This window comes from Sturnira hondurensis, unplaced genomic scaffold (assembly GCF_014824575.4).
Source record: "Sturnira hondurensis isolate 20B ecotype Veracruz unplaced genomic scaffold, ASM1482457v3 Scaffold0001872, whole genome shotgun sequence".
In the NCBI taxonomy this organism is placed as follows: Eukaryota; Metazoa; Chordata; class Mammalia; order Chiroptera; family Phyllostomidae; genus Sturnira; species Sturnira hondurensis.
In genome coordinates this window covers 32778268-33066625 of record NW_028074503.1, presented here as the reverse complement: position 1 = coordinate 33066625, position 288358 = coordinate 32778268, and the positions used below count along the sequence as shown (strand labels likewise).

At 45.8% G+C, this 288358-nt stretch overlaps 1 protein-coding gene across 1 annotated transcript; it reads right to left on the bottom strand.

Annotated features, from left to right (window-relative positions):
- Positions 1 to 76032: 76032 nt before the first annotated feature.
- Positions 76033 to 248708, bottom strand: PHLPP1 (PH domain and leucine rich repeat protein phosphatase 1). The gene is made up of 17 exons (XM_037035406.1): positions 247015 to 248708; positions 164358 to 164554; positions 158014 to 158139; positions 141483 to 141649; positions 119616 to 119762; positions 118756 to 118986; positions 113342 to 113544; positions 111344 to 111404; positions 108997 to 109092; positions 104817 to 104972; positions 97972 to 98172; positions 94934 to 95096; positions 91391 to 91521; positions 86192 to 86296; positions 83249 to 83443; positions 80583 to 80811; positions 76033 to 78136 (listed from the first exon to the last, which is right to left on the bottom strand). Exons 1-17 carry the CDS (start codon positions 248471 to 248473, stop codon positions 77003 to 77005), a joined length of 5001 nt encoding a protein of 1666 aa, XP_036891301.1. The 5' UTR covers positions 248474 to 248708; the 3' UTR covers positions 76033 to 77002.
- Between the last annotated feature and the right edge of the window lie 39650 nt (positions 248709 to 288358).

Below are 288358 nucleotides of genomic sequence, written 5' to 3'. Positions count from 1 at the left end.
CGACCCCCAAAAGTAAACAAATAAAGCCTTGGGGCCACAAAAAATTCACTTAAATGTTTACTTTTGGTATAAAAAAGTATGAGGCTAATCCATTTTAAATGTATTCTTTTTGTTGCAAAATTTATGTTAAACTCCCTTTTTTTCCCTTCTTTGGGTTTGCATTAAAAACAACCCCTGCCGCCCATTGCCTTCCTTCTCCCACCTGCCATTTGTCTGTCTGTCTGTGTGTCCTGGGTTGCATGCACCTATGCCCTCTTTAATCTGTGATGCTGAAACATCTGAGCCCATGAAATGAAAGGATGCCCCAAAGCAATGAGGCCCTTTCCTCCCTCTCTTCTCACCCCAGGGAAGAACCCTCAGACTCAGCTTTAATTATAGATTCCCTCCAGCATCTCCAACAGCTCCTCCGTGGGTCCAGAATAAGAGTCACTGAGAGCAACTTTCAGAAACCGATAAGCCAGAGACAAGCCAGCCCACCACCACTTTGTGGGTGCTGTTTGAAGACAGAGCTTCGCAGGTCAGGGACAAAGACTCAGGCCAACAACAGCCAGTGCATCGGCGCTTTTGAAGCCAGGTCCCCAAGCCCCAGCTCCCACAGGACAAAGCAAAGGGGACCTGCTGGCATTTGCACACACAATGCATTGTGACACAGGAGAGGAGCTCCGAGTTCAAGAGTTTAAAACACTCGGGTATTTTATCATGAGCAGGAAGCAAGTCTGCCCTTTGCTGTGGAAGAAGACACTGTGTCTGTCTTCCAAGGCTGTAAGCAAATCTGGGCTTTGCTCTGGAGGAAGACCCTGTCTCTCCCTCCCAAAGCTGTTGGCTGGGCATCATCCTTAGAAAGAGAGTCGGGAACCAAGAGCAGTCAGTGCCCAGAACAAGGACATAACCGGAACTGGAACACCGGAACCTCTTAATCCCTGAACCCCTGCAGAAACCAAGGGTCCTTTATGCTGGAAGATCCGGTGCTGACGCCCATGACCAGTAATGGCCAAGCGCAAGGCCCTGCAGTGAAAACTCACCCACCAGCACTTCCAGGCACCTGTTCCCCCAGCCCCTTCAAAGCCCTTGGCCTGGTCCAGAGAGAAGGTGGATCTGAGGCACCGCTGGGTCTCTCATCTTCTCAGTTGGCGCCTCCTCCATCAATAAGCCTTCCTCACTCCCTACCCTGGTGTTCTGAGTGTTGTTGGCCTTTCAATGCACTGGGCACACAGACTTTGGTTGGGAACCACCATTCATTGAGTCCTTTTCTGTCCGTAGTCATCTTCGGCACCAATTGTGAGTGACCTACTGTTTACATTACTAGAAGTCTTTCAGAATGGATAGGTTCCCACAGGGAAACTTTCCACGAGCCTGGAAACTTTGTGTTTGAGACTGGCTCGGAAGCAATGTAGCTACAAGTTTTTCTCTGCATTCTTTGTCCATTTTTCCAGCGTTTGGAGCCCACTGCCGCTCCGAGCCCTGCCGGTGGGTTGGAAGCAGACCCTCGGAAGACTGTAACACTCAGCGGCAAGTAGGCGGGGGCTTTGATTCCCCCCCACCCCCACCCAGGGGAACATCATCTCCCATGCCCTTGTGGAAATCCTCAGCTGGGGGACAGAAGAAAGGAAAGGAGGAATAAAATATTTATAGGAAAATTATTTCTCACAAGCAAGCATTTGTTCTAAAAGCTTTTAGAAACATAATTATTTTCCTCCTCCTTGGGCTTTTCTGTTTTTAATATGAAACACTTTCAAGTCCCCTGCTTCGATTTCCAGGAAGCAATAATCCATTTTGCCTGGGGGGAGTTTAGGAAAGAAACTAGGTTTCAGAAGTAAAAATGTTTCCACTGAAATTGCCACATGGAACTCGGCTGCTTCTTTAATGCCTTACATAACACAAGTCCCCCCCACCCCATTCCCCAGGGCAGGGTGGGCCGGCAGCAGGAGTCTCCGCGCTGTCTGAGAAGCTGATGGACTCACTTCCCCTTACCTCCCCAGGGACCATCTTACCCAAAGGGGAAAAATACAAGTAAAGAGTAAATAAAAAAAGGAACCCCAAAGGGAAAACCTCTGGACAAGCGCCATCTGACAGAAATAAAATGTGAGCCCCAAATGTGATTTTTTTGTTTTCTAGGAGTCGCATTCAAAATTAAAAATAATACATGGAATTCATCTTAATCATATACATTCGTTCAATGCAGCGTATTATGTCAACGTAGAATCAGTATAAAAATTATTGAGGTAGTTCCCACTCTTTCTTTTTTTAAATAGGCTGCCTTTGAAATCAGTGTGGAACCGACAATCGGAGCGCATCTCGGGTCCAAGGAGCCACATTTCAAGTGCCCAATGGCTACAAGTGCAGGGCAGCTATGAGGCTGGCCCGTGCAGCTCACAGCGGACAGTGTGGCCTTCCTCTGCCTGCCCTATCCCCTGCCTCACCCCCACACCCGCTGCTTCGGCTGCCAAGGCTAGAAAGCGTCTTTCTCTCCAGCTGCCTTAGCTTCCCTTCATCTCCAGAGGTGCCCGCAAGAGCCCTTACTTTCAAGACACTGGCTGTCAGTTGAAATGGGGAACCAGATCGCGTTGCGTTCCATAAAAGTATCACAAACCTTGTTGCTGGGTGTTGCATGCTTGATATCAAAAGATGTGGGTTCGAATCCCAGCTTGCTAAAAGCATGAACTTGGGGAAAGCATTACACGTCTTTTAAATATTTTTATTCATTGATTGATTTTTAGAAAGTGAGAGGAAGGGAGAGAGAGAGAGACATTGATTTGTTTTTCCACTTATTGATGCAGTCATTGGTTGGTTCTTATATGTGCCCTGGCCTGGGATTGAACCCACAACCTGGGCGTATCAGGACAACACTCTAACCAACTCAGCTACCCAGTCAGGGCTAGCAGTCTGCCTCTTTGAATCTTAGGTTTCTCACCAGCTCAGTGGGAACACTTGTCCCACCACCTGCTTTTAGCCTCCTGGGACAGGGGTGTGAGGACACCAGGATGGTGAGTGCGAGCACTTCTACTAATGGTGTCGTATAAAATGGAAAATCCCATTATTGATGATTCCCAACCACCAAATCTGTGCAACTCTGGAACATAAAACACTGCACTATCTAAAACACAGAGTAAGGATTTAGATGAAAAAAAAAACTGAACTAAAGAAGCAAATTCCTATAATTACCCACAATGCCAGCAACCACTTTAATCACTGACTTCCCAAATATGTGTGTGTGTACATATATATGTGTGTGTGTATATATATATATATATATATATATATATATATATATATATATATATGAGAGAGAAAGAGAGAGAGAAATGACCTCCCAGGATGATATCAGCTGTGGTCCTTGGACCCAGGTTCGCACGGTGAGAATCTGTCCTGATGATACCTGGCTATAAACTCAGTAACAATCCTGCCAACGGCTCTGCAGAGAACGTCGCACATGAACCTTATTTTCAAAGACCAACAATTTGAGATGTCTACAGAGAGTTCCTGCAATATCTCTACCCCATCGCCACCTGGATGTTTCCTTGCTCTGATAGCTTTTCGATTAGTAACGTTAGCTGACAACGTTCCCCGGGACAGCACTTAAAGCGTACCTTCTCACTGTTTTCTTTAAAATGAGATCTGTATGCAGACGACTAGGGAAATATGTTGTCTTCGTTTCTAAATTGCCCTCTCCCAAGTGTTACTTAAAAACAAAATTCCAATTTGGGGCTTTTCCCATTTGCCTTCACTAATTACATCCTGGATGTTCTGCCCAGTGGCGCCAGCACTGATTTAAGTTCGCACAGAGCTTAGTCACTGTTTCGTCACACTCAGCTCCCGCTCTTAGGGAAGCGGGGCACGCTCCACACAGACAGAAACCAAGAGGGGTCTGGGGCTTCAGGAGGCCACAGTTGTCACTCTGATCTGATCACGTGACCACACTCGTCCACGGCCAGGTGCCTAGAGCATGTTCTCACACTGCAATCTCACACCCGCCATCGTCGTGGGGTGCGGCAATAATGAAGACCTGACAAATGGGAACAGGAAAAGTCCAGGGATTCCAAGCTTGCTTTTTGTGTATTTTATTTTTTTAATCTTTTAACTTTTTTATCACTGATTGCCTTAGAAAGAGAGAGCGGAAGGGAGGGAGAGGGGAAGAGAGAGAGAGAGAGAGAGAAACATTGATTGGTTGCCTTCTGGTACACACTCCGACCAGGAATTGAATTCACAACCCTGGCATGTGCCCTGACCAGGAATCAAACCTGCTGCCATTTGGTTTATGGGATGATGCTCCAACCAACTGAGCCACACCTGCCAGGGAAGAGTTTGCTTTTTATAGCAAGGGAGTCAGCCATCGGCACGTGTGTTTGGCAGAGATTCGAAGGCAGGCAGAGAAGACAGGAGGCTTTGTAGAGGGAAGAAGGAAGGTTTCAGGTGTGCCCCGACTGCTGGCTATTGGGCTGGGGAAGCCATAGGAGGGCCAAGTAAAAGAGAGGCATCCCACGTGCTTGGTGGGGGAACAAGTTTGGCTTTCTCTGGTCGGTCTTAAGTTGGGAGTGCGAACAAAAATGAGGGAAGCTGTCAGGTATCAATCAAATCTTGGCCTTCAGGGACTGATGGTCTCAGAGCTTATTGTTTGGCTTCCCAGATTGTTGCTAGAGATAGAGGCCTCACTTCCTACACTCTGAGTTGTGGAGAGCAGGCTGATTTCCTGGGCCGGTGACTATAGATAAGGAGCTGGCTGCTGCCGGCTGTGCCTCAGAGCTCAGTTTCTACACTCGGTCTGGCCCTTGTCCCATTGCACATGCAGCCCCTCGGGTGCTAAACAAAGCCAACAAGGGGGCGGTGGCCCAGGTGGGATTAACAGGAGCAATCGGAAGATTATCAGCCAAAGTCACCAGGGTTATGCGACACCCGGGCAGCTGCCCTGCCATTTGTTGCTGACACCCCCTGAGTCCTTCTCACACCTTCACAGCCACGTGGCTTGCTGACATTTGTCAGTGGTCACTGCCACATTATCTGAGACTGCTTCCAGCACACTGGCAACCCTGTGGGCACCACCAAGGACGTGGCTGTGAGGGGCTGGAACTCAGGACTTCTGGGGTCCCCAAAGTTCTCTGACATAAAGGACTGGGGAGTGCCTCCTAGAGTTCCAGTAATTCTAAAATACTTTGCCATAGTTTCTTTGGAAGAGCCGCATCTGCTTCCAAACAGCCCGAGCCAACTTCCGTACAGCACAGTGGGTAGGCTTTAGGTTGGACTTGGGATCCAGCCCTGGTGGGTCGAATAATATGATTTTTAAAAACATATGATAAAACCATCTACCAAATACCTGGCTGACACTGTGTTAGGTGCCTTAAATGACTTGTCTTATTTAACCTGCCCCAGAGGCCCTATAAGGTGACACAGTTACTGTGGGGTTTTATAGGCCTCACTGGGCTAAAGTGGAAAGGTCAGCTCCTAGAGGACTTGGTCCATGTCCCCTCCCTATTGTCACTCCAGCGTTTACTTCCATCGCCACGTCCCCTGTCTCATTCCCACTGTGTCCCCCATGTCTCCCTCCTAAGAACCTTGCGATGACATGGCAACCCCCAGACAACCCAGGACAGTCCCCCCATCTCAGCAGCCTTAACCTAATCCGTCCGCGAAGCCTACCTCCCCCTGGAGGTGACACAGTCTCTAACACGTGGCCTTCGCATCCGCGGCCACAGGCCAGCAGTTTCCCTTGGCTTCATCTCCTCTTGCTTCCTGTCTCTCTCCCAGGCACCCCCTCTCTGGACCCCTTCAAATTCTTTCCCAGCTCCATCCTCAAAGCCTGCAGGGGTAATGCCTTCCCTGCAGCACTTCCTTTCTCCGTTTCCTCCTTAAAATAAGTCAGGGGCTAGGAAAAATCTGGTTTGACCAATAATTATTTCCAAGAAATGCAAGTACACCAGCACCTGGATGGTGCAGGTGCTGAGGACCAGAGGACCCAGCCTGGGCACCTGCACACCTCCAGGCTGAGTCCAGGTGGGTGAAGGGCTCCCCCGGAGAGGAGGAAGGTAGGTACTCTTGGCACCGCCACCAAGGCCTCACCATCTGTCCTGCCTCCACCCTCCCTCTCGACTGTAGGAAAACTCAGCGAGCCCTTGCTCAGCTCTACAGGGCGAGTTCCCAAAGAGCAGAGAATACTACTGTTGGGTTTGCCACTCCTCCGACCTTCCAGGGCCCTGGCCCCTCTTTGCCCCAACCTCCGGTATCTGACGTCTGCTCCATGCCTCCTCAACTTGGTCCTCCTCGACTTGGTCTCTTGTCTTCTGGGTCTTTACAAGTTGGTTTGTTATTCTGGAGCACACCTTTCTTTTACCATGCAATTCCCTGGAAACACTGCCAGAACTTTCCCACTGCCCCGGTTCTCAGTGTCTGTTGCCAATAAAATCGCATCCATGGGGACACTGGCCTTTCACAGTGTCTTCTTCAACAAGTCAAATCCCCAGAGTCAGAAAGACACGACCCACGGGCCCAAGAGGAGATGCTCCATTGCTTTCTTTTGTATTTCCTTATTGCGTGCAGTGGGCGAGCGCTTGGGAGAACATGAGGAGAGGTATTCATCCTAACGAGGAAATTAATGAAGACCACGGTGAGCCCAGATTCTTTCTTTTATCTCCTCTATATATCATGGTTCGCTTAACTGTTGGAATAATTGCAGATCAATTTCATTTAATTAATGACTTAAGACAATTGCCCAGGATTACCTTTGATCTCCCTGGGGACAACTTGTATACAAGGAAGCTGAGTGGGATAGGCCACTCTCGGGGGACATTTCTGGGCCTTCCCTCTGTGGGGTGTCTTTCTCTTTTTAATTTTTTTTAGTTGGGCAAGTGACTAAGCAGTATACATATTTTAAATTTTATTTTTTAACTACAGTTTCACACTTAATATTATTTCGTGTTAGTTTCAGGTGTACAGCCTAGCGGTTAGACAACTACGTACTTTACAAAGGGATCCCCTGGTACTTTAAGGACCCACCCGGCCCCATACACTGGGGGGGACCTTTTTCAACAGTCCCGAGTTCCGAATCCCCCGTCTTTAGCAGCTCTCTGAGCAAGGCTTCTGCCTCCAACCACTGGGAATTCTGGGCCCGGGAATTCTGCCTCTGGTGAAATCTCACCTGAGGCTCAGGTGGAGGGAGAGAGACAGGTATTGTCCGCCTCAGCTCTAAGTGAGGATAAGTGTCTACGAAGAATGTTCGGGACACACTCGTCATCATAGGCCTGTATCTCTCCCCCGGGGTCTCCCCCTGGGTCTCCCCAGGGACGCTGCCTGACTGTGGACACTGCAGTGGCAGGTCTTGGGCCTCCAGGGCCCAGCCGACCTGCCGGCCTTCTCCCGGGATTGATTTGTGCGCCCAGGCCACTAGGAGCATCACAGCAAGGCTGGCGCAGCCCAGGACAGGGAATAAATTCAGCCATGTTGCTTGGTCTCCAAAAATTGATCCAGACTTCCTCTTCCTTGTGACATTCACAGGCCACTAAAAATAGGAAAATATTTAGACATAGTTGATTACACAGCATTGAACATCTCCAAAAAGGATCAGTGCTTTTATATTACAAGACCATTGTTACATTAGATTATTTTACTAGCAAAAAATCAAATAGGTATTTGGTATAGAAAATTCCTTTCAAAACTCAAGATTCAAATAAAGGACGTCCTCCGGGGTTCCAAAATGGCCAAGAAATACATTCTCCAGAAAATCCCCTGATATCCTTGAAATAGTCCTTTAACCTTTCATGGTGTCCGTTTCTTAAAGTTCCATGAATTTAAATGAAGGCCTGGGCCGGGTGATCTCTTAGGCAGCTCTGTCCAATGGGGCCAGTCTGTGATGACAGAAATGTTCTCTATCTGCCCTGTTTGAAAAGTGACTTGTGTGACCAAGGAACTACATTTAAATTTTATTTAACGTGATTTCATGTCAGTGTAAATTGCCTTGTGGCCAGTGGTTATGTATTGGACAGAACGGCTCCAAGAGATCCTTCTTATTGTCAGGGAAATTAAAAGCAAGGTGGAGGCTGATGTTCTTGGACTGAGCGGGCCTCGGGACCACAGCCGGTCATTAGCCAGCTACCGGAGCTGTGTGTCCTCAGAAGGTGCCCTCGGTCACTTCCTGTGGGGTGGGCACGGGAAGGCTGCGGGGCCCAGTAAGCTGCATACCTGCTTTTCGATGAGCAAGACCCCCTAGAATTCAGAGGAGAAAGGAGAGAGGAGTGGGGTGAGCACTTCTCTCTCCCAATTCCATAGCCTCTTCACATTCCTGGACATTGGGGTTTTGGGAGAGAAAGTGGGAACCTCGTCCAGTTAGGTAAGCGAGCTGGCTCCCTGCTGCCGATCGATCAAAAAGCTTTTAAGCAAGGAGCCTATGAAATATGTATTAAATACAAAAAAGGGAAAAAGAATGACATTTCAACTTAGAAGCACCCCCGAGGGCCAGGTTCCAAGTTCTCACAACATAAAACCTGCGTTCGAGCTCATTCCAGATCGGACTCAGGTGCCGTTCCTGAGGGATCAGCGAGCTCCCTCAAGGGGGTGGGTCTGAAACTCGGTCCTTTTCCACCCTCCCAAAGACCTAATCTTCTCTCCGCAAGAAGCAGAAGCAACAAAAACACTCCTTTGTGTCATTGTGTTTCACACAACTGCTCGCCTTCAAGTTGCCACATTAAAAACTCCTTCGAGGGCCCCGAGGAGGGAGACGGCCACGTTTACTATACCCTTCTGGGTTTGGGTTTCGTGAAGACCAACAAGGAATATGGAAACGCGTAATTCCACACTGCCCAGAGCACTGCGACACAGTTCGAGCCTCAATCAGAATGTTTGTCTACTTATCTCTTAATCTGGTTATTTTTTCTAAATTCGCTCTCCGTAAGTGAGAGCTCAAAATCTGAAGTTCAGTCATTTCTGAAATATGACCAAAAATGGCAAGTCAGAGAGAGACTGACTATTCAACTGGAGAAAAGAAACACACAAACCCCGAAATGAATGAATTGGGGTGTCCGCTAACCTTCTCCTAACAGAAAACCATTTTGTATGGAGAAGGTATGTGTACAAAGGAGTGACTTTTTAGAAATTTACCGGTGATTTTATCGTGGTAAATTGAGCCCTGGTCCCAAGGAGAGTCTATGCTATTATTGCTAGAAATGCATGGAGCCTGTATTTATTTTCAGAGGGGTTTGGTATCATTTTTATTAGTTGCTCTTCACAAAAAAGAGCAAAACAGAAACCACTTGAACCTCTGAGAGGTAGATCAGATTTTATCTCTTTTATTTTTTCCTTTCCAAATGAGGAAACCACACAAAGTGATTTGCCCTGGGGTCAGCCAGCTCCGTGGTGGCTGGATGGAGGCTGGATCTTCTGGCCCCTGGATTCCCGCCCCGCTGGGTTGTCTCGGGAGCCAATCCATGCATCTCCTGGGAGGGGGTGCGTGGGGCAGGGGGACATGCTGCGGGGCACTGTGCAATCAGTAACTGTGCATTTGCCTACCTAAATACCCCCGGTCTCACTGCCCGCAGCCCCCCGGGGCTCAGCGCCACCCCGCGAGGGAGCCCTCCTGACACCTAGCTTTGGGTTCCTTTGTAACTAACACCATCTGGATGGAGTCCAAGATCCTCCTTATTCTGAATCCTCTGCTATGGCAAATAAGTCCTATTATTATTGTTACTATGATCTGACCACAACCCTCAGGCTGTTCCAAAGCCCCCGTGGGCTATTTTCCCCAAGGGGGAGTGTTATTCAGCCAGAGTGGGTTCTCCTAAAGTCTATCTGTACAGGTGCGGTGGAGGGCTGCAGGGGGCGCTTCCCAGCTTGGCGCACGGTTGCTGAGCGGGCTGAGCTCCTTCCTCCCTGTCCTCAGGAAGGGCTAGAGGAGAGGCCCCTCGTGCCCGCACTCCGGTCAAGGACGACAGCATGTGCGTTGTCCCTAGTCTCCCGTCTGGAGAAGGAGAGACTCTGGGGAAAGAGGCTTTGGTTTCCAGAAGGGGACAAAGCAAGATTAAGAAAAAGAAACGAATAAGAAAGCTTCACAGGTGAGTGAAACGGGAGCCTAGGCTACGCACCACATTTCCTGTTCCTGGCCACCGAGGTGTTTCCTGAAGAGTGTTCCGTGGAGCACCAGCTGCAGGAGGCGTGTTACAGAAATGGGGTCCCGCTGTCCGATCCGTTTGAGGACCACAGGGTACACCTCCCTCTTGTCAAGTCACGTGTGCAAAGCAAATGCACTGGCGAGTCCCACAAGGAAGAAGCCTTACTTTTTCAACCCTGCGCTCCTGACACTCAACCAGTGGGACAGCCTCTTTCGTTAGATGACACTGACTACCGTCCCACAGGATATGCCACGGAGAAGAGGCCGAGGTGTCTTCGGCCTACAGTTGTCTCTCACCTCCCCGAGCTCTCCTCCTCCTAGAAGCCGGGTTTCTGCTCTCGGGGCTGCCGCTCCCGGCACCTCCTGGGCTTTGCCAGTGCTGAGCACAGCTGTCACCTGCCTTTTTACGGTGTCATTTCATTTAGGAAATGCTTCCCAGCTGATATCAACAAGGAGTAACTCAGGGGAAGATTTCCACCGTTGCAGGGTCCCCAGGACCCCCAGTGACCAGGGAAGTGGAGAGACGCTGTTCTCGCCTGGTCTGCAGACGCCCCAAGCTGTCCTGCATCTCTGCTGCCGAGGCCCGGGTTTGTCCCAACTCAGAGAGGCTCCCAAGTCTTCTCTCCCCTCTCCCTCAGTAGGATCTTGTCCCCCACTCTCTTCTAAACAACCAGGTCTTGTCTAACGCAGTCGGGGACCTAAGGAATCCAAACGTGCATCTCAACCCAGGTTCCAGTCAAGCCAGAGGTCTTCTGGTTTCCTTCTCGTTCTCAGCTGTCGCTTCTGTTCAGCGGGACCTTGTCCCTCTCTCCCCTCCCCCGACCCCTCCCAATCACCAACCAAGGTCTTTGCAAGTAATCCACTCTGGCCCTCTCCAGTGATCTTCGCCTGCTCCATTCTGCCTCGGACACACACACACGAGGGGACCCCCCAAATCCCAGAATTTATTTATAATAACTGTGTATTTATTCTTCCATGTTTAAACTTCAGTCACCTTCAAAGCACCCTCCGTGCGATGCAGTACACCTGTCTAGACCTTCTTTTCATGCTCAGAACAGTTTTTGAGCTCACCGATTTTTACTGTCTTATGGTGCTTCTGCTGTTGTTGGTTACCTCTTCCACGTTGGCAAAATGTTTCCCTTTGAGAACTTTTCCCATCCGGGAAAACAAAACAAAGTCTCTCAGGGTGAAACCTAGCCAATAGGGAGGGTGGGGTGTGGGGTCATGCTGTTTGTGGTCAAAAACTGCTAAACACTCAGTGTGGTGCAGTCAGGTGCACTCGTAAATTACCCATCATGAAATGGGCATGAAACACAGCCTCTCATGACAACACCAGCTAGCACACTAGTACAGACGGGTTCCTAGAACGCTCACCCAGATGGGAAGTCTGCACTATGAGAGGCTTACCCTCCAGGAGATCTTGTTTCTTTTGTGTATCTCCCCCCTTGTACACATGTACATGCACCAACACATGTGTGCACATACCCGTATAACACATATACATGCCCCCATGCACACACACCTACATATGCATGCACACAGCGTCTCCCACCAAGTCCCACTCCAATCTGTGCCACCAACACCCCCCCACAGCCTTCATCCTGGTACAGACAACTCTGCCCAGCACGGCAGGAATGCGGGTAAAGCAGGTAGGAATTTCTCGATCTGTCCGTCAGCGCCTCTTCATTACGGACCAGCTCATGTAAAAGGTGGTGGCTGTGCTTCCCACGCGCCACACCCTGGGAGGATATTTTCACACAGCAGATGTTCACTGGCTTGCCCACAGCGCAGTGAGAGGAGGCCATGGCCACCCACGTGGGCCCAGGTGGGCAAGCACCACCGGTGCCCTGCGGTCTGGAGGGGTGACCAGGGGCACAGACACGGAGGCGGTGTGGTGCAGATAGGAGCCAGGCTGCTACCCAAGGAGACACTTCAGGGATGCTCCCCAGACGCTCCATGGACCTCAGGCCAGGGAAGAGGGGTTCACTGTCTTTCACCCATTCCAGGGTGAAGACGACATTTCTAGGAATCTTTCCACAGGTTCCCCGTGAACTCCGTCTTCACCAACACTCCCCATTGACCTTTTCTTCTCTTTTGTCTTGGAACTGTGCACAGCTGATAAACTGCGACCCTTAGAGTCTCTGTCACAAAGACAGTTTCAAATTATTGGTGAGCCGCTGGTAGTTGCCCAGGGGTGGGGAGAGGGGGCCAGATGAGGACGGATTGTGGGACTGGGCATTGGTGTGTATAGCAGAGCCACAGAAGTCAGCCCTGGGACCCACCATCCTCGCCCGCATCTGCTTAAATTCAGTGATGGGAAGACAAGAGCCCACGGCAAGGCTGTCAGTGATGCATGGGGACAGGGCGACTTTCCCTCCCCAGCCCCTTTGCCCTGGCTCCAGGCCCAGCCCAGAACTTGGATCAGATACAAATAAGCAGGCTGTAGCTTAGGTAGGAGATGAACTAGGGATGCTGCATGCTCACCTGCGTCCCCATGTGGGAAGCGGGAGCATGTGAGTGCAAAGTGCAGTTTCCACGGGCACACCCCCCATGAGGACTGGCTGGAAGCACCGTGCAGCCAGCGCAGCCTTTACTCCGGCTGGAGCGCCGGTAGCCCTGCGTGTGCCACAGGATCTGTCGAAGCCTATTGTGTCTGGGACCTGGAGCTTCGTTAGGCCTCCTTCCCTTCATGCCTGAGAGCAGAGGGGAGATGACCATGGGCTCAGGCCCCAGGGTCCCCCCAATACCCGCCTGAGCAGCAGGGAGCTGGGCTGTCATCCTTCACACCTGGGTCCAGCAGAGCAGAGATCCGTTCATTCCCGATGCCCAACCCCCACCCCCAAAGTCCAGGGGGTGGCCCCAGCAGTGCACTGGACACAGACCTGGAGAGGACTGGCCTTGGAAGGAGGGAGGGCTGTGCCAGCCGGACGTCTGGGTCTGCGCAGGGCTGGAGTTTGTGCAAACTGCACAAACCTCCCCTCACCCCAGGTCACCCCTCTCCTGCTGTCTTGCCCCATCTCACTCATCGGTGGGTTGTTGGCCTCTCCTAGTCGTTTCCTTTTTCTCCTGAGCCGTAGGGCCCACCAGTGTGATCACAGCTGTGGCTTATCCTGCCTGGTAATTTAAAAAGCCCCCTGCCGTGGACGGTCCGTGGGACACGCGGTTGCTCCACAGTGACACGGAAGCTCCAGGGGGGCCCACCCTGCCCAAGACTGCAAGGCTGGATTAGCTTTTCACCCGGTAAAACCACATGTTTCTACCTTTGCAGCTTCCGTGAAGCCTCCCACACGCTGCCAGGCACAGCACGACTCTAATGGGGACGCAGAAAATGAGCAGCCGCCACAGTGCAAAGGATGGGAGCAAGGGGTCCTGGCCAAGGTCACCTGGGGAAGGGCAACTGGCTCTTCGTGGCCCCTAAGGGCCTGATGGGTGAGCCTGAGTGGCGAGGCGTTGAGTGTGATTTGGGGGTACAGCCACCAGAGAGAATTTCCTTCTTGAGCCAGCAGAAGGCTTCACGACTCTGTTGACTTGGCCACAGCACCGAATACACTGTTTGCCACGTGGCTGAGCTCATCCCAAGTGGGACCTGCCACCTGGCCCCTGTGAGTGCCCAGCCCCCGTCGCCCTGGTCAACAGTGAACAATAGCCCAAGGCACATCTCTCTCTCTCTCTCTCTCTCTCTCTCTTTTAAATCCCCACCCAACTCTGTATTTATTGATTTTTGAGAGAGAGAGAAACATCAATCAGTTGCTTCTCATACATGCCCCGACCTGGGATCAAACCCACAACCTAGGTATGTGCCCTGACCTGGGGACATACCAGGATCGAGCCCACAACCTTCTGGTGCACAGGCCAGGGCCCCAGGCTCATCTGGAGGCAAGACAGGGAGCAGGAGGCTGGAGGCAGATGCCAGGCCGGAGCTTGAAAGAGAGAAAGAAAAATCACCCTGGGTTCTACCCACCCCCCAGAAAACCCCAAACCTAGTTAAGACCAACTTGGAAACTAAAAATAGGAGATGGGGAGGCGATGGGGGAGAAGACAGCCCCAAAGGAAATTTGTTTTTGACTGTAGGGGTTGGAAAAGGCTCGTTCATCTCTTCCCTCAGTTGGCAAAGTGGTTGATTGCACAACCCAGGAGACCGAGCCCAGCACCTCTTATCTGGGCTGTCCTGTCCGTTAAACTGACAAAGGGGAACTGTCCCCACAGCAGAGCCACAATTAGCTCTGACTTGCACTGGGGCGGGTGTGGGATCGGCCCCTGCCAGGTGCTGCCTCTGTGCTCACCAGGCTCTCCTTCCCTGTCCAGCTCACGGCTCCTGCTGCGGCCCGAGAGACCAGGGCACAGGCCGTGCAACCAGAGGCCACCTGCATGGCGTGAGGGTGGCATTCAGTCTTGGCTTCCCAGAGAAAATCAAAGCCAAGTTCATAGGTTAACCATGAACAGGACACCTGGTACCCTTGAAAGATTAGGGAAGCCCCAGCCTGGTGTAAGCACGGTCCAGGGGCAGAAGTCTCCGGGGAGATGCCTTTGGAAGACACTTTCTCCTATGGTCAGAGCATCCAGGCCCTCCCGGAAGCACAAGGACAGGTCTGGTGCACACACGGGACAGCGCAGGACGTGGGCTGCACACTCCGGGGACACAGGCCGGTCCCGAGCCCTTCTCACGAGCCCGGCTCCTTCTCAGGGCTGCTTTAGGCTGGGAGTCTCCCATTCCTCTGCCCGGTTTCCTGTGACCACTGGAAAGGCTACGGTGTCTGCCGCCCTGCTCCTAAAAATAAAAGTGATCCCAGGCCACCAGTTACGACGTCCAGCGCTCTGATAGTCTGGTCGTTTGCAACAGTGTTGCTGCTTTCCCCTCCTGCTCCTCCTTTTCCTTTTCTTCTTCAAGCATCAAAGGCTTTCTGAACATTTACTGCATTTACTGCCTAACTCTGGTGCTGGCCGCAAACAGCTTTCAGCTGTGACCTGTGCCCCTCGGGCACCAGGACCCAACCTGTTCACCAGGCTCCCCTGGTGCCACCAGAACTTGGCCTGCAGATATGGGTACCCCTTCGAATGAACTTGAGCCAGGAACGTTGAGCCCAGGTGCCTTTGCAGGCTCTGCCTCCAACAGGCTGTCTCTCTCCCTGCACTCAGTCTCCTTGGAGGTAAAGGAGGGCATTTCCTCATCGGCAAAGTGACTGGAACATCACCGAGGTCCTTCCCAACTACTACCGTCTGCACCTTCCCCATCAATCGGATCCTGGCCTGAGCCTGACAGCCCGCAGCCCTCTCACGGTGGCGCCGCGCCATTCCTGCCTCCAGCTTAGTTTCCTGGGAGAAAGCTGTGAAAGGAGGTTGTGAGAGGAGGCCGGGCAGCAATCCGCTCCCCAGAGCAGGGATTCAGATCCGGATGCGGGGCGGGGTCAACTCAAGGCCCAGACCTGCCACGCAGACCGCTGGATGAGTTATTTTCACTCGTGTGAGAAAGGCCCCTGCTATCGCTTTGCCGCGAAGCCTGCCCAATCTTAAACCACCGGTGTCACGAGCTGTCTTATGGAAAGTGGAAATGGGCAGGATGTGGTTTGGCCTGACAAAAAAAAAGGAGGCAGCTCACTCCTCTTCAGGGAGCCAGAGGGATGGCAAGGGTCGCCCGGGAGACTCCTGTGGAGCGGCTGGCCGTTCAGCCGCTAAACCAGTTGCTGCTCAAACCAAGGTGATAAAAAAACAAAAACAAAAACAAAACATCTAACAATATTTCTGGTTTCCAGGAGTAAAAGCTTTGCATCTGTAGAGCACCTCACGTACGTTGACAAGCATTCAAGTAGCCTGGGGGGTGCTCCGTGGGTTAGAGCGCTGTCCTCATGCGCTGGACGCTGTGGGTTCAATCCCCTGTCAGGGCCCATAACAAGAAGCAACCGGTGAATGCATCAGTCGTGGAACAACCAGGCGATGTCTCTCTCTGTCTCTGTCTCTCCTCTGTCTCTCCCTGCCTCTCTCTTTCAAATCAATTTTTAAAAAAGAAAGAAAGAAGAAAAGGAACGTTCCCACACATTCAATGCTTGCAATAACCTCCAGGGGAATGCAGAGCTGTGTGGATCTTTCTACTGTCTGGATAGGGACCGTGAACGGGGGGGATGGGCGTGAAGAGGGCAAGTTACAAAGAGACCCCGGGGCACCAGGGCTCCCAGTGCTGGATCCAGGTCTAGCGGGATCCGTGCAAACAGAGCCCCCTTGCGGGGAAAGAAGCAGGTCCCCCGGGCGGAGGCCTCAGAGTCCTTGCAACACGAAGGGCACTGCCTTCGCCTGGGGGCCACGCCCCCTTACTGGCCCTTGGAGACAGACACTCCGTAAGAGTCCGCCACCTCCACCACTGGTTATAAACAATGAAAACACCCGAGGCCACTGATTTCCCAATATTTGGGTGTGGAGTTCTCTGAGCCGCCGAACGGTCTTGTGGTTGAGGTTCCGCCGGGCCTCTGACACCCGGTAGACAGATGAAAGGCCGCTGTCTTCGCTTTCCCGGAAAGGAGGCGCCCCGATGTCAGAAGAACAGGAGTCGCCCCAGTACCCAGAACTCGACGCGGCCCACGCTTCTCAGAACGGCAGCTCGATCGCTTTCTGTCCCAGGACCACCCCCATAAGACAAGTCCCATCTGCGGGGACCCGTCTCCATGTGTCTGTCGACAGGATGTCTCTGCTGAGGGGAACTGTTTGGAGGAAAGTAATTATTCCAGCGCCTTTTGGCAGGTGTAGGCGGTTGTCCTTCTAAATGATTTTGGGGGCAGGGACGTGGCGTCTCTGGGTGTCAGCTTCCTCATCCCTAAAGTCGGGGTGATGACCACAGCCCCCCCACTGTGGGCGGTCATGAGGACGCAGGGGTGTCCACGTGGAAGTGCCCAGAGCAGGGCCGGGGGTGGAGCGAGCGCCCGGGACGCGGCAGGCACTGCGCCTCCCGGGTTCTCGACGCAGGCTGACGGGTTTTGAAATCGTAAAACCTCAGCCTGTGCTTTTTCTTCACAGACATTATCCAGAGCAGCAGCGCTTGTTTAATGTTGCCCTGGCTTCCTTCCCTCTCGTCCTCAGTCTCTGGGGAGGAAGGGGGGCGGCAGAGGGAAAAGGAAGGACACGCACGTGTGGCCAGCACCGCCTCCGCACACGCCCCGGAGGAATTCACAGCGCACAGCGCGCGCGCACAAGCTGGAATCACGGTTTATTTTTAGCATTAAAGTGGTTAATACGCGGTAAAGGGTTACACTCTGTCTCTATGGGGAAGGCAACGAGCACTCAATACACCCCAAGCTGGAACAATTGCTCCTCATTATTTAGAAAGAAATGAGTCTATTTTTGTTCTCTAACCACACACCAGTTTTACAGGTGGGTCAGAAATTAATGCCCTCCCAAATCCAAAGTCAAACAGATGGATTTCAGAATGGAATTTGAGGGATGCCTTTCTAAGCATAAAGGTGTTAGAGGAAAGGTACAGTTGTGACCACCTGTAAAACACAAGCCTGTGACAATTACAGAACAAATACAATCAGAGAGGAAATGTCACACCAGATGGAAATATTCGTAAATTATGTGAGAGCCCATTATTCCACTGGGGGACTTATCTTTGTACCTACCTCTGTATACTAAGGAATCAGCATCTGTGTGTCACAGGTGTCCTGTGCCCTCAATCTACTGGGTGGCGCTTCCTGTCTCATGGGAACTTTGGCCCCCTATGCAGTGAAATTTGCAATTCTAACATAAATTAATTATAAGCTGACTTCATTGTGTACATATATCCGTACGGTCACCTCTGATACCACCTGAGACGTGAGCATTGCCAAGAATAACATAAGCTGAGTGAGAGAACTGTTGGCTGTCATTAGAGTTTGGGTTGGGAGGGATTGCGCAGAACTTTGGATCTTCTGCTGCCTTCAAAAAAGAAATCCTCGATGATACTTTTTGTTGGAATTTTGACATAAAGTGGCCATTCCTAAAGCCTCTGAGCCCTGTCTGTCTTCAACCCATGCCCTCCTGTTTTTTCCCCGAAATTCCAGCCACATCCCCCACTCCCACAGAGTGTTTCTGGGGGCTGAAGCCAGAACAGCTGTCCCGCCACGAGTGACTGGCTCCAGGCTGAGTGGCAGGCACCACGCATCCTGCAATGTTACTCTTCAAATCTGTCCAGGTCTCCTCCATCCGCATATTCTCCATAACAATAGGCTTCAGTCCTTGAATGTTTTCTATCCTGGCTTCAAAGCTGGGCCTGTGGAATGTGCGAACAGGAACTGGAACAGGTAGGCCTGAAACCCGACACTCCTCATTTCACTGGGTGTCTTTGAATTTCCATGAAGTTTTTATTGGTTCTAGTAACCAATAGAGAAAGAAAGGGGAAAAAAAAAACAACCCCAGCAAGTCATTTGTTAAAGTCATAAAGCTGAACTAAATGGATAAGGTCCTCTAATTGACCTCGGGGAGGCTCGGGGACACTGTAGATCAGCTGCTAAATGACTTGCGATGTCTCGATTCAGAGAAGATGTCTGGCTCCCTAGCAAATTTGTCTGCCCATAAATTTCTCCATCAGGGTAAAGGCCTCTGCCGGCAGACCCAGATCTTCGATTCAGTGTGCCCTTCACTTGAGCTAACATCATGAGCAAAAGCACATTCGTTCTGGGTGACACAATATTTAAATTTAAAACTGTGTTCGCCGTTCACTTCCAAGACATCAATTTATTAGTCTAGGTGGCAGATGGAAGCCACCAAGGCTGCAGCTATGACACGCCTGGAGGTGTGTTAACTGGAACCGCAGGCTCCAAGCAGAAGCTCTGTCTGACGTCACACGCCTGCTGAGGATGCCTGGTTTCCTGTGCGTTGGTGGCCCTGGTGGGCACTGCTGTCAAACTTTTATTTTTGATGGTCGGATTCAGGCTCCACCAGATGTCACTGAAATGTCCAAAAGCAAATTCTGAATATAAGCCACTGGCCTTGAAGACAAGCCAAGAGCTTCTCGCTGTATCTCACTTGTCTGTTCCAAAGAGGACGGCCGGTTGAAGCAGCCGCGTGGAATTTGAGGCTGATTTACTAACTTTTCCACTTGTTGACTCTTGGAAGAAGAGATATGGGGACCACACACTCCCTTTTAAATGGTTACATTTCCTTTGTTCTTGTTGTTAGCTCTTAATATTCTTTTCCACCAAGAAAAGCAGGCTTAGAATAGAAATGTGAAAATCCTGTGTAGGAATGCTTTAAAAAAAAAAAAACTTTAATTTTGGTTTTCTGGAACTTTCTTTTCCCAGGCAAGCAGCCTATTTTCTTGTGAGTAGAAAGTCTCCTCCTACCACATATAACTGAAGAGCTCTCTCAACCAGGAAAGGTCAGGACAGAAAAGAAGAGGTATCGCCATGGATCTTGACGAAATGGAATTGCTTTGGGATAAACTGCTTCTTCCAGTGATTCCTTAACAATAGCAAAGCAAAGCCACTGACTTTGGATCAAGCACCCCGAGAGTTCATTGAACATTAAAGAAATGGGGCTACTTGTGTTCTGGTTTTGCTGCTAAACATGAAGTGGAATATTCAGTCTCACTTTGCCTCCACCCTCGTGTGGATCACTCCCAGGGCGGAGGTGGCCGCAGGGGACCCTGGTTGCTCACAGCGTGCCCACGAGTGGATGTTCTGATCTTCTCAACGTCTTGTGCATTTCCTTTCCGCTCCTTGTCCTCCCCTCCACGTTACAGCTCCCTAAACGACAGAAACGAAGGTAAGGCTGGCGCTCTTGCAGCCGCTTTGTAGGAGACCTAGAATTCCTTTGGTGGGGCCGGCAGTCCCTGTTACTACACAGGACGTGCTGGGCCGAATTGGGTCCCCTCTCGGGGGTTCTCCCCTGGCATAAATGGGACAAATCCTTCTTTAAATCCCCTCGAGGTGTAGAGGTTACTTGTGTATGATGTGCGAATCCCATTCTGCAAACTCAGATAGTCAATAAATGTATCTTTATTTTGTTTAACTCAAATTAAATAACACTCTAAACCTGTCTTCCACTAGGCTGGCAGAAACTGTTTTTGGAATTTTTATTGATTGGAGGGAGAGACAGACAGACAGACATTGACTTGTTGTTCCACTTGTGGCTGATTCTTGGATACGCTCTGACCAGAGATCAAACCTGCAACCTTGGCATGTTGGGACGATGCTCTAACCAACTGAGCTGGCCAGCCAGGGCCTTGGAAGAAAATTTGATTTCATCTTTGATTGGCCGGGGGTGGGTGGGGGGGGGAGCTCTCCCTTTCCTTAGGACAGAAGAATCCAGAGGTTCTAGCCCAGCAGTGGAGGACAAACCAAGACTCCGGTTTATCAGGACTAACTGATGTCATTTCTCAGCGTCCACATGACCTCCCAAAGGCAGGCAACCCTATCGCTTCTGAGTCAGGCTTGAGTAGGGATCTCTAACAAGTCTGGGAGCTCCAGGGCCCAGGAATGAGCCTCATCGGGCGCCCCACAAGCCACCTCCCCAAATGTTTTGCTGGGGAGCACAGACTGGGATCTGCTTGTCTGTCTTATACTTGTGTCTCTAGCTTGTCTCTTAGGCGAGATACTTTGCTTATGGGTTATGGATTGAATTCTGTTTCCCCAAAAGACATGCGTAAGTTCTAAACCGCAGTGTGTCAGATTGTGACCTCATTTGAGAAAAGGGTCATTGACATGTACTGGTTGGGAGAGAGTCTTCCTGGTGGAGGGTGGGTCCCTAATTCAATATGGCTGATGCTCTTGTAAACAGAGAGAACCAGACCCCAAGACACATTGAGGGGAGAAGGCCAGGGGAGGGTGAGGCGGAGACTAGACTGAGGCAGCTGTCAACTGGAGCTCCCCAAGGACCAACAGCCACCAAGAGGAGCCAGGAGAAGGCAAGGCGGGACTCTCCCCGGGTTCTCAGAGGGAGCGTGGCCTGCTGGCGCCTTGAGCTCAGAGCCCCTGACCCCAGAACAGTGAGAGAATGTATTTCTGTTGTTTTAAGCCACTACAGCAGCCCTGGCCAACTAATGCATGACCTGAGTCTCGGTTTCCTCGCCTATAAAAGTGGGATAATAACACTTAATAGAGTTGCTCTGAAGACTAAAATAAGGCACCGGATACAACACATCTGGGCCTTAGAAAACAAACAAGATGCAGCCACTGTTATCACCATCCTGCAATATCGAGCTGGCTGGCCGCCGACGTGACTCCTTGGCTGTCAGCACTGTCTACTCCCCAAACACACACGCACGCACGCACATACGCACACGTGTTCTGCGTGTAGCCCTGTTCTCTGATGTGCTGTGGTCCCTTTCAAAACTTCCAGGATGCCCTGGCCAGGTAGCTCTGTTGGTCAGAGCACTGGATGCACAACTAAATGGAATAACAAATCGGTGTTTCTCTCTCTCTTTCCCTCCTTCTTTCCCTTCTTTCTCCAACCGAAGTAAAAAAAAATAAAAATAAACAAGTGAACAAACAAAAAACTTCCAGGATGTTCAACTCAGCCAGGCCGACCTGTGTAGAAGGTCTGGCCAGGTGTGTACAGATCCGAGTCCAGCGGTGGCCCTGGAGAGAGGGCAGTTGGAGAACACCGGTGGCCCCGTGGGCTCCTGCCCGCCCCTGGAAACACGGCTCCCTGTGGCTTTAACATCTGCAGCCTTAACTTACAACCACAAGGAGCTGCCAGTTATAAAAAGCTGAACGGAAAGTGTGCTTGCTTTACATTTGCCAAGGTGTTTGCCCATGACTGATAAAAATGGCCACAGCGTCTGTTGCTTTGATGTGTCCTTCTTTAGAAAAAGCTGATTGCGGGTGATACCCCAAACTCAGATGGAGGCAGAGAGTACAGGTTTGGTTTGAAACCCTGGGGGGACCCCGGAGGGGTCCTGCAGCACCCAATCCCTCCTGATTTTCAAGGGAGCTCCTGTCATTCTTAGGACTACAGAAGGACACTCAAAAACAATGTTGCCAAGGCAATAGGTAACTTTCCACAGTGCGAGTGAGGAGCAGGCGGCAGTTACTCACAGACAGGCAAGGTGAGCCGGGCTGCAGGGCGGACTCGGGGTGCCTGCCTTGGGCGTCCCCTCGTATCTGGCTACCAGCTGCTCAGAGCTGAAACCAGAGCAGCCACAGACCAAAGACGCTGCCTGCAAATCGTGACCCAGACAGTGTCAGCGCTGCTCCCTGGCCCCCAGCGGCTGCACAGATCCGGACTCCAGACACAGCGCTCGACTCCAGGCCCAGCCTGCTCCCGACCTGAGTCTCCTCACCTTCGAGCCACAGGTGGCTGGGGCTTCAGAGCCGCTCACCACATGCCCCTCCGGCAAACACTGCACAGCCCGGGAGAGAAGCCGGCCCTGGGAACTCTAAACAGCAATTAGGCAAAATCCTAAATTACAGAGTTCTCACTCGGGGAGAAATGCAAATGATAATTTTGCCTCCTCCAAAGCCCATGGCCTGATTTTGCTCCACTCACTCCCCATCTGCAAGCTGCTGCTATACCAAAGCACGCACCTCCCGCGTCCCCAGTGGGACTTTCCTGGACCAGCCACACAAAGGGCTTGCTTCGGCCACCTGGGTCAGTGCGCTCCTCCCGCCGAGATGAGAGAGCGAGGTTGGGGGGGGTGAGGAGAGAGAAATTCCTTTGCATTGTTTTTACCAACCACAGGTATGTGCTAGGCACTGACTCTGCTCAGCACAGCACTGCTGGGGATAAAACTAAGTGTGAGAAATAACCCTTCTGGCTCAAGTAGTTTCCAATGCGGTCAGGGAAGAACAACAACAAAAAAATAGCCAATGCAACAATTTCTTTAAGCACTTCATTCTATGCCACAGGTAACTTCCGGCTGTAGAAGTTCAGGGCAGGGGGCGGCTGGGAGCTGGAGGAGAAAGTGCTTCATGCAGGTGACAGACCCTGAGGTGGACCCCCAGAGACAAGCAGAATGTGAGCAGGAGGGACCAGGACAAGAAACCGTCTAGAGCACAGAAGACAGCAAAGTCCCACGTGTGGCCACCCTCCTTCCTCTTCCTGAAGCAGCCCTCACCCCACCCCCCCAACCTCCACGGACCCAGGACCGCAGCTGGGTGAGTGAAGGAGAAAGACTCACTCGGAGAGACACTGAGCCCTTGGTGGGACATCTGCCCACCCATCTTCTGTGAACTTTGACTCACCAGCATCTCCTTGTGTCCTTAAGATCGGTTCAGGGGCTCTCCGCACGAGTGGTCGCACCAGAAGGAGTCAGAGAAGGGTCCATGGAAGGCTGTCCCTGCCCTGCCCCTCCAAGGTCCCCGGAGACTCCCCCTGCCTTTCCTGGTGTTTTGGGCCCCCACCTCTCCAGTCCCATACCAGCTGTTTCTGCGGCATCTGCTCCAGGACCAGTGAGCCCTGTAGTGAGCAGGACCTGGGGTTTCCTCCCCCACTCAGCAGGGTTTGGAGACACCCCCAGGGGGTGTCAGTAGGGGCCTGGCTCCTCCTCTAGATGACCCCCAGGGCCCAGGCCTCAGGGGCCTCCTCTTCCCCCCAGCCCTGGGGTTCCTAAAGTTCTGGACCCAGGACTCTCCGAGCTGCGGCCTCTGCTCTTGCCCCTGGGCTCTGCCTGGGAAGGGCACCGCTGAGCCAGGCCTGGTGAACAGCAGCCAGCTGGGTGGCTAAGGAGGGCGAGGCAAGCAGGCAGCCGTTTTCTGGAATGTGAGGCCTGCTGGGGGGCCATGGGTCAAGGTCAATGCCTGGAGGGCCTTGAGCACAGCATTGAGGATTCACTCTGTGGTTAAAAAAGAAAAAAAAGTGCCATTAATGACTTTTCAGTGGAGAGGCCACATGGTGAGGGCTATGTTTTGGAAAGATAACCCCCACTTTGATATTTTTAGCTATAAAAGATGGCCTGGGTTAATGAATCTCTATTTTATAGGTCTTGTCTCCCGTGTCCTCGTCCGTCAATACCATCTCTACTTCACGGTCCAGGCTCCGGGGCCCCCAGATTTATGGGGCTGTGGGAGACGGTCATGGCAACAATGGGAGTGGGGGGCCCTGCTGGGCAGGGGGCCCCTGAGCTCCCGCCGACCCAAGCGTTCTCTCACCCCAGGTCCCAGAGTTCACAAGTCGTTTGGCGTTTGAAAACCTCTGTTTCATCGCACAGCAGAAGTAGGTTGCTGTGTACTTGTTCCAGCAGAGGAGGACATGTATAAATCATCCGATTACGTTATTGCTGGGTAAATCAAGAGCATCTGTGTGGCTGGGGGAGTCTGATGTCTGATGCTGGCCATTCGCAGTGCTAATGTTAGTAGTATCTTCACTCCGGCAGCATCACGGAGCCCGGAGGCTTCCCCTAGCAGTGACCTCGCTCCAGTCCTGTGACTACCAAGGCCCTGCCATGGACATGCTGTGCAACCTTGGGTACATACTGAGCCCCTCTGTGCTCTGGCAGCCTCATTTGTAAAACTGAAATTGCAACAGGCTCTGCCTCGCGGGGGTGCGGTAAGGACTGGGGGAGTCAATACTTGAGAAGCGGTTGGAAGAGGAGCTGGCACATGGGGAGCAGGCGCGATAGACCGTTGCCTCCTCTTCTCCTTAACACCCGCCTGGCTGCTGAGGCTGGCCCAGAATTGGACTCCAGCCTGTGGCTTTCCCATGGTCTCAGCCCTGACCCTTGTCCCGTCCTTGTCCCAGGAAAGTGCCCCTGGCTGTGTTCCAACATCAGCGAAGTTCCCACTTATACTTTTCTCCAGTGGGATCCGAGAATGCCTGTTGGTTCCTTGGAGTGTATCAATCCCCAGTCTCATTGGTAATTAACGTATCTGAAGGCACCTGGGGTTGGATGCCTGGCAGTGAATGGTGCTAAGTAACTATTTGATGTGAATTAGACTAGGGGTATTTGTATTCCAAGTTTCTAGAATGTTCCAGGCACTCAGTAATGTTTGGTGAGTGAATAAGTGACATGAAGGGCAACGACAGAAGGTACCACCTGGGCTGATGTAAATTCATCACTCCATCGTGCACGGCACACACTGAGTCAGCCCAGTACCGTGAGTAGTTATAGAATGATCTCATCTAATTTACTGAGTGTGACCCTTAAATCATACTGCCAAGCTGCACACGGTCATGCAATCACATCAATTACCTCTGGTCAACTGACCAGATACTTTGCTACTTGATAAACTTTAAAATGCAGAGTTTACTGATCTAGTTTAACCACGACTTAAGAAAACTAAATTTACAGACTGACAAAAATTGCCAAATTAGAGATTATATGACTTACAAAAGCGATCTTCAACTTTACCTAAAAAAATCCACTGGAAGCATCTGTAAATTTCAAGCTCCCCAAGGGTGTTAAAAAATAGAATTCAATTTACTGAAATTATTCTTCTTTTTTAAAAGCCTTTTTATTGTATTTTTCCCTTACCATTTATCCCCCTTACACCCCCTCCCCCCCACAATCACCCCACTGCTGTCCACGTCCCTGAGTCCTTTCTCCCTTTTACTCAGTCCCTCCACCCACTAGCCTCCCCACCCCTTAGCTGTCATCCTTCGTCTATGAATGTATCTCTGTTTTGCTTGTTAGTAGTAAATCCAAACAACAAATGCTGGCGAGAATGTGGAGAAAGGGAACCCTTGTGTACTGTTGGTGGGAATGCAGACTGGTGCAGCCACTGTGGAAAGCAGTATAGAGACACCTCACAACATTAAAAATGAATCTGCCTTTTGATCCAGTGATCCCACCTCTGGGAATATATCTGAAGGAACCCAAAACACGAATTCCAAAGAACGTAAACATCCCTCTGTTCCTAGCATCGTTATTTACAATGGCCAAGATATGGAAGCAGCTCAAGTGTCCATCAGTAAATGAGTGGATAAAACAACTGTAGAACATTTACACAATGGAATTCCACTCGGCTGTAAAAAAAAAGAGAGAATCTTACCCTTTGGGACAGCATGGATGGACCTGGAGAACATTATGCTAAGTGAAATAAGCCAGTCGGAGAAAGTCAAATACGATTCTACTCATATATGGAATCTAATGAACAAACTGAAATAACATGCAAAATAAGGGGAAACTGGAATTCATTTTCTGAGGAATAAACAGATCCAGCTTTAGGATATTGCTGTTTAAGTTGAAAAACAGCCCAAGAGCAGATGTAGGTGCTGAGTATACAGAACGTGTAAAGGACTAAAATATAGAAACGTATGAGGATAAAAAAAATGGAACAGAGAACTGAGGTTGACCAGGAGAGGAAGGGAGGATGAGGAAGAAGAATGTCAGGAAGGCTGAAGCCCCAGAGAAATCAAAGCCCACGGGGCATCCCAGAGGCTGCAAAGGGGATCTCCGTCCCCACCTCTCACTCGGAAGAACCGAGAGAGGCAAGACCCGGCTGGGCGGGCTACACCATGTTGGAGGTCGCAGAGAAAGACCCAGTCTGCTAACTCCCCACCATCAGGAACAGGGCCACTGTCCACTCGAGCAGGACCTGGACCCCAAAAGGGGAAGCCAGATGCCCCAGGACTTTGACTCAAAACCCAGCTGCCACCACTCATGACACCAACTAACTGTCCCACCCTCAATGCTTTGGCCCTGCTGGGTCTTAGCCGGCAAAATTGGCTCCACCTTCGACTCCTTTGTCCAGTTGGCTCCACCTTTGTCTCTCCTCTACCCAGTGCTGCGGCCACACCAAGGTCTGGGATGTCACGTCTCCGAAGCCCCCAAACAACATGCACCTTCCTTTCTCTCCATCCCTTTGAGCTCCTAACCCCCTCTCCTTATTTCCTCCTTTGACAGAGCTAACAGAAGAGAAGAACAGAGGTGTGTGTGGCCAGGGTGCATCTTTGATTACAGGGGGCCCTTGATCCAGCCTCTCGTTGGCATCTCAGTAGGACCTACTGGAAGTTTCCACACCACGTCCTAATAAAATTAGGCGAGCAGTGTTTCCCAAGAGCATTTTACAGAATTCCACACACGGACGCAAAGAACGGAGGATTCCCCGTTCTTAATGACTCACTGGGCACAGTACTAGAGACCCTGAGAACATTTCCTTGAAAACAGTAAGTCTTATTAATGTTTAGAGAAGCCCTTCCTCCCACCAAACACATTCTGAAAAAACCCCGAACACGGGCTGATTCCCAGTTGACTGCAGCGCTGACTCCGGGACTACCGTTCAGTGTCAATTTGTGTAGATATTTCTAGGCCAGACAAAAGTCTCTGTATTTGGTTCTGGTCACCTCCACTTAAAAAAAGTCAGGGACTTGGTGTAAAAGATAAAATCTATACCCATCAGTTGGTAATGAGAAGACGATTCATATGATAGAAGGCAGGGTCACAAATCCAAATAAACTAAACAAGGGCCACTCGCTGTTCCTTTTTGACTTGAACCCTCCACCGTCGGCATTTATGTTTAAAGACTCCACGGCGCCAGTCTCACAGGGGGAAGCCTACTCAGCAAGAGTTCAGGCGCACCCATGGCCCAGTCTCAGTCACCCCAGTAATGCGCCCACAATCCAAAGCCACAGCATTGGAAGCATATTGTCCATAGCCTATGTCTGGAGTATATATTCCCTCCTAGGAGGGCCATTTGAGACTAAATAATGTGTAGAAGAGGTTCTACAGGGTAAAAAATTCCATTATGTGAAAGCTGTTAAATACGATTAGCTAGAACAAGAGAAAACTCTGGGAGGATGGAGCATTGGCTTGTTTTCAGTGTATACAAGATTATCGCGGGTACGTTAAGACTTTCCCTGTGTGCTCCCAGTCCAGGCAGTGAACCGAAGGGTGGAAGTCAGCTTCTACCTTCACCCGAGACCTTGCAAATTTCGTGTGGTCCGATGATGGAAAAGGTTGTCCTTGACTAGTGAGCTGCCGTGGGCAGTGTTCACATAGATGCTGAGTGCCCTCAGGCCGAGGAGAAAAGAGAAGGGGAGGCATCAATGGGCGATGGTCGCTCAGACTCCAAGATTCGTCTGGTCAGCTAAGCGCCGGACTACCCCACCTCGGGGAACGACAGCGGGGCTTCCCTCACCTGTCCTGTCCACTTTTCACAGAGTCCTCTCCCGTGCCGAATCCTCCAGGAAGTTTCATTCTCCGTCCGATCTGGAAGGGAGAACTCTGACGAGGGTGGCCTCCGAGGCCCCCGGCTGCCTGCTGTTGCCCCTGCCCACCCCGTGGCTTACGTCCAACCTGAACTTTAATGCTGCAAGGGGCCTCCGTATCTTTCCAGCAAATTTCTCCTTTTTCTAAACTGGTGTGGCTCAGCTTCTATGCCTGACAAATTCAAGAGCTTAAACTGTGACCCCAGACTAGCTCCTTTTACAACGTTATTTTCTAGATGGTCAGAGTCCATTTAAGTAGGAAGTTTTGTCATCATTTGATGACTATATCATTCTCCATCCGTGCACCTTGGGCACTGAGCTCCATAAACAATGGAGCAATAGGACAGAGAACCTGATATGCACCTCAGAGTAAATCACCCTCGAGTGTCTATGGTACCTGGAGGAGCCCAAAGAAAGCTGCTGTGAACAGATTGATTGACATTTTAATTCTTAGAAAACACACGTCCTGCAATGCACATGTTATTTGGAAAGCAGCCCTTCATTATGCAAATACCAATTTCTCTCTGAAATATCTCACTAATGGTGTAAGTTTTACACCTATCGTTTCTGGCCTGGAACCAAGAAAACTGCACTGCCGCTGAAAGTCCACTTGTTACCCAGCTGGTCTGACAGTTAATTAATGGGCTTTATTAGGCTGGGCCCAGTTTAGGACCCAGTTGGGTCCCAAAGGTCGGGAGCCTCGAACGAAGCGCAAATGTCACGCTGTGAAGTCCCCGCACCCTGGGCAGAGGGCGGCTTTCTGTTCTGAGAGTAATGGCCTCATGTCTCTCGTGAACAAGTCCTGTTAGAGATCAAAGCAATCTTTCAGAACCTGGTTTTGATGAGTTAAGGGAAAACGAACCAGAAACATGAGGATTAAATGTCCCTTAAAACTCCCCTTGGGATGTAAATACCGAGAAGAATGTGCTGGGCCAAACTGTGCATGGGATTTGAGCAGACCCCAACCACAGGGGAACATAGCACAAGGCTTCTGACAAATAGAGGTAAGTCTGGCTTTGCCTCCACCTAATTGGTCTGTGTTATGGTCCTTAAGGGGGGTCTCGTAAAGGAAAGGGCACCTGTGCTCTCCTGGGGGGGCTGCTCCCACCTACTGGGCTTCATCTCTTCAAATGCACCAATTGTAACCATCCCCAATGTAGGTTGTTACTTTTGCTTTAAATCACTCATTACACGAAGTGATTCTGCACAGGTATAGACGTCTCGTGGGGCCCCAGACTTACAAGAAAATATGCTTTCGCCTATGTGTTAATTTCTCACTAAAAACATAGCTCTCTCAGAGGGGTTTCTGTAACATATATAACGTCAAAGAGGAATGCTAAGTCAATCTGTCTCTGAAATGTGCAATGAATGAACGTAAGACCCTAGAACAGCAATTTTCAGCTGCGTGTGCCCCTCAATGCACTGGTGTACCGCAAGAATTTTTAAAACGTGCAACACCTGACTATTTAGTCAGGGCCACTGACCTCTTTTCCCTTAGACTGTCAAATAAAAAATGACAACAGCCAACACAACAACAGATGTCTGGTGTGAATGAGTCAAAATTACATCTATTTTTTGTCAGTTTGACAAAAAACATTTTTTTTGTGCCACAGAATTTTAGTCATCAGTGTATGTGTGCCATGAGATAAAAAAAAAGGTTGAAAATCACTGCCGTAGAGTGTCTGTACTGCTTGCCCCATGGTCAAGGTTACAAAGGTCTAGATCAACTCCACAAGGGCAGAATCCCTCAGGATTCACACTCCTCAAGACTAAAAGTTTGGTCAGGCAAGGATTTTGAAGTCCTGGTAAGAGAAAGGGGAAATGGGGGGTGGTTTGGGTAGTTATTCAACCAACCTTAATCTTTAAAAACATTTTTTATCCTCACTCGAGGACATGCTGGTTGGTTTTAGAAAGAGGGGAAGGGAGGGAGAAAGAAAGGGAGAGAAACATTGATGCAAGAGAGAAAACACCCATCAGGTGCCTCTCCTATGTGCTCCCAATAGGGACTGAACCCGTAACCTAGGTATGTGCTCTGACTGGGACTCAAACTTGCAACCTTTCAGTTTAAGGACCGACACTCCAACCAACTGAGTCACATAGGCCCGGGCTCAATCAATCTTACTGTTATGACCAGCTGAAGAAAAGCAGACTGACATCTTCACCAGTATTTCTTCGCTTGTTGCTAGTGTGTAACGACTTCCTCCCTTTTTAGTGTTTAAGTAGAAGTTACACCCCTCCATACACGTCCCCCAAAATGAAAACATATGTCTATAAAAATCTTCATGCTTATGTTCACAGCGGCACTGCTCCTAAGAGCCAAAAACAAAAACAGCCCAGGCACCATCAAATGATAATTGAATAAATAAATTGTGGCTAACCAGACAACAGAATATTATTCAGCAATCAAGGTGAATGAACTACATGAGCAATAGAAAAATAAGATGTGTCCCAGGTGCACTAGAAATGAAAAAATATCATAAGGGAGCTGTTGCACCATTTTATGTCAATAAATTTGGAAATGCAGATGAAATTGCTGCTTTTATAGAAATAATTCTCACTTCCTCAAACTGACAGAAGATGTGGAAAATCTGAATAAAATAATTTTAGCACTAAAAGAATTTGACAAGCCAATGTCAACCCCTCCCAAAAAAGACATTAGTCTTGGATGAATTTAGCAGTGAATTTTACCAAACCTCCCAGGAAAAGATCCTCTCTCTCTTTTATAAACCTACGGATGGTAGAAAGGACAGCAGACTTCTTAATTTGTAGAGTTACTGCCGGCTTCACGCAGAAGTGAAACAGGACTGTGCAAGAGAGAAAAACTATAGCATAATCTCATTTACAAATGTAGATGAGAAGTCCCGGATAAATATTAGCAAATTTAATCCAACCAGTCTATTTTTTAAAATGATCATTACTAACTAAGGTTTATCCCAGGATGGTGGGAACATTAGAAAAACAAATTCACTTATTTTATTCTATGAATTCAACCCTCACTCTTACCTAAAAGGAAAAGGTAGAGATAGAAGAGAATTTACTTAATCAAATGAGTTTTACCAAAAATGTGGAATAGTCACTTCCTGCTGGAACGTTCCCATTAAAAGCAAGACCAAGGCAAGGAGGCAGCTATAGTGGCCACAATTCAACATTATCTAGGAAATACTAGCAAATGCTTTAGAAAGGAAAAACAAGGAAGAAAAAAATGTGTGAGGTTTGGAAAGGAAATAAAAAAATATTTCTAGGCATGGAGAATGCAGAGACGTCAACAGACAAGCCATTGGAACTGCAAACAAGAATTTAGCAAGGTTGCTGATTCTATATCAACATACAAAATTCAATGTATCTGCTCATATGTCAGCAACAATTTAGGAAACAAAGTTGAAAAAATAGCAGATTCACAATAGCAGCAAAAATTATGAAGGACCTAAGAAATACAACTCACATAAAACATCTAAGAGCTTTCTGGAAAAAAATCTATAACTTAATAGACATAAAAGAAGATCTGAATAATGAGTAAGAAGACTGGAAAGAATGAAAGTGTCAATTCTGCCTAAATTATCTATAAATTTAACTCAATTCCAAACCAAATCCCTGCAGAAATTTTTTGGTTTTTGAACTGTTTTTAAAATTCACATGAACGTTTAAATTATTTAAAAAGTATGATTTTGGAAAAGAAAAGAACAGTGAGGTGGGCAGGTATCAACTTATTCCAGGTGCCCACAGAAGTTAAAATACAGCGTCTGGGCAGAGAAAGGGGCCTGGAAGAGCACAGAGCAGATCCGTTTACATGCAGAATGTAAAGCGTGAGGGGGACGCAAGGATGGAAACACTGCGTTTCCATATGAAAAAAAATGTCATTGGACTCTTATGCCCACTGGACAAAAACGGGCTCCGGAGGACCTCAGCATGAAGGGCTGCAGCGTGAGACTACCAGGATGGGTAGGAGGACACCTTCACGGGCTGGAGCGCACATGCCTTCCGGCTCTGCCGAGGCAGGCCCGCTCCCTGGCCACGGGGTGCTGGTTCGTTCCCACGCCATCCCCAAGGCGCGGCCCCCCACCGAGGCCCACCGACCCGGCACCATGGGGGGCCCCAGGCGGAAGTCAGGCGGCTGGCGGCTGCTGGACCTCCAGGGACCTTCGGGTTTTCTGCAGCGTGGAGGAGCAGCGGCCGCGTGGTTCAGGGACTGGTGGCCGATTCCAGAAAGAGAGATGTGGATCTGGGGGTGTTCCTTCCATTAAGTCGGAGGCCTCTTCTCCCATCAGTCCAAAATGTTGGGTGAGCTCCCTAGCGTTTCTCGATTCTCGTAATTTTTTTTCCTGCTTGGACTAGTCAGACTGGATTCTATTGCTTGTAACTGACAACAATAACTGACATACAATCCCTCTAAACCGAAAACATCTTTATTTAAAAAAATACCATAATCAAAGTTAGATATTAAAAGAAACAGGATGGGAGAAGACATTTGCAGGATCTATCACCAAGAAGTTAATAAATATATATTTGTTTTATCAGAGAATTTATACTTAATAGAGAAAGAACAGAAATCAATAAATAAACAAATAAGAGATTGGATGCACCCCAATGGAAAAGTAGGGGGGAAAATGAAAACAGGTAATTTTTAAAAGTAGAAATTTAAATGCATACATACACACACACACATTTTCTTATTTAAAATTTGCATAAATAGAATTATGGTATTCTTATCTATAAATTTGTTCACTATATAATCCAAATATAAACATATTCTTATTTTAAAAATTGCATAAAAAGAATTATGCCATTCTTATTCTATATTTTCACTTTACAGTTCAATTATATATATTCTTATTTTTAATGCATAAATAGTTATGGTATTATTCTATAAATTTCTCACTCAAGGTGAGCATTTATGAGAGCTCAACTTCCTCTCAAGGGCAAAACTTAATAGGCTGGGGACACCATAATGCTGTTCCCATCAAGTTTTAAGTAAGATAAAGCAATACTGTCATTTAGGAAGATACTGAAAACCCAAAGAGAAAAAGCAGTAGAGAGCTGGCACAGTGAGCTACGCGGCGCTGTCCTTCGAGGGTGGGGTTGGAAGGCCCGGGACGGCGACAAGTGAGGCAACTTAGTTACATTTTATTCCTGGGAACAAGGGGATAAAGGCTTGGTGGTTGTTAACATTTGGTGTGGATTCTTCTCCATTTCTGACATTTCCTTAAGTATAGCAATTTTTAAAATGTTCCCCTCATTTCTCTCCTTCTCTTCTATAAAATGTGAGAAAGACAAAACTCGCCATTTAATCTCTACACGATACAATATGGTAGGAACATTGTGAGAGAAACAACAGTGTATTCTCTGTAAAAACTACAGATGGACCAAACCCCCATAGTAGATTTCCTCCAAATAAGCTTTTTTTTAAAAAAGGGTAAATTTGTGAAGCTTTATTTTTAATTCACTTTTAAATTATACATGCATACTATTGACAACAAAAGACCCTGACGATTCATTTATAAGGATTTTAGGCCTTAAAAATGTCACCGATGGCTGTTTTTTTTTTTTTTCCCTTGGCATGGCCACATTCTCTGCAACGACTCCCTGTCTTCCAGAGGCTTCAGCTGTGACTCGAGCTGGCCGTTCAGGGGCCAGGCCACAGGACGCCACTGTCGCATTTGTGTGTAAGTGATGTTACTTAGACCGAGGTGGATGAAGAGAGAAAAACAGAAAAAACTGCCCTGCTGTAAATGGGCACACGATGACTGTTTAAGGTCCAAGACGCAAACCTTTATCTTTCAAGTTCTAATTTTTTAAATCCCTTTCCACTGGATTTTCAACATCACTTATTGAAATTATCTGAGCCTTTAATGACATTCCAGCATCAAACCAAGAGAAATGATTTTAGAACAGTTGGCAAAGGGGAGCAACCACAAACGCTTAGAACACAGGCCTCTGGCGGCTCATCGCTCAGCGGTTTTGATGCCGGCTACGTGGAATCCATGGCTAGATGCACAGACTCACGAGAGCCCGGGGATGCTCAATTGCTGAAACGGACAAGTGATATGTCCACACTATTTAAACCTATTTAAATGTGCTTTTTAATGGGGCCAGTGCAGGTTTGAAATCCAAGTGTTGGGTAAATCAAATTACGGTTTTCCTTTGATTTACCCCAAGACACTTGCATTTTTGACAGAATCACAACTGACAGTTAACACTGGCACTTTGAAATGCCTTTCTGACCCTGTCCCAGACTCAAACCAGTAATTAAAGGTTTATAAATTAACAACGGCAGGTCCCAGAGAAGCTGATTTGAAGGGAGGCATTCTTTAGGTCTCATGAATAAATAAAATTTAGAGAAAGATGTCCCCAAAGCAGAATATGTCCTATTAAAAAGCTACCATAGTTATGAGTATCTGGTCTTGCATGCAGGAAATAAATTATAGTGCCTCAAAGATCCTGGAGTTGAATTAGAGACCTGTGACACACCCATATTTTAAAAATGGCATCAGGAATGTGAAGTGCCCAAGTATTTTAAAGTGCCCAGTTCAAAAGAGGGTCCCCAAGAACTGGAGCAGCTGGGAAAGGCTTGGAGGAGGTGAGCCCGCGGGCTCGGCATCGCCCCCTTGAGCGTGCTGCCTGTCCTCTGCTCGGCCCAGCCAAGCTAGTCCCTCCCTTTGCTGTGTCAGTCAGTCCTTGTCTTCTGAAGAATTGCCGAGCTCTTGGGACAGGTGTTTAGTTACACCTCTCAAATATTGCTCATTATCTACACAACCGACACTGGGTGAAAAGAGGACAGCCAACACGGTCCCTGTCCCTGGAGCTTACAGTCTAATAAATGCACCGTGACCACTGGCTGGCTCATCTCTGTCTTCTAGGGGACTGTGCGGTGTTCACACAGAGCAGGACAGAGCGTGGAGCACAGAGCAGACCGGGACTAAATGTCAGTTAAATGAATGAGGCACCAGGATGAGGTGGAGGCAGGGAGACCAGAGGTTAGTTAGCAGAGCCGTCCAGCCAAGGGGTGCTGAGCACTCGGATCCGAGTGATGTGAGTGGGGGTGGTGGAGAGGGGACAGTTAACAGAGAATAGCCAGACACCCAATGCTCCTGCAAACAGGAAGGCCGGGGACGAAACCAAAACCTATTGCGAGGGTGGCTTGGGAAGGCGGGTTGTTTGCGTCCTTGTTTTCTTCACTAATCCTCCGTGCTGGCCTCCCATCCCTGCTACTGAATTAACCACAGGCCAGCCTGGTTGCTGTGAACCAGGCCACTCTGTCTTGCCCTGAATTTTGATCTCACAATAAAGGGCAGGCTCCTTGGAAGATCAACGAGTGTCCCCTGGCCTGTGCTCCTTGGCACACTCAGCAAGATGAGGAGGCCGCTCTTGGCATATGAGTCACGGTGGTTTGTCCCAGCTGTTCACTGCACCCGGGCCACAGGTCTTAGTTCAATTAGAGTCAAAGGCAACTCTTAGGAGTCAGCGTGACTCATAGGAGCAGGAGCTGAGCCAAGTGATGGGCTGAGTGGTTGTAAGGTAATAAATTTTTTAACTTCACTAAAATAGCCCAAGCCTGAATTCGGGATACTGGTTGCCTCGGCAACAGAGAGGTTAAAGCGGCAATGAATTACAGCTGGTCTCATCACGCTGCACCATCACCACTTTAGAGCATGGCACCAGCGCCCTGGACGCTGCTGCTAAACACAGTTCAGCATGGAGAAATTAGCAGCAAGTTCACGTCAAAGGAAAACAGAAGGCTGCGACCGAGGTCAAGGTCCAAGCAGGCTTGGGTCCTCAGCGCAGACAGGACCCAAATCATGTGACTTGTGTGGTGGCTCACCTTGCTGGCCCTGGGCCTACCAGTGCCTGTGGGGACCCTAGCTGTTGGCCTCCACACCTCTGGCTGCAGGGCCTTCCCATGCGGTGTGCCATGGAGGACAGTGCCCTGTTGGGATGGTGGGGGGCAGTGCACAGCTGGAGCGGCTGGCCCTACCCACGCCTGTGCACCACGGTGGGGGCCAGCTGTTGGGGTCTGGGCCAGTGCTGTGCACTCCCGCAGCTGCAGGGGCCTGGGCTGGTGGCTGGGGCAGATCCCAAGCTCAGGCAGGGCCCGGGAGGGAAGGGAATGCAGAGGGGTTCCAGTGTCTGGTGCCTGTGATGCGGGTGAATACCTGTGGAAGCAAGCGGAGACGTCTGCAGGGGGTCCGCCACAGCTGCGCACACATGACTTCTTCAGTGGCAAGAGCCGTGGGTCCCCTTGATCCTCGCCCTGTGCGTCAGCTTTGCCGGTTTCTGGGTGGGGTGATACTGAAGCAGAACATTCGTGCTGCTCCCTGAAAGGCTGGGGAGGCTGGGCCCTCACCGGCACCCCTTTTCCCAGTGAGGGGACCCCTCCTAGCGGGGGCTTTCCTCCAGGCACAGAGCACTACCGGCCCAGGGATGGGTGATACCCGGGCAGTGAAGCTCTCCCCCCCCCCGTTTGTGCAGCTATTCAGGAGTTTTGTTGCTGAAGCTTCTGAAGCAGACCCCTGAGCTCCCCCAAATGCGTCGTTGTCCATGGGTGACTTTGGTGCGGGGACAGAGGCTGGGGTTCCCTCCCTCGCCGTCTGGGTCTTGCTAGGGGTTCATCTTCGTATGAGGAAGAACAGGGGGTTGGGGAGATTTTTGAAACAGACTTTCAAATGCGTAGCATCCTTACCTTGCTGAGAGTTCAGACTTAGAGGAAGAGCTGTGAATGGTGTGAGCGAGCCGGAGTGCCGGTGGCCCTGTTTGGGATTTGATCGGAGTTGATTGTGATGGACTAGGTAGAGGGGCTGCTCTCTGCTTGGACAGCCAGCCCTGACTGGCCTCCCAGCACCTTCTCCTGAGTGCAGGCCAGCTGCCACACCGATGGGTATTCCGTTCCCAGGCTTCTCATCAGCCCTTTCCACCCTCGGGAGATGTACTGCCGATAAGCAAATGGGCTGGACACGCCAATCAATAACAGTCACATAAATATTCTCAGGTTGTATAAATGCGACTGCTTTTAAGTGACTGTATTTCCAGCTTCTGGTAGCAGCAAATGCTCTTTTGGGAAATGCCATCAACCCATATTATATTTGAAAAGAGCTTGGTGAACTCTGGCTCACTACAAGACGTCACAGAAGACAGACCTTAATTAAAACCTGTTTTCATCTGTCATCCCCATTTTCAAAGTATTCAACTGCCCTTCGCCTTGAACTTGAGATTTACCTCTCAGTGACGAATCAAGTTGCAGAACCAAAGACCAGGCAGGGAATAGCGAAACGCTGAACGGTCATGTTGAAAAGCCGAGGTACTTGGATCTGGCACTTGTGGGCAAAGGAGCTTCCTGTCCTGTGTTAATTCCCCTGGCGGCGTCAGAGAACATGCCAATGTGAAGAGTCTCGGGCCTGTGGCTAGGGAGGGGGAGAAAGAGAAGACAGCAGGGGAGGGGAGACATGGGTTTCTTTTCTCTTACTGTGTTTTCGTTTTCTTATGCCCCATGAGAACACAGGCGCCATGGGACAGAGTGAGTTGAGGAGGCCCGCACCAACCCTCCTCCGCCCTGAGAGGGGAGCTGAGTGGAGCGGAGTGAGCTAACCGAGTCACTGAGGCCGCCCCACTTTGCTTTACCTCGGGAAGGGCTTTGTCGTGTGGACATGGGATTTACTGAGACAGATGACATCCCCGCGTGTAAATCCCATCACCAATCAGGCAGTTTTCTGTAATTCCTTCAGGCTTCTAGGGGGCAGTGTAACACACTCAAGCAATAATTTACTGTCAAGTAGGACCCTTGGAGTGACTTTGCCCTGCAACGATCTTCGCTTTGGGCGACTCCTTCGTGACGCGGCAATCAGGAGGCTTCCCTGTCTTCTGTCTGCTCCCGTCCCCCTCTGTCTCCATGTCTAGAAGGGGACCATCCAGGCTCCAGGTTTGGAAGGCAGAGAGTCGGGACTTGTGTTCCTGGGAGGAGAAGGTGTTAACCTGTTCGCGGGAATGGTGAGGAGACACCATGCAAAGTTCGCCGTCTCTCTGGGCACCAGATCAGCAGAGTTTGTCCCCAGCAATCATCTGGGTTTGGTCGGTTTCAGGAAAGGCCGGACTAGAAACCGGGTCCTCAGGTTCGTTATAAAGTTGTGAACATCAACACTGTTTCTCTAAGGCATTTGATTTGCATTTAGGATGTGGCTGTACTTTGAATGTTTTAAATTGTATTTCTGATCTGCAAAAAGAATAACAATTGATTAGTCGCTTAACCTGCAACTGGGAAAAAGAAGAAATAGAACTGGGAGGAGGTCTGATAACAGTCTCGTACTTATAAAATTGTGCACTCAAATTAAGAAGACCGATTTAAGAAGGGGTAGCTTAAGTTTATCAAAAATGTAATTACTTTTGGCTTTTGCAATTTTGTTCCTTTTTCATGGACCGAGACGAGAACTCCACAGACAATGGCAGTGCGTGGAACCTACTATTCAGGAGAGGATTGGGTGGTTCAGGATGGAACAGAATCCCTTGCCTCAGTAAGCTGCAGGGCACTCGAGCTCCGGGCTGTGCTCTCGCCTGTTCCTAGTTCCCTCTGTGTCAGCGCTAGCCAGGGGTTCATTGCCACCTGATGACCACGCCCCGGAAAGCTCTGCGATCCTTTCACACTTCCATCTTCCTACTTCATTATTCACTCACAGGACTTAGACAACCGTGCCTTTCTCCTGTGCCTCTCCCTCCTTGCAGCTCCACTACTTTACTTTGCAACTTAATGTCTACTTTTCTAACACACACATACACTATCTTGGGAAGAAGTAAACGTAATTTACAATTATATTGTTAGTTACCTAAAAAAAACATATCTCATTATCATAATGTAGCTTAAAATAATTCTAGACTTGTCATTTATGCACTGGAAAAGTTTCCAGATGAGCCAGAGGTCCAGGCAGGACAGGGCCTGTCAGCCCCAGAACCCAGCTCCCCAGGTGCTGCCAGGGGCCACCGAGGGCTAACGGCAGTGCCAGCCCGCTTGGCCCAGGCTCAGACCTCTCGTCTGGCTTCCCTCCTGCCCTCTCAGCAATTCTTGGGAGACACAAGAAGATGCTACCACAAAAGTTTGTCCAAAATCCAGTGAAGCAATGGAAAAGCCAAACCTTGGTGGCTTTTCACAAATATCAGTGTCTCTAATATTGCCGTCCCCTGTCCCCCACTCACAGGCTGTAGCGACCACATAGATAATACTTTGAAGCCTATCTGACATGATAGAAATGCCGCCAGCATTTAAAAAGGACGGATATTTTGTCCTTTTTAAATGGACGATGCAGGAAGTTTCCGACAGCCCTTAGGCCTTTAGCGCAAAGGTGTTGGGTGGAGATCAAGCCCGAGGAGCTGGGGGCTTCCTGGGGGTGCAAAGCCCTCCTGTTAGCCCACACTTCCATGCTCGGGGATTTTCCAAACACACACAGAAGCGACTCAGCTTTCTATTTCCCTCAGGCTTGGCTTAGTGCAGAACCAGCACCAACATGACTCCAGCAGGGTGGACATGCCTGGTGACATCATTCACCCGTGTCAGCTGAGACTTGAGCTGGAGTCTGCTGGTGCCACTGCGAATAAACCAGGACTTTCCGACTCACAGGGAGCAGACCCGTGGAAGTCTGAATTGCCTTTAGGTCTTTGCAAACAGTGACTGCAAGCCTGGTGTTTTTCAAATACCTAATAATACAGTAGTGCTTTACATAATTGCCTTCCCTAACATTCGTGGAAAACTATAAATAGTCCTCTTAATATGCACAGAAGTGCTTCTCTCCCAGATGTTCCCATGGTGAAGGGACTGAGCTGTAATTTCCACCTATTTCAGAAGCGCCGAGGCATGGAAACCTGACAAGCACATTCTTTTCTTCTGCCTCCTACAGGTTCCCACGCCTTCCCCTGTCCCCATCCTCCAAGCCACTTCAAGACAACCCGGTCACCTCGCTGTCACCTGGACAATTCCTGGGCCTTCTTACTTCCTCGGACATAAGCCTCAGGCAAAGCCCTCTGGCAGCAGGGCCCTCTCCCGCACTCTGGAACAGGTGTGGGTCGTGGTCCTTCGCCTCCTCATTTCTGTTTTTAAACCCCACTGGGGTGGGCTGAGCAGAACCTCCCCAATGTTATTTTGTGGGGGCACATTCTCCCTGATTACTGAGTTTTCGTGTCTAGTTACAAAACCACTGACCGTGACCCTAATGAAGAGACTTTCCCACAATTTCAACGAGAACCCTGACTGGTGATGATTTTTGAACTTGTCTTAGGCTGGACAAAATTCGCAGTGCTATTTCAGTAGACTCCTTGTCTCCTAGAATCACAAGCACGTTTTAATCATCGTGGCCCTAACTTGCAGCCCTCGGTGCATTTTAGGTCACACCATCTAAGGCACCACGGACCCGACTGGCCCCCGCCCCACACATGGCCCTGTGATTGAAGAGGGTGCAGGGCTGCCCAGTGGGCCTGGGGCGAGGGGCTGGAACCTCCGGGCCTCACCCAGAAACACGGTAGGGGGTGCTGTTCCGATGGGAGGGCTGCTGCCTAATCCTGTGGGTGTCGTTAGGAAGTCTGTGGGGCAGATCGGTACCAGAAAGACGCCCAGGGAAGTTGGGAGCCTGGGGGTGTCCTTCCGTGAACCCAGCTCTTCCCACAATCTCTGGACGTCCCTGCGGCACTAGACGCTTCAGAGCACAGTAAACACAAATGTTTCCAGGCTCCCAGCTTCCTCGAGCAGCTGCCTGGCCCTGACCTGGGCTCTGCAATTCACAGAAGAAAAATGTGTGCTTCCTAGCGCTCCCCAGGACGTGAAACTTGCCAGGCCAAGGGCAACCCAACACACTGGTGTTCCACTGGGCACCATGCACTGGCTGTCTCCACTTAGTTCTCATAAGGGGAAGTGTAGCTTCTTCGGAGCTGGAGGTATTACCCCGGTTAGCTGCCCAGGCTGTATTGCAAACATCTCTCTCTCTGGTTCTCTAACCACTGACAGAGCTCTGGCAGCCCGGGCTCAGGCTCTGGCTCTGGGCTTCCTCCCTTGTCCTCTGTGAAGTGGGACATTAATCTGGAGACACAGCTTAATGTGGTCATTTGAGCTGAAAAAAGAAGGCAGGTTCTCTCTAATAGAAAGCCTAGGTCCCATGTGGCTGGTTGAGTGGACAAATTTGAGGACGGACTTTGTCGGTTCAGCTACACAAGTGTGACAGCTACGTCCCCCGAATGAGAGGTGCTAAAAGGTTTTTCTGATGTCTTGGATAAAACACATTTAAAGCCAGTGAAAAGGTAAAAGCATTTTATCTGGAATATTCTACTGGCGAAAGCATATTGAAATGAACGATATTTAGAACTTTCTATCTTTCTGGCAATCCTGGGTGAAATAAAATGCTAAGTGATACACACACACACACACACACACACACACAAATAAATTGGTTGTAGTTCACTAAATCTTAGTAGAGTTTGTTTGCTTCTATTTTCCCCAAATTGAGAAACTGACTCTGATGATTGAATAACAAATCTCTTTGTAAAGCAGATGGCTTCCTGTTATTTATTCATACTGTTTTGGCTTTTAATATAATTAAAGGAGGGCCTAATTGATTAGTCTGCTGGTAGATTAATACAAAGAATTTCTGAAGATGGATTAGTGTGTGATTCTGACATGTGCCTTGGAAGGAGTTCACAGAAGCAAGTGACACCCCTCTCGCCGATGCCTGTCATCCGTTTCTGGGGACAGGGACCCGTGTGCGGAGCTTGCCGGCGTGTCAGTGAAAACAAGGAAGAGGGCTGTAGCGGAGCCCTGTCGGACTCTGGCAAGACACTCCCCTACAGACGCCTCTATCTCTTTAAGAGAGGCATTTCCTGTAACATTTTACTTTTATGTGTAATAATTATTCACCAACACTTAAAATATACTTATGTTGTTTTGACCAGTTATGAACGAATAATAATTGTAGCCCTAACTCCATCCCTCCCCAAGATGAATGCTTAGGGTCTCTGGTCACTGAAAAATTTGAACAGTTTAAAATTTTGATTTCCAATCGTGAGCAATACATTTCTGTTGTCTCTAAGCCCATTTTTTTCCTTTAATCTCTATGCACAAATGCACGGCGCAGTGATGGTTACAACTTTGAAGCACACAGACGTAACTTTGGGACAAAATTCTGCAGGGAAGTAGAAAGGAAATCTGTCTTCAGGAGGAAAGAGGGATGATATGAACGTCCCAGGAGCTAAACAAGGGGGGTTTGCCGCCTTTTAAACAGCATAGTGGATGTTTTCAACTCCTACAGCCTTTAGACTTCATTATAACTATTTCAAAGAATTCTGTAACAGATTGTTTTTCAAATGCCACTATTTACAGCAGCCTGGAACACTCATCTTTTGTAATTATTGTGACTTACAATGAAAAACTTAAATGTCAACTAAAAAATGTGTCGGGGGGTACCGGTTTTGTTTTGTTTTCATCAATACACAAGCTTCAACAGAACATTTCGAAATCCATGGCTCCACGAGACTCCGGCTGCTTGGTATCAGACCGGAGAGTTTCCCTCTCTCCTTCCCTGTGCTCCTGTTAATGAGCCACAGGCCTCCCGGGGCCCCGCGGTTGATGAGACACCCGCTTTCCTGCTACCGAATGTGTGTGAGTTTGAGCAACACTGGGACGGCTTTCAAAGGGAAAATACCCTACCGGTCCCCATGGGTGGCTTCAGGGATTTCTATAGCAATGTCACTTACAAAATTCTATATTTAACCCATTATAGGCATAGCCCTTACACGTTGAATTAGAACAAGTCGACAAATTAAAAACAAGCCACGAAACCAACACAATTAGAAGTGTGGTTAGCACACTGTTGCTATCGTTCGCTCAAGCTAAACTGTGCTCTCCGAGGGAACAGAGCGCCGATTGTTCTGACGGAGGCTGGGGCCACGGTGTTGCTTTCATTTTGACATGCCCACATTCCTAAGGGCCGCAGAACGACGTGCCGACTGCCTCTGCTCTTCACTGTTTAACCGCTGTGACACCTCTGTGGACAGTCGGCACAGACGAGGTCACCGGGCGCTGTCACCACGGGCTTTGCCCCGTGCGAACCTTCCTTCACCAGATCCCACTGTTCTTATCTCAATGGCCTGGGACAATCGTATGGTCCATGGTGACACAAAGATTATAAATGTGAATGCAGGCACCGCCCTCAGGGAGTGGATTTCATTTTAAAGTGTTTCTCAAATGATGCTGAATTCACTGCCATTGTGATTTTTTAAGAAGTTAGCAATGCAATGAAAATATGAAATTTTAAACCTAGCTATTGTAGAAAGTCTATGGGCCCCGGTCACATCTTCTGGCCCCTGGAATTTCGGAGACCCCTGCTTGCGACACCTCCATCGCGGTGGTCACCGGCAGCCGGAATGGATGCCAATCTCACCGGTTTAGGCAGGTCGAAGAAGGCACGCCGGAAAGAGTGACTGTGGACAGTCCTTTCCATCTAACCCACCAGAAGAAACTCAGAGCCGAAGCATCTCTGGTTTGCTCACTGCGCCTGGCACCGTGCCCAGCGCTTGTGGTGAGCTCACGGTCATTCATTTGTTACAGTGACTTGAACAAAGGATCCACGTCATTAAGTGACCCAGGGTGGGCCTCTGATGATGGCCTTTATTTCCAAACACCCCGAGAGCAGGTCACCTGGGCTCCCGGTCCCCATCGATCCCAGCCGGGACTGCACAAGCAGACTTCGATGCTTCCTCAGTGCCGCCTCTCTAGCTAAATAAGAAAGCAAATAATAGAAATAGCATATATGAGTTAAACAGAGCCTATGCTACATATTATGCAGCCTATAAAATTATAACTGTATAAATATAAAATTAAAATACAGAGAAACACTGGGGAGGGGTGGGACCCTGGTAAACTCATTTTGAAGGCTCCAAAGACACACCTCGATTGTGCTATTGTTTGTTTGTTTTGTAGGTTGTGAGTCTCTGTCAAGTGGTTTTGGAGGGAGCCACTGGGGGGGACTGGAGCCCCCATTACCAACCTTGGTGGGATTCTAAATCCTTAGATGTTTTCCACACTATTCCCCATGCTGTCCTCAGCATAGCAGCGTCCATGACCAAGGTGTCCAGGGAGAAAGGACAACGTCTCAGGCCCTTCTCTGTCCTTCCCCCGAGACCGTGATTAATACGTATTTCCCCTGTCGCCAGAGGATTTTCTGTTAAAGATGTACGGCGCCATCTAATTATAGGTCGAGTGTAACCAACACCGTTCTAAGAAAGTCATGTCTGCCCCACAGTCTCTGAGCCCTTAGTGTATTGTGAACCATCAGGATCCCGACGCCCTCGGTGTTCTTCCGGCTGCATTGTCAAGGTCTAAGTCATGTGCATCAGCATTGAGCTTTCTTCTACGCCACGTGGTCGGAGGACTAAACACACAGACCCTGGAGCTACCCGACCTCGGTTTAAATCTCACCCTGGCGACCTGTTTACTCTCTGGTTTGAGAAGGCCACCTAGCCTTTCTGAGCGGTAGCCTTCTGTTTTCAAAATGGTTGTCGAAGGGGTTGAGGGTGCCAATTGCATACGATTTTTAGCACAATGCTTGGCATAAAAAAAAGCATTCAGTGAATAAGAGCTATATATTCTGCTGAAATATAAATTCACTCATGGCTTTGAATGAGACTTCCAAAGCCTTTATAAAATATAATCCCCTTTCTGTAACTTTTTCCCCCCGAGTCCTTCCAGAACGCAGCCCGGAACTGTAGGCGCACACCCCTGCACGGTCTCCTCCAACCAGAGCAGCAGGCTGACTGCCCTGTACTATCTCGCAAAGCAGCCCACGCAGCTATCAGCTCTGCTCTTCAGAAATAAGCGATGGACACAGCACTTACAATGAGACAGAAGCTTCTGTTGGACTGTTCAGCGACCCTTACTCATCCGGGCCTTAGGACTTTCTGATACCCCAAGTCTTGGATTCTTCCACGCTCGATTCGTCCTGTTCTCACTTTTAAATGACAGAATTCACTTTTAAGTTACAGACTTGCAAAAGATTTGGAATTGAAATCTCTAAGCCCCAAAGAGACAAACGGGGCCGTCCTGCAGAAATGGGCACTGAGCTCAGAGAACGTGGATGCCCGACCCAGCACTGCGCAGCCGGGCTGGGCGATCTGGGGTGACTTGCTGCCCTGCTCTGGGCCTCAGTTTCCTCTCATGTCAAGGGAGAAGATGGGTTACATGAACTCCAAGGTTTTAAGCTCCCATCACCCTGAAAGTAATAGGCAAAGTCTACTCACGATGACATGGAGAAAGTAATTAAAGTGTTTACAGAGCTCTGTCTCCATTGTTCCTCTAACAGTGCCCTGAGGTATTCTCACTAGTCCCATTTTACCTATGGGACTTTTGAAACATTGAGAAGTGAAGTGAAAACCAAGGCAATGCAGTTACCGAGCTAAGGGAAGACCCAGGACCTTTCCGTCTGGGATGGGGGATTTCTTTCTTTCCTATCCTCACTCAAGGACACTTTTCATTGTTTTTAGAGTGAGAGGAGGGACAGAGGAAGGAGGAGAGAAAAACACCAGTGTGAGACTGAAGCACTGATTGGTTGCCTCCCCCTGGTGCCCAGACTGGGGATCGTACAGGCCCATCCCAGGACTGACCCCACAACCTAGGCATGTGCCCCGACTGGGAATCTGACCTGCACACTTTTGGTCTCTGGGATGAAGCTTCAACCAACTGAGCTGCACTGGCCAGGATTGGGGTGTTGGATTTCAACATTTTCTCTAACCTTGTTGCCATGTGATTAGAGAAATTACTTTAAATCCAGAAAGAATGCCCTTTGTGGCTACTTGTCTATTCACATGGCTGTGGATTCTACAGGTTATATATTCATTCATTCATTAACTTCTTTAGCCAGGATTTTATTGGCCATGTCAACACAGCAGTATTTAACCTGCTATGTGGGACATAAGAGAACACATGAGGGTCATTTGTTCACTTAAATTCTTCACATACACTTCATGGACATGAACTTGCCGGGTCTCTCTATTCACTGCCCCCACCCAAAACTTAGGACAGCATCTGCAGTGAGGCAGATGAGCGAACACATGAATGAAACAGGCAGATTCGATCCTGGCCTCAGGTAAGTGTGACCAACCTCTTCCAAGAAGGTTTCCCTCTGACACACCACTCAGCATCATCCACCCCATGCCACGCCACGCCCCTACCACTTTGCAGTGGTTTTCCTTTCCTTTTAATTTTTTATCAAAGCCATATCTACACAGAGCTAACAATCAGATAGTGCCCAAAGGCTGGTAATACATCACAGCAGTCCTTAACCCTGTCCCTCCCCCCACCAAACACACACCCTAGTTCTGATTCCTGGGGCAACCACTTTGAACTTGGAGCTGGGCTTCAGCACCAGCCTTCACAGGACTGCATAATGTGCTCCTCTGGCTAGTTCCTGATTTATCTGTTTTCGATAGTATCTGTTATCTGTTATGATGGATCACCATTTTAAATTAAATCATGTACGTATGACTATGGGAATATGACTTGAGTTTCAAACGCTCTGTCAGTCCTGCCATTCATCTGTTTTTTGTCCTGCCCTAGTGACCTGCCATCTGTTATTCCAGGAGTCCCCATTTTTTTCCAGAGCTTTCTTTCCCTGGACCCCCGTTCCTCCTGCTCCCAGCCAGCCTGCGGCTCTTCGGTCTCTCTGAAACGTCTCTCCACCCGCTTTCCTGGGGAACGTCAGATCTTTCTGGGATTCCAGTTCTCCTCTCTCTTGGTTTATACCTTCATCATTCCAGAGCACTACCTCCACTCACTTGCTCGGCCAGGATGAGTGGAAGGTAGACATTCTGAGTCCTCGCATGTGTCTGAAATCCACGTTGCCTCACTTAGGAGTCAGTTCAGCAGAGAGCCAAGTTCTCCGTTGAATTCACTTTTCTCAGTATTCAGAAGGCACTGCTTCCCCACCTTCTGTACCCAATGTCCAGCAGCCTGATGCCAAGCTTGTTTCTTCCTGGGAAAGCTTTTAGGGATAAAGTCCACCGTGTCGGTCGTCCACAGCCATGTGCCTTGGTGTGAATCAGCTCCTGTTGCCGTGTGGCTATTCGGTCAGCTATGTCAATCCAGTGACTTGTATCTCAATCCTGGGAAAGGCTCAGTCATTTTTTTTCCTGTTCATTTTCTCTGTCCTCTTCCCCAAATTCCCGGTTACTCAGATGTTGGACCTTCAGGGATGATTCTCCATGTCTCTTTTTTTTCTTTCATATTTCCCACCTTTGTATCATTTGTAATTATTTATTCAACTTTACTCACTAAGCCCCATGTTAAATATTTTTCTTCAGTTTGACTGTTATATGTTTTAAATGTCTGACGCTTATTCTTAACCCCTAATTGTTACCTCTTTATAGCACTTCCAAGTTGTAAAGTTTTTTTCTTATTTCTAAGGGTATCATTTGGGCTTATTTAAAACATTTTCTCTCCTCCCTGAGTAGTTCCATTTCCCCCAGTCTCCTTTGTGCAGCCCTTTACTCAGCGCTTCTTCTCTCCGCGGGAGTCCCAGGGTCCTTGGTTGTCCAGTATCACAGGTCCTCAGGAAGCTGACTGGGAGCTCTGTGTGCCAGGGTGGGACTTGTTGATGGTTCCTCAGAAGGAATGGACCCTGCAACACCTTGATCTTGAACTTTCTAGCCTCCCCAAGAACTGTGAGACAATGAATTCCTATTGTTGACGCCACTCAGTTTGGGATACTTCGTCACAGCACCCTTAGGAAACGAATGCAGTGACTGTACATTTTGGTTGTAAATATGAATATTTATATTATGTCTAGGTTATATTACATATTCAGAATAGAATCCCAGTCCAAGAATTAGGCTTATGGCATAATGCAGGTCCTTTGGATGACCTCATAGCTGACTTTTCTGGCCCTTCCCTTAACTCCTGTTTATTTCCTCATTAATGAATTCTTTCATTCAGAGGTATCTGTTGAGCACCAACTGTGTGCCAGGAATCGCCTGGCCACGGGACTTAGCTGTGAGCGATAGAGACAGGCTCCCTCGTCCCCTGGGCCTTGGGAAGGATCACAGATGTTTGTGTCTGGAAGGCTTCAGTGGCCGGATTGTTTAACACACACAGCCCACCTCTGGGGGGACAGACTTATTATTCCCTGGGTGTGATTGACTAGAGCAGTTCATTAAAAGTATGATTTTGTGATGATTATTGGGGAAAATCCATCTCCCAGGTGCTGTGTTAGTTTGTTGTAAGATGGGCAGTGTCGTGGGGCAGAAAGACCGTGAGCTGGGTGGCATGAGAGACCCAGGGAGAAGGAAGAGGCTGCTCAGTACCCAGGTCTCAGCCTGCCACCTAGCTTTCTAGGCCGCAGGGTGCACACCTGTGACAAGGTGAGAGCAGTCCCACCCCCAGACAGCCAGGAGTCTCTCAGGGGAATACTTCTACACGGCTGTTTTTCTGGGCTGCTGTTCTTAAACCAGACACAGAAAAAAATTCCTGCTATTAGACATGAGATTCGATTTCCTTGATAAAGCTTCTTGGGGGGTCTGAAACCTGTGCTAGGGTTTTGAGAACACAGGCCTGAGAAACAGTCGGGCTGTTTCCCTGTTTCCATGGAAAACCGCTGCCCACTCCCCCTGTGTGTCACCGGGCCTCCATCACCAGTGTGTCCTCGGTGGTCCCATGGCCAACAAGGAGGTCCTCCCCAAATCACGCTCTCAGCAGCTCGGGGCTTTGTGGCCTAACACTTGGCGTCTCAGGACAATGTCTGACTTTCTTGCCTTGGGTGTTTGCACTTTGGAATGTGTAAATGGCCCGCTTGGTTCTAGGTCAAGTTTTGTGTTGAGGTGCAGCTGATTAGCACTGAGCTACAGACCGCATGAACAATGACACTCGTGTGGCCTGTGGCTCACATAATGTCCCAGTGATGGTCCTGGTCTCTCCCCTGCTCACTCAGCCTTGCTACAAGGCTGGGATGAGGACACAGTGAAGAGGGCCAGCAGCGACTGGAAGAGGGCTGCTCAAGGTGGCGGTCACATCGGTGACTATGTCATACTTTAGTAAAAAGCTTTCATGCTTTCTGGGATAGCCAGAGTGACCTGCTTTATCACTTCTTCAGTTTATTTGTATTTCTACTTAGTTCCAGCTCTTTGGGGACAGATGGCTAATACTTGACAGGTTGCACACATATGTGTGTAAATATCTTTCCCCCTCCAGCCGTGAGCTTAAATATTAAAGATGACAACGCTTATTATTGTTAGAAACTGTAAGTAAAAAAAAATCTCTCATTCTGTGTACTCAAGCAAAATGACTTAATCAGTTTCTCCTTGACTCACACAAAGGGAATTTGAAGTTCAAGTTCGTGCTTTAGGAGGCATTACATAGGGGCCCCTTTTCCTCCCACACCGCACATCAAGCTGACTTTTTATTCCCCTGTGAATGATATTGGGGTAATCGAGATAAGCTCTGAAACACGGCAAGAAGACAAACAGAAATTCCACATACAGAGAGTTAACAGAGACATTTTCGTGTGTTTAGTGTCAATGAATGCATTATACCGTTGTTTGTCACTGCTCGGTAAATTACTGGCATGCATCAGGACTGTATAGAGACGAAGGCCAGTGGGGACGTAAGGACTTTGGGCTTTTTCTTAAAACGAGGAAGGGCTGAAGATTCGTCCTCCTCCCGTGATCACACTTGGCTATGGCCGGAAAATGAAGAATGGAAAGCGAAGACCTGAGGAGAGCAAACCAGCAGGTGCTGTTGGCGCCCCCCCTGGGATGTGAGAGGAAGCACAATGACATCAGCAGGGAGAGAAGTGACAGCGTCCAGGAGCCCCACGCTGGCTAACCCGTGGGATTTGATGAGTGGACAGATGTGTGTGTGTGGGGGGGAATCCAAGGGTTCTACTAGATGTCTTATCCGGGTGGAAATCACGACCTATGGGAAGAGGTGGGAAGAGGAAGAGTTACTGATATTGACCTCCTTTGGCTTCTTAAGAAAGCTCAGCAGTTCACGTGACTATGTAGGAGTCTGTGCAAAGCCCTTTGGAAAGTGGCAGCTCCCTCCCAAAGTCCTATGTACTCGGAATCCTAAGCATGAAAGCCAAGGCACGGCTCCTTGCTCAGAGTCCTCTTTGCCTTCAAGGTGAAGATCATGCAGAGCTCGGGTCTGGTTTCGGTGGTCACCCCCAGCCTCAGTTTCTGCCCACTGCACGCTTTTCTGAGACCCTGGGCTTTTCCAGGGAGGTCTAGCGCGGCAGGTGGGAACTGTACCTCCAGCCGCCTCCACTGTGTGCCGAGTCCAAACTGAGTTTTACTAGAAAAGTTGCCCTTAGAGGTTTTTAAATGCACTGGGAACTCTCAGCACCAGGACAGCCACTGAAGGGGCACAGCCATCACGAAAAGTCTGGCGTAATTGTCGGCGTCACACAATGGGTACGTGGGAAGCATAAGGACATCACTGGTGACAGAGACAAGTTGTGTTCAACTCCATTGTGTGCAGCACCATTTTTATGGTAGTAACTATCCTGTGCTACCCCCAAAGTTAGATTTATAGGGGATCTATCTACCCAAGTGCACCATTTTAAAACTTGAGTTACAATGACATACAGCATTAGTTTCAGGTGTACAACACAGTGACTCCATATTGATGTATATTGCTGATCATCACTACAATCCATCTAGTTAACATCCACCACCTAGATGGTTACCAAAATTTTTTTTCTTGTGAGGAGAACTTTGAAACCTTAGCAACTTTCAAATATGCAATATAGGGTCCAGTGGAAGTAGGGCCTGCTTGAGTGGGGCGGGTAAGGTAATACTGTGGGCGTACTAATTTATAGTTTTAATCTGAACCTTTCACCTAAAATGTCCTAAGGTGTGCTTTTCTAAGGTGTGCGTGAGCGGGATATTGTTATGTTACAGGATTACGTGCCTACGATTTTGTAATACCAGGTTTTATAATAAAAAGAGGCGTTATTTGTGCCAGACCCTGGATTATACAGCCAGTTCTTGAGCAACGTTGTGCCCTTGGGCGCCATGGCGACGTGTCGTGGACGTGATGTCACTGGCACGTGGGTCTCGTTTGTATCAGTTAGCCTGTGGTGAAGCTGGTCTCGCTGCCCGTCGTTTCCCTGAAGTTCTGTGAACTCAGTGGCAATTGTGAGTGGGGACTGATGGTATTAACTGCATGCTGTACATAGTTCATATTCCATATTAGCCACCATGCTGTATGTTATACTCCGTGATGTACCTCTCACCATCAGAAGTCTGTACCTTTTGACCCTTCATATGCATATTCTTTTTAAAAAAGGTTATAATGCCCTGACTATAATATAAACAAGTCTAATAGAGCAAAATTCTAAGCACTTTTTTTATCCATCCCTGTCCCAGCAGGAAAACAAACCACCTCGGTGTTTCTAACGAAGGTGAGTTCGTGGAGGGAATTGGTCACAAAGGTCGGGGCACACGCAGGAAGGTAGGGTCGTCCAGGGCTACCTGCAGGAACCCCTAGGAACCAGAGGCAGAGGAATGCTGTCTCTCTGACCTCTCCCCGCCTCCCAGGGGCCTCCCATCGGTAGACCCTCAGGGAAGCCTGGCGGGAAGGAATCTGGAAGCTGTAACTTGGAGGTTTCCAGCCCCACAGGTGGGGAGCAGGGCTGGGAAGAGGTGCGCAAAGCTGATGGATGGGTTTCCATGTGCAAACGCACAGTGCATCTGAAGAAATATGGAAGACGCCAGATGCCTGAATCGGCCTTTTAAAAAATTGGGACTGAGTTCAACAAGACGAGGTTCCACTAAATGTCTGTAGACACTTCCTGTCTCTGATGTTTGGAAAGAAAAGCCAAACCGAAGTATCCCCATGTACGCACTGTCACAGCGAGTGCCAAGGCCGCAGAGCAGAGCGGCCCAGGTGGTGGTGACGCGGGCCTGCAGCGGGGGGTTCGGCCATGGCCACTGAGGTTTTCCAAATGGTTGAATTGACAATGCGTCGTAGAAAGTACAAACAAAATAAAACTCGTGAGTTGCATTGTTACAACATTCAGTGTATACTAAACCCATGCCAAAAAGCTTTGTGTTTATATGTAAAATGGAGTCAGGTTTGGGGGCTGAAATCATTCCAAACAGGTTTTCTTTTCTTTTTCCCACTGTCATGAATATCCAACAGGACGTTCAAAATCTGAGTTGGACCAAATATTGTAGAACAGCTAACGTCCCAGTCCCCTACCTTTAAGGGTTGCTCACATGCTGCCACCCGCCCTGTCCCACCCTCTGCACGTGACAACTAACACAGTGTCCCGGGCAGGCGAGGCGTATCCTCTCCGAAGCAGCAGCTCCAATCCTGGTGAGGCCACCGGTGTGAACGCCCGTTTCCGACGCGGAAATATTACCCTACTGGGTGGAGAGCAGGTGACAGAATGGTTTCCAGTAACGGCGGCCTCTCCCTATTTTAGAAAGTATTTCCATGTACATGTGAGAAGAGGCCTTGTGGTACATTGAACCAAAGCCATTACAGTGGTAACCTTTCCTCCTGAGAGTAGAGAAATATTTTTCTTTTGTTTTGTTTGTGTGTTTAAATTTTTCCACTCAAAGTTTTTTTTTTTACTTTTAGTTTTCATGACGGTTTGCATCCAATACCCTTTCGTCTTAGTTTCCGGCATGAAACTCCGCGGATGGACATTCATGCAGGGTACAAAGTGTTCCCTCCGATCCACTCAAGACGTTTCTAAAATGCATTCGAGGAGGGAAAAAACCGGGCGAACGTCAGGTCGGGTCAGGTTGGGTGAGCCCCTCCGGGGGGACCGCCCTCGGCTCAGGGTCAGGCCGGCCTCGAAGCGCTCGGCAGTGGCTGCCACTCGACACAGGTGCCCGACACAAGCATTCGCTCCCCTCTGGTTCTGGCAGAAACGCCACCTTCCTCCCCAGACACAGACCCCTCTGTGGGGCTCCCTGCCCCCCAGGGACGGCAGGCAGCACACGCCCTTCCCCGGGCAGGAGCCACTGGTCCAAAGTGCAGTGCGGCATCTTCTTTCGGAACAGGAGCCCCCTCTGAACTCAGCACGCGGTGATGCAGAGATAGTCCACACTCCCACCTGCACCACAAGCCTCAGGTACAGGTGTCTGCACTGGGAGACCCAGCCCCAGTCTGGGACGACTGTTTCCATCCCCCCCAGGCCAAGCCACAGTGCAACATCAGCGAGACTCAGCAAGATGCTCACTGCACCTTGAGCATCTGGAGGCTCGAGGCAGGCCTGGCATGGGGGGCCCTGCCCAGGAAACTGAGGAAGGACGGTAGGACGGGGTGCCCGGGTGCCGCTGTTGGCAGGCAGCCCATTAGGGTTTCACCAACGCACTGTCTCCTAGCCAAGCCATCACCCCAAGAATGACCACTGCCCTGCACGCACCCTGGGTGCTGATGGCAGGCAGAGTGTGGCCATACCTGACACGAACACATCTCCTGAGCCTGGATGCCAGGGCCAAGACCAGGGATAGCTTCCAGATGTGGGCCTCACATCTGGGCCAGCCGTCGGGAGGCTGCTTGTTTGAACAAAGGCTGTAAGTACTCAAAGAGCCCTAAGGTCCAGAGAAGGCTGCCAAGACCTGGTGAGCAGATGAGCGCAAAGCAGACCCTAACGTTGCTTTCAGGAGATGAAGGAAGCCGTGTCCCATGGTCCACGCACTCCGTGGGGATGGGTGCATGGCCCTTTCATACGAGGCCATGGCTGTGGTCCCAGGACTCAGGTGAGGGCCTCTGATTCTGGGCGGGCAGCGGTCCTGGCTGAGGGTGTGCTTCCATTTTCAGCAGCCCATGTGTTTTAAAATATAGTTACTTTTAGAGAGAGGGGAAGGGAGGGAGAGAGGGAGAGAAACATCAATGTGCGAGGGATACATCGATTGGTTGCCTCTTGTATGTGACCAACTGGGGACCGGGCCTGCAACCCAGGCATGTGCCCTGACTGGGAATCAAACCAGGGACCTTTCAGTTCACAGGCCGGTACTCAATCGCTGAGCCACACCAGCCAGGGCAGCAGCCCATACCTTGAACCCTCCCCTCTTTCCTCCTCATCTCATAACTTGTATTCTCCGGAAATATTTTTGAAGTACGAAATTTCACCACGTTATTATAGTTTGGTGGGCCCTGCCAGCCCCTGGGCCCCAGCAGACACGTACTTTCTTTTATACAAACCACGAGACTGGAGAACGCCCCCCCACCTGACCCGGAAGCTGAGCTGAATGGGCGTCAGCAGTCAGTCGCCTTTGGGAGAAGCCGGGGGCCTGGCTGCGGTTGGAACCACATCTCACGCTCCTAGGCATGAGGGGGCGCCTGCTTCTCTGGCTGAGTTCTTAAGGGCTCAACAGTGTCCCCCCCAAATTTGCATCTGAAGTCCTGACCCCCACGCAGTCCCTGAGAATGCGACTGCGTTTGGAAACGGCATATTTAAAGAGGTGGTTAGGTCAAAACGAGGTGACTGGGATGGGCCTGACGCAATGTGACTAGTGTCCTCAGGAGAGGAAATTCGGACACAGACACGCCCGAGGGAAGACCACGTGGGACACCGGGAGAAGACAGCCGTCTGCCAGCCCAGGGGAGAGGCCTGGGGAGGGACACGTGGTGTGGACTTCCAGCCTGGGGGAATGAGGGAGAGGACGCTGCTGCAGCTGAGGCCACCCTGTTTGCGGGGCTTCGCTGCCCAGCAAATGAAGACTCGGGGTGGGGGTACCTGGAGACTCGGGAGAGCTGAGGCCCGTCCCAGTGCACCCGTGGAAGAGCGCCTCCCTTCGGCAGGCGGTGGGACAGCAAGACACGGCCGATGTGCGCCGTGCAGCACGACTGAACCTCAGGGAGTGTGGTTCTGATTCGTGCTCCGCGTGGGCGAACCTTGCAGACAGCAAGCTAAATGAAATAAGCCAGACCCGAAAGGACGAATGCTGCGGAATTCCATTCACTGGGGGAAGGATGGGGGGGGGGGGGGGCGGTTCTGGATGGGATGAGGGAAGAGCTCTGGGGAGGCTCCACGGTGTGGAGAACGCCCCTAAGGCCACAGAACTGTGCGCTTGAAAGCAGGAAGACAGCGGTAAGGGCTACAGTGTGGCTGCTTTATCACAATGAAGAAATTAATTAATAAAAACAAAGTGACCCGCCCCAGGTCATGGGGCGAGGGCAGTCGAGGCGCTCAGGTGGGGACGCGGGGTCCCACACTTGCGCCTGGGGGCTGCCTCTCACCACAGAAACCGTCCATGGTGACGGTCTCCGCAGCAGGGGCACCGGGGACACGGCAACGTTCCTCACCTCCTTCCCTCTAACCACCCGATGTCACCTGGGCTCCTTCCACCTCTCTTTCCTTGTAACTTAACACTTTCTCCTCCTTGGGTTGGAGGCCCCTTTCTCTGAGTACTGGTTAGGCGCAGGTGCCTGGGTTCAAATCCCCACTCTTCCACTTACTAGGGGGGTGACCTTCCGTAGGTGTGTTAAACTCTCTGTCCCCCGCTCTCCCACCTGTGAGAAGGGGCACTGGCAGTGGCTGCCTGTGGGGGTGGCTGTGGAGGAAGGTGCGGTGACCGCGGAAAGTGCTGGGAGCAGAAGCCACACCCCGAGTGCCGGGGGTGTTTCCCCGTCATGGCTGCAGGGCCCGGAGCAGCCTGTGGGGGACGCTCCCGCTACAGTTCTGCCTTGGCGACCTCTCAGAACCCTTTCGGCATGACTCTTATGGCCCGGGACTCTCCTGGAATGTTGCGTCGAGGGCAAAGAGGCACAGGAAACACTACCCGTCCAAGCCTTCCTTGTGCAGTGAGGTCGATGGGTCCCTCGGTGTCTGTACAGGGACGCGGTTTGTAAATGACTGGAGGGTCATCAGAGCGCCCTGAATACACCGGAAGTGAGCCCCGAGGGGCCCCACTCCTCACCTAGGTGCATCTCCTCCCATTTAGCAGGGTGCCTCTCTGGGCAGTCAGCCACCCGCTGCCCAGGCACCCTTGGGAGGAGCTGGGGGCAGGGCCAGGCCGAGGCCCGACTGCACTGTATCTTGCAGACAGCCCGCCCCTCACTCTCTTCCCTCTGTTCTCTGTAGGCGCATCCGTGGGATACTTCCAGGCTCCTTGTCCCATGAAATGAGGCTTCAGAAGGAAAAGGCAGTCAGCCCCCCATAACCCAAGGAGCTGCAGTCCCCACCTGCAATGGGGGTGGAGGGCAGGTCTCAAGGTGGCCCCCAGAGCACTGGCTCCCCAGGGGCCTAGGGTCTGCTCTCCCTTGAACAGCATCCCTAGTCCCACACTTTTCCTTTTCTTTTCTTTCTTTTTCTATTTTTTAGAGAGAGGGAAGGAAACATCAGTGGGAGACAGAAACATTGATCTGTTGCCTCCTGTATGTGCTCTGACTGGGGATCGAACCCACGGCCCAGGTACATGCCCTGACCTGAACGGAACCTGCAACCTTTTTGTGCACAGGAGGGCACTCCCAGCAGCCGAGCCACCCAGCCAGGGCTATTCCTACACTTTTCAAACCTATGATTCAAAATCCAGAGGCATAAAGGATGAGACAAATAGATTTTTTTAGCTGTCTTCATGGAGAGGAAGAAACAATCCCCATATGCTAAATTTTTAAAAATAACAAATGGAAAAATGTTTTTGCAACTCATGACAAAAAGGCCTAACTTTTCCTAATTATAAATAGCTCCTAGAAAGAGAAAAGAGAGAGTGGGAGGGAGGGCAGTGCTGATGCCTCACAGATGGGGCCTCTCACCAAATCCCCTCGCCAGCAAGGAGTGTCCGAGCTAGTAGAGACTGCATCAAACAGCAGGCATCTAAAACGAGGTTGTAGATCACAGCAATGAACAAAAGGGGAGAAAGAATGAGGTCGTGAAAGCCATTCCCTGGGCTGGGCCCGGTTGCTGGGGCGGTTGCCACGGAGGCTAAATTGCAGGCTGCCCCACCCGATGTCTCCCCGCCACTCCGGAAGGAAGCTTCTCACTCCAGTCTATTTTAGGGGGGTCAACGGTGTGCTTCTAATTCCATGCCTCTCTAGGTCTTTTTATAGAACACAAACCCCGGCAAATATCTGCAACCTGTAAGTGCGTCCCCTTTCGTGGGTGAGGTCAGCCAGGGGGCTGAGCATCCCGGATGTCCCACGCCCGTGTCGTTTGCAGGGCCAGCCACACCTGCGTGGTGTCCCAAGCACATGTCTACCTGCTGGACTACCTGCCAGGCCACCTGCAAGGCCAGTGGGCACACCTGGGTGTGTTTCAAGTCTGTCACCTTCGTGACCAGGAAAAGCCCCAGGCTGCCTGCACGCCTGTCCAATGTTTTCCCGAGACCTGGGAGCTGGAGTCTGGGGCTCACTCAGAAAAGGCCAGTTCAGAGGTACCTTTCACCTTGGAGGAAGACAGCCAGTCCTGGCCCTGAATTTGTTGAGGTCCTTTAATTCTCGCCTGTAGAAAAGGTGCATTTGCCTACAGGCTTTGAGTTCAAGTGCTAGGCAGATGCGAACTGAGCCCCACCCACACTCTGTCTTCCCACCTCCCACTGACAGGCTGGAATGCCAACTGCCACCCTCATTTCGTGGCCTGAGAACACTCTCTTCACCTGCAGCCACTCTGCCACCTGCACAGTGGGCCAAAGTGCTGGGAACCTAAGCAGCTCCCCAGCAGCAGCTGGCAAGGGCTGGGGTGCGAATACCCCAGTTCCCCAGTCCCTGGGGCGAGACAACCGAGGGGTGCATTCAACCCTGCTTCCAGAGCTTTCCAGACAGAATTAAGCTTCAGGGCCCACAGCGGCAGCTGGCTCAACATCACATGCTCCCTTGGCTGTGTCACCCTCTCACACCCCTGCGTCCCTGCCAGCATCCCCCGAGGGTCACCTCCCAGCTGAACCACTCTACCTGGAACCTTCATCAGAGAGCCCGCACTGACTCCTCTGCCAGCGGATGTTGTTGCGGACATCTGGGAGCTTCCTGCACAGAATCGGAGAGTGGCGTCTCCCCTGGCCTGAGGGATGGAGTGGACCCTTTGGGGGCACCCTGGCAGCTGTCTCTGGTCCCGGGAGGGGGAGGGCGGCAGCAACGCCCAGCCAGAGGCAGCCAGGACACCCGTGCAGGGGGACAGAGATGAGGGTAATGGGGGACTGGGGTAGAATGGAAGGACCGATTCCATTTTCCTGCCACCACTGTCCGGTCGTCCTCCTCAAGGTCCCCCCAGAATGTGAGGTCAGAGGTGATGGGTACTGGAGAGAAGGCCAGAAGAGAGAAGACTATCCCATGCATTCCCTTTGAAGAGGTTCAACGTATTGTTTTTTCCTTCAAAATACATTTTTTTAATATTTCTCTCTGGACAGGTCTGCCGGAGGTAAACCCTGCATACTTGTTGCACTGAAGACGTCTGTATTTGGCCCTCACTCTTGGATGGCAGTTGAGCTGAAAGTCCACACTGGAACCGCCGTCCTGCCGGCGGGAACCTCGTCGGCGGGAACCTCGTCAGCGGGAACCTCATTGCCTGACGTCTCCTGTTGATGCCGAGGAGGCCTGTGCCCCTCAGGCTGTGCTTGTTTGGCAGGTAAACTTGTCCGTTTTTCAGTCTCCGGTCTCTTCACCCCCCCTTCCCTCTGTCTGGTGGTCTGTGGCTTTATTTCCATCCGTTCAGCTGTGCCCTTAGTTTATGAGAATCAGGACTGCCTCCACCTTGAATCTGAAGAATCATGTCTTCTATGAACCCCCCCAAAAAATAATTCTCAGCCACTATCTCTTTGAAGATCGCCACCCTCTTATTCTTTCCCTTGTCACTCGCAGGCCATTTTTGGTTTGTGTTGCAGGTTTTCTGTTACTCAGGCGTTTGGTGGTGGGAGAGCAAGGGGCCTAGTGGCTCCGGAGAGCGATCCTCCCCTGCCCCCTAGTGGCCCCACGACAAATTGTAGGAGCCACGTTTCTTCTCCATTTTCCACCCTGCTTCTATTCTTGCCGTTTTTACTATTCTTGTGGGGGAGATGGGCTGGGGTGGGGGGGGGGAGGTCTTAAACATGTCACAGCCTCAAAGTTCCCTGTGCTGAAAATGAAATGAATAAAGTGTACTTTCACCAGAAAACGTGAGCTGTTGGAGGCACTGTTCAGCACACGGAGAAACTGGAATGCAGGAGGTTGATGGCCTCTTGTTCTCCGTGGTGGCTGTCCACCCTCGGGTGGGCAGGCACTTCCTGGGACAGCTGCCCCCCACGCTGGGATCCCTCTCTGGACAGCTCCCTCTCTGATCTGCACGAAAAACGTCCACTGCCTCCCCAGCTGCCTTAGACCACCTGGAACGTCCCCCCTGGGCCCACTTCCACCCAATGCGGCTGTCCAGTGCCCGGTCTCCTCTGCAGACCTCGGGCAGCCCCCTCCGACCTGGGCTCTCGACAGCATACTGGTGGGGTGGCACCCCCAGAGAACTCGGTCCTGGACTTGAACACGGGCTCACAGCGAGGTCTGACTGGTGCCAACCAGAGACCGTGCCCACCATGCCTTGGTTTATGCCCCTAAGCCTGCACTGAGCTCCCGATCAAACAGTCTGCCACCTCCTGACTCCCCGATCGCCTTCACGTCTGCAGTGGCCCTGCTGGGCCACTGTCATTCGGTCCTCACGACAGCAGCTTCTTTTTTCATCAGAGTCACGGGAACTTTATTTTCATCCCTGTTCTTTGCCAGGAGACCGGATCATAATTGGACCATAAAGAAAAATTCCAACCTGGAGCTTTTGACCACAGAAAAACAGCGAAGAGCAAGGGGACAGTCCCTGGCGCCAACAATCGGGAGTCGTGACCTTCCCTGGCTGCCAGGCTCCTCGTTGGTGACATGGAACCCGCCTCACCGTGCTCAAGTGACACCCCAGGGAGGAGAAAGCCTCCCCTCCTCTCGCTGCGAGGGAACTGCGGAGGGAGACCATTCAATTTTAGAAACTTCCCGGAAACCACGCTGATGCTCAGGAAATCAGCTCTCAGGCACCAGCTGAGGGGAACTTCAGTTCACAGATTCTGGTGCAAGAAATAGTACATTTTTTTTTTACTTTTAAAATTCTCACTACTCCTTCTGATCATTTTTGGGGGGAACTTTTACACACTATCCATCATTCATTTTCCCTCATTTTTTTTTAAGGCTTGCACCACAAACTGACTACAGGGACTCCACATGTACACACAATCTACCGTTTCAGCCATTTTTATGTGCCCAGCTCCGCAGCATCAAGCACATTCACACTGTCGTGCGGCCATTCACACTGCCGTGCGGCCATCACCATCACCTCGAGGGCTGTTCCTCCTCCCCACCATCCTCCCCACCAGAAACACTGTCCCCACGGAACACACCACCCCATCCCTTTCGCAAGGCCCAGCACCCTCCACCCTCCTGAAGATTTAGGGTGTAAAACAAAGTGAATCTCCGCGAGCTAACTCGTTTTGGTACCTATTCTCAGGCACTAGAGTTTCTTTGTATTACAGGGACATCTGGCATTTTCTATGGGAACTCCTGGTGGAATAAACCCTTGGGGGGGGCACACTCCTCTCACAGGGGCACTGCTGCCCTTTTGGCTCCTTGGGCAGTGTCCAGGGCGAGCTGCCCAGGAGGGTGTGCCCCACGGCAGACCACGGCGATCCCAGATACGAGGCCAGGGCCCAGGCCTGCTGACGGCCTGCAGGCAGTCCCGGGACACTCACTGCCATAATGGCCACTGGGACTGGTCTGCTGAGAGATACCTCTGCCCACAGATCTCGAGTCCGGAAAATGCTGTCCGGAAAACACAGACGTTCCCCCCGTTGGTGATGCCCCACTGTGTGAGTGCTGGTTGGAGTTCTGACTGTGGGCATCCTTCTTCACCGCAGAGACCCCTGTGCGGCTGCTGAGGAACATCGCCCTCGCTCAGAGCCCCTGGAGCGGGGAGCTGTCTGTGCCCCCCAGGTGTGGTGGGACCACACGGGCAGTCACGGGCACTTCCCAAATGCAGGGGAGTGTGGCTGACCGTGGCTCCAGAAGAGTCAAGATACCAGTGAACCTGCTGGTGGCCTCTACTGAAATTGAACCCCAGGATGGACCCCCACCCCCGTCACCCAAGGAATTGCCCTGTTGTCCTGGTCAGGACACTAAGTAGGAATATTTGGCTCCATTCCCGAGGGAAAAACTGGTTTTTGCTCTTGCTACTGTTCCGTGAGGAGAGCTCTCCTGGGCGTGGGCCTTCTGCCACAGCGTGCTGCTGTGGCCCGTTCCAAGATCCCAGGCTTAAGGCTACTAAAAAAGCCCTGTAGGTTGCCTGCATTTTTGTTGTCCTTCGTGCATTTTTCAAATGTTGTCTCTCTTCTCCTTTACACCTTTTGGTGCTGACGTCTGGGGAAACACCTCCCGCGTGGTGTGGGGAGGAGAGCTTCTACTCTCACGGGCCTGGGAAGAGCCTGGGCATCTAGTTCAAGTGCAGGTGTTAGAGGGTGTGGGGCAGGGCCCGGCCTTCTGCATTTTAAAGATGTTCCCTGGCAGCACCCACTACAGACTCTACAGTGCCCTGTACAAAATAAACACGCAAGGCCCCTCCTTGAACGGTGATTAAGAATGTCAAGAGGAAAGAGCGGAGCGTTAAACTAGTGGGTGACCTTTCTAAGCGTAGAGTCCTTCTGAGCATGGGGACTGTGGGCTGCGCAGGTCACAGGTCCCCAAAGCTGGCATCGCTCCCGGGCGATGTGGGCGGCTATCGAGGGGGCGAGGCTACAACGCTTACAACGCTGGGCTGTTATTACAAGGCCATCCGGCTCCAGCCCATTCCTGAGTCTCAGCCCAGGGCAGGGCGGCTCTGACCGCATTCCATCAAGGGGAGTTAGTTCCCGGAGCAGAACACCCCAGGTCTCTCGTGGGGAGGTGGTCAGAGGTGCACAGCCTCAGGGAGCCAGCAAGGCGGAGGTGGCCCAGGTCCAGCCCTACTTACTCTGTCTTCAGAACCGAGTGATCTAGGGAGACGGTGAGTATGCAAATGCTTCATAAACTTTGGGGCACTGTACAAACACCGACACCTTTACCATAAGCCGCCCTGGACCTGCACCTCAAGGAGGGAAAACAGCGTGAATAAAAACCCTGGTGTTTCCCAATGTCAGTCTCTAAATTCAAGCCAGCTCACCTACTGACTAGACAGCTGAAGTGTAATTTAAGGGAACACGAAGTTGTGCTGGACAGGAGGAGTGCGGGGAGAAAGGAGGCGGCAGGCCAGGGCACCGGGAGGAGGGACTCCGGGGCCTGAAACCCCAACCCCTAGAAAGCTTGGAAGGTGACTTGGTGTCTTCCCACCTGCTGAGCTGGGAGGGCCATTAGTTTGCCAGGTGAGTGGGAGCCAGGCCTGCAGTTTCGAAGTGCTGGCGGGCTGCCCCACATTCCTACCTGCCAGCCACCCCACCCCCTGCCCTCATCCCCCATATACCACCCAAGGGTGCCTCTGTGGACCCTGCCCCGGGGCCCATCTGTCCTGCTGGTGATGGCAGTTGGGGCCACTCAGAGCTGGAGTTCTTTCCTGCCTGTGGGTCTGACAGACCTATGGGTCTGACAGGCACTCAGAGCCCAGCAGCCTGCCCACTGGTGCCTCGGCCTCCCCAGCCAGGCCAGCTGGCTCAGTGGCGCGGGCCTTGCCAGGACCTGCCTGTGTGCTCCAAAGGAGGTCCCAGAGGTGAGCACATCAGTCAGAACGTGTCCCTCTGTGGGTCACGAGCGCCCCAGTTTTCCACGTAGTGTCAAATCGGGTGCCCGAGCCCTCTCCACACCCAGAGTGGGAGGAACTCTCCCTCTTCTCTCGGCCTCCCACTGTGGGGATTCCCCCCCAACCCCCCTGCACAGTAGACTGGCCTAGAGCAGGGCCCACCCCTAGGCCTGTGCCACCAGGACTCGTCAGGGTGCTACTTGGCACTTGTACTCTCTCATGCCCCCACCGGGTTCTCCTGTGCAGCTGGGGCTGAGAACACTGAGGGCCACAATGCTGCAGCTGGGTATTGCAGAGCCCCCTGGGAATGCTGCCCTCCCCCAGGCCCTGCCCCGCCCACCACCCTGTGCTGCTTGGGACGCTTCCCAACGACCTTTCATTTCCTGGAGTGGCTATTCTGAGCCACTGTCAGTACCTTGCACTTCCTAAGCCGATGACCTCTGACCTTGACAGCACCCGATCAGCCTCTCTGAGCTAAAGTCTAGGCAGGCATCTGTCCCAGGGCTTTGGTTTCTGGACCATCACAAGAAGCGGGCAGGTCTGGAGACAAAGCCAACAGGTCCCCAGCCCTCCACCTCACCCTTTGTGTGGGGTCTCTGGCCTGAACACAGACACGCTCTGTTCCCTGTGCTCTGACCATGTGGTTGCAGGCATTCTGAAGCCTGTTGGCTTGAAGGACACAAGGAGCCTCCAGGATTGGGCCTTGGCCTTGGCCTTTGCCCGGGGGTGCCACTGCTCCCCCCATCTCAGCCGTGGGTGTGGGTGCACACTGCTGCCACTCCCAGGGGACAGGAGCTGTCTGCACAGCCACATGCTGACGGTGCAGCTTAACCCCGGGCTCCTGGGCTCTGCTGTCTCGGCCGGCCACACCTACTCACATCAGCCCAAGTTCTGAGTGACAGTCCGTCCCGTGGTGCAGGCTGCTGATGGATGAGCCCCTGACCAGCCACTGACCAATGGGGGGACATCACCGCCTGGACTGTGAAGGCGGGCACAGCCTCCAGCCCCCACCGAGGGCCCTCCAGCAGTGACCCTGGGGAAGGCCCCATTTCAGGTCGAGCTGTGTCCCCACCAAACTCACACACCCAAGTCCTAACCCTCAGCACTGCAGAATGTGATCTTACATGGCAACAGGGGTGTGGCAGGAATAATTAATTAAGGTGAGATGACGCTGAGTTAGAGTGGACCCTAAATCCATTACGACCGGTGTGCTTACCAGACGAGGGGCATCGGGACTCAGAGACACGGACACCCAGGGCCGCGGCCATGTGACAACAGACATGGAAATTGGAGCGATGTGGCTGCAAGCCAAGGAGCACCCAGACGCCACCGGAAGCAGGAGGAGGCAGGAAGGGTCCTCCCCTGCAGGTCTCAGAGCCCTGCCAGCCCCTCGTGTCAGACGTCTGGACTCCAGAGCTGGGGAAGAGTAAGTTCTGTTGTCTGAAGCCTCTCGTGGGGGCTGGGACTTTGTCATTGCAGCCCCAGGGAAGTGTGGGAGCGTGCGAGGGACAGTTTAGTGAGCCTTCGGTTGAGCAGTCTGGAGTTTTGCCTTCAAATTATAATTCTGTGATCCTTTTCCAATGTACTTCTTTTTTAAAAAAGAATTTTATTTATTTATCTTTAGAGGGGAAGGGAAGGAGAGAAGGAGACAACTATCAATGTATGGTTGCCTCTTGTGAGTCCCCTACTGGGAACTGGCCTGCAACCCAGGCATGTGCCCCGACTGGGAATCGAACTTCGACTGTGTGGTTCACAGGCCCACGCTCAATCCACTGAGCTACACCAGCCGGGGACTCCAATTTATTTCTTGAGCATTGTCCCCGAGATCTGTCCAGTGGGGAAGGCAGCCGGAGTCAGAGGGTCCCTCAACATTATCCCACCGCAGAGCCACAAGAACGGCGTGTTCTCAGGAGTCCAGACACCAGACAGCCCCGCCCTGCACACACAGGTGCTGTTGGAGAGAGAACCGTGGACTTCTGCTTGCGTTTCCACCCCAAGGAACACAAGTCTCAGAGTCCTGGATACTGAGCTCAGGTCCGGTGGGCACGTGTTACATGCTGGTCCATGGGCTTTGGATGCCAGGAGTGTGCCGTTTTCAGCAGTTGCATGTCTATGAGAAATGATCCATTTCTTACAGTGATCCAAAGTGATCCATTTTTACAGTGAGACCTTCAGTAATTGACAGTCCATGGATACTGCCTTTGGTTCCTGGCTCCAGCCTTCAATATTTAATTGTGATGTGTTGCCAGTGCAACAAGTTAAATCAATTGAGATGGAAAATGAAGACATTGAAAAAAGTGAAGAAACATATCCTTTGTGGTCAATATTAATCTTGCAAAGTTTTTTTCTCCCCCTGTAAGGAAGCCTGCCAAGAACAAAGAAGACAATGAGGACAGAAAATGACTCACCAAATCCGCAGCTTCCGAGAGGTCAGGAGAGACAGACTGGCCCCTGTGTTTGGCAAGGGGAAGAGTCAAGAGGTTGGCTGGCGGCCGCCTCCGGAAACACATCCTGTGTGACCACAGGGTGGTCCGGAGGCTTGGGCTGGAGGAGGAGGGATGCCCAGCCTCCTGACCAGCACCGTGGCTCCCCCCAGGGCGCCTTCCCTTTCCTGGATCAGCTTCCTACCCCGGACAGGACAGCCAAGGGTCCCTCCAAGTCAGTACCCTTTCCAAGACCTGGCTGTTCTTGACCCTCTACATTTCTGCTTGGGTCGTCCCAAAGTGACCTTTCTGTTACAGCCAGGAGGACTGGGTGGCACCTCCTCAGTAGGAAGACTAGATCTGCGGGGTTCCTCGCCTGGGTCCCCTGGCACTTGGTTCCCCAGACTAAGATGCTACCAAACGAAGTCTTTCTAGATTTTCAGTGGTGTCCTGGAATCCCCTGAGTGTTCTGTAATTCCCTCGTCCCAGCGTTCCTTGACCTTCATGAAAATCTCCGTGAAGCAGGAGGAAGGTAGTGACGCATCCATTTGACATCTGCTACTTGTCATACGCCTGCTACAGGCCTGGTCTCGTTGGTCGTATTTGGGACACTTCATGAAGGCAGGTAAGTTTTCGAGAAGGTGGACAAGTGCCTGCGCTCACTACGCTCACCATCTAATGAGGGGCAGAGAACAGAGAACTGAGGTCATTTCCGAAACTGACAAAGGGTAAGGAGAAACTGAGCTACAGCGATGTGGACTTCGGGGGGCCACCTTAGTTTGGATGGTGACATCTGAGCAGAAACAGGAGACAGAGGAGGCGGCGGACATGGCCTCATCTAAGGGAGAGTCTCTCTCAGAAAGGGTACCGACATGGAGGGACCCTTGACTGTCCTGTCGGGGGTAGGAAGCTGATCCCTCCCTTGCCCTCATCTAAGGGCAAGACAGGAGCTGCCATATGGCGTCTCTTGGGGGTGCTCGGGACTAGTTTGGCGGGAAGGAAGCCAGTGCCATGCGATGACTGACCCTCACAGCAGTGCTCTTGCCCCCTGGGGAATACTGTCCGTGTCTGGAGACGCTTTTGTTGCCACAAGTATGGGAGGGCGCTCCTGGCAGCCAGCAGGTGGGGCTGGAGATGACTCCAGAACCCCACGATGGGCAAAACAGCTGCCCATGAGGAAGAATTACGTGGACCCAAACCGTCACTGGAGCTGAAGTTGGGAAGCCTGGGACTGGAGGGTGTGTGTGAGGGCGGGAGTGGAAAGCACCACTTGGGGGAGGCTGTCGGGTTGTATCAGACTGGGCGGGCCCTTACGAGCAGTGTGGGTGCTCTCTGCAGTGACAGGAACCCACAGGAGACGTCTCCCCCGGAGCCTGGCCCAGCCCTCTACCTTTTGAAATGATGGCTCTGATGGGAAGTTGCTGGGGGCGGTGCCACAGTGGAAGCCCATCCAGAAGCCCAAATGGGAGGGAACAGTTGCTTGGACAAGCAGGGAAGGGGACAGAAGTGGACGGTCTGGACACGTGTTCAAGATGAAACGGGTAGGACAACTAGATGGATGGCTGTGCCGAAAACAGCCATCAAGGGTGACTCCTGGCATTTTGCTTAGAGCAACTGGAGGGTTCCTTGTGACATCCGTGTCATGTGAAGGACCAAGACAGTATTCATTTGGGGCAGGAAACCAGAAACTCTGTTCTGCATGGGATGAGTTTATGACACTGAACAGAAACCTGCATGCAGGTGTTGAGAGACAGTGGGCCGCCACCAAGCAGAGGGCGTTTCAAGTGGACGCGAGACACGGCAGGCCACCCACAGGGCACCGGGCCGCCTCAGACGGCTCACTCAACACCACATGCAACACCATTCTGCTCACATAGAAGCTGCCCATGCTCTCATCATCTATGGTTCTTAGAAGAATAATTTTTTTCAGAGAGGCCACAGAACAACGTGGTCTAAGATGTCACCAAATACAGAGGGATCCAGCAGGTCAGTATCAAAGCTCAGAGAACTCGAACTTCTTGCTGGCACCCCAAATCGGCATATGTGAAGAGACCATTCCCCTGGTGGGGATGCTGTTACCCTATGTCTCCGTGGGCCACCTCCCAAAGCCGCCCCTTGGGACCTCAGCAGAAAGCGCCTCTTTGCGACGCTGCCTTTGGTCCTGATCTGGGTGGCTGCTCTTTTCTGTGCATTTGAGACCCTTGAAGTTAAGCCCTTCCCACAAACTAGTGACTGTTGTCACCAAACCCTCTTGTGATGACTCTTATGCCTGGGTACCCGGAACCCCAGTCTGTGGACCAAGTAACTAAAGTCCTGGGTGATTCCATTGCCAAGGATACCCAGCTAATCCAAGGCAGAGGCAGGATTTGAACTCAGGGCTCTCTGCTCTCAACCCCCCCCCCCGCCCCTGTTATTTTTCAATGACTTTCCCCTCCACTAGCCTGTGTAGTCCTTGAGGGGCAGAGTAGGCTGAACAGGGTTCATGGGGAACACCAAGTGTCCTAGATTTGTTTGCAGAGTACCACACATCTGGGTCTAGTCTTAACATTGAAAACCTGACCATGAAATCAACCACAGATGCTAGGGTTCAGTCTTTAGGAATTCAAACCCCATGCCATTGAAATCTGCTACCAACCACTAGCCACTNCAACTAGATGGACTGGCTGTGCCGGAAACAGCCATCAAGGGTGACCCCTGGCATTTTGCTTAGAGCAACTGGAGGGTTCCTTGTGACATCCGTGTCATGTGAAGGACCAAGACAGTATTCATTTGGGGCAGGAAACCAGAAACTCTGTTCTGCATGGGATGAGTTTATGACACTGAACAGAAACCTGCATGCAGGTGTTGAGAGACAGTGGGCCGCCACCAAGCAGAGGGCGTTTCAAGTGGACGCGAGACACGGCAGGCCACCCACAGGGCACCGGGCCGCCTCAGACGGCTCACTCAACACCACATGCAACACCATTCTGCTCACATAGAAGCTGCCCATGCTCTCATCATCTATGGTTCTTAGAAGAATAATTTTTTTCAGAGAGGCCACAGAACAACGTGGTCTAAGATGTCACCAAATACAGAGGGATCCAGCAGGTCAGTATCAAAGCTCAGAGAACTTGGACTTCTTGCTGGCACCCCAAATCGGCATATGTGAAGAGACCGTTCCCCTGGTGGGGATGCTGTTACCCTATGTCTCCGTGGGCCACCTCCCAAAGCCGCCCCTTGGGACCTCAGCAGAAAGCGCCTCTTTGTGACACTGCCTTTGGTCCTGATCTGGGTGGCTGCTCTTTTCTGTGCATTTGAGACCCTTGAAGTTAAGCCCTTCCCACAAACTAGTGACTGTTGTCACCAAACCGTCTTGTGATGACTCTTATGCCTGGGTACCCGGAACCCCAGTCTGTGGACCAAGTAACTAAAGTCCTGGGTGATTCCATTGCCAAGGACACCCAGCTAATCCAAGGCAGAGGCAGGATTTGAACTCAGGGCTCTCTGCTCTCAAACCCCTGCCCCTGTTATTTTTCAATGACTTTCCCCTCCACTAGCCTGTGTAGTCCTTGAGGGGCAGAGTAGGCTGAACAGGGTTCATGGGGAACACCAAGTGTCCTAGATTTGTTTGCAGAGTACCACACATCTGGGTCTAGTCTTGACATTGAAAACCTGACCATGAAATCAACCACAGATGCTAGGGTTCAGTCTTTAGGAATTCAAACCCCATGCCATTGAAATCTGCTACCAACCACTAGCCACTGAAAGGAGTATTTCGCAGAGCAGAAAAATGAAATCCTGATTTCCTTTCTCCAAGCTGAGATATACAACCCCATTAAGAATCAGCCTAAAGCTATATCAGAATTTTCTCTTTACTGGTGAAATTCCTTTCTTTTTCCAGAATGAAAATAAATACTTAGGGTACTTTTCCCTTTTATGGTGGATGCTTTGACCCCTCCTCTCCCCACACAGTGGGCCCACCGAAAGCCCAGGGCCACTGCCGTGGGGGGGTTGTATCAGCTCCACCTGGGAGCCAAGGCCACGCCCGCCTCTGCTGCGGACAGCCAGGGCTGAGCTCCCCACCTCTCGCTCCAGCTGCCCATACATTTTAATCAACATATTGATTAAATTAACGTTTGCAACTGTTTAATCAATGAGAGCAAAGAAGTTCACTGCAGGGCTATCACAACGGCAGAAATGGCCCCCATCATTGACCTCTCTGACGGACAAGAGCGGCACCAGCTTTTATAAATGTTATGAAGAGTTTTTAGTAACCAGGAAAGATGCTCAACACATATGGGGGAAGAAGGATGTTGAATACAGCATAATCGCAATTGCGTATCAAAAACTGGTGCTTAGAAAAAGGACTGGATGGGAACACCGCAAGGCTGAAATGAGAAGGAGATCGTGGGTGGTCCTTTTGCTTCGTTGATGTTCTTCTCTTTTCCAACTTTTGTGAATGTATTATTTCATGACCAGAAAAAAATATTGGTTATATTTTAGATCACATATATGGCTTCCGAAGCAAGAGAAGGCGCTGGTCCACATGGTGAAGGTAAATCTCATCATGAAAGGGTTAAGAAGGTTCGTAAGAGACTGGAGCCACCAGCGGGGCTCAAACCCCTGCTTCCTGGCAGTGACCTTGGGCTGATGACCTGACCCCTGTGAACCTCAGCTGCTGCTGCTCCTGTGAGCTAGGACTGTCAGTCTTCGGCTCCTCCCTCTATCCTCAAGGTTAAGGGACGAACTAAGGTTAAGGGACACTCCCCACTAGGTGAGCAGGTGGGGCCAAGCCTGACACTCACTCAGAGCAGCGCTTGAACGTGAACTCTCACGACCTTCAGAATGCAGACAACGACTCGAAGGGAAGGTCTGGCTCTCTCCTTCCACACCCGCCTGTCCTCTGCTGTCCTGCACCCAGGAACCTGCGGAGGCAGGCGCTCTGGCCCCGCCCCCTCCGTCTGCCGGCTTCCTCACCTGGCTCTGGGTGGTGGCACACTCCAGCTCTGCCCACTCCCCTCCCTGGGCCCTGCCAGAGGTCTCCGAGGAAACTTACTCTACTGGGACACGTCTGTCTCATCTGCTGAGAGGAGTCCTACCTGCGGAGCAAACCTGCAGGGCGCCCCTTCCAGTTTGTCTCTGGCTCTCGAAGAATGCAAGAAAAGCGGCCAGTTCCAGTTCCTGGCCCCTGCGGGGACAACGCACAGATTCAGCAAAGGCAGAAGTCGGCGAGTCACCCAGACCGCAGCTTCCACTTGTGGCAGGATACTTACTGTAGCAGCTCAGAACGGGTCACCCAGGGGCACCTCTGTGGCCTGCAGATTATTTGTAGCTAAAGGCAACGGAGACCCTGTCGGCTCAAACACAACCCCCAGCCCCACACCAGCTGCCTGGAAGAACTAGAATTAGATGCCTTACCTATAATGAGAACGATCACGGCCCTGGCTGCTGTGCCTCATCCCTGGCCAGGGCACGCACCTAGGCTGTGAGTTCCGTGCCCAGTCGAGCATGCACTAGAGGCAACGATAGGTGTTTCTCTCTTCCTTCGGTGTTTCTCTCCCTCTCTCCCTCCTTCCCTTCCCCTCTCTCTAAAATCAGTGAGCCTATCTTTGGGCGAGGATGGAAAATAAAAACAAAATAAAACAATTATCAGACATTACCTTGTGTGACTTATCTCTATGGCAGAGCAAAATCCAAATCCTTACCTTGTCATTCTGTCCTTGGCATCCGGCCAGGACCCCAGCACTCACCGCTCCCTCTGGGGCTGTGCCCTGGCAGGTCCTCTGCTTGAGATTCTCTTCCTCCAGACCCCGCCTTCTTCCCAAACATCACCTTGACCCCATCACCCTCTTCCCATTTTCTTCACATCTGCAATAACCATGTTTATAAAAAAAAACAACTTGTGTATTCATTGCCCCTGTCTGCCCTGAGGGAGGTCCAGGAGGCCGATCGTCAGGGCTTGATGACAGATGACAGGTTCTGCCAATGCCAGGCCTGCAGGAGGCGTCCAGGAGGCAGTGGGGAGCGGCTGACATGGGGGCACAGTACGCACCCCACGGTGAGTCCTGAGTGGGCAGCAAGGGCTGCTGGCTCTCTGCTGCAGGAAGGACCTGCCTGCTCTGGGTGTTAATGAGGAGCAGCGCGTGGGCAGTGGCCCTTCTCCCTTCTTTATTCCCTGGGGGTGGGAAGTCCTCGTGGTCCCTCGGGACGTCACAGACAAGTCTGAAGGCCACGGGGGGACAGGAAGAACTTTCCACAGCACCAGTTCTCAAGGACCACACTGCAGGACTGGGACTTGAAGAGAACTCTGAACTTGGGGTTGGCCCACTGGCCATCTCAGCCTGGGTGCAAGTCCACGCCCTGAGCCTTCCCCCTGCCCACCCTCCCCAATCTTGGTTCCATGGGTCTTTGCAGTGGGTTGTCACCTTTGAAATGTGGCTTATTACTCATCTCATGCACTCTGCCTGGCCCGGCACTTCTGCTCAGAGTAGGCGCTCCACTTGCAGAGGTGTCCGGCAGCCTGTGAAGGGGGTCAGGGAGCCTCCGTCTTAGAGCTCTGGGCGGGGAGAACAACAAAACCCTCAGCAGTGACAGTGTGGACTCTGCCTAGAAGCAGGCACTCGGAGCCCTCTCGCGACCAGCAGCGTGCCGTGGCCACACCGGCGGGCTCCCTCTTCCTGCCTGGTGCCTGCTTTCCCCGACACGCACCAGCCCGTACCTCCGAATGTGTGCCCGGGATTGAGAAGAAAGAGGACAAAACTGCACACTTGGTAATCCAAGAAATACCCTAAGGCACAAACGTGACGGGTGGAGGAGTCCTGGAGGTGTTGACATGAAAGTGTAGGCAAATGACATGCAGGTGGCACTGTAACGCGTGCCTAATAAGGTTCCTACCGAGTTTGCTGTGAGAGACGATGGCTGCAGTGGGTAATAACCTGCCGCTCCTGTACTCGGCAGGCCTGGGTGTGACGCACATTTCAATGAGCTATTTTGAACCCACTGACAGGGCTCTATGAAAAAGAATATTCAAGTAGTTCCTAAAATGGATTGTAGGCCATACAACAAAATATTGTGTGTGTGTGGCTCGTTCCTGGCGTACGGGGCAATTTCCACTGATTGAAGAACCTCCAAATGCAAACTGTGGAGCAGTTTGCAGAGACCCAGAAAAGCAAATGACCTCTTCATGAGCACGAGAAAGGTCAACATCTGGAGGTGCAACATTTGGGAAATTTACCTTGGTTGCTATTTGAGTGCTCTTTCCATGGGTGAGATTAGTAATTAGGAGAAAGTGCAAGTCCATTGGAATAAGAACTAGGAATGTGTAGAAAGTACTTGAAATTTTGGTTTGAAACGTTTTACCTTCATGTCTTCAGAGGAGAGGCAGGGTAACGGAGGAGGCCCCAGTCGTAAGCAGATGGCAGCAATTCTCCAAGTGATCTGCCGCCTGCCCCCCCCCCCCCCATTTGAATAGGACAGAACATTGTGTTTCTGGTCCGGAATTAAAATGAAGGCACTCACGAACCATAGCCCAACAAAGGCAGCCCTTGTTTGGGGGCTTTTCAATTCAGGGCTAGGGACAGCGTGACTTCCTATTTCATAACACAGCCTGGAAGTCAGGGATCCTGTTGACCTCCTCCTGTCAAGTGTTCAACTTTGATCTTCTAGGAAGGAGGGGACAATAGGGAGCAGCCCCCTAACCCCGTCACCCTCAGGACCTGTCACTGAATGGTCGGGGTAGTGGGCTTGCCAAATTGTCTGGCCTTGGTGGCAAATTTGGTATTTTGATGGCGGTGGGGAATAAAAAGATTTCAGAGCCATCTTTCAGGCACACAGCATTGGGGGTCGGTTCACGGCAGGTGAATGACTACAGCGAAACAGAACAAAGTTTGCAGCGATTCATTTGCACAAAAGGTATGTTGGAGGATGAATGGAAAGAAAAAATGAAATTCAATAGCAAGAAATGAGGAGAGCCTACTTTCTCTCCCATTACTGCGTCTCTCTCTCTCCTGTAACAATTCAGTAGATGTTTCTGTAAGAGTTTTTCATTTAAAAAGGCACTTTTGCTGCATTCCCAATTATTTTCTTTCCAGCCAACCTTAATGGCTCATTATAACAGTGACAATACGTCTGCTTACATAAGGCTTTACTATCTACCAATTGCCGTGAATGAGTGGCCTGGTTCGATCACTGGGCAGGCAGCAAGGGCAGGCACCACAGCCCCCACACTTCACCTAAACTCCACCTTCTGACAGGTGAGCTCTCAATGCCTTCTAGGGGGCTTCACATGGGGTCACACAACCAAATGGGACTGTTCACTGGCCCGACTCTCAGATGCTGTCCTGCCAGATCGGAAGCACATTGTGGATTTTGTGTGTGTATCTTTCACCATGGGGAGTGGGGAACTGGGCAGATGCTGGGGTTACTCACCTCCTCTCTTCCAGGTCAGTGCTGTGACCCACTGCACCTCTTCGTAAGCCCACATGTCAACTTCCCAGGGAGCACAGTGCCCATGACCGGAACCAGCGGTCATCCATTATACCACCTGACAAAGCAGACCTCCACAGGTACAATACAATATCGCTTAATCAGAATTCTCTGCCTCTGCCCTGGCCAGTGTGGCTCAGTTGCTTGGAGAGTCATCCCATAGCCGAAAGGTTTCAGGTTCAATCCCTGATCGAGGCACACACCAGACCAGGAGCACATGTGAGGCAACCAACCAATCCATGATCCAGGAGCACACAAGGCAACCAATCAATGTTCCTCTTGATCGGGAGAAACATTTCTCCTGAGAGAAACATGGGAGTTTCTCTCCCTTTCCCTTTCTAAAAACAATGAACAATGAAAAAGTGTCCTTTGGGTGAGGATTAAAAATTCTCTATCTCCTTAATGGTGCTGAGATTGCTTTCTTGCATCATAAGTAACATAAACTTTGTTTTTTCTGGAAACCTGGAGGAAGGATGAAGAAGGAACCAACCAGCAGGGAGGCCATTTGCACCCAGGGTCTAGCCTCACCAGCAGGGGGTGCTGTGACAAAAGCAATCAAGAGAAACCAGGTCAGATAGGTTGGGAGTTGGGACTCCCAGTGCCCTCTACCAAGTCAATAATCCAAGGGCACACACGTGGATGGTCCGACACCCAACCACTTCTACAGTCCTTAAATGGGAGCTGAGTGTACTAGCAAGGATGTAAGCCTTCTCAGGGCTTCTAAAATCTGCTCCGCCATCTTCCGTCCCCTCCCCAGCTCTTTTCCAGTTACCTGCTCTCCCCAGCAGGGGGAGATGCCCTTCTGGCTCACATTCACTCTGCAGATACCTTGGATTCGGGGACCTTCAAATATTATGCATGTTACAGTTTACATTTATTACCAGATGCTACCGTGATGAGAAGCAAAAAGAAACTCTTCCTCAGAAAATAACTGGGAGGCTCCTCTGTCCATGTGCCTGTTCGCCTCAAACTCCGGAAGAGAAACGTCCTGTCCTTTATTCCCCAGCACCTTAGATGTGTAGGGTGTGCTCAGCATGACATCACGATACAGCGAACAGGAAAGCAGGCGGTCTGCACGTCAGCCACAGGTGTGGCACGTGAGGGGGCTCTCCCCAGGGCACCTGATGGGGCCACTGGCTGCCCCCCCCATACCCATCGTGGGCTCCTCAAATGACAGCCGCCTCCTCAGCTGACCACCTCCAGTGCTGGCCCCCTTGGAAGGGAGCTGCAGAGAAATCCACACGACGGGCAAGTCTGGGGATGCCCCACCCAGGGCAGCAGGGGAGTCCAGCCCACAGGGGGATTAAGAACTGCAGGAACCAGCCCAGCCTTTGCTGGTGTGAGCCCCAGTGCCTCCCACCTCTGCCTGCGGGGATCCGCCTACCGCAGGGCAGACTGCGGAGGGCAGGGGCTGGAGAGGCGCTGGGCACAGGCGTCCTGAGGCAGTTTTGCTTCCAGTCTGGAACGCAGAGCTGGGCCTGGGCTTGAACAGTCTAGGCCACTGGTCACTGATCCCTCACTGGGCTGAGAGGAGCTTCCTCTGTGGCCTTAGTGGTGTCCAAGGAGCATGGCGTGCGAGTGGCCCGACATGGGATGACGCATGGACACCACCAAGGCCAGTCCATTCATCTGGCCACTCGGCAAAGGGACAGACAGGCCACCACCACCAAGCCTACGAGTTGAGGAATGCTGATCATCCTGTCACTGAACCACCACCACTGGAGGGCAGGCCTGAAGGACGGGAGTAGCAGGTCTGCCTGGGAAGCTGGTCCACGTGAGACAGAGAAGACAGACTGTGTCTCCAACACATGGCTCACGGGGGCAGGGCGGGGCTGCCATCGGTCAGCCGGGGCGTGCTGACCGATGGTCAGCGGGGCGTGCTGGACTTCCCAGTGGGCTGCACCGTGCGGGAATCACTTGTCCTGGTGGTGGGGACTGAGCCGACTAGCTTCTGATTTTCACTGTTCAGACCAAGGTGATTAACCTGATCTTGTGCTTCAGGGGCCCCCCCAAGAGAGTTGGAGATGGGCGTGGCTCTGTGGGAGACGGTTTCCAGAGGTCCCTGTCTTCGCAACCTCTTCCTAGTCCCCTTTTAACACCTGGGCTACATAATAATGAGACATGGAAAGGCCACAGATCAACTACTTCTTCTGTTAATCTCAAGGTCAACATCACTACCTTATTCAATGTAGGTTAACCTGTCGGGTGTTTTTCCCTTCAAAAAAAAAAAAAAACAGAGTCAGAAAGTATCTGGTAACATCGATGTTCCCCACCTGGCCACTGCCAGCCCAACCCCAGCTGTGGCGACCATCTGCAAGGCACATCTGGCTGCTGAGACAAAAGCAGATGGGTGCAGTACTTGTAAATTTTGTATTTATTGTAACAAAATTACGACATGTTCATCTGTGCATTCTGCTGTAATAGAACTCTGGTATGTAAATGGCCTAACGGAACACTACACAACCATGCTGACCGTGGCAGTGGCAGTAAGGAACACTGTGAGAAAGTGTCTGCGAAAGTCAGGGGGCTGGGGGGCAGGGGGTAGGAGGGGAGGGGAAGGGGCACGGAGGCCCCTTGGGTGCAAGTTCATCTGCAGTGGCCCAAGAGGCACCACCTTTGAATGGAAATGCTCTTCGCCATTCAGCCTTGTATTTACTGATGAACTAGCGGGACTGGGTGAGGAGGGGGCTGGGCGGGGGGCTCCTGGGGGGTGGGGCAGTCAGTTGTTCAGACTGTGTCCTTATGCCCAAACTACAAGACATCGGAAGCAACACTATACAACACTGAGCTATTTACAATAGAAATTTCTCAATCAACTGTTCTCTCAGAGAAAATTAGTGGGTCCCAGTGACTGAAGTCACCTGACAGAGTAAAGCAACTCCTAGGAGTTAGTCTCCATATTCTACAAATGTCTATCATTTTCAAGACAAAAAAAAAGCCTTTCCCCCCAGAATTACAATATTATTAAATCATTTAGCAATGGCAACCTGCCCTGCCTTCCAAACAAAACAATAAAAAGCCATTTTAAAAAATATTACATTATCATTAACTGTTTCTCTGTAATATATTAAACCTTTTGTTCTTTGTCTTTACACATCTGAGACGTTAGGAAAAGAAGTTAACAAATTTAAATCATATCGGTAAAGCATCACTAGAAGGAAAGTGGTAATTATTTTAAAAATCACCAGTAGGGAGACCTACAGACCGGCCGCAAAGACAGGAGGGGAGAGTCGGGGAGAAGGGCGCGCAGCGGAGCCCTGCCTAAGGCCAGCCCGGAGCCTCGCGCCACTCAGCCTTTCAGGTCCGTTCCCTTCTGGGAGCCGTGGTCATAGCGGTGTGTCGCAGTAGTCCGGCAGCGGGTCCCCCGGGCACGGCCGCGGCGGCTGCTGCTGCTGCTGCTGGTGGTGTTTCATGATCTCCTTGACCTCCTCCTCCAGCTCAGGGGGGATGATAAACTGATCCTCGGGATCCGGCTGGGCGGGAGCGGCGAAGTAGCCTCCAGGCTTCCGGAGAGGTGCGTCCGTGGCCACCTCGATCACGTTGTGGCTCCTTTCCTGGGGCGCCACCGAGCCATTGGCCCTCCGGCGCCCGATGGTCCCCACGGCAGCGAAGTCCGCCTTCCTGGGCAGCCCGGGCTCGTCCTCGTTGGCGCTGATGACGATGCCCTCGTCGCTGGCCTCGGCCTGCACCTGCAGCACGGGCTGCGGCCTGTCCCTGTCCTTGGCGCGGCCGCAGTGGATGTCCACCTCCACCTCCACCCGGCTGCCATTGCTGAAGACGCCCTCGATGGGCTCTTCGTCGTCACTGTCCAGGCCGTTGTCGGAGAAGGCGCTGGAAAACGTGGCACTGGACAGCTGGCGCTGGAAGGAGCTGGGCAGGCAGGCCGGGTGCAGCAGGCAGCGCTGCTCATTGGGGAAGGCGGGGCCGCTCTCGCTCAGGGCCCCGGGTGGGGGCTCGTCGGAGGCCGTGGAGCCCACCTCGCTGCTCATCTCTGAGGTGGACAGCTCGCTGCTGATCTCCGAGGCCATGCCGCTGCTGGAGGACGGCCCGCCGAGCCCGTCCGCCGGCCGGTCCTTGATCACCATGCTGACCGAGGGCGGGAAGATGCCCGGGCTGGGCGGCGGCAGCGCCCCACCCGCGCCCAGCTCGCAGCAGCAGAAGCCATCCTCGGTGACGCTGAGCTGCACCACGACGGCGCTGAGGCTGTCGCGGCAGCCGTAGCTCTGCGCCAGGGTGCACAGCTTCTTAGCGGCGGCCAGGGCGTCGGGCACGTTGCGCACGGCTGCCACGGCCTCCTCCATGGACAGGCTGTCCCACAAGCCCTTGCTGCCGAGGATGAAGAACTCGTCCTGCGGCGTCAGGGGCACGGACTGCACGTAGGGGCGGGGCACCACGCTCGGATGGAGGAAAGTGTAGCCCAGGATGCGCGTGGACTCCGTCACTCCGTTCACCTTGCCGTCCTGGAAGAACAGAGTTTCCAAGCAGAGGTTAACATAGAGCACAGGCGGCAACTTCCCTCGGGCCTCCTGCTGGGACCCCAGGGAGAGAGCTGGGCCACAGAGGGAAGGACTGCGCAGTCTGTGATGAGTGGCGAGTGCCCATCTGTCAGGAGAAACCTAGGCAGGTCAGACGCAGGAGGGAGGACGGCTGTGTTCACGCTGGCTTCCAAAGCAAACCGCCATCTGGCCTGACAGAGCAACGCGCGTGACCGGCTTCTCCCACAACCCACAGGGCAGGAAGGGCCCGAAGCAAGCGCACCCTGGGCAGACAGGCGAGGCAGGTCTGGTTCAGGACAATGCCCCAAACCTTATACTTCTCTCCAACAGCCCATCCATCAGCCACAAGGCCCAGAGGCAACACTGTTTTAAACTTAGGAAGGAAAAAAAACTGGTGGGGAGACTCTCGGCAGGACTCCCTGGGTCAGAGTGTGCACGGAGGAGAGGCGGACGCTAAGGGGGAAGGGCCAGTTCCCACCACTCCCCAGAACTTGCTTTGCTGGTGGTAAGGAGAGAAGACAAAGTCCCTCGGCTTTAGTCCAGTTGGGTTCGTGCCATTTAAATCACGAGCCAAAGTTTCGGACCACTGGCTGGTAAAAGACCTTTACTCTAAAGCAGGATGGGGGAGGGGTGGCCCTGTGTACCAGCTTGGTTCTTTGTTCAAGTTTGAGGGTCTCAGTCCATCACGTGCCTCTCCATGCCCCTATGTTTAACAACGGTCTCAGGGAACCTCCTTCATGACAAATGCCACTTCCAGTGTGTGTCTAGAATGAGGCCACAGAGATGGTCTCACCATCTCCCATAGAAGCTGGTGTTTCTCCCGGACACTGGCTGCTTCCCTTCCAACTCCACCTCCCGCCCTTTTCACTGGGGATTTTGCAAGGCATCTGCTTGGTATTCTAGGGCCGCCTGGTGCAACTCCACGGACCAGCCTGCCTTGACACACGCACAAGCAGGCAGAGTTCTTAGAAGGAAAATTACTGAAACGAGTCTTCAACCACAGTTTTCAGCTCTCTTGATTCTACTCATGTAATTTGTTGCTCCCTGAAGTGTGGAATTTGCCAGAAATTACCCTGGCTGTTCTCGCCCCAGCAGAACCAATGGTCGTGTGTCTGTGTTGTGTGTGTCTGTGTGCACATGTGTGTGCTTTGGGGGCACGCCTCAAAGCAGAGAAGCAACAAAACCAAAGGGGGCTGCACATGCTGTGGTGCAGACAAAAGTGACGCAGAGGAAACAGAAGGGTTCTGCGCTTACGTACAGAAACCATTAACCTTAGCGTCATGTCAAGTTGAGTGTTTAATTCAACACATCCTGTCCCATCTCACACCGCTCTGCTCCCCAAGATGGTGTCTACTGTCTGAATCCACTCGGCTTCCAGAACAGGCAGGTGGGGGACTGAAACCCACCACAAACTCGCCCCCAGACTCACAGTGGACCCCACATCTCTGTCTTCCTCACGGTCCCTTTCAAAGCATACCTGGACTCAACAGACTTTTTCTCTACAAACTGCGAACTGTCCCACTGTCCTCCTGGGCGACATACACAAGGCCTGTGGGTTTTATCGACAGTGCAAGGCTGGACACCTCCTGTGAGTCTGTGGGGGTCACTTCTGTCCCCCATCATTGTTCAGCGCCCAGTAGGTGGCAGTATTGTACGGGGAACTGGTGTCTGGAGCAGGGCAGCTGGGCCCACAGGGGCTGCACTGGTAGGACCTGCATTAGCGTAGATGGCCTTACCTGGCCTTTGTCACCAGGGCACCGCTGCCACACTGGCTCAGAGCCTCACTGCTGTGGGGCGTCCTCTGCACTGCAGGACTCATGCCCACAGCACTCTCTGCCCCAGTTGTGACAACAAATGTCTCCAGGCGCTGTGAAATGTCCTCCTGGGACAAAATCACCCCTGGCTGAAAACCGTTTGCTGCCTTATTCAAGTGGACCAGGGGTATGACCCCAAAGAACAGCTAGTCATTTCCACTGATACAGAGGCCTTGTTAGACCAAGCAGATGTATTACTATGCCCACTTCACAGATGAGGAAACTGAGGCTTCAAGGTTTAAAGTTCATAGCCCACCAGGACAGGGATGCCAGCAGTGTGATGGTCTCAGGGGTGGAGCCCTCAACCAGCAGCCAAACCAGCACGTCTGTGAGGACCAGATGGGTCAGCGCCACGGGGCGCCGGGTACAACCCCTGACACAGACCACCCACAAATGATCAGTGTTCTGTGCATTGCACGTCCTCACACCTGTCATACAAAGAATTTGCTTTGTGACACTAGGGATTTGGAATTCCAATTTTAAGCCAGCTTTACAAAAATTCTTTGGAGGGAAATGGTCCCTGGCTGGCTTCTGCCACACAACCCTGGCCCTTCGTCCCCACCCTGTGAAAAGAATGGCACGCTCTCTCCCCTCACCTCGGTGATAATAGCTTTGTGCTGTTTAATTCTCTTCAGTTCTTCCTCGCAGCTCATGATGTACGATTTGGACAGAGGCAGCGGCTTCCCGTTGCGACAGAGAACCGTCTGGCACTTGCCCACATTAGCAGAGGTCAAGGTGAAGGACCCTCCTGGGTCCATAGGGTCATGCCTGATGTGACAAAGGACAGCAGCGCCTCCAAGTTTCTGCCCAGCAGTTCCCAGTTTCCTGGAATCCAAAGAGAGTGTGAAAGCCCCACACAGCCCATCACACATCTGTTTTACTGACTGAACAGAAAACTGTCCACTAGACAGGGCGGGGGGGCGGGGTCAGAGCCGGGGTTTAAGTGAGTCTCTTTACCACCACAGGCCCCGCTCATGCACCCCTCCCAGAGAGGAGTCTGCTCCCCACCAGGGCAAAGCCCGTGCAGCTGAAGTGCAATGAGAGAGCCCCTGTGCCGCGGTGCCCTCCAGAGGACAAATGGGCGTGGAGAGCTCCCCCACCCTCTGTGAGCCCGCTGCTCCCCAGAGAGGTGCACTGACGGGACCGCTTCCACAGGAGCAGGTGAGAGACACCACCCCTGCTGACACGCAGACCTCAGGGTCACCTGGCCACCCTCCCCTGTAACACGGAGGTCTGCTGGGGACAGCGCCGCTGTACTGGACCATCTGTGTTCTTGCTCTAGATGGTGAGCATCTGCTGGACCAGTAATGCCAGTTCTAGAACCTTCATAGAAAGGGCGTTCTAGTATTCAGGCTCTGGAGCACTTTCATCCGTGACCGTCGATCCACTGACGACTGACTGCCCAGAGCACCTGCAGGCCCGACCATCAAGGGGAGCCCCACAGATGGTGGAACCAGCCAGGCCCCGCTGATCCCGAGTGCGCAGGAGTACACGGTTAGGACAGACAGACGCCTGTTTACAAGGGCAGACCCTCAGGTTCTGCCAGCTCCCGTCCCGTGCAAGTTGGGTGACAACACCAGCAATGGAAGCCAGGGCTGCCTAGCATGTGCATTAGCCTGTTGCACCAAGACCGCCCAAGTCCCCTGAGAAAAGATACCACACGTCCACATCCCACAAGCAGGGGAAACCCGAGGCCTGTAAATGACCCCGAACATGGGCCTGTAAATGACCCCAACTCCTGGACACCCACGGCTGGGTTTGGCTCGAGGCGCTGCCCACACCCCACTGCCTTCTTTCCCACAAAGGCTCAGTGATTGCCCTGAACAAGGCCAAAAATGGGGCGCTGTCCTGTGGCCAGTACAGCGAATAATCAGAGTCCAAGGTTCTTATATTTTTAATTCTTAAGCCAGTGCTAGGGGGAGCCATAACAAGCAGACTTCTTGGAGGTGTATGAGGGGCGTGTGTGGGGCGGTGAACGTGTGCGTGGATGTTACCTGTTTTCTTTCTGCAGGACCAGGTGTAGACGAAAACAGCAAAGTAGGTAGGTGCCCCTGGGAGTCGACATTCTCTGGGGGTCTTACTGCCTAATGTCCAGTTCTGGCTGCACCCTCTACCAGCTCTCAGCACAACGTGCTTCATCTCCCTGAGCACATCTCTCTCATCTGGCTGAGTTTCCCGTCAGTAAAACACCATCAGTAACAGAGCCTTACCCACTGGGATGGGTTTAAGGCATTAAGGAATTTGGAATAACGCCCAGGACATCTAAAAGCCTCATCAAACATTAGCAGTGAGCAGCAGGCCCACTGAGAAGCCGAGAGACAGCGTTGAGTCTCGCAGCGAAGGCCCACCCTGGGCCTGCCTCTGCTGAGCTCTTCTCGAGGACCTAGCTCTTCATGACCTGGGGGGACTTGAAGGGCTTCTCCAAACCAGCAGTCCTTGGCTGAGACCCCTCTCCCCCCTCACAGAGATACTTCCTCTGGCAGAGACCCCGGAAGAGAAAGAGGAGAGAGGTTCCCGGTTCCCGTGACCTTCAGAGCACTCTCCTCTCCTGGCCCCACACAGGCCCAGCTGTCTGCAGGGCCGCGTTACTGGCAGGCCACGTCTCTACAGCCTGCAGAGCCAGGGAAGGGGCAAAGGGGGACAATCCTTGGAAGGAGGGAACGCTGGGCACACTCAGCACTAAGAAGCACACACATTTCAAAACTCCTGGGGTGGCCCTAAGTGCTGGGCAGTGGCCTGGGACCCTGCTGGCAACACTGACCTGAACATTTCACAAAGGGGGAAACGACACCTGAAAAATGACAGATGCTCCGGCTTGAAATCGGACCGTCGCAGGCTGATGGAGGACTGCTCCGTCTCCAACCAGTGACAGTGATTTGTAAGGGTGAACCATCCGAGACAGGACAGTCCGTTCCAAAGGAAGTCCGCACACCCAGAGGCCCGAGGAGCCGCTGGTGCTCGGGGAAGGGGACGTGTGTGGTGCCCAGCTGTGAAACCCGGGACTCCCAGCAGGCCCCTGGCATCCAGGTCTTAAGAAATGGAATTCCTGTCACCAACCCCCGCACAGCTGTCGGAGCGTCAGTATGGCTCAGACAGAACAGAGTCCACCCGCGACGCTTGGGCACAGCCAATAGCCTGCGCGCATCTGCGATACCCGCAGCCAACGACGGCGCTCTGAGATTGCTGGGCATCTGGTTTTGAGCCAGAGGGCCAGCACTCAGAGGAGAACGAGGACACACAGAACGGAGGTTCGGAACCGCACCTCTGCATGACGATGAAGGTGTTGACCATGTACTCCTCTTCATTCTTCGTTTTCTGCAGCTCTTCCGCCAAGATGTCACTCATGGTGCACTGGAGAAGGTAGGGCACCTCCACGTTCCGGTCTCCATCGAACACGCCGTACAGGGCCTCCCGGCTGTCGCAGAAGTTATTCACCGACAGAGCCGCCACGCACAGCCTGCAAAGCAAGAGCACGGTTGGGCCACGCCTACTCCTCCCTCTCCGTGCCCCGCGGCCTCCGTTTCCTTTCGGATTTGTGCGCCCCTGGCTAGGGTCTTTCTTCCGGACCCCAGACAGAGTAAAATTGGGCCCACTAACCCCAATTAATTTCTGTCAACTCCTGCCTGTAAACCAAGAAGAATGACCAACACATATGTATGCGTCACATGGCTTCCCGGACCCTTTTCTTTAGATGACATCATTTTAAATAGTGGCAAAAAGAGAATGAGAGACATGGAAAATAACACAATCACAAATCCATATGTCCATCTTCACAAAAAGTTATTCAGGAGAACTTCCACATCAGACAAAAATGGAGTGGCAACTAAAGCCTTGGGGAAGACGAAAACACAGGAAAAGCAAATAAAAACATATGAAAGGCCTCACTGTAAATATTGCACATTTGTACGTAACTTGGGATCCTGACAACAACCCTATGGAGACAGGCAGTATTTTAAACCAAAGAGGAAATTAAACCAAAGAGGGGTTGAATAACTGCCCAAGGTCATTCATTCAGCAACCACGCACAGAGCCCCGATGTGAAGCCAGGCAGTCTGACCCTTAGGTCGGCTCTGTTGCGTTCCTGCCTCTGACCACCAAGAAAAGGCAGCCAGCCCAAGTTACACGGCAATCAGTGGCAAAGTACAATTCCATACTATAATATCAAGTCATCTTACAATTCTACTTCCCTTCTACAGGCTCCCTGTGCTAGTCAAAATGGGGGAGAGGAGTGTAAAAAAAGATGTGTTTTTAAAAGCACAGTAGTGATTTTTCTCTTCCGCTGAAGCTTCCTGCTTGTTCTTCAGTCTGAGGAAGAACCTAACTCATCCAGCTGAAGCTGCCAGCTTGGGTTTCCCCAAAGCATCTGCAATGACTGACAGGGAGGCAACACGGGCCCCCACGGGGCAGGAGGAGGGAGAGAAGGGAGCACAGCCGTCTCCCAAGACCTGGAGACGGGGATGACCACAGTTCTGGCCTCCCCTCAAGATGGCAAGCAGCAAGCTCCTTGTTTACAAAACACTATCTACAAGTCAAAGAGAAAAACCTTGAGAAGCTTCTGTTGGCAAAGTCAAAGGTAAAAAAGCAAAATAAAATGAGGGCCTGGTGGCATGGGACTTCGAGGTGCTGGTAACATTCTAGTTTTTGTGATTGAGGTGGTGACTTGCAGGTGGGATCACTTTAGGATTCACAGAGCTGTATGCTTATAATTTACACACTTTCCTGTACTTAATACTATACTTCAGTCTAACAAAATTTTTCAGAAAGTAAATCTGGAAGGAGGAATTAAGCAAAAAGATTAATTGGTCATTGCTTCATTCATATATATAAGTAAATAACATTTTAATACCCAAAGATGTTTAAAAATCAATCTTGGATTTTACATTGGTGTTCGTGAATTCAAAAGCAACTTTACATACTGGTGTTGGCAAGCAAGACATAAGGGCTTTTAATCTAAAAAGAAAGACCTCTAGGAAGGAACTTGGAGTGCTCCACAGAATGAATTTCTTCCCCTCTCCCCCAACTACAAGGACACACGTCGCAAAGTGCATAGAAACCACGTGACACCCAGGGCCCAAGGACCACCGAGGGCAAACGGGGCCCGGTGTTGGAATGGGGACCGCCTCTCCTCTGGCCCACACAACGCGCCACACTCTCTGAGGGGGGGGAGGGGGGGTCAGGGTGCCAGTCCAGAACTCGAGCCGATTCTGTCTTTCATCCCAAAGAAAGCCGGCAGCACAGCACCCACACGTCCACCTCTCATTTTCCATGACAGGTATTCAGCTGGTCCATGGTTCGCAAACCTGGATGCGCATCAGAATCGGCGGGCGGGGCCTGCCAACCACCCCGATGTAATGGCCCTCGCTCGGCTGGAGAACTGTGGTGACTTGCCATCTGACTGATTCTCATGGGCGCCCAGGGTCGAGCACTCACGACAGCCGTCACCGGATCGTCCTGCACTTTCTGTCCTCCCCCCTCTCAGTATGTTGTGTCCTTGCACCACAGCTAATTAAATTATGACCATCAGGATTTACAGGGTTCTTTACTTTTCTAGTATTAATTATTAGCTTCTCTTGATAAAATGCAAGCAAGCCCGAAGAGCTTGATTACCATTCTCAAGAAAATCAACATTTGCATCTCAGACAGGAAAGAGAAAGAAATTTAGAGGATGCACTCGGGTGGCAGGAGCAGCAGCTGACAGAACACGGCCATCGCACGCCTGCCAACCCCGCGTGGATCATAGAAGCAGCTCCCTAGACGCACCGGCCGGTCAGTCCGTAAGGGATCTCAAACACAGGTAATGGAGGGCACTTCTTTTACATGATCCCATTTTGTGGGTAAACAGGCTTCCGAGAAAGAGAAGGGGCTTTTCAAAAGAGCAGGATGCATTTCAATACTGATGCCTCCTCCAAACACTGGAGTCTCACACAGATATAGTATGTCAGTTGCACCGTATCCTAGCAACATCTCTCACAAAGGGTATGTGATGCCAAGCAGGGCTACGCTTCAAGTACAAACGCACCTCGGTCATGAGGTGGCCTGACTTTGGGGAAACATGCTGGAGCGAGTAGCGCGTGAGGCAGGCGGGTGGGAGCACTGGGTTCCTTTACGCCCCACCCAGAAGGGCAGCGGGGGGGGGGGGGGGGGGGGCACANGGGGGGGGGGGGGGGGGGGGGGGGGACTCTCACGCAAAGCTCCACCCACTCACTTGTTTTTCACCCCTGAAGCTTCCGTGTAGCCATGGCTCCATACGGCAGGGGCTCCAGAGGCGTCTCCTGACGAAGGCTGATCGATCTTGAAACAGCGGATATTACTAACAGGAGAGACGGAAGGGGCGGAAATAGTTAAAACCAAACATGTACAAGTTGCTATCTGAGAAATAAAAAATACCTGCTAAGTACTCTGTACTTACCATTTCTTACTGTTTTAAGTGTCTGAAATATTTGTTTACAATTTTTATTTACTGACTTTTCTTTTTAGGGGGGAGAGAGAGAGAGAACATCAATTTGTTATTCCACTTATCTATGCATTTGTTGGCTGATTCTTGTATGTGCCCTGACTGGGGCTTGAACCTTTAACTTTGGTGTATTGAGATGATGCTCTAACCAACTGAGCTGCCCGGCCAGGGCCTACGGTGTCTGAAACATTTATCAGCAACAATTACTAGCTACTATATTCACAATGGAAACCAAGAGGCAGACATCCAGAGCATGAAAATTAGTCTCTGTAGGCATTCCACGTCAGTTATCAGAGACTTCCGCCCGTGTCACACTGGATGGCTGCTCTTCCCTGGGAGGGAACTGAACGGCTCTCGACCTTGGCGTGGGAAAAGGACGTTTTACTATCAAATTGTATGCATTCTTACAACATGAACACGCAGACTGGAAAAGATCAAAACCTAAGCCACAATTACATTGTGTTTGGATGGATGTGAGACAAGTCTGCAACATTCATCCTCAAAAACAGTTCCTGCCTATATCACTGGTTAAAACATTTCATAAGTATAATCGAGGACTTGCCATCCCCTGGAGCTTCCGCCTCTTTCCTTCCTTGCAGAGTCATCTGTGCTGAGGCTAATCCAACAAAATCACAAAGTAAACAAAGAGAATTTCATAAATCACACGCTAACCATGTGTATTTAACCTGGACGACAAGTTCCCACCCCCCCTCTGCACCCACACGCTGTGACCGGCCCAAGAGGACCCACAACAGAAACACGGAAAGCACAAACAAACTCTCAAACGCGGCTCATTAAAAACCAGCCCCCCAGACAGCGTTCGGTGCCCCCCGCACAGGAAGTCATGCGGATGTGAAATAGATTTTTTAAGGGGCTGGCTGCCAGATGGGGAAGTAAATCCTTCCTACTTGTAAATTGCCACTAGCCCTCCCCCCTCCTTAAATGGAAGGAAAAGCATCTGTATAATCCCTGAACTTAAATGACACCTGAACACTCGTCATGACTGTAAGAATTTTAATGATCTGCCGGCACCCATTAACTCTAAGATACAACAAACACGCCTAAGAACCATTCAACTCTAAGAAGTAAACTGATATCAGATAGTATTCGCTTTAACTCAAGACACAGTTGGTGGCACTTTTTTTGAAATTTAAAATCGTTTTGTTAAAACAGAGTTTCTACTCGCAATTTACCAGCAAACATCCACGTGTCCCTTTATCCTAAAAAGCTGGAAAACATAAAAGTCATAGACGGTACCAACAAAAAATCTCCAAATCAAACTAGTACCTTGTTTTACAGTAGGAGGATACATACCTGCCCTCTTTTTGACGTTTTCCGCCCCACCAGTCAGAGAGGAGAGCTAGGAAGCACGGGCTGCCATTTCAGCGCCCCGCCTGACCAGGCACCAATGCTGCCCGGGTGCGATGCGACGCTAAGCAATGCTGCGGTTTCTTAGAGCACACACCAAAGACTCGCTCTCACTGGGACTCTGCTACCTTTCTGGATTCCAGGGGAAAGACGGAGGCTCATTTCTACAGACATTTATACTTCTTACAGACGGAACACTGAGCCTTCAAAGAAGTAATTCCGTTTCCTAGCCTGATGATGAAAGAATACATAATCCTCCAAGTCCCCATAATCCTTTCCCGTGAAGCAGCAATTTCTCATTCTGAATACATAATCCTCCAAGTCCCCATAATCCTTTCCCGTGAAGCAGCAATTTCTCATTCTCAGCCCGGCTGAACACAGCGTGGCTGAGCAGCTGTCCCGCATGCCCTGAATGCTGACTCCTGCACATCTTCCGTGAGTCAGAGGCAGCCTGGGAGCTGGAGCCTGGTCACACCGCAGGGTACCAGACGCACTCCCCCGGGCTCACACAGAACAAAGGCCTCCAAAAGTGCAAGCAACACGTTAGATACGGAGACCTTCCCGAGTTGCTAAAAAGCCACCATCTTCTAGATGTGGAACAGAAGGTAACACTTCACATAAGAGTATCATGCTTTCATTGTCTATTACTTCTTAAAAAACCTACGGCGCACAGGTGCTTCACTGCAGTAGCTCGGCCCCGCCCGTAACACGTGCTTGTTGGAGAGAATTCAACAAGCAGATGTTCTCCAACTCACGCAACAGGGCTCGGTGGTCTGCCTGTCTGTGTGTCTACAGCTCTGTCTACGGCTCTGTGTCTCTTTCTCTGATTAAATCATGGACACTTTCCATTGTTTTACATTGATCCTAAATAAAATTAGAAATATCTTGATGATTATGCTATACCCAAAATAAACACATTTCTGATTATTTTTTTAAATATTTATTTATTTATCTTTAGAGGAGAAGGGAAGGAGAGAGGAAGAGAAACATCAATGTATGGTTGCTTCTCATGCATCCCTTGCCGGGAACTGCCCCCTGCCGGGAACTGGCCTGCAACCCAGGCATGTGCCCTGACTGGGAATCGAACCGTGATCGTCTGGTTCGTAGGCCCGCGCTCAATCCACTGAGCTACACCTGCCAGGGCTGATTATTTTTTAGAATAAGTTTTTGCCAGAGAAAACCTTGGTCTCCGAATGGAAATGTTTTTAGAAGCTTGATACACAGAGCCAATGGCTTTAAGAAAAGCTACATGCACTCACAGTCCCCCAGAAGCACCAACTTGAGGGAGAGAATCATTGCCATTTAAATATTTTATAGTTCCTTGATGTACTAATAAAGTTGAACACAATCTTTTCACGTTACTCTGTATTTCTTTTCTTCAATGTTAATGTTCTTATTTTGAGTATTTTTTACAGACTTGTAAGGACATTTTCTATTAAATATTAATAATTTTATTTTCATATTTTTGCCAAAGTTTCTTCTTAGTTTGTCATTCCTCTTAGATTTATTCCTGGTAGCTTTTGGAATACATTGAAATCTTTTATGCATAAAAAGTATTTTTACATATAAATGTACCTAACATAAATATCAAAGTATATCTACACATATTGATTTCTCTTCTTGTGATCTCTCGGCCTCTTTCTGGCCTAAAGAGTCCTTTTCTGGCTTGTGAATATACTCATATGATTTCTTCTCACATTTATTTATATATTTATTTATCCTCATGAGAGGACATGCTTAGAGAGGGGAAGGGAGGAAGAGAAACACTGACACTAGAACATCAATGGGTTGTCTCTCGTACAGGCCCCCACTGGGGACCCAGCCTGCAACGCAGGCATGCGCTCTGACTGGGAATCGAACCTGCAACCCCTTGGTCTATGGGACAACACTCCAACCAATTGAGCCACACTAGTCAAGGCTGATTTCTTCTTACTTTTAAATGTTATTTCATTTTAGAGAGTTAACTCTTTAATTTTGCTGGAATTTATTTTGCTGTGAGATAAAAATTCAACTTTTATTTTTCTCCGAACAGCTAGTTGCATTTCCTAACAGATTTTGATGCAATGATTCTTAACAAAATTTCACATGATATTTGTAAAACTACTCAAAAGTTATCTGGTTAAATATGGAATGTATTTTGATAACACAGGGACTCTCTGTTCTGAGAAGTGCCTTCTAGAGTATGTCTCACCCTCCTCAGCCTAGAGATGGGGACACTGAAGCCTGGACAGAGTGGGGCACCTGGGCCAAGGCTGCAGAGCCAGGCCCCCAAACAGCGGGGAGAACCTTGTGTCCTTGGATTCCCAAGGACACTCTACCCAGCCAGTGTCTTTAATCATATATCAAAATCAATGTTCTGATTAAGTACTTAAAATATCAGCAAATTGGCATGAACTGGGCCAATTGCATCCATAATCACCCTAAATGATTTTCAAACTCTGGTCTGCACCAGAGCTTGGGATAGTTTTCGTGGACCAAAAGCAGTGTTCGTACCACTTTTACTTGCAACGTTCTACCCTCCTTTCTCAGTTTTTCCTAAGATCGCAGAAGGCGACTCTCACGGCGGATACTGCCACAGTGTAAGCACGTAAGGTACACATCGTGGGCAGGGGTCGTCAACGCCCAAGGCTGTTACTAAGACACACAGCCAGGAAGTCCAAACACTCAGGTTTAAAGAAAGTTAAGACCACTCCAAATCCTATTATGCTGAGAATAACCCTATTTTAACATTTTTTAAAATGTCCTTTCGGGCATTTTTCTATCAGCACACACACGCAGACATGCCACCCAGTGCACAGGAATTTATTGTGCAGAAAGTGGAATGATACTACAGAAGTTTCTTCATTAACGTTTTTTTCACATAACATTATACTGGCAAGACCTTGAGTAGTAAGTAATATTACTGTAAATTGTCTTTTTAATGGCTGTATAATATTCGACCGTGGGGCACAATTCTACTTGCAGACACCTAGCACTCTGTGATAACACTCCTACGGAGATATCTGTTATGATGAAGTTCCCTTTCGTGTTCTACAGAGAGCCTGAACCTGGAATTCTCCATCAGCACCAACAGAGAGCAGTGTCAATGAACTCTTTCCCAGAACACGAAGAGAACTTCATAGGATCTAACTATCCCACACCCCCCATTTTGTTCCAATAACTGGGATTTCACTTCCAAACTGTTCGTTTCCCTACGTTATTCATCTCTCTCAAAACCCTGCGGGAAGCTCCAAATCGCGTATTGCCTGTGTTATCAGTGACCAAGATACAAGTCTATGTCTCGGTCACTTACTGCTCTCCCACTGTCTTTATCTCCTGTGTTCCGCTTTGAAATCAGCAGTCTTGTTGCTTTTCGTTTGGATATTTTCTATAAAAATTTCCGGAAGGATACTCGAGGGTCCAACTACTGGAATTTTCCTTGGCCCTGCATTTTGGTGAAGTACAGACTTGCAAAGCCCTCCCAACGCCTGCAGGTACTGCCAGTAAGTCAGGGGTGCCCCAGACTGCTGGACGTGTCCACTTGGTTACAGCCGTGCCGTCGGCAGGCAAGGACAGACCTGCGGCGCTTCGCCCGACACTTACTTCAGCAGCTCCAGGGTTTTGTGATCGAGGGCCAGCCGGGGGTTTCCCGTCAGGTCTAGTTCTTGCAGTTTGGGGGGCAGGTTTTCTGGTAAAGTGATCTCACTGAGCTCGTTGCAACTCAGGTCCACGCACTGAAGGACGAGAGGAAACAAGGAGAGGAGGTCAGGCGGCGCTCTGTTCCCACACTGCAAAGCAGAACCCGGCTGACTGTTCACCACGCCATCCTGCTCACAGGCAGTTCGGCTGCTGCCCGGCCAAGAGATGTGGGGCACAGATTTCGCTAAATGTGGTTTAAATTTTTACTCTCTTTGAATAACACCAAAAAAATTTCCATGCTCTTTATTCTCCCCATCTTTATCCTTCTCAGTTTTTATCTCTGTATTTTAAAAATATTAACTGAAAAACCCTAAGGATAGTTTTTCTTAGTGCTGATAGACCTGCACACCTAGCATGGCCATGTGGGTTACGGTTACAACATCGAAAATGAACTCCTACCACAGCAAACAAAAAACATGCCTAATGAGGAAAAAGCAGACAACCACTCAAAATGAGATAGTTCAAAACTGGGAAATCGGAAAAGACAGACTAGCAGACGGGCTGTCTACTGCACGTAAGAGAAAAAGGCTTGAATCGGATTTGGACCCTGCCCTCCAGGCACTGAGCACCCGAATCCTCCCTCCACCAACTCCCACCTCCTCTCACTTCGAAAATAAGCACAAAAAGAGTCAGCTTGTGGATCAGAACACAAAACAAACAAACAAGCAAAACAGAACCAGAGGCACGGAACCTAGGAACAAACTGACAGCGACCAGAGGGAAGGGAAGAAGGGAAGGGCCTAGTCAAGGAACAGGCATGCATGGCCCATGGACGTGGACACCAGGGTGGGGACTGACTGTGGGAGGGAGAGGGGCTGGCCGGGCAGGGGAGAGCAAGGCGGTGGGGGTGGGGAGGCAGACTGGGACAACTATAATACAATAAAAAATTTTAAAGAACATGAATTTCCTGTTATCTCCGAATGGGAATACCTTATTTCTCACAAGACCCATGTCAGGTCCCAGCGAGGTAAGTCCCAATGGCGGGGGCTGCGCTTTTGCTTTGGGAGCAAGGAGCCAGGGCAGAAGGCTCGCTGTGCACCCGCGAGAACGAGAGCGGCTGGTCATTTCTCTGGACAGGAGAGTGTGGCCTGCGGTCAGCAGGATGGAGGGAAAGCGCCCAGTCATCTGGCTTGAGTGGGGACCTTACTCTAACTCTAAAAAATGTCCCAAAGAGCCTATTAAAAATCTCTGGATAATTTGAAAGCCAATTGTATCCAAGGATTTCAGAACCTTAAAAGTGGCCCAAATCATCTACACCTGGAAAGATTCATAGACAAGTTAAATGTATAATGGATTGGGGAGGGGTAGAGACTGGGTCAAATGAGAAATATAGTATTATTTATTTTGTTTTTTGGAGAATTATATTATTAACTGACTTCAAACAATATAATGTTTCACAAACATGGTTTCATGCTCTCATTTCCAAATAGTAGCAATGATATAAGATTATATTATGATTTTAAATAATTACTCTTTATTACAATAGCATTATAATCCTGTTATGAAAAGTTGGACAAACAGAAAAGTTTAGAAAACTCACTCTTAAATTTAGCATCCTACCACGACTAGTGTTAACATTCTATTTTTTCTTTTAGGCTTATTAATATTAAAAAACCATAAAGATCATATTAGTAGGTACAGTTTCATTCCATTTCACTCATTCCATACCTTCACTCCCATCACCATTGGTAACCTTAATAATTTGAGTTTAAGGCCAATAATTCACTTAACCTAAACATTTCTAATAGGAAGTGGTCACCTCATTTTTGTTCTGTTTTTCTAATAACAAATAATAGGTGCACAAATAGTCAACTTGACTTTAGTGAAAATTGATCATATTGGTTAGTAACAGTTTATTCTGTTGATAGAGTCAGTATACATTACGATAACAAATGGTACAAATAAATTCTATGGGGTAATTTTGAAACATGAGCTGAAGCACTGCAGGTGTGGATAACTTAAACCACAAGAGGTTGACAGAAACGAATTCCAAGGTCAGAGCATGCCTTATGGGAAAAGGTAAGGGACATTTCAGAACGTTACCAAATGTGACAAAGTTGGTTAGCAGAATTCTACAGTGTGATACACTTGCGGAGCTCCGTCAGTGCAATCACTCCTTGAAACGACCGAATCACAAACTGAGTGACACCGGTAACACGGGTGAAGGGACCGCAGGTCCTCCTGGGGCTGGGGCTTATACACCAACCCCTGCCCGGGCCCATTTGGTCACCAGTCTTGAACTCACTGCCGCCAGTTCCCTTCCCACTCACCGCTGTCCCCGCCCCATCCCGGTTCCCTTCGAGGACTGTGAGTGCTTCCTGGCTTCACATTCAGCCCCCCTTCCCTCTGACCCACGCGGCACAGTGCTGTTGAAACGGTGATTCTCCGATGTGGTTTATTCCACCCGATCACACTCCTCCTGCCCTTCAACCTGCCACCAAACGCCTCAATATGTCAAGTAAGGCACATGTCAACCAGGTGAATGTATAAAAACTGACGTAAAAAATTATGCATGCTATTTCAAGTATCTTCAGAAGTCTGATACATCAGGTTTACATCAGAAGGTGCCGGAAAAGTGAGGAATGGCTAAGTAGGACAGCTTTTGTTCCTAACTAGGAGACTAAAATACGCCCCAGAGTCTATAAACCACTGGATTATTTTTCCACTTACCATAAAATGATGAACAGCAAAATGCTAAGGTGCAAATGAAGAACTGCATTTTATAGCTATAAAAAATTCGTACGTTTGCACCAACACACACACACACACACACACACACAGTACAAAGTGGTGAGGTGACTTCCCCCCCAGGGGGCAGGTTTCACCCCACAAGCCCGCATTGGGTCAGGAGTCGGGAGTCAGGAACCGCACCGACTCGCTGCCCGATCCCTCCACGCATCAGCACCCCAGTCACCTCGCCTGTAGGACAGGAAGGTCTGTTCCGCCAGTTTCATTAAACTGAAATGAACTGACGGTGCTGTACCCGCACAGGGGGTTTCTGTGCGTCAGGCGCACCGCACTGGTGGGTGCTACTTAATGAGGGGAGCTGCAGGGGAGGGGGTGCCGTCGTAACGTTAAGTTTTTCAAACTGCTGTCGTACCTGATTCCGTCTTTGAGCCTGGATGAGAGGAGGACAGGGTGTGAGACCACTAGACAGGTGGGAAGAGTTTGGTGGCTAAGTAGGACTAGCCTAGGGTCACACCGCTGGTAAGGGGCAGGGCCCGGACTCCAATTGCCCCTACCCTGGGTTTGGTGTTTTTTGTTTGGGGGATTTTTACCCTCTGCTCACTCAACAGTATAGCTCCGTGGCTAGAAAGGATGGAGCAAATCAACCGGGAGTCGCCATGCTGAAGAAGACCAACCACAGGGCCGGCGCCTCTGACGACCGAGTGAGAGGCGGTTCTCTCTGCAGACCCGAAGCCTCAAGTTTAGCGGTCCGACCACACACCTTGACCTCCGGGAGCTGCATGACCTCGGGAAAGACCTCGATGCAGTTGGAGTGGGCGACCACGGTGTGCATGCGCCGGCAGCTGGTGATGGTCGTGGGGACAGCTTTCAGTTTGTTCCCGCTGACGTCGACTTCTTCCAGTTCCTCCAGTTTGGCCATTTTACTAAAAAAGAGGAAACCCATGGGGCAGGGAGTCAAAAGATGATTGTAAGGCAAATTAAAAAGAAAATAATACATAATAAAAATGGAAGGGGAATTTACTACGATTTTAAAGATTTCTCAAAGATTCACTTGTAGTGCAGATTTGAACTCATAAGACTTTGTTTTCACTATTGTTTTTGAGTATGGAAGTATTTTAACTTCTTCTTTCCTACCACGAAACAAAAACTATTAACTTGAATGCTTCAAGTTGGCAACAAGAATAATGATTTCCTTTTCCACGGAAAATTGTGCGTGTGAATTAAGTTAGCTGGGCCACAATCCCCTGCTATGTAGCTCAGTCTAAAAGCCAATGAAAGTCCTGCTCCAACAGGTCAAAAGTCAGCATTAATCCAGTATCAGTGCTTAGGTGGAGAGTACGCATTCCTTTGTATTGGCCCTGAAAACTTGGAGAACAGAGAGAGGAGAGGGTTATACCTCAGATGAAGGTACATTCTCCCTTAAAACCGCACTCCCCAATTCCTCTGCCATCACCGTCACCACGATGACAGCTGCTGGGTTGTGGGGGAGCAGATGCAGGAGGTCGTCTGAGTCACCTCTCTCCACCGGCTGGCAGCACCCAAAGCGAAGCTGTACCCCAAGGAGAGTCCTTTCAACTCCCCCCAACCGCCACAAAGAAGGAACCCCTCTGACCCGGCCTTGGTAACTGACGTCACCCGACGCTCTTGTTACACAATGCTTTTTCTTGTCCACTCTTAATCTACTTTTAATTTTAATAATATGAATCAATAATTATAGCAACCAATTACAGGAAACTGCTGAGTCAGGGTGTCCTGTGGTTCTTTTGCACATTTGGAGGAAGATGCCCCTCACCTCTGCAGCCCGTGGCACACATGCCACCAGACAGGGAGCCGCTGCTCCCTGTGCCCACCACTGGGGGCACCAGGTGCTCAGTGAGTGTCCCTCACACTCATAATCGGATTGTTTAGGTGACAATTATTGGTGTCTCCTCTGCTTGCCACAATAAACCTTTAAACACTTTAGCAAGAATCTATTACTTTTCTTTCGTCGTATCTCACATATAAAAGTTGTATTATTTGCTTACCCTGAAAATAAATACATGCCTGAGGCACAACAAGAACTAAGTTCTTGTCTTATGAAATTAGACCTTTTAATGGCGTAAATACCCACCCTGGTACTAGGTGTACCATAAACAACATCATATACAAAGACTGAAGCAATCCACTTACAGCGGCCTGAGTTGGTGAGACTACTATCTGAATAAGTTATCAGACTAGTCTGAAAAGAAACGTGGAGAAATCAGTGGATAACGGGGCACAAGAAATGACTGAAAGCACAGATCAGGCCCCAGGAAGAAGTTACAGGAAGTGATGTCCCCACACGCGGAAAGATGGCCCTGACCGTCGGAGCACATTCCGCTGGTTGAGCGGACCTGAGGCCAGACCTCCCGTGAGGCAGGAGGCTCGAGGAGGCAGGTAAATCCCAGGCCTGTCTGCAGGGAGGCTACTGCACCAAATCACAGCCCCCAGGGAGGCAGGAGCTAAGGCCAGATGGGTTTGCTTGGGGTGCATGAAAAATTCTCTGCACTTTAGGTGATTACAACTGATGTGGGCCCTGGGGGACACTCCCAGATTCGAGTTTGACAATCATTTCTCCTGGAGGGCTCACACATTCACCACCTGAAATAGGACAATGAGCCTTTTCAGAAATATTATCTTATGTGATTGTCATGTTTTTTGCCAATATATCACCTCCTCATTCCATAGTTAAGTACACAGAAGTTTAAAAAAATACTGAATCATTACCATCAAATGAAGGGAAAAGCTACAGAAATAAACACAGAGTACCAACAAGAGACAACACTTGAAGCTGATGCGTATCTGGGCCTTCCTTCTCAGTAGGGGTTTAAACAAACGGGTGGTCTCCACGGCTCGGAGGGAGGCTGTGCCTGCGCTGTGCACTGGCCAGGGCTCAGCTGCAGTTAACAGAACACCAGAGGGGTCAGCGTTTGCTGCTCTGAGGCGTGGGCACGTGCTCCAAGTCCCAACTTGTGAGGCGAGTGAGTGCCCACGGCACGGAAGGGGAGCGAGTCCTTCACGCAGGCTCGGGGCGGGGAGTCCCTCAAAACTAGACACGATGCCACTGGTCGTAGATGCTACACATCAACCTCAAAATATTATTAAAAATGGAATCTTTTGAGAGCCAGACCTCACTTGTAATGGCACCCAGTTTCTATGGTTGCACAGTCCACCCCTGTTTCTTGTACCATAAGCACGGACAGAAAAGCTGGCAGCTAATTAAGGACCTTCAGGTTCCTTGTTTATGTTTTAATTACCACACACCATATTAGGTTAATTTTTTTTATTTATCTTTAGAAGGCAAGGGAAGGAGAGAAGGAGAGAAACATCAATGCATGGTTGCCTCTCATGCGTCCCCTGCAGGGAACTGGCCCGCAACCCAGGCATGTGCCCTGTCTGGGAATCGAATCTCAGTCCTTTGGTTCATAGGCCCGCGCTCAATCCACTGAGCTACACCAGCCAGGGTGGTTAATTATTAAAAAATTAATTTGACTGGTTAAAAAGCAAAAGAAAAAATACACTGGCTAAATTATATTACCTTATTTCAAAACCCTAAGGATGTGCTAGTGAGTGGGCCTTTGGATACACTCATATTCAAAACACAGTGCATTTCTGCTTGGGGCAGTGGTGACCACGGCTCGCAGAAAGGACAGCGGGGAAGAGGAACCAGGAAGCAACAAGCCTGACATTATCTGTGACACGAACGTTTCGGCTGTCGCCTTTCCCTCCATGAATTCATTTCCAGAAACACAGTGAAAAGCACCACGTTGCGATCCTCACCTTGCTGGGAAGCTCTGGAGTCGGTTGTAGGCCAAGTGCAGGATCTTCAGGTGGGGGTGTCCGGTTAACAGGGGCACGCACTTGTCCGTGAGGTTGTTGTTTGTCAGGTACAACTCCTGCAAGACGCTGCTCGTCTCTTCAGAAAGTGTGGCTGGAGGAAGGGTTTCCAGTTTGTTCGCAGATGCATTCAGGAACCTCAAGCTACAATGACCAAATGCAACAAAGTCCTGCTGATCAGCCAGAGCTCTGGTCCAGAAGCCTCAAAAACCTAGCGTGTTAGAAACCGGGTGTGGAAACAGGAGTTTAAAGATAGGACCTGGCTTTAGCAGGCATGTGGACACCTTACCTGCCTACCTGTGCGTGTTAAATACAGAGAGACAGAAATCAATCTTTGTGGAAGCACAAAGAAGAGAGGAAGTAACTAATTTTATAGCTCATGGGGAGTGGAAGAAAGAGTGATAAAGCAAATATTTTGTCTTTAGGAAGAGAAAAACAATCACCTATTTTTTTAAAGAGCTCAAAGTAATAAATCAATTAGACATCAGCTCACAAGTAAATCACATAGTGACTAAGCCCCTGTCAGTATGTTGTTACACTTGACTGGACTCACAAGCGCAGGAGCTGATTTGCTCTGATAACTGAACACTACAAAGCTGGAGTAATAAAGAATTACAACTACACAACCAACAGGCCGAGTCTCACACATGTAACATTGAGGGAAAGAACCCGGAGAACAGAGCCTGTGCTGCATGAGGCCGTCACTACAGAGCTGAGAATCAGGCCAAACGAATCCATGGCACTAGAAGTAAAGGGGGAGGAAGCAGAATCTGGGAAGGGGCTTCTGGTTATTCGAACATCACACCCTCGTTCTTGATCTGGGTGCTGGGTACGCAAGTGTGCTCACTTTGAGAAAATGCATCATTGCTACCCTTATACTTTGGCCTGTTTTCTGTATCTATAGTATTCTTTAAAAACGTTTACATTAAATTTAAAACAAGTAAATGACACACATATAACATATATATGCAGCTGGTTATCCAAATGATAGCATGTTTTACACCTAACTAAAACTGTCAAACACAGTGATCCTGCTCCTATTGTGAGACACAGATCAACGCAAAATGCACAGCTGCAGAAACAGACCCCTTGCTGTGGTCAAGTCTGCATCATTCAGAAGGGGAGGGGGACACAGGACCCACCTACCACACTCTCAAGGCCAAAGCTGCCCTGACTTCTCACCCAGAACTACCCTGTTAATTAACCTCCACTCTCTTCTTTTAAAATAACCTGGGTCTGAAATTTTCAGCATCCAATTCAGGACTATCCTGCCTTATGTTTGGAAAAAATAATAAAACCTTCCTTTAAAAAAGAATATGGAATACAGGTGAAATTATTTTTAATCTTGGACAAAAAGAAGCCTCTGCGTTGACGAGTCACCACCAGGACTGCCAGTCCAAGTGCTCAGTCCCCTGACTTAACAGTCTCCAGTCCCGCAAGCCCTGCCGGCTACACGCATACACACCCAACCCCACTGCTGTCCGAGGAAAAGCGGCTTCCCCAAAATAGAACATTTTCCATTAAAGAAACACGTATTCTGTTGACATTAAAGAGAAAAAAAAGGAAGTTAGAGAAGGGCTGTACAGGCCATAAATAGTCATGGGAAATTACAGTCGTGTGTGCTGCAAAGAAAATAAAGGTCATCCGTGCAGTTTCTGAAATGGTTTTGAACTAGGAAGGAAACCAGTTTCAGCACCACAGTTCTTCAGAGGGTTTTTATGAGGCTGTGTCTTTGGGTCCCATTTATATGACCTGACTTAAATGCCCTGTTAGGAATTTCTTCAGTACAGAATTATAAAAAGTTAAAATGTACTGTCCCAAAATATTATGAAGTGGAGCTGGCTGGGAAACGGACAATCTCATTAAAACACAATACTCCAGGAAACACGTAGTTACAGACAACAGGAAAAAAGAGAGAGAAATTAACTTATAAGTGCTTGCACATGTTTAGGCCAGAAAAAGAGAAAGTATTCTTTGGAAAGGAGAAAAGACTGGTAAGTGAATGTTCATCTAGAAAGCTGCAGAAGGCACTTTAAAAACCATTCACGCCACCTGAAGGAAGGAAAAGCAGTGATTTCCAGAAGGACCTGACCTCTCTCTTGTTGAGTCTGCCTTTACCAAAGGAGCTGTGTACCCCTTATGGGAAACCGAGGGGGAAAGAGCCCTACCTCCGACCACTCCAGGAATAAAACTAAGCTGGAGCTACACTGGCTGGGTCCAAAGGGTTTCATTCGTACTGAATAAAGCCTGACCAAATCACCTTTTTAGTCAATGGGCAGAAAGCAAATGACCGAGCTAAAGTGATTTTTTATTATAAGGGTCTCAGGAAAATTAAATTCAGTACTCATCCTCCTAAACAGAAAACATTTGTCCCACAACCTTACAATGTATCACGACACAAATTAAATGGGTTTCACGTAGGTGTTACACTTCCCCCAGAATGAACAAACACTTTGATTTTGAAAAATTTAATAGTTTGACTCAATATATATATATAGGATATATAACTCCACAACCTGCTTTCAACTAAAATCCTAAAGCATTGAATTTGGTCTCAACCTCAACAGGAAGTGATAACCTCACTAAGCTTCTTCTTACAGATTTTTGTATAAAATACTGTTTTATGTGCCAAGAGACAGTTCACCCATACAACCCTTACTATATAACCCTCTTCTTCTAATTAGAAAAAAAAGAGTAGCGTATCACCGCTTTCCTTTCATATGCAACGTGCTTTCTAGAAACCACAGCTCGTTCCTATTTTCCATTTCATTCGATTCTCCCATCTTCCTGAAGATGGGCCCCTCCGACTTCACAGAGGACAGAAACTGGAGCTGAGAAAAGTCGCATTGCTGGGCAATGAACAGTAATTAGTGACAGAGCCAGAAATAAAACACAGATCTAGACAGTCTTAAGAGTTCACTATTATTCCCTAACAGACCTCTCCAAAATTCAAATGGTACAAACAGTGATAATAAAACATTTTCCTGAGGACATTTTTACAGCCCCTTCTCTCCAAAAAAGCTGGAGGTCAAGCAGGATGCCCGCTGGGTAACAGGAAGACCACACAGGAGCCACACTTCAAACTCAGTTCTTAAAGTAACTTAATAAACAGCACAAAAACTTTCCTTAGCAGAAGTGCAAAAGCTGCAGAGAAAAGCCACCCGTGTATGGCTCCTACCTAACGCACTCGGGAAGCTGCCCATAGAACAGTGAGATAAATCCACTCCTTGCTTCTTGAGCAATAGTTCTGTTCTTCCCATCTCTGGTTTGCCTGATTTTTTTTGTTTGGTTTTGTTTTTAATTGCTTTTTAGTAATTTCCAGCATACCCATAAATTTTACAGCCAAACTATCCTTGAAGCAAAGCACTGGATTTGGTACAACAGATGAACCTATTTGTAGGCATACCAGGTACTCTGCATTTAAATATTTTTTCAGGAGATCAGTACTGGGACTTGCAGTCTATTAAAAATACAAAAGGTTAAGATGCTAAGGCCAGCAAAACTCTTCTATTTTTATTTTTGGCCCCCAAATGTTCCAGAAATGTCAAACAAAAACAATCTGAATTCCCTACCACTTGTCTTTTTTTTCTTTAATTTTTATTAAACATATTGGGTTAACTATGGTTAACAGAATCACAGAGGTTTCAAGTATACACTTCTCCAATACGAGGCCTGCATATTGTACTGTGTGCCCACCACCTCCAGTTCAACCATCTTTTACAACACAGCACTTCTGATAAGTTTATCCATTTCATAAGGCGGATAGCTCTTAAAAGGAAGGGCTTTCACATTTTTTATGATGGCAATCAAGAGTACAAAATACATTTTCCATGACCACCCAGTAGAGCACACACACAAAATGTATATGTGTACTAAAACAAAAGTTTCACGAAACTATGTTTATGTTTAACTTCACTCTCTTACACTGGCATTTTCTATCCTATTTAATTATTTTTAACTGCTGGTAGATTATATGTTGCATTCCACTAATGAGTTTGAAAAAGAAGCCCTGTTATTAATCATCTAGGAACACGACCTAATGGTGGGATGGCAAGTGAAGGTCACGTGAGTACCAGTCCAGCAGACTTCACATACTATTATTTTGGAAGGTCTGAAGATCTGCCTGGCTTGGGCAATAAGGATCATGGTGATAACACAAGGGGACAAATGGTATACAAATATAAGAACTGTTAGAGAGTAACTTGAAAAAATAACTTCAAAAATTATGTATAATTATTTAAGACCGTATCCTAATTTCTTCAATTATTCCAATGACGTCCTCTATCTGGTCCAGGATCCGATCCAGGGCCCCAGGTGGCACTTCATTTTTATGCCCTCTTAGTCTCCTCTAATCAGCCTCATCTGTCTCAAGTGACCTTGACACATTTGAAAAGCATTAGACAGCTGTTTTGTAGAGTATCTTTCAACTTAGGTTTTATCACCACTAGAATAAGGTGATGGTTTGGCAAAAACACCCAGAAGCGACACTGTGCCTGCCTTTCAGAAGGCATGTGAGTCCCAACGTCAGCCCCCAGACAGTCATATTAGGTAGGTCAGAGGAAGGTCTCAAAATCTAGAGAAGTCAAAATCCTGGTGACTGGCCAGGTGAGCCAGCGGAAGAGTGGAAAGGGCCAGGAAGCTTCATGTTTCATAAGATATCTAGAGGATTCGAAAAACACGTTTTGAGAAACACTGTTTTATTCCACTGTGGCTCTCAAAAATTAGACCTTCGCAAGACAACTTTAAAAACAAAACAAAACAAAATGTGTAGGCCACAGAGCTCTTCAAAATGCTGGAAACACCTATCTTTGCCAAAAGGCACCCGTTTTCATGGTCAATCAGTCATGCTCTCCCAAATCTGTTCCCTTTTAGGTCCCTTGATATTTACACATGTTCTGTCTGAGTCACTGAAACTCATGATCTGTAAAGTGACTAATTCTCTGGGGATATTTATTAATTACCATGTACTTCATTTGTGTAGGCCCCCAGCCCCCGGCCCCATACCCATCCCTGAAAATGCCCTGCACTGTTCTAACCAGTGAGAAAAAAAGACCCTAATGTCCTCCCACAAGAGGACCTGTAACTCTCCTTTAAGGAGACTTTGTTCATCTGAGTGAGCTCATCAGGAGCTGCTCTCTGGCCACCAAATGTGTGTACAGACACAAGATGGATACGGAGTCGGCAGTGCCAAGATTTCAGGAAGAACAGAAGGATGGCAATGCCTCATCCATCCACTCCGGTGACCCATGGGGAACATCAATCCCCACACTTGCCCATCTGTTGATGAAAACGGATTATCTGAAATTCTTTGAGGGGTTTCCATAAAAAAAAAAAAAAACACCTTTAATTCTAAGCAAACAGAGGTAAGACGAGAGATCTAGGCCAGTGAGATCCAGATTAGCATATCTGTCCATTCCCCCACAGAACCAAATCCCAATCTGGTCATAAGATCAAACTCAAAGTCAATCTTTCAGCAACATATGCCCTATCACAGTGCACATCTATCTACATTTTTTTAACTTGCCAGTAAAAAGCAAGTCAAAGTAAACAAAACTCAAAGATGAACACAGAGAGTAAATTCATAAACTCAAACCTCTGATTTAAGTCCTAGGGATTTTCATAAGACTGGTCTGAGGCTTTCAGAGGAAAGTGGAGAGACATGTGAATGCCATCCATTCAGAGGAGACTCCTTGCTCCTGTTTGGTTTCCGAACACAATTCCCCGCCACCCGGCACAGCAGAGCAGCGCTCCCGTTCTAAAGCCATAGCCTTTAACAGACCGCATCATGTGACCCACCCGCGGTACTGGTTTTAGCAGCCAAGATCCAGAGTAACAGAAAACCCCCGAGAAAGAGTCTTCGCTCTGTGTCCAGCAGTGTGTGTTTTTCTGGCAGTCCCCTGGAAGCTTCCAGACCCTCCGCAATACTTTGAACTTCATGTTTTCTGGGCTGACCCACTCCCACAATCGTCAGTACTAGTGTATTCTTTCCTCCAAATTCAACAAACCGAACACGCAGTGTCTCTGCATTTTCTGGAATGTAAGTGATGTGTGTGTGTGTTTAAACGTAGGTAAATAAAATCTCAATAACTTAGGTTTGGAAAAGGGGAAAAAGTAGAAGTATTAACTTTAAGAAGCCATGAATCATTTGGGGACAGTCATAAAAGGTTGTTTTTCTTGTCTTCTGACAAGTGAGATAACACAGGAACGTTGTTCGAAATAGAACTGATTTACCCGCCCTCTTCATAACCCTCTCTGCCTGAGAGCGCCAGCCTCCTCCTCAAATCAAAGTAATTTCTTTAAATACTTAGTGAAACAAAGTTAGGAAAATTCTGTTAGAAAAGTAAATTTAATGTAAGGGGGAAAACTATGGTAAAGATAAGAACTGGCTAAAAAAACAAACAACCAGAGAACTAAGCAAACTCCAGGCAAGTCTCTCTCTGTCCCCTAGAGTCACAAAGATGTGACAGCCAGAACGGAGACTCACACGCTAATGAAGGTAAGCCTGAGCAGCCTGCGTCGTGCTGAGGCGTCAGCCAGCTTCTCGTCCTTGAGCATCTCAAGCAACCCGCTGCTCTCCAGGAGGCAGTGAAGTTAATGAAGAAGCGATTCCCCACTCCATCCCTTACAACATGGACAGGCCAGAGAAGTGCACGGCAAGCCATTTTCTTCATAGATGCAGAGAGACAGACACTCCAAAGTCCACGCGAATGGTCTCGGGTCATGAGACGGGAATGATGACGAGGGGGCCTCTTACAGCGGGCTGCGGAGCCCAAGCAAGGCCGCCTTACCTGCTGGCCTTCATCAGAAGGCCGGGCGGCAGCTCCAGGAGCTGGTTGTGCTGCACGTCCAGCACCTCCACGGAGGTGCTCTCCAGCCGCTCGGGCAGCCTCGCCAGCTGGTTGTGTCCCGCCAGCAGCTTCCGGAGACTGCCGTTCCAGAACAGGCTGTGCCAACAGGGACAGAGAAAAAGGAAACTTACTTGGAGCTCATCTGGGATAAAGATGAAAAAACCAACAGGAGTGGGAGAATACTGGCAATGATCTCTCCAAAACACACACATTCATTCAGAGTAACTGCACATTCATTTTACCAGAAGCTCCAACTTGGAGCTGATCATATTTCAACATTTCCCATACTTTCAAAAAAACAAAGTGAGAAAAACTATGAGAAGGCATAGTTAACAAAGAAGCTACTTAGCGAATGAGAAAGGTTTCTTAGGAGAAGATTCTGAACAGGGCAGTCTAATCTGAGGTGCACAGGGCAAGCTTTAAAAGGTGTAGGCTACTGAAGGCAGGGCTTGGGTCCTGTGTCGCTGTGCAACACAGGGTGTCTTACAGCAGATTCTACATAAATACAATCAAGCATTTTTATCTTACAGAATCAACATTCAATAAAGGGTTTGTCTATCCAATTAATCTTTTATAAATGCCAACTGAGAAAACGTTGCATCTCCCTCCGCTGCATTTCACAATCAATTAGCTCGCCTTTCCTCACTTCCCCAAGACTGTACGCTTTTGCTTTCTCTTTGGTTGAATGCTAGATCAGAGTAGACACTCTCCCCTGAAGAGAACAGAATGCACTTCATCCACTATTCTCTGCTGCGCCCTGAAGAGCTCTTTGGAAGCTTGGCCATGTTCCCTCCGGAGGCTATCAGACTTGCAGAGAGGTCCGCTCTATGACCACTGGGGCCTTCAACAGTTGTACAGAATAAAACGAACTCTGGGTTTAAACACAGAAGTCTGGGAAGTGTGGGGAAGTGAGGTTACAAGGTGCCAGCACCACTGTAGAGCGAGGATTCATTCACGCTGCTGTCTAAGAACAAGGCTCCCTCTCCCACCACCCATTTTCCTCCACTGACCTCACTCACCGACACCCAAAGCTGTTAAAATCACTCTGCGTTACACCTGTACCTTTACTCACTTTCAGCAACAAAATGAGATTCTGTGCTCACAGTGATGCCAGAATCCGTTTCAGTGCTGTGACAACTCGGGTCAACATGAATGATATTTAACGTGCCTGGCTTGGCAGGTTTAGACATCAATGTGACAAGACAGATTGTCCAGGACTGTCATTCAGTCACAGTTAACACAAGGTCTCTGTAACGGTCACTTCAACCGAATAATTCGGGATTGGCTTCACCAATTCTTTTGCCTTGCTGGGCTTGTGGTGCAATTTAGAATTGGGATATTTATTATTTACACACACACACACACACTTTACCCTGGAATAGACAGGTAGCTGAAAGACAGGTGACAAAATGTTTATCCTGATTTTTTCAAATAAAAAAGTAGATTTGATGGCTACAGAATGAGCATTAAATGCTATTTACTGGATTTGGCTCAATTCTTTTAGACACTAAGCACAAAATACCTTCTTTTCATTTTAACACATTTCCACTTCAAAATACTACTAACTTCTGTTTTGTCAAACCCTTTGCACACACCACTGAGATAAACAAAGCATGAGCAATAATCAGCTTCCAAGGAATCACTGTACTGCGTGGAGTGTCAGATCAAGGCTGGGCTAATACAAAGTCTGCAACCAAGTGCTGCTGTAAATGAGAACAAAACAATACAGTGCTTTTGTCCCACCACACATACAAAAACAGACACTGTTTAAATTCCTTGACAATAGCGCATTTTGGGATTTGCTTTGAATAAGCATTTGTTTAGATCCCTGCAAAAGGCCTGAACTCACACAGAACCAATCAGAGGCTGACTCTGGGGGGAAATGTGGTGCAATGCCAGGCACCCTGCATTTATTATTTAATTGTTGGTACAGGCACACAGCATCTTCGCTGTAGCCCACAGTGAAGCAAAGGCTTTAGACTCCAGTGTGCTGTGTCTGAGGCCCCGGGGAAGCTGCAGTGGCGAACAGCACGGAGGAAACAGAGAAGCAGATAGCAGGAATCTGTCCATCAAATCGCTTCCCTAGTCAGCAGTAGCCTGTACTCCTCTTTGCTGTTTGTCTTCTGACCGCCCCGGCCCCACACACAATGCTGGCACTGGGCACAGCCCCAAGCCGTCCGCTGGTGATGGGCTGCACGCACCACGTCACCAAAATGCTCCGTCGGCACACACTGGACTTACAGGTATAACGAACACGGTCGAGAAAGCCACCCGAGCTGAGCTTTCTAGGGACTGAAAATGTAAACCCAGACTTTCTTTATGAGAACCACATTCTGACAGTGTCAGTCAACAGGAATCTAATGTGGGCCACATATGTAATTTAAAATTAAAAATAGAAAGAAACAGGTAAGTTAGTTCTTACACTACTTTTTATTTGACCCAATATACCCCAAATATTATTTTAACATGTAACTAACATACAACATTATTGAGCTATTTTGTATCCAGTGTATATTTTCAACTTCAGCACTTCTCAATTAGGACTAACCACTTTTCAACTGCTCAACAGACCCTTGGCTTATGGCTAGCGGCTACCATATCAAACAGCTAAACTCCAACACATTTACTAGGCTGACCAAGCATGTATAGTTCATGATCTTTGTTCTTTACAGGAGAACAGAGGAACATCGGTCATGTGCCTTAAAGATCACGTACCTGAAGTAAAACTTAACTCCAAAATAGTGACATATTTCTACAGTATTCTCACTGGTATTTCTGAGTACGCACCGTCAGAAACAACTGGCTTCCTCTGCCCCATGACTGGCTGAGAATGGTGCAAACAGGAGACTCAAGTCATGGCAGCCAACAGTCACAAATGACTATTTAAATTTAAATTAATGAAGATTAAGTCAAAGTTAAAATTCAGCTCCTTAGTCACAGTAGCCACATTTCAAGTGCTCAAAAGTCACACGTGGCTAGTGGACCGCCCTGGACAGCACAGGTGCGGAACATCCCTATCACCACAGGAAGTCCCACGGGCCAGCACGAGGACAGGCTACTCTTCTGGTCATTAACTTCAGGGCTAGTCACTAACGTTCCGGAAACACTTCGTGTCACAATCAATGCGAAGATGTCTGTATCTGTGGATATTAGACATCATCATATGGCTGATGTAGAAATCTTGGCATTAAAGTAAAAATTATGAAATAAAAAAGGATCCAGTTTGCCCTTTCTAGGTTTAATGATCTAATAATCTTTTCTCTCCCAAAGTTATGCTCAAGGAAAACCAAATGTTATTTGTGGATAAGGCAGACATGTCAAGTTAATGGGCCAAAGGGGAGGATTTGGAAAGAATTGAGATTACACAGGCAAACCAATCACAGTTTGCTGAGTCTCTGAACATTTCTTTTGGCTTATTTAAAAATTTCCACCAGGACCCATCCGCTACATGAATTTGAAAAGCGTAGCAGAGTCAAAGCTTCCTATCACTCTTCACTGCATCAGGGAAGTTTGTAACTTGAAGACACCACATGCAGTAAAGATAATAAATATTAGGTTTTAAAAAATAAGGTTTTAAAAAACCTCTTTTTTAAAATGTATTTATATTTTTTCATCCTTACCCGAGGACATTCTCCCACTGCTTTCTTGAGAGAGAGGAAGAGAAAACTGTGCCCAGACTGGGGATAGCACATGCCTGGACCGGGATCGTACGTGCAGACCAGAGACTGAACCTATAACCCAGGTATGTGCCCTGACTGGGAACTGAACCTGCAACCCTTTGGTCATGGGACAGCACTCCAACCAAATGAGCCGCACCGGCCAGGGCTAAAAGAGCTCTTTTGGGAGAGGTGGAGGATGACACAGGGAGGATGCATGGTGATGAAAGGAGACTGGACTTCGGGTGGTGAACACACAATACAGTGTACAGATGATGTGCTGTGCACCTGAAACTGTCTAATTTTACTACCTACTGTCACCCCAATAAACTCAATAAAAAGGGAAAAAGCACACACCTGTAACACTTTTAGGGGTCCCTAATAACAAGTTCGACATTGTATCACTGATTTTTTACACCTGCTTATCGAATCTGCAGTTCTCTAGCCTGATCTGTTACACTCACCGTGCAGGAAGTTCACATATTCGATTATGGCCAATATCCAGAACTTCTAGCTTTCGGCTTTCACATACCCACTCAGGCACATTTTCCAAGCAGTTCCTAAATGTAAGAATATACAATTTTTTCTTTGATTGGAATGTGGCCTAAAATATAGTTTGAAACTCAAAATAATTACACAGAATAAATTAAACATCAATGAAATCCCAAAATACAGTGAATATAAATCAAAAGCATACATGTAGTCATTTTAACATAGAAGTAAGATTTTGATAAGGAGTAGAAAGTAAAGAAAAGATGGGAAAAGGCATAGTTACATCCTCTCCACAGTCTATTCTTTTTTTAAGTCTGGCTCCCAGAACTGACATCCTAAAAAGTCTATAAAGCCATGCAAGTTTAGGGAGAGGAGATCTTATACTGGAACAAACAAACAAACAAGCATACACTTCCAGTTCAGTCAAACAGTCAAACGGCATAAAATAACCTCATTTTCCAATTTGCATTTTTACCCTTAAGACTGAAATAATTCTCAGCTCCCGCGGGCATCATGCAAGCACAGAGAAGTGGGGAGAACAGCAGCAGAGCAAAGGCACCCCGGCCCTCACAGCTCAGAATCCATTATCCGAAAACCTTTACGGAGGCATGAGGCGGTAGCTGTAATCACCAGAAACAGGTGAACTAAACTAATTGTGACTTTAATCAGTACATGAATTGACCCCTTCTTACACAAATCTACTATATTTGAATGTCTCCCTAATCTCAGATATTTAGCCTCTTATCTTTCTTTTAAATATGTAAAATGACCAGGCACAAAGAATCTAAAATGGTACGTAATGTGTTATGTCTATAATGCTTTTAAAAAAGACGACAATTCTGTAAAAATATGATGCTTGGGATGAGAATTATATTAGAGCAAAAGTGAAAATAGCTGTAATATTAGGGTGACAGCATTACATGTGATTTAAAATTCATGTTCTTCGCTATCATATTGACTTTTCAATTAAAATATATAAAACATTATTTTCTGCTTAGTGTTTATACAGGCACATACAGTTCTGGCTTTAGAACCCTAAAGATTGATACACGTATTGATTTCATTTTATAGTAATTAACCTCTAACATGTCTCGGTAAAATAGGGGAGTGAAAGTACCTCTCACTAAAAGCAACCTCAATATTGCAATAAAACTCTTGTGAGTGTGGGACTCCGAACCCGAGGACCTCAAAGTGCCTAATAGATACATGATGGAACCATTAGCCAAGTACACACGACAAATAAAGGGAAAGTAAATTCACTCCACGGCCAATGCTCCAGTATTGTTCTTATTTTAAAAACTGAAGATACCAACCAAGGCCAAGAGGAAAGCAAATAAATAACTCGGTCAGGTAGTATCTGACTCGAGCACAGTAAACAACATCGTCTGACATGAACTCAGTGGGAAGTGTATGAAGCACTACTCATAAAAGATTTTATAGTGATGAATTTCTAATAAAACTGTAATTGTAATAATTCTCATAATAGCTAAATTCTGACATTCATACATAATTATGACTGAGAACAGACACGTCTGATTTGCACACTGAGATGCATTAATAGTAGCATTTGAAGGGACCACATCTTCCCAAGCACTGTGGATATTCAGAAAACTTGGGGTAGTTCATTTGGAAGTACATTAAAGTGAGTTCAGTGTTAGTGTGTTAAGATTATTAAAGTTTAATTTGTGCAAATACACGCTTTATGTCTTCAGGAAAAAGTCTACTGTAATATGTTTGGGAACTGGCATGACTCTGACACACTACAGCCGTGAGTCTGCATGAAAGAGGAGACGGCCAGCTACTCGGGAAAGAGCTGAGAAAGGTGAGCAGGCTGATGGGAATCCTTACCAAGCTCACTTCAGTAAGGATTGGTAGGCTACTTTGGTGGCTACTTTCCCAGGGTTCTCAGCTAGGAGATGTATGTCCAAAATAACAAAGAGGAAGAGGGGAAAATCAAAGAAATACAGCACAATAATTGTTAATGAAATCGACACCATTTTGGGGAAAGACACAACAATGCAGGTTAATGTAATTAAAGAGCTACGGAACCTTCCAACCCACCAATCTTCCAAACCCAAGCCTGGTGTTCAAACTGGGGTCCACGCCAACATAACACCTTGAATCTGCTGTTTGAACTACAGTATACAAGTGCAGTGTTTTAACTGACAGATACTCATGCACATTTTCCCAGGGTAAGTTAAAACTATTAAATTTATACACTTCAAAGTATAGAAAAAGTTCTTTATGCCAATGCTCAGTCCAAATTACCTAAGGAATTTTCGAGGGGACGGTAGCACACCCTAGGACTTGGCTTCTTACCTGGAAACGTCCAAATAGGACAGATAATTCGGAACTGGGTAAACATCAAGTTGAACAAGTTCTAGAAGGCAGAAAAAAAACCACAAAAGCGTTAGCATTCAAGAGACACAGAGGCTCTGTGTGTGCAGAATGTCGTCCCTGGGCCGCACTCCCCGCTGCTTGTTTAGGTTAGGAAGTACAATGCACGCATCTGTCCTCCGGAACGACAGGGAAGGGCACACGGCTTCTAGTGCAATCACAAGACCTTGCTCCGAGTTGAAAATAAATCACTTGTTCTACTTTTCCGCCTCTTTCCCATCCACTTATTGTGGCTCTCCTTGTTAGGCATGCTAAATTTTATCTGGAAGATGAACTATATAAATACTGGGGTTTTTTTAGACATTCAGTGTTCCTTTCCATAAAACCAGATGCAACATGGCTTTTGCCTTTTTCGCTCTACTGAAACAGCACTCCTGAGGGTTGGAATGACTCTCCCTACTCAAGTCTGAGAACCCCTCCTCAAAACTGGTTAAAACAGGACAGCACGGTCTACCTAGGGCTTTGTCTCTGGGACCGGGTAGTTTCTAACCACAGTCAGGTCCTACTTGGTTGCCCGCTCTGGTACCAGCTACACAGGAGGGTTTGTAAGTCTGCTTTTGCTATGTTCTCTTTTCCAGTTACCTCCCTTCCATGGTTTCAGGTATCATCCCCGAGTCCCAAATCAACACCTGTACTCCTGACTGCAAATTATCAGCTTACATGAAGACCATTGCAATAACCTGGATTTAGCGGGGGATGGGGTGACCCCACTCTTCTCCCAGAATGCACTCTGCACACTGCTGTCATGTAAACAGTCTTTTAGCATCACATCTGTCACATGCCTCTTCAAAGCCTCACCAGGACTCTAAGCCATGCGTACCATAATTACTTATTACTCCCCAGCAAGCACCTGAAGTTCCGAACCCTGTCTTCCTCCACCTGCCAAGCAAACCACATTCCAAGTCTTTCTTTTCCAACACCCGTGTTGTGCCCATGACTGTCCAAACCTGTGACCCTTCAAGGGCCTACAGCAATTTAAGCTTTGGCCTATTTCTCCAGGGAGATGGCCGTACACTCATTTTTTAAAGATTTTATTTATTTATCTTTAGAGGGGAAAGAAAGGAGAGAGGGAGAGAAATATCAATGTATAGTTGCCTCTCATGGGTCCTCTGCCGGGAACTGGCCTGCAACCCAGGCATGAGCCCTGACTGGGAATCAAACCTCGATCATCTGGTTCACAGGCCCGCACTCAATCCACTGAGCTACACCAGCCAGGGTGGCCACACACTCATTTTTAAGAAATCCCTTACCCTTCAGAACTCAAACACCGCACTATGAATGAAACAGCTGCGTGTTTAACATCTGTTTAACTTGGGAATACTTTCCATTCACGCCGGCAGCAACTCCCCCTGCACAGTAGCTAATGTGCTCATGTCACCAATAGCCATGATTTCCAAGTTCTAAGACAGAGAGCTTAATAAATGAGTAAGACTCTTGCTTGGTGGTGTCCCTGTGGGTCTGTAAGTGAGGTTTCTCTCAGGGTGAGTCCCTTTGTCAGTGGAGCAGGAAATCTGAGGACCTGAATGAAATCCAAGATGGATCCTTTCACATTCGCTCTCCAGGATTAAATCAAGGTTCCAGATTTACTTTTATTAACAAGGCAGCCCAAGAAAGAGTTCGCCCTCCCCATACTCTTCCTTCAAGCAGAGGCGCCAATCAAAAGTGGGAGTAACTTACCTAAGTAATCACAACACGAGAAAAATGAGTTAGGAACTATGAAATCCCCCTTTTTGATGCCTTTAAGTAGCAAACCACAATTCTTCTAATTTTTATCTTAGCAAAATTCTTCTAATTTTTATCTTAGCAAAATTTGACACATTTTACTAAACAAGGAAAGAACCATCAAACCTGGCAAAGACTACGGCACTGAACAACTCTGCGAGCCAGCCACGCAGCTTTGACGTGGTCTCTGTCACTCACCGTTAGAAGAGGCATACAGCGCTTTTAGGAAATAGCCGCAGATGTTCAGTGTCACCAGCTGATTCCTTTCACAGTGTAAAACTTCAATGTTGTTGAAGATCATGGCATCCAGATCACCAAGCTTATTGTCGCGCAGATCAAGCTGAGTGACATGCTGGAGAAAGTCCACTTCGTCTGCTATTAGCTTCCTAATTTTGTTCAGTCTGGAGAGAAAAAGGACACAAAAAGAGGCTACAATTAACTAAATAAATAGCTGCACCCTAACATGGTGAGATAAGGAGAAGGGACTCAAGTCTCACTGCATTATAGTCCTGCATGGCTTCTTCAATCACAGCCGCTGGCCTTCCTTAACTGGTCCGATTCTCTGGCTATTTTTAGCTACAACCCCTAAGCCTGGAGGAGGAGCATGTGTATTGATTTTATCTGAGTTCATGTGAAGAGGGAAAAAATCCATTTACGCATTTATTTTCAAAGAATACAGTCGAAAGAATACAAAAAACACATGACGACTGTGTTGACTATTTATGGAAGGGGAGAGGATAAGCAGGCAGGTAGATGTGTGGCTATGAAGGACACATGTGCAAATGGTAGCACATACGCACCAGAGATAGGAATGCAAATATCTGGATTGGACAGGCTCAAAACCCAGAACTGTGTACCTCTATCTTTAAAATTATGCTTGAAAGAGCAGCGTGCAGAAAATGCTAAAATCTGGCATCTAGGATGTACTGAGACATTATCAAATGAAGGGCAGCGATGAGGAGCAACGGGTCCAGGACAGAGTGGGGCAAAGGGAAAAGTTGGCAGAGCTCCGGCACCAGAACTAGGTAGCGAGGGGCCGGCACTGCCGTGGAGGGGCTGCCAAAGAGTTAGGTAAGTAGGAATAGGGACTAGAAACCAATCCAACAAAGACATAGTCAGCCTCCAAAGGGAGAGAAACTAATGAAAATCTTGACTCCCAGTCTGCTAGGCTATGCTCAACTTTTTTACAAATAATAAGAATACTCTACTTTTCATTACAAAGCCAGCGAGATGCTGAGACCATGCACTCAGGTTATAAGAACATTAATATGAAAGCTGGAGCTTAGAAAAAAGCTAAATGTTCTGTTATGTATTTCTGACCTTTGAAAACTAAAATAAAATGATGGTAACTGAATTATTAATAGCAACAGCAGAAAGCCATTAACACACCAGGATGAGTGACAATGAAGGGCTGGGGCTCGTCAACCCGCAAGTATGGCACATGGCCTCTTCAAATGTCCCCATGAGGATCTTTTGGCTCCTTTTCTCTTTTATTACAGGTTGTAAGATTAAAAAACTGGCCTCAACCCAGCTATCTGACTATTTCCAAATGCTCGCTTGATTCTAGAAAATGCATGCACAGTAAAAAGAAAAATCAAATATCATTTTGGATATAAAAGACTGCAAGAATTGGCAACGTGTCCCATGTCCTCTCTATTCTACACTTTACATGGTCTTCATAAGGTGGCATTATCATCTTCATTTGAACTTGCTACCCCCACAATTTCACTGTATTAACACTGAAATAATTCAAGGGTTGGTTTAATGAGACCAAACAAAACTATAATGAAAAGGAAGTTAACATTTCCACTGTTTGGGTTAAGTTGCCAAGTCTGACTAGGACTCAAGTACCAAAAATTTTTAGGCTCACACAATAATACAACAATTTAGGATGAACTTTTAAAGACTCAAAATGGTTCAAGTTTCCTTCCAATAATCCCCTCAATTAACACAGCCATTCTGTCATTTTCATAAATATCAATTGAGCATTACTCCGAAACAGTTAAAGGCTATGGTGACAGTGCTCAATGGCTTTGACTTGATAAGAAATTAATAAAACGAGGTGTTTTTCTATAGATTTTGAAATTTCATGAGGAAAAATCACACATGCTTTCATAGATAAAGTATACGACTACAAGTAAGTGATGAGTGCTATATAAACAATGGATAAAATACAGAAACCAGTTAAAAAAGATGTCATGGGAGAGGACACGTCTCAGCTGAGTCTGGGTAGGCAGAACTGGAAAGACGTACATGGGAGAAGAAAACTGTCCTGGGAAGCAGCCAGAGGGCCGCTGGGCCGAAGGAAAGGGCACAGGTGAGCACATGCATGAACAGGGCAGGGTGCGTGAGAAGAGAGTATGACTCCCTGGGGGCCAGTCCACTAACACGTATCAAGTACTACATCTAACACTGGGGGGGTGGTTCAAGGACCAATACGAGCAGTGCTTCCCAGGTTATCTATGGTGAGGGACCCACTTTCTAAACTTCTGACATCACAGACTGGTGTGCAGTCACACTGCACACGACCAGCACACAGGTCACACCACAAGCGGCTCACCACTCGGGTTCCCCTGCACAGTGAGAGTTCTACTTGTAGGAGCCTACTTGGGTAGTTTAGCAATGTTGAATCAGTGTTTCTAAAATATGGAGTCTCAAATTCTATGTGTATCTTGCAGAGGAGAAGTGGCGAACAGCTAGCTCGCCAGCACAGGGTGGAGGACCGCACTTTGCGCGGCTCTGAGCAAGAGCCTCCTCATTAAGGAACTCACAGCCTGCTGAGCGGAAACCAGACACGAGAGCTTGAATGGCCCAACTGGAGAACTGAAGGCTCTGAGCAAGACTGTGCTTGCTGGAGAGGCGGCATGACGGCATCAGATGGCTCAGCCAGGAGACAAGAGCAGCAGCGAGAAGGAAAAGGAAGGGGCTGGGGGAGAAACTACAGTGAAAGAAGAACTGATAGAACCTGGTGGTAAACAAGAAACAGGGTCGAAGTTTTGTGTCTGGATAACCAGTAAAGTGGTGCTGTTGGCAGCAAACAGGAGCCCAGGGGAGAGCGCTGGCTGAATGAAGAAAGAAACTGAACACGTGCTTGGTTAAGTGTATCAGGAGGGAAAACCAAGGTGATATTATTCAGTTTGCAGGTAAAGTAGAATTAGTTCCAAGAGCAGACGTAAGAGTTAGGGAAATAATTACCAAGGAGATGGAAGGTGAGTGACGAAGCCCCAAGAACAGGCCACCACAACACAGAAAACAGAATGAGAAGTGATCGAGGAGAGAGACACGAGTAACACCCACATTTTGAACAGAGACAAGACGGAGGAATTATTAATGATGCCATCGAAGAAATAACATCAGACTCAAAGAACAGCACCACAAGAAAAAGAACAAGATTAAGGTCCCAGGCAGCTAGTGCAGTTGGCTAGAGTGTTGTCCCAATTTTCCAAAGTTGCAGGTTCGATCTCTAGTCAGGGTACACAGCAAATCAACCAAGGGATATATAAATAAGTGGAACAACAAACTGATGTTTCTCTCTCCCCCCCTTCCTTTCTCCCTCTCTCTCTCTTTAAAAACAATAAGTAAAAGATTTTTTAAAAGATTTAAAGAAAAGTGATCACTTTTAATCTGACATAACATTTCTAGCTGAAGGAATAAAAAAATGAATCAATACAATTCACCCTTTGCTTACAGAAACTAAGTGAAACTTCTTTTAATTTATTCCTATTAAGGCAGAATTATAAGCTAATCTGACCAATTTCCTCTCCTCAGATCAGTGGCCTAATAAGAAGCAGTTATCTATTCAAGATCACTCAACATTTACAGAGTGTCCAAAGAATATTCTGGCATTTGAATATAACTGTAACTGATCTAATCTAAATAGACCTAATGAAAACTAGAAGTCCAAAGAATTTATAAAGCTCTCAATAAGAACAGTTACTTCTAGACATAGTAGATTGATCTTATTGCTAAGCTAATTCAGATCAAGAAACATGACATTTTATTACACGTATCAACCAAGTAACTCAGAAATCCTCTCATGCTTGTTACATGAAGTCATTAGGGCCACTGTTTTACTGCTGGGTGGCTGAATAAAAAAGGCCTTAAAATCTTGAATATGAAGGTTTTTAAAAATCCAAGTGACTCAGAGGCCAGTAATATTAACAATTTAGTTAGAAAGTTAACAAGACAAGGTGTTCAGTTCTTTTACTTGTCCATTCCAAAGGTTCTCAAAGCCATGTAAATTACAACCACTGTACTCCCTGAATTCTGGCCTGCAAATTTGCTGTCACTTTCCCAGGAATGACAGGCTTGACTCCTTCGGTCTGAGGAACTAACCCAAGCGGCTTGTGAGACAGCAGAACTGGGGTTCCTAGGCCAGACCACATGGACAGAGGAGCGAAGACAACAAAAGATGATGCTACTCTCCACTGGCACAACTCCACAGGTCTGGGTGAGGGTCTGGGTTACCGCCAGAGAGAGCAGTGGGCAGTAAAGCAGGGAGAGAACCACGCCTGACAATCAGAAAGGCTCAAAGAGCCAAGGCCAGGCCCCGCGAGTGGCGAAGCAGCCTCAACCCAGTAACAGTAACAACACAGTCCACTTGCCAGGAGGGTGAAGTTGTACCTCAACTCTTTCCAAAGCTCCATGAATTAGGTTCCATTAGCTGTAATTCAGAGAGGAGAACACAGCTGCGAAGAGACATTAAATATCTCACCCAAGACTAAACAGGGCTATTACGTGGTCACAAATTACGAGCGAGTGGGGAAGTGAATTGGGGTGAAGAAGTATCGACCTGGACAAGTCCGTAGTAAAACCTAAGCCTCACAGCTGTTTTTGTAGTAATTCAATCCCATGGTAGGCTTTCGTTTTTCCTTATAATACAGAAACTTCGAAGAACGTTCTCCTTGTATACTGATCCTTTCTGCACTGGAAACCAGAACTGAACCTTGCGTACTCAGAGATGATTACTGGATGTCTTTGATGTAGCAAGGGTTGTGTTAGTGGTTTCCAGGTGGAGTTCAGGGTGATCGGGATTCAAACTGTAGGTTCCCTGCTCCTGCACAGGGTGATTTGGGCCAAACAAGAGATTCTGAGTTCTACATTTCTGTAAAGACTAGTACACTAGGCAGCACCACCTAGATGAGGAGAGAGATAATTAACATAAATAAGTTACATAAATAAAGAAATCTAACTTAATGGACATACTATATTTAGACAAGCCAAGGAAGGAAATTTAAGAAAGGAGATATTCTCAATGATATTAACTGCCTCAAGTCACAGAAAAGGACTGAGAGAAACAGATTCACTCTGCTCTTAGTGATACGGTTTCATTTTCATAAATAACTCCCCCAACAGCCTCCAACTATTCACACAAATTAAAACTGGGTTCACACCGACAAAACAAAGCAAAACCTTCAACACATCTTATCATTCGTTAATGAGAAATTTGAAAAAGCAAGTATCAGGTATGAACGAAGCCCAGAGAAATAGAAGAATGGGGCCCAACTGCAACCCCCCACCCCGCTCCCCTGGGCAGGAGGGTGTCACCAAAAGGACCACCACCCAGCCCCCACGTAGAAGCCGGCCGCTCCCGTGGGCTATGCTTCTGACACCTTAGATCGACGTGCTTCACGTGCGGCATCCGTCGTAAGGCCTGCAGCCTCAGGGCCTCCACGCAGTTCCCAGACATGCAAAGTCTGTCCACGGCGGTCAGTTTCTCCAGCACCTCTGGGATGTCAGTGAACTCGTTGAAGGAAAGCCCAAGGTAACTAAGCTGATGCACGTTCTCCAACTCAGCAGGAAGGGTCTGCAGAAAGTTTCCATCCAACAAAAACGTCTGCAAGCTATTCAAGAACACACAAGAATTATAAAGAGAACGTGCACGTTTTACATCTTTATTAGCAACATACAAGTTCCATAAGCACAGATCGTATTACTTAAAAAATAAGTACTTTTCTTTGCAAAATGAATGGTGGCAGGCCTGAGGCAATAATATACCAGAGAAAAAAGATCAGAGATAAACATCTTAATCATTTATTGAAAACAAAAATTATGACCAATTTTCCCAACTTGGATAGGCATAAATGGGAACAATGTGAGCTAATTGCAGTGTGAATGCCAGAGACGAAGTCAGCCCAAATACCCATCTTCCATTGTTATTTTTAAAAGAGAACTTCTAAGTCTCAGAATTCAACATAACCCAGAAAATGAGCAAGTGACCCCTGCCCTGCCCGCCCTCCCCCCCACCCCCCTCAGACACATTCATCGGTAGGGATCTTCAGTTCTAAACAGGGATGTTCAAATTTGTAACAAGATACTCAGAAGCAAAACAGATGAACCCTACACAAGAGCCTTGATTTGGGGTGAATACTTATATGACCAGCGTTAAGATAACTAATCGCATGTGCAGTGTCCCCGATGTGGCCCCCCCCAGTTTCCGAGGGACACTCCGAGGTGGGTTTCCAGTACGTACTTGTGCATGACTCCGACAGCTGCGGGGACGGCTCGGAGGGCGTTGCCCGACACGTTCAGCTCGGTCAGGGTGGGGATATTGCAGACTGCTATTGGGAAGTCTCCTAAATGATTATTGGAAAGGTTAAGACTCTTCAACTTGGTGAACCTATTACAATAAAACAAAAGGAAAGAAAAGACAAAGGTCACAGATGTGTCAGTTCACACGATTTGAGCACAGCTTTAGAGACAACCCAGCCCAAACTCGGAATCCCCCCGAGGAGGCGACGAAGTCCTCAGAGGGTAAGCAAGCAGAGCTAGGAGGCAGAGCTTTGCTCCCAAAGGCCAGGGTTCTACCTAAAATATCAACACGGTAGAGAAAAGAACAAAAACAAAAAACTTATCACTCTACAGTTGAGTATTCCGGGAGGTGTCCGCTGCCGAGTACATTTTTTTAGCTTTACCTCAGCCCGCTTAATTCACACGTGTGAATGGTAACAGAGAGGGAGGAAAAAACCAGGCAGATCGGCTGAATTTCTGGGTTATCTCACACATCATATTTTTCTGCTTCATTCTAATCCACATGTAAAATTAAAACAAAAAGAACTACACTCTCTCTAAGGCGGGCAACTTTGCAGTCCCAAGTTGAAGAGCCAGTCATCACTGCTCAGGCCCAAAGGAGCAGGTGGTACTGCCCGCCCGCCCCCTCACACAGGTCGCCCCCACCCCACCGTTCCTAGCCCTCCCCAAACCTTCTCCTGTGTGTTTTCTCCTTCACCATCTCCTCCCCGCGGCACCGTCAGGCGGCACCGTCTTCTTTGGGAAGCGTTCTACTGCTCCGTGAACAACTCTCTCTAACCCATCGCCTGCCGCATCCCAGCCCAGCACTTTCCCCTGTTTTATTTTTGTTCATGGCTCTTTCACTTTCTCACTGGTCCAATAATAATTAAGTTTTACTTCTCTGTGCACTCCTATATTAGGCCCATTGCCAACTTCTGTATTTTTTCTTTGAGATGAGACTCAGAGGAGTTAGTACATTGTGCTCATTATTTTAGAAACTGCCCATGCCCACTAGGCAGCACAGGCTATGCCTAGAACAGAGACATAATCTTAAAAATAAATCTAATTCAATCCAACCAGCATTTTAAAGAAACTGTCACATGATATTATTTGTTAAATTCTATAGTAAAAAGTATTAAGCTTTGCTGTCAACAGGTGTATAGAATCTATTCAAAAAAGAAAGCTGTTATGCGCCCATTTTACAGGTTGAAAGTGTTAACTGGATTTTTTCATAATAGCCATTTTCTTAGAGGGCAGAGTGTGGACCTTATAGTATTTGAAAGAAAAAAAAACTGCCCTGGCTGGTGTAGCTCAGTGGACTGAGCGTGGGCCTGTGAACCACACGATAGTGGTTTGGTTCCCAGTCAGGGCACATGCCTGGGTTGCAGGCCAGTTCCCAGCAGGGGACTCACAAGAAGCAACCATGCATTGATTATTTCTTTCCTTCTCCCCTTCCTCTCTAAAGATAAATAAAATCTTAAAAAAAAAAAACCTTGAGAATTACTGCTAAACCTAAATAATCATTTTTTAAGTGTGTTTCATATTTTACAATCTGATTCATTAGGCCTTCTTAAAACAAAGAATGCTTATTCTCAATTCTGATTGTCTATGGTCTACACAACACTAGTTAGAATGACAAGATCTGTTATTCCTAGGGGTCCGCAGAGTACTGTTGGGGGACCCCAGAAGAGGTCCCCAAAACTTTATAGGAGATTCCCAAGCCCAAACTTATTTCCATAATAACACTAATGTGTCATCTGCCTTTTCTCATGCTCGTGTTCATCAAAGCGTCCAGTGGAGGGTCCCAGATGCAACCTGCCGTTGCGACACACACCTGACTGGATGCTGAGACAGACATGAAACCCCACCTACCTTCTAACACGCCAGGCGTGAAAGATCTGTAAAGACACAAAACGAGGACACTCTCCTCCCGGGTTTGTTGTTTTAGAAAATAGTTGTTTTTATAAACATATTTATGTTAGTAAGAATGGGTTTATTATTTTTCTAAATTATAGTCAACTATTTCTCAGTTTAAATTTCTGATACAGTAAATATAAATAGATTTGATACTTAAAACCTGCTTAGGGTCCTCAACTTTTGAGAAGGTAAAGGAGTTCTAAAATTACCAGACGCATAGGACATCCAGTTAAATTTGAATTTCCAATAAACAACCAAATAACTTCTTAGTGTGAGTATATCCCAAATACTGCACACGACACACCTAAAAAATATTTCATTTGTTATTTTCCTGAAATTCAAGTTTAACTGGGTGCTGCTTTTTCCTCTCTAAAACTGGCAACTCTGTCCTGAAATAGATGAAACTGCTGTTACAGTGCAAACCAAAAGAGTATCCTACTCTCTAGGCATGCTGCCCCATCTGGTAGAACCGGTCACGGTGCTAAAAAGTATGCATGCAATTAAACTGAGCTTTTAAAAAAACTTGCTCTAGGAAGGGACGACACGAGACGTTACCCAACCCAGTACAGTGCATGGACGAAGAAGGAGCTCTAGGGGAAGTAGACTCACAGGACCATTTGATCATAAACTCCTGACTGGGCAGGTCACGGTGGGTACTCATGCCCCAGGAATGGAACTTCTTCAGTAAAGGTTCAGCTCTGCTTCAGCAAGCCCTGCCCACTGCTGGTGACCATCTAGGTCAGCACACCGCTGACACACCCACTTTTCAGGCCCCTCAGAAGCCTAGCCAGCCCGGAGAGAGCACATACTACTGCTAACTATCCTGTAATCCGGGCCCAACCTTCTCTCCCACCTTCACGCTATCTGCCTTCCACTCCCTCCTTACGCACAGAAGCAACGGCAACGCCCAGAGCATCTGTGCCCTTTCTTCCCAGCACTGCCATCAGTTCGGCTCACAGAACAGAACCTCTCACAGAAATGCTCTCCAGGGCTGGACGTTTCCTACGTCCACAAGTACAAAGACTTTCCAGGAATTCCTCCAGATGGGAAATGGAAGCACAGACTTTCGGAAGTGTCAGCAACAGGGGAAAAGGTGTACTCAGCTAAGGAAAGAGATTCACGAGGACCGCACCACTCCTGAGAACAAAGGACAGCAGCAGCGGGTTGAATGAGTAAAGGGCAGTTGACAAGCTTAGATGGGAGAGGACAAAAAAAAGCAAACCCTTAACCAGTATCTTCCATTAGTTTTACGTATGTATCTTTGGTACTTTAAAGTGGACACCAGCTTTCAATGTAAAGACAGGTAATTGTTCTTTGCAGCAACTCAAGGATAAAAGCACGACCAGACCTTCTGGTGAGGAGAGCTGCCCACAGTCTCAGGAGCCAAGCACCCTTACAGAACAAGGAATCTGAGCCCCTTCCCCTAAGTCTGCTCTGCCCAGTAGGGTGCTGTGGGCATCAGGCGGCCACTGCTTAGGTGAAGCGGGGCTAGTCCACACTGGGATGCTCTCTACATATAAAGCACACACTGAATTTCAGACTTAATACAAAAAGCATATAAACTCTAAGTTCTTAGAGCTGATTATTTTGATGTATTGAAATGTGCCTCTGAGTTATGCAAATTGTACTGCCCCTTCCTTACCTACCTGGAGAACCTGAGTTGGAGGCCTTGCTTATAATAAAAGAGTATCAGTGATAACATCTCATGATCTGTCAGGAGAACAGGACAAACTTTTACTTATAAGCATCTGCCCTTCCTGTTGTCCTGTGACGAGCCTCCGAAGTCCACTCGCCTCACCCCATCCCTAGCTCAGAGGTCATATGGGCCTATTTTTCTCTTTCTCCAAAACTCTTCAGCATGAGGAGAAAGCACGTGTGTATTAACGTTGGTTGTTTTCTCTTGCTACTCTGTCTCATTTCTGTTGAATCGGACCAGCTATAAGAACCTGAAGGGTAGGAGAGTTTCTTCCCCCTCCACACAAGTCATCAAAAAAAGTGTATTTTTCAAGGTAGGAGGAGAGATTGCATTTTCCTTAAGTTTGTTGGCTTGATTATAACTTAAATATATAGATATCAGTATGGGGCCTCCATTTATACCCTTGCCCTAGACTTGTACATTGTAAGAGCTGATTCTGATTTAAAAGTGGTATCTTAAATTCCTCTCACTCCTCACCACATTCCCACCTCCCTCGTATTCCTTCCTCTGCAGCCCATCCCCCAAACTCTTTCCAGAAAAGAACACAGTGTTCAGCAGACTTGTTCAGCAAACAAAGCATTATTGTTTCTTGAGAACTCAAGTTCTCAATCAGAACACATTAAAACTCAGCTGTTTTGGAAACTCTAACCCTTAGCCTCCTTAGAGTCCCACTTTTTCTTAATAGATATGGAAAGCAGTCAGATGACAGGCATCTGCCAATTCCGAGAAAGATAAGAGGGAAGGTCTTCCTAGAATCGACTTCCCTCAGGGCTTAGAGGGGATGAAACAGATACCTGGAGGCAAAGTCTGAGCTGAGAGCCAGATAAGAGAAGCAAAGAAGGGGGGGGGGGGGGGGATGACTTTCCTCCCTTAACCTTCCTCCTGGACAGAACGCAGAGGAGAAAACAAGGTGAGAACACACCCGGGGAAGGAAAGACCAGAAACCCTTCCATCTCCTAAAAGAAGGAAGGACTTTCAGCTCTGTCCCGCACACAGGAGCTGGATCAGTGCTCACGGACCCAGATTCTAACACAAAACTGGACCACTTTAAAAAGTACGTATTTGGTGAAATACTTTAAAATGTTTACTCTAACTAATATTATAGTTTTTAATCCTTAAAATGAAGTTATGTCATACTCAGGCTACAGCCATTTCCTCCTAGCTATTCAGTGCAGGCAGGCACAGCAGATGAGAATACCACCAAATTTAAGATCACTGACAATTATTTCAGTTTGGCAATAACGGGGGACAGTTCTTTCCGGTGCCTTAGAAACTAAAAGAACAAGATGCTGGCTTGTTTTTGAACAAACACCTCTGACACAGGTGTGTCTGCACACCCAGCACCAAGGCTGAAGAGAGTTACTTGAAGTGGGTACGTATCCTCCTCATGTCTCAGGGCTATCGAACGTGAGCCTTGAAGGGGCCTCTGAAATCTTCTTTCACATCCCAAGCTAAGAGATTAGAAAAACAGGCTCAGAGAAACTGCATACAACCTGAATCTTCTGCCTTTCTTGCCTGCTCTTCTTTTATTCCATCTTATGAAAGAGTTTAGTGTAAATAGGTATCGATTACTAGTAATTCCAAGTCCCAGGTCAAAGGGGGGCCTCAGGGCAGTGTCTGGAAAGTCCTCCTCACCCCCCTTTCCCACTACAGAGTGGCATCCCTGGTAACGGAGGGCGACGGACGTTTCGAGCACCATGCACGCACACACCCGAGCAGGCAGGGCCCAGTGCTCCCAGACCCCCGACAGCCCAAGAGATTGACTGCACCCTCCAGAGCAAGCAATGCGCTTTAAGGAAAAAGATATAACCCTGTGCATTTGTTCTGTAATAGAGCTCTGAGCAGGGAAAAGAAACCAAGTTATTAACACTGAGCCAGAGTCTAATAAAGAGTGATCTTTTCCCAAAATGTAGTTACACAGCACAGAATTACAGTATTGTATGAGCAAATGGCACTGGGCACTGTGTGTATCTCTAGAACTCAGGTCTGGCAAAATCCAAAGTTCCAAGGCACCACTTCTGTTTTTAATACCAAGTGTCACAGAAAAGTACAATCAAGTAAACACACTTGGTAATCTACACAGACAAGAACTCTAACTGAGTACGTTCACAATTGCGTACCCCAAGGGGCACACAACCAAGTGCACGATTATTCACAAAGGGTGGGGGCTCTGAGGGGGCAGAAGGCCAGACCGGCGACGGGCAAAGATGGCAGCACAGAGCGGACGGAATCACTGCTCTGCCGAATGGATGACATTTCCTTCACGTGCATTTCTTACTGCCTTTATATTATAAACCAAAAGTCTAGTAACCATGATTCTGTATCTAGACACAAGGCGTGCTAAACTATCCAGGGGTTTGATCAATTAACGTTTTTACCTCTCCCTTTCTTTCTCCAATTTCACAGCCAAAAATAATTAATAGCAAAGCAGGACTGACTGGCACGCACCTTAGAAGTGCCACTGAGGGGACAAAGCAATCGCCCGTGCTGGCCCTGCACTCGCTCAGCTTCTCTTCTTAGCTAGACCGCAGTACACGTACCACGTTAGTGAATTTTAGACTCTTCACTAGCTTTATATGGATTTTTCCCCTTCGGTCACTGAATTTCCAGGTATAATTTTCCAAACTACTCCCTTGAGCAAATTATTTAACACTGCGAAAGGGAAGAGTGCTCCACTCCTCACATGAAATCCAAAGGTTACAACGCAGCACGCTGCCACGTTTTACAGGACAGGAGAGAAAAGGCCAAGGTTCTGTGATATCAAACTTAAGAAAAATAAACACCCACAAAAGCTGCCAGTTCTCACACACCGCCCCGCGAGGGCTGCTTTTATCAGGTCACAGCCGTGCTTAATCCTTTCTCCTTTCTCAGCATTTATCCACTCCACACTCAAAAATGTGTGTACAAAATTCTTACTGCCTCTTGGGTTAAGGGGGATGGCATGACAATTATCTGGAATCATAATACTTACTGGCTTTTCGATCCATCTAAATCTTTAGTAGTCTTCCTTTCAGGAACTAAGGACATACCACTAAAACAAAATAACGGTATCATGGAAGTATTCTTAAAACGTATTTCAAGTGTGCTTAAAATGGGCGGTAGATATTACACTCATGAAGAGGAAACCATGCTTGTTTTACTCCATGAGTCAGAGGGAAAAAAATCCATTACTATTTTCTGGAGTTATCATTCACTATAAGTGGGTCAAAAAAAAACAGACTCCCAGGGTGACTGGATTTCTGCTTCACAGTAACAGCCCTGTCTTCTCCCTTCCCTGCAGGGGTCACGCTAAGAAGACACTTTGGAAATCATCAGGCTTCAATAGTAAGGAATGAAGGACCTGCCTGAGCTGTGAGCCGAGCTCAACCCTCTGCTTTCCATTAGTTCTGAAGGGCAGGCCCCTAATGAGGGTTCAGAGGGGCTGTACCCTAGCGGGGTGTTGCCGGGCCCTCAGTGCTCTGTGATACTTGCTATATTAACATGAAGAGGAGGACTGCTTTTATTCGATTACCAAAACAACACCCCCTCATTCTAATGAGCCACACTATAGAAGCATATAAAGAAAACGTCAACAGTCTCTCCAGCTTCCTTCCAAATCCCCCTGCCCTGGCTGAGATAATCAGTGACAAGAGCGTGGTGTGCAACCCTCCAAAGCTTCTCCTCCTTCTAAAACACACACATGCATAGAGATAACCTCCCTCCCTATTTTTTGAGTGGGATCACACCCACACACGTTTCTTCTATAACTTGTTTTCTCATTTAATACCAACAACTCATCTTTCTGAGTCAGGACATAAAAATCTAACTCACTCCTCTGACAGCTGCGTAATACACGGGAGTGCAAATGTAGCACAACGTATTCCATCCTTCCGCGCTGACATTAGGAGGACTCCAGCTTTTCTGCTGTGAGAATAATCCAGCATACCTGCCTGTGCAGCAATGACTTTATTTGTAAGATATGTACACCCAATGCCTTACCCATAATTCTGAAACCCAACAGGCTCTGAAAACTCAAAGGTCTTTCACTGATTCATATGGTGGCAAAAGCTGACCTGGCCTAATGTGAACATTCACTTCTTCTCTCTGGAAATATGAACGCGTTTGCTTATGGAGTGCTGTCCCAAAACCTGCCAGGGGTGTCACACAAACATACAGCATAGACACCACACTGTCTTCGGTAATATGTAATAATTCTCTGAATCCTGAAACAAAAATGGTCTCAGGAGTTTGAAAAAAGGGACTGTGAATCCGTATTTCCAAAAGTATAACCCGCTGATCCGAGAGCATGTACAATTTAAATTTTAATACACACTTTAAAATTGCCCCAAAGCTGCAGAAATGCAGGAGGGGAAGCTCTTGCCACCCCGCCTTCCTGAGCGTGGCCCCGGGTCTAGGGCTGCTCAGCTGACTGGGTGGCTGCAGGCCTTGGGCCATTTCTATTCGTCCTTCTCAGTGACGTTCGTCTTCTTTAAACGCTGTGCCACACGCAGGGTCCTCTGCTGCATGTACCCCGTGACTCTCCTAGCCTGCTGTTCTGTTTTTCCCACAGTTAGAAGTGGGTTTTGCCACAAACCAATTTTTATTTGCTCAAATTTGGCAATCTTTTTCTTTATGGAGTTTGTGTTTTTCACCTTGCTTGAAAAGGTCCTTTTATTCCATCTCAAAGTGGTATAAGTGTTCTCTTGTATTTCCTTCTAATATTTATGTATTTTAGTTTCTACATTTAGATCTTTATTTTACTTGACATTTACTTTTACACAGAATGTTAAGTAGAAGTCTAATCATTTTTTTCTGGTAGCTAATCATGCCAACACCATTTTATTACAGGAAGCATCCTTTACAAAATCCATTCCCTCTAAATAAATTTCATACACTGGCAGAAGGGAGAGAACAAGCAGAGAAAGCTTGGCACTGCTCAACTGAACGAGACAAAGAAAAAAGTCTGGGCAAAAACAAGTCACATTTACTTTTTCTCTCTTTCCTTTTTTCCAAGAGAATTTATAAAATCAAGTGCCTGTGTTTTTGTTCTTCCTAGGAGCACACTTTGTGGTTTTGAGCCAGTAAAATGCTTTAATAAAATGATTAGTTTACAGAGTAATGCTTTTTATCTTTAGAAAGACAACTCTTCAGACTGGTATCAAAGTACTTTTAAAAATGTGTACTGAGTGGATCATTCTTAAGAAACCTCAGTGAAGTGAGTGGATGAAAGAGACATCAGTAACTATCTTCCATGCACTCCTCAAATCCTGGTTTCCTTTCGTGTGGCACTTTACTGGCCCTTGAACTTAGCCCCACGGCATGTTTTAATAGTTCTGCCCCAATCCAGGTATGGTATAGGGCAACCTGTATGTGCTATGGTAGTTACGTAAGAAAGCAAAACAATTTGCACAAGACTTAAAAGGCTCTCTCTCGTGGATGCAGAAGGAAGAAAAGACTATCGTCTGCCCTGTGTTCCTTTGGACAAGCCTGTGGTTGTGGTGGCATGAGAAGCAGTTCAACGCCTGGGTCTGCTTCCGAGCTGCTGGGAATCCCCGCGCCTCCAAAAGCACGACTCAAGTCCTTTCAGCCCTCACCCTGCTGGCCACACACTCGAACGGCACTGCCCTGGGACTGAACTCTCCTCGCTGACTTCTGTTTCTCGGTTCAGCATTTTCTCCCGCTGTCCCTTTATGACTTCTGAAGTGAGATCCACGGGAACTTATGTATGCCGTTTTGTTCCAAGGCCCGAGCAGTCCGCCAGCCTCGTTCCCACAGAGCACCTGCCTGGGTCTTCTGGGAGGTTCAGCCCACACAAATGCTAATGTGGCACATGACCAGCTTCTCAAGGCTGGAGCCAAAATAAACAGAAACCATCCCATCTTAAGCCTAACCATCATACATGACTCTCCATACAAGCAAAATAAGCATAAAACCTTCTCATATGACTAAGGAAACAAAAATAAATACACGCATCTTTTACTTGAATAAAATGAAAATTTACAGCCACAAAAGGATTTGAGCAAAATTTCCTTAATTGCTGCAGATGTTAAAAAGCATAATAAGTATACCAAAGCTGCACCTGATAAACATAATTTTTCCAAAATAATAATCAAGGAAATAGAGAATACTCAGGCTTAGCAATAATTACAATGGACATATTGCTGTAAAGGCAAATGAAAGCATCGCATAAAGAAAGAACATTTTATCTTTATCTTCTGTTTAAAATAATTCGAACCAGACGCACTTTTGGTTCCCTACTCGTGCCAGACCGTAGCTGAATTAGACCTTTGGACACAACAGTCTCTGCGGGGGAGGGGAAGTGGGAGCAGGGGCAGCTTCCCATGAATAAAGTAAGTACTGGGCTGGCCAAAAATTCGTTTGATTCTTTCCATAATATGCTCTAGTAGGGCTTACTTGTCTTTAATGCCATTCAAAACAATTGTGTTGGATTGCATGGGAATGGGTGTCAATATCAGCATTCATTAAAAAAAATTATCAAAATTGGTGTACTCCTTGTAATACTGAAGATAGAAGAAATATACAATGTATTATTTCGGCATATTATGCTTTATTATTTCAAGAAAGGTAAAAATGCTACTAAAACACACACAAAAAGATGTGGGCAGTGTGTATGGAGAAGGTGCTGTGACTGATCAAATGTGTCAAAAGTGGTTTGTGAGGTTTCGTGCTGGTGATTTCTCACTGGACGGTGCTCCCTGGTCGGGTAGACCAGTTGAAGTAGATAGCGATCAAATTGAGACATCAATTGAGACAATCAACCTTCTACCACACGGGAGACAGCTGACATACTCAAAATATCCAAATCAATAGTTATTGGTGAAAATAAAAAATGCGTCTTATTTTACGAAAAAATAAATGGACTTCTTGGCCAACCCGATGCATCGTACAGAAAGCCACTGCAAATCGCAAGATGGCAGTGAAGTGCAAACTGCAATCACTAGATGCCACGGTGACCCTGCACTGATTCATGAAAACAAGGAGTCATAACCACCGTAAATCTGAAATTTTCTGACTCTCTAATAAACTGGCAACATAATGACCAAAAAGACAAGTGAGAAGTGTGTTAATCCTGTGACAGTCAAACACAGCTCTCTTATGGAAATGGATTCTTCACTCTATCCGTGACTACATTTTAAAAATTTTCTCACCCAAAGGTCTGCCACAATTGGCCAATTTAATTGCAATACTATTCAAGAGATGTTTCATATCAACCACCACATTAGTAGAACAAATAACAAAAATGTAAAACAGTAGATTTCTGTAAAAGGAAGAAGGTCACACCATTTCTGCTTCTTTTCAAAGCAAAACAGATGCATACAGTGTACCTGGATAAAACCCCAGTTGAGTCACACAGGACATATAAAAATGAACACTGGGCAACATCTTTATTAAGGAGATTAGGTTATCAAAGGGGAAAGTGAACGTAAGCTAACGCCAGGGAGAATGTCATGAAAATGTGCCATAAGTAGCTTAAGCTCCCACTATGAACAGACTAGGCTTATCTAGTAGTTAAACCGAAAATATCCAACGTCCAAAACGTTACTAGGAATATAAAAAGTCTGATCCGAGAACTGAACCATTCATTCACCGAACATTTTCTGACTTCTCATTGTGCACAAAGGTGTGTGAAGCATGCGAGTATCAATTTGGCATGGTTTTCACCCTCCCACAACTCGAAACAGTTTGGGAGCAAAGCTGCTGTAATACAAAACAGAAGACGAAACACACTGGAAAAAGAATATCATGAGTGCTTCCAGAAGAGAAAACTCACTTTTATCTAAGGGATACGAACAGAGTTCAACAGGCAGATGGGGATCAGAAGAGAAGGCATTCAAAGAGCAGAGGGTGGCGTGGCTATTTCTCGAACTTGAGCATGCAGTTAAAAATGCAGAACCCTGAGCCTCACACCCAGAGGTTCTGGCTCGGCCGGTCTAGGGTGAAAACCAAGTACCCCTGTTTCTGAACCACTGCAGGCAATTAGAAGGCAAGCACTTCATGAGTCATACTGTCAGACACACGGATTTGGAGGGCAAAAACTCATGCCATTGGGAAACAGTAAATAAACTATATTGTTAAGCAAAGAACTCCTGTGGTTGTAAAGGATGCTTAAAAACTAGTCACAGAGCACTTCAAATCCCAGATGAAGACACTGCTATTTACTGGTGGAAATTTCTGAATATGGTGAGTGAAATCATCTTTCCTAGGATGCTCAGATTTGTAGATCGCATAAATCAAACAACACCTCCTCTTCCCGTGTTGCATCTCCACAACACACACGCACACCTGTGTACATACGCACACGTCCCTTTCTACATGGGGTGAAAGTGTGCATTCTGACAGAAAAATTTCAGAACTGTTTGGAAAGTCAGATTTCCCTCGGGCTTGCTCGTTAATTATCAGTCCCAAAGACATCACCAGAGAGGGATGGGTGTGCCCTGCTTCAGAGGTCAGCCAGAGAGCCGGCCAGCTCAAGCATCATGGCCCTAGCCCGCCCATGGGACATGACAACAGGCATGGGACTCCTCCCGCTCAAAGCTCGGTCACTGCGGAGAGCATGGCAAGTGACAGTAAAAATCGAGTGACAGGCATTCCTAGGGAGCACAGAAACCCTTGTGGGCCTTTAATTTTCGAGGTCACACATGTAGTTGCCAGAAGGAGCTGCGGAGTTAGCTGTGTCTGACCTGCAGCAGAGGAGAAAGGGAGAGAGAGGAGCATTACTGCTTTCCACACTGGCAGCCAAAGAGTCATTTCCGAAGTCATGGGCGGTGACGTTCACCGCGCTCCCGAGCTGTGATGACACTGTGCGGCCCACAACCGCAAAGCAGGCATCCACTGGCCCTCTCAATGCATGCCTATGCTCATCACTGTCCCCTAAGACCTACGCAGAGGGCAAAGGTGGTTACCATGCCGAACAGCAAGTATGTACAAATACTAGGTTTAGCATTAAACTCCTGCAGTTAAGTTACAGCTTAGAGAGTACAGCAGGAGCTCAACTAAAACAAACGGAAAAACGGAACTGGCCAGAATACAATAACCTCACTGGAACCAAGCCAAAGCTTCTGGAGATCACTCCCCACTTATTTAAGAGGAACAAAAATGTTAAAGGAACAGCTTAAAGGACCCCAAGAAGTCAATAGGGCAAACTGTAATTGAGTACAGTCTGGCTGATAAATAAATCTTTTGTCTCTTTCTGAGCACCCCCTTCTAAATGCACTGTACAGGGAAGAAGAAAATAGGCTATTATTGCCAGAAATGAGGTTAGGAGCCGCCAAGAGCACCAAAGCCTACACAATCTCATAGCCCCAAGCACCAGTGAAGGCTTTCCTTTGATCAAATGCTCAGGGAAGGAAAATGGAAATTGTGTGAAATGAAAAGCTTCCCAAGAGGATCAAAACTCCACCTGAAAGCAAAGCTGTGTAAGAAAGGAACTTCCAGCGTGGGGGGGGGGGGGGGGGTNAAAGGAACTTCCAGGGGGGGGGGGGGGGGGGCGTTAACTGAAGGAAGGGCATTTCATCCAGTCCTCGAAACTCCTTCAACAGTGGGCAAGCGCCCCCACCCCAGCAGCGGACGTCCCTTCCCAGGACTCTCGCTCCCAGCAGCAGCACCTGTGTTTCTTCTTGAACACCTGGGCTCAGACACGTTCTTCAGCAGCTGGCTGCTCTTGTTCACTTGTAATTTTTTCTGCGGCAGAGCATTTCAAAGAAGCTGAAATTGTTAGGTACTGCAGTTTACGTCCGACACGTGAGCGGCAAGAATATTTCAGCCTGCTAGTCCTGATTTGTATGTTGACGTGGCATCGCTCTTTCCATTTAAAGGGGGTTTTCAGGAATTACTGATAAAAACAAGGACTAGAATCTCTATTTCTAGAAAAACCTGGAAATGTGAACTTTTGGTTAGGAAAAGTAATTAACATAAGTAACTCCTCGGCTCTGGAATGCTAGATCCCCAAGAGAACAGAGTAGGAAATAAGGTCATTTGTTTTCCACTCCATGGGGATTAAAATGTAAAAAAATGAAGCTTTCTAAGAAGAAAGGTACTTAATAAAAGTGAGGCATAATTACGAGTTTCTCAGGACTCATTTCCTCATAACTTTCATTCTGCTACACCCACACACTAGCACACCCAACTCAGCCTCATTCCTTCCCTCCCACTCTCCTCCCCTCTGAAAACCCCACACCCCTCCCCATCTCTCTTGTTCCTTTCAGCTAAAACAAATTTCACATCTAATCAGAGATCAAATCACTTCTTTCTCCAAGTGTTTAATTCACTCTCTCCTTGGTCAAAAGGTAACCTTTACCTTATTTCAGGTTACATTACACTCATTTTATACCATAGCCTGTACGACACAATCACACACTTACTCCTAAATTCCTCGAAATTGATCTGAGTGCCATAATACATCAGTAATTGATCAGCAATCATTCTAAATGACTACTGTCCCCTTAAAATAGTCACCTCAAACACTAAATATATGAGACGGTTCGACTGTTTCAAGCATTTTTGGATTCTCTCTTCTAAATGAATCATATTCTTTTGATTATCATTAGTGGTGGAAAAAAAACAGCAATTCAATTCAACAAATATTCATTAAATACATTAAGTACAAAGAAAACAAGGAAGCTAACAATTCAGAATAGAAAAAGGTCACCCTGGCTGGTGCAGCTCAGTGGATTGAGTGTGGGCCTGCAAACCACAGGATCGTGGTTCGATTCCCAGTTAGGGCACATGCCTGGGTTGTGGGCCAGTTCCCAGCAGGGGATTCATGAGAGGCAACCATACATTGATACTTCTCTCCTTCTCTCCTTCCTTACCTCTCTAAAGATAAATGAATAAAATCTTTAAAAAAAAAGAATAGAAAAAGGTCACATGGAGTTGAAATAACCAAAAGCTTCAAGAAACAAAAGTCACTACAAATATGCTCTGAAGGGTGGGTAGGATTCACCAGGTGGAGCCTGGGTTTGGCAGATGGAAAGTTAGAAGCGGCACCTTCCGTGCAAAGTGAACGGGAAGGATGTTTAGAGAATGGCAAATGGACCCACAGATATTTTTTTCAGGTAATGCCTTCTTTCCAACTTGAAATCCTTTCTTTAGAGTCTTTTCCTTTGTAATGTTTTCTGAATCATCTCACTATGCTGTCTTCTCATATTACCTTCAACCAAAGAGAAATTTAGTAAGTAATAAATTACCAGTCTCACTTCCTTCTGCAAGTTGCTACAAATGCCATACCTTTTGCAAAGAGGTAGGGTGTACTTAACAGAGTTGGAAAACACAATTCCCACCATTTCTGTTCATTTGCCAAGCCCTGGCAACAGGTCCTCCCTCTGAGAAAGAACTGGGTTCTGCCTTCTACACAATAACATACAGAAAACAGTTATGTAATGAAGGTGATGGGCTGAAATCAACTCCTTCGGCATAGCACCTACACTCTAACTCAGTGTGATTTACATAACTCAAAAATTAAATGTAATGTCAAATATTTAAAAGTTGAGACAACACTGCTATTCCTAGGATAGGAATATTCCTATTGCATAAAATGTGAACCTGTGGTGGGACAATAACAAAGCAACAACAAAATCCAGTATCCAGAGGAGATTGTTAAAAAAAAAAAGTCGGTGGTACGTTTTACTTTTCTTCTTTTATTGCTATGGGAAAAGCCCATTAATAATTCTACAGACACATGATTTATCAAGTAATTTGAAATATCAATTTTGACTTAAAGTTAGTAATCTTCCTATTAAAAACATGACTGCATTCCTAGAGCTTGCTGGGACCACCTAGCTGAGCTGGCTTTGTTTCTGGACCCCAATTCCCTTACAAACAGCAGGAGCTGGAGAAGGCAGGTTCACTTCCTGCCTTAATGGGTGAAAATACCAGTCACCTACACAACAGAAACAAAATCAATTTTTGATAAACACACAGAATTAAGTCATTTGTATTTTAATTATCATCACTTTGTCAACTATTTATTAAAATATAGGCTTATCTCTAAAAGTGGTAGGTAGAAGTGATGCGTAAACTAAATGAGACTATAGTTGTCTCTACAGTTGTCAACTAGTTGACAAATTGATGATAATTAAAATACACACAAATTACTTAATTCTGTGTGTTTATCAAGAGAGGCAATATTAATGTTCCACTTATATTAACCATATCTCCATTTAGGTCACCCAGATAGTATTACTACTTTTGCGATGGAGAATTATTTTTAATAAAAGTTAAAGAGAGGTAAATAATGCATTATAATTATTAGTGACATGATCAGGAAAGAACTCATTAGAACTCCCCAAAGTTTCTGAAGTTGCCGCTCCCGTATTTTGAAAACTGAGGAGCCCCAGTCCCCATCAGGGGAAAACAAACACTGGCGGCTCCAGGCGCAGTGTCCTCCCTCCAAGCCCGCTGGCCTGCGCGTGCGCACCAGCTCGCTGTCGTCCCAGACTCAGAGCGCCGTTGCAAACACCAACCTGAATGTTCTGTGAAAATAGCTCACTTGTTTAAAGTGAGAATTTGCTACAGGGAGAAAAAGTAAGGGGATATGTGGTCAAGAGAAAAAGTCTCCTGGGATATTTGTCCTAACACTGTAATCTAAATATTCATTCCTTGAGACCGAGATAAAAACATAAAAATAAATTACCTTGGGGACCTCTCTAGCATTCTCCCTGCCCTGTGAAATATACAAGAGATTAGCACTAATCCCTTGAACATGCTAATAAAAATAAACAATTAGATAAATGGCATGTTCTCAAAACTACACACTAACTGTATGAACCTAAAAAACTACATTAATGCTTTTTGAAGTATCAGTTTTCCAAATACAGATTTTCAGTTCCTAGCACTGAATGTGTGTGTGTATGTCAGTGCATGCTCGTACACTTACGCACCTACTGCTCCGGAAAATTAGCGAGAAAACCTTTCTTGGATAATAGGGGTGGGGGACAAAAGTCGCACAGTAGTGTGTGGTGAAAGAGAAAGTGGGGAAAGCAAAGTTCTTCCAACGGGCAGTACAACGGTCGCTTCGCCCATGCCCAGCCCCCACATAACAAGTCCCCGTGGCTCATCTCCCCCATGTTCAAAGCAACAAAAGCAAAATGGAAACTTTTGTTGCAGTAATATCCTATTTGTCAATACAGGTACTGGTTAAATTGAAATTTTCTCTCTGTAAACCCAAACTTGTGCCTTTTCTGTGTTTCTGTTATGCTTCTACCAAAAGACTTCCCAAAGGTTATATAAGGAGGTGTTAGACCAGTGTCCTCTCCCCAGTTCCAAAAGGAGACAGTTTATTCCCCAGAAGTTGAAACGGAGAATTCCCGGCTCGGAGACACCAGGCATTGTAGAAAACTGTTCTGCAAACGAGGGGATCAAATAGAAAGCCACACACTAAGCCTTGAGATTCCAGCTTCTTCCCTGTTGAGCCCCCTGAATCTTGGCATGCACTGCCCAGGCAGAAGACCAAAGGATTCCTCTCCAGTAAAATGACACGCCCCAGGGAAAAGATCCACAGATACTGTCTTTGGAAGTTTCCCAATGAAACCACAAGGCTCGCCCCTGACAGCCCTCACAATGAAGCTGTGTGGTGGAGAAGCCCAATTCACTTTCAGTGACTCACCAGTAAACAGGAACAGAGCAAATGATCACAGGGCAGTTAACTCAAATTTCTGACATAAAACTAAATGGGGGGGGGGGTTGTGGGGGACCAAGATAGTGCAAGAAGAAGAGTAAATAAGTACATAAATAAATTATCGTCCCCAGAAACAGAAAAAAAATGTCCCCATGAAAAAAGGAAGAAAATGCTATGAAACTGCATACAAATTGAAACTAGACAGACTCTAGAAAAATACTAGAAATGTCTTTCTAGAAACTACAAAGACAGCAGAAATTCAGGAAGGTTAAGACAAAGTAGAGAAAACCTGTCAAGGAGTAAAGAGGGCATTAAGACAAAGAGAGGAAAATCAGAGAAGCAGAGGGCAAACAAGGAGGTCCCGCCTAGCAGGAATTCAGAGAAAGAAAAGAGAAAAACCAAGGGGGAGGAAATCACCAAAACACCATGAGAAAGTGTCCCAGACACGAAGGATAGTTTTTCCAGATCGTGTTCCGCACAGAGGCTGAAATAAGGAGGGCCATAAAAAGAAGATCCTGAAATCTTTGGGGGTTGAGAGAGAGCGAGAGGAACAAAAAGACAAGTCACCTGCAGTACTTTTCACTGACAATTGAAGGAGCCAGAAAACAATGGTGCACTGGCTTCAAAATCTGAGGACACATGCTTTCCTATCTAGAAGACAGCCACACTTCCAACCAAGTGTGAAAGGAAAACTATTTTCAGATATGTGTCCAATAAATTTGCTCCCACATCCCTTTTCTCAGGAAGATCCTAGAACACATTCCATTAACAAGAGGAAGTAAACCAAGAAAAGAATTCGCAAGACACAGGAAAATTAGGGATCCAGGCAAGGACAATGACAAAGGTAACCCCAGGACAGCAGCTGTGTAGAGGCCCACAGAGCAGGATGGACGCTGGCTCCGCCCCAGAGAAAGGTGCCGAGGACAGCGGGAGAGCCTGGTCAGGAAGCTTAGGGACACCCAAGCGAAAGGGAAGCACACGCGTGAGAAAGACAAGCGAGAGAGGAAAGAAAACACGACCACTGCACTTCAGTGCCTTCACTTTGAATCTTGGTTCCATGCTCAAAAGAATGTCAGCCCTCGACACCAACCTAACTGGAAACTAGCGCCTGTACGCAGAGCAGGGAAGAAGCAGCAGTTTGTACACAGGCTGGGCAGAAGGGGGGTGGCATACATAAGAGTTAAAATCTCATCTCCCACTGTAGTAAGTCAACGTGTAACGCCCCAGATAAGAAAAAACGACAGAGCAGTGCATACAGTGTGTGCTGGAAGACTGAAAGGTGGCTGGCAGTCTGGGGAGGACTTGGGAGTCAGTCTGGACTGGAGTTTTATGCTTCTATTCTTATAATGTCTTTTTGCTTATTAATTTTTTTAAATCTATATAGGATATTAGCTTGATGGGGAAAATGTTTAAATTTTTAAAAATACAGAACCAAACCAAAGCCAGAAACGCACAACACAGGAGGCAAGGAAACTAGAGAGAGTGACCTGCAGCAGGGAACGCCAGACAGGAAGACGCCGGTTCTCCAGAGCACCGCCTGCAGGGCTCTCCGTGAGAGAGAGAAGTGCTTCCTCCCACAGCTGGTGGACAGCGTGTGTTGAGGGCAGGGGAGCCGGGGAGAAAGGAGGACGGGTGGAAAAGATATTCATCGGTGGAGAATCAACAGATGTGGGAGACTGATCAGGGTGCTATGAAAGAACACACAAGACAATGCCACAAATATCCATCCACCTGCGAATTCACTCACTCCATAAATGCTGGCTCTTTGGAAGCATCATATTCCCCACTCCCCCCATAAATACAAAAGCATTTTGATTCTTTTTCTAAAAAGATTTTTTGAATTATTTTTAGAGAGAGGGGAAGAGAGAGAGAGAAAGAGAGGGAGGGAAAGAAACATTGATATGAGAGAGAACTGTCAATTTCTCATATGTGTCTAGATCGGGGACTGAACTGGCAACCTAGTCATGTGCCCTGACTGGGAATCGAACTGGCAACCTTTCACTTTGCAAGACAGTGCCCAGCCCACTGAGCCACATTCAACAGGGCTGCTTTTCCTTTTGCTTATTATGAAATATACAAAGAGAAAAAGACAAGACATAGAAATGATCATCCAAGTACCAACTATTCATCTTTTAAAATATTAATATTTTTGTTGTTTGCCATTAATTTCTTTCATGTCTGCTAATTTTTCTATTTAAAGAAAAAAGCATTATGCATTTAGTTGAAACCCTCTTCAAACCACTTCCTCCTAACCCCATTCCCCTAACTGCCTCCCAGAAGAGACCCATAAACCTGAGTTTGGCTACATCTCCACGCCCCGCATGCCTGAAACGAGGGCAGTCATTTGGATGAATTCTATGCCCCTTTCTGTTCTAAAACACCATGATTCAATAGTATGAGATAAAAGTACTGGATGTTCTGTAACTGAAAGGCAGAAACCTATACTGCTGTGAAACACACAGAAATATCTCAAAATGATTTTAAACCTCAAAAACAGACTGGATCATAATATGACCCTTTGGCCAAAAAATCTTAGTGACTTTATTTTCACAGTGTCAGTAAACATCCTTACCACTGCACAGGGCATAGGAAACCAAAGTTCCAGAAAGTTGTTATGCTTTCCTTTCCTTGTGACTATCAGCTCCAGGGAACAACAAAGAGGGGCTTGAACGTAACATCCGTACTGGAGTTCCACCTGCCCGTGTAACTAATTCAACGTGGCACTAAACTATCCCCAATGTCACTGCCTTCTTCTCTAGCAGATAACAACAGCAAAGAGGTTTTTAAATACTCGTAATGCCAACTGCACTTAAAAGCGTTCTTGATGATGCAAGAAAGTCATCTGTGTTACCTCTCGGCCTGTGAGCCCATGTCTCCGTTTTCTGGGTGAGAACATGGGAAGTGCACACAAAGGGCACTCGAGGATGATGGTCAGTTCAAGGAGAACACTTGTGTGACCCTTCCAGCTGCGAGCCAAACGAGTCACCGTGTTTATGGAAGACCACTTCTATGCGAGAGAACAACCGACAAACACGTTACTTAGACCTGGGTGCTCGGCAGGTGCTTTCTCGACAGTGAAGGAGGAGGTCAATTCAGGAAAAACCACTGNATGTCTCCGTTTTCTGGGTGAGAACATGGGAAGTGCACACAAAGGGCACTCGAGGATGATGGTCAGTTCAAGGAGAACACTCGTGTGACCCTTCCAGCTGCGAGCCGAACGAGTCACCGTGTTTATGGAAGACCACTTCTATGCGAGAGAACAACCGACAAACACGTTACTTAGACCTGGGTGCTCGGCAGGTGCTTTCTCGACAGTGAAGGAGGAGGTCAATTCAGGAAAAACCACTGACAGCGTTTGCTGCCAAAGGACAGCCTTCCAGCTTCCAACTGAAAATTAAAATTTTGGAAAACTTTTTTCTACCACGATCCTGACAACATTCCAACACATAAATATTTTTCTGATGAGATAAGTGGTGATATTAACAACTGTGATTTCTTGAAATTGCATAATGAAATGTGTTAACATTTGAAATATCTGTGTTACCCAACAAACCGGTATTTTCCAAATGACCGATACACAATGCAGAAAAACAACGTCTGGACCAAGGCCCATTCAAAGCACAAGAAAAACCAATGGATCCTAATGGAAAACCATTTTAAATGTTCACTAATCAGGTTTTAGACTCCACATTGGAACTAACATTTAAGAAATAACTGCTCATCAAGTTTTGGGATAGTATCAAAAGAACAGTCACAATTATCAGAAAAGACCATTAAAATACTCTTCCCTTTTCCTATCATCTACATAAACTGTACACTAAACACTTACTGAATTATTCTTCCTGGATGTTAAAAACCATAAACACATAATCACAATGATTAATTACCACAGTTTAATCTCTGATCATTATCGGTCATTTTAGAACAAATAACAATTCATTATTTATTCTTCTGCAGTTAGTCTCATATAGTTACAACACATATATATGTATCAGAGACTTCATTTACCATAGAATCAAAACTGATCATTGCTCCAAAAAAGCAAACGGAAACGAATATGGTAAATCCTTACATCTGTTTTAGATACATACAAATAAAGTCCCTTTTCTCTAGTGACAAAGGAGTAGACCCTACTCATTTAACACGTGACTCCTGAAATCTACACACTAATCACCTGGAAGACCTAGATGGTGTTGACGGATCTAAATGGTTCTTAAATTTCTAAGGAAATGTCTTTTCATGGAAAAACCCAGACCTTTCATAAATTTCAAAAGAAATAATTCCAAACCCCTTTAGTTCAGAAGTAGCACATGAAACATCATGAACTTCTCAATGACCCATTTGTAGACTGGTTAAGAATTAAAGAAGAGAAATGTTCTTCTTATATAAATCCATCCTTTTAATGAATATCATAAATCATTCATTTCTAAGGCAGGAAACTTGAACAAAAATTCAGAGTAAGAACTGATACTGTCTTCACCAATAAAGCCGTAGTACCTTGCCCTGTGAAAGCAAAGTTACACACTGTAGCTTTTTAAGTCAGAATATTCCAGAAACAGCCAGAAGCTGACGCCACTCCTGACCCACTGCAGCACGCTCACCTTTGCAGTTCACTGAGCCCCCGGGCAGTGGGCAGGCTGGGAGTTTGCCTCAGGAAGTTCTGCTTCAGGTTGAGATGAGTGAGGTCTTGGCTGTAGAAGAGGTTGGCAGGCAGATGCTCCAGGCTGCAGCATGAGAGGTCCACTGAGCTAATACGCTGCGAGGCAACCTGGGGGGGGGCACAAAAACACAGCTCCATTACCACTCGGCCCACTTACCCAGCGACGGCTCTCTAGGGATGGAAATGAGAGAGCCGCATTTGGGAAAAAAGACACACTACGCAAGTAGCATTATTAATCCAAATATCAACCAATGGAAAATTTACTTAGTACAGATCTGAGTCAAGTACCTGCTATAAAAGCAGGAACCAGTGTCCAGGCAGGGGAGGAACTCAGAGTAACCTAGTGCAGAAGACAAGTCACCAAGAGCACAGATTATCCTATTGAGTTTAGTGACATCAGTGGCCACCTCCAACTCTAGAAGTTACATTCCTGAAAACATCCAGGATAAGAGAATTCGGAGCTAAATAATACAAGGCTTTAGAGTAAATACAGGGTTGGGAGATAGACACTTAACTGACCTCTGAAAGTCCTTATATATTTTAATTTAAAACAGTGGAATAAAGCACGGACCTGCGAACCACATGATCGCGGTTTGATTCCCATTCAGGGCACATGCCTGGTTGCAGGCCAGTTCCCAGCAGGGGACTCACGAGAGGCAACTGTACATTGATATTTCTCTCCTTCTCTCCTTCCTTTCCCCTCTAAAGATAAATAAATAAATTTAAAAAATAAAAAAAATAAAACAGTGGAATAAAAAAAGGGCCATTAGCAGTCTTGGACGCATCTTTGATAATGTTAGATACGATCAGATTCCACTGCTTGCCTGCTATAAACTTCTTGGTTGTCTCCCGCCACCAAGTTCAGTGAGATGCTTAAAAATTCACTGTGCTTTACTTCTTGTAGGTATTCTAAGTAAAATCTACTTAATGTCTAAATGTTTATCCACATATTCCAAGCCTTCCTGGTTAAATGACCCCCCCCACAGCCAGAGTCCCAGGGCTAAAGACTGTGTGGGCCTGCTGGAGCCAGTAAAGCACTGGGCAACCTGCAATTCTCAAATGCCCTCTCCAGTATCTGGGCAACGGGGTGCCAGCTCAGGCCACTGCATAAGGCTGCAGCCCCACTCACACACAGGCCGCACCTTTTCTCCGGACAGAGGCCACAGGAATGTTGTTCTAACGTCTGATTCTCCCTCGGGCTCTTTACCTTCATCAAAGCTTTATCTATGATTGACTTGGTGCCCTTTTCTATCACCAACCCCCAGCTTTCTCTTTCCTAATCACAGAAGGCAGCAGGACATGGTCCTTAGGAGTGTGACTCTGGTGTCAGTGTGTGGATCACATCCCCGTTCCCCACTCAGGAGCGAACAAGACTTGGGAGAGACCAAGCTCCAGTGTCCTCGTCTGCACAAAAGACATCAAGATGACACCTGTGCCTACATGCCTGGCACAGAAGACACATTAAATAAAAGATGATTGCTAATATCATGACCATGGCTACTTCCAAAGAGAATGGTTCCCATCTTACATCCACTGCAACCCAAATTTTCCTGATGCTAAGAATGTATTCAGAATTAAACCTGCGCAACGCAGCCCGGGCTGGCGTGGCTCAGTAGACTGAGTGCCAACCTGCAAACCAGAGGGTCGTCCGTTTGACTCCCCGTCAGAGCACATGCCTGGGCTGCGAGCCAGGTCGATGGCAGGGGGCACTCAAGAGGCAACCACACTGATGATTCCCTCCTTCTCTTTCCTCCTCCCTTCTCTCGAAAAATAAATAAACAAAATCTTTTTTAAAAATCTGCACAAAACGTATTCTCCTGATGATATGTTGCTACAGGGATAATGGGGTGAAAAGTGCCTGGCAGGGACCAACTCCAAAGATTTTACAATGGAAGTCGGAGTTTGTATTGTAACAATTTCATCTTTCCTTGAATTTTGACTATTAAAGAAAGACAAGAAAATCCCCAACAAAGACAAATCATCCAAATAAACCAAAAGATGTGAAAAGAGCCAGAATTTAAACGGGCCCAAAAGGCAAGTGCAAATGCGCCACAGCCCCACGGAGCTCCCTGGCAGGGACCTGTGCTTAGGGCTGAGGCTGACAGTTGCACTGGGGAAAACCCTTCATTTAGAAATGTGTGCTAAGCATGCAAAGCCGCACCGGACCTTTGTTTCCTGACGTGTGGCAGTTCGAGACAGACACAGTCTCTGCCCCGATACGCACACCTCATGAGAGAAGAGAGGGCAATTACAGCACAGTGCCTGGCGGCGCGCACAAGGAGCGTGAGCCGAGAACTCAGGAAAGGGTTCCCGGAGGGCTCGATGTCCAAGTTCAAGTTGGAAACCTGAATGGAAATGGGTGTTTTTATCTGCCCCAAACCCCTTCCCCCTTCTCACTTCCTGTAATAACCCTTCAGACACGTGTGAAGCTGGTGACAACCGCGGCTGGAGCACACTGCCCAGGCCGGAGCAGGCGGAGGGCCCCGTCTGCCAAACCCACGGGCTGCTCCAGGGGAACTGGCATGGGACCCAAGACGGCCGATCAGAGCCTCCTCTGGGATGTGTACGTTCTGAAGCCAGGAGACAGAGAGGGCTGCAGTTAAGACGGATCGACTAGATTTCATACACACCAACATGGATTAGTAAAAAAAGGCAAGCTGCAGGATGTTATATACAGTATAATGCCACTTATGAAAAACATTTGAACACAACTCGCATATTCTGTAGGAACAGTTATATGGCCAATGAAGCTATAAACAGTCTGTCGGTCATGTGCCAAGTCAAGGATGATGGCCTCTAGGTAGGCGGGGAGGGAAATGGAAACAGGAACCGAGTGAAGGTCTGGAGTTTATCTTCGGTGTTTATTTCCACGAAGGAAAAATAGAACCTGTGACGGAACTGTGTCAACACACTGGCAACTCGGGGGGCTGAGACAAGGAAATCACAGTATCCTTTGTGGTGTGTGTGTGCAATTAGAAAAAAATGTCACTGCAAGAAAAGTATCACTGAGAAAAGGGAAATGATTCGAGAAACAGCAGGGAGAGGTTAAGGTAAGGGGAGTGCCCTGTAAGGAGGTCAGAAGGGTCAGGCTGAGAGTGGCTGCGGACCCTGCAGAGCCTTGCCAGTCACTGTAAAGACTGCTTTTTACGTGAGCGAATGAGAAAGAAGTTCAGGAAGGCTCTGGAAGGAGCCCCTGTCTCCACACTGGGGGCTGCGAAGGGCAGGATTTCCGCCTATTTTGCTCAGCACTCAGTAGGACCCTAGGGAGGAATCTTCTAGAAGGATGGCCACAGCACCCCTCACACCCTCCCTCTCACCAGTGTGCCTCCCACCCACCCAGGCTGTCCTTTCACGTGGAGATGACTTTGAAGAGGGTGGATTCTACTTCAACCGACGCATCACACTAAACACTCTCTATGGAAAACTAAGAGTAATGATTAAATGTCAAGTTGCATTTGATTCCGTTCCTCATTCTGGACCGCACGCTCCTCCCGCTGTGGGGAGGAAACCACACTGACAAAGTGACAACAAGCAAGAGCCGTGTGTGGGAGTCGGGGCAGCCGGGGGACCATCCACAGCGAGAGCAGAAGTGAAATGGGGACGGCAGTGGGCAGTGAGCTGGCCGGCTGACCGTGAAACTGCCACTGGCTGCACCTCTGCCCAGCCGGGTCCCTGCAACGAAGGGACCACTGAAGTGCTTCCACCCCGACCGCCAGGGCACGCAGGCTCCACCACGGAGAGGACTGGCTTGATTCCTAGTGAAAAACCTACCTGCTGGTTACCTGCACAGCAACTATTAAATCTAAGATCCTTCTCAATGTAAGAAAGACCTAAATAAGCCATAAAAATATATCAGAATGCTAGTCACACATGCCTCCCAGCAAGCAGCCTTTTATTATCCTAGCTTATTTTTCAAGCGGTAGCAATAACAGCAATAGAGCTAACATCTAGGGGATGCTTCAGTCGTGACAGGCACACTTCCACGTGCCCTAGACATAGTACTTACCCCTCGCAACAACTCAGTGTGGAAGGGACTTCTCACTCCAGAGATGAGGTTGAACGGAGTCACGCGGGGCGCCCAGGGTCATACGGACATGGCAGCAGAACTCTCGTCTGAACGAGCACCTGTGCTGTCGGTGACAGGCCGCCACGTCGGGGTCTGCACCCAGCGCGCATCTGACTCGAAGGGGGGCTCTTCTAATCCCACGACAAAATAACAACATAACCCTCCAGACCAGAGCAGAGACAATTAGATGGCACCCTTGGGTCCAGCTTAAGCCTTGGGAACAAAGACAGGGGACTGAGGAAGACAGGGGCCCTCCTGGAGAGAAGCAAAGGAGACCACCTGCTGACCACATACGGACTTCAGGGGATGGGGGACGTCCCACGGGGGGCACCCCTCCTCGACATCACAGGCTGGGCCCACTCCCACCTCACAGGGCTTGCCCACCTGGGCAGTGACGATGCTACCTGGTGAGCACCTCATTAAACTTTAAAAGGTTATAGGAAAGTTTAAAAGGAGGCTGCAGAAATTTGGCAAGAAAATTAAAGAAACAGGCATAGGTGGAAATCACCTCAAATCTATTACAGAAAGGAACTTCTAAAGGACCTCACGTTACTACAGAAAGTCCTTTTGGCAATAGCTACTATATTTTTATTACAACCCCAAACATCAAGAAAATGGAAGACAAAGTTGAGGCCCAGGCAGCTGGACACAGAGGAGAAGGGGCACAGGTCTAACCATGCGCACGCCCTACAGCTCCACCACTCCCTACAAGGTGGCCCGGAAAAGCCCCTGTGCCCGCCTGTCCTTCAGTTTCTCCACCTCTAAAGTGGAACAGGGAGTGCCCTGACCAACTGCGCAAGCCACTGTGCACGAAATGTGCTCACTTAAAGCTCAGAGGAGGCTCTGCAGACCAAGGATCCTTAAACCAACGACCAGAGCTGCAAGCGACAGAAATCTGTAAGACAAACAGACCACAGCACAGGCCGCCGCTCCTGCCACTGTGCAAGCTCACAGGGACCAAGGCAGAACCCTATGCTACCCAGCAGCCCACAGTCTGGGCTACCCACAGCCCAGACTACCAGTCAATGACACACAGAGGGACAGCGTTCAGGACGACTGGCTTGGGGAAATCAGGGGCAGTCTGAATTAACGACCGCACATTTTTTAAGGCTGATAATTTACCTTACAGTCAGTAAATTAAATGGGTTTTTTTTCCTCCCAGGAACATACATATGCTGGGAGGAAAATATACTGAAATGTATATTTCAGATATATGTATATGTTCAGATATACTGAAATGAACACGAATCCCAACCACCTGCTCAGGTTGTCTGTCTTCTTTTCCAAATGGCTCGTAAATGAGGACGAAAAAAGTTCCCCCAAGGAACACTGCAGGGCACAAATAAAAATAAGACAAAAAGTGAACTCTTCAGGTTACCTACAGGGCTTCCACACATTTCTAACACGCCCCTCAGCTCAGCACATTACTCAGTGCCAAATTCTAGGATGTTTGTGTTAAAAACGTCTGTGCTCTGACTCTGGCTGAGTTGTATTTCCACAGCAATCTATCTGTCCTGTCTCTAACCCGCCCCGCCATGCTCCCCACACTAACAGCTCCCCTCGCAACAGGACTGAGCTCTGCGTCACTCCCAGCATCCCTCATGCTCACGGAGTGGACAGTTCTCTTTCACAGGCAACAGGAAGCTCAGGGTAACATTCATTGTTTGTCCCCACTACACTTTAGTAAATTAGTATTTGTCCTTATTGTGTGTATGGCATGTTCAAATTAAGCAAAATCACTCTGAAAATCTTGGTTAAAGGAGCTGAAATAGCACAAATAATTCTGCTTGTATAAAGTAAAGGATTGTCGTAAGCTGGTGCTATGAGTCATTAATTGTTCTGGCGTGGCCTTCTGTGGCTTGGGAAATTATGCCCTGGCTACAGGGGTAGTCTCTGGGGAGTTGACTAGACTTCTGTAAAAAATTCCTGACCTCAGCTGACCGAGTTTTCATTTTCACTGTTTCTCCCCCAAGCCCCGCCCATGCTCAATCCAAATCCTTTGGGACGGTAAGGGGTAGGAAAATAGAACTTTAGTATAATACTTAAATTGAACAAAAATTCCCAATTTTAATACAATTTAAATTCTCTCACTGCTCCACAACATGCAGTCAATTCTTTACAAAAATTCTACAAAGATAAAAAATGCCTTAACTCGACCCCAGACATTTTCACAATGACATCTCATTTCTTGATCCTTTATTAACTACCATCTTATAAAATCTGCTTAACAAGAGAGGCAGAAAACATTCCTATAAAATTATATACATTAATAATGTCCTAATAGGAATGTATCAAGCCACCAATTTTGGACTTATTAAATCCTACTTAAAATTCTAGTATCTTACCACTTCTTTGCCTTAAATGGTATGAAAAACGACAATAAATAAAACATACAAATTTATATACCATCCTAAACCAGTAGAGATGATGAAATGGCAAATTCACGGAGACAAACAGCAGGAAGACCTGAACAGGCTATCATCAGTAGACAAAAATGAGAGGCAGGAGGAGTCTCTGGGGGCAAAAGTGTTTGGGGAAGAAGGGGCTATGATTTTAAGATTAGGTTTATTAAGACTGTAAAGACCAGCTGAAACATAGTTAAGGGACCCAAGAATAAGCGCATCCGGAAAGAGCTATAGGCTGGAAAAGAAGAAAACAAACAGAACAATAACAGACAAAACCATACGGAGACATCGAATAGGAGCTCTGTTGGCCAGGGCCGAGGAAGGGACCAGGATGAGTGACTCTTTCAACATACATTTACCATGTGCCTTTAAGAACCAGGCACTGTACTGGTACTGGAGAGACACACTCCTCGTCTTCAAAAGCTTGGGCTCTTGAGGACACAGACACCTAAACAACTGTAACTTCAGAGCCCATGTGCAATGGTGCTAGGAGAGCCCAGAGCAGAAAACAAACCCCAACCGTCTCAGTAACATTAGCGGCACCCACAGTCCCCTCACTCGACAAGACGGGTGGGCATTCCTGGCCCCTGTGTGGAGACGTGCACGGCGCCACGCAGCGCAGGCAGCGCCGCAGCACTCGTCCAGTGAGCTGCTAAAGGCCAGAGGAGATGGCAGCGATGGCCCAGTGCAGCCATTAACTGTGCCACGCTGACAGTTATCTCCCTCCACACACACAACCCCATTGTGTTTCCCAGTAACAACAGAAAAATAGAGCTTGCCTTGGGTGGAGACCAAATCTGAACTCAGAGTTCCTGCCTCATTTCCTTATTGGCAAAATGTGTGTAAACAACCTCTTCAGAAGGCGGCTACCTGAGCCTGTCTCTGAGGTCCCTCACGCAGCGTTCCCCAACGGCGGCATCTCCTTGGCACAAGACGAGGGGGAGCATTGCCAACCACAAAAACTTATATGCTAACTTTCTATATAGTATAATAAATAATATAAATACAGACTTAAAGAACTCTGCCACTGGAAATAAGCCACTTGTTTGGTAGGTAAGATACAAAAACCTCAATGCTCAAGTTCCAAATTTAACATATAAGATCAACAAATTAAACAGACTTCATAGATTTTTTTCAGATATTCCATCATTCCATACTTTATAAAACTATAAATAAGACAACTAGGTAGAAGAATGAAGAATTTAACTCCAGAGCAGAAGTAGAAAATGCAATACTCTGGATTACAAATGTAGGAATCATCCAAGACAAGTAAATATATCGACAATTTGATTTTTTTTTAGAGTGAGAGAGTCAGGTGGAGAGACAGAGAGAGAAACATCGATCTGTGGCTCTACTCATTCATATATCCACTCATTCACTTGTCATGTGCCCTGACCTGGGTGGGATCAAATCCACAACAGCACTGACCAACTGAGCTGCCGGCCGCGTACAGACGTGCTTTTAGGAGGGAAGGAAGCCTGGGAGTCCGCAAGGTCCTTTCCAAATCTTAAATTCTAAGTCTCTAAACTTATATGATGAGGAGGATTCAAGGATAAACTAAAGAATACGTCCAAAGAATTAACCAAATAATTATTAAGGCAATTATTCCACAAGTTATTCCACTTATATTACCTTTTTGTCCACTACTTTACAAGGGTCCTTCCCAATCTTAAAATAAGATGTTGTCACTTTAAAACATAGCTTTAAGTTCCTCACTTGAAACCTAAGATAGATTTTATTAAAGATAATAATCTACAAATAAAACCCACATGGAGAACACATTTCTTTCATTGGCTGAGGTCCTGACCCTGGAAGTGGAGCCCAGAAGAGTACCCAGCGCAAAGAATGAGCGGAGTGAGGATTCTCTCGGTGCCTCCCTTCCTCTCCTTGTCTCACCCTGCTTGGGACGGGGGGGGAGCNTGCCTCCCTTCCTCTCCTTGTCTCACCCTGCTTGGGGGGGGGGGGGGAGCAACAGCTGCGTAATTCTAACAGAGATGGAAGGGGGGTGAGGAGACAGGAGGAGAGAAGATGGAGATATACGGGACGAGCGAAAAAGGGTAAATATTTCAGTTGGCACTGTTTCACAAAAGCATGCTTCTTTTGTTATGATAGGGTGAGCAAACTAAGTATCTTTTTTATTTGTACAATATTGGATAAAAAAGAAAATAAAATTAAATGGTTTTAAACTGAAATGACTTCGAACTGGAGGGAAAGCCCCTTCTTTAGGACTGTGTTAACTAGGGTTTCAGAACCTGTAGTTACCACAGAAAGAAAGAAAAAAGAACAGCAGGAACTGGTGATGTGGAAATAAAATGATGAATAATTCTAACTGCAAAAAGATCATTTTAATATTTTCGCTATCAAAATTAATCACGGTTTTATGCATTACGAAAACAAAATTTAGTGCAATCCAAAATATTTCAACTTTAGCTCTGGCTGGTGTGGCTCAGTGGATTCAGTGCCAGCCTGCAAGCTAGGGGGTCATGGGTTCGATTCTCGGTCAGGGTACATGACTTGGGCTCCTGGTCAGGTCCCCAGTTGGAGGCGCTTAAGAGGCAACTACACTTTGATGTTCTCTCTCCCTCCCTACCCTCTCTAAAAATAAATAAAATCTTTAAAAAAATTCTTTAACTTTAGCTTAACTTCAAAGCAGAATCTGAATATCATAACCTGTTCTTTGCATCTATAATAAAGTTATGATTTCATAATGTGAATTTTTATGTAATAAACCCCTTACTATATTGGAAAGTTAGTTACAGTATTTGGTGATTTATAGTCACATTTCCACAAGAAAATAAATGGAACTAGCAGGAAACAGTCTAGACTAGCCAGCACTTTAGAGAAGTAGATTCTACTTTTTCCTGTTTCTCACCCTTCTCAGACATCTGTGATATGACATGCTACTTCTGACAGAGTTATGTCTTTGTGTGCACTTGACATCTCCTTGAAATGTCCTTTCCCCTTCTGTCTTTCTGTTGGACTCTGATTCAGCCTTCAAGGCTCAGCTTGCCTTTACTTCCCAGAAGTCATCCTGTACCCAAATAACTCATACACTGGATTTCCAAACTTTTCACTGTAGAATCAGTACAACAGCAACCTTCTTGCAGTGGGGTGCCACTTTGTAAGCTAAGACCCACGTCACTCAGAGCTTCAGTCCTACTTCAGATTCTACCACAGACTCACTAGTCTGTCCTTGATCAAATGGCTTGGATTTTTTAAATCTAAAGAATGGGTATGAAACGGCTTCGAAGTGAGGGTTTTCCCAAAAAGCAGATACTCTCAATACTCCATGGCGGAACAGCATTGAGAGTAAAGCGTCTTTACTAGTGTAATCCCGATGCAAACAAACAACCACAGCGCAGTCCCTAAGAGACAGGAGACAAAACGTGCTGACAAAAAGCAGCACACTCCCCCGACCTGCACTTCAAATTAGGGGCAAAGCATGTACAGAAGGTGACTGATCTTAAAGGGCTCCTTGCAACTAAGTCTAATGACACACATCTGCATGTTAAAGACCTCAGTCCTATTATACTAGAAGGCTGTGACTAAAGTGGTTAGTGAAGCATTATTTAAGTAATATCTGAATAAAATACTTTTTTAAGCACACAAAACCAAAAGTTCAATTGTGACTCACCACGTATCTTATTTAAAAGGTGCTATTTACTCATCATTTCATGTGATCTTTAATTCAGCCTGAAATGTGGCCCTGAGACTTCCAATCAAGATGGAGGTATAGGAGACAAGCTTTGCCTCCCTGTGCAACCATAGAAGCAATTATAGCCAGATCTCAGAACTAATTAACACCCAGAACCACCACAAAATTGAGCTGTGTGGAAGTCCAACAACTAAGAATTTAAAGAAGCCACATTTATCCAGGCGGGTAGGAGGGGCGGAGCCCAGGACATGGGTTGAGAGGTGGTAAGGCACTGAGAGGCAGTGCCGGCAGCAGACTGGATTGTTCCCACATTCACATATGGTAGGTGAAAATCGGGAGCCCCATGCCGGACCACACAGCCCAGGGTTCCAGCACTGGGAAGAGAAATCCCCCTTACCACTGGGGCAAAAACCAGTGGGGGTTGGGGCACAGAAGAAACTGCTGGGTTCTCTCCACTTAAAGGGCCCATACTGACTTCGAACATATACAAACCCAGTCTGGGTTTCACCACGAGGCCAGCATTTGCAAGGGTGCCAGATGCGTACAGGAAGTGGATGCAGTGGAGACAGGCTGAGTGCTGGGCAAGTCTCCAGAAGTCAGGCATAGGCACCGCCCCATCCCTGCGTCCTCCCCCACCACATAAAGAGCCACAGAGTGGTGAAGTGGGTTTCCCCACCCTGGCAATTAACCAAGGCTCCACCTCACACAATTTACAGGTGCCTTTGCTGTTACACAGGCCACTCTAAGGCAGGGAGTCAAAGCAGCTCTACCTAATACACAGGAACAAACACAGGGAGGCTGCCAAAGTGAGGAGACAAAGAAACATGGCCCAGATGAAACAAAAGAACAAAACCCCAGGAAAAGAACTAAATGAAACAAAAATAGTAAACCTAACAGATGCAGAGTTCAAATCCCTGGTGATCAGGAAGCTCAGAGAACTCACCGAGTACAGCAACAACATGAAGAAAGAAATGATGGTTACACTAAGTGCAATAAAGAAAAATCCACAGGGAACCAACAGTGAAGGGAAGGAAGAAAGCCAGGATTCAAATCAATGATTTGGAACATAAGGAAGAAATCAACATTCAACCAGAACAGAAAGAAGAAACAAGAATTCAAAAAATGAGAAGAGGCTTAGAAACCTCTGGGGCAACTCCAGATGTGTCAACCTCCAAATTATAGGGGTGCCAGAAAGGGAAGAGGAAGAACAATAAATTGAAAACTTATTTGAAAAATAATGAAAGAAAACTTCCCTAATTTGGTGAAGGAAATAGACATACAAGTCCAGGAAGCACCGAGAATCCCAAACAAGTTGGACCCAAAGAGGACAACACCAAGATACATCATAATTAAAATGCCAAAAGTTAAACATAATGAAAGAATATTAAAAGCAGCAAGAGAAAAGCAGAGAGTTACCTACCAAAAAGTTCCCACGTTAGCTGATTTCTCAAAAGAAACCTTACAGGCAAGAAGGAACCGACAAGAAGTATTCAAAGTCATGAAAGGCAAAGACCTACAGCCTAGATTACTATATCCAGCAAAGCTGTCATTTCGAATGGAAGGGCAGATAAAGTGCTTCCCAGACAAGGTAAAGCTAAGGGAGTTCATCATCACCAAGCCACTTTTACATGAAATGTTAAAGGGACTTATTTAAGAAAAAGAAGACCAAAAACATGAACATTAAAAAGGCAACAAATTTACAACTATCGACAACTGAATTAAAAAAAAAAACTAAATCAAACAAACAACCAGAACAGGAACAGAATCATGGGTATGGAGATCATTTGGAGAGTTATCAGCTGGGAGCAGGAAGAGAAAGAATAGGGGAAATGGTATAGGAATTAAGAGGCATAATTGGTAGGGGGATGTTAAGAATAGCATAGGAAATGGAGAAGCCAAAGAACTTACACATGTGGCCCATGGACATGAACTACGGAGGGGACTGCTAGAGGGAATGGGGGTGTAGCAAAGGGGGGCAAAGGAAAAAATATTGGGACAACCGCAATAGCATAATCAATACAATATATTTTAAAAAGGAAAAAAAAGAAATGTTCATATAATTTTTTAAAATGTCACTCTGATTTGCCCACATTATGCATTTTAAGGGTGAACCCAATATAACATCTTAACCAAAAGTTCACTGCAGTGATGTATTTTTCCAAAAAAAGAGATGGTCTAAACAACAGTGTGGTAATTGATGGGGGGAGAGGAGTATAAGGGGTCTAAATGGTAATGGGGAAAAAAACAATGAAGGTTAAGTAAAATACTACGGTTAAAACGGAAAGAAAGACCACAGGAGGGAGAGATAACCACTATGATAACCATAGTCACAAGAACACTCAGAAAGTCAGCCATCCACCCTCAAGGAGAGATACAAGCTAAGCGGCCTTAGGAAGTGTCAGTTTATAACACTGGGCTGTAGACATACATACAGCTGCCGCCCTCAGCCTCATACATGACTGCACCTCCAACCACTGTGAAAACATGCTGGATACTGAAATCTATGTTGAATCCTTTTTGACACTGCATATAATAGGGTGTTTACTGAATTTTTAAAGCATGGTGTGCATAAATATTTTAGGGATGACTTTAAGATAAATATGGTAATCCTCCCAAAGGAGCTATTTCCACATGATCTGCTAATAACATTCACCCAGAAACTAAAGGGACTGCCTTGGGTACATTTTTGGCAAGCAATACTAAATCCTAAGATTATGTTTAAAAAATAATAAGTATATAAAAACCCATCTTGATAGAAAATATCTAATTAATAATCTTTTGTAAAACTTCCCAAAATCAAATGAAACCAATCAGAACAAAGATTAACATTTTCTTGTAGCGAAGATCTAGAAGCATAAACTGAAAATAACTGTTTCCTTTAAATTAATTATCTAATTCATTTTAATTTCAAAAACATTGCAATTTGGTTCTTTTTGTCTTCCTACTGTGATTGCACGGGAATGGCCATTAAAAATCAGAAACTCAGATATTTCCTTCTGTTTTTAGTTTTTCCTCTTAGATCCTTATCAAAATGAATGAATCCTCATTTAAATATCAGGATACAAAGACAATTGTTCTGTGAATGTTCTGTTTCTTAGTAAAAAGAAAAAGAAACTATTTCCATAGGAACCCTGAGTGTGACTAAAATGGGTGACTTCCTAACCCTACATATGAGGAAGAGCAGAGGACAATGGCAAGGGGAAGCTGGAAGAAGAAGTGGCCCTGTAACAGTAAGGCTCCACCACCCCGAATTTCCCATAAGCACACACTCCCACACGGAGTGAGCTTCTCATCCTCTCTCCAACAGCCCCAGCCTACACTCCTGGATGCTGGATTAAAGAAAAAGATACTCTCATAGGATTATCCACAATACACAAAATCTAAAGAAGGGTATAGCCATATTTTACGCAGGAGTGTGTACCCAAGGAGGGCATTCTCTCACACACTTCTTTTATCACATCTAACCTCTTTAATCAACCCCTTACAACACACTTGCCCTTTAATTCACTAACCATAAGAACTAACATTTGTGTGTATCTAGTTTTTCAGATGGCAGAGAGGGAAGATACTGTATCTAAAAATCTGCTTTTACTAGAATGTTTAGCCCTTAGTCCCCCATTCCCGACTTTTCAGGAAGAAATCTCTCTTCCCGATATCTGCCATCCTTGATGACTATACCCCAAAGGATACCCCAAAGGGCTGTTGTGCTTGTTAAGACCAGAAGCAGATCTCCTGTTCAGATAATCTAAGCATGCTTGTGTCTTTATCGGCTTAAAATAAACATAAAAACATAATACTTGAAAAAAAGATTGGCCAATCAGTGATGACGGCAGTAATGATGGTCATGAAGTTACTTATTTATGTATGTATTGGTTTAGGCTGTCACACTCGAGTACACACCCAACTCACACACACAATGACCATTACATGCATATTTTATACAAGCCCTGTTACTATTATCTTTATTAAATGAAAAGTGTTAACACTGAGAAATCTGGATACTGTCACAGGACCAGTGAATGGCAGAACCCATGCCTGCCTTACTCTGAAACTCAAACTCTTTACCCCCACACCGTTCTGCTTCCCAAATATTCAGAGCCTTCTGAAGGGAAAGGAGGTTAAGGTTCTAATTCAAATTCACTCTAGTTAACACCAATTAACTACTACTTAACTATTAGTATCACTAGTAATCTAAGGCCATTAACACAAACTCACTCCCCCTCCTGGAAGCACTCACCCACACTTGCAAGTGTGAAGTGTAAACTGCAATCCTGAGTATGTCTGTGTGTGAATTACCTTCTGTGTATAGCTATGCTGCATTTCAGCCCATGCCCACCCAGCGCTTCCCAATGCAACACAATAATCAGTGAAATGGGGAACCCACACCAACCTTCCTCTCCCCGTCCCCCATCAGCATCGAGTTCTCCTGCCTCACAATTCTCCCCCGTCCCCCACCTTCCTACGGAGAGATCTGCACAGTCAGACTGAGAGCCTCGCTATAGGCACACTATCCTGTTAGACCAAGGAGATGGCACGCTGGCCAACCAGTGAAGACAGGATATTAACCCAGCCAACTACGACACTGACAATCACCAGCAACAAGTTCGAAATCAGTATTTTACACACCCTAGTTAAGACATATTTCATATTGTACCTCCTACACTTCATTCATTTCTCTGCTGTCTTTCCAGAAAGACCTGTATTTTGCCATAGTTTTGAAGGTGCAAATATAAACAGTCTAATTATGCTATAATTTCTGACTGTGGCTACACGTTACCCAGTTTAAGACCTACCAAGAGAGGGGATTGGACTTGCTCTTTGCTGTGTCCCAGTGCCTAATAAACACTTGCTGGCTTCTGAACAGTGACTCATCCTTTGTGTGAACGTTTAATACACAACACTACTAAACTCAGTACCTATTAATCTTATTTTTATTATTTGAATCAAAACAGTCCACCGTTGGTAAGCATGATAATGTATACATACTTGTGTTTATATACTTATCTGTATTTAAGAATTTATGCTTCTGATTTGTTCCAAAAAGAATGTAAAGCGGCTGACTATTCCACTGCATTTAGTCTAAAAGATCAAAACATCTCTATATAGGGCATTCTAAGAAATATGGGACCAGCGCTCCCCCCCAAACTGTCAAGGTCATGAAAACACAAAGCCTGAAAAACTGTCACAGAGCAGAGGAGACAAAGAAGATAGATGTACCGTATTGCCTCTAATATCACATCAGTTCTACAGGCAAGTCTGAAGGAGGCGTGCTGCCGTTCCCATCTTTCTCTAGTGGGGGTGCTGCCCTGCACATTTAGAACCTCAATTTGCCTGCTAGGCTGGCAGGATCTTCCACGCCCCACCCTAAACTCCGGCCACAGCGGCTCCTCTAAAAAGGGCAGAAACTACAGTCCCTGAGGGCGTCACATCCTCAGGGAGCAGAGTCTTGACCGGATCATTCACATGCAACCGGTATTCCAAAAAAACTCACTAGACATTATCCTCTAATTTTCTGTTGTACAAAGGTACTCCCTATTCGAATGACAAATAATTACATCATACTGCAGTCGGAATCATGGTGGACTTGGGTAAGAAACTGGATTGTAAATTCAAAAATATGACAGCAAATTCCATGGTAATGCTTTTGTGCCCTAGAGAGGTTTCATCATTTCACAAGCACACCCAAAACCAAGGCACAAAAGCACTGTAACCTCCATTTCACACATGATTCCATAAACATCATATAGAAACATTCTCACACACAGTACCTGTAATACCAGCATTTATTTATCTTATTAATCATGCTATTCTGGTTTCCATCACACACTCACACAGAAGTACATTGTTTCATGGGTCATGGTGATCTTGTTTTTTTTAAGGGATTATATAAAATGGTAAAAATAATTGAGACAAAAAAAGAAACCATTCAAAAGGCAGAAGTTGAAGATGGCATAAGATTAGACTCTGACAAGAAAAAACAGCAGACGAGGGGAAATTTGTGACCGTTCTCTGGGTGCTCTGTGGTTTTGCAGCCGTCCTCCCTGGGCCAGACTCACAGTCTCGGTCTTAATGTCCCTCATCCGCAACATCACTACAGTAATGCCAGTCTGCCCACCGAATGTTTTAAGTTTACACAAAACCTGGCAAATGAAACACAATTTTTTAAAAGGTACTTTTCAGCCAAAATGAGCTTTTAAAAACCTAAAAACTGCTAACTACTGGCAGTATCTGAAAAATAAAGTTTTGAGTATATAACCGTATTTGGAAACTGGGCAAAGCAGAAGGAGAGCAACCCTTTAGCCAACGAGAAGCCAAAGAGAAGACAGCTTGGGTAAGTGCTTCTTACCTTTGACACTTGTCGAAGCCACCTTAAATATTCCGTGAATGTATCGAAACAAATGTAGTAAGTCTGGCTCTGGGGTCCAGAGGAGCTAAATGCTAAACAGTGCTGGTGTCTTTTCACTTCTTCTACCTAGAAACACAAGCAGAGACAGACAAAACCAAGTCAGAAAGCAGAATCATGTGCGTGTTTCATTAACTACCCCTCAGATCATACGGGACGCACAGATTTGTATCTTTCCCTTTACATCCATGTTTCCATCACTTTAACACGTCAGATCCTGAGTCTGACCAACCAATCTGAGTTACAAGAAAACCAAAAAAGGGGAGCGTTATCCCCATGAAATCTCCCTGAGACAGTGACATTCTACGTCCTGTTTAAAATTGAGACAGACCCCTTTCTTATCTTTCTGAATCCTCACAACAGGAGGCCAATGTTCTGACTTCCTCTTGGGAAGATTTTTACTTAAGAATTTTTACATCAGGTGGATTTTTACTTGGAACTTTTGTATTACTCTGAATTACAATCTTCTTTCTAAAGAGCCCTGCAAGCAGGTTAAATCAGGTTTTTTTTGTTAATTTAAAGTGAAATTAAGATTAACCTAAAATAAAACCCTACTTGAGAACTTGCAAGTCCTAATAATGCAGTGATGTGGTCAAATGAAATTCCCAAGCACACTTAGCAGCAAGTTTCTGGCAGATTTTTAGAAAAATGTTTTACCACCACTAAATCAAGAACTGAAAAAACAAGAGGCCTAAATAGTACTATAACTATTTAAGAAATTGAATGAATACTTTAAAAAAGATTTTATTTATTTATTTTTAGCGAGAGGAGGAGGGAGGGAGAAAGACGGGGAGAAACATCCATGTGTGGTTGCTTCTCAAGTGGCCCCCACTGGGGACCTGGCCTGCAACCCAGGCACGTGCCCTGACTGGGAATCGAACTGGTGACCCTTTGGTTTGCAGCTCACACTCAATCTACTGAGCTATACCAGCCAGGGCTGAATATTTTTAAATTTAATTTATTTTTTAATTTAAGTATAGTTGGTATACAATCTTACATTGGTTACATTAGTTTCAGGTGTACAATATAGTGATGACACTTTTATACTTTACGATGTGATCACCCCACTAATTCTAGTAATCATCTGTCACCTTGTAAACTTAATCAATATATTTTTTAAAACTCTCAAAATACCAGGTCCACATGGTTTTACTGTTGATTTCTCCCAAAGCTACAAGAAACAAATCATTCCAAATTTGTGCCAACTCATCTACCAAGTAAAAAAATGAAGAAAAACACCCCAACCTATTCTACAAGACCACTATAACCAAAAATAGATCAGAACAGTAAAAGAAAGAAAACTTCCAGGCCAATCTCAGTCATGAAGACTTATCCTGAATAAAATGTCCCATCAGAATTCAGTAAGACAGAAAGAAAGTATCAAGAACAAGTTGGGCCCTGGTTGGTGTTTCTCAGTGGACTGAGCACAGGCTGCAAACCAAAGGGTCATTAGTTCGATTCCCAGTGAGGGCACATGCCTGGGTTGCAGGCCAGGTCCCCAGTGGGGCACGCATGAAAGGCAAACACACATTGATGTTCCCTCCCTCTATTTCTCCCTCCCTTCCCCTCTCTCTAAAAATAAATAAATAAATCATATCTTTCTTTAAGAAGTAAAAGAAAAAAAGAACAAGTTGGGTTTACCTCAGGAAAAGAAAGATGGTTTTGCACTGTCATAGGAACTGTGAAATTACTGATCACATTAACAGATTGAAGAAGACACCGCTATGATCAAGGCGCACTGCAGGAAAAGCATGCGGTAACCTGCACCACCGTTCATCACTCCCGGTACAAACTCTTAGCACACTAAGAACTCCAGTAAATCTCTTAAACTGAAAAGGGGTGTTTATCAAACATCTCAGGCAAACTTCAATGTTAATACAATATCATTATTAACCACATTAAAATCACTGATTAGACAAGTAACCACTGTTCCTTTTCAATACCATAATAGAGTCCTGGCCATTACAGTAAGACAGAGAAATGTATTAAGGAAGAAATTTAACTGTCATTATTTGAATATGACATGATTAGCTATGCAGTAAACTCCAAAGAATCCATAAATAGTAGAACAAATAAGAAAATTGAGCAAGGTGGCTGGACGTAAGTTCAATACTCAAAAGTAAACTGTATTTCCATACACTACAGAGAAAATGGCATTTAAACCAACCTGCATTGACAGAAATCAGGCACGTGGTTTCTCGGGAAAGAAGTGAGAGGAAAAGGGTGGGAGGTGAGGGCACAAGGCAGCACAAGAAAACTGGGGGTGATACGTTCCCTATCTTTTTCTAAAGGTTTTTTTTTAAATTCTCATTTGAGAGAGGGGGGAGAGAGGGGGAAGAGAGAGAGAGAAACATCAATGTAAGACAGAAACACCAATTGGCCACCCCCTGCATGCGCCCCAACGGGGGACGGAGTCCACAAGTTGGGCCTGTGCCCTGACTGGGAATTGAACCAGCGATCTTTCGGTTATGGGACAACATTCCAACCAACTAAGCCATGCTGGCCAGGGCCAATCCCTCCCTTGATTACAGTGATGGTTTAATGGTTGTATATAGCTATCAAATTGCAATCTTGGAACCATACAGTTATAAAACATTATCAAAATGTACACTTTACTGTATGTCAATTACACCTCAATAAAGTTTGGTGAAGATGTGCACTTGTACAGCGATGTGACTGAGAAATGGTACAACCCCCATAGTAAACAAGCTGCAATCACTTTGTACAAGTAAATGTGCACCCGCCCTACAGCCCAGTTAACCACACTGCTAAAACAGGTGTCCAAGAGCAGTGTTTCTCAAGGAGGCCACCACAGGAATTTGGGGTTGAACAGCTGTATTGGGAAGGACTAATACCTCCCCTGATGTTTTACTCTCAGGGCCCCTGCTCTGTAGGTGCCGACAGTGTCTCCTTGCAGCACAAGTACTGGTACTGACTACACACTCACCTACGCCTCCATTTCCCAGATCCCCTGCAATGAAGGTGGAGCGGTGGGACTAGTTCTGGCAGATGAGCCTCGGGCAGGAAGGGCACGTGTCCCTTCTGCAGCCGAATACACGTGAGTTGGCTAATGACCCCCCACTTACCTCTTCCCCTGCCTAAGCAACCAAGGAAGGCTGCATGCTCCAAACACTGCAATTGTAAGAGAGCAGAGCCTCTGCCAGGCTCGGTCCCTGTACAGCTAGCTACGTGACAAAAGAAGTCTCCACCAGTCCATAATGGACATGTAGTGTGAGGGGGAAATAACTATCAGGATGAGTCACTGGGACGTGGGGGGTCGTTACTACAGTGTAATTTAGCTTACATCGGCGGAGAGCACGCTGACTGCTCAATCGTTTGATAAAACACACGCACATAACACCAAATGTCCCCTCCGAGCACGGCAATCTAGTAGAGAACTACTGTTCCAGGAAAGCTGTTTGCATACTAGGAGGCAAATCAACATAAAACTCTTTCAGCAGCATTATTTATAATAATGAAAAACTAGAAGCAACCCAAATGTCCACCAACAGGAAAATTACTGAATAAATTATGGGAATTTAGGAGATTTATAGAGTAGAACATCACACAGAAATAAAATCCACATTTAGCAAGCTACACAGACTCTCATTATAAAACATGTTATTGAGTGAAACAATTCACTCCCAGAAAACCACACAAAGTATGATACCGTTTTTATTCAGATCAGAAACAGCAGGACACGGTTACGTGATAAAACTCACGTAAGAGAACGATGGACAATACCCTAGGACAGCGGATGCTGGCTGGGGAGGCCATGGGACAGGTGTCGGGAGAGCACAGGGAACACTGGTGCTGACCCTGCTGTCTGTCCTGACTGTGTAGCAGGTTAACAGTTACTCAATTCATTAGGCATTACTTACTACTCAGCAAAGAGTACATGAATTATTAATCAAATAAGGTGCCAAAAAGTCTATTTAAATTCCAAAGAACAAATTAAATATAAGTGTACCATGAATAAAAATTTCTCTCTTACACAAATATTTTTTAACAACTAAATGTTAGGAGAGCTTTATTAACTTCGTATTTGGAATTCCACATATGAAAATGTAAACAAATGACCATGCTCAAGCGGTGGCCGGACCTGCTTGTCCCAGCAAGTGTGTCTAGGGTAGGACGCATTCACCTAACACCCCGTTACGAGCTCTTCTTTATATACATTTTAAAATTACCTTAAAAAAACTCTTCCATTTACTCTAGGTTTTCCCTTTAAGAAAATGAGATGGAATGAGGAACAAGCAAACATTAATGAAAACTCAGACTGCAAAGACTGAGTTATTTTTCCTAACTTGGTCAACTGGTTTTTAAAGGACTTAACTTCGCAACACACTCAATTATTTTTAAAGACAGAATGCAAAACAGGTTTTACAAGGTTTGTCTGTGAGGAAGGAAAGCTATTAACTTTCCACTCACTCAGTGGTGGAAGAATATCCAATAACAAGCCTGGGAAACAGGACGAGTCTCAGCTCTGAATGAAAATGTTAATTACAACGGGATCTTCCACCCTTATCTGAGCATTCCGCTGCCTTCCAGCCTCTGCTTCTCTGAACATAAAAATCTTTACAGCCGCCTTCTTCACGTGTCAACAGAGCTCTCACCCTCCAAACACGCTACCTCCTTCACCAGAAATTTCCAGCCGCCCCCCCCAAAAACGCGGCATTCCTTCCACTACTTTTCCATACTGCTGTTCCGTACCTCTCTCAGAGTGGATAGTGTTATGCCCATCCTTCATTCTGGAGACTAAATTATGAGCTATTCAAAGGCAGGAACGGTGACTTACCTGCCTGTATTTCTGGGACACCAAGCAAAGTGGCTTCCCCACAAAGGATATTTAATAAATAGTTACATTAAATTTGCCTACGCAAATCCTTAACATCATAGAGAGAAAAGACTGCTGACTTAACAGGGCATCAAACATTAAATACGCATTTGTAATGATGAGCTATAGGAGTAATGTCATTGACTAAATTTTCAGTAATCCATCCTAAGGACAAAATCTTCAGTAACAAAATATCACTAATTCTTCAATGTTCAGACAAAAGTTGAGCAGCAATGGTTTCAAACTGGATAACTGAAATACATCTAAACATACCTTGCAGCCTGGCGAAAATTTATTTTTAAAAATGATCAAGTATTAGTCTTCTTAGAACTAGAACGTACAAGAGCTGAGGGAGATAAAAACTGACATGGGCTATTTACTCATAAGGAGAAAACAGTTTAAAATTATGAATGAAGAATGAACTTGCTGTATACGTCAGGGAACAACGTACCATTTCCTACTGCCCACATCCGGTCTTACCTGCTTAATTCCTAATTCCTGGAACGAGCAAATCAAATTTTACCAACCAAAAAGTTCATTTTAACAAAAGATTGTTTCTTATTTCTCCTCTCCTTATATTCTCCATGTTTTGCTTTCCTTCCCATGCTCATTCGGTAGGGGAAGCGGGGAATGGTTAAGAAAATTTTCTTTAATATGCCCCCAATTCCCAAAACCCCATTTCTCCAACCAAATTTACCATTCCATTTACTAACGAATTATCATATCACTTAAAAATCAGGAAATACACAGGACTATAGTAATGATACCCCTACCAATGTTTGGAATTTATAAATAGATCTGGCAAAAAACATTTTCTTAAGCAATGTACTTCTTTTTTATTTTACAAGTGATAGGAATAAAATAGTTCCCATGCCCAAAGAAAAGCAGCCGGTACATGTCAGAAATATCTATCAAGTGGAGCACAGGTTTTCTCCAAAATGAGTAACACTTCAGGTTCGACAATTATGATTAGCTATAGTGATAAACTAACAACGCTATCCCCACCAGTCCCTAAATACAAATACAGACGTATGGCAAAATGAGGTCAAAAGTTCAAGCTAGAGAGTCAAACCTTTAATGGGCATGCTTGCTTGGGATGACCGCAAAGTCATGGACATACACTACAAAACACAAGCTCAAGATACCAAAAGGTGTCTCCTCGTAAGTAGTGACATCATCTGCAGTCCAGACCATCCCACTGAAATTCCAGTTGCTCCATTTGATGCATTACCACTGAAGTGAGGGCCACCACGGCCCCGAGTGGGCCAACAGGCATTGTTATTATCTGCCGCTCCACCAACCAACAACGTCCACTGGTGGAATCAACAGGAACTGAATAAGACCCTTAGATGGGCCAAAAACCACCCACCCATGATTACAGTATTGGCTCAAAGAAAGCCCCTTAGTGACACTGGGAGACCTGTTAGTACCTTGTTTGTTTTAAACTTACTTTCCCACCAATCAGGGGCAGAACATGCATCTTTCCCGTCAAGCTGTCTTTCACAGACGACACGATCAGGCAGGTCCCACACAGAATGACTTGGCGTCTGGTCCAGCGGTTCACGGGCAACTGCATCTTGCCTTTGCGGACATTATACATTCCTGAGAGCTGAATCCGTTCAGAGCTACCAGTGCTGTGAGGCTTTCCTGGAACAAATGCAAGCAAACATTTTAGTCTTCAAGAAATAAGCCTTTTCCTACTCATCAGCATACCAGATAAATTACTTGGACAACAGAGAGTAATTAGAGAAAAACAATCTAATTTGTAACTGAGAGAATCTGAAACATGAAAGAATGCAATTATGGTTAGAACCACCACATTGCCACACGTGTATTTTAATATCAGGTGAAGAAGAGCTTTTTCCTTAAAAACCTGGGAAAGATTATGTTTAATCCCTGTGTTGTAACCCAGGTTTTATTTTCTTCTGTATCCTTCACAACTTAATTTTACCTTTAAAAAAGAGATAGCTACAGATTTTTATGAATGCTGGAGTTAAAATACTACAGGCTGAGACAGCAAAATGGCATGCAGGATCTAGAATTTACTGAAACTGATCAGTGTGACTGCAATTAACTGCCGCTGTTCTTCCTTCTGCAGACACTCAACGCGAGCAGGGCGAAGTAGGTTTACAGCTGTGCGCACGCGAAACACTCGGTTTACTCTTGCATTATTGTTATTTATTGTTGTATTATTTTCTATCTGAACCACTGTTGCTGCCCCACCCTGCATTTACTATTAAGGAGACAGTTAAAATGAATGACTTCTCTGACAAGGAAACATTGCTCTACAACTGCAAACGGCGGTGTGCTGTGGTGCCTGCAGTGCGAGGCGGGGACGGAGAGACAGAGAGTGGTCCACTGAGGCCCGGGCAAACAGAGAGCTGAGAAAGACCTGAAGAGTCTGCATTTCCAGCTGAAACTGAGCTGGGCAGAATGACATTAGACAAGGCTACCAACCGAACAGGAGAACAACTGTGATTACCATGTGACGAAATTATGTCAACAAGGAGAAACATACTTCCCAGTTCTGGACAATGAACACACACCATCAAAGAGTCCTGAGGCCCATGCTCAGAAATGAGTGAGGGATGCGTGTCTGCAAATAGGAGCCACGCCAGAAATGTTAGGTTTATGTGGAGGTTTGCCTAGTTGCCAAGGGCTAGCAGAAGAAACAGATTCGAAAGAAATTATATTCTTATGAATACTGAAGTGAACATAAATACCAAGCATTTTGGGTAAATGTCTCACAGCTACTAGAGAAAGAAGCAGGAAGGACAGCAGCACCAAAAATAGATCTCAAGAAGATCCAGAGAGTGAACCTGCCCATCACAGACCTCTGGGCAGAAATGTTCACAAGTAACAAAACCAGCAGGTTTGGATTTAGCTGCTTCTTCCTCTGTACATCAGAAATTCTTATATAATGAGCACTGCACACTACATACTTTTGCTGGGGCTGGGTCAGAATGAAGTGGGACTGAGCCACCTCCTTGAACCTGGCACCCAGCAACAACCAACTGCACAGCTAGCACTCCAGTGGACCGGGGGCGCCAGCAAACGCTAATGCTCCCTTCCACAAGGCAGCAGGAAGCCCAGGAGACTTCAAAATAAATGCGACTCGCCCAAGGCTGCCAGCGCAGGCCCAGACCACAGTCACTGACTTGTCCCATTTACACCCAGAGAGGAAGCTGCCCAGGCTCCCAGTCTGAGAACTCCTTTCTGCACGACAGTCTTTTCCTGCAAGGACGAAGCGGGAGAGAAGACTCCAAGGAAAAATGGAAGTAACAGCAAGACCAAAAACAATAGACAATGGGCACACAGATTGCCAAAACCCAATTTCCGTGGCCAACATTCTGCAACAAGGGATCTGATCTAAATATGGACACACACTGACATACAGACTAACGTATGCAAAAAAAACCAGGCATTTTTATTCACCCATATCAGAGAGCAGCTTCAGGGATCTTGTTTGTTAAACTGTCATATTTATCAACCTGTCACAATTATAAGTAATCAGAGACTGAAGCAAAAGACAACAGGGACACATAAGGAATAGTCCTTCAATCCTGCCACTCCACAAAAACCCTAGAGAAAGCCCAAGAGCAAACCCCCAGACGGAGTGGGCTAAGGTTGGAAGGGGTGGAGAACAGTAGAGAGACGCCAACAGAGGCAGGCTTTTCATGCCGCAGTCAGACAAACTCCCAGGGGCCTGAATAGTCCTGGAGACTAATGGTAAGATCAGTCTGTCCTTGGAAAGCCCTAAACATCCCAGTCTGAACCAGATAAATCACTCTTGTTTTGTTCTAACTGAATTTCAACATCCTTGTTGTCTGCCGTCTCCCTGCGTGTTCCAAATCAGACACACCCACAGCGCTCTGAGGCTCAGGGTGCACCAGCTGGGATCTGGGGAACATGGAGGTGAATGAGCAATGCACACCTGGGCAATCACCCAGGTGCACCCTCCTATGCAGCAGACTTCCTCATTCCAGGACGCGAGGAGTTATGTGAGCTCTCCCTGCCAATTCTCAAACTTCTCAACTCAGAGGAATTCCAATTGTCCTCTACTCTAATAAACATTGACAACACCAAAGTGACCACAGCCTGCCACTGTCAAAGTCAGTCAGTTCAGGTGTAACTTTCACTTTTGAAATGTTACTCTAACTCCCTACGGGCTTAAGACATTTCTTACGTGATCCAGGAGAAAAGACAGACAACAAAAGCAAGTATGTCAAACCTGAGATCGAGAGCTGACAACATCAGGTGATTTAAAACATACACTCTCCTTTCTTACTCAGTTGGCAGGCGGCAACTTGATAAGGTCAAACATACACACACCCATAAAACCGCTGCTGGAAAACGAGCGCACTGGTCACTGTAGCAGTGTCCTTGTGCCCATGTGACCGCTCCCTCCACCCCACCCAGGGCCTCCCATGCTCCGGCATCTGCTGATCTGCTTTCAGCCACTTTTTGTCCGCATTGCTCCGTGTGCCGGGAGGCCCTTGCTTTTCACTGCTGAGCAGTATTCCACTGTGTGAATATGCCCGTTTAGCTGCCCAGCTGCAGGTGGATGTTTGGATGTTTCCTTTTTATTTTTTTGCCCATGTGGACCCAGAACATTGGTGTAGGAGTTCTTACACGAGCATATACCTTTATTTCTCTTGGGCCAACACGCAGACGGGAAGGGTGGGGTTGGACCGTTCTGCGTCCCCATCACCGGGTCAGGAGAGTCCCGGCTGTTCCAGAGCACGCCCGGTGGGATCTCACTGCAGATTCAGCCCGCCTTTCCCTTAACGACCGGAGTGCTTTGTCCCCTGTACTAACACTCCACTGATCAGAGTTGGATGGGTCAGTTTTGTGATTATTTCTGTTCCACTCATCTATTTGTCTATCTTCAACGAGTATCACACTATCTTGATTACTGAATCTTTATAATCAGTCATGTTGGCCTCACACACTGAGTTAAAATATTCCTTCCTCTCTACTTTTCTGAAAGAGTTTGGATACAATTGGTATTATTTCTTTCCTAAACATTTGCTAGAATGCATCAGTAAAGCCATCTGGACCTGGAGTCTTATCTTCTGGGGTTGTATGTGTGTGTGTGAGAGGGAGGAGGAGGAGAGAGAGGTTTGAAACTATAATTCCAATTCCTTCACTATAGTTAGGGCTATTCCATTCCTATTTCTTCTTGAGTAAGCTTTGGTAGTTTAACTTTCAAGAAGTTTGTCTACTTCATGTAAATGTCATACAGCTGGCATAAACTTGTTTCCACTGTTTCCTTACTATCCTTTTAACATCTGTAGAATCTATAGTGATGTCACATCTATCATTCCTGATCTTGGTCATTTGATTCTTCCAACTTTTCTTGGTGAGTCTGGTTGAAGGACCACCAATTTTATTAAACTTCTCAAAGGACCAGCTTTTGGTTTCATTCTCTATTGTTTTTCTGTTCAGGGTTTCATTTACTTCTGTTATCTTTATTGCTCCTTTTCCTGATCTTTGGATTAATTTACACGTATTTTTTTCTTTCTTAAGGTGTAAACTGAGGCCACCAATTTGAGGGTTTTCTTTTTTGCCACTGCAGGCATCAAAGTGCCATACAAACTTCCTTCCACGCACTGCTTTAGCCTTAGTCCACAAACTCTGCTATCTTGTCATTTCGGGTTCACCGATCTGCCATTCGTGCAGTGGACCCGAGTTAGTGAGTTTGCAGTGTGGAATCTACTGTTAATTCCACCCAGTGTACTTCTCATCTCTAGAAGTTCAGCTGGGGTGTATGTGTGTGACACACATACACTTACACACACACACACACACACACACACACACACTGCAACGTAACTATCATTGCCGTTAAATGCCCCTGTCGACCAATCCCATCATTGGCATCATTTCTGTGTCTCTGTCATTTCACTGAGTTTTTACCTCACTGTAGGTCACAGTTTCCTGCCTTTGCACACCTGGTGATTCTTGCTGGATGCCAGCCATTGTGATTTTTATCTTGTAGAGTGCTGGCTATTTTTGTATTTCTATAAATATTATGGCATTTGGTTCTGGGACACAGTGAAGTTAGTTGGAAACGGCTCAGCTCCTAGGAGGTCTGCTTTCTAAGACTGGTCATGTAAGACCAGAGCAGCCTGAAGCCGAGCACTAGTGGCAATATTACCAAGCAGTCCCCTGCTGAGCGCTCTGACAGCCTTTAAATCATAAGACTTCCTGCTGTGGCTGGTAGGACCATGAACTGTACCTGGCCCTGAGCAAGCGTCAAGGTCTGCCCCCTCTGCTCCTGCTCTGTGGTTTTCCTCCCTCGGCCCTGGGCAGCGTCCTCACACACACATGCGCACTGATCAGAACTCAGCTGCAGGCCCACGACGACCCCCTGCACACCTCCAGGACCCGTCTCTCCGAGCAGCTCTTTGCTCCCCAGCACCAAGCTGTTTCACATACTTCATCCGATTTTAGCAGTTTCCAGTGAGAGAGCATAGGCAGTCCCTATTACTCCATCTCGGCTGGGACAAGGTGGCATTCTTTTTCATTTGACTCAGTTTCCATACCTTCTCTTCTATTATTTTTTTTTCCTTTCAAGTGCTGGATATCAACATATTACTACATTCAGAAATTTGGAGAAGCCCATGGGACCAGTGGACTGGAAGAGCTAAATACCCTTGCCCAAAAGCAGCTCCAAACTACAGTATCGGCAGAGTTCTTTTCTTCTTTTCCAGTGACTGAAGCCAGTGAGATGTAAGCAGCTTCTACTTTGCTGCCTTAAGTACATTCCTTCCAGAAACAATAAGCCCAAAGCAGCACTCCACCCGCTTTCAGTGTGAAGGACAGAACTTGGTGGTAAGTCTTTCTTTGTGCTCAGAGCTCCCTCTTGACTTCCATATTTATAATTACTAATCCAAGTCATTTGGGCTTCTGAACAATTAATTCACTTCTGGTTGAGTGTCGGTATATTATCTTTCAAAAAACAAAAATAGAATAATAATGCACGGTCCATATATTTCATTACCCTGTCACAAGTATGAGAACTTCATCCTTAATAGACAGAACTAAGGTAACTGGATTGAGCCACTCTGATGGAAAAATCCTGACTGAGAATTTTAAATAAAGGAATCTTCTTGACTCAGGAAGGAGGAGGGCAGATGACTCTGACAAGTGCTTGACACACTGGTTCTAAAACTGTTGTCTAAGGCCAGCAGAACCAGAGTCACCTGCAAACTTATTAGAAATGCACGTTCTCGGGCCCCCACCCTAACGCCGCTGACTCGCATCTCTGGGGTGCAACCCAGCAACCTGTTATGACAAGCCCTTTGTAAACGGGGGGCTGATCAAAGAACAGCGTTCATTGTGAGGCTCAGACAAATTCCTCCATCTTCTCAATTAAGAGCCTAGGATTTTGCTCATTTTTTTTTCTTCTCTTCTCCTTTCTTCTCTTCTGTGGCTTAATGTCTACACTTAACTATCATTCCACAAGATGAGATGAGAGAATTTCACCTTTTAGAGAGGGACGAAGATTATAGTAAAAAAAAATCACTAATTTGGATATACTAACTTAGAATTTTGACCATGAGCTTTCTAAACTGAACTCCACTTCTGCCTTATCTATCAGCAGAAAATATTACTACATAAATGAATAAACACAATTAGAAGTGCTTATATAAAGGAGACTACAGTCTGTTCTGCTACGATGTACTAATACCAACTAGCTCATATGCGACTCTATAGCGAGGAACAATGTTAATATCATATGCATACTGTGTTGGTTCACAAGGACTCACTCGGGGTAAGGGGAACCAGACTAATGGGAGTAGAATTATGATTTTCCAAAACAAAGGGAAAAGCTCACAGTAAATGCTCTGTCTCGATGCCCTGAAGCCTACATCTGCCCTCCTCTTTCATTGGGCATTTTTAATATGCTCTAGGGCAACTGGACTTCTGGCCACACCACACTGCTGCCTGGTGGGCTCTCCAAGCTCTCCCCTGAGACACCCATGACTATTTTTGTTCGTACTACTTCGGGTATAAAGACGCACAGAGCGAGAGTTCTGCCCTATCCCAACTCCACTTTCGCACAAACCCTTTCCAGAATTTTAAGGAACATATATATAGTAGCAGAAACACCTGTTTTAACTAGAAGACCACTGGAAAAAAACCCACAGAAATAAGTACAAATTTGGTTGCTGCCAATTATGTCTTTGCTAAATATATCTAGTGTCTATCATTGCAGTAGTTTAAAAATAGGTTCACCAATTCCTTTAAACTCTTCCCTGCAAAAGGTGGAGCCTGACTCCACCTGCCTCGCACACACAGAATGTGGCAGACAGGGAGCAGGTGGATCAGGGCACACAGCTTCCTCCTTGCTCTGTCTAGGATCACTTCCTCTAGGGATGCCAGCTGCCATGAGAGCAGGGCATTCCGGGGACCCTATGAAAAGGCCAACGAGGTGGAGCCGAATCTTACTGTGAAGGGCCAGCGAGGAGCCAAGCCCTCTGTCAGCGGCCACGTGAAGGAGCCCGACATGACGCAGATCCTCCAGCCCTTGCCAAGCCCAGGGAACCTGGCCCCTAGGACTTCATGACCGTCACCAGCCAGAACTGCCCAGCTAAGCCACTCCTGAATTCCTGACTTAAACTGTAAGATAATAAACGGGTGGTGTTTTGAGCCACTAAGTTTTGGCACAATAACTAATACAACTTTATGTGCTGGCTTCACTTAGTTGTATTTACCAGAACATAGTAAAAAAACGTTACTAACCAACATTTCCCTAAAATAACCTGTGAAAGTCTTTGCAGGGCTTTGTACAAACCAGTGAAAGTCTACTGTAGTCAGAAACAGTCAAAAACAAGAATAAGAACCGCACATTAAACAATCAAAACTTCCAAATCGGTAGAGAATGAAAACATTCACGATGATATGGCACCAAAAACCAAGAAAAATTTGATAACTACATAGATGTTCACGACAGAATTTACCACGTCCCTGGAGCTGAAAATTGCCGGGACCGAGTAAAAACACTCAATTCTCACCTCACCTCTTCCACCTTTTCAGCTCAGGCTGAAAACTCTAAAGCGTGCTTCTTATTGCATATAAACCCTTAAATCCTTCCTGACTACCTCCAGTGACAGAAAGACCGAATTAAATTACTTGCCGAGGGTTGTTTCAAGAGCTGGCAGGAGGATTTAAATGCACCCCATGACAAGGTCTACCGACCTGGGCACTGAACTGGCACCTAGGAATTTCGTCTCAGAGCTGAAGGCTGACGGAGCTCAGCAAGCATGCTGGCAGGAGCTTCGCAACAGATTTAGGACTAGTTGCTTTTAGCTAATGGAAATGACAGCCAGCTGTGAAATAGATTTGGGAAGGGTTAGTTTATGCATCAGATCAAAAAATATGCAGTCAGCTGCCCGGTAAATCTTGCTTCTTAGTGACAGCTACTCAATTTGACTTGGTTTATTTATATCCCTCGAATTACTGTAGACGCTTATGCCCGAGAAACGCCATGCCCTCCTTGAACCTGTCTCTAATCTCTAAATTTTTTAATACATACCACTCCAGCTTATAATTTCCCTTATGATATTCATTAAAACAAAGCCTGGAAAATGTGAGTTACCCCTTTGTGCTCTTTCAGATTTTTAAACACAAGGCCATAGTAATTTAAAAGGAAAAAAAAGAATCAACCAAAACAATATACTATTGCTAACAATTTTAGCAATAAAAATATTGCTAATGTAACTAATATAAACTACAGTAAAATTAGCCATGAACTTAACAAATCTGAAAAATCACAGTAATGAAGATAATAACCATGACTGGACATTGTGCGTTAATATGTAGCAAACCATAATAAATTAAAATGTTTAAAGAAAATGCTGAATAAAGACAAGCAGGTGGCCTCAACTTTAGCAGTACGAAAACCACCTGGGAGGCTTGCTAAAACCAGACTGCAGTACTCCCCCAACCACAGTTTCTGATTCAGTAATCCCCGGGAATCAGTAAATCTCTGGGGTGGAGCCCCATAGATTCTGCTTAGGCTGCAGGTCTGAGGACCAGAACTTGAGACCCTCTGAGTTCCAGTATTAGATTGACAACATCTTTTTGACCTGATGGACCATCAGTATTTGGATGATTAACCTTGACCAAAGAAGCAAGTGAATCAAGTTGGGGAGAAGATGAAAGAGGCAACTGGAAATGAACCCGAAAGCAAGTTGGTGCTAACTTTTTTTCCCTTCCCTTATCTCCTGTCCTGATGAGGAACTAGATTTATTTCTCAGGCATCTTTAAAGTTCCCCCCATTACATCATGGAAACACATTCGTAGTTATCTGAATATGTGTTGGTCACAGCTCTTCCTGGGGTGTGTATTTGGAGAAATTATATTTTTAATGTGGGTTTCATTATAATTTTGCATTCATGAACACCATAACCCACCCCTGCTTTACGAGCTCCTTCAAGTCAGTTCCAGGAGCAATATATAGTTAGCTGGCGTGGCATCACTTATTAACTTCATATTTAGGGAAAAAAACACACTTGACAAATGTCATCAAATCAGCCTTCACTTGTCAGTACACTGTCTCCACCATCTGTTACATCCCACAAATGTCAGTCTCATTTCTCCTGTGCACAACTTCAGACCACACTTTAGGAGCCGTTCAACATTCTCTTGCATTTTCTTTCTCATTTCATGAGCAAATTTTTTCTTGGCCAGAAAAATCACTGCAACAGTTTTATTAACTTTTTGTTGTCATCTCCGTTATAATGGATGGTAGACTTCTTCAGATCCATACAGGTTTGTTAAACTTCTGCCATATTCAACATTCTTCAACCACCTACAACTTCTGTTTTCTAGCTAAAAACCGTCACTTTGGCAGACCTCAGGATTCTCATAACCTGCTTTCCTAGCTGGCTTTATTTTGTGTACTTCTCCACAAAGAACAATGTCACAAGGACATGCATTAAAGCATAAAACACCAGGTAACAGCTGAATTTCGCTGAAATAATGACACTGGGCTGCAGGCTTCAAGAGTGACTAACTCTTAGGTCTGAGAATGCCTAAGGTCCCATATGCCCCCACGTACGCTAACTGCTCTCAACATAACGTACGCACGGTCTCTTTTAGATAAAAACTGTGACTTGTGTCAGAGGTGATGCCCACCGCTGTGGGTGTGGAAATCAGGAGGATGGAGCTAAACAGCCCCAAAGCCACAGATGAGACAAGTTTTCACCGTGAGATACTTTTAGAAGGAGTGTTGTGATGTTCCAGCCAGGGACACACACACTCATAAGTAAACAGCAAAATAAAAATTCTAAAGGCCAGCATGAATGACTTTTGGATAATCCACACCCCTATTTCTCTCTCCTATGGCACAGTTAAAAAAAAAAAAAACACACTGCATTTCATTTTCCTTTGCTGTGAAGAAGATCACGTCAGCCAAGATGACTTGAGGTTGCAACGTCTACACAGTCACTTCGGACACAATCTGATTCAAAATGCTCATCCACAGTAGTTCTCTCTTTAACATAGGGTTAGAGTTTACCTTCCTCTTTATAATACCTACTGGTAACGTTTAAACGTGACTTTTACAAAACAAGACCAAAGATTTCGAGAGGGAAACAATTTCCTACAAATGTTGTTTCTGACTCATCTCCACTGCATGAGGTGATGTTCAGTTGAAAGCCCTACTCCACTTGAGGCTGATTCTATCAAAGATGCCAAGTGTTGATTCAAGTTTCTAACGTTGACCTTAAGGACCATCTTCTATAACCATCACCTCAGAAATGTCTACAACTCACATTCCCAACAGGTGGCTGTCCCTCAACTTATGATGAATCTCTAAAACAATTACAAACCCTCCCATCATTAGCCCATCCCTATGAGTCACCTATAGGAAACTTCAGGGCCTTCATTTTAACCCTCAGAAGCACACACAAAATCCAATCCCCACTTAAATTATTTTAATTCTTATTTTAAATACAGCCCCACTATTCAAAGACAAAGGGAAAGGGAGTAAAAAAATAACAAAATAACCCTAATCCTACTTTCTTGGTAGTATTATTAACAGTGTGGTGAATTTTTTCCATTTTTCAAAATTAAAATTCATTTATATACTACACACCATGCACACCACTTTATATTCTGTTTTAACCTACCCCAATTATTACCAGACACATTTTTAAACTGTCAGTCTTCACAGCTTAAAGAGTTGGAAAATACTCCACAGGCTATCATTCGATCACCCGCCCCTCCCGAGTACTGCCGCTGTTTCCGAAGTCCCGTGCTGCGGATCGCTAAACCACAGTGCACAGCCTTAACAACTCCCGTCCGCTCTTTATGTTGCCAGTTCTTTCTGGCCAGCGGTTCTAAACCGGTTGTTAGTTAGAGTAAGCCAAAATAAGCATGCTTCCGCTACTGAGTATTTTCTCCAGAGGAATGAGCAACCTTTCCAGGCATCCTAAGAACATGTGAAAGGGCAACAGGAAAGCACAATAAGCTATATTAGTAATAAAAATGAACCCCATCCATGACCCACAATGCAAACAGGTTCCACACTGTTGATACCAGCAGCTCATCTGAGTAAGACAGGTGAAGCCACTACTTTTTAAAAAATGATTAAAAGAAAATACAGGGGAAAAAACCCTATAATTTTTCTGGTGAAAATGTTTGTGTACAAATAGCATTCTAATTTCATCTGGCATTCTACAGTTTTTCCTTTCTGCTCCCAGCTGTCCAACTACCCAGCCCCCACCCCCCACCCCGGCAAAAAAGAAGAACAGCTTTCACAGAAGGGGACAGGTCAGAGGGAGAGGGGCACTCCGCCCTTAGTCAGTGACTGTAACTACCAGCAGTAGCAAAGCGCTTAGCAATGGATTAAAAAAAATATTTCCAAACAAGCCCAATAAAAACAGCAATTACTGACTACCGTGGATTTTACAGTGCTTGCTATCATAAAATATTTAATCAGTCTTTCAGATCTAGGATACCGACTTAAGTCCTTGGTGACCAAATCATTCATTCACAAATAAGTCTTATCTTCAGAGGGTTCCGGCACCCCAAACTCTTCTTCCTGGGCTCCAGAACTCCTCCAGCAAACCCCACCCCCTTGCTTACAGATTCCACAGGAGGCTCCACCAGGTGTGGCCCTTTCCAAGATGCAGGTCCAAGGCCAAGCACAGCATCTGCACTAGACTCAGTGCTCAACAGTACCTGCCACAGAAGCAAATGCACGCCAGTGTCTGGGCCAAGGAAAACAGCCACTGCTCAACATTAGATTATTAAAACCGTACAATCTACAAGTACGTGTCTAGAAAAAAGATAGAGTAAAAGAGGAAAATGTGTGGCTCAAAACCAATTTTCTAGCCTCTAACCACTTTAAGTTTATATTACTAAGAAAAACACCTGTCTAAGATTATCAGCCAAGTATTTCAAGCTTCCCTTACAGAAATATAAAGGAACACTTTTTGTTTGTTGTTAAGAAAAGGAGAGGGGATATTTTCAAAGGACAAATAAAAGTCATTCAGGTGATTTAATTATAGTATGTATACAGCTTTGAAACAAATAGCCTGTCCCTATGTTCATCATAAAGTGTATTAGGAGTACAATTCATACATATGTAGGTTTACAGCTAACATGGGAACCATACATGTAAAGAGCACAGTAACCCCTTTTTCACATACGCACAACTGCAAACCCCCCTTCTGCCCCCCCATATACGTGTGCTCACACATGCAGTGACATAACGAAAGAACGAATGGGTGACAGGGACCCCACCAGGAAGAATCTGAAAGGAGGATAAACAGAGCTTGCATTCACAACAAAAATAACGTCCATTTATCATTCTTAGTATCCCTGAAAATTAGAGATCAAAATATGTCTCCAAAACTTGCTGACAACAGAAAAAGAGTATTTGCTCTGTCTTCAGACTGTGAATTAAGTGACAAGAACACAAATACCCGAGAAACCTGAATTTCCAGGTACTGCGGAACCTTGTATCAAGAATTTAAAGCCAGCCCCTCATTTTCACTGTGCTTTATACAAGCAATTTGTTGTATTGTGATAGAACATGATCCCATATCATACTTTCCAATCCTAAATTATCAAAGTAAAGCTTTAATTTCAGGAGGGCCACAAATTCCCAAATGTCAGCGCTCAGAACAACACAGGGAAGCTTGAGAGGAATGGCCTAGGACACACACCAAAACACCCGAATCCTCCACCCCAAATAATAAAACAAAGAGCCTCATGACTACAAAACATATCGAAGTGATTTTTTCATACGAATGCACCAAAATGCTCCTCTGCCTTTAACGGCATGTACTATACATGCTATTTTGGTAGAGAGGGGCATGTTCACCCCACCTCTCCTTCCCGGACACACACAGTACATTTCTCATCCTCTCTTGGAACTCAGCTGGAGCCGGGCCACTGGTTCTGGCCAATCAAATGTGGGCAGAGATATATATGCCACTTCCACACGCCCACACCACACGTGCTCCTCCGCCACTGACCAGCTGGATGCAGACGGTCCAGGCGAACTCTCTGAGGATGCACAAGGGGGTGGGAAGCCACAGCGAGAAGGAGCCCAGGTTCCTGAGTCACTTGGAAAAGAGCTGCCTGGCTTGACCACGAGAACAAGAGAAACTTATGTGTAACAATGCTGTGGTTGGTTGTTGCAGTCGCTAAAATTTCCCCAACACAGTTGTATTCAAGTCAAAATACCACCCTAACTGGAACTGAAACAAACTATCCTATCCCGTGAGCAAACTTCTAGAACGGGGAGCACCATATGCAGAAGTAGGGTGCCAAATTTCCTATCCTCCCTCCGACATACACACGGGGAAAAGGCTGCAGTGGGTCCTGCCCTCTGTCACACGGGAGGGGACACTTCTTACAGATCGATACTGGCAGCCAGTTCTCAAGAAGAGTGACTCTGAGCAGCAGTTTTTTAAAAAAATTTATTTAATTGTTGTTCAAGTACACTTTTCTGTCTTTTATGCCCATCCCAGCCCACCCCACCCCCCAGGAACAGCAGTCTGAAAAGCAGACAGAGTGGCTCTGAGAGTCCCATATGAGACCCTTCTTTTACTGAAAATCAGTCTTGGAACTGTAAACTATCTGTGTTGGCTGCCAATGTCTGCCGTAAGGAACTACTACAAGTTGGATAGCTTAAAGCCACAGAAATTTATTTTCTCAGAATCAAGATGTCAATCGAGCAGGTTCCTTCTGGAAGCTCTGAGGAGAAGCAAGCTGCCCCACGCCTCTCTCCTGCCTTTTGGTGGTTGTAGGCAGTCCTTGATCATCCCTGGCTTGCGGCAGCATAATCTGAATCTCTGCCTCTGTCTTCACATTGCGCTCTTTGTGGGTGGCCCTTTGTGTTTTGTAAGAACCCCACCCCAACTGGTTACATCTGCAAAGATCCTGAGATCACATTCTGAGGTTCTGGGTGGAAAAGAATTTTGGGGATGACACCCACCTCACTACTGATCTCTGATCCAAACAAGTCTAACTTTTTCTAGTCTTACAATTTTTTTAATTTGCTAATTACGCATTTACAGGACTACCTTTGTTCAGTAGTGTCATGATGTATTTTCCATACAATGCAATGAGTATATTACATTTACAATAAACTTAATCATGAAGTATCAGCATGATAACATCAAGCAATTCTTATTAGCAGAGCTCTACAAAGATTGCTAGATGCAATACGACATGTTGACTTCTAAATGTTAAAGGCCAATGCCCCGGCAGACAAAAGTACCATGTCTCTAAACAGTGTATCTGGAAACGCACACTACTAAGGAACACGCAGCATTCCGTCATTTTTGTCAGTAGCAGGGCAATGACCCGATGAAAGCCCAACCAGTCTGCACGTTAGCAGCCTAGCAGCCTAATCCGGTGTTAGCACTTTCTAAGTTAAACAAACCTTGGTGTTTACTTAACTGTCTTCAAGAGAAGCTCTCAACATTGGAGGAGGACTGAAAAACCGTGACGATGAACCCTGCAGACCATCACAGCCTTACGTGTTTTTCTTGACAATTTTACATATTTCTGCTACCTACTCATAACTCCAAGCTAGCCTCCATCAATGAAATAAGCCACAGGAGGAAAAAATGAGATGGCCAAGCACGTGCCAACAGTCTGCACATTAGCTGTAAAGCACTGAACAGAACATACTTATTTAGTATACACATTCATTACTATTAACCTATATATTGTTAGTTCAAAATCAAAACTCATGCCATTCACCATTGTTTTCTCAGAGGACCTGGAGCAATGATGAATACACACAGCAGGCGTTCAATAAAGTCTGAACAAATCAACTGAGGTAACTGGAGATAAAGTAAAAACCACTTCTAGGGATGGGAAAAACTCAATTTATATATGCTGGGTTTTTTTTAGATTTTATTTATTTATCTTTAGAGGGGAACGGAAGGAGAGAAGGAGAGAAGTATCAATGTATGGTTGCCTCTCCTGAGTCCCCTGCTGGGAACTGGCCTGCAACCCAGGCATGTGCCCTGACTGGGAATTGAACCACGATCGTGTGGTTCACAGGCCCACGCTCAATCCACTGAGCTATGCCAGCCAGGGCTTATATATGCTATTTTCTAACAATAAGCTAGATATTTTAAAAACTGTCTCAATTACCTAAAATATAAAGGCAATATAAAGCAAAGAACAGTTTAGCTAACAGATTATTTAAAAAGAAGTGTGGATGTTCTACCAAGTCTATTATATAACTTGTAATAGTTATACATACACCAAATTTTTCATTTACAACTTTTTGTGTTTTTAGGAGCACAGAAAAACTAGTTATGAACACAAAATTATATACTACAGTGACCAAAGACAAGCACGGAACTTTCTAAGAAACGACAAATAGGACAAAATTCATACATCATGATGGATAGCAAAACCCTTTCCCTTTCCACATCTATCACTGCTGCCGACGACAGACTCCTCGAGGGGGGGCATTAACAACTTTTTAGCCCTGTGACTAGCTTTCTATTCCTCGGACCCCAGGTTTGGAAGAATGAGCGTTTTCCATCTGCTCGGCTCCTGCTCCTCCGCCTCTGCTTACCTGCTCATCTCCGGGTTTCCCTGAGCCCGAGACTGCAGGCTGAACGGGAGTTAACTTCCCCAGGCGACAGAGGACAAAAGGGCGCTCACCTGTGAAGGTGAAAGCAGCCGGAGCGTCCTAGTGTGTCACCTTGCACAACACCACTCTCCCTCCTCTCACACAGCAGAAGTCACGTCTGGAAGACACCCCGAGTCAGTACGTCTAAAGGCTCACAGCAGAAGAAGCCACGTACACAAACATCTTGGTTCTCTTCTGGTTTAGAAACTACGTGAGTGCCACAATGAACGCATGGCATCTTCTTGTCTGTGCTTCTCCTCAGGAGTCGTAAGTCTTGGAACAAATCCTCAATACATACAATTAAAACTCACTTAAAATTTTAAGCTTGTCCTTTAATTTTATGTCCTCAAGTTTTACAGTAAAAAAATCAGGGGTGGACAAAAGTAGGTTTACAGTTGTTCCTACAGAAAATAATATGATAATTAATAAATAATAAAAATAAACTGTTTCATGTACTCACAACCATAAACCTACTTTTGCTGTACCCTGTATTATCAATGGGAAATATAACTTCCTAGACAAAGTAAGATTATGATTAATAAGGACTGTTCTTCACCAACACTATCTCGTATATTTTGCCGATTACTATGTTATAAAGAAGTGAATTTTCTTTTCATAAGTTAACATGGCAAATAACTTTGCGGTTGTATACTATAATCATTCCTAAATGTTATTAACTTGAAGAAAGAAAACCTGACTTCATTGTAAAAGGAGTGAGGACAATTTTATTAATAAAAAGGATTTTAAACTAAAAACTAACAACTTTTGGCTGATTTAAACTAACTCCTGATGAATTGAGTATTCAAGGTTTTTATTTCTTGGAGTTTCTTCAAACAGCTTCTGACTACCTTTATCTTATCTCCTCTAGACAACACTTTAACTCACATAATCCCGAACAAATTTATAGGAAAAATAAAACTATACTTAAGAGCTTTAGAGTAAAAGAATATAATCTCATACTAAGATCTTCGGATAAGGCTCTGTTTAGATAAATAGGAAATCATGAATTTCAAAACAGATGTTAAGCTAATCCTCACAGATATCATTTCAACATTGAAAACAGTATTTAGATAGTCCAACTACAGAAGAAGAGTACACACAATACTGAAAAATTCCTATTTACCACCTTTTTATTGTCCTAAAACTGTTTGCCTTGGAAATGCTATTGATCCTTTGGAAGAAAGGGGTTTCCTCAGAATCTTATGACCAATATAAATGACTCCCATCAACAGAATCAACTAACCAAAAAAACAGCCTATTCTTTTTTTGTTTTTTTTTAAGACTTTATTTATTTATTTTTAGAGAGAAGGAAAGGGAAGGAGAGAAGCATCAGTGTCTGGTTGCCTCTCATGTGTCCCCTACTGGGGACCTGGTCTGCAACCCAGGCGTGTGCCCTGACTGGGAATTGACCCTGTGACCCTTTGTTTCCCAGATCCATGCTCAATCCACTGAGCTACACCAGCCAGCGCTCCAAACAGTGACCTATTCTTAAAGTATAATATACTTTCTCACCAGTCCCACTGCTAAAACCATTTGTACAACTTATACCTAAAAATGGGGAAAGCAGGGAAAGGGGGAAAAAAGTATAAATAATAAATACTAGAAAAATAGCACAGAAAGAATACCTTTCTTTCTGAATCTATCAACAAATCCTTTTTGGGAATAGAAAGGAATCAGGTAATAGAAATTACTGGTTCTGCCCTGGCTGGTATAGCTCAGTAGGTTGAGTGCAGGCCTGTGAACCGAAGGGTAACCAGTTCAATTCCCAGTCAGGGCACATGCCTGGACTGCAGGCCAGGTCCCCAGTCAGGGGGCACATGAGAAACAACCACACTGATGTTACTGTATCTTTCTCCCACCCTTCCCCCTCTTTATAAATAAATAAGAAATCACTGGTTCTTCTGATAGACTTACATAAACTTTATCTACCAAATCTCCATTCTTCTATGTATTCATAAACTGAGCCAATGATGACCTCAAAGGCAGAGGATATTTCTTGTGTTCAACAAAACGGCTTGACTTCTGAGGGTAAAGACACTATGTAAAACTCCTGAGCTTAAGGTTTGGTTTTGTCTTCTCCACAGACAGATGACAGTATGCACAGAAAAATGGCACAGAGTAAAAAGATGAAAACATTCACATATTCACATGTATGTATTTTTAAAAGTTACAGAAGATGCAATTATTATTATTTTTTAAATCCTCACTTGAGGATATATTTTACTGATTTTAGAGAAAGGTTGGGAGGGGGAGGAGGAGGGGGAGGGAGAGAAAGAGAAAAGAGAGAGAGAGAGAGAAACATCAATATGAGAAACATCAATTGCTTGCCTCCCACATGTGCCTGGACCAGGGATCAAACCCACAACCCAAGCATGTGCCCTGACAGAGGATCGAACCCACAGCTTTCTGATGAACTGCATAACCCTCCAACTAACCTGGCCAGAGCCAAGATAAAATTACTTTCCATTCAACCAACATTTAAATGCTAATTTTATCTAAGATATGGAGCCCTAATTAGGAGACTAGAAATAGTTACTTTAATTCAGCTACATTTTGTAGTGCATGTCTTGCTACTCTACCTATTTAAGTCAGCTGTATGATGTTCTAGAGCCACAATACTGTAACTGCAATGCTAAGAACAGTTTCAATTATCCAAACTGGTATAGCCCTATTCTACCTGGGAGAGAGTAATCCCCACATGCTCAGGCTCCACTCTTCTTGCCTTCTATGCAATTTCATCTGCTCCCTTTCCCAACATTCCTCCTCCAAGACTTGGGTTCTGCTCTCACTTGCTTGCTGGGTTGAGATTCAGGTCCTCAGTCCAGCAGATTCATCACTCCCAGTCTCTCCCGGGGCACTTAGTCCTCCCCTCCCATAAGCAGCGGTTAGTTTGCCACTGTTCTTTCCTCTGGGCCTCTCTTCCCATCCATCAGCAACGGATGACCTCACCTCACACTCCCCCTGCTTGATTCCCCAGCTGTTCCTTGCCTCTGGATGCTAGTACCCACCAAGGGAGGGAGGGAGGGAGGGATCAGGGAAATGAGGAAAAAGGAAGGAGAAAGGGAAGAGAAGGGGAGCAGGGAGAGAGAGGAAATGAAAATATAAAAGACACAAACATGAAGTACACCACCACACACAAAACAGTGTTCCTGGAGACTAGGAATCATAGCCTCAGTGTATGTGAAGCTGAGTGTGATATGAATGTAAACAGAAAACATGGAATCTGGGAAAAGCCAAGAAACAGGTGAGAAAATGTGTTAAAATCATGAAAGAAGGTAAATGCCTAGGACTTGGTGAGAAAGAAGGGGAAGCATGGACGTAAGAACGAACGGGCTGTTCCCACAGTTGGCGGTGGGGAGCGTGCGCTGTGCAGCCAGACTGCAGGGACCGAACCGCTGCCTCTGGAGCCGTGAGGCCTGGGGCGGCCCCTCTCCACTCTTATACAGAATTGTGGGTGCTGGTCTGCTCTGTTTTACTGTTTTGGCCAATGCTGTATTCACAGCACCTGGAACGATGGCTGGCACACAGCAAACACTCAAGACACAGTTACTGAACACATGAATGAATGGATGTAACCTCTCAGTGACTCGATTTCCTTAACTATAAAAATGAAGATCACATCAAACCAGATTGTTGAGAGAATGAAGTAAGACACACGTAAAGCACTGAGAACAATGTCAGGCAACACAGAAAGCATCTGATAAAGTGAGCTTTTCATTGCACAGAAGCTACAATAATGAAAGATATTTGCACACACCCCCAGAGAAGTACTCTCCTCATCGGTCTACTACCTTAAGCAAAATTAGCAATAACACAGTTTTAAAAATATGTTACAGGGTACAGTGCTGTCAATTTTTAAATCAGGATATAAAGCTTACATAAATATTTTGAAATTTACTAAGCTATCAGGCCTAGTCAATACAATCACCACCAGCACAAACAGTAAGACTTCATTCATTTCACTAACTGTTTTAAAAAGGTAAGGACTACAACATAACCCTTTAGGCTCATTCAGCAGTGTTACCATAGACTGCACAAGTCAGCTGGCCACAGAGACCTGGGGTCCCATTTTTAAGGTAAAGTACCGGCACACTCACTCAATTAGCTGATCTCAAATACTAAATTATCCGAGTACTTTATAATTCCTTTTTGACACATTGGTCTCACTTGTCCAAATGAGTAATTTCAGCAGTGAAACTACCATGTTATATATGTTATATAAAAACAGGTTTTTTAATTTTAATCTTTATTGTATTTTTTCCACTACCATTTGTTTCCCTTATATTTCCCTCCCCCCAGCAACCACCATACTGTTGTCCGTATCCATGAGTCCTTTTTCCTTTTTGCTCAATCTCTCCACCCACTAACCTCTCTCACGCCAGCTGTCATCTGCTCCCCATCTATGAGTCTGTCCACATTTTCCTTGTTAGTTCAGTTTGTTCATTAGATTCTACATATAAGTGAAATCACAGGGTATTTGTCTTTCTCTGACTTGCTTATTTCACTTAGCATAATGTTCTCAGGTCCATTCATACTGTCGCCAACAGTAAAATTTCCTTCTTTTTTATAGCCAAATAGTATTCCACTGTGTAAATGTCCCTCAATTGTTTTATCCACTCACCTACTGATGGACCCTTGGGTGTTTCCATATCTTGGCCATTATAAATAACACTGCAGTGAACTTATGTTCTTTTGAATTAGTGTTTTGGGTTCCTCTCGATATATTCCCCAGAGTGGGATAGCTAGGTCGAAAGAGAAATCCATTTTTAATATTTTGAGGTACTTCCATACTGCTTTGCACAGTGGCTGCATGAGTCTGCATTCCCACCAACAGTGCAGAAGGGTCCCCCTTTCTCCATGTCCTCACCAGCCCCTGTTTGCTGATTTATTGATGACAGCCATTCTGTCAGGTGTGAGATGATATCTCACTGTGGTTTTATTTTGTTCAATGCATCTCTTTGGCTCCAAACCAAAACTTACTGGGTAAAACATATCACACTGGCAAGGCTACAGTTAAGATTAATTGCTCTGGACAATTATATTAGAAGTTAGCTTTAGTTCAACTCTCTAAGTCAGCCTACTGTGCATAAACACCAAGAAGGTCAATTTTCAGTTAGGTGAAAATAGACAATAAAAAAACGCTTCATAAAATAAACTCCAACTGAATTCTTTCTCTTTTCTGGTACAGCTACTACCACCACATGACAAGAGACCCTTACACCTAAGGACAGATGGTGTTAGTGTTTGCAAAGATTCACTAGTAATATGTCAGGCAAAGAATGCAGCTAGAAAAAACAGCTGGGTACCCAATACCTCCAGAGCACTCTGGAAACTAAGGCCCTATATCTCGAGCAGTTATTATTAGGATCATAAGGAAATATGACAAATTCTCTAAACAATGAAACAAATGAGAGGAAGGCAAATATCAAAACGAGAGGGTCTTTTATAACAGAGGCCCTTGCTTCTTCTTCTATGCTTCCCTAGAATATCTCATTCTTCGGCCACTTTCAATGTACTTCCCCCATAAGAATAATTTTAACTGCACATAATAAAAGATGCTACAGTGAAAAATGTGAGAGCTTGTATGCATTACATGTGATCAGTCCAGAGGCAGAAAACAAACAAAAAAAGCAAAAACGCTGAGACCACTGCTGCACAGTTATCTAAGCAAGTTTTAAAAACATGAAAACTCCATTTGCTAAAAATAATGAAAGCACAAAAACTATAGAGTTGGCCCAAATAAATTACATTTATGCAACACAAACTCTAAAGCCTTAATTTATGTGCTAGGGTGGTGGTGGCAAAGGGCAGAGGAAGCTACTTCAAAACACCACAATGGATGCTAAAGAAGCCACTGCAGGTTGTAACTGGTGGGGTCAAATGGGACTCCAATTAATCATGGTCTGTCTATAAGAGGAAGAGTAGCAATAAAATAAGGAAAATGCCCGGCATTACAGTTACCTAGCCACTTGGCTTCTCCCCTCTTTTACTCCAGGCCTCTGCTCCGACTGCAGCGAGGCCTGCCCTGACTACCGTTTCTAACATCACGGCCTACCTCCTTCCAGAGAGCGGCCAGCCCTTCGCTCCGCCCACGTCTCCTTCTTGTCCTGTCACTTGTGAGAGTATACAACTTACTTCTGCATTGCTACACTCCCTGACTCTTCCCCCTACAGGAGCGTAACCTCCATGGGGACACGGATCTTTGTTTTATCCTTGGCTGTTTTCTGAACACCTACAACAGTGTTAGCAGCAGAGAGGTCGTGCGACGCCTGGCACAAGGTGACCTCAAGAAAAAGTCACACAATGAATGGCTGGGTAACCTTGAAGGTATGTTTTATTATGATAAAAAGGTTTCAGTTGCAAAAGAATAATCTATTAACCAATCTATTAGGCAGGTTAAAAATAAGAATTGTTATTTATTAGCTTTCTTTACCTTAAGTATCAGAGGAATTAACCTGAACAAATGGGTGAAGATCAAAGTTAACCATTGTTCAGTATGACCTGTACCTCACTTGGCCAACACTCACAGATCACCCGCCTGTATACAGAATTCTAAGAAAAGGCAATTTGGGCTTGGGTTGCAAAAGAAACTGGCAATACAACTTCTCTTTCTAGGTATGGAAGCAGCCCAAGTGTCCAGCAGTAGATGAGTGGATAAAACAACTAGGGGACATTCACACAACGGAATACTACTGAGCTGTAAAAAAGAAAATTGCATCCTTTGAGACAGCATGGATGGACCTACAGAACAGTGTGCTAAGTGAAATAAGCCAGTCACAGAAAGACAAATACCATACGGTTTCACTCATATGTGGAATCTGATGAATAAACTGAATGAACAAAGAAAATGGAGACAGACTCATAGAGAACAGAATGACAGCTTAAGAATGACAGCTAGCCAGGAGGGCAGGGGAGGGGGTTCAGGGGGTTCAGGGGGTTAGGGATGGAGCAAAAGGGAAAAAGGACTCATGGACAACTGTGTGGTGAGTGTGGGGGCTGAGGGGATGTATAAGGGGACTAAATGGTAGTGAAAAACAATACAATAAAAACATTTTTTAAAAAGACTTTCTCTTTCCCAGCAAATAACAATCCAGATGACAATATGCAATCCATAAACAAACAGTAATCAATAATTTTCTGCAAATTCTTAACAAGTTCATTTCTATCTTCCAGCAGATGGCTGACCAAAACACTGCTATGTTGATGTTTTTAACAAATTTTCACAATGAATAATCACGTTCCAATGCTTTCTCTTCTCCTTATTTATGGGTAGAGTACCTGGCACATTCTATCCAAAGGCACCTGCTCCCGAAAAGAGCCGGACTTTTTCTGTCCTGATAACCTTCAACTCTTCCCTATTTCAAACACTCAAATACTTCCATCTAAAAAGTTCAGTCAAGTTCACAAACTATCTGGCAAAACAACAAAATACAAAGAGACCCGGACCTTGCCAGGAAAAGGAATGAAGGTTAAAGCTATGTTTGAACAATTCCTTCCTTTTCTCTACTAGGTTCAGTCTTTTTTTTACCTATTAATTCAGTGTGGAAGCAATACAGCATAATGGTTCAAAACCATGGATTCTGAGGCCAGGCAGCCCAGGTTTGCATCCCTACCACCACTGACTTTCTCTCCTGACCTCTCGGTTTCAGTGTCCTCCATGTGAAATGGTGACAGCGTGCAAGGCACAGTGACTGACTTTGCATCTGCTATCACTAGGACCTATGAATATTACCTCCCAGTCAGGGATGTCAGACTCATTTTCACCGGGGGCCACATCAGCCTCGCGGCTGACGTAACTTAGGACCGTATAAATGTAACTGCTCCTTAACCAGGGGCAAGAAGCTCCGGCTTGGCACTGCCGAGGGTAGAAACAAAGCGCTGGGCCGGATAAAACAAGGTGAAGGGCCGGATTCGCCGAGGGCCACGTGTTTGCCACCTGTGCTCTAAGTCTTACCAACCTGGATTTACTTTTAACAATCAATTTTAACAAAAACCCATTATGACCAACAGCGGCAGGTTTAGTCATAAAGGCAATCAGACAATAGACCCTGCTTTATAAACAGTGGGCAGGATACTGACTGAGGCAGGGAACTGAACTGATGAATGAGTCCCCTTCCCTTCAGAGTCAAGTTTCTTCAAAGAGCACGCGACTCCTCTACCTCCCACCCACTGGCCCCCACTACACGGGAACACACTCGCTCTTGAACCACTCTCCCAGCCCCACCCAGCCCCGCCCAACTGCTGGGGCGTTCCTCTCTTCTGGTTTTCTTCTACTTCTCCAGTCTCTTCTCAACCTTCTTTACAGGACCCATTCTTGGGGAAGCCCCCCCCCCCATCAAGTTCCTTAAGTATGTGGGGAGTAGGGGGTGGGGAGAGGATTCTATTAAGGTGGTGTTTCCAAGTCGAGATTCTCGACCTCCTGTTACTTCACCTACTCACTTCCCTGAATTCACTCATAGCCTCCACATCTAAAGACCAGCCGGGGCCTCTCCTGAACCATATCCCAGTACCCTGCAGGGTCCTGGACCTCTCCACTGGGAAGATCCCCAAGCACACAAAATCCAAATCCGAATTACACTAACCAACTTCTGACCTAAAAGCTGCTGCCCCTCATATATTTCCTCCATGGCTTCCCCATTTGTTACTTGAATCTAAAGCCTACTAGTTATCTGGACTCTGATTTATCTGTATCATCCTAACCACCTGCCAAATGTTCATTCTCTCTCTCTCTCTCTCTCTCTAATCCACCCTTTCCTCCCTCCCCTGTCCCTGCCTGCTTTCGTGAGGCCGTCGCTTTGTCTCTCCTAGATGACTACTGCCACGACGTACCTATCCATCTCACTTAATCCAGGATGGCTCACCCCTCCACCCCGCTAGCCAGAACATTTTCTAAGATGCTAATGTTGTCCATTATTCTTCCGTCTAATGCCCCTTAACGACTGCCCCACAGCCTTGGGAACAGTCATCATCGCATCAGCGACAACAACAGGAACTAACATTTACTGAGCACTCTCTCAGGCATTGGCGAATCTAATTTAATCATGGCAATCCTATGAGACAGGCACAATTATTAGCTCCGAATTATTGATGAGGCAACAGAGACTAAGGGAGTCCACCCAGGCACAAAGAACATTGGGAGTACAGACAGTGTCCATGAAGCACAAATGTGACAGTAAATTACAGCTGTCCTTTGAGAAATAACCATTAAATAGTAAGCTCTGCCTGAGAAAATACTTCTCTACATTGCTTTCAGTCTCCAGCACTTTGAAGGAGGGAGACCCTCCAAGGCAAGAAACAAAGCTTAGCCGGGACTGTACGCACCCCTTCAGTTTAGCTGCCTGTTTCCGCAGCACTCACTGGAATAAGGTTGCAGCACAGAAAGACTGGTCTGATTTAATCGCTCTGATTAGAAACACGTATGTTTAAGCTTATAATAACAAAATCTTCCCTTTGGTTATCGGAATCCAAGCTGATTTTATCCAAACTGAAAAAAAATTATTTTTATAATTTCTTTATTCAGAAAGAATGTGTCTCACTCCAGGAAAAAGTAGTGAGCTTACTAATTAGCAGGGCAGTAATTTTCTAAAATGGCATTAATCTAAGTCACCTATGATGTGACTTTCCTTGCATCCACCAATTTAACCATTTGGACTTTTAAGCCTTAAATGACAGTATCCGCAATCATTCATTAGCCATTTTAATAAAAAGCACCATTTTCTATAAAAACAGAAGGCTTAACTAGTCACTTCAGATGTTCCCTACTACCTTATTACAAATCCAGCCCCCAAAATGTTCCAATAATACAAGCTGCACTATCTTGCTTCCCCGAGAGCACTTCATAATGCTCTGATCATTTAGATCACTTGTCTACAGACCATGGAAATAACAGAATAACATTCAATGATGCACCCGAAAGAGCTGTCATGTCACTGGCAGGAGGTAAGATTTTCCTTTGCGGCTCAGAGTCAGGAGCAGAGCGTACCTACAGAACCAAGGAGAGCCCAGCAAAACCACACGACAAACATGGAAGGAAACTCTTAATTCTGGATTGATGGCTATCATTAATGCTTTCAAAAATTACATGAAAGCAAACACTGTGGAGTAGAATGGAAATTTTACATGAGACTTTATGATGATGTCAGGCAAGCATGCCTGCCTCGGCTTCTGTTCCCACTCTTCAAGTGCGTAAGCAGGTCTAATTACTGACTTTTTACTTTTAAGTAAAAACTGTGTATCTGAACAAAGTCTGTTGTCAAGCAAAACCAATCATCCCACAAAACTCAGAAGAGCTACAGACCAACAATTATTAAGCACTTTCCAGGGCAACAATGAAAGCATGCCTGTCTCTGCTTGTCTTAGCTGAAAAGAGCCTCTTCGGGCTCCAGGCGGACAAGTCCAAAGGCCTCCCAGGTCTCTGGCCAACTCCTCAACTCAGCACCCGGGAAACTAAGCCAGTCTCCCTCCCTGCAAAATCAGCTGCCTGTCTTGTTACCGTGGTAGTAAACAACAATTCTCCCAGACTCAAAAACTGCAAAACCTGGGAGCCACTTTTAGCTCTTCCCACCCTCCCCTCTTGCCAACCAGGTCCAGTTAATCACTTCATCCTGCTGAGTTCACCTTATCTCTTTTGCATCCAGTCCTTCCTCTCCAATCTTCACGTCACTCCCCTGATTCAGGTGCTTGACCTTAACTCCCTACTTCCTCCTTAACTACAACACCCCCACCTGACTACTTTTTCTGCTCCCGCCTCCTCCCCAGTGTCGCCACCAGCACGCTCACGCTCACCACCACTCGGACTTGCTGTGGGTACCTTCTCTTGTCCCACTTCAAGCCTATGACGTTTTCTGGAACAGTTTAAATCCTATTGTTAACAATAATATCTTGGCATTCTTAAGTCCAAGGATCACATGTTATTTTAGATGACTGAGCTTTACAACTCATTCTAAGAACTTACTCTTTTGGCGGTAAGTTTCATTTCAATACTTTTGAATATTACCATGACATACCCTGCCTTATCAAAAATCACAGAAACAATGGATATTTTTGCTTGGTGGCCCTGAGTCATCATCATTAAAGGACATGTGAGGGTATAATAAGTGATACTCACAAAACTTTCTTCAAGGACAGCTGCAGTCCCAGGCCGGCTGGCCCCCACTCTGTGCCTCCTCTTCTGATACACCCCAAGCGCTTACCCTTGGATTCTGTATGGCCATCTGAGCTGCCTGGAGGCCTTTTTGCTAGCCTCCTGGCTTAAAGTTGTATTCACAGTTTCTAACATTGCTTCATACCCCAAACACCAAAGTAGCCACATTTAACTTTCTTATTTGTATAAAGACTTGCCTTTTCAAAGTCTTTGAAAAATCACGAAGGCAATGGCTCCATATTATGCAATCTACATTTTATGTTACCCCTAGCCACTGTTTTATCATCCAATTGCTATGAAATTGCTAGCCTCACACAAAAGTTATTTAAAAACTAGCTGGGCTCTGGCTGGTGTAGCTCAGTGGATTGAGTGCAGGCCTGCGAACCAAAGGATCGCAATTCGATTCCCAGTCAGGGCACATGCCTGGGCTGCAGGCCAGTTCCCAGCAAGGGATGCACAAGAGGCAACCATACATTGATATTTCTCTCCCTCTCTCCTTCCCTTCCCCTCTAAAGATAAATAAGTAAAATCTTTAGAAAATTAAGTGAATAAATAAATAAATAGATAGATAGATAAAAATTAGCTGGAAAATAGATGTACTTCCACGTAGGACTATAGCCATTTCATTAAAGAAGAGAAACAGCGAGAGAATTCAAGTTGTTGCTAAGGTTTGTATGTTTAGTTTTCACAAACACACGCCGGCGCACGAATGTAACTGGCCTTAAGCACAGCTTGGAACTATTTACTTTTGTCACTCAGAATCTCTGCAGCCACGGCAGAAGAAAGCTGGGCTCCAGGTAGACATAAGGGACTCGAAGCACGAAGACACAGAAGGCAGACAGCGGGGCTGTGGCACCTGAGGTCTGACGCAGAGTAAGAAGACTGACTGAGAGTGGAGGGCCTGGGCCCCCTCACACTGGCTTCCCTACTTCACCTGCCCATTCACTGATAGCAGAGAGCAAATCAAGATTTCACCTCTGCACAGACCTTTTTAAAAGTAGCCTGAGAGATTCCACTAAAAATCTGGTATTTTATAAAATCTGAGATGCACTTGTGTGTTAGTGTCTTCAAAAACGAAGGCACACCTAACAAATTAGCTGCTCAAAAGCAGCTAATTTATTAGCTGATCAATAGACAGCTCCATACACACCCACGTCAGCGTTTTCAAGCAGTGACTCTCTCAGGACAGTGACACCACCCACTAGTACAGACCTGTCCTCTGCTGTTTGTTTCTGTGAAAACAAACCACAGAGAGTCTCACATGTGCTCGCTGTTGCTTAAGGAAATTATACGGCGCAGTCCAGACTCCCAAAGCACTTTTACAACAGTTCTCTTCCTCCCCCGCATGCCCACCCATGCTCAGCTGGCACGGCATCGCTGCAGCCCTCCCTGCCTGGTTTATTGCCTTGGCACCAGCCTTGATGTGGCCTTGCTTCATTCAGCTTTACAGGCTTCCCCGCCACAACACCCACCTCTCCAGTGATGGGAAATAACACCAGCCACCTCAATAGCAGGTTAAAGCGGGTTCTGTACTCTCTCTGTAGCTGCTAATACCAAGATGGAAGGGCCTGGAAGAACCGGCTCCCTCTGCACAATACAGAAACAGACGTTAAGAATACTGGTACAAAAAGAGTCAGGTAAGAGAGAGGAAGTTTCTGCATACCATCAACCAGGCATGCTAAAAGGAGGAAGGAATGGTATGTAAAATTTTGGACACTCTAAGAAAATAACTTTTCATGCACTGTGATTTTCCGGAAGCTCAGGCCAAATTTAGTATTAGTTTGCACTGCATGAACATATATAATACACAATTACTGGGAGGTAAAAAGTTGGGGGAGGGGGCGGTTGCTGGCCAAGACATTCTTAAAGTTTCTACTTGTCTAATATTCCATATAATGATAATTGGAATTAGCCATATTTCAGAAATTAACAGCAATTTGCTAAGCAAAAACAAAAAGGGGAGTGGGAGAGAGAGGAGGGGAGAGAGGAGGGGAGAGACGGGGAGGGGGGGGGAGACAGGGAGGGACATCTTGAATAAACAGTTTTTTCTCTGGAATCCCAAATACTCTTTTCACGTAAATGTTTTAAGTTTATGCACATAGCATCAAAAACAGAAGCTGTGCTTATCAGAGCTTGGCATGGTATTTTAAACTCAAGATTGATGTTTTTAACACAGAAGATGTAACAAATTTTAATTACAATTTATGGAGACACACCACAGTAGACTGAACAAGAACAGCCCCTAGGTTGAAAACAAAACAAAAAAGAAAACTACCTCTTACTATCCATCTCTTTTTGAAGCCTCACTGGAATCACCTAAAAGAATGCTCTGTTATAAACAGCATACAAAAGGAAAAGTTTTTACCTTTTGCCAGAAGGCACAATTCCAATATAAAGTGTGAATGGGAGGAGTGATTTCACATTAGGCTGGCCGAGGAATTCCAGTGGGACCAGGCACCCTCCACGGGTCCTGCCTGGTCCTGGCCTCTCCGACGACGATGGGCGTGCCTCCCTCTCCCCACTGTCCTGTTCCTGCTTTCGCACCTGGGCTTCCCGCACTCCCAGTACCCGGCCCCCACAGAATGTCCAAGCGTGCCAACGGCAGGGCACTGGGGCAGTGACCAATAATCCATCTCCCAGGGATGCTGCCCAGAGTTCTCTGCAACAACCCACTCCAATGAAGAAATTTAAAGGAAAACATACAAGGGCCTCTGGGCTGACCTCTGGAGACAGCAGCCTGAAAAACAAAATGCTACTGGCCTAACTTCTCCGCTGACAAATCACTGAAAACTATCAAATAACCTAACACAGAACAAATGTTTATGACAGGAGGGCACCGAATGAATACTAAACCACCGAGGTCTGATAAAGCCATAAACATTCTCTCAAAAGCAGGAAACATGATAGACACTGAACAGAGAAAACACGCGTAGCCAATGTCCAATGAACTGACCCCCAATGCACCACGCGTCCCCGTTCCTGCAGCAAACTACACCAGGGACGTCCAGGGCACGGTGAGGCCCTGCCTGCTGAGCGCCAGGGTCAAAACCCAGGTGAGCATCACAACTGTGATGCCAATTGTACGTGTTGAAATTACATTCACTTTTACACAGACCAGAAACGTGAACATAAAAGGAAAAGTTAAACTTCTATGAAAACTAAGCTGAATTCTTTTGAGAAAGTGAGTGAAATAAATCGATTAATAAAATACTATTAAAAGAGACTTGTGGGAAAGCTGTGAATGGGTGAGAGGGACACTGATAAAAATCGAGTGGCCCAGTTCGGAGGCAAGAATACAGTATCAGTGCTGCTCGCGACTCAACGGGCTCCGGGCTATCACACTAGAAACGGCTGCCCATCACTCCTCTCAGACCCTTTCTGCAAAAGGATGCTTTTGCTGTATCCTACCTACCTCCTGCCTCTAGGCAGAGTCCAGGATGGGGAAAGCCTTAAAAATTACCCTGAAACAGTTTACGCTCTGCTTTAACCAACTGTTTCAATGAACTAACCAAATACTAGTATCAAGTTTGTAAAATAAGAGGTCGTATGCTAAGTAACCTTAACAAGAACCATCCAACAGCACGAAGACAGACGTCATTACATTACTCGTCTGACACATTGGCAGCTGCATAAATTTCTGAGGTTGTTCCGCAGGGAAGTCAGAGTAGACCCTGCCTGGAAGGACCACCAGCACCACCCTTCCCAACCAGCTACCGAATGCGGCTACTATTAAGAGCAACAGCCTCAGACAGTCTCTAAGTGTGGACGTGGGAAGAGTCAACGCTCTATTCCTCTGCCTTGTAAACAGCATTCTTAAATTACAGATGACTTTTTTCCCTTAATATTAGTCAAAAAATTATATGTTTAAATAAAAAGTTTGTCGCAAAAAGAGAAGATGGGAGAGCTTATGGGGACTGTTATTCCTTTTAACTGTGGAACAGTAGCATAAAATGTACCATCTTACCCATTTTTCACCAGGCCGCTCTACAGCACCGAGTACACTCACACTGTCATGCAACCATGGCCACAATTCACCTGCAAGACTTCATGCGTCCCAAACGACAGCTCTGTCCCCATTAAGTACCCACTCGCCGTGCCCTCCTTCCCTGGCCCCTGGGAACACCACCCTACTTTCTGTCTCCATGAGTTTGGCCAGGCTAGGTTCCTCCTGTACATGGAATCATATAGCATTTGTCCTTTTGCAACTGGCTTTTTTCACTTAACGTAACGTCCTTGAAGTTCATCCATGTTGCAGCATGTGTCAGAATTTCCTTCTTTTCAAAGGCATAACAACATTCTACTGCATGTATGTACCATATTTTGTTTACCCATTCACCCTGCGACAGGCTGCTTCCACCTTTTGCCTGCTAGGAGTCATGCTGCTAGGAACACAGGTGAGCAACTCTGAGACTCTGGTTTGAATTCTTCGGGGTATAGATTGAGAAGTCAAACTGCTGGGTCACGCGGTAATTTTGCTAAAGATTTTTTCAGTAACTGCCGTTCTGTTTTCCACAGCAGCTGCACCCTTCACATCCCCACCAGCAATGCACACAGGCTCCAATTCGTCCACATCCCTGTCGAGACTTTTTAAAACAGCTACCCAGTGAGTGTGAGGGGGCATCAGATTGGGTCTTGATCCTCATTTCCCTAATATTAGGGATATTGCTCATTTTCATGTGTTTATTGGCCAACTGTATAGCTTCTTTGGAGAAATATCTATTCAAGTCCTTTGCTCATTTTTGACTGAGTTTATTTTTGCTTGTTTAGCAACTCCGACTTTTAAGCTTCCAGGCATTTCCCTCTTCTTTTTGCAGAAAGAGACAACTGCCCCTGTAGCAGGTACGTGTTGCTCCCCTCATGGCACACACCTGGATGTTCACCGTGCAGGTCAGCGCACCCCCTGCACAATGTGCAGCCCCAGAAGCAGCCCCATCGCAGACTGCACACGACAAGGGCACCCCAGGTCACTGTGCAGGACACAGTGGGCACGTCATCTGTGTGCAACGGCCCTGCCTTCTCATGGCCAAAATCTTAAATTCCCGGTTCCCTCCTCACGGGCCTCACCACTACCAGGCACTCACTGGACACACCACCAATGCTAACTTCTCTTTTGGTGTATTCTAACTCTTCTTTTTTTTTTAATCTGTTCCTCCAAAGAAAATTCAAGTTTGTAGACTAAAACAGATCCTTTAGCACTTTATTGGCATTTCTCTAAAACTAAACATAAGTTACAGAGTTACACAGATGCGTAAGAGCCCTTGTTAGTAGAATTCCTAAATGCCGCGAGGTACAGAACAGTATAAAATAGAGGTCTGCTTCGAAACCCTCCACACTTGGGATGAAATCCCAGGTGTGTTATTTACTACAAATGGAGCAACATCTGCGAACCTTAGTTTTTCTCATCCATAAATTATGAGTAGTACCAGTTAAATCACACAGTGGTTGTGAGGATTAAGTGAAATAAAGTATACAGCCCACTGTGTTTTAGTTTTCTTACTGCTCTATTCATAATCATTTTCTTTCTCTCTTTCTACCTCTATTTCTCTTTCTCTGTCTCTCCCTCTCAAACTGATGGTCTGAACTAAGATAGGGAACAGAAAGTCAGAGAAAAGAGGGTGAGTAAAGACACATACGGGAAGTAGAAACTTCCGTATAAAAGTGTTTATCCACTATTACCTATAAATGATCACAGTTACTGATTAAGCACCTACGGTTCAGGCACTAAGCTACAGAATGAAGATGCGGAGATAAAGTTCAAGGACTCGCTTTCCTGGTTCTCCAGACTCATCCCTCACTGTCCTTCCCTCACACTGCCTGCTCCTACTACTCATGGTTCCCGCATCCCTAAAGCATAAATGTTACACAGCATACTCCTTTCTAATGGGACTCCAAATCCAGCACAAGTGGTAATAATCCAGGGAAAAGACAAGCAAAAATCTTACAGAAGTACCACAGTGTATAGCTGATGGCAAAGGCCTTTGGCATTTGGAAAATTAGTTCTAAGTTAGGTTCTTCCTAGCTGTGCGATGTCTTTTCCCCCACACAATTGAAGTCTACTGCCGTTTTCCACTCCCCAAAGGGACGTTACTCATCTACAAACAGTATTAAAATCTACGATTTAGGTAGGTCAGTCCTACCCAATGTGCCACCTGTAACAGCCACATTACCAAGTTCAAAACCAACATTATTTTCTCCATCACAGTGCCAAAGTACTGCTTTGAGTTTCTGCTTCTGCTCAAACAGAGCTACTGTTTTGGGATCCCGGTAAACAGTACTATTCCTTCTCCTGGATGATGCTAAATATAATTTTTAAATTATATAAGTAACCAAATGTTAGGAACATTATCATTTAAGACAACCAAACAGAGGAACACAGTAGACATCTTAACACTGCTTCAGACTTGGCGCAGATTCTCCCCGTCCTTGTAATGACAGTTAGAAAGAGTCTGAAATGGCTCTTTATCTGCTGTGACGTCACTGTTGGCAGCCGCTGCACTGCAACCGCTGGGGCGGGGGGTGGGGGTGGGGTGATGCTGCCCAGCTCTGTGCTGCTATCACGCGCATTCTCCTCCCCTCCACCATTCCAACACTGTGTTTAGTGAACAACATAAACAACACACCAATTACAGGCCTTTAAAATTGAGAGTCAAGTGGGAAAACATACCAATTATCTGGTTTTCCATGTTTTGTAACAACACAATTTTGGAGCTGCAATTAATTTGCCTCCAGTTATAAATAATGAGTTTTTACATGATTCTCCCCTCCTCTGGCACTGAGGTCACACTAATCTTTTTCCACACGTATCTGTGTATTTTCTGACTTCATGACTCATTTTACCCTGAGCAAGCCACGCTTCAATTTCTCGACTGTGGTAACTACGTCAAAAGAGAAACCACAATTACTAAATTCCAAAAAAGGATCCCTATAATCTTCTGTTGACTTAAGTGTCAGTGAAAGTAGGCCTGTGCTCTGTTCTGGCTCACTCTGACAAAGTCAAATTAGAGCTGCACGAAATGACAGTACCGTGCAGGCCCAGAGATGTGCCCTATACTAAATTCGGCTGTATACCATTTTGTAAACCAAATGAGGCAGGTCGGTGATGATTTCCTGAGTTCTTGAGCACACAGACAAACCTGTGGCTTTAGTCATCTCCGAATTCGCCCCACTCACTCAAATGCAAATGACCTGAATTGGAACTCTGTAAACGTCACTTCTAAAGACAAGGATTGGGGGGTGACGGGGTGACAGGCCACAAACCTGTGTTACGTACGACCTACCCTAGTACACCAATTTCCATGACACTCATTCTAACGCAGGAGCAAAAACTAGCATTCTGTGCCTGCTTTCTTTCCTAGAACTCCCCTCCGGGGTGAGCATATTACCCTAGAAACTTTTCTCTCCGTGAAATAATGCTCAGCGGTAGGTTTCCCAACCATGGGGCTACTGGCATTTGGGGCTAGGTAACTCTCTCTGGAGGGGCTGTTCTGTGTACTGTCGGGTGTTTCCCTGTCCATCGACAAGAGATGCCAAGAGCAATCCCCCTAGTGCGACAACCAAAAATGTCTCCTGATGTCACCAAATGTCCCTGGATGGCAAAATTGCCCCAAACGAGAACCACTGCTTTAGAGATAGCTCACTAGTGTCTATGTCTACATAAAGTCTAGGATAAGGAAGTGTAAACAAAGAATGAGAATAACTTCAAGATTCTTCCCATCTCACATTTTCAAAATTAAAAACCCTGAAGACCATGAACCTGCCTCTGGAGTTAACTAGTGTACCAGCCGCTCAGGCTCTGACTAGCTGGGAGGCAGAGAGGAGGTCCCTCCTCGCTGTGGCTATCTTTCGTATTCTCAGGCCCTTGAATGAGAGAGAGGTCAGAGCTAAATTCTAAGAAGCATGGGTTTCCTAAAAGACAAGTATAAACATTCCCTTTTTTCTTTCCATCTCAGGAACAGTCATGCCTAAAGTTACTCACTTCACACTATCTGAAAGACAATTAGGTTAAGACAAGTCATTAGGCTGTATTCTAAAACACAATAAATTAGCACTGTGGGACCCCCTGTCCTGGTGGCCAGTCAAGGAAAATCCTGGGGGGCCTCACGTGCAGTAGCATAAAAGTAACATAACTACTCGCACATGCACAATAAAAAGCCTGCCAAAACCAGCCGGGATATCTGCCCTACAAGAACAGAGTCCCCCAGTCACCGAGAGTCGATCTCTGCTTGGAGGTGGCCCGCTCCCATGTGCTGTGGAGTGTGCTATCACCTAATAATCTACTCTCTCTGCTATAAAAAAAATTAAAAAATAAAACACAAATTGGTAGCTGCTCTAAGAGGAAAAAATGCATCAAGAAGAAAGGACTAGAGTAAAGTTTTTCTTCAGGCTTCAAGTGTCCCCTTGATAGCGCTAGTACCCGTGGGTCGGAAGAGAAGGCCATTTCCTGAGTGCAGCCAGCACCTTCCGCTGCAACATCCATCATAACACAGCCCTGACCTAAAGGCTTGTGGGGACAGGCAGCAGACTAGTGACTAGAAGTAACGCGCTTCACCTTTATTCTTTATTTTTTACTCTTAAATATTCTAACACATTAAGTTTTTGCCCGAGTATCTTTGATGGGTACTCTTTCCAACCACCTCCATCTTCTGGCAAGAATAATGTTTTATTGGTCCCTAAACTATTTTATAAGAGATTCTCATAAACTTTCACCAAAGCTCCTTACTTAGGAGAGCTGAAACCAACCAAACCATGTAAGTATTCTGAATGTTATAAAAGCAAATAAATCCATTCTTCTCCAGCACAGATACAAAAAAAAACACAAAAAACAGAACACCGGAAGTCAAAAAACAAACAGCACTTTGCTCCCAAAACATCTGATTTTAGTCTGTCAAAAATCCACTATCTTGCTCTTTGCTGTACCACATTTAACAACACTAAAAGTTGTTATTTTTGTTACTTCTACTCTCAGCTGCATCTTAGTCAAGAATTGATATTAAAGCCAGTAAAGAACAGGATAAATATCACATATATGGAAGTTATACTTGTAAGTTCTTTCATTTATAAAGTCATTAACATACGCAACATTTAGAGTTTATACAAAAGACAGAGAGCATATAGCTGAATCCACGTAAATTAAATTCGCATATATGCCTGCACCAAAACAAAAGTCTTAAGCAAGAATATATAAATGGCAGAGAGAGCTCCATTATGTATTTTAAATCATTCATACTAAGTCACATCGTTTAGGCAATAACATAGTGTACCCATCCTGGATTCTTCTACCAGTATTCAAATATCCTAATTCAAACAAGTGAAACTACTACATTTCATTCATCTATCATAGTTTTTTAATTCTGTGAATACATGGTGGTCTGTCTCTGGTGCTTCTGTTCTCGCTCCATGAGTCTCACTCACTTGGTTCAGTGCATGAAGCTTGCCACGAGCTCACAAAGGCAAGCAAAAAGCATGCTTACGAGAGACTGCTCAGCCAGGATCGTATACATTGGCCGAGACACGCCTCACCCCCCACACACTTCACTGGGCCAGCTGAGTATGGGTCACTGAAAAGGAAACAGGAAGCAAAGTGTAAATATGTAATGAAAACAAACCCCTTCTGTTTCTGAAAAGCATGAAATCATAAATGTGGCTGACAATACATCATTACAATAGGCCTTAGGACAACAGAGAATTCATGGTCATCCAAAAAAGGATGTAAAACAACAATGAAAAGTCATTGAACGCCCTCCAACACTGCCCCGGGCATGGTCTGCGATGGGAGTGACTGGCACCCTCTCACTAAACACTTGTTGGTGGCCAAAACAGTTTCTTAGAACTCCGTCCCAATGGACAGAATTCATAGTCGAAAATCTCGGTGTATTCCAAGCTAACTAAAATCTGGTGAATGTAGGTTCTTTTTAAGAGGATACAAAGTAAACCAAAGTTCTTCTCATTGGGTTATATATCTAATGAACATCCAGTAGGAAAACTGGAGCTTAAAAAGCACGCAGAAAGTTTCTTCTTCAAATCTACGCACATTTGAGAGACATTTAAAGATAAGAACAGTTAGTACTGTGACACACACACACACCCCATTCCAGGTCAGAGATGGAGCTGCGTGCCTCCAAATACGACGGTTTTCATGTGGTGCCGGAAAAAGGAGCATAATCGCCCCAGAACACGGTGAGGATCTGAGTCAGAGAAACACGCTGCGACGGGCCCTCAAAGCAGGAAGGGCCTAAATACAGGCACCGGGAGCCAGAGCTAAGTGCCCAGGGACAAAAAGCCAGGTTAGAAGGGGACAAGACAGAGCGTTTCCGATCAAGAGAAGCAGGCTCTGTGCCTACACAGTGGACAGCTAACTGCCTACTGCCCATGGCTGGGCTCCTGCAAGCAGGTTAGGTGAGCAACACACATTAAGGCAAACAGTGAAGAAAGTCTGAGAATAACGAACACTGAGACTGCATGGAAGTTGTGTCCTTAGACTGACATACGACCTTTTACAAAGCCACCAATTACCAAGTACTTTATGCACCTACGAAGTACTTTATGCACCTAATTTAATCGGGTCCTCACAAAAATCCTATGAGGCAGATATTATCCACCCCATTTTAGAAATAAGAAAACAAAGACTCAGAAAAGTGACATAATTTTCCCAAACTCAAAAAAGCCAGTAAGTGCTACAGCTAACCTTTGAGCCAAGGTCTGACTGATTCTAAAGCCAGGGTCACCAAACAGACAAGAATAAATTTCCCATATACTCTGAATGCACGTTTCTCCCATTTTTCCCAAACACACAATCCAAAAGGTTAAGTTACGGGCAGCACACTGTGGTTGAGGGCCTCAGCTGCATTTAAGCATTTGTGATGTTTCACACTTACCAGGAGTCTGGAAAGGACTGAAGATACCATGTAATGCGAGGGAACCCAGTGACCACAAGGTAAAGAGGGGGAGGTACCTACTACTGCTGAGATGCATCACTACACAATATGGAAGGGTCTGGAATGCTCTGGACGAAGACAGTGCCGGTGAGTGCGAACAAAGAACCTGACAACCCGCAGCAGTGGTTCTCAAAGTGTGGGTCTCAGACCAGCAGGATCAGCATTCTGGGGGACCTTGTTAGAAATGCAAGTTCTCAGGCCCCACCCCTGACCTGCTGAATCAGAAACTCGGGATGGGGCAGCAATCTGTGTTTTAACAACAGTCCGAGAGGCCATTTTGATGCCACGCTCAAGTTTGAGGACCAGGGAACTACGGAATGCAGAATGAGCTACAGAGGGTTCTACAGCATTTCTCAAAACGGATCGTGTCTCTAATGTCAGTGAAGACTTCTATAAATTCTAGGTAAAACTGATATGCTAACATAAACTACATTAAACCAAGTCAATTATAAAATTCTTAGATGATTTCCAAAGAAGACAAAGACTAGGATCCCTGAAACAGTGATAAGGGCCCAAATTAGTATCCACTTAAATAATACTGTCAATTTAAAAATGAACACCTCCAACGTATAGTATCTTACCACAGCTGATTAAAAAACAAGTGAAATAAACCAGACTTCTAAATCTTTCAGCTGTTTCAATGTTCCACTAAATCAGATAAATTTAACTTTCCATTCTTGCAAAAACTTAACAATGCCTACCCAACTATCATGTATGTATATCATATACCCACCCATACAACCTATAAAAATTCCCAGAGGTGAACAAAAGGATTTGTGCAAGCCTGGAATTACACAATTGTACACTGTTAAAAGGGGATAGACATTTGAGACCATTTCATCCAATCCTATTATTTTATAAATCAGGGAACCGAGGGCCACGAGACTCATGAGGAGAACTGGCTACTGGCAGAAACTGAAACCAGGGCCTGGGCCTCCTGACCTTCAGTCCAGAATGCTCAGTTGACCACCCCACCATGTCATAGAAAACAAAACACATGATCTAATGACATTTCAGCAATTTGCAAAAGCCTCTAGCATATAAACTTAAAAATAGAAAATTATTATTCAGCTATCTCTCTTGAAGAACTGAAAAGAACCATGACCCAACAAATTAAAGACAAGACAGGATCGTGTATCTGCATACCAACTCTATCCACCAGAGACAGTATCTGTTTCCACCATAATTGAATTCCGTACTATGTAATGAAAAGATCAATTACTGAGTAAACAGACAATCTTACCAATTAGTACCTGTTCAGTCACATGTTGCTTTTAACATACTGCTGTATTTCAGCGAGGATGATTATAAGGATTGCCCTTGTCCCTCTGAACACTTACAAAGCACGCACTACCTGTCTCCATGCACAGGGCCACAGCAGCAAGGGGACCAAACAGCAAAGCCAGGCTCCCCCGAGGATTACTGACCAATTAGAGGGAAGGTGACAAGGATTAGGAGGACAATAAAAACAGTGTAATCAAATGCGTGACTGGGGAGGAGGAGACGCGGGGGAGGACCTCTCTGAGGAGGGGATATGTGATCTGAGACCTGAAAAAGGCAGTTAAGGTCTGAAGGAAGAGGATGACAGAGGTGACTCCAGTCCAAAGGCCAAGGGAATGAACTTGCACGCTCAGAGGGCAGAGTAATGAAGTCAGGCTAATGAGGGGGAGAGGGATAGGAGAGAACGCTGACAGGCAAGCCTGAGCTTGTAGGCCTGGTAGGTTGTTTGGATTTCATTCTGAGTGCAATGGGAAACGCCTGGAAGGTTTTTAATAGGAGGACCACAGGATCCAATTACTTATGAACAGAACGGAATCATTTTAAATTCTAAATGCGCCTTTGAGTTTATCACCCCCAGCAACTCTCATTCCCTGAACCAAAAATGTACAAACCCACAACTAGCCTCATTGGACTGTAAGAGTCAGGAGATTTCATTTAAAATATCTCCAAAGCATAGTTTGAACAAACACGCTAAAAAATTACTCAAAATCTGTACCACACCATCAGGCTACAGACATTAAATCAATACACTAACACACAGTTATTCCGTGGGCCAAATCGCTTTATCTTCTGGATACTTAGCACATATACTGTCTAGAAGAGCAGTCATAACGTAGTTTCATGACATACCTGTAGAGTTCTAATATACTCCGTAGAATATTCCCCAAAGAACAAACTAGATTTGAACACATGCTTCTATATGTCTAAAAATATGTCTTGTTGCTTAGAAATCTCTATCTAAACCAAAACAGCAAGACCCTAACAGAAAAGCCACAGTATATGTCAGAGAAAAATTCAGAATAATGAGTCATTATTCTGATACTCACCATTCTCTTCAACACATTTTTACTGCCACTTCAACAAAAGTTACTTCCCGATTAAGTTGAAGGCTATATTTAGCCTTCCAGATTATTCTCTTTAAATTGGGGCTTCTAAATATAAAACTACAACATTTAAAAAAATAATATAGCATCCAAAAATGAATGCCTATCTATACTTCTATTTCATTTTTTTTAATTCCCAAAGGTTTTCTAATTACACCATTTTTTTTAAAAAAGGTACAAACGCCTTTCATATCACAATAGTCTGTGTTAAGTGTTAGAACACCAAAGGCAATGTATTAAAAAGTGTAGGCTAATAAAAGAAATAATGATGACAGAATGCGATAAATCTAATAACAGAAGTCATTCCTAAACCCTCCAAGTCCCGACTCCTTCCAATAAAAAACTGGCTGATGTTCCATGTCCTCTGACATGGAAACCCCACCAGGTCACATCCCCTAGACTTAGGCAACTTGGGAGAAACGAATAGCTCCTGAGGATTTCTCAGCTGGGAGTAACATGAACAGATTGAGATTTAGAATGACAACTTGTGGTATTAAAATGGATTGGAGAAGAAAGACACCAGACACAGGACATCAATGAGAGGATAATTTAATGTGAAGGTCAAAGGCAGTGAAGGCTTAAACACAGATAACAGTTTGAAAAAGAGTCCTTACTGCAAGGTGGGCGCTGGTAAGTTGGTGGGGGGCAGGGACAGAGGGGCGGTCCTTTCTGCAAGAGAGATCTACAACATGTGATACCTAATTATGGGGAGTTGAAGATCATAAGAATGAAAACTGAGGTTTCCCATGGAAGAAGGAATTCTGTCTAAAGAGTAATATAGAAATCCTGCCTGAACTTCCAGTCTGCCTGCCAAATTCAGACTCTAGGATCGACTCCTGAGTTTCCCAGCCACTGGCCTGCTCTGCACATGTGAAACTCGGGACTGCAACATCAACTCCTGTGAGTGTCCAGCCTGCCAGCCCCTACCACCATGTGAACCAGGTCCTTAAAATAAATCTCTCTATATATAGATTTATATATAAGACCCCTGATTTATTTATCAGACCCCTGACTGATACAACTCGAGTCCATTTATATAAAATACAGAAAATACAAAGCAATCTGTAACTCCTGAAACAGATGGCTGGTTCCCTAGGGCCAAGGGTAGAGGAACAATGAAATGACTGCAAAGTGCTATGGGAAGACTTTTCAAGGTGACAGACATGGTTTTATGGGTGTTTATATGTCAAGATTACTAAATCATATATTTCAAATGGGTATAGTTTACTGTACTTAAATCACACCTCAATAAATTATACCTCACCTGGGCAACTGGGTAAATGTTAGTGCCATTGGCTGAGATTAAGAATATAAGAACTACATGCTGAAGTGGATTTGGCTACAATCATGTTACGCTATGGTTCTGCTGGGAAGTTCTGGGGTAATGCAAGAAAGCCAATGAATGTGAATCTAGGCTCTGAAGGTAAACCTGAGCCGAATGCAGCTGTGGGAGTTACCTGCACAAAAGCAGTAAGAACGACAAGGGGCAGACTGGAGACAGCAGGGAAGAAACAAACGCCTTGGGGTGTCCCACGGGTTGTGCTGCTGGGGCTTTGTGACCTTGGTTGAGCGAGAGCAGTTTCAGTAGAGCAGGAGGAAGAAAGCTGAATTAAGTCAGTTTTGGAAAGGAAAGGAAAAATGTTTAAGTGACGAGAGTGCTGTGTGTTATTTTTTCAAGAAGCTACCCCAACTTAAAAAAAGAGAGGTTGAAAAACAGGGTTCTATTTTCTTGAGGAGGTATTTTTGTTATGTTTAAATTTTGCTGTTGCTATTATCAAACTGACATATTACTTTGTTTTGCCTGTACATAGACAAATAACTTGAATGCTTTTATAGTCAGAATTAAGTCCATGATGTAGGTAGATTGATGATACAAAAGAGAAAGGCAAGGTTTCTAAATAGGAAATGTTCCCTTAAATAATCATTTCAACTGATATCACAAATTTCCTAAGACATCTTTCAAATTTACTGCAATTTTAAGTGTGTGCATGTGTGATGCCTTTTAAGATAGAGACGGTTACGACGTTAGCTCAGTCAAGCTAAAGAAAAGACCTCTATACAAAGTGACCTCTGTGTCAAAGACCTTCAGATTTGCGGGCATGTGAACAACACAACTTGCAATCCACGTGGAGATGAATGAGAGGCTACAAGTCAACTGACTTTCCCAAGGTCAAAAATCTACCTGGCAGCAGAGTAAGGCCCAAACTGCAGTTGGCCTGACTCCAGCACCCCACACTTCGCCATGCACGTGGGGTGCCTGACAATGTGGAAGTACCACAGGAATAAGACAGCCCGACTCAGCGGCAGCGGACGTGTGGGAAGAGGAAAGGCTGCAGCTCTCAGCCCCCACCGCCCCCAGGCTGGACTGCCGGGCAGCCTCCTCCCGGCCTCTCCTCTGGAAGCCTCGCCCTCCCCATGTCTGTTCTCCACAAAAGGGCCAGAATCATGCTTTTAAACAAAGCAGGTGATAGGTGATGTCACTCCTGCTCTCCAAACCCCAGAGTAGAAAAAAAAAAAAAAGACTGCTGGAACCACACCTTACACGACTTTGAAACTAGCCAAGCAAATCAAACTTTGGACAACGGGCAAAACCAGCCAATGGGATTAACACAAATTTCACGAGAAGGCTAGGACTTTTCCCACCAAATCCACAGCAGCATCAAGTACTTTTCATTGCTTTGACCTTCCTCAAAGTTAAAATACTCTTAATTTTGGTTAAGAACAAGCAAAGAGAATACCTACCTACCTCCCACAAAAATTTTAAGTCCTTTCCTCCAAATATGGCAACTCATGGTGATAAAAGAGTGATACACAATAAACACCAAGGGAACTTAACATAAAGCCAAGTTCTTACCAATACTGGTCTCTGAAATTACCACTTTACCATAGAGAGAAAATAAAGGCAAATTAAATCCAAACACATAGGAAGCACCCCACTGCACCCCAATATTTACTGATGTACAAAGCCCTAGGCCTTGAAGGGCTCTCACAACGCCCCACCTTCCACCTGACTCTGAGACTGGGACTAGCTGACACATATGTCCCGTTGTGTTTCTTGAGGTCTCCCAGCAGCTAAACCTCTGACACACAGGCACAAGTGAAATGGGGCATCCTAGGGTACATCCATTCAGCAAGACCACCACAGAAACTAAAGCTGAAAAGGCACTCTCAAAACCCAAATGACCAACTCAGGCCGTTCTTGCTCACGTTCTTCCCAGCATCCATCCCTTCTCTTCCGCCGCCATAAAATCTCACATGCTGCCTACCATCTCCACGGGTCCTCATCATACCACCAGGGTCCACTGTACCCACTTTCGGTTTTTTCTTTTCTTTTTCTAGCAGTTCTAAGTATTGGTAAGAACTATATTTCATGAGTTATTCTTTCTAAGAGGTCTTCTAAAGAACAACAAAAAAATCTACTTATTATTTTTAAAAACAGTAAAATTCATTGTATCTGACAAGATGAGTCCAATGCACCATGCTGTAAATCTGAGATACATTAGGAGATCTTAATGATCTTATTTTTCCTGTTCTTGAACCACTTTGCTATTTGCAAGGTATTTCATCCTTATAAATCATCCTAAGATTATTTTAATACTGATAAATTATTCCTAACTATGCTTTAAAAAAACTAAGATAAGAAAACAGGAGAATGGTCAAATCACCCAAAGAACAATATAATGAAATAATATGTTACTACTGAATCACTCTTTCGTTTCCTCACTGCACTGCCCAAAGCCTTACATGTTCTTTCAAGAAAAGTTCAGACTGAAGACACTTCGTTATCTGCTTTTAGCATTCATGGAACACAGCTGAGAATTCAGAATTTTTTATTTCCTGACCATAATGGCGAAGAGAAGAAAGCTGACACGCGAAGACATGGCACTGCGAGATGACCCAGAGATGACTGTGAAGAAGCAGGTGGCAGTGCTCTGGGCTCCGATGGTGATGTCAGTCGTGTAAGCGAAACCTCAGACCATGAGTCTTCCAATGAGCCTGGCCGGGGTGGGCTTTTCTCAGATTCAAGAACTGATGCATGAGCAGTGTATTTCCAGAGACAAGGAGGATGTTACTCTCGCCCCACAGTCATTCGACAGGAAGGGGTACAGTACGCAGTATTTTCTGACAAAAACGTGCACCACACCACTTTGCTCAAGAGCCTGGGACAGTATTCATTCGTCTGTTATGATGTCTGCACATCAGAATTTACTTCACAGAGTTCATCGGTAGGCTGCAGACTGACATGCTGAAGACAGGGCAATGAAAGGGTCCACACGATACAGAAATGAAAGATACTAATTCGACCGACCATGCTAGCTGACACATTCAAACCCAGGAATGAAAATGCCCTGCAGTTATGGGGCGAAGACGATGGCCTTCTTCTCTTCGACAGAACTAGGAACTGTCCAAGATTTTACAAATTCTTCGAGCATGACATTTGATGATGGAAGCAAGGGCAAGAAGAGGAATGATAAGCTATTAGATATCTATTTGAAATCTGGATTATTTCTAGATTCACGCATGACAGATGATAAGCAGTATTCTCAGAGAATATTACCCTTTTTGGATGTACATACCTTAGAAACCTAAAAAACATGGAATAACAATATGGATTCGCTATTTTAAATTCTTCTTTAAAAGTCCTAATAAAGCTATTTCTCACTAATCCTTTATTGTCCAGTAAACTATTTGCAAAATGACTTAAGCACACACACACACACACACACGTTTAAGGAGCCACTGAACCCAGACAGTAAGTGGTAACGACTGTTTTTCCTGGTATATGGACGATAAAGCAGCTCTAAGACATTTCTGTGAAAGTTTTAAACATGCTTTTTGGAAAGACAGAATACATACTTTTGAACCCTACCATGACTAAACAAAAAAGTTTAAACAAGAGCTTGTTTAAAAATATGGTTGCTTATCCTCTCTCCCCCAGTGATCACAAATAATTATTCTGCTCACTCCAAAATCAGAAACTGTTTTCAACACATCAATAATTTTTACCTTTAACATGATAGGCTTTAAAACTGAAAAATAAAACAGCCTGGCAGAAACCAGGGATTATATGAAATCCTGTTTAAGCCTTCCTACCTCTAGCCTTCTGATGCCAAAATACTAAAAATTTTAGTCAAGCTTTATACCCAAAAGTCCATTAAAGTGTATTTCTAATCTACAACTTCAAATCACACTTCACTACTTTGTTTCTTTCAACTAAATAATCAGCTCTGAAACTTTGTACATATATAGAATAGGAAGATAGGCAGAAAATTTCTCTGAATATGGCAAATTGATGGCACTAAACTTTACTTGGCTCGGATTTTACTTTGCATTTTTAAAAAAGATTGTATTCGTTTACTGTGAGAGAGAGGGGAAGGGAGGGAGAAAGGGAGAGAAACATCAATGTGAGGTCACCTCTCACATGTCCCTTACTGGGGACCTGGCCCACAACCCATGCATGTGCCCTGCCTGGGAATCGAACTGGTGACCATTTGGTTCACAGGCCGGCACTCAGTTCACAGTTCCGGCACTAAGTGAATGAGCAGTTCTTAATAATTTTCAACACATCACAGTTATTCTTTTAAAGACTCAGTCATTATCATTACCCTTAATTGTATTAGCAATCAATTGATGGTTCATCCATGACACAGCAAACTTGCCCACTTGTATCTCCTGTTCAGGCATGATTATGAGTGTGTCAGACATCACTGACAGCCGCCCCCACCCCCCAGCCCCTGGAGACCCCAGCCTATGAAGTGTTGTTGTCTTGATGTCTATCGCATAACTTAATTGTAATTCGGATCCCTAAAGGCTTATTAAGATACAAATTGTTTGCTTGTACCCTAACTTGAACACAGCTTCTGAGGTTTTTTAATACTCATATTTGCTTTCTACAGTTTTATTTTATCTCCTTTTTTACTGTTAGGTAGTCTAAATTTTTCATCTTCAATCACATGCATTTGCTCGATACTGTCACTGCGAACGTCTACAGTAGCCTCCTTTCCAACTGCGTCTTTCTAATGTAACCACATTACGAAGTTTAGCAGAATCATATTTAAACATAATAAAACCTCGCCCTGGCTGGTGTGGCTCAGTGGACTGAGTGCCGACCTGTGAACCAAATGGTCACCAGTTCGATTCCCAGGCAGGGCACATGCATGGGCTGTGGGCCAGGTCCCCAGTAGGGGACATGTGAGAGGTGACCACACATTGATGTTTCTCTCCCTTTCTCCCTCCCTTCCCCTCTCTCTCACAATAAATGAATACAATCTTTTTTTTAAATGCAAAGTAAAATCCGAGCCAAGTAAAGTTTAGTGCCATCAATTTGCAATATTCAGAGAAATTTTCTGCCTATCTTCCTATTTTCGCCTCTATTCCAAATAGAAGACAGTGTTACAGAGCCTTTCGTTGTCGTGCTGCTTCTGTTGTTTACAGAGCAATGTAATTATCAAACTCGTTTTGCGGAGAGTTACAGAAGAGCCTCCTCCGTCCCCGGTCAATGACGTCATTGTTGAGCTGCTTTTGGCGGAGGCTCGGGCGGCACTTCCTGCCCTGGGGGTGGCGTGGGATCCTGCCCCAGGATCTTCCCCACTGCACTCCGCCATCCCTTCCGTCCTCAGGGCTCCAACGCGCAGATGCGAGCTTGAGGAGTGGGGAGGGTGGTTTTTTTGTCAGTTCTTTTCGTTTTTACTTTTCTTGAATCACAGCAGCTACATTTTTTCATCCAAGCTGTGGTTTCTTTACTACTATAAGGCAATTCTCAAACTTTCAACTTTACACCTCTCTAGTTTCTCTCTAAAGTAGAAGTTAAGCAAACTTACAAAACAGAGCTTCTTGGCAACACCCCTTGTCCCATACTGGAGGTACTAACAGGTTCTCATCCCTCTCCCGGGGCCCTGAGAAGACTTGCGCCGCCCGCCAACTCTCTGTACTACGTTCTGTGTGGTTACCTAGTGCCAACCAAACGCTGCCTCCTGGCATCTTCTTCCAAACCACTTTGTGGATAAAAGGGCCAGATTTAAATGGGCCACTCCCTGAACTGGTTAGTTTTTCGCTCCTGCGCTCCATTAAACCAGACTGGGGGTGGGCACAATTTCTCTAACATAAAAGCAGTGTACTCTGCCTTCTCCTCCATACCCACAGACAAACGCCACCACCAGATTCAAGCAGCTGTTTCCTACCTGCCTACTTAGAAGTGTAACTAAACACCAGTGTTTTCAGAGAGAGTTCCGTTCCTGTCTTCTAAAACGCTGTGGCGGCAGCAGTTCTCATGCGTCATCACTGAGGATGTCAGGCCTATGCCACAGGTGCGACTGACCAGTGTTCAAACCAATCGTGCTCCACGCCATTAAATCACTTCATGTAAAACTCTCGAAACCTGAATTGGGTTTTGCCATGTAGAGGGGAAAGGATCAAACCCAACAAAAACCTGCAAATAATGGCTTTTAGAACAAGTAGCAGGTGTGTACTCCCAAATTCTAGGACTTTCTCAAGTCAGAGGAGAAACAGTGGTTCTGCTCCCATAAGCCAACACAAGCACCTTTCCCCACAGTTCATCAACTTTAGGACCAAGTAACAGGGTGGTACTTCTGACAAGTGGAGCCGATCTCTGCGTTAGTGTTCTGCTTTCGAATTACTTAGCTCCCCCCATTCCAGTTGGAAAATTAATTTTCTTGATCTAAGATTTCCTCATTCTCATATTCTTGATATCATAGTATTATAACATAAAACCTGATACCCAGGTTATATTCAAAGTAAAATCTTTTTCATTTGCTATTGTGACTCACCCCACCCCACCCCACCCCAGCAAACCGCTACCACTTCCGGTATGAAATCCAAGGATTTGGCAGCGAGTGGCTGGCAGGAGCTAGGATTTAATCTGCGGACAGCAGTTAAGTAGAAGAGTAACAGGTCCCAGCTTGTTTCTACTTTCCATTCCCAAGAACATTTATGAATTTACACATTGCATATTGTTTATTTTTCAAAGACTTCATTGCACATCTTTTGTCCTCCTAAATTTAGAGATTAGCAACTTGATTTTAGAGATGAAGGTTTTAGTGTTGAGGTGGAAAAGATTTAGTACCTACCAACCTATTCTCACCCCCCAACTTCAGAAGCAACGAGAGACATACAGGGAAGCCAGACAGACGGAGATAAAATATCAGCTTTATTCATAATTAAGCTTAAATTAGAAAGGTATTGTAAGTAAGTTACTAATAGTTTGCTAATATTTAAGCCCAGAGTTAGGCCAGTTTATCTGCCCAGTCACAGGTATAGCTCCCCCAGCCACAGGCCTCCCTGCAGTCGCCTACCCCTATAAAACTGACAGCATGAGTGGGCAGGGCAGAATGCAGGCTCTCTGCAGGAAACGGGGAGCTGAACTAGACATGCCCAACTCCTTTTTCCAAACTCCAGAACGGTAAGTCACCTCTCCTGCCCTAGGGAAGGGTGAGCGAGGGTTCCCAGAGAGGAGCAGAACCCCCGTAAGTGCCCATCCCATGCAAACACGAAACCGAGGAAAGGAGCGTCTCACCCAACACGCAGCAACAAAGGGACCGCAAACTGCCCCCAAATGCAGCACCACATTCCCCAGCTTCCACGCGCTGTTCTAACTGGAGCTCCTTTCCTCTTCCCCTATCTCAACCCAGTGCATCGTGCATTATTAATATTGTCTTCCTCCTTTTTTGTAGGAACCTTTAAAAGTCACTTACCCATTTTGAGAGCATTTTTTAATGCAAAACTAAGTGATGCACTCTATAAGTCCACTCCAGCAGGCACCCGTAAACTGTAACAGATCACAGTATGTTGACAAGAGACAAGCAAGGAAGGAGCTATGAACTCATCTTGCATTCTTTCCCGGGGATACTGCAAGACACATGATGCAATGATTTACAGATCCGAGGACGGGATCAATGCACACGTCAAATGTCAGTAAGGCTAACTTTAAGCACAGATACCAGTTTTATATTTTCCTCTCCCATCCAATTGCATCTATTTGCACACTCCCTATGACGCCAGCAGCCCTCACTGAAGACCTTCAGTTCAAGCAAGGGAAGTGACGTCAGAGCTGAGCTTTAAGAACATGAACTATGGCGGCAACGTAGAGAGGAAGAAGTTGAGAGACCCAAGACCTAAAATAGAACAGAGGCAAAGAACATGACACAGCTACACATGCAGTGATGAAGTGTAAGCCACAGGATTGGGGAAAAGGTTAGATCTGGGGCTGGTTTGGAGAACGGAAGTGAAGGAGAAGACAGAAGTTTAAAAGAATTTCAAGGTAAAGAAAGATCCTGAGTGACTCAGAGAATGCAAGAGCATTAACCAAGGAAGGAAGGAAGGAAGGAATTTGGGGGAAAGACACTTAGGTGATCTGAGATATCCTTGAGAAACACTTGTATTTAAAGCACAAGTGAAACAGAAACTAATAAAGGGGCTGAGAAAGGTCATTCACTGGGAAGAAAAAAGCACAGTAAAGTGTCATAGCAGCCCAGAGAAGGGAGAAGCATTTTTAAAGTATGACATGACTTGTGTCGAATACCGTAGATAATTAAAGGAAACAAAGGACAGAGACAACAGCGGCTGTGGCAAACAACAACAAAAGCTAATATCTGAGTGTTTACCGCAGCCAGGCACCTTGTCCCAAGAACTTCATGTGCGTTAATTCACTTAATCCTTCCCATCATATGAGGTTAGTGTTACTACCATCCCCACTTTGGAGATCATTAAGAAAATTACTTCCATAATAAGGTAGAGGCAAAACCCAAACTGGATGGGGTTGAGAACAAATGAATAACAGTTGAGAAAAAAAGTTAAAAAAAAATGTTTTGCTTGTAAAAGGACAGCGCAATAGAAAACAGAAGAGTAGGTAAGGGGGAAACTGTTTTTGTTTTTGGGGAGTTTTTTGTTTGATTTTTTTAAGATGGAGACTACTTGAACCCTCAAGTGTTTATCAACTTGAGTGACAGAATTCAGGCCTGCCCAACAGGAACAACACGCTAGTGGCAGTGGGGAAAGTCCCATGTGGAGAAGACAGGGGTACGCTAGCAGAAGACCAGGGAGCAGGTGGGAAAGGACACGCAGGCTCAGCACACCAAACAAGTGTCGCGGGGTCAGACTGGCTGACCACAGAGAAACTAAAGGGGTTGGAGAGCAGATAGGACAGAAACGGCACCTGTGTGGTGGTCTCAGCGCTCCGTCTGCCCCAGCACTTGGATGGGGTGGACAGCATTGGCTGTGTACGGACTCCACGAGGTTGAACAAAGCACGCCCGTGATTTCCTGTGGACGAGATGCACGTACCCAACCAAGGGGCAGAACCGTGGCAAAGGACAGGCATTTGTGTGCAGGGACGGCCCTGCTTACAGCCTGTATGGAAATCAGTGATCCTCCTCCTCTCTCTAGTCGCACCCTGCTTCCTCCTGAGTCCCAAGGAAGGCCAGAGAGCACAGTTACAGGCCACACACTACAATTATTTAAGAAGCGTACAGTTACAGAGCAGGGAAGGGGGACGGCAAACAAGTTACTGCAGCCGCTTCAGTCAAACACTTGGCCTACACAGTCCAGCACTTTCCTAAGTAGCCAGGAGCGCCTGTGAATCCTGGAGGTTGGATTGTACCCAGCACACACAAGAGGAACCTGGAGTGTCAGGAGGTGATGGAGAACTGGTCCAAAGATGCCCAGCTAAGTAAATGGTAAAAGCAGGATTCGAAGCTTGGCTTGCAAAATCATACATTTTTTCCCCACCAGTTCACAAGTCATAGTAAGCACAGAATCAGCAGCAACCAAGGTAGAAAATCTAATACCATAAAGATGGGGAAGCACCTGTAGCTAAAAGTCTTCTACAGTGGGACTGCAAGTTGAAAATGCCCCTGGGGGGCCCAGGCAAGTAACAGCAAGTGAAGGGGAGTCAACGGAACTAGGGAACCAGACACTCTGCATATCATCTAAACAGTCACTTCATGCACAGAAGTGAAGGGGAGTGAAGGGGAGTCAACGGAACTAGGGAACCAGACACTCTGCATATCATCTAAACAGTCACTTCATGCACAGATGTTGCCACATTCCCAGTTCTTTTCTTTTTTTTTTAATATTTTATTTATTTATCTTTAGAGGGGAAGGGAAGGAGAGAGGAAGGAAACATCAATGTATGGTTGCTTCTCGTGCATCCCCTGCAGAGAACTGGCCCCTGCCGGAAACTGGCCTGCAACCTAAGCATGTGCCCTGACTGGGAATCGAACCGCGATCGTCTGGTTCACAGGCCCGCGCTCAATCCACTGAGCTATACCAGCCAGGGCTCCAGTTCTTTTCAAGAGATACCAGAAATAATCTCATTAAAAAATACTGACAACTAATCTTAAAAAAATTAAACATTATACTGCTCCAACAATATAAATCTGTGTACCACCAGCATCCAGTCCCTGAAAGTGACAGACAGCAGCTACTCTCTGGAGGCCCCCCCACCACGTCTAACAGAAGCAGAAACAGACAAGCTTGGAACCCAAGGGGCAAAGAGGCACAGGCCTTAGAACAGCTGGAAGACGATCAAGTGAGATGAATTACTGTAACTGTTTGATCTAAGCTGAAATTTGTTATTAGCAATTTGTTACATTCTCAGTATTCTGGTTTTCAATTTCCCAACGTTAAAGAAAAGGGAGGGAGGGAGAGGCGGAGGAAGACAAACTGTGTAGTAATAATTTTAATGCCAAGGCAAAAACCTACCCTTAAACGAGTCAGCTGAGCCACCTGTTTTGAAACTCTAATATTATAACCAAGCAAACAGGGCTTGGCCACGTGTCACCGTGATACATGACCCAGTAATTAGTGCTGAAGGAAACAGGCTTTTAGTTACAGGATTCCCACTGGGTGGGGAGAGGGGAGCACTCTCCTGCTCAAAGTTCTTTTCTCCCACAAGACCCAGGACTCCCCCTGCTCCCCAAAAGGCTGTAAGCCACAACCACACCCAGAAGTCCCCCATACCCTCTCATTCTCAAGCCGGCAGCGAAACAGGTCCCCACCCTCTGGAATGTGCTTCTGAGGGTCACAGAGTCGCCACCCTCCCATAGCAGCTCCTTCCAGGATCCGGGGTGCGCTATCCTCAGCCTCCGTGTAGTGGTTTAGGAAACCATGCACCATGTTACACTGGACCGTGGTGGAGTCCAGAGGGGCACATGTCCCCAGAGAGTGGCTTCTCCGTATGTCCTTCAGACAGGCAGAAATCTGCAATCCCGGTCACAGTTCAGCTGCAAGCAATCTCCCATGAATCCGCGCTTGGTGAGGCAGGTCCCTACACAGCAACTTCAGCTCGCTCCTCACACCCTCTCCTCCTGCATGGCTTCTTCCTCTTCTCTTTCAGACCTCATGGCGGAATCCTGCACATCAAACCGCATGACCTCTTTCCTTACTATCCCAGGCCACATGGTGGAGTCCCGTTCTCTTTTAGCCCACCCGTGTTTTAAATGTTTGGCCCGGAACGTCCTACGTGACCTCCTACCTGGCCCCTCCTATGATGAGCTACTTTTGCCAGTTCCCCCATATCTTTTACCTTCTTTCAGCTGCCATCTTTAGTCAGGGCAAGAGTTCCCCGTGACACAGGGGCATCTGCCTCCCCTGGCTGTGTCAGGAGTCACCATACTCTCTGAAAGTCATATAGGCCTTTTGCCTGGAGCAGCAGCACAGCTTTTAACTTGCCATTGTTATGCAAAGTATCCTAAATGCAGATTAGCACTCTTCCCCTTCCTCCTATCAAGGTTTCTGGGGAATATTTCAGGGGACACCTGCTCTGCACCCTGTTACAGTATCACCGATTCTGTCAGTTAAATTTAACTTCAGTAGTGGTGGGCAATTCCAGGCTCATATTGCCTTCTCAGTGAGTTTCTCATATGTTTCGGAATTAGACTGACATTCCTGAAAAAATACATACGAATATATATACACAGTAGATGTAAAGCAACAAGCATGTAATTAGACAGGAAGATAAAGACAAAATTTCAAGGATGGGAACAATAATTTTATTTTATAATCTGCATTTGGATATTTAGTAGGCTAGAATGCTGATAACCTAAAAACTAATTACCAGGCAGGGTTAAACATCAAGAGGGGTAGAAAAATTTCCAACAATTAAATTGATGTATTTCCTAATTATTTCACCATTCTGAGGCTGTTCTCTTTGAACACATGTACCTGAAGTGGCTCGTCTTTTTAAAACCAAAACAGGAAAATCACTAGCTCCTGTGGACCCCAGAGGAAAGTAGTCCCGGGTTTATAAACAAATAAATGGAGCAAAGCCACAACAACCCAGTGAGCAACAATCACCCACGGGGTCCACACAGAAGGGCGAGGGCCACTGACCTCCAAACTACTGCACTGCACTGGGTTTGCCAACAAAGTGTAGAACCAGTCGCTTCTGATCAGCTCTTACCTTAGCCGACGACGCAAAGCCCCGGGTAATTTAGCATTTCAGTGTGCTACATTTCAAGCAAGAACATGATGTTAAAACAAATATTTGACATGCTTAAGAGATTTTAACAAGTATTAAGACAAAGACAAAAATGAGAACATACTCAGCATACGTAACTTCTCGTCCCCATCTTCGATGTACTCTCAATCTGTTGCATCTTCAAAGAGCTATTTGTGTGAATGAAGTAAAACCATCTTAGCTGCAAACACAATACAAAAGCTCAGAAAGCAGAAAGGGCCCCAGAGTGAAGTGTTTCCATTAACAGGTGAGTGGTGATTTTTGAAGCTTTCGCAGAAAACATTTTTACAACTCTGTTTGCGGTCCCAGGAGAATTCCTTCTACCTAGGCTTCTTCTACGGCACAGGTGGCAAACACAAGGCCCGAAGGTCAAATCCCACCCTCCACCTTGTTTCTACCCGGTGGCAGCGCTGAGCTCTCACTTAACTGTTAAGGAGTAGGTACATTCATACAGTCCTAAAACTACATTCAGCCCTTTGAGGGCAACCCTGGTGAACCTGAGTCCGACAGCCCAGCTCCAGAGCAATTTTCTCACTGAGTGGCATGGCTGGCGGACACACTCCACACCTTTCGAGCACATACTCTCCTGATGGCAGTGGGTCCCACCACTTCTACTAACTCACTTTCTATCGTATTTATGTGATCTTTTAAAGTAGCTCTAAGTTATATGAACAGTTCTCTCCCTCTATTTCCCACAAAGGAGACTCACAAATTTCATCAGTAAACATTTCCCTATAAAGCCTGTTTTTAACTCACAAACAGCATAATTCTAAAAAACATTACATAGCCATCAAACACCAAATTTTCCTTTTTTCTTGGTTTAGAAAGGCTTGGGTTCAACAAGAGCCTCCATCTGCACAAGGATTTCACCTTACAAGCCTCCTGTCAGTGAAAGCACCACACGAAAAGAAATTAATCTGCATATGGTTTCCTGTAAAACTAACAAGGTTTCATCATCCTGGAAAGGCAAAATTTTTCAGATTGAGAGATGTTATTTTTTCAAAACTCCTAAGGAAACAGTTCGTGGGCTTTTGCATGTGGAATGCAGGTATGGTCATCAACCAAAATCTTCTTTTCTGCAATGGATTTACGGAGGAGAATAATAAAGTTACCACAAGATGTTTCATGTCAGCCTTAGACCAGTTCACTAAATAATGCCTAAAAAAGTTAAAATAGTAGAAGCTCCTTACCTGAGCAAAACAACAAAAACTAGGTTTTTTTCTTTGTTTAATTATTATGGATTTCTGTAAATGCCCCAAAATGCACTGGGGCATAAAGGTTTTGCTCCTGTTTGTTTGCTTGTTTGTTTTTAATCCTCACTAGAGAATATGTGTGTTTTTCTTTTTAAATGATTTTAGAGAGAGAGAGACTTTGATGCAAGGCAGAAAGAAATATTCATCAGCTGCCTCCCTTATGTGCCCTGAACCAGGAATTGAACCCACAACCTTTCGGTGTATAGGACGATGCTCCAACCACTTCAGCAACTGGCCAGGGATGTTTTATCTTTTTTTAAAAAAAGGTCTAATGGTCACCAGCCTAAAAAAACAAAAATGTGGAATATATAGTTCTGACCTTTGGCTCAAAAACTTTGAGGAAGGTCAAAGTTTTGATAAACTTTGTCAAAAAAAAAATAAGAACAAGAACAACAACAAAAGGAAAGCTAAGGAAAACGAGGAGAGACCACGGTCTAACAGCAGGGTTGGACCCAGAAGGTGCATTACCTTGATCGAGTCACCTCACCCCCTGTGTCCCTTTCCTCACCTCCCAAATGTCAGTTTACTGGCCCTGAATGAGGTCTTCTATTTTGTCTTTAAAAACAAACAAAAAACTATGTGATTAATTCCTGGATGCCATGGGTATGACTTGCTTTGGTAAACACACCCTAAAAGACAAAAAAAAAAAAAAGTTCACCACTGCAATCAAGTAATTTTGCCACCCAAAGCATAATAAATATTCTTTGAATAAGGGGGAAAGATTCCTGATTTTCTGGTAATAACAACAGACTTTACATTTGTAGAAGTTTTCAAGTACTTTTCAAGTACTTGAAGAACAGGATATTTTATACACATGGAAACCAGTTCATGGGTCAAAACGTGAGCAGTCTCTACCATTCTGTAATCTATGAGGTTTTATTTAGAAGTGTCCATAATCTGAAATTTCACAGATGAAAACTAATTGCACACATTTCTTTCAAGCCCCAAACACACAAATGAAAAGGGCCTTGTGCATAAAAACAAGTACCTAAGGCCCCCAAGGCCAAAGAGGCAAAACGAAAAAAAGGTTTCTGCAGGAAGTGCTGGGGCTAATCTGCTCGTACAGGTCTGTATGCAGGTGAAAGAGCAAGCCTGGAAGGAGAGCTCACTAACACAGGCAAGGCTGGGGCCCAGGGCAGGCGCCAAGGCACCTGGCTATCCTCTGCCAGCAGAGGCACTGTGGGGCTGGCCCCAGGAGTCCTGCTAAAGAACTAGAAAAAAAACAGAAACCACAAAGATATATAGAGAGAAAGCCCATCTCCACCAGCACATCGCCAGGTCTAGGGATCAGTACCCTTTCCAGGTATCTCAGGTACTAGACAGAAGAGGGAAGCTCAGCTCTGGGAGAACAGAAAGAAACAAGCGCTTCAGAAGTTAAAATGGGGCCACTTCGTACAAACGGGTAAACATAACATCAGTCTAGCCTGCACTTGACAGATAAGGAGAAAGTGGAACACATCTTTTTAAAGCCTCAAAGACACACTAAGCCGGATTTGAAAAACAGCAGGACGAATCATTGCATCTCCTGTTGAGAGCAAGAAACGAAATGAAAACTAATGAAATTCACACTGGAGTTCTTTTTCTCATCCAAGTGAAAACTGAACTGTTTTAGAGACACTAGAAGCCACAGCCCGTTTCTGGTTTGGTTCAGGTGGGCTTCCATGAACCGCTGACGGGTGACACAGGCCAGGCCTTGCCCCTCCTCTAACGCAGCGCCGGGCACCTATGGCAGTGCTGGGCACGGTGCTGACTTTCGTCAACACAACCATATTCTGTACCTGCTGAGCCGTCTGAAAAAGAGGTCTTAAAGTTCGAGTTACCCCCTGTCCACCCAAGTCTCCTTTCTACGTACCATCTTACACCACAAGAAACAGATCTCTCATCACCTCCAGAGACAAAAGCCTCAACCACATGCACGGGCTGCAGAGCGTGTGGCACACACTGCGGGAGGCTCACCCCACATCCCCAGTCTTCACTGTGAGTACCCACCTCCCCTGCCTACAGGTGGGAGCTGCGGGGGAGGCGGGCCCTACTCCTCGCTGCGACAGCAGACTGTGGTTTCTAAATCAATCTTGGTACCTGGTTTAGAATGGCATGTGACCATTCTTCCCAGAGAAGAGAAATCTAACGAGGGCTTCTGGGAAAAATTCCCTAAGGAAGAGCATCCACCTCTTCCTCTGTCCCTTTCTTCTCCAGCGCTTCCATCATTTCTGGACGTACTACCCGAGCCTGCTCAGATGCCTTCCGACCAAGAGGGGCGTCTGCCTGAGAGCACAGCTCCAGTCAAGGGTGGCAGGGCTGAGAGGAAGAAAGGACCCCTAGCTGCCGGGTGGGACCTTGTCACTGCAGCCACGGGAGCTGAACCCTCTCCGGCTCTCTGGTTTCCCTTTGCCATGGCGACTAGCCGCGTTCCAGACGGCGTTTGCTCCATCAGCCCGGGTCCCCGAGGAATACGGGTGAGCAGACCCCCCTCGCCCCCACATTTTATTAAAAAATAAATAAAACCACATGAAAGAAACATTAATCCAAGGTTCTAGTTAGCACAAATAGAAGGAAAAAATATTCTCACAAATCATGTTTGTGTGTCTTACCCAGATGTAAATAAAGGGGGGGAGGGTGCTAAGGAAAACTAAGAGAAAACTGCACCTGGAAAAAGCGTACCTTCTAAGAAACCTCCAGCAGTAAATGCCCAGTTCAGTAAAACAAAAGTAATTGCAAAGTATCTTACTAGCACCACACACAGCAATTTTCTATCTACACTTTTCTTTCTTCCTTTCCCACGGGAGCCACTAGAGAAGAAGGGAGTTATTTACGAAGAAGACTGGGACTGCAGAAGAAAGGACTGGAATGAGCCAGCAGGCTGACAGCACACCACTAGACCAGGTTTTGGAGTCCTGGCTCGTTTTAGAAGGAAACTACCTTTACCTTTTCCGCCTGCACACAGAATCAAAGGGTTGTAACAATGATCATCTATCTAGAGGACAACAAAGAAGGCCTAAACTTCTACAGCTTACAAAATGCTATGATTACTTCATTTGACTACAGCGATTATTTCAAAATGCTGTCATGGTACACTGCACAGGGCACAAAGGTGCCCTCACAACAAATCAGAGGGGCAATGGCCACTGCCCTTACTGTCTGACACAACAGCCCTCCCTTCTGACAACTGTCAGGTAGGCCCTCCTTCAGACACTGTCCAACCCAACCAAGCAGACGCGGGTTTCTCAGACACCTTTTAGTCCATTCCACCATGACCCCCCTCTCTGCATACCTGCAAACCTCAATCTGCTCCTCCCTCCTTCCAGAAAGTCTTCTTTGACAGCCATGTTACCACTGTGACACCCTGGCATGAACACGGTTCAGAAAAGAAAGTGTGGCGGCGGCAGCCTCCACAGCTCAGGGAGCGGCCAACTTGCGACAGGACCATGCACACATTCCTGCGTGCACACAGGCATACCCTACTGCCACCCCAACGTGCACACCCAAGGACAAGCACCTGGCCCTGGCCCCAAGCACGCACCATCGGCCAGAGACAGGGATGCCTGGCTCACAGGGATGAAAGGGATTCCACAGCAGAGCAGGGGCAGCTGAGGGAGCAACTCGGACACGAGAGAGAGGCTGCAGCTAAGACAGAGCTCAAGGGGCACGCTCTCCCCTAGAGAAGGTACGAGGAGCAGCTGCCGCAGCTAGGGCAGGGAGGCTCAGACCCACAGGCCGAGGGCTAGTTGCAGGACTGACAAAAAGCTTTTACTGCACAGCCCTCACTGGGAGTCAGCAGATGGGACAGCAAGGAAATAAACACAACTCCAAAGAGCTGACTTCAAGAAAACACAAATGCATCAGTCCCACAGGATCAAAAATCACCGTGGGGTCTTTGTCTTTGGCCTATTTTTACAAAACAGTCAACTTCTCTAAGCAAGGAAAAAGCCAAACTTTTAAAGTCATTATCTCGAAGAAACTACTCTTTTATTTATCTAATTGTTTGGAAAAGTTATAAAGAGCAGTCACACACACCACGTCACATTCTGAGTAAGGCAGGGCCTATCGGGGTCTGCAGCATGTGCGTGACAGGCCCTGTTTGGAAGTTTACGCTGCAATCAGTAACCTAGCAGGGGACCTGGACGCAGCTACACACACTCCTGATATGGAACCAACCCCGCTGCTACTGGCAGTGAGTAGAGGACTCAGACATCTGTCAGGGAACAGAACAAGATGCCAACAATGCACACCAAGTGTCTATGTAGCCTATAGACTACTACACGGGTTCAATAAATTACAGTTACTATAATTAGCATTATTAGAAAAAGCCCTGTTATTTTCCTCTAATCAAACATTCCATAAATACCATACTGTAAAAATCTTCTTATATGACATATATAGACTCAGTTGATTAATAATAAAAAAGCCTATTAAAATAATAAAATGTTTAGAATCACATGAACATAAATACCTTAAACAATTGCATTTTAACGTGAAGCATAAATGTGTATTCATTTATCAATCTTTTGATGCAGAGCCAAGTATGAACTCACGGCTCTTGCATAAACCACACTTATAATGCACTCTCTAAAACATTCGGTTTGCTTCTTTAAAGTGGGAGTTGTTCATTTGTTCAACAAATGTTGAGTGCCCACTACAAGCCAAGCACTGTTCTAGGAATTAGTAAGGACTTTGGCTTTTACTCTGAGACAGAAACCATTGGAGAGGTCTGAAAAGAGTGACATGATCTGACTTTAATTTTATCGGCATCACTTTGGTTGGGAGGTGGCATTAAAAAGCTATCATATTGACAAATCCAGGAGAGATGGCGGGACTTGAACTGAGGAGGCAGTAGTGGACATGAGACAAATCCTGGACACATCATGAACATGAAGCAGGGGTCACATCCAGCTCCACTGGCAGGGGAAGGCTGTACAGGCATATGAGAAAAGGGGCCCTGCCTCCGCCACTCGAGAAACGGCGTTACACAGAGTGCGCAGGGAGTTTCTACCACGAAACAAAGTTTGCTCCCTCTGAGAATAAATTTGCCAAGTGGTTCCTCCTTAATCCAAAACAATATGTGAACCCGCTAAAACTGAGAAAATACGTAGCCTAATCCCCAGTGATGTGTATTCTCTTCCTCCATAAGAGATCAACTCTGAACACACTGTTGTGGTCAACAAGCTCAACGTATCCAAAATAGAACTCCCTGACTCCTAAGACCTCGGTTTCTTTAAAATAATTATACACATCTAAATACAATATTATAAAGAATTAAAGTAAATGCACTTTATTGTCATCTTATTGAAAGCACCTACGCCTCTCCTGTTTTAGATACAGGGAGGCAGCACTGTAGGGCAGCCCAACGCTAGAATTTACATCCTCATCTGCGTGACTGACACCCCTGCAGCTGGGCAGTGCGCAGCCCGGAGAGACACAGCCAGCAGTGCATTCTGGGAAAAGGCCATGGTTGCATTCCTGCCCTGCCACAATCCTACCTGGATGGTGTTCAGTGAGATTCTCAACCTTTCTGGACCTCAGCTGTTACGGGGAAACAGGTATCTTAAACCCTTCCACCCTGTTCTCAAGGGGCTTCTTTGGTATTCTTCATTTCCATAGGAAATAGAATCCAGTGTCAGCGTTTATCCTTTTAAGTTCTCATGCTGTCTTTTTCCCAAACCTGTAGTTCTTTCTCTGAGCAGCTGTGAACTTGATCACCTTCACCCCCTCTGTCCATCCCATTGCCTACCCTCACCAATGAACTTAAACAGCCAGCCTTCTAAGTGGTAGGTCTCCTTGCTTCTGTCCCCTTACCCTGCCCTAAATGAAGGCAGGTCTTCAGAAATGAAGACCCACCCACAAGGCTCCCCATGCCTGCAAAACAAAGTCCACACTCTCCACAGCATGGAAGACAGGGTCCTTCAACATACTACTTCTACCAAACCGACTCCAGCCTCATCTCCTTCCATTTCCTCCCCAACACTAAGCCCCTTCCACAGAATCTACCCACTCTTTCAATGTCTCCGGGCCACCGTATGAGTTTTCCCCTCCACCCCAAAATGATGCTGGTACCGGCCCTCCCTTCATCTCGCAAAACCCCACTATCTTCAAGACATCCTCTCCAAGTTTAATTTCACATCACTCACTTCCTCTCGCGCCCGAGTGGGTAATTCATGCCCTCCCTGTGCTCTCACAGCGTCTGCTACCTCAGTCTCCTACACACCACAGCACTTGCATGAGGCACTACCAGGGGGGGAATTTGAGCAGCAGGGCCCAGTCCTTTCACTCGCCTGTACCCCCTCCGCAGTGCCTGACAACACCTGGGACATCGGGGAAGGGGTGGGTGGAAGTGAGGGTAAGCACAAAATCACCACTCTCTAAATGGAATGCCTATGCCAGGCTCCGGGGGTGCAAGAGCAGATAAGGCAGGCAGAGTTTCTGGCCCCATGGTCATCCAGCATCATCAGACTGGAAAGCCAACGGGAATGTCTGTCATCCAATGCCCACTCTAGATGGGTACCAGGAAAACCACACTTTATGGAGCTGAAACCTAAAACTTAAACGCTGTCATTCACACAGCATATATCCTACCAAAAAAAGAAGAAAGTCACAGCATGAATGGCTATAAAGAATATACATATTAGCTGAGATCTCATTTCCCATTAATCATAACATTTATTAGCAAATGTAACATAATAAAGAAAAAGCTAATTACAAAAAAGGAGGACATTAATTTAAACATTACGGTTTTATCTTGGAAATTATTTTCCCAAGGCACGAAAACTAAAATGCTTTGGAATATACAAAACATGACCTGTTTCTCTTTCCTAAATCATTTTAACACCTATATACTGATATGCGGGACAATCTCTGGTGCAACATTTACTCCAAATGTAACTAGAAAGTCCTGATACCAGCTTTCCGTAGTGGACAGGACAACTTTACCTAATTATATCTTTAAATGAAACAAAAGGTGACAACACATTACCATTCTCACCTCACAAAACAAAAATCCTTCAATGTCTCTCTGCACAAAAACTACTGAGTATACAGTTGTCTCCAGCCCACTCTATCACTGGGTCTCCTACGCATCCAGTGAAGGTTCCACATGTCAGGAAGTCTTCTTACCATATTCCTTAAATAGCTAGTTTTTTCCCTGTAACTACAGTATTTGAAGATTTATTTCACAGTACACTACATTCTTCACTTTCCTTCAGTTTTCATCCAATTATTCACTCCTGTTTTCCATTGAAGATTTTACAGAGATGAGGAGTTATTTGATTTTATTTAGTTTTTAATTGCATGGCCAGCTTCAGCAAAAAGAACTGATTGAAACAGAGATCATTTGAGAAAACTGAAATGATGCCACATACTGAAAAGGCCTGAAAAAGACACTCAACATGGAACAAGAATTGAATCTAACCTTGACCACCCCCTGATAACTTCCCCATTTCACTGACCAAGATTTCTAGGCAAACAAAACTCAACAAGATCCAACTACCCTTGGGTTACAGAACTACCATTAATCAAGATAACATCCTGGCAATTCAAAACTGGCACGCAATTATTTACTCTCAAGAGTCCCCCTATACTCATCATGCCTTTACTTCCATCACCACTGGCCTCTCAAAACTGCCCAAAAAAACACAGATCATTTGGTTCCCTTCTTCATGGGCATACAGAAAAAAGTTGGAAATATAAGCAACAATTCAGCATCTACCGGTTAAAAAAAGTCACATATTCGAAACCAAACTTAAAATAATAAAAACTCTGTGGAAGAAGGGGATAAAAAGCATTTTTGCCCTCTTTCAACACCCCCATCTAGAGTCGAAGATGTTCACTCGACTCCCCTCCTGCTCCTCCTGTCAGCCCCCAGCCTGGCTGCTCACACACACGACGGGAAGAACTATTCTTCACTCACCCCCCACCAAAATGAGGCCTTTCAAACACATTTGGTTAAAAGAAGTAAGTCCTTTGGCACACATCGCCATCTATTCTTCCAACGCCTCCTACCCTCATCTGACCTGAAAGGCTTTTTCTGGGTGTTTTAGTACTATTTGAAACTAGATACCAAAGGCAGACAGACACCACTTTTCTGTGATTTTCCAGGAGTGAGCAATTCACTGAGTCACTTGAGAATGTCCTTTATAGTTATCTTCTGAAGTTTACACTTTGTATTGGGTTTTGTTTTGTTTTAAGGAGCAGAGCAGGAAACTGGAGGGAGGGGGAGAGGTCCACACAGTCCTCTGCCCCCCCTCCCCCACTTTCCCCTCCCCTCTTTATCCACCCCCAAATGAATGTGAGAACTTCCTGCAATGAGAACACCATGAATAGGACCTGGCATCTAGACAGCAAAGATAGTACAGGACTATGAATGCTCTGAATAAAGCTTCTATGCAGCCACTAAATTAAAGGAATTCAGGAGCTGCACAAAGGGCCTGGCTTTTTAATATATTCAGTCTTTTATTTTACAGCATAATTAAGCCGCACACAAACACAAGCCTCTCCCAAGGAGCTGGAGCGCACTAACAAGGCCAGACGCCTCTCCCTACGTGCCCCCCACTTCTCTGCTTGGGCTGATGTCGTTCTCACTCTCACACAAACATTTCAGAAGGAAGCTGGCTAGATATAATTTAATCCACACTTAAGAAGTACAAATTATTTCTACATAGAGGTCAGATTCTGAGGTACCTTCCAAGTTTTACTCCTTGACAGACTCCATTTCAACGCATTGAATAAATCTTTTGAGATGCAAAGCCTAGAAATGTCAGCTGGCCCTCTGACCTTCACATGAATAAACATCAACTGTTAGACAGTGAAATAGCCTAAACACTAGCTTGGAGGAAAACATGTAGCAAAAAATAAGAAGGAAACTATCGTGCATAAAACTTAAGTGGCACCCCTCAGACAAAGGTAATCTCTGTTGCACTAAGTCAGGGCTCACAGACCCACCAACCCTCGGGTACCAGGCAGGAAACCCGCCCCCCTGGCCAGGCACTGGGGTAGTGGGGGAGGACAGGCCCCCCTGTCCATCAGCTAAACCCGTGGACATCAGCACAGAGACCCACTGTGCCCAGAACTTCTGATTTAAAAAGAAAAAGAACATAAGTCTTGATTTTTATAGAAAGACCGATGACATCTAACTCACTAATTTTAAAATACTTCAGACTGTGTCCACAAAACAGAACAGGCCTGTGAGCCACGTGTGGCGCGTGGACTCTGGTTTTAGGATTCTGTTCTCCATTCTCCAAAAGGTGACCCAGCTCAACTCTCTGGATGAAGATAGCGAAAGTTAAGCAGAACTCTAAAGAAAAAGAAATTCCAAAAGCACTTACCCCAACTTTCAATGTACTCCTGGTAACACCACACAGATATAGTCACAAAAAACCCAGGCTACGTCGGGAAACCCTCCAGGACAAAACGTATGTTTTAGTCAACAAACAGTCTGCCAGGGAAAGAGAAGGCAAGGGTGAGAGTGGGCAGGGCAAGGAGAGGGGTGGGGGGGAGAGAAAGTCGAGCCTAAAGTAAAAGAAAGTTAAAAGACAGAAAAACCAATCACAAGGTATGGACCACTTGTGCATCATAATTCAAACTAACAATTTAAGACAATTAGAAATTTGAAGACTGACTACGTATTTGTTGAAAACAGGAATTCGTGTTAATTTTGTTTAACAAAAACAATGATGCTGTGGTTATCTTTGAAACGAGTGCCTATATCTGAGAGATACGTAAAAGAAATTTATAAATGAAATGCTATGTTGTCTAGGATTTGCCTCAAAAGATCCAGGCAGAAGTGGCGCTCCGTAAAACGCGAGTGGCCGGGGCGAGCAGGTAGTTGCTGACACTCCCCAGTGAGTCCACAGAATTCAGGACACCGTTTTGTCTACTTTTAAAAAAAAAAATCCTAAAGTAAAAATTCTTTTTCTCTCTCTCCTGCCTACTATCACTTGATCTCACCAAAATGATTCAAAAAATAAAGAAGACCAAAGAAGGCAGTACAGAGAATAGTCGCTTCAATAATAACTATAAAGAAACTAATTAAACTACCCTTAATTGAAAAATAATTGACTCTGTGCACAAATGACCCTGGGACCGCTTTTGGTTATGGATAAAAAGTATTCAAAGAAGGAATCCTAAGCAGGTATAATCTCACTGACCGCCCCCCTAACAGGGCATAAAAATTGTAATGCTGCATTCCAAGTTCATTAAAATGGAAGTCGGCTGCTCAAATGCCAAGGGAACACACCGACTGGCATTTTTTAATTTCCTTAATCAAACACACTTGATGTTCGGCACTGCTTGTTACTGCTGGGGTGAGTTAGGGATAGATGGGGTGTACAATAGAGAGTGTTTTCATACTCAATGAGAAGTGCTGATGTTTCTTTTCTAAGAAAGGGAAAATGGGCAGATTGGCATGGGGCAAAAGAGGGTAAAGTAAAGCTTTCTGTAAAAATTAATGTGAGCCATTTATTTTTTAAAAGATTTTATTTATTTATCTTTAGAAGGGAAGGGAAGGAGAGAGGGAGAGAAATATCAATGTATGGTTGCCTCTCGTGCATCCCCTGCTGGGAACTGGCCTGCAACCCAGGCATGTGCGCTGACTGGGAATCGAACCACAATCCTTTGGTTCACAGGCCCACACTCAATCCACTGAGCTACACCAGCCAGGGCTAATGTGAGCCATTTAAAAGGCTGTGCCTTTACTGTCAGACCACAGCCACGTTAGCTGGGAGATCTTGGGTCCTCGGTGCTGAGTGGATGGCGCTGGGTTAGGATGTAGGTGGCCAGGGAAAGCCAGAAAGATGCAGAAAGCACATTCGGAGAGTATACAGGAAGGACAGAAAAGGAGCTGTTCTTGGTGTGCCTAGAATAGAAGACTTGGCAAATATAGAAAAAACAAGTTACTTTTATCCTCCCTGTATCTCTCCTAAATTATAAAATGATAGTCATGGCACCTGTCCTTGAAAGAGATAAATCTAAATGGCATTTTATAACTTGTTGGAATGGCTTCCTATTATTCTTAAAATCATTTCCAAACACTGATTGTGGCCTGTAAGACCCTTGCAGTCCTACATAACCTAATGTGCCTATCTACCTATTTTGTATACAATTTAAGGAGGGGGGACAATGAAAACCAAAGGTCTCCGAACACAACAGAACATGACCCCAGAGCAGCCTTGGTTGGAGAAACAGGATGTTCTCAGTTTCATTGACTACATTGTGCTCACGGTGGTCCTTCCTCGAGGTCCATGAGCTGCACTTCCCACCTCAAGGCCTTCACACCTAGTGTTCCCCCAACTGGAACACCCTTCTAGGTACCCCTATACCCCAAGCTCCCAAACCCACTATTATCTCTCAAGGTCTCAGCTTAAATGACAAGGACTCGCTGCTCTTTAATACTGTATTTCTCTTAGTGTCACATATCGCAATTACAATTAAATGATTATTTAGGTGTTCGGCAAGTCTTTTCCTACCTGCTATGAAGTAACAAGGGCCCATGTCTATCTTGTTAAAGACTGGCATGAAGCAGGCACAAGGTCAAGAACATTGTTAGCAAGGAATCAGGGAGAACTCCCCTGCACTGTCCTCTCTGCTTGTTCTATCACCGCCCTTCTCCTCCTGCAATTTGGCTCCAGCCCCTGAAAAGGCAGAGGGTCTGCCTGACTCATTCTCTCTCCCAAACCATCTAAGCACCTTATACCTTGGGAAGCAAGTGCACCACAACCATTTGAATTGACTCAGCTGATGAGAGAAAAAAATGCCAGGATCCTGCATAAAAATAATTTCTGTTACAAAGATCAGTGACTTGTGAACATAAACAAAATTTTGTGCCAAGAGCTGCCAGCCCAATAAATATGAAGTTCCTAAGCAAGTAAAGCAACAACAAAAACCCAAGAACGACCCCACTGCCATCCCACCAGGCTCTGCAGATCAAAAGCAAGAGTCCTTCCCCCCAAGCCCCAAATGTTACTGCTGTTTGGCAATTCACCGTGTTAGATACGAAGGGTGAACCATTACGATTCCTTCTCAAGACCTTCCACCCTATTCCCCAAAACATCTGTATTAAAAATGTACAGAAAACAACTCTGCCACTGGACTATAAAATAACCAGTTGATATAGATACATCAGTAAATATTTGGGTAATTATACTCTTAAGAACAACATAAATGCTAGTTTTTCATGTGCTTCCATTACCACAACTGAAATCTCAGCATCTAGCCCAGGACTGAGCACAAAACAGAAATTTAATGCTTATTACAACTAACAAGAAAAAGAATAATAGGTTTAATGTGGTTTCTTAACAGTATTTACTATTTAATAAAAACTGCTCCCTATACAATTTGGTTTACATCTATCTAAACTTATAATCTATCATGTCTTCACATTCACTTTATAAACAGATCCAAGCAATGTCATTTTTAACAACCTAGGAATTGAAACTATTCTTCAGAACCAGCTCTTATCTCTGCAAGTGAAATTGACAGGTCATGAGGAGGAAAAAAATCAAGCTATATCAGAAGTTTTATTATCCATAAGTGATTTTATAAACAGGCAAGAAATAGGATATAATGGAAGGTACAATCCCAGCTTTGTCATTTACTAGTTACGACTTTTCCAAAGGTTTTTTGGCCATCATTCATGTCTCTGCACCTATTGCCCCCCGCCCTCTGCCCCCACAGAAAAAAACAGTAAACCCAGGCAAAGTTTGGGAGGAGGGAACCAAAACCGTGCCATCGAAACTGCAACACAAACCTGCCCAATGCCAGCACTGCCGAACCTGTAAAACAGACTTTGATAACCATTTCTCCAGCGCCAGGTGACTATCCATCATCCCCTTCCGCTACAGGAAGTGCTTTAGAACAGTCCAAGAAAGGGTCGCCCTACAGAAAATTCAGCGTAGGTTGATATAGCAATCATAAATTCCCCAAAGAGGATGCAAACTATGAAGAGACCGCTGATTCGCTCAAGAAAATGTAGCCCTGACTGGTGTGGCTCAGTGGATTGAGTGCCAGCTTACAAACCCAAAGGTTGCTGGTTCAATTCCCAGTCAGGGCACATGCCTGAGTTGTGTCCCAGGTCCCCAGATGGGGGCATGTGAGAGCAACCGATTGATTTCTCTCTCACATAGCAATGATTCTCTCCCTCTTCTCTCTTCCTTCCATTCTCGCTAAAAATATATTTTAAAAAATAAAAAAGGTAAGGAAATGCATATTACAATAATTACTGAGACTTCGCCTTCCCTACCTTCTAATTCACTACGAAAATTGAGACTCAACCTCATGAATTGTCACTCCAGTGAATCCTTACCAACCCTTCCTCTAAGAAGCAGATGTCCCTCTTCCCACCCACAGAACACCCCCGTCATGGCGTCCATAATCCCACCTCCTCTCAGTTCCTTTCGCACTTTCCTCGGTTTATTTTTCCCTCTCCCTCCATCCATCATCCTTAGCCACTCTCTTTCCCTTCAGGACAGAAACAATGTTCAAGGTTCTCTGGACCACGTCCCTTCTTTCTTCTACTGAGGTATAACTTACATCTGGTAAAGCACCCAAACCGAACAGGTATATTCAACACGTTTTCATACACGTACATACCCAGGAAACTACAGGGAACACTGTCAACAGCAGAGGGCTCAAGCCCCTCTCATCAAGATACCCCGAAAGGTAACAACTACTGGGGCCACCAAACATTAGTTTTCCCTGTCAACTGACCCTCATAAGAATGCAGTCACAGAGCATGTCTCTTTCCTATCTGGCTTCTTTCCCTCACGATAACCCATTACCAGGGCCGTCCTCGGAGCCCTCGCTTCATGCTGCCCACTCTGCCCACCAATTTCATTTACTCAAAAGACCTCACCTACTACCTACTAAGCACAGATGGTCCCTGAGCTCTTCAGATGCACCTGGATGTTTTCCAGGCACCTTACATTTAACACATCCAAAATACATTCACCAGCTCTCTCCTCATCCTAAAGCCAACTCTGCTTTCTGCCTATATTCCACCTGTTGGTTAACAGGGTCACGGTCAACCAAACCGGAAACCCCCCAAGTCACTCTGACAATACAAAATGCTGTCATGGGGTCTCTGCTTCCCAGGAAGCCTTTCCAAAACATTCCACTTGCAGGGAGAGTGGATTTGTTGAGCTCTCTGGGTTTGCCTGGCGCTCTATAAATGCCTTCATTAAGGCACTTCAAGTTTTATTATAACTGTTTATGTAAATTTCCCACACACATAACAGATAGGAAAGCCTTGACATTCAAAAGGCATTCATCCTGAGAGCTTCATAAATTTAATATAAACATTCTTTTTAGACCTCTTCTAGCATTCATTCTGAGTGTGAAAAAAGGCTCTTATAAGAAAACCAAGTAAATAAAGAACATTTCCATCACCTTCCTGAGAGTAACCGCACATATGGTAAGCAGTGGAAAGCAAAAAGGGCCACCGAGACCCAAGAGCTGGGTGGTGAACCGGGTCCATTTACCAGTTAAAGAGATGACTACACTCAGCTTAACACGTATTACCACTTCAAACGCATCCTCAGTACAACCATCTCAACTGCTAAATAACTGTAACTACCAAAAGCAAGAGCACAACTTCATTTATTCTTATATCACCAGCTTCGGAGTCTAATGCCAGGTCCCCAAGCTGTATTGAGTTAGTGATACCCCCTGCAGAACCTCTTGTTTCCTGCTTTCATGAACCTACAATTCGCTCATCACTCAAACTGCAAACTTGCCATCTTTGAGCTTCCATTGCCAAAACAGCCAATTAACTAGTGAGTCCTGGGATAACATTTAATCTGTCTCCTTTTTTCCCTCCACGTTCAGCCCCTCGGTATCTCACTGAACCACACGAGCTCCTACTTTAAGTTTCCTTCCACCAATTCCAACAGCCCCAACTCCTGATCGTCCAACGCTAGAACTTCTTAAACTGTATTATGTAGGCGAGTCAGCTAGGGATCTTGTTAAAATGCCGATTATTCAGTAAGTCTGGGTGGGGCCTGAGACCTTTCTCACATGCTCCCAGGAGATGCTGACACTGCTGTCCTAGAACAAAGTGTGCCCAGGGGCCAGATGACCATCAGTCAGGAATATACCAGCACAGATTTCTGCACTAGGAACCGTCAATCAGAAACCTATCACATAAGCATGGATTTCTACACTAGGAATCCTCAATCAGAAACCTATCACATGAGCACAGATTTCTACACTAGGTGAGAAACCAGACTACATGTCCCCAGGTCCCTTCCAGTGATCAGAATCTATGCCCTTCCTGGGATATCCATGACATTCCCATTGATTTTTCATCCATGAAGCCTGGCAAAGCTACACCCTCCCAAGCAGTCTTCCATTATTACATTTAGCAGGTTCCGACAGACAACTGTGATTTAATCTACTCCAATAGTACTTTAAAGTGCTTTTAAAAGATGGTAATGACACTGTGTCCGTGAGAGGGGGTAAGGAGAGGTGTGCTTATGACAGAACCTTAAAGATGAATGAACACCACTACTTACCTTTATCTGTCCGTATTATCTCAAAGTTAATGCCATGTGGATTAATCTAACAGTCTCTTAGAACTAAAAGGGCTCTTAATCTTTGTGTTTTGTTTGAGGGGTGGTGGTGGGGGATCTTGTGCACATGTACAGAAGCAGGCAGCAACAAACTCTAGTAGAGGCTGTAAGCCAACTCAAGATGTACAAGCATCCCAAATGTGCTAACCACTAGATGACCCCTACTCTCAGAAATGGACTTTTGTGTGGTATCTTCAAAACACCCTTATCTATGCTGCTCCAAGATTACTCATATGGTTACGGAACTTTTGTGATCACGTTATATATTTATCCATGACAACACCATTCAGATTTTGGTTAAAAAACAAAACAAGTCCTTCTTATGACCCAGTTACAGAGCAATGGGTTTTGAACATCTACTTTACCAGCACGAGGGCCAGGAACTCCTGTCTGTATCACTACACTGATGCTGGCATTTCGGCTCACGCCCCCCATGGACATCAACTTCTCCAGTGCTGAGTACTGTTCTCGTGAGTTAGCTGAGGTCGCTGTAAAAATCGGTCATGGAGGGCACAAAGGTGCTGATGACAGTGGATAATACACACTGACAGGTAATTAACCTGAATGTCGATTAGTTTAAATTAGAAGTATCTTCATTTGAATTAGAAGCATGACTTATTTCAGTCAGATAGGATCCAAATAACTTTTTTTTAACCATGATGTTCGTTATAATTTAAAAACGAACAGACAGAGCAAAATGAAGACCCTTCTCCAGGGCCGTCAGTCACATCACTCCCTAAGACACTATTTCGGATACATCTTACTTTCCACTTCAAACAGCAGCAGCACTGTAACAGGCCACTAGTCAAGGCTTCACTTGCCACAGGCTTAGGGCAGGTTTTACAGCCACAGGTAGGAAGGTTTTCTGTGCTCACACGAACACTCAGAGTTGTGTTTCCTCACGGTCCAACACAAGAGGTTTAAAAAAATTTCCTTCGGCGACAAAAACACAGACTGTAGATGGACAAAATTAAAAAGAATACCCCCCGATTATGACTACTTCATCAACTTCCAAATTTCACATGAATGTGGTTTCCATGTGACACAAAACTAAAAGAAAGTACCTGCCTCGAGAAGATCGACACTTTTCCCGTAAACCTCCTGAACTCAAGGAAAGGAAATCCCGCACAGGCCTTAAAAAACAGTGAATGAGAGAATATCTTTCAAGTAAGTAGATGCTAGGCCCCTTGCCAGGATCCGGGGCAATTTGGAGCATGCGGCATTTGCATTTTTCTTTTCAAAAAAGCAAAATTAGACCCTGGCTGGTGTAGCTCAGTGGATTGAGCACAGGCCTGCGAACCACATGATCGCGGTTCGATTCCCATTCAGGGCACATGCCTGGGTTGCAGGCCAGTTCCCAGCAGGGGACTCATGAGAGGCAACCATACATTGATATTTCTCTCCTTCTCTCCTTCCCTTCCCCTCTAAAACAATAATTAATTATTTTTTTAAAAAACGGGCAAAATTAGTATCTGCTGACCCAGAACTTGGATCCTGACAAACTCAGACACCAAATGGAGCCCAAATGATTCCAGGAGATGAAAAGGCCGAGGCGCCTATGTCGTGAACCTTAACGCCTTTGGGTGAGATGACTAACCCTTAAACTCAGTCTGACTAGACTCTGAACTCGTAATTTATGGTTGCTCCTCAATCAATTCTTTTGCCAGAATTATGGCAACAGCCTACTCCTCCTGGTTACTCCTGGTTCTTCAAGGCTGGTTCAAAGGCCTCCAGGGGAGTCTCACGGCAGAAGTCAGACGCCTCTGGACTTCACTGCTGCTACCAAATTCTGTGACTACTGTGCCTGTATGGAACACTTTTCACCTTCGTGCTGTGAATGTTGGCTTGCTCGTTTGTTTCCACAAACATGCCCTCAAATCTGTAAGTATTTTTAGGGGTCATAGAAAATTCAAATGCATCACCTTTAAACCAAAAGCCTTTGACACAGTTGATACAGTAATTACTGGAGTGAGGGAAGAAGAACGGGAGGGAGGGAGGGAGGGAGGGAAACTGGATAGTCCGCCATGTCACTTAGCAACAGTATATCCCATTTTCCCTAATGAGCCCTAATTAACTCTAATTAACATTTGTGGCAATTTACTATTGCTAAAAATAATAAAACCACACTACATTTGTTTAACACCTGACAGTTTACAAATCACTTCCACATCTATCACCAAATCTGAACCTCACAAAGTTCTTTGACATATTTTTCACCACCCTTCCCCCGCCCTTCAACAAAAGAGCCTGAAGCTTAAGGACGAACATCAGTTACAGGTATATCTTGGAGGAAATGCAAGTTCAGGTCTAGACGACTGCAATAAAACGGGCACCTCAATAAAGTGAGTCGGGTCTGCAGAAGGAAGAGACCGGGTCTGCTCCAATTACCGTGTTTACTCTTCCCATGAGAGACTCTCATTACATAAAACTGAATGTCGGCTGCCCCCAGCCACGCCCCCTCTCTAAGAGACCATTAAGATCAAGTTCTCCTCAGCTTCAGCATCTGGACTACATATTCTATATGCCAGATGCAATGTACTTTTACCCTTTGTACACTGCACTTTAAAAAGTCCCCTTCCTTGTATTAAAAATGAGCAATCATCTCATATGAAAAGATGCTCAACATCAATCATCAGAAGGGAAATGCAAGTCAAAACCACAATGAGATACCACCTCATACCAATGAGAATGGCTATTATCAAAAAGTCAGTAACGTGCTGGCTGTTGGGGAGGATGTGGAGAAAAGGGAACACTCACGCACTGCTGGTGGGGATGCAAATTGGTGCAGCCACTGTGGAAAACCATATAGAGACTTCTCAAAAAACTAAAAATAGAACTGGCATACAACTGAGTAATTCCACTTCTGGGTATCTTCCCATAAAAATAAAAACATCGATAGGAAAAGATACATGCTTCCCTCTGTTTGTTGCAGCGTTATTTACAATAGCCAACATATGGAAGCAACCTAGGTTTCCATCAATAAATGAATGGATAAAAAAATGTATTATATATATTAAGTGGACTATTATTCAGCACAAAATCAGTTTTTAAAGATTTTATCTACTTATTTTTAGAGAGAGGAGAAGAGAGGGAGAAAGCGAGGGAGAGAAACATCAATGTGCGGTTGCCTCTTGTGCACCCACTACCGGGGACCTGGCCCACGATGCAGGCATGTGCCCAGACTGGGAATCAAACCAACGACCCTTTAATTTGCAGGCCCGCACTCAACCCACTGAGCCACACCAGCCAGGGCTCAGCATGAAATTTTAACATCTGTGACAACAGGAAAGGACCAGGATGAATACCAATACAGAGTATTATGCTAAGTGAAATAAGTCAGAGCAACACAAATACTGTATGGTTTAACTTATATGTGGAATCTAAAAAAAAAAAAAAAAAAGAGCAAAACAAAAACAGATTCCCAGAAACAGAGATGGAACTGATGGTTGCCAGAAGGGTGGTATGTTGCGTTTAGGGAGATGGGTAAAGATGGTTAAGGAGAAAAGAGTCAATAATACCGTGAAAAATCTGCAGGTGACTTAGGGTGGTGATCACACTGTAAGGTGTGTAAGTGCTGAATCGCTCTACTGCACACCCAAAACTAACATAATATTTTATACCAACTACATTTAAACTTAAAAATCAGTCATCAGAACAGTCATCTTTGAGGAATTGACTCAGTAGATAAGGGAAGCTAAAACTTTCGCTTCAGGTAAATGATTCAATTAAAACGGAACTTAATATAAAGGGGAATTTCTCTCACCTCTAAAAAATACTTACATACTGTCTTTTTGCTAAGAAGAGCAGGCTATTTCTCTCTCCCGTTCTCTATCTTTTTTAAGAGAGAGGACAGATATTCAAAGCAGTAGCATATTTCATGGTAAAGACTTCCCAAACCAGCATACAAAAGCCCAAAGATTACTGAACTGGGTTGTTCTGATTTTTCAGATCACACAAAAGTAGGACTGTGTCTGTGTACATGAATAATCTGTGTGCATTTCATTGTAAGAAAACAAAGTAGTTTCCTTACATAAAAACTGACGTCAAAAATATAATGAATACTGAATCTTTTTAATGAACATATGCCTGAATGGGAATTTTCAAAATCTACTCTTCAATTTTTCTCCCAAATATTTTTTAAAATTCAGTTATTTCTTTTTCCAACATTTCCATTATTTTAACATATCCAACTGTTCCACGCCTTCATAATCTAAGTGATGTAACCCTCAAAAGTACTGATTAAAATGAAAAAAACCCTAGAAACACACTGAAGTCACAGAGAAACCACAGATGTGTGAAACATGTTTCATTTTTTTAAACTTTCATTTTGAATGCTCACTATAAGGAGGGCCCAGAGATAGGGAGTACAGAGGTTCAAGTGTGGAGGGCAAAAAAGAACACAGGATAGATGATTCAAATTCTGGGTGCGGTTCCCAACTCTGGAACGGACGTGACCTTGAACCAGACACGTATTTCATGGGTTTGCTTTCCTCACCCATAAAAATGCAGATCTTAGAATCTCTAAATTCTATAACGTAATCAAAATAACAACACAAAAATGCCATTTCCATTTTGGCGCTTTTTCTCCTACCGACTCCAGGCACAAGGAGACAGGCACGCAGCTCACTGTGAATTAAAGTTAACAAACCAGTAAGTTTTGCACATTTGGAGCCTTCAAAGAGTTATCATTATAGTAAGCTTTATAAACTGGATTATGAAACTATCCTGCTTTATAAGTCAAGTTAAAAACCTTACTTTAATTTTTAAAAGGATGTACTTTTTTAAGTTCATCTCTAGCATGCAGAGGTCAACTTTGAGGAGTAGGGGCTGGCAGGGAGAGGTCACTCAAACATCACCTACTCAGTCATTGGTCCTAATCCACACCCCAAAAGGTGGTCTGCTGTGGTTGGCAGCCCCAGGCCGTCTTGTGTATGTTAAATGCAAGCCCACTCCTTTCTCCTGAGCAAAGGCAGACTTGGCTGTCTCAAACCCATGGACAGGTCTTACAGAACTTAAAACTACAACTTTTAGTTCTTCTAATTTGAAGAGCAGGCTATCTAACGGAGCCCCTGAATGTTTAGAGTTGGAAGAGACCTTAGATTCCATTCCTTCCACGGCAAACTGATCACTTTACTGAGGAGAAGAGCAAAGCCCAGGATAAGTTAAAGTAAATGCCCAAAGTCATATCAAGATTCCCAACTCTCAGACTAGTTCCTTTAAATGACAGACCATTTTTTCTCAGTGTGACAGAAAACGGTACAAAGTTGTTTTCCCCAAAGCTGTTTTCGAAATAACAAGGTTCCTTTCACCTGACCCCTGGACACGGCAGCTAAAGTCAAGGACCCTAATGTAGCTCCCATTCAAGCACTGAAGTACAGCCAGACAGGCTCTCGTGAGAACAAAGAATTTATCAGGAATACATTTCTCATAACTGACAATAAAGGTAAAAAACTGGTTCTGTGCATAACATTGTGTTCTTCGGTCTACGTGTCAAATGCGAAGTGATTGTAAAATCCAGACAACTATTAAATAGGCATTAAAAACAAGTACCGATCGTATGTATTTAATCCGCTGTATTTAAAAAACATGCCTCATGTTTAAAGGGAAGCCCAACCTTCTAGCATCATTAACGAAGGCAGGTATAGGAAAAAATTCATCCTCTAACTGCTCTTCATCAGCTTCATCAATCAGTAGAAACAGATGGCAATAAATGCGAAACCACGCTTGGAAAGAATTCGGGAGAAAAAAAAAAGAAAAGCCAACCAACTTACAATTATTTCAAAGTTCAAATTTCTAATTAGACTTTTTCGCTCATTATTGAAGTGGTCCAAAACCAAATCACAACTGACCCCTGAACAACGAGGGTTTGAACTGTGGGACTCCACTCATTTTTCTCAATAATTACCGTATTTTAAATTTTATTCAATCTTCAATGAACTGAATGCTTTCACGCAACTGGAAATGAGACTAATTTACTTTTTTATAAACTTTACCTGTAGAAGCCTATGAAAAAAATCCTGAATTTTTGTGTTTGTTTTTGGTAAAGTATTGACATTTACAAACTCAGAAAATATGTACAACCTACTGATAGACTGTATCCAATGTAACTTCTAGGTTCCACTGGACTTGTGCCTCCACAACACCTTTCATCACCAAATGCCCTTGACAGTGTGTCGAAGCAACCTCAGATGTGAAAATACGGCAGGGAAAGGATTATTTCGAGCATCACTGTGGCATTCTGGGATGATTATGCTTTGCTTTATCTAACATACTCAAAGATATACCAGGCATAGGTATTACACAGGGTGAAGGCAAAAGTAGGTTTATAGTTGTTCATATGTAATAATTAATAAATAATAATGCAAGAATAAAATGTGTTGTGTGTACCCACAACTGTATACCTACTTTTGCCCCAGCCTCTATGTAGAAAAAATATGTAACAAAACCATCCCCTCTCTGAATCAAAGCATAACACTTCAGTAATCCAGTAACTGTTACTATGACTGATTCTAAAGTACAGTATCATACTATTTGAAAGAACTGCTATTTCATAGTTAAACAAATATTCTCAGGTTCTTTAATCAAAGTATCATGAAAGTCCATTCTTCCCAGATCCATCAGTTTTAATTTATCACAATATTCCAAAGACTGCAGTTGACATTTCCTACAAACCTGCGTCATAAATACCTTGTATGTCTAAAGAATCCACACTGTCAACTTTTCGGTTTTGTTTTAATTACACTATCTTTAGAAAACCAAAGGTAAGAATAAAAACAGGTTTGCCCTAGGAGCCCCCAAACAGGAGGCCAGATTCCAAACCCCTCACTCCCACTGTCTCACCAGATGCCTGGGATACAGGGGTGGAGTGGCCTTCGGAAGGTGGGGTGATTTTTGTTTTAGGCTCCATTTTCCCAGAGTGTTTTGGACATTTTGATAACATCTCTTTCTCTTTTTCAAAAGGTCAGGCATCTCTGTAAAGGAAAAGCACTGCTATGGAGAAGCTTCAGGGTCTCCCGACTTCCACAGCACAATTAAACTCTTCTCTTGTCCAGAGAGACTGAACTGTGTTCAACCCCGGCACGTAACAAAGTCATTAAATCTACGATGCCTCATTTGACAGATGCCTCATTAAATTTATCTTAAAGTTGAAGAGATGCCTCTGAAAAGGGGAGGTGGGGAACACCTGTTAACTGGGAGAAAATTTTGAGAACTGCTCTCTCAAAATCCACATTGAGCTCCACTCACGTGAAACAGAAGATATTAATAGTATGTGGCACATCTCAGATCTCCTACCATGAGAGAAATGCCTGTGTGTGTGTGTGCGTGTGTGTGTGTGTATTTAACATGTCCCTGGAGGCCCGAATGTGGAAGGCTGAGGAGTCAGGGCCCACACCACCAGCTGCTTAACAAAATTCCACAAATTCAATTCAACAAATGTTTAAGCTAAAAGGCCAAGTCTTACGCTAAACTTGGGTCATCTACAATGTCAATGAATGTTATATAACCCATACATCAAACTCAGGGGTCTAAAAGGAAAGAGAGTAAGAAACAAGAAAAATACCTTACACTTTTAAACATAACAATCTTTGGATAACCAATCATTTATGGAGGTTGAGTGACCAATCTTTTAGCACCAAAAGACTTTCAATGTAGAAACTTCACGGGCTCGTTCACACACCCCTCCCCCCCCAACAATTACTTCAGTGAGCACCAGAGAGCCCATTCTAGGGATCACTATGAAATTCAGGGAGAATTGCTTTCTACCTCTATACACCATGTAAATTATAAAAACTGTCCAACAGCACAGTAACACCAATAAGGAAGTATTGATCTCTAAAGTACACACACATTCCATCTTAAAATACAAGGTTTAAGCAAATCTTTCACAAGTTTTATTTGTCAATGCTTTATAAGGAACCGCATTGTCACACCCCTGGCCTCAGGTTACCCACCTTTCAGATGAAGTGTTAATTCCCTACACCCAGTGAAGACTTAAGATCTAACAAACGAGGCATGCTTGAATAAAAACACAGAAAATCACTAGGTAAACTTTAGTTCATGTTGCCTTAAATGCAAGTATGACTATTTGCAACCAGGATATTAAGAACACTTTAGGACTCTTTCTACCCTGTCTACTCATTTGCCAGTTTGGGTTCTTTATGTTTTTAAAGGCAGAGTGATAAAAATAGAGCCTTCCACATTTCCCAATGAATGCCACTTTGCACTGGAGGATAATACCACCTCATCACCAACAAAAATAGCATATTTTCTGAATGCTTTCGACAAAGTGCAAATTCAAGTGTAAATGAAATTCAGCATCGATTCATGGAAAGTGATATGAATTGCAAAACAGAATAACCAAGCTCTCTATTCTCAGCTCTGCCCAGAACTGAAAACCACAAGCAACAGGGGACCTTCTCTGTGCATCAGTCTCTCCATCTGAAAAGAGGGTGGACACAGACGCCTCCCTGATCATGGTTTTGGAAAGGACAAATTAAATGATCTATGTGAAAGCCCTTGAAGATGTCTGAAGAAAATAAAACCCAATATATTAACAGATATTATCAAACCAGTTATGAAGGAAAAGACATCAAGCACTTAACATAAAAACAAACATAAAACTTAAACATAAAAAATGAAAGTGAAGTGATACCTTCTGTTCTTAAAATTAAAAGGACTGCTCAGGCATACACTGGTGTCACGTGTTCATACCACGTTACTTAATACTGCTGTAATTATAGTAATAAGAGCCTACTCGTCAATATTACAGCTTAATGCTGAACCACCCCTTCTTGGTTTCCATGTAGGAGACCATGTAAGGTTTGATCATTCCCAGAAGAGAGAAGGCAGAAATATGAGAGGGGTAAGAAGACCATTCTGAGCAATCCCAAGAAGTCACACATAAAAATATCTTGTCCAAGATGCACTCTGCACAGTGGATGTGTTCTCCGTTCTAGCAACACCCTTCCCACTATTAAAATTTGAACTGAAATAGCTAGACTACTAAAACCTTAAAGGAGGTACAAAGTCCAAAATGTAAAACACAGTTTAATGCTGCGCTTCATCAATGACTTAGAATCCCCACAGAGTCCAAAACACAAGCTCATGAATGTTTTGAAGGCAATAACTTATCTCAAGCAACTTAAATTCCTGAAATTTTTTAACCTAAACTTACTCCCTTTAAGGTAAAATTTAAGATGGCTGATTTTAAAAGGAAATTAAATGTTCGTGTACTTATCATACTTGAGACAAATAACTTCAGATAAAGGGATTTAAATTTTTTCATATTTTAAATCAACAAAAAAATGTAACTTGATAGCATGCAGTAACAATGTCAAACCAAAGTTACAATGTCAAACTAAAGGTTCCTTAACAGCCTGTAGTTAGTACTTGTTTGTCCAACACCCACCTCCTAGCTCCTTAAAGACTTTCATTTTACTTTATCCAAATAAATATTTAAATATTCAACGCAACCACAAATGGCTTTCAAAGCCTTTTAAACATAACTTGAGTCAGGTAATAAACACTATAATCTAATTGAAAGGTCACCCTCAAGAGATGAAAAAGTTCTCTGCTAAACAAGAACTTCTCAAAAAATACAACTGAGTAAGTAAACTAGATAGACAGCAGATAACAAGCTCAATTTAAATACAGGAAGATATCCAAAAGGCTTCAAAGGTAACTTCCTACTCAATCTTAATTCCAAGTACAAATGTAAACAAAAAGACAGGCAGCACTAAATACAAGAGTAAGTTACAGGTGAAATTATAAAAGCAAATGTGGTACACAACACCCTCTTTTAAGGGAGTTGTCTGAAACAAACAAGAATTCTCTTCTTCCTAAGGGAAAGAATCACTACCAAAATGTAACACTCTTCCAGTTGGGTGTCCTACATTCCACTGCAACACAAGAGTAACTTCCAGGAATTGCCTCCAGCTTGGCCCACACTTTTGCTACATCTGAAGTTCCGACAATGTTCCCATACATAATAAGTGAAACCACCTTACAACAAGGCCCTTTTGTTTGTCAATAACTAACCTCTCTTCCAAAAGTTCAAGTGGATTCATTTTAAACTTTGTTCTATTACAAATGATTATGAACACTGAGATGTTTGGTATATTAACAGACTTAAAATAAGCTCAACTTTGTGTAAGAAAAATAGGCAGTTAGACATCTTTGTGACAATCAGGCATCTTCCATTTAGGACACCTGCACACTGGCCTCATATTCTAGAACAGGCTGGATACAGTGTGTGTCTTCCTATGAGTTATTTTTATGAGTGTATACACAGGGGGGTATATACATGCCTATGGTGTGTCTACAAAAATAAAGAAAATAAGTTCAGAATGAAGTGAGAAGTACTGCTTTTCATGAACAAAATTGGTAGACCACAAAAATTAACCAGAAGTATAATCTGTCACCTTAATAGAGATGTTTAAAGAAAACAAAACCTGTGTATCACTCACTTCAAATATTTTAGACATACTTGAAGAGTCAATAAAGGAGGAAATCAAAGATTTAAATACCATGGCTATGACACTCAAACCCTTCCCATGAACACTTAGATCATGATCAATATGTCCAATCCTGAAAAAAACATGGGAAGCAGAGCTCTTTCCATATAAAATATGTTCAAAACTGTCTATTTCTTTTGTGAATGTATATTTCCTTCAACATAATTAGTTTAGTTATATTGATGTTTATCATTTTCATGTTAACAAAATATTCTCATGCCAAGTGTGGTTACCATTTAATTTTTATAATTTGCAAATTAGATGAGCTACAGGAAAAAAAGGATGGAATTGTTGTTCCTACATACAAAATAAAATCACCTATTTTCTAGGCCATAAACTTTTAAAGTCATGTCATCCAGTTGGGATATCATCTTCAGAAACTGCAAATGCTATTGTGCTATGGTTTTCTTATAAGACAAAAATCCATCAGAAATCCATTTGAATTAAAGAAAACTTTCAATCGAACTCAGAGGATGATCTCAACAGAAATGCTACTGGTCTTGCACATTTCAATGAGGGAGTAAACATTTCTTCATTCAAACTCACCGAACTGCCTGCCACGAGTTGGACCAAAAGCATATCAAATACTATGAATGGCTACAGATTAGTTATAAGTATGATTATCCTCCCCCCCCTGCAATTCAGAATAATAAAGTTGGGGAAGATTTAACTGTCTTGATTTAATTTTGCTATGCTAACTTTATAAAATTCCTTATCACTAAGAATATAATTCTTTAAACCAGAAGGAGAAAAGAATGCAAACAATTTATAAAGCTCACATTGAACAACTAGGATCTCCAACTCCCTAATGTATTACTGGCCGAGTCTTCAACCAAGAGAGAAACAATAGTCACCCCTACTTAAGAATTTTAGACGCCAATTATATCAAAAAGCTGGAATTAAGAAAGAACAGAAAAGTTTCAAATATAGAACTGAAAAAGAATGAGGTGGATTTCAGAGGACATCTCAGGAGACCTCGACCACTTCAAAGTCTCACAGTGATCCCTACTGCCAGTCACACAGCAGTGGTCAGCTCTGGCCATAAAGGCTGTAAGCAAGAAATGAGAGAAATAAATAGACAAAATCACTTTGTCGCAAGAATCAAACTGGCAGAGAGAACTGAGATAAAGAAAAAAGCAGTGGGGAAAAAGCATCACTAACACGACCCCATCTTTTAGGTTTCTAACGAGGTCTGAGAGGGCAAGCAGCAGGGCAGAGCGCTCAACGTGCGCAGGTGGGAAGGACCGAGCTCCCGGGGGTCCGTGCCGCCAGGAGTGGCAAACTGGAGGCAGGCAAAGGCACGGAGTGTGCCCTACGGCATTTCTGTTGGCTATTTTCCTCTACCGATATTAAGTGAGAGTTTACCTGAAATCCCAAACTGCCCCCAAACCCAACACGCCCGGGAAGAGAGGCCTGGAGGCGGCAGGCTCACTGTTGGGTGGACTACCGCCTCTTTGAGGAGTCTCTACTCCTGCACTCCCGGTGGCTCGGCCGCCTCCTCCTCATGGCTTCCCAATCTCTGAGCCCCCAAGCCTGGCCCAGCCTGCGGACTGAACAATTAATTGCTCGACTGACTGTTAATACAGATTACCCGTGAGAGCTGTAAAGAAGTAACAAAGACTGCCGAGGACATGCGTGTACTTGAGAGTCAACAGACCCCGACTTGACTCCTTTCTCGAGACCTGTTTGTGTTGACACCCCAAACGTCCAAGTGCAGGTGATTTCCTTACCTGCATAGAAGCGAATGAGACAGCCAATCTCCGAGTCCATGCCTTCCTCCTGCACCCTCCACAACTCCCCAAATCCCAGTTGAAAGAGGTAGTCATTTTGGATCTGCAAGGGCTTCTCGTCCGCCTCCAGGCGCCGGGTGGTCTCTCCGTGGAGCTGCACGTAAAGGGTGGGTGGAGAAGGCGCTTTCTCCGCGGACCCACCCGGGATCGGCTGGGGACCGCCAGGGACCACGGCTGCCGCTGCCTTTTCCCCCTTAGGCGGATCGCCAGTGGCCCCGTCCGGGCAGCTGACGACCGTCGGGGCTTTTGGCAGCAGCGGAGGCAGGGAGGCCGTCGGGGAAGGCGACCGAGCGCCCGCTCCGGGACCGGTGTGCGCGGAGCGGTCCGGCAGGCAGCGCTGGTTCGGAGCTCCCGCTGGGGTTGGGGCAGAGTCGGCCTCGAGCTCCTCGGAGGACGACGAGGAGCCGCCGCCGCCGCTGCTGTAGGGGTCCAGCCGGTCGGACACGCTCTCGGCACTGGGGCTCAGGCTGAAGCTCTCAGCGTCGGAGGCCCGGCCCGCGGCCGCGCAGTCCAGCGGGGTGCCGAGGTCGCCGGGGCTGGAATCCGAGAGCGCCGGGCTGACGCGGGAAGGGCCGGGCGCCCACCCGCCTAGAGCCCCGGGCAGCGGCAAGTCCGCGGGAGGCGCGCGCGGCGGGGCCCCGACGGCAGCCAGCCCGCTCTTCCCGGGGGGTGGCTCAGCGGACGCGGGCCGGGGGCCGGCGTCCGGGGGCCCCTTGCCCAGCACCTTCACCACGCCCCCGCCTTTGTGGCCCACCTGCAGCAGGCGGGCGGCCACCTCGCCGGCCGTGGTGTCCAGCGTGCAGAGCACCGGGCGCAGGTAGGTCGAGGCCAGGTGGCGGTCGAAGACGTGCACGCAGCCCCGCTGCAGCTGGTGCCTCACCCAGTCCCGATCCGAGGGCTGCAGCTGCAGCATCTGCCGGTGCTTCAGGAGCAGCGTCTTCCTGTCCAGGCTCCGGGTGCACAGCGACGCCGAGGCCGAGCTGGAGGCGGAGAGGCCGGCGGCGCCGGGGGAGTGCGAGGCGGCAGCGGCCGAAGACGACGACGAGGACGAGGACGAGGACGACGAGGCGGCGGCGGTCGCCGACAGATTCCTTTTCAGCCGCCCTCTCCTTAACAGGAGGGAGTTGGCGCCGCTGCCGGCCCCGGACACCGGAGCAGCCCCGCCGGCGGTGGGCTGGGGCGCGCCGCGCCGCCTCCTGCGTCCCGCGCCTGCCGCTCTGCCCGGCGGCGGCCCCGGCTGCGCCTGGCCGGGGGCCTCTTCCCGCGCCCCGCCGCTTGGGGCCGCGGGGATCAGCGCTGGCTCCGGGCTCCGGCCGCCCCCGGCCGCCGCCGCCGGAGCTCGGTCCTCCCTGCTGGTCTCTGGGAGTCGCTGCGCCGTGGCCGCGGCGGCGGGCTCCATTGCGGTGGGGCTTCGCGCTCCCCCCCCAGCTCCGGAGGCAGCGGGAGGAGAGGCGGCGGAGAGGCGGAGGTGGGAGACGGCGGCACGGGGAGAAGGGAGAAGCCAATGGCGTTCGGCGCGGCCGTTCCAGGGGATTATGTGGCAATTCGGAGCATTCCGACGGTGTCTCGGTGTTCCATCCCGCGCGCCCGCCCGACTCGCCGCCGCCGCCCCCCCCGACACACACGCCCTCCCCACCCGAGTCGAGGCTGCCGCTCGCAGGCCCCGCCCGCTCCCCACCTCACGCCCGGGACCCAGCGGCGAAGCTCGGCTCATTGAATATTAATCACGCACGGGGAGCGGGAGGCGGGCAGGGCGGGCACTCCACGTGAGCCTCATGAATATGCATCACTAGCTGGACAGCAATCCTGGGAGGAGTGGGGAGAGCCGGAGGACGGAGGAGAGGCGGGGCTTCAGAGTAAACAAACCGTGACGCGTGCGTACGGGGGCGGGGCGAGGGCAGTTTCTCGGGTGGCTCTGGCGCGGGTCTCTGAGAGGGGGTGGCCGAGAAGACAGGTGCGCGTTGCACCCTGGGAGTTGTAGTGCCATTGCGGGGACGGACGTGCTCGGGGGAAATGAGCGAACTACAAGCCCCAGAGATCCTTACATTATGCCCCTCTTGGCTGCCCGCGGCTGGCCACTGACAGTGGATGTTGTGCCCTCTGCTGTTGAACTCTGTGTGCCCGGGGTGTTGTTCATTAATATGTGCACAACCCTCCCACTCCCGCTCCGTAGACGACTTGTTTTCCCTATTAATTGAAAGTAAGGGCTTTGAGGGACTCTAAACGGTACAAAGGTCCCCAGTGCTAGATCCCATTGTATGAAATACAAGTCTACAAACTAAGCAAGCTGACTTTTACCCACTTTTTCAGGGCCTGGGGAGACAGTGCCTGGGTATTCTAACTTGGACTGTTGTTAAATGTGCCTGGTGGAAATCATGCAACCCCGAGACGATCCTCTCCCAGCGTATACCTGAGAAGGAAAAGGGCCTAGAGCAAGTGGAAATCTCATTTGTTTTCCCGTTGATCTTAACGTTTAGGGTCAATGTCACGGAAAGCACGGGAAGGAAGAAGCGACGTTGGAATGGAGACCTTGATGGGTATGAGATGAGCTGGTTCTGTGTGTTTACTCTTACATCTTTCCTAGATTTTTCTTTCAACATTCAGAAAAAAAATCTGATACAGTGTTTAGCTGTGGTCTGAAAAGTTGCACTTTCTTGTCAGTTAAAAGAATACTGTAGACTAGACTAGGGTAGCTTACTATGTATAGGAATTTGATAAACCTTTTTAATTGAATTGCCACTCCTCCAGATTGCTTTATAAATCTTGATTTTTCATGTGAGGCTTGTTCTGCTGTATACTATTCAGGGTCTGAACTTCAATAAAGTTACTAAAGTAGGGAGTAGGGGACGGGGGAGGGGGGAAGGTTACAGAGAGATATTAATTGGAACTTGTAGCTGAAAAGACAGAATATGGGCAAGGAAAGTTGTACTTTGGTTATCTGCAGTCTCATTGAAGAGGAATGAAGAAACCTACCAGAACAAAAATAATATTTCTCTTGATTCCTGACATTCCTGAAAATGATATTCTATATTTTTCTTTTGAAGTCTTACTTCCTGGCCTCATGAAACTAATTTTATTCCATTTCAATTTGATTAACATCACAGGGTTTCATTTTTAAAATTAAAGAGAATGCAAATTCTCCCAAAGAGAAAAGATAGTCAAGTAAATGTATTTAACACATAATCATAAACAATTATATCCCAGCAGTCACTGTGTTTCAGCATTTGAATAAATCAGACACAGTTCTTGCCTTCACAGAGCTTACAGATTAGAAAGATATTCAACAAATGAGAGGGATATACATGAGGGGAAAAAGACAACGTGCCATACAAAAAGACAAAAATATCCTGGCTGGTATAGCTCAGGGGATTGAGCTCGGGGCCTGCGAACCACGTTATGGCAGTTCGATTCCCAGTCAGGGCACATGCTTGGGTTGCAGGCCAGTTCCCAGCAGGGGACTCATGAGAGGCAACCATACATTGATGTTTCTCTCCTTCCCTTCCCCTCTAAAGATAAATTAATTAATTAATTTTAAAAATAAGGAGAAGTGACTTAGTCCAGGAAATCAGACAATAGAGACCTACATTTGGTTAAAATTTTTTGGAATAACTAAAACTGAGTACTTGCTGAAAAGTGAATCTCTGAAAGAAAAAAAGAGGCAAAGAAAAGGTAATGATATTGAGGTTAAATTTTAACTACACTAATCTATATGTTGCCTTGAGTAGCCCTTAAGAACCATTAGTTCTAAAAATAAAAAGAATGGTATTTTAATGTAGCCTTTCTTTAATAAGATTAAAAAACAAAGAGCATGTTAAATTTCAGTACTAAGACTATTTCTGTTTTTTAGTTCCTTAGATGATTGCCTACAAACCTCTAACTTTTACTTTATTAAGAAATGTATGTTAATCCCCATGTATCTCCTTTCTAGAGTTACGTTTCTTTAGCTAATGTAACAAACTCAAGGAAGGTTTGTTTTAATCATAAGTACTGCCAACATTGGCCCAACGTCCATGGCCATCTTCTCTAAGAAGTTATAAACAGCATGGTGATTCCTCAGAAAATTAAAAATGGAACTGCCTTATCCATCAGTTCCATTTCTGGGTATATACCCAAAGAAACACAAAACACTAATTTCAAGGAATAATGCGCCCCAGTGTTCATGGCAGAGTTGTTTACAGTAGCCAAGAAAAGGAAGCAGTGCAGGTGCCCATCAATACATGAGTGGGTAAAAAAAAAGTTGTGGTACATACATACAATGGAATATTCCTTGGCCATAAAAAAAAATGAAACCTCACCATTTGCAACAGAATGAATGGACCTAGAGGGTACTATGCCAAGTGAAATAAGTCAGTCAGAGAAAGACAAATACCATGTGATTTCACTTATAGGTGGAATCTAAAGGAAAAAATAAATGAGCACACAAAATTGAAACGGACTCATAGACACAGAGAGGAAGTGGTTGGGGGACTGGGTGAAAGAGGAGAAGAGATTAGGAAGTACAGATGGGTAGTTACAAAACAGTCACAGATGTAAAGCACAGCGCGGGGAATGCAGTGAGTAGTGCTGTAGAAATTATGTATGGTGCCAGGTGGGTACTAGAAATATCAGGGGGAACACTTTGTGAAGTATACGATTGTCTAACCACAGAAAGAAGTTGTAGGACTGAACTTAATCTGTCTCTGGTTCTTGTCGTTTAGCTTTACACAGCCGCCTAGGCATTTTACTCTCTAGAAATTTTGTTTCTTCTTTTAAGGTATTTATAACCAAAACACCTCCTCTAAGAGGGAAAAATTAAAGAAAATGCATTGCTCAGAGAATTTAGTATCCAAAGTATTGGGGGGTGGGGAGAATTCCTCATACACACCTGTGAGACTTGGTATGAAGAATTATTAAGTTGGGAGGAGAAAGGAAATAATGAGTAATGTTAAAGTATCTCAACATGAAAAAGGAGATGCATTCCAGCCTCAAAAAAAAGTGTACTGGGGGCGTTGGGTGGGGGAAAGAATGGAGAATATAATCTTGACAAAAAGAAACTACTGCATGCATAGTGTTCATAATCTGAAAGACACCATACTACTCCCTTGTACTCGGAATAATGAAAATCAGAGTGGGGGGGAAAGAAGAGCAAGGGCCCACATGGGGATTCGCTCCTTATTCCACCTCCAAATCATCCATAAAGTTACTCAACTTGGGGGTGAAAGAAGAGAGAGAGAGAAAATGCGAGTTCATCGAGAATAGCTTGTGCCCTTAGCACCGGATCAGCTGGAACCTCGGAGTTGACGGGGGCCATGAACCTGTACTTGGAGCTTACTAGTATTATGAAATGTCATTCACACCACCTCAGCCAACACACTGTACAATCTCTCTCAATAAGAAAAGGATTTCGGTACAGGACAGAAGTTTTTCAGAAACCCATGAAATAACTTCTCCTATTTGAAAGTAGGGTGGAGAATAGGCCACTGTTCCAAAACCACGGGGCTCCGAATGACACCGCCCCAACCTTCAAGCGTTTCAAGTGGACAATCTAATACCACATTTCCTACAAGCCACACTTCTCAAAGAATCACATTTTAAAATGTTAAAAGATAATCCCCAAAAGAAATAACAGATGTAAAAGTTGCCAACCCAACTTGTTAAGATATTTTCACAGTTAAGTGTAGAAAAAGAGAACATAATTTTCAATGTACTGCCACAGTTTATGTTATGCTGTGTGATTTGTTACTGGCATGCTGTGTTCTGCATCTGGGTTAATCCTGTCTGCATCCTTAGATCTAAGATAAAAGAAACTATCTTTGGAATTTTTTTTTTCTGATATAAGCAGTTGGAATTTTAATGGAGGCATGAATTGATAGCTGGGATGCTTTCAGTCTGAATTGTTAAGGGCTCAGCTGTGCCCAGGAATAAACTCAGAAAGATGCAATATACAATGTAATACATTTAGTTAGTACATTATGGACAAGGAATCAAATTATAGTTTCACATTTTTATATCCCTTGAGCTACCAGTGGTTTACCATGACTAAATTGCTCACTATTTACTCATTCTTTTTTACTAGGAGGGAACTGTTTAGCAAATTACTGCTCTAGTGCACTAAATGAGCCCCAGGTGGCCAAACTGGATTCAGATGTTTTCTGCTCACTGGCAGGATGAGACCCCCTGAGCTCTCTGAAGCCTTGGCCCTCCCTTGCAAGAACCCTTTAGGAGCTCAGATTGCCACTAATGCCTTAGGTCGTCCATTTTATGCATACGGTTGGACAGTTTTTCAGATTTTAGTGTACCCTTTTTAATCCCATCATCCTTTGTTTTTTTTATTATTTCTCACGTCCCATCCTACCTTGTAGGAATAAACATGTGTAACACGTTGTCACAACAATGAAGTGTTAGGCCAACAACACGTAAAGACGGTATGATGCCAGCACTTCCGGTAACAATGTAAATTGCCTGCATGTTCATTCAACAAGTATGTGTTAAACTTTTATGTGCAGGTGCCACTCACCCCCAGTAAACAGAATCGACAAAAATGCCTGTCCTGAGAAAGCTCATATGTAGGCACTGTCATAGTCTTTTTTTTTTTAAAGATTTTCATTTGTTTATCTTTAAACGGGAAAAGGAGAGAAGGAGAGAAACATCAATGTATGGTTGCCTCTCGTGCACCCCTTGCTGGGAACGGGCCCCTGCGGGGAACTGGCCTGCAACCCAGGCATGTGCCCTGACTGGGAATCGGATTGCAATCATGTGGTTCGGAGGTCTGCACTCAATCCCCTGATCTACACCAGCCAGGGCTGTCCTTTTCTTTTTAATCTTTTGTTAAAATTGACCTGCTCTCCTCTTTTGTATAGATAGTTCTTGTTATAGGCAAATGGAAAATACGATCATCTAGATATGTAAATTATCTATTAGGATATGAAGATTTCTTCCCAAGCTATTCCTTATTCTTTCTTTCACATATGACTTGGTTATACAATTGCCTTAAATACTGGGCTCCTAAAATGTTACTACATTTAAAATACATTAATTTTTTAAGTATTTTATTTATTTATTTTTAGAGAGAGGGGAATAGAAGGAGAAAGTGGGAGAGAAACATCAATGTGTGGTTGCCTCTCATATGTTCCCTACTGGGGACCTGGCCTGCAACCCAGGCATGTACCCTGACTGGGAATTGAACCGGCGACCCTTTGCTTCACAGGCCCGTGCTCAACCCACTGAGCTACACCAGCCAGGGCTAAAATACATTAATTTTTTTAAATTGACTTATACCCAGGTTTTTGGAAACCCATTTTGGGTTCTAACAAGTGCCTAATACCTCTTTCCATCAAGAGTCATATCTAACAAAAATCCTTCCACCATCATCCCAAAGCGTATTCCCTGAATATTCCGTGGCTAAAAATGGAACTGTCGCCTCCAGATAATGATTCACTTAATATCCCCTGAAGAAGCAGCATGGGTATTCTCTTGTTTGGCCCCCCCAAATAGAGAGATTATCGGAGACACAGGCAATCCCTACAGTTCTTGCCCCTTTTCCTTCTACTTCCCACGACATCCACTGGTCTGTACTCCTAGATATACCCGACTCATTTCTTAGGGCTGCTGTAACAAATTACCATGAACTAGGTAGCTCAGAACGACACAAGTACATATATTCTTTCATAAGTCTGGAGGCTGGAAGTCCAAAAATCAAGGTGTTGGTAGGACCGTGCTCCCTCTGAGTGTTTGTGGGGGTGCTGGGGGTGCTGGGGGTGGTGGAGTGAATCTTTTGGGGCCTTATCCAGCTTCTGGCAGTCGCCAGCATTCCTTGGCTTGGAGCCGCATCACTTCAATCCAGGCTATTTGGTATCTGTCCTCTCATGGCTTTTTCCCTGTGTCTCTGTGTCCAAATACCCCTGTTCTTATAAGGATACCAGTCTTGGAACAGGGTCTTCTAATGCAGTGTGACTGCATCTTAACTTGATTGCAGCTACCAAGACCCTGTTCCCAAACAAGGTCACATTCTGGGGTTCCAGGTAGATGTGAATTTTCAGGGGCACTCCAGTGTTTTATGTTGCTTTCCAGGGGTGACGATCTGAAATGTATCAGACTTCTGCATTTCAGGGATTAGTGAAATTCTCCCTGCCACCCCTCCAAAAAAAATTGGTGACCAAACTAGAGTGATTAACTTTTTACTCATTCATTTAAATATGTATCCTCTGTTATATGTCAGTCACTATGCAAGGGACTGAACATATAACAGTGAATAGACCAGTTGGAACCATTGCCCTCAAAAACATTTTCAAACCATCAATACCATGAAAAATAATGTTACTGAAAGTACATTTTAACACACAAAGAAAGTAGGAAAGACAAGGCTTCGCATCAAAGGTAATCCCTTTAAATGAACAAAATTAATCTTATGAAAAACTCCTTTCCTTGTCTGTTCATTTTCTCCCCTCTCATATGTAACCACAGACCAAGAAAAATACCATCCCAAACCGGTACCAGGCCTCAGGCATTTTGGAGTCACAGAACTAGAGCCTGCAAAGAGTTGCTTTCTCTAGGGCTCTTTCCTTCCACAGTTATGGTAAACACAGAGCTCTGACTTTAAGAAATTCACAATTTACAACTGTCTGTTGCCATATGGATCAAAATAGTACCAAAAAATGGCCACTGCACCAGTGCCGTAGAGTGTGTATAATCTTACACAAGTGTGATAAAAATGAGATGCCGGGAAAACCCGGCAGAGGGAGGGGCTCGGGGGGGTGTATGAGTAAGTCAGGTGTAATGACGGTAACGCTGGCAGAGTAACATTGTCAGTCTTCTGCACATTCCATAGTTTGAAAGGTGGCTCTGTGTAATGTTTGGGGGACGTGGAATGATATAAAAAGTTGGAAGCCGGAAGTCCTCGTTCTAGTCATAGTATTACACTAATTAAGTATGACCTCAGGAAAATATCTGACCTCACGGAGGCTTTATATGCTAATTTATAAGCTGTGAAGGGGTCGAACTAGGCAGTGTCTCTGATATCTCTCCCAGCTCAAAAAACTTTTTTCTGATTCTGGCTAAAAGCAAAATTGCCTAATTTGGAATACTGGCAAATGTTTTTGTTAGTCACAAAGCAGAGACTTTCACATTTAGATGCTATTAAGTGGAAATAAAAATGCTTTTCAGACTGATTCTTGCCATTTAAAAGAATTCGTAATACATTTAAAATAACAGCAGGTTTATTCTGACATTTAAGAGAACTGCTGGGTTTCCGGCCCTTCGAAATAGGAATTTGTCATGAGTAAGAACCAATCCATGACAGCAAGATCCACAGCTTCAGCTCCCCAAACTCCAAGGTCTTCATCAGTTTCCCTTCTGTGGTCACAGATGGGCAGAAATCTCTGTGTGCGACATAGTCACAGAAACGAGAATGCCAGCCCCAGTCAATGCAGGTGCCCCAGGGGACATGGACAGGGATGTCCACAGCGGCCGCAGTCCACGTGCCCCAATACCTGGAATCAACCCAAATGCCCAGCAACAGAAGAATGGACAATAAGTGAGAGCATAGTCCTAGGGTGAAATACCAACACGGCCACAAAAATGAGTGAGTGATTGCAATGCCAGGCACCGTGAATGAATCTGAAAAGCATGTTTAGTAAATGAACACTTACTTATGATTCCATTTATATCAAGTCCAGGAACAAGCCAAACTAGTCTGTGTTTTGTGGGGTTGCTGATTCAGGTGGTAAAGTTGAAATGAAAAGAAAAGGAAGTAAATTACACAAACTGACGAGGCAGACGTGAGTGGGTGCTGCCTGGGAAAGGGCATATGGAGCCTTCTTAAAGATTTTTTTAATTTATTTTTTTATTTTTTTTTAAATTTATACGGAGCCTTCTTGACCAAGGTGGTTACCTGCGTCTCTTGTTTTAAGAAGAATGTACCTGTACATCTGTATTTTGTACACTTTCCTTTTAATGTTATGCTTTGTAACAAAGGTTTTTTTGTTTTTCAACATCAGTCTATTGTTTTGTTACAATCTGAACAAATTGTGTATTTTGCCAATAAAGTTATGTTGTTTTCCACCACTTGTTTAGTTCATCTAGAATTTTATTTTTAGTGTAAAACCATTGATAAATTGTGAATTAATGTAATTTAACAGAGAACTTTAAACATTACCTTAATGCTAAGAGTTATAAGTTCACTATAGAAAGTTTAGACGATACTGAAAACTCTGAAGATGCAAATATAAACAAGACAAAAAACTAATAAACCAGTTATTTTCACAGATTTCCTCCCAGGTTTTTTCTATTCATTTTGCTGTAGTAGAGATCAGAATGTAGTTACAGTTTTCTATCTTGCTTTTTCTCACACAAAACTGCTATAAACAGCTTTCTGTGTAATTTAAAAACCTCACCATAAACAAACTTTCAAATTTCTAAATAAAAACGGGCCATTTGGGGACAACCGTATTTTTTAAGCACTCCATAAGGTATGAATTACCGATCAGGCAGGACAGCATGTTGGCCTCCATGTTTCCCTGCTATTTTGGTAATATTCTACTTGTGGAAATGTATAGTCAATTTCGCTCCAGTCATCTTGCCTTATCTCCCCATCTTTCGACCACAAGTTAGCAGCATTTCAATTGGGCACTGTCTGGAGTCCCATTTAGCATATGAGGAAGTGAAAATGAGAAAACATTTGCCAAGTGCCTCTAACAGGCCAGGGTAAGGTGGCCAGACTTAACGAATAAAAACACAGGACACCCAGTAATCGCAATGTTTGGACACACTTACCTGAAAAGACATCGTTTGTTCTTTCCCCGAGATGTGGACTTAACCCGGTGTCCTCCATGTCACCTGGCAGCCCATCCAGGAGCACTGCCGTGGTTACCGAGCATGCTTTCTAACTTGAACCCTTTGTCCCTTTTGAGAGCTGAATAGGACAATTCCCATTGTAAAGAAGAACTCAGAAAGGTTCAGCATCTTTGCTTAAGTCACGTGGCTTGCAAGGGGCAAAGCAAGGGTAGACACCAGATCAGGGCTCCAAATTTGGTGCCCTGCCTCCTACTGCTTGAGTAATAGGGACCCGACTCTCCCTCAGTGAGAAAGGGTGTTTTGGGTTTTCACTGGCCGCCATTGTTTCTTTTTAATAATTGCTCATCACTCCTAAGTATTGGTATGTTAAAAACAAGGGCTAACAAAAATTTTTAAATTGTAAAAATGCCTACTATACCCTGGTGACAGGACCTGCCTACCTATTGACCACGATTCGAAAAGGAGGCCCAGAAAAGGGGCTTTTCATTAATGCAGAGCAAGAAGATTGAGCCAATAATTCTTTCCCCTAACCCTTCATCCCGCATTCTGATCAGAGTCAAATGAACCCCCAAGAATGTTTGAGTATTTGTTTGCTGATGGGCTTTTAAAAATACACACACACACACACACACACAGTGTGGTGCCAGCCAGTCTCCTGGGGTGAACAGAATGGTCTCTCTTGCTTTTGTTCATTAATTCCTCAGCCTCGTTGCTTCCTTTCCCCCACACAGATTCTTTGCAGACAAGCCATTTGGCAAATGCCGGAGATGACTGCCTCTCTTGAGCAGAAAGCCGAACTTCCCTCGCTCCTGAAATAAGGGGGTGCCAGAGGGAGCACTGTCGGAGGGGTGCGAGTGTCAGAGGTGAGTGGATGCTGGAGGCCAGTGGATGCAGGATACTGAGTGAAGCTTAAACAGGAAGAGATGAGCAAGCCCTGGCTCTGCTCCTGAGATCCACGGGGATGTGGCTCTGTGACCAGCCCAGGTGAGGCACATGGTAGGGCTTTGCAGAAGGACCCAGACATCCACAGTGCCACCCACGGAGGCCCCCAGTCCTCACTCCAGGAAAACATACCTGGCCAATGACATCAGCACAGAATCAGGGATCAGAGGCTTGCTCTTGTGCACAGAGGGAAGCAGGTGTCCTGCTCGTACCCAGCGTGTGGCAGCAACTCACAGCTGCACTTCCCCTTCTGAAGTTCTGAGAACCCAGCTCGTGTCCCCTCGGCCCCAAAGCAGCTCAGGCTCCTGGCATCCTGGCCAAGCTGGCACACTTGCAAAGCTCAACGAACTTGTAGGCAGGGAAGGTGGCTGGCCAGGAAGCCCGTGGCAACTCCCACATGAGCTTATTAATTACATGTCTCAAAGAGGAAGGTGACCCAGACAACTTAAGGATCCCCTTGGCTGGACTCAGCTTTAGCCAGGCTTCTTCCTCCCTGCAGGCCCTCACCTCCTCCGCTTGGAGCATTTTCTCTAGAAAACTCATTACTGTCTATTGTCTACCTGCTCTGAGACATGTAATTTTTTTAAGTCTCTTGCCACTTTTCTAACCCAACAACGTCTTTTTCAAGGACCTGGAGGCCACCTCTTTGAAATGTCATCGTAAAAGGAGATAGGGCCTATCTCCCAGATGCCATGGGAGATTAGGAGCCTCATTTCAGTGGGTGTCTTGATCCAAGTTGTACAACTACCTGCTGTCATAAAAATATGAGAAATGTATTTTTCCTCTGGATAAAGTCAGTTAGCTTAACATCCTCCAGTCCTCTTCCACTTGCTCACTCCAGCCTTCAAAAACCCTGCTGCCCCCCATGCGGCGGCATTAAGGTCAGACTGAGTTTTGGTCCTTCTCCCTTTACTGCTGTCGCCTTAAAGAAAGTATTCCTTGCCTGTTTAATTTTGCTATATCTTCGCTCTGGAAGGAAGAATCTAGTTTCTGACATTTTCGTGACTTTTAAACAAGTTATCATGTTTGCCTCTCGATTGTTAATTAGCATTGTCCCAGAACAGAATCGGACATATAGGTTCAAAGCTGGAAAAAGTGAATGCTTCAGAGATGTGACTTGAGGAGAAAGGCTTTCCTTCCCCCAAATACCTCTGCAGCTTCTCCACCAGCCTAGCTTGGCTTGAAATGGCTATATTCGGATAAAGCAATAGATATGAGAACCAAGGCCTTTGAAGGGAACAGAAAGAGCTCACTATGATTAAGTTAAGATTAAAATGCTATAGGACACCATACCAGAAACAATCATTTGAGCTGGATCTTAGCTCTTGATGTGAAAGATAAAATTACAAAACCTCTAAAAATAACTTGGGAATAGGTAAAGGCCTTAAGACACAAAAGCTCTAGTGTAACAGAAAAAATAGTAAATTAGACTTCTTTCACAGCGGGGACTTCTGCTCTTTCAAAAACATCATTAAGTGTGCAAACGAAAGCTGCAGACCACAGAGAGACAAAGGAACTATGCTTAGAATGTGTAAAGGACTCCTACAAATTGATAAGAAAAAGGCAATCTTTTCAAAAATCACAAGTAAAACCCTTAAACACTCCAACAGGCACTTCAGAAAAGAAGATGTCAAAAAGCCAGCTAGCATGGGGAAAGGTGCTCACCACTGTTGCTCATCAGGAAAACACAAATTCAAGCTTTATAACATACCGCTATGCACCTTAGAAAGGCTCAGACTAAGAGTGGCAATACTAAGTAACAGCACGGTTATAGAGCAATTGGAACTCTCCCACATTCCACTCTGGAAAACTGCAGGACAGCGTTTACTATGGCTAAACACAGGCCATGTTCCACTCCCAGGCATGGTCACCAAGAGGAATGAACGTGTCCACCAAAAGATAAGCACCGAAACACAAATATGCACAGCATCTTCTTTCATAAACAGCCAAAACTGGGAAACAGCCCAAATAGCTATCAACGGGAAAGAGGAAAAACAGTGGCAGGAAAATCCTACCATGGAATACTGCACAGCGATAAAAAGCACATGCTACCGAAGCATGCGGTACGTGGATGAATCTTAAAGGCACTGTGTTGTACAGAAGGCACAAGCCAGCACAGATTACATGACTTGGTGTATATGGGTGAGACTTAAGACAGGCAACACTGCAATGTGACCTAGTCGCAAAAGGGCAAATGCCATGTGATTTTGCTTATATGAGGCACCTAGAATAGTCAAATTTATAAAGACAGGAAGTACAACTGTGGTCATCAAGGGCTGAGGAGAAGGGGAAATAGAGATTTGTTTAATGGGTAGAGAGTTTTGAGTTTTGTGAGATAAAAAGAGTTCTGGAGATTGGTTATACAACAATGTGAATATATTTAAAAATGGTAAATTTTTATGGTATGTGTATTCTAATACAATTTCTTAAAGAGAATAGACAAAACTAATCTGATGGAAGTCAGAATAAAAATTAACCTTGGCCTGGGGCCATAACTGGAGGGGGCTTTGGGCCTTCTCCAGTTAATATTCTATTTTTTTTAATCTGGATTGTAGTTTTTAGGTATGAAAGATCATAGGTCTGTGTGATATGAGTGATTTATGTATAATCCTTTAGTAAGAGGTTTTGTCTTTGATTAAGACAAGGGAACATTGGATTTAGTAAACACATTCATTATGCAGAACTCCGGGCTGGTGAGGTAGGAGACAGGTGGACTGTTGGGTGGGGTGGATTGGCTCAGTGCAGGTTGCACTTGGAGAGAATAGAGGAAGACAAGGCCAAAATAGGCAGCCAAATCTGGAAGAGAGAATAAAATGGCATACACCTTACAATTTTGTCCGTCCATGAACCTTAATTTCTAAATTTCTCCTGCAAAAATGAATGGTCTGTCCAAAAGCACATGGACCAGGACCTGTTTCCTCTTGTTGGAGCTCCACGCAAACCTAGAGATCTGGACTTAAAATGAGTTGTATTGATTGACTTTGGGCAATACAATATCATGATCCAAATTCTGATGATCCAGTTATGCAGAGTAGCTGCATAAAAAGTTTGAATGAGCATCTCCCATGTGCCAGGCACTTGCTGAGAAGAAAGAATACAGTGATGGCCACATCATCCACAGAACCTCTCCTCTTGGATCCGGTAGCTTTTGGAAGGGAAATGCCTGCCTGCCAACCAGTGTTGCTCCTTTAAGAACAGATGGACTCAACTCTGCACCAGAACCCAACTTCTCAAACTGGACTTCGGTTCTGTCCTTTAGAATCACATAATCTGGAAACACAGAGAAGGGTGGAGGCAGTGAAGGTGGGAGGGAAGGAGAAGAGAAGAAAAGAAGGAGTTGACTATTCCATTGGATTAGAATGCTAGATGTACAGTTTTTTAAAATAAAAATAGGAAAAACTCAAAACCTGACAATAGAAGAGGATTATTTTTTGCCCCCATAATATTGAGAAGAATGAATGAACATTTCCTAATTATACCTTTTCCATATCTTGAAGGCTGACACCTTAATGTTAATATACATTTGCTAGAATGGTGACTTACTTTGCATTTGGTGCTTAAAAGTGCAAAAACCTAACTGAAATGAATGCATGTTGGACAAATCTGACAAATGGCACTGAAGCATAATAGTGTGGGAAAGCTTATATTTGTATTTTCCCAAGTGAAAGTATATAAATGCTATTAGAATAAAAGTTGATTGATTAGATACATAATCAATGGTGATACTAAAATACAGGAAGAACTAAAATAAGCTTTACTTAATGTACTTAAATTTTATTTTTTAAAGTTGGAGACTCATAAAACAAAATGAAGAGACTCTGAGAACCACACAGAATTTCTACACTAAATATTGGTTAATTAATAGTTTGTTATGATATCTGCAGTCCACATAAGTTCTATTTTAAATTGTAGTTGCAAAATAAATATAATTTGATATAGACCTGAGCACAAACAAGTTTGATTTATTAATATTATTAGGAGGGAAAAAAGCCCCTTTCAAATGAAAAATCTTAAGCCCACTGCAAAAAAATGGAAGGAGGAAAGAAAACAAACAGAATTTGAGCAGTTGTTTGTTCTCCTCTATACATAATCAAATAGCTTGCATTACATTTACATCTAAAGGTCTGTAAAATTACAGATTTTTTTAGATTAAGGTTAGTTTCTAATCCATCAAACTTTTGTCACATTGGACTATAAACAGACAACAGGATGTATCGCAAAAATGATACCTTGGATCTTCATAGCACATTCCTATGGATGAAGAATCGTCATGTCCACATATCACATCCCCTGGTTCTCCCAACAAGACTGGGGTGGATAAATGGCAAGCATCATCAGAATACAGGCAGACCTGACTGGGTGGTCCCACTCACAAAATGTGAGAACAAAGTCTCCTAAAATAAACAATTATTGAAAGTAGATATTTGTAGTAATAGATCACACTAAGTAAGATCTAAATATATTGCTATGGAAACCTGAAAACTACCCAAGTTCAATCAAAGTGATTATAGTGTACTGCAGTCTTGCAAACGTGTAGTAATCTGTCTGAAAGAAGAGTGTTTTCTGAAAAGGGCTGTTATGATCTGAAGGGAGCCAAAGTATAAGAAGGGATCCACGTTGTCCAGAAAAAAAGGCGCTCTCCTCAAGAATGAATGAATGAATACACAGAACAAAAAAGAGTTAGGGAAGATTAAAATACTCTCTCAGGTATGCAAAGTCCTGAGGGCTTTATCTACCACTTTCTCTTTCTCAAGCATCTACTGGAGAACATGCTCCAGAGAAATAAAAGAATTGCCACAAAACAGGAACTTATGGGATCCAAGGAACAGAGCTCAGTTCAAGAGAGGAGAGAAGAATCCCCAGGCTGATGGTGAAGGAAGACTCCAAGATGGAGGACAGGCCAGGAGGGCAGCCTGCCTGGTGGGGCAGTGCAGAAGGCTCCACGGGAGATGCTTCCACCAGATAAAACTGGTAACAAGCCTGGTGGGCTCAACACAAGGAAAAGATATTTGCTCTTCCAGTGAAGAGTTTGGGGCTTAATTAATAATAGTTAAATAGACAACCAAGTGAAAGAAAAAACCCAGGCAATCATTAACGCCAGGGAAAACAAAGAGTTAGAAGAAAGGAAAGTAGTTTTACAAATACTGTCATTCAGCAGTACAGAGTTACAGCATCCAGAGAGTTGCAGCCCTGACCAACGAGGCTCAGTTGGTTGAACATCATCCTGCAAAATGAGAGGCCATGCAGGCTGCTTCCCAGTCAGGACATTGCCTATGTGGCAGGCCCAGTCCTCAGTGGGGGTGCATGCGGTGGGGGCGCACATGGGAGACAACTTGTTGATGTTTCTCTCACACATCAATGCTTCTCTCCCTCTCTTTCTCTGTCCCTTCCCTTATCTCCGAAAACAATAAATGAAATCTTTTTTTAAAGTTTAAAAAAATTGCAAAATTGCAATTCTTTAAAAAAAGAATTGCAAAATGATGTAGCCAAAAATTGTGACTGAACTATTCTGGGAGAAGGCGTGGACCGAGAACGCAACGTGCGGTGTTGGGGAGAGCTGACGCCTACAATGAACACACGCGGGCAGGGCGTTTCTGTGATGAGGAGGAAACACCAAAGGAAACAGCTAACAGGATGGAAAGCATTTGCCTTGAGGGAGAAGGAAGTGGGGGAGCAGGGAGCTGCCAGTTTGACTCATTATGTATGACACTGATGAAAACAAAAATGCATTTTAGAAATCTGAAGGCCCGTAATTTTTGTTGGAAGTAAGTTAGGATTATAAACCAAGTGTCCTTTGCAGTAAAAGCAAGATATTCAGGTGATCGGAAATAAGAGACCACAGCACAGGATGAGGTTTGGAATGGAGATATTGTAACTATTTAGACTGGAAGGGAATTAGCTCCATAGGGAAAATGGCGTTGAGAAATAAGAGAGCTCGAAGACAAAGATTGTGTAAGTGCTGTTGAAAGTGTCAGGGGAGAAAGGGAGTCCCCTAAATAAGCCAACAAAAAAACCCCCCAAGGAATATAGGAGTTTCAAGCAGAGGGAGGAAGAGGAGACGAGCAAGGTCAATTGCGCAGAGAGGCCCAGATCATTAGAATGAACAATGAAAAATTTCTAAAGAGGGTATTCTCCTCTAAGGATCAAATTCACGTCCTTTAATGAGCCCTAAATTTAGAGAAGCTGTCAGTTTGGGAACGACCTTGTATTTTTCCAGCACACCGCACAATGGCCATGACCCTGTTTTCAGTAAACACACAGTTGTCTCTGGTGATGCTGACATACAATCCCTGCATTAGTACGAAAGTGAGTCTCGGGGCATATTGTCCTTACCGTGCCCACACAAAGCTCTGACCCTGTTTTTCTTTCTTTTCTTTTTTTTTCCCCCCCACACAAGGGAAGGCATTGTCTGTGTCAGAGATGAGCATTTGAACTAAAGTTCATGGCTTGGCTGGCATCTTCCTTGGCTGCGTTTGCCAGGCGATCAGCTGCCTGTCATAGGCCGCGGTGTTATTGACACCCCAAACAAGACGGAAGGACAAGAAAACACACCACAGAGGCTGCTTTTCCTCACCGGCGTGTCGAAGGCAAGGTTCAAAACACCAAATCCTATATGAAATCTCACCTTAAGATGGAAGCCAACCTGGTGAAAGATCTCGCTACTTCATTTTGCCGCGTCAAATTCCCGGCCTGGCTTCAGGACCCAGAGCAAAATTGGTAGCAAATGTTACCTCATCTCTCCGCAAACCGTTTTCTCTTTTTTGTATAGATCGCACTACACGCTTCCACCCCCCTGCCCCCAACAGATGCAGGACAGACCGAAAGTCTGGTTTGGCGTTTTTCGGAGGCCACCATGACCCTGCGCTGCTTATTTTCCTGCTTGCTTGTGTCAGTTATGGCTGCCATCCAGACGCTCCCATCTCAGACGTGTCACAGGGACAAGTGGTTAAAAGAAGGGTATCAATTTGGAATTCAAAGGCTCACATGAAGCCATTAACACCCCCACACAGCCTGGTTAGCAAACATTTGTGTGTGTGTGTGTGTGTGCGCGCGCACCGGTGCATTGAAGTGTCCACCAAGTGAACAGTCTGGGGGCAGAGCAGTACTTCCCAAGTCCCCAGGGTCAGAGTTTCTGGGCACAGCATCAGACTGCCACACAGCACTGCTGGTACAAGTCTATGTTCCCAAAAAACATAGGAGCTCACTTCTGTGAAGCCCGGAACAGCTGAAATGGTGTTCCAGATGCATATTTTGAACACCAATGAGGGAGTGATACACTTGACACAGGTGAACTAGAAATTAGCAAATGATGATGTTTGATGGACAGTCCTGGAGATAAAAGGAGGACGCGTCTGTGGGCAATGTATCCATACATGACGTCAGCCTATGCTCCTGTCATTCGTTCCAGTGTTTTCAGACAAAAAGTGCAACGACGGCACCCACCTCAAGTGAGAGGTGAGCGTCCCGAGCCCATTGACTTCGATTGGTCATAGGGCTGCTTTGGAAACAAAAGACTAGAGAGACTTTTCTAGAATCTCGCCATGTTCTTTTCCAGTGTCAGTGGAGGGTCTTCGGGGATGACGAGGAATGTGGACAGAGAGTCGGACAAGAGGTTCGTTTTCAACCCGAGGAGCCAGCCTTGCTTGGCAGGTCCTGCAGGCATTGCTTAGCAGGTTCACTTCAGCACGGACTCTTCTTATCGAAGGTCACTTGCTGGGGTTCATCTGTTACAAGCCCTGAAATGCAGTCCCTTCTACAATGCAAAATGTCAGATCCTCCATTCAGTAACTGTTTAAGCAGAAAAGAACTTCTCAGTTGAAGAAATCAGTCACACCAAACGCAAAGAGAGACATTGTTCAATGTCATACAGCTGGGAAAATGAGGTAAGCCAGGAGGAAGAGGATGACATTTTCCGAGGAACGTTTGCTTTTAGCATCAATGCAAAGGCATTGAAAGATGTTGAGCTAGGAGCATCTACTTTAATCGGGTGTCTGCTCTCCTCCATTTCTCGCATGTTCCCTGAACTGAAGTAGAAACCAGAGTTGCAAATTCTGAAAGCTGCAGCACCTTTGCTTTGTGGGAACCTGCTTGTAAGAATTCTGTGACAGCTGCCCATTAAGCACATTAAAAGTTCCGAGTAGATGTAGCTGGAGCCTGTTGCGGCTGGGTCCGTTCTGATGCGGCCTGCTTTGAAAACAGACTTGCTGGGGACCAGCAGGAAGCCTTGCCATTAATGAGGGCTTCTCTTTGCGGTCTTTCCTTTGGCTACAATTAATGTGAATAAAAATCTCATTTTGAAAGTGCTGGATTAAAGAAACACATTTTTGAGGAAATAATGAACCCCATTCCCCTATTCTACTTCCAAGCCAATTAAAGAGAAATCCTCTACTAACACACTATAGCAGCTTTGTAAAAGGCCTGAGTGCATTTACATTGCCTGCTTGGCCAACTGGCCAGAGGTGATGAGGAGCTGGAGGTAGAGAGAGAGTTACCCAAATGTGATGCTTACAGAGGGCTGAGCAAGTCAGAGCATCACTTTGGCGGGGGGACCTGAGCACAAAGAAGCTCATCCTGTCCCAGAAGCTACAGCAACCAGGACCACCCAGCCCAGTGGGAAGAAAGAGAAAATGAATGACTGATAGGTTTTGGGTCTTTCACATATTCCAAGATACTGTTAATGAATTCTCCCCTGTTTTGTTCAGAAGCCAGTAGCTTTGTTACAGGATCTCTTCTAGGACGCCATTGTAATAGACTTAGAAACAGCTTACCTTATTCTCAGTTCATTAGACATTATTAGAATAGAATGAAGAGAGATCTATAAATAGTAACATAAGCACCCTACCCAGCAGCCAACATTGTTGGAAGGAAGGGTAAAGTCGGTAGTGGCATGCAGGGTGGGGCAAAAGTAGGTCTACAGCTGTTCGTGTGGAAAATAATACAATACTTAATAAATAATAATAATAATATCAGAATAAACCGTGTTTTGCATCCTCATAACTGTAAGCCTATTTTGCCCCACCCTGTATATTATCTCCCCTTTTAGCTATGGCTTAGCAAATACTCCAGAGAGAGTGCAAACAGATAAATAGAGTCTCCCCACCCACTCCCAGTTACATGTATTATTTTAATGATAAGTCAGGATTTAAGTCATTTGAGTTCTTAGAATACCTTTATGGGCTAATTCTACTAGGGAAACCCAAACCTGAACTCTAAGGTTTTGTCTTTTGCTCTCCGTTTATCTAGGTAACAATATGTAGGAAAACTCTTATTTTTCCTGTGGCTGGCCCGAGAATCCCCTGGTGCTGAACGCGTATTCCATGTGCCCCTTGAAGTCTGCTGCCCACCCCTCTCCACATTTTCTGGAAAGCTCCAGATGGAGTTTTCTCAGCTCACAGGGGATTGTCAGGCTTCAGTCGCCTGCGTAGTGGGACGGAGGCCTGGGTTTATCTGCTGACCGCCAGCTGAGGGCTGCTCTCAGCCCTTCGAGGTCGCCCACACGTCCCTGTTGGTGGCCCTTACACAACATGGCAGACCCCTTCCTCACGGCTGTCAGGAGAACCCCACCGGCAGTTCGCGACAACAGAGCCTCACACAGCATACCAGTCACGTGAGTGACTGACGTAGTCTATCACACCTGCCACAGCCATCAGCTAGAAGCAAACCACAGGGTCCCCGCACACTGAGGGCAGGAGACTCTTTGAGGTGGTGACCCATCTTTGAGGGTCACCTTAGAATTCAGCCTGCCACTTGGTAGGAAGTCAGCTCACACTTCCTAGCCTGACGGTGCTTTCCTGAAATCCCGCCTCCATTTCATAAATGGACCCTCCGTTAAATTCCCCTCAAACGACCCCCCTTGGAGTGTTCCATCTGCTCCTGCCGGGACCCTTATGATAAAATCCCTCTGCAGGTGGCCTGTTTCGGTAATGGGCTTGTCCGTGAGCCAGGGCCGGCTGGTGGCTGGGCCTAGGGGAGCTGAGACTGCGCTGAGCTGTTCAGCGTCGCAGAGCAAAGGGCGGCCGTGGTCGCCACTTGGCCGCAGGTGTGGACAATTGATGAGGTGAGGAGCCCGGCAGGGGAAAGAGATTGTAGCTGGAAGCGAAGCAGAGAACCCTGGGGCCAGATGACTAAGGAGGGATTTAAGGAGAGAAATGCCAAGTGGCCTGCAACGTACGTAAGTCCTCTCTCAACCCGTAAACTTGACATTGCTCCCTCCCGCCCCAGGTTGGCCTGCTCTGACCGGCGAACAGAAGGAAGGCAGAGTCCTGAGCCATGTGTCTGCCTGGGCATGGGGGAAGCCACCCTGCTTCCCCTCGGCACTTTGAAAACTCATCTTTTTACGGTCTTTTCTGTCTTAAAAATTCAACTTTTTTTCCAATTATTTCCCTTTAGAATGTTTTATAGAAAATTTTCTTTTTAAAAAGTCTCTACACTTTTAGACCACAGGTTTCAGTGCATAGAGAGTTGCTGGCAGAAGCCTGGAGACTCGCCCTGTTACTCAGCACTCCACCTTCGAGATGACTTCATCAACCGTCACGCACAGCGATCTGTGACCTTTCCTCAGAGGGGCCACGGCTGGAGAAACCAAACCAAAATATGAGCAGCGAAAACAAGGTAATGGTTCACATCTTACAACGTGACCTTTAGGTGAGTACCTGAGAGATGGGGAATCACCTTCAGTTCCACCGAATTGCTCCCCAAAGGCAGTCGTGTGAGTCATCCAAGCCATTTTCAGAGACAGCATGTGACAGTGACCCTCAAAACATGGTCCCCAGACCAGCAGCACCAACATGACCTGGGGCCTGTACGAGAAAGGCCAAGTCTTGGGCCCCACACACCTGCTGAGTCAGAAACTGTGGAAGTGGGACCCAGCAGCCTGATGGTGTTGGAGGGCCTCTGCATGGAAGCTGAAGGGGTCAAGACTTCATGTCTTTCACTTGTGTGTTGTTAGAGGGCAGTGCTCTGGATAAATAAAAAAGAGGAGGAGGGGGAAGGAATGAAGGCTAGAGGAAGAGGGACAGATGCTCTCATCCCAATGGTGTCGTGGTAAGTGTTTGAGACCAGTTTTCCAGGGTGTGGACCGTGGGAGGCACCAAGCCCTGTTTTGTCACATTTGCCAATTGCCGTGGTGTAAATACTGCCACTGCAGCCTATCTCAAGCCACCAACGTGAGGTCATGAAATGTGGAATAGGGATCTTGTAAGCTGGCATGGGGTCCTCCACCCCTTGGCCACGTGCATAAGGACTGGACCTGTGCTGTGGCCCTGGGAAGGCCAATCTCCCTAGGACTGTTCGTCAGGTTGAAAATTCCCTCCCAGTGGGGTTTCTCAACTTTAGCACAGGTGTATATAAGTGTTTTTTAAAGACTTTGTTTATTTTTAGAGAGGGGGGAGGGAGGGAGAAGGAGAGGGAGTGAAACATTGATGTGAGAGAGAAACATCCCACAACCCAAGGATGTGACCTGACTGGGATTCGAACTGGTGGCCTTTTGCTTTGTGGGTTGACACCCAACAAACTGAGCCACCCTGGTCTGGACAACCTTAGCACAGTGTGGGACAATTCTTTGCCCCGTGCATTGTAGGATGAGCAGCAGACCTAGCTTCTGCTCACCAGATTGCCAATAGCACCCCCCCCCCCACCCAGCTGTGGCAACCAAAAAGGTTTCCATACATTGCCAAATGTCCCTTGGGTGGCAAAACCACTCCCAGTTAAGACTCACTGCCTTATAATGACCTTTCAGCCCTTTTTGGTCCCCCGGGGGACGTTTTCCTTACACCCACCCTTCGGGCCACATTACGCCCAGCCCTACAAACCAACTCTGACAGCCTTTTTCCTCTGCCAACTCTACTTTGACGTGGTGATGACTTTCTGGTTAGTGAGCCAGACTTGGTTTGTTATGTACTCCAGTCATTGTTACTATTATTATAATCATTGCTCTGCTCAGTGGCCCAGATTCTGGTTTTGAGATGGGTTCCTTTTGGTGATGTTATCTGTGCATCTTAGCGTTTCAGTCCCAGCAGCCATAAAGTCACGTCTCTTTCTCCCGATCGCTGTTCCCTTGTTCTTCTTTCTAGTCATCCCTGGAAGATTAGACATCATTCTTTCTTTTCCTTTCACTTGACTAGGGAGTAAAATGATTTCTCTGTCTCTAATCTCTCTCCTTTTCTGCCCTCTGCTTTAAAAAGTAACAAAGGAGTTTTATCTCCCGTGATGTAGTAGCCCTTCCCATTTGTTGGATATTGGACAATGCAGTCATCCCACGGTACTCATCAGCGTCAGAACTCATCAAACCCTGTACCTGCCGTATTTTGATGAGAAAAAAATCCTTCAGCACTTGGCGCTTGCTCAGGACTCATTCCACTTGCTTCAACTTGTAGGAGTCATGATGCCGCCCTGAAGGAGACAGTGCTTTTATCTTTAGGTACTCGTCGATACTCGTCGGTTTGGGCTCTTGTCACAAGTTCCAGAACGACTTAACAACAAGTACCAAGGTACCAGTGTACTTACCGAGTATACCTGCCCTGTGGAAATGGGCTTAAATAAACAAAACCAGGAGGGTGCTCCGCACCTCTAACATTTTGAAATCATGACTAACCCAATCAGTTAAACAGCACAAGTGAGCAAGGCAAGTCAACTTGATGCCCTTCTGGGGACAGAGACATCGGTACCTGGGGAAACCAGGTTCTCTGCTCCTGGCCACCTGAAACGTCAGGCAGGAGGGGCGAGCCTGGGGCAGGTGCTGCCTGTCAGTTACTAGGCAACGGCACGTCTTGACGTCAGACCTTCTCCATTCCCATCCTTTGTGCTTATTTTAGTACTGCAGTGTACAGTGTTAGTTCAGCGGGTCCAGGCATTGGAAGGCTCATCCTCTGAGAACGGTTTAAGAACTAGGAAACTAATTTTAAAGGCAATTTTTAAAATGACTCTTTGTTTTTTTAATGATTACACTTTAGAAACTGGAGATTAAGACAGATAACCTCTGATAATCCCTCCCAATTTAGTATTCCATAGAGTCCAAATTTAAAAGTACTTTAAATACCATGACTTAAAAGAAAGTCAGATTAACCAGCAGTGTAGTGTTTTCTATTTGCAACATTTCTCACGATTGTTTCTCGTTATTGCCTCTTACTTCTCTCCTGCTGATCCTCTCACAGAAAGTGGCGGGAGGTCTGTATATCATTTATTCATTCCGTTAACTGTGAGGATCAACAGTGTGGCAGGAAAGAAGCCAGGTGATGGGTAGAAGGAGCCTCCAAGCCAGTGCAAGAGAAAGGCATGGAGACAGACCAGTGCAGAGCACTGCAAGGGTGCCGTCCCAGGAAAGCACCCAGCTCATACCAGGGCTTCAGAGCAGGGGCCTCGAACCCCGGGCCAAGGAAGACTTCAAGGATGAGGTCAGTAGGAGTCAGGGAGCGGGAGAGGGCAGGAAGGTAGAGGGGAGAGGAGGCATGGCAAATGCAGGGGGACAGCTGAAGTCCAGAGTTGCTCTAGCACAGTCAGAGGCAGGAGGAGCCAACAGACGAGGTATGTAGGGAACCGATTAGTGGAGAAGCTGTAGGAGATAGGCGGCCCCTAAAGTAATAAAAGCAGAGGGATGTGATTACATTTGCACTGAAGAGTGGTCTGTTTGGCAACTGAAGGGAAGAATCGTGGCGTGGTAGGACTGAGCCAGAGAGACTGGTGAGGATGCTGGCACAGTGACCCACGAGGGAATGATGTGTGTCTGGATTAGGACTTGGGTAGTGAGGGTGGGGGAAACTGAACCAACCTGAGAAATACTGAGTGACTGTCTCAGTGCTGATGATGAAGGAAGCGGTTTAGAAGGACACTCGGGTTTCTGACCCAGTGACGACAGGGCATGCCACCATCTGTGATCCAGAATGTAGGTAGGAAGAGATGGTTTAGGTTCTGACTTGGTACGTGTGAGATGTTTATCTATCTATCCATCTAGCAAGAAATGGGATAGCTAACTCCTCTTCTTGAGAAGGGAAACAAAAGTGCTACAGAAATAAATCTGGGAGCTATCAGTCCACAGATGACCTTGGCACAGTGACTGTTGATGAAATCTCCCGGAGAGGGGAACAGGGACTGAGTGGAGCATAAAGCCTTGGGGGACACAAGTCTAAGGAATGAGTAAAAGAAGTCAAGTCTACAAAAGAGAAAGAGAAATAACCATCATAAATGTCAGGAGTCACAAACCAGGGGTGTCATGGTAGTTGAGGGGGGCGAGTGTTTCAGGAGGGAGGAGTGCGTTAAGAGTGAACAGTGCCTCAGAGAGACACGAGAAGGGGACTGAAGACACTCAGAGCAACCTGGGTGTCACACAGAGTCTCTGCAGAGCAGAGGTCGAACAGAAACCGCGATGCCGGGGTTTGTGGGTCAAAGGAAGTTGGGGAGGGAAAATGAAGATCACTCTCTTGAGAAGAGAGAAAGTGGACAGTTGCTTTTCCTTTAGACGGGCAAGACTAAAATCGTTTGTCATCTAAGGGAAGACACCAGAGGAGAGGGCAATACCGAGGAAATTAGAGAAATGAAGAGATGGGGCTAAATGTGGCTGGAGGGCATGTAAAGCTACATTCGCTGCTCCCAGATCCCTGGGGCAATGGATGGGGGACCAGGCGAGGGGAAGCCAGGCTCAACAGCCTGGGAAGGAGGAGGCTGCGGCAAAAGAATCTTGGGGGAAGGGAGAGAAATAAAAACTTTAAAGGGCGGCCTTGAACACCAGGGAATCTGGAATGCAACACACACATCCAGGGCCAGGTGTGCGCTCAGAAAAGACCTGAATGGACCCTAAATTTGTACCTCTGGCTGACCTTTGGGCTCCATGCTGACAGGAGGTGAAGGCTAAAGCAGAGTTGAAGAAATACCCCAGCCCGTCTGCAAAGACCAGGAGAGGATTTATTTATGTAATTGGCCCCAAGTGTTCTGTTTCTAGAACACTCCACCAATAATAGCAGAATACGTATGCCTCACAAGTGGAACATGAAACATTCTTCAAAACAGAATATATGTTAGGTCACAAAAAAAATCTCAATGAATTTTAAAAGATTGAAATCATAGAAAGTAGCTGTTCAAACCACTACAGAATGTTGTTAGAATCAACCGAAGTAAGCCTAGGAAATTCATAAATATATGTAAATTAAACAGCACATTCTTAAACAAGCAAGGGGTCGAAGAAGAAATCACAAGGGAAATTAGAAAATACTTTAAAAAGAATGAAAACAGAAACATAACATACCAATACTTGTGGGATGCAGAGAAAATGGTGCTCAGAGGGGAACTTATGGCTGTAAATGCCCACATTAAAAAAAAAAGATCTTAAAGCAATAATCTAACTTTATACCTTAAGAAACTAAAAAAAGGAGCAAAATAAAACCAGAGCCAGCAGAAGGAAGGAAATAAGAAGTTTAGGGCAGAGATCATTAAAATAGAAAAATAGGAAACCTCTAAAGGAAATGAATGAAACCAAAAGTTTGTTCATGAAAAAGATCAACAAAACTGACAAAGCTTTGGCCAGACTGGCAAAAAAAAAAAGATGCAAACAACTAAAATTAGAAATGAATGTGGGCACATTGCTATCAACCAGCAAGTATTGATGAGGATGTGGAGAAAATGAAACACCTGTCCATTGCTGGTGGAAATGCAGAATAGTTCAGCCACTGTGGAAAACATTTTGGTGGTTTCTGAAAAAGTGAAACAGAATTATTATATTGCACACCAATTCTACTCTTATGTATGTATCCCAAACACTTAAACAAACACTGTTTAGGAAGGTTCATAACAGCACTGCTCAACATAGCCAAAGGCAAAACAATACAAATGCCCATCAATGGATAAATAGATAAAATATTGTGGTATATACACATAATAAAATATTACTCAGCCATAAAAAAATGGAGTACTAATACACACTACCGTGTGGATGAATCTCAAAAACATTATGCCAAGTGAAAGAAGCCAGACACAAAAAGTCACCTATAATATGATTTCATTTATATAAAATATCCAGAAAAGCAGATTGGTAATTGTCAGGGGCTGGGAGGAGATAGAAATATGGAGTGACTTCTCAATTGGTATGGGGTTTTGTTTTGGGGTGCTGAAAATGTTTTAGATGCAGACAGAGGGGGTGGTGGCACCACATTGTGAAGGCACTAAAAACCTCAAACTGTTCACTTAAAAGTGGTTAACTTTATGTTATTTGAATTTCACCTAAATTAAAAATAATCTTGCAGGAGCTGAAAGAATAGAGGGTCAGAACATAGGTGGGAAAGTTGACCTTGAACTGGAAAGAGAAGACAGGGTGGATTGTAGTTGTAGAACACTGCATAGCTGGGAAGAGGACAAAGTTGAAGGGAAAAAACTTGGACAATGGCCCCAATTTTCTCAATAAAGCAATACAGGAAACTTGCCTCCCTTTGATGTTGTTGTGAGGATGGACAGACAGATGGACAGACCACAGTGTCGACTCATCACTGAGCATGTCTGGCTCCTGAACAAGGGTCAGATGATTCAAATCACACCTGTTTTCTGTGGTTTGTTTTGAGCTAAAAAAAAAAATTAAAAATCACAAGTGGATTTTGCTTGTTGTACAGCTTGAGAAGGTACTGGTTTCCCAGCACTGCAGCCACAGGGCTCTGAAGGCTCTGCTGACCCCCAGGCCCTGGCCTGGCTTCCGGTCAAGTCTCACAAAGAAAGCTTCCAGAATCCAAGATGGCTGCTCACGTACCAGATCCCCTCTGATAATGAAGAGGGACACTTGGTGGCCAGGAGTTAGGTGGGGTTGGAAGAACTGTTTAATTTCTCTCAGGAGAAAAAAAGAAAGGAAAATGAAACAATCTCTGAATGCCAGCAACAAGAACCACCTACTTCCTGCATAGCAATGTTTACTTTGCTACAACTGCAGAACAACTCCAAGGAATTCGTGGAATAAAATGATTATCATCACCACCATTGTCATCACCATCATCACATTTGGTCCTCTCACACGTTTTCTAGAATGAGCAAAGGAAATAGATGAATAACTGAATAAATGATTATTATGGTTATAGTTATCATAATTAATCAATCAAAGCACAATAATGCCAGCTCTTACCCTGGGTCAAGCTAGCAAGTGCTTCATCCCTGAAAGATGCCTCGCTCAGAAGCCTGTGAATCTCAGAAGGCTTCATTAAAGGTGACTGATTATGTTAGCTTAGAATACGAGGTTCTTCTCATGTCATCCGGAATGAAAAGAGCCTCTCGCTATACAAGGTCTGCAGGTTAATTGTAAAACTAGGGGCCAAGATGAGAGGGAAAGAAGCAGAATTCTTTGGAGACAGCAGCCTTATTTGGACCTTGTACAAAGGGCTCTCAGCTGGCCGGGGGCCTGTCACTTGGCTCCTGTCCACCCTTGGTTCTTCTAGCCTGAAACTCAGATTCCAAAGTCCCCTACATGGGGGCTTGTGTTGTTCCAGGAAAGCTCTTTGACTAGATGGTAAATGCTCTCTCCTTGTACTTAAGTGGCACAGCTTTGTGGGGAGCTGGATCAAGTATGAAGTACGCCCCACTTTATAAACACTCAGCTTGTAATTGACCTTTGAGTTAGTCCCGCAAAGACACCCCTCTGCCTCCAAGCCCCTTCCTTGCCACTGTCCCCAGGTCCTCTTCCTGCCTGGGCCGCTCCCCACCCCAGGCCCTGGAGTGCTGCGGTTACTGTGGTAACAGATACTGCATTTCTGGCATTTGTGGGTTCGCCTACGCACCTACTCACCATGACTCACATTATTTCTATGGGAAAATACTTTCTGAGGTTTAGACCAACAATTTATAACTTGCACTGGAATATTTATATTGCCTTTGTAATGCCTCTTCTTGGAGTTTCATGGAAAAAAACGCTCATAATTATCAAGATGAACCGGTGAAAGTCAGTTACCCTAGAGTTATCCGAAGTCAGTTTTCTTGTCTGTAAAATGGGATTGCAAGGACCAAATAAGACTGGGCAGTGTTGCTTTGGAAGCTGTAGGGTGATATGTAAATTCAAATATTTTGATCTATAGTGCATTTGTACAAACAAGGACTCTAGGGAAGGACTTCCTTGGTTCACATCTTGGATTTGAAACATTCTATTCCATAGTAAGTCCTCACTTCAACATTGGCAATAGGTTTTGCGATTTTAAGCAAAATGGCATATATCAAAACCCATTGCATCCTGGGCTGACAGATAGAAACAGAAGTCCAGTTCCCACGTCGTCTCCTCAATGTTATAATGAAATAATGTTGAACCGAACAATGTTACTTAAGGACCTGCGGAATCCGAAGTATTGACCACTCGCTCTATTTGCTCTGTTGTAGCCAGTTACTTAACTGCTCTGTGCGCTACCATCCCGCTGGGGGCCGTAATAGGAACTGTAGGAAATGATGGTTGTGAGGATGAAAACGTTAAAAGCGCTTGGCCCGTGCTAATGTTGAGTAAGTGTCCGCTATCGCCCTGGCCGCCTCCATCTTCAGCAGCAGCAGCGGCCGGGAGAGGGAGAGGCACAGCGGTGTGATGGAGAGACAGCGGGCTGGGAGTCCGATGGTGGGGAGCACAGTGAACGGTCCTTGTTTCTGTGACTATAAGCAGCTGCTTTATTGGGCATTCAAGCAGAGACTCGGTAATTATTTTAGGTGTTTGTTTATTTAGGCTTGAGCACCTCTAAATAAACTGTGAAGTCGATCAGTGTTTGTCTTCATAACTTCCTATTCTTTTTTTTTTTAAGCCACATGGCTATGGATATGGACCAAAAGCCTGAGGCTTCTTGGCACAGATTCTAATAAAAACTCACCTGGGCTTGTCTTCTCACCTGCAGCCATCAACTTGTGGTCAGCTCTGCAGATGGCATGCCAGCCTTTGCCTCTTCCCCTCTCCAAGCCCACTGAAAGAGCCATAAAGAAAAAAATGTAGAAGGGAGCAAATGGGAGAGGAAGTGCAAAAATAGCGAAATGTCGGGAGATGTGAAGTGTTTGGACAAAGGGAATCACATTTGGTTTCGGCTTTCTCCATTCTGTTCCGTGTCTAAGTGAAGCCAACAAAACATACATTAAATCCGCCGTGAACCCTCAGAAGGCCGAGAGTCTGGAAGCACCGGATGTCTCTGAATGCAGGGGTGGCAATGAGGCTGAAAATAAGAGCATTTGCCCAGAAGTCTGTATAAGACTGAGCTCAAGCCCCAGATGTTCTTTGCCCCATGCAGGTGGGGGCTCTGGTTCCTGTACCCTCCAGCAGAAGACAGGTTTGCTGGCGGAAGACAGGTTTGCTGGCGGAAGAGGGTGAACCAGAGATATTCTGACCCAGGGGACATGACACAGAGCAGAGGGCAGGAATACAAAGCCTTACTGAAAAGAGTAAGGCTCCCAGGCTACTTGCACCCCACCCTGAGACAGCCAACTGGGACACGGCTTTCTCTGCTGTCACTGCATTGCGGCCCAGGGACCATCACTCCCCAGACTGCCTTGTGAACAGGGTCCCCTGGAGCGGGGCCATGAGATGGGAACTGGTTAGCTTCTGCCCACCCTCTGCCCATCTCCAGACTGGCAACTCTATTTCTAGTGGGAAGAAAAGAGGTAAAATCATTTATGTCAACTGTGATTCCAGTTTACATCTCATTGGACTGAGCTATGTCACATGACTGGGGCTCCTGACAAGACTGGCTGGGACACCCTAGTCAGGCCCCCTGTCATCCTGTGCGCATTCTGTTAATGAGAAAGCTGTATTAGGTCCTGGCTGGTGTGGCTCAGTGGACTGAGTACCGGCCTGAGAACCAAAAGGTCGCCGGTTCAATTCCCCGTCAGGGCACATGCCTGGGTTGTGGCCCCTGTACCAGAGGCAAATGATTGATGCTTCTCTCATACATCGATGTTTCTCTCATTCACTTTCTCCCTCCCTTCTCCTCTCTCTAAAAATAAAAAATAAATAAACTCTTAGGGAAAAATAGATGTATTAGGCCATTAGCCATCTCAACTGCAGAAACAAACATTTTTCTCACGAAGCAGAAAACATGCCTTCCCATCTCTAAAGGGCCCCCTGAGCACATACAATGAAAGAAACCTCACAACTAGCCATAATGTTTAAGACATAGAGATTTTTTTAAATTCTAAGAGTTTTCAGCAAGAACAGCAGCTGGGGGACACAGGGGCCAGAATGAGAAGCGCTGGTCTCAACAGCAGCCCTGGAAAAGGGTCCCTTCAGTGGCGTGGTCAAACATGTGGGCATTTACCTTCCACCACGGGAGCTGTACCTGGACTGCTGACCACAAAGTCCAGAAGGCTCACACCTGCCAGAGGAGTATCAGCATCTCTTATTTCAGGTAGTTATTCCCAAAGGCAACAACTTGCCGGGTGTGGCTGTCATTTACATGTCGCTCTGTGAAGCATGACTTTTTGTTTATGTCAAATCACTGTTCTCCTAAGTTAATTTTGCTCCTTTGGATTTTAGGTGTGCTTTAAAGACACAGGAAATGAGAAGATTGTTGCACAGGCTGCGGCAGGCGGAGCAGAATGTGCCCAGGGCTCATGCGGGTGGTTCGACGTGGTGTCATCAGATGTTCCAAAAAGGACAGTTCAGCCTGGTGGCAATGGCTCTGATCTGTTGTAGGAGTTTCGGGCAACTCACAGAATCAAGGTGAAGTTGTGCAGCTCCTGTCTATTAAAGGCGAAGTGTCTGGCCTTATTGCCATTTCTAGTATGAAGTCAGTTGAAAGGGTCACCATGAAAAATAAAATGATTTGATTTTGCAGGGAAAATAAAAATGCAAATACACTTTTTGGAAGAATATGGTGCCCTGGGAAAAATCATACACTTGCTCTTAATATGGGTAAGAAGCCAAATGGTCTTGGCAATGATTTCTTGAATGTGACACCCAAAGCACAAGTGACAAAAGCAAAAAATAGACAAGTGGCACCACGTCAACTGAAAAGGGAAACGCTCCACAGAATGAAAAGGCAACCAACCTACAGAAAATATTTGCAAACTGTGAGTCTGGTAATGGGTTAGTATCTAAAACACATGAGGAACTCCTGTGTCTCAGTAACAAATTTTTTTTTCCAATGGGCAAAGCATCAGTGTGTTCTCTGTATCTATGAGTCTGTTTCAACTTTATTTTATTTATTTTGTTCTTTAGGTTCCACATGTAAGTAAAATCATATAGTATTTTTCTTTTTCTCTGAGTTATTCCACTTAGCATAATATTCTCTGGGTCCACCCCTACTGGGTGAAAAAAATGAAGGGGTTAAGAAAGGTACAGTGGGAATTATAGAGTAGTCGCAGGGGTGCCAAGTTCAGTGGAGGGAACACAGTAATGTTGTACTGACTGTGGACGGTGACAGCTGGGTGCTTGAAATATCAGGGGGAACCCTTTGTAAAACGTATGATCGCCTAACCACACTGCTGTGCTCTGGGAACTGATACCAAGCAATGTTGAATGGAAACTGGAATTGAAATAAAGCTTAAAAGATGAAAAATTATACGTTTCAAATGGGCAAAGCACTCGGAGAGACTTTTCCTCAAAGATGGCATTTGAATGGCCCGCAGGCACCTGAGAAGATGCTCGACAGCACTAATCAGGGAACCGCCTCCCCGACCTGGACCACAACCAGTCCCTCCTGACCGTCCTCCCTGCTTCCTGCCCTCACCCCGTTTACAAACCATTCTCCCTGCAGAAGCTGGGGTATCATTTACAAACACAGAGCCAAGCTTCTGGGTCCTCGGTGCTTAAAATTCTCTAATGAGAGAATGAATTTCACTTTCTACTCTGGCCCGCTAAGGCCTGCGTTATTGGCCTCCTGTCTGCCCCTCTATTCCATCTTCTGCCTCTCTCCCTCTCTCTCGCTGAGACAGCCATCTTCTCCTGCCCTTGGACATGGTTCTTCGGCTTTTGGACTCAGGCATGGACTTACACCACCAGCCCCCCAATTCTCAGGCCTTTGGACTCTGACTGAATTAAGTTGGCAGCTTTCTCGATTCTCCAGCTTGCAGAAGGCAGATCGTGGGACTCTCAGCCTCCATAACTGCTGAGCCAATGTCTATAATAAATCTCCTCTTGTGTCTATCTATATATAGCCTATTGGTCCTGTTTCTCTGGAGAACCGTGACTAATACAGTTATCTAGACTGTAACCCGGTGCTCCCAAACCTTAGCCTGGATCAGAATCCCCGGGGAGCTTGGTACAACAGAGACGCCTGAGCCAGGCTGCAGAGAGCCTGACTCAGTGGGACTGGTGTGGGGCCTGAGCACATACCCTTCTATCACATTCCCAGGGAGGCTCATGCTCCTGGTCCAGGGACACACTTTGAGAACCACTGGCCCAGCTCACAGCTGAGGTCTCGGCCTGCTTATTCAACAGCCAACCTCCACCTGAATTCAAATGCAAAGACACAGAAAAGAATGCTGGGGTGTGCCCAAAAGAAAAACTGACCAATTCTCACTCTGTAAAGCAGGATTACCTTTTGCACTACGCCTGGCCTTGAGCTTTCTACAGCTGAATCGATATTTTTTAAAACGAAACACCCCCTGGGTTAAGACATCTCCAGGTACACAAGAAGGTATCTGAGGACCAGATATACCCCTTGAAAAGAAACGTGTACAGCCACCAGAGTCTCAGTCAGGGCAGAAGGGTCACATGACCGTGTCTTAAAAGCTGGCCAAACAGAAAGAGGTCCCTGAGGCCCCATTTATGTTTTCCAAGTTAATTACATTTATTTAATCAGCTGTTTTGGAACTAGTTTTCTCCCAGGATTGGTAGCCCATGACGACAGACAAGGAGGACAAAGGTACAGCTCTACCAGGTGAATCGTGTCTCAATACAATTTATGGGCGTTCAGGGACTCCTGGGATCCCTTCATTTCCATCAAATGATTCCGCCTTCCTATTCCTGAACAACTGTAATTACTTATCTTGGAGATACTTCTTCCCATCTTCTCATTTTCTCTTGGTCTCATGTGACCATAATAATAGCTTGTAATAAATGTTTGTGTGCTTACATTTTAAAATTTTATTTTATGAGTTAAGAGACTAAAGTGAGAGGATACCTACTTCTCAGCTCCTAGGGCAAGTTTAGCCATAACGTCCCGGTCCCACCCCTCACTCCCATTCTACCAGTTCTATTACTCTTGACGCTTTTTTCTTTATTTTGCTCCCACCCCCACTGCCCCAGGTCAGGTCCTTGCAACTCTTCCCCGGGAATCCTGCTTTCACTCTTGACCAGTCTTTCCCGTTCATTAATTCACTCAGTGTCAATGATCCAGGACTCGTGACATGTCAGGTCATGAACAAACAGGGAACGAGACGATGCCTCGCCTTCCTTTGAAAGCAGTGGTCTGGTTGTCATACTGCACTCTTCTGGTGCTTGGGTCTTCCCTGAGTTTTTTCCTCCCAGGAAGCTCTCTGCACCTTGTTCTGTTGAAGTCCTGCCCCAATGTCAAGGTTTAGGCTCTGCAAACCACCTCCGTCATACTCTCTCCTTTCCCTTTCCCCACTGCACATGGTTGTCCCCTTTAACATAAAATGCACCGTGATCCTTCATACTGATAGTATTGTGGCTTCACATGGCATTTGTCATCTGGAAGTTCCCCAAGAAACACTTCCTCTAGGATTGGTTTGTGGTTGTAGGGGAGGCAAAACTCGTATGCTGCCCACTGTAGCTTTTCAGCTGGGACTCATGACAAATGCGCGCTGCCTACATCACACAGGGGAAACCTCAAGGAGAAGTAACTCCAAATGGTGGTCTAGAATTTCAGCTTTTTGACATCTTCAATAAACAGTGATACATTTACAGGGGTAGGACAGGGCAAAGGCGGTGGGACTAGGGGTAGTAAATTGTGGAGCAGTAAGTAGGAAGATAAGAGTTCGTTGAACAAGGTGTGTTCACACGAATTCTCAGTCCAGCCTCCTCCTCTCTTTGGTGATGAGAATGTCTACCTCCCTCCTGGGATAGGGGTGGTGCCCTTCACATGGGAATTTTATCTCTGGGTTTCAAGAAGAAAAGGAGGGTCAGAGTTCTCTTCTTGTACCTGCTGTTCCTCAAGTGCCTTGAACTCAAAATATCCACGTGTCAAAGTGGAGTACTTTGGCCTGGCGTGTTCTGAACTCCTTCAGAGTTAAAGGATTAAAAAGGGTGAAATTGTGCTCAAATCCATTCCGGGGTAGCATAAAGCTCATTAGTATACAGTAAGCATCTGAAGAGCAAAAATTAGGGTGGGCATACCTTTATTACCGGACATGGAATGCTGGTGATGCCTCACCGCCCCCGCTGTCCTCCACCCCTCACTTTGGAAAATTCAGTGTGACAAATGGCACACGAACAGCATTATAGTCGATCATGTCACAAAACTGACTCAGGCCAAAAAATTCTGCGACTGACAATCTGTTGTCTTTTTATTTGGACTCTCCCTGGAGTAGCTCCAATATTGTACTTTATCTTTTTATTTTTGCTTATTATAAATCCTCTATTAAAATAACATAAAGCAGCTTTTGAAAGGAAAAAAATCCTACCTCAATCTAGCATCTGAATATATCTGATCTGATTTTCTGTATTCTCTTCCAAGCTCTGTTCTTCAGACATTAGTTTGGTTTTTTTTTAGTATAATCTTAATCATAGGGCATGGACAATTTTGTATTCTATTGTTTTCAATGATTATTATACTATCAACATTCTCCTGTGGTGTTACATAATTATAACATTCAATTTCAGCATAAAATTCTACTGGATAATTTATATAGCTATTCAACAAATATGGAATAATTTATATGTCCCATTTCACACCCATCCTTTCTTATAGATCCTACTGCAAAAAAAAACCCCTAAAAATCTTTAAGTGAAAATATTTCAAAATTAATGACATAATTCTTGACACCAATTTCCAGGAGCGAATGGAATTACTGTGTGAAAAGAAATGAGCATTTTTATGGTTCTTGATACCACAGCTACAGAGCTGCCCTACGGGACATTATGAGCTTAAGTGGTAAGCGTGCAGAACACATTGCCAGGACGCCCCATAACAACACAGGAAATGGTCCACAGTAAGCCAGAGTTTTCAGATGGGACTTCCTGAGGGCCATGCCCCCTGTAACAACTGAGGGCTGTTACATTCATACCCACTCGTGACCATAAGGTATGGCTATGATTTATGCAAACCTGTGACAGCGTGTCATCTGTTCCTAGGCAACTTCCCAAATATGGGAACTGTTTGGCTCTGTTTTTCCTTCAAGATTGGTGTTGTTGGACATATCTGCATGTATCTCCGTTATAACTGACCCAGGGCCAAAACACTGGAAAGGGAGGCACGGCACCTAAAGGAGGGGTGAATGCTGAGAGTCCACAGAAGCTCAGAGCCACGGGATTTGCTAAGATTGGCAAGAATTAGGGAGGCTCAGTATGCAACAAAGCACTTAATCTTTGTCCTGTGATTGCTTCTTCTTTTAAATATTTCCTTTTAAAATCAGATTTGGCTCAAAAAGCTGAAGGGTACTGAACTAACAAGGAACAATCTGATTTTTAAAAACCTCTCCAGTGGGGGGAAAGGGAAAACACTGTGCCTCCTCTCCCTAAGAGTTATCGCCCCCTCCTTCACCCCACCCCACCCCAGCCCTCAGACTGGGTCTCTTGGGAGAGCAGTTGATGGATGAATAATGCCATGTTCTGTGCAATAAACACTCAGCAATTTATCCCTCTTGCTATTTCACAGATATATATGAAAGTGAAATCCATAATATGCATGAAGACTTTTTAAAAACTAGAAATAAAGCACCAGGGTTCCAGTCTAAATATTTACTAATATTAGTTACCATTACCATTTCCAAAACAGCAAGAAAGAGGAAGGTAGCATTGTTAAAAATAAGAAATTGGAAAATGTCACTGATGGGGGAGGTCAATTTAAGAATAAAGTTAAACGTGATTGTAGACAGCAGGTCATCAACTACATCCGGTTGGTATTTAAGGAGCTGCATTTGAGATCAGCCCAAGCAGGTAGGTGCTTTTGGCTGCCTGAGAACATCCAAAATTTTAGCGAAGAATGGTAAGTATCTTTTTCTGAAACATCCCCTTCTCCTTAGAGATAATATGTATGAAATTTCAGCTGATGTGGTGGTAACCACCCGTGGTCCAGACAGACATCCAGTCAGTCACTGAGAGCCCACTGTGGGGGTAATATTCTGATATTTATCTAGTTATCAGCCTCTGAATTCTTGCAATGCTCAGCTTGCTATGGTTGGCACTTTGGAGGATTAAATAAGAATAAGACATTTTTCATTTCCATTTTTAAATGTAACTTTTTTGTCAGAAGGACGGGTCTGATGGTTAGATGACGTGGTTTATAAACTGCTCACTGCCCTGTTGAGGGCTGAGGGAGGCTGCATCCTGTCTGGAACCTGGACCTGAATCTATCAGGTCCAATTAATGGTCATTATTGTTTTAAATCCCCATTTTCCAGTTCTAAGATATTAAAGTAGGGATGCAGGGAACATTCTAAACTGTTGTTTGCTGTTCTCATATGATTTGGAGAGCACCAGGAAAGCTTCTCGGAGTAGCACACTCTCTCACTGGTCTGCTATTCCCTAAAACACGGAGGTGCGTGGTGCCCCTGCTTTCAGACCTGGGCCTCTTTCCAAATGAGAAACATGAACCAGCTGACATGAGAGTTGTTGACTTTCATTGGCATTTGGGATGACTCCATCTCAGATTTGGTCTCAAGAGGGAGTTTCTTGGGAAAGAGCTTAAGACCCAAAATATGGGAGAGGGACTCCAGAGACAAGTTGGGGGCCTTCAGAGGAAACTCTGGCTCACACCACAGTTTGGTCTACAGTCAGCACTGTAGAAACATCAACAAATAAATCTTTTCAAACAGGTAAATCTGCAGTCTTTCTGTAGGTAATGTAAAACAGGCCGGCATTCCACAAGATGACTACAGAAATGGAGACGAAGGTGAATGGACCTCCAGGACAAACGTCGAGGCCACTCTTCAGAGAACATTGCACAAAGATGGAACTCAAACCACCCAGAATCAGTCAGGCCTTGGAGAGAGATGGGCGGCAGAAGAGGGAGCCCCTGAGGCGTGAACCGACGTGCTCTCCTTGCTGCCGAGGGCCCTCGTGAATGGGGGAGGCTGCTTGATGGGACCCGAACCCTCTCTTGCCCGAGTGTGTGGGTCTTACCCATCTGCCCCTTTTCGTGCATGAAAGAGAAACTGTAGATTGACTGCCCAGTGACTTCCATTCTCCAAACCTGCTTTTCTATGAAACAGTGGGTACTGAATATGCAGTCTTAATCACCTTGTCCTCCCAGGTGCGGTGCCTCAGACGGCATGTTCGCAGCCAGGTGAGCCCAGGTGATTCTGCCCACCTGTGGTCAGGAGCAGCGCCCAGGTTTCTTCCTGGGCAGACCTGGTCCAGGATCCTTACCTTGCAAAGGCTTCCGTCACAGAACCCTAGGAAAGGATATTAAGACTTACGTCTTGTGAAACAGCCCAAACACCCTTAACTTCTTGATGTGGGGAAATGCCGGCTCCACCCTGGGGCCTGCTTCCTGCTTGGCAATTTGGAAAGAAGGCAGCACAGTGAGCTCTCCTAGCACATTATTCACCTCTCAGAGGCAATCAAAGGGAATGCCTTTCCTCCTATTATTCCATTGTTCAATTTGACGGAGGACTGCCTCTGAATATAGATGTTGTCAAAGAAGCCAAGAACCCAATATAAACAAGAGCTTCCCAATAGGACTTGTACAAATGATCGTATTCCCACGGCCAGCACTGCCAAGCTCCGGAAGGACAGCGAGCCATCGCGACTGAGGCTTCCTGTGATTTTATTCGCTTTAAGAACCTCTGTCAGCAGAACCTCCAAGTAGGCCGTGGGGGCAGTAGCTTTAAACATCACATAAATGCAGTCATACCATGTGTGTTCTTCTGTGTTGGCGTCTTTTCTCAAACTCACGTTCATGAGAATTTGTCATGTTGCTGTATGAAACTCTAAGTGATCATTTTCGTTCCATTATAGGAATGTACCACCAGCTTCATTTATCCATTCTGCGCCTGGTGGACATTTGGGCTCTCTCCGCTGTGTAGCATGCATGTTTTCTATTGCTATGGGAACCAATGACCACAAATTCAATGGCTCAAGATGACAGAGATGTATTATCTTGTAGTTCTGGAGGTTAGAATCTAAAATGGGTCCACAGGCTTGTGTCACTTTGGGAACCTTTTGATGAGAGCTGATTTCCCTGCCTTGTCTTATAGCTTCTAGTGGCCACAGATCGTCTTTGGCTTGTGGTCCCTCTCTCCATCTTCACAGCTAATAACGTAGCATCCTTTCCCCTCCCTGCCCTCTGCTCCCATCCTTATATCTTCTCTCCGATTTCGTCCCTCTGTGTTTGTCCTTCTTATAAGAATCCTTGTGCTTGTGTTGGGCCCATCTGAATAACTCAGAATAATCTCACCTTCCTAAACTTTATCATATCTGCAAAGTCCCTTTGCCATGGAAGGTTGTCATTTACTGGTTCCAGGGACTAGGCTGTGGAACTCTTGGTGGGAAGAAGCTGTAGCCCACCACAGAGGATTAAGAACAAATCTGCTATGTACATTCATCTACATGTCTTTTGGGGTATATTCTGCATTTGGGGGGGTATATACCTAAGAATGGAATCACCGAGTTGTAGGGTATGAATATATTCAGCTTTAGATTCTGCAAAATGGCTTTTCAAAGTGGTAATAACTCATATTCCTACCAGCGGTTTATGAGTTCCCATCAACCTTCATTCTCTCCAACACCTAGTATTGATATTTAACTAGGTAGGTATCTGTTATGGAGGTATCTCGTGGTTTGAATGTGTACATGTTTGATGACCACTGAGGTTAAACAGCTTTTCATATATTTATTTTTATATTCTTTCTTGTGAAGTATTTTTTGAGTCTTTTGCCCACATTTCTATTAGGTTATCTTTTTCTTATTGATTTGTAGGAGCTCTTCATATATTCTGGATCCAAGACTTCTGTCATTTATATGAGTGATAAGCACTTTCTCCCCTTCTATGGTTAGTCTGTATTTTTACTCTTTAAATGGTATCTTGTGAAGATACACATGGAAATCCCTAATTTTAATGATTTTAATGTAGCCTAATATTTATAAGGAAATTTCAAGAAATATTTTAAAATTCCTTGAAATAGAATGAAAAGTAAAACACAACATATCAAAATTTACAAAACTAACTTTTTATAAAAGTGAAACTAAGATAGTGCTTAGAGGAAAATTCACAGTACTAACTTTTGACATCGTTGATTTTATTGAAATCAGATTTATTTTCTATCTTAATAACTTCTATTTCCTTTATTTCCTTCTTTTCACTGTTAGATTTGATTTTTCTCTTATTTTTAAAATTCTTTAGATAGATTCTTAGCTCATTGGTCTTTCAGCTTTAAAATTTTTTTCTGGTATATACATATTAAAGTTATAAATGTCCTTATAAGCATGGCTTTAGCTGTATCTTCCAAGTTTTAAGGTGTAGAAATTTCATCATGGCTCAAAATATTTTCTAATTTCATTGTAACTTTTTCTCTTACCCATGGGTATTATAAGT

Coding starts and splice junctions, on each gene's coding strand:
- PHLPP1 (XM_037035406.1), bottom strand. CDS start 248,473: ATGGAGCCCGCCGCCGCGGCCACGGCGCAGCGACTCCCAGAGACCAGC. Junction 98,173..104,816: donor CTTCTGATGAAGGCCAGCAG/GTAAGGCGGCCT, acceptor TGGTCATTGTAG/CTTGAGGTTCCTGAATGCAT. Junction 86,297..91,390: donor AAAACCCTGGAGCTGCTGAA/GTAAGTGTCGGG, acceptor CTCTCCTGTTAG/TAATATCCGCTGTTTCAAGA.